At 37.8% G+C, this 288,358-nt stretch overlaps 4 protein-coding genes and 1 long non-coding RNA gene across 9 annotated transcripts; 2 read left to right on the top strand and 3 right to left on the bottom strand.

Moving 5' to 3' along the window:
* Nucleotides 1-438: 438 nt before the first annotated feature.
* Nucleotides 439-30,457, bottom strand: BEND4 (BEN domain containing 4). The gene is made up of 5 exons (XM_052682516.1): nt 30,065-30,457; nt 22,759-23,325; nt 10,954-11,045; nt 7,251-7,491; nt 439-4,070 (listed from the first exon to the last, which is right to left on the bottom strand). Exons 1-5 carry the CDS (start codon nt 30,396-30,398, stop codon nt 3,853-3,855), a joined length of 1,452 nt encoding a protein of 483 aa, XP_052538476.1. The 5' UTR covers nt 30,399-30,457; the 3' UTR covers nt 439-3,852.
* A 34,105-nt stretch (nt 30,458-64,562) lies between these two features.
* LOC128080397 (uncharacterized) lies at nt 64,563-70,183 on the bottom strand. Its single transcript, XR_008206657.1, has 3 exons — nt 70,071-70,183; nt 65,759-65,801; nt 64,563-64,801 (listed from the first exon to the last, which is right to left on the bottom strand). It is a non-coding gene; the product is annotated as an uncharacterized LOC128080397 (long non-coding RNA).
* Nucleotides 70,184-72,741: 2,558 nt separating this feature from the next.
* On the top strand, nt 72,742-74,750 carry SHISA3 (shisa family member 3). The gene is made up of 2 exons (XM_052682527.1): nt 72,742-73,024; nt 73,402-74,750. The coding sequence occupies exons 1-2, from the start codon at nt 72,742-72,744 to the stop codon at nt 73,842-73,844; spliced, it is 726 nt and encodes a 241-aa protein (XP_052538487.1). The 3' UTR covers nt 73,845-74,750.
* Nucleotides 74,751-78,011: 3,261 nt separating this feature from the next.
* On the bottom strand, nt 78,012-173,465 carry ATP8A1 (ATPase phospholipid transporting 8A1). 5 transcript variants are annotated; one of them, XM_052682512.1, is made up of 37 exons: nt 173,305-173,465; nt 162,531-162,645; nt 160,980-161,079; nt 159,757-159,855; nt 157,856-157,901; nt 154,223-154,263; nt 150,604-150,677; nt 148,645-148,714; nt 147,921-148,048; nt 143,620-143,731; nt 142,597-142,762; nt 140,274-140,401; nt 138,530-138,607; nt 137,739-137,827; nt 136,292-136,336; nt 134,131-134,203; nt 132,752-132,857; nt 132,047-132,129; nt 131,845-131,894; nt 127,135-127,204; nt 126,055-126,139; nt 122,595-122,734; nt 121,080-121,218; nt 119,878-119,942; nt 115,910-116,082; nt 110,880-111,063; nt 110,666-110,776; nt 106,049-106,123; nt 105,796-105,918; nt 103,382-103,460; nt 100,574-100,635; nt 96,782-96,838; nt 96,256-96,363; nt 88,516-88,604; nt 87,989-88,081; nt 83,208-83,299; nt 78,012-82,552 (listed from the first exon to the last, which is right to left on the bottom strand). In XM_052682512.1, exons 1-37 carry the CDS (start codon nt 173,351-173,353, stop codon nt 82,455-82,457), a joined length of 3,495 nt encoding a protein of 1,164 aa, XP_052538472.1. In that variant the 5' UTR covers nt 173,354-173,465; the 3' UTR covers nt 78,012-82,454. The 5 variants fall into 5 exon arrangements, with proteins under 5 accessions (XP_052538472.1, XP_052538471.1, XP_052538473.1 ...); XM_052682511.1 differs by lacking the exon at nt 150,604-150,677 and adding an exon at nt 153,267-153,340; XM_052682513.1 differs by lacking the exons at nt 136,292-136,336; nt 150,604-150,677 and adding an exon at nt 153,267-153,340.
* Nucleotides 173,466-228,898: 55,433 nt separating this feature from the next.
* Nucleotides 228,899-262,936, top strand: GRXCR1 (glutaredoxin and cysteine rich domain containing 1). The gene is made up of 5 exons (XM_052682520.1): nt 228,899-229,294; nt 238,101-238,103; nt 254,271-254,510; nt 260,732-260,797; nt 262,739-262,936. The coding sequence occupies exons 1-5, from the start codon at nt 228,899-228,901 to the stop codon at nt 262,913-262,915; spliced, it is 882 nt and encodes a 293-aa protein (XP_052538480.1). The 3' UTR covers nt 262,916-262,936.
* The last annotated feature ends 25,422 nt before the right edge of the window (nt 262,937-288,358 follow it).

Here is a 288,358-nt window from a genome sequence, read left to right on the forward strand (position 1 = left end):
GCTGGAGTAGGTATCTGCTGCTGCAGAGAACATAATTCCAGAGCAGTATTCTCCTCCTGGAAGCCAGGATTTCCTAAAGCACCTAGGAGGAGATGGTCAGCCAGCACTGAATTTTGGATTAAAATGGGATTTAAACTTCGCTGCCTGAAAACCCAAGCCTTAGCACCTCAGTTGGGCACCTTCTCTGAGCACTCTGTCTAACCAGTGCATCAGTATATAAACACTGTCATGTTTTGAGGCAAAAATGATTTATTTTATATTCATACTTGAATTCTTCGTAATCTTTCCCTGTGTTTTCCAGCACTTCATACCAAACACGCGTTTAATGAAAAAGGCAGTGTTTGAACCTTTTGTATAAATCTAAACCTAAAATGCATTTATGTTTAGAACCAATGGTGGCCGCTGTCATTGCGGTGTGTACAGAGGGAGACAGAAAAGTTAACCAGAGACAACTTTTATTGTGCATTGTTATGCAACAGAACAAATGGAACTGGAGGTATGTAGTAATAAAACCAATATTCAAATTAGGATTAACACCTGAAATAGTAAACTGCAGGTAACAAATGTCTTTATAATTAAAAAATATTGACTGTTTAAAAAATTCTCTAAATTTTTTATATTTTTTAAAAGAAATGTGTGTTGCCACATAGAAAACAATTCACACATCCTATAGAAAGTGTCACAAAAACCTTACTAGTCTATATTACACTATGCACTTTTTTTGTACAATATCTGGTAAAGGTCTATCCCTAACCTGTACTTACTCTACACAGTACAATCATCGTTAGAAAGTATTCATAGAATTAACTACACCATAACAATAAAAATATCAGGATTAATGGTTTTTTAATCACAGTTTCTCCACAAATATTTGTTATAGAAAATATAGCGAAGGCATGTTGGCACAGATGGGCGTGCGGTACTGCTACACAAAGTTTGAGAGAAGGCAGATACATAAATGACAGTAAGATTAAAGAGCACGGAGGGATAAGACAAGGATCTATCCTCCTGGGATGTGCAGGAGTGACATGACGGATAGCAGCTTCCTGCTGCCAGCCTGCTGCCAGCAGCCAGCACAGAAGGGATGTGCTGGTGTGCAAAGCACGGCGTGTCAATCCTGGTGTCTCGCTATCTGTTTACAGCTATCTGTTATTCCAGGTTCCAGAGCGCTATGCCTAATGTCTTGCGGCTACCTCGATGCTTTGATGTGTGTAAATTTATAATGCCTTGTGACTCAGGTAATTGGAGCGAGTGGTGGTGGAGGGTTTTTTAAATGAGATGGGTGGCTCAGGAGTCAAGTGGCCAGAACAAGGGAGATGCTGTTATTTGCTGTTGTTATTTTAAAAACAAGACTAAACCCAAAAAGAGATGAGCTCCCTTCTTCTGATGCCTGTCTGTGGCTGCTAGTCATGTACTGGTGATTGCACGCAAGCGGTTGAGGGAAAGATTTTGCTCATAAATGAAAGGTCCAAACCTGCAAAGCCATTTCCAGCGCTTAGGTGGCTTTTGGGACAAAACTATACATTTGGTTATTTTGCACAGTATGAGAGTGCAGGGCTGTGAGTGGTACCAGGACACTGGCTAAGCTTTTTACACTAAAAGTAAAGCTAGACTTACAAGATATTCCAGAAGAATCTTCAGGCTACTAAGTGAGAGAGGTCTGTCCAGTCCAGTAATTCTGTCCTGAGACTGTTAAAAATGAAGCATCCGTATTGTTAATCTCGTATGTTGAAACATTTGAAAGGAACCATCACAATGTTTACAAAAATACAGCATGATACATATCGCTGTGGACAAATTTACAGTATAATGCTGACTCGCACGCTCTGACATGTTTTACCAAGTAGTTTTGGAAAGTGTCACCACATAGAACATACACCAGCAAGACTTACACCATCTGAGCAATGTAACATCTTCTATAATAGTTCTCTTAAAAAACGTGTAAGTTCAACACAGAAAAGCTACTATAGGATATCTGTACTGTGACGTTTCTATACACCAAGTTTCTCCCCGTCAGCCACAGCACCTCGTTGACTGGTCCAAGCAAGTCACCTCTGCCTGCCATGAGAGATGCTGCCTCAAAACCCCTTGGCCTGGTAAGGTGCAGTGTGACTGAACTGCTGTTAATGTTAGAAAATGAACTGGTTCGTCTGCTTTGGATGAGTGCCTACCAGCCCCCTTTTAAGAAGTACCAAAATTAAAATAAGTCAAGAGGTATTGGACATTTAAAGGCCTAAAGCATATCCTGGCTGAGCAGGGTGTATACCGAAGCCTGTAGGCTGCTCATAGCAGCAGGTGACGAGGAGGCCAATGCCAGGACAGAATTGTGATGTGGGTGAGCTGCCATTTGTGGGAGTGCCCCAGGTCCTCGTCTCCAGCTAGGCCAGGGCCGTGGCTGCACTGCACTGCAGAGGGCCCTTCCAGGCTGTTAAGGGAATGGGCTGTGTGTTTCCTGCCCTGCCCGGTGCATGGGTGAAGATTGGGAAAGAGAGGAGAAGGGTGGAAGGAGGAATTAGTAGCTTCTCCAATGGTTTGAGCAAGATGGGTTGGAAAGTTGGGCGGTATGAGACACACGTTCAGGAGAATAAACACTGATGAGGTAGCACTGAAGTTGATCAAAATTTGGATTTTCTTTCCAAAAACCAGTTCCCCATCCCCATCTGTTGGGAAACATCATCCCAAGGAGGCTGGGCCAGGCACTGACCAATACCAGCAGCAGCCTGGGCAACTGACCAAGGTATAGAGATGGAAACACCCTGATGCTGAAAGGAAGGAACTGTTTCTTTGGCATTATGTATTTCAGGAGTGCATCAATTTAGAGGGACGTGGGACTCCTAAGCCTTTGAAATTAAACATTTGAAAAGGACAGATTGTTTTTCCTTTACATCAGCATCCGTTTCCATATTGTATTCTGCTGTGAACTGGCTTCTCTTCTAGAAAACATCCTTTTTTTACAGCTCTTAGTCTGGATCCCAGGCTTACTTATCTTACAAAGAAATGCTGAATTAGGTTTTTCTAACTCAGCTCTTCCCTGAATGCACCACTGAACATCTGACTGTTGAGACCATCACACTGCCTCATCTATTTTGAGGACTGGATACAAAATAGCAATTTAGCAATTTTTTTTTGGGGGGGGGATGAAAAATGTCATGGTCAAGTCTAATTCCCTAGAAATCTAGGTAAACGTAGTCTCTATCTAACACACAAAGAAATTTTTATCTATTAGAAGTGCCTGTTACTGTTCTGGGCCTTTGAAGGACTCTGTGGTTGACGACTGGTGCTGTTCAATGCAAGAAGCTTCATTTCCTGGTACAGTTGGCTAAAGGATGCCCCTGAATTTTCTGTCTTACATGGTATTTTAAGGTAGCATTTGTAATTGTGCTACTTTTTGTTATGAAATGAGTGACCACTTCTTTCATTGTCACAAGCAAGGAGATGCGTTCTTTCATCTCCTTCTCAGGAAAAGCAAATAGTATCTGGTTGTTATGTCTGAAGGTCCAGAACTGGGCCTGTTAGAAAGATGCAAATAAAATGGCAGCTTTTGTTTCTTTTGAAATTTTTGTAATTATTAAGTGATCTTTTCTCTAAAACTAGATGAAGCAAACTGCAGTTTCCCCTTGGGGTGCTACAAAGGGTTTGCAAATAGTAGGCACTGAGAAATCCCATAGGGCAGATTTTGAAGTGGATTTTTCTGTAAATGAGGATATGATAGAATGGAGAAGCTGAAATGTACGCAGTATGTGTTCAAACATGCTTTGGACTCTTAAATGACTTCACGGTAAGTATGTTTAACAAATAGTCTCTTCTAAATTAACTGCTTGCTACTGTTGTGTAAGTTTTCTCTCACTGCTGTCAATCACCAGATCCATCTTGCATACCTCTATTGAAGACTTCGTCCTGTGACCCCGGATGGTCAGTCCCTTCATAATATGAGTTCCCATTGTGAAGGAAAGTCCCCACTGCTCGCCCCTGACGAGCGTGTCCTACTGCGTCACTGAACACCTTGTTGATTTGCTCTTCAGATGGCATCCACCAGTCAGGGTTGGAAGTGCAATGCATTCTAATGAACTCTGCAGGAAAACAGGTAAGAATACAAAAAACAGCTTGTCTTGGCAGCACCCGCTATCGCCCAGACACCAAAAGCCCATGGGAAATAAGAAACAGGGCATCACTGTTCTACGTAAGCAGAAGTAAAGCCTTATGGGAAATGCCATGATAATGCCAACTGGACCTACTGTACTTCTCTACAAGTGTGCTTCTCCACATGCATGTCTGCTCTTCTACCTGATGGGACCTGAAGATAAAATCCCTTCTTGTAGAAAGAAAAAGAATTAATTCTAAGTGACATTTATGATTCAGCGTCTGCAATACATGTAAAAGTTAGAAGTTAAAACTGGGATGCGCTTTGCTTGAAACCTGTCATCTATGTGGTTATTGTCAAGGACCTTTATCATCTCCCTCTGCTGGCTGCCAGAACACCAGCAGGCTGCAGCAGCATGCTACCCACTCTAAAATGTCTACTGGCATTTCAGTTCTGTGCTACTTTCTCCTTGGAGTTTCTTTCCTTTGAAAAGAGTTCTGCTCTTTTCATCTTTTGGAATCTGACACTTGTTTTTCAGAGACTAAACTGGCCTTAGAAACAGCTAAATGAGATGAAAGGGCTAAATTGGGGAGCCATGCAGTAGCTATCAATGTGTGGGAAAGTGAACTGTACTGTATGTAATTTGGCCATTTAAGCTGCTGCTGCTTCTATAGACAGCTGTTCGTGTGTGATGATTAGCTCTTAAAATTTCCTTCCAGATTGTTTGATGTGCAATAACTTCACTTGCAGAAGGTGCCTCACCAATTCTGGAATGGTAACTGCTAGACAGATTTCCAATAGGTGTTATTTGGACTTTGAAACATCTAAGTCCAATTTTAAATATGTGGGAGCCTCATTAGATGTACTGGATATATTGTATCTTATAAGGTAACACAGCTTCTTATTTATTCTGTAACATTAGTTATTCCCTCATGCAGTGCTGCATCTCCCAGGATATTTTTAAATTCCATTTTCTCCTGTTGACAAGCCAGCAGCGCATCGTAACTGGAGTAAGGTAACTTCATTACTGTCACAACATCTTGAGACCAGGTAATGCTGTGCTCCTACATGAGTTGCCGTGCCTGCAAGATATCTCATCTGCTGGACAATTAGGATGGGATTTTTGCATAGCTCTTCCAGCAGTGTGTCTGCAGAAGTGATAGCTATCTAGGATTTAAGTTCATTTCCCTGAAAATCTACATAGGCAACAGTAATTCCTAGTTATGTTCACATGAGGCTTCACAAACAGATTTCTCTTCTGAAAGAAGTAGTCACTATGTAAAGGATCAGTCTGATAACTCAGGCATGCCAGGCTGCTGGAAAGCTGGTTCCAGACAATGGGCTGTTGTAGTAATACACTGAAAACATTTACAGATGTTTAATCTACTCTGAGTGCAGAGAGTAGCAGTTTGCTCTTCTGGCAGTGGTGTGATACATTGGAAATCAGTCAGACGTGTGTTAGCTGGGCTTGCAAATGGGTAGGAGCCAATAGCTAACTCTTGGCACTGTGGAATGTCATAATGTTCTCACCCACACAAGAAAGCCCAAATGAACAACTGTCTATTTAACTTTCTTAACTACACTGAACATTTTGATTTCCTGTTCAAACTTCTGAAAATTAAGGCAATTGGCCTTTCTCTTTCTCCCAGAGAATGCTTCCACATTTGGTCAGCTTAGTGCCCAAAGAGGCAATTAGCCATACATGTAAATTCATCTACAGGTGCAATTACTGTTAGTCCTAGTGGAAAGAAGCAGGAGAGAAAGAGGAAGAAAAAGTCATTAGCTATCTGTTTGTGCACAAATCATTAGATGAAATGTAAATCCATTTAGCAAATAGTATTCAGCCCTTCAGTTTCCAGGAGAACTTCTGAGACCCTGAATACAGCTCCAAACTCCACTGTGGCATGCTGTGCAATGGCCTTGTCCTTCTGCTGAATGCTCAAGGAGTGTAAGTACTGCCAGAGTATCGTGTAACAGGTTAACAGGTTCCTTCATAGTACAAGAACATCTTTGCTTAATTTGGCTGTGCATAAAAACTGAGCTCTTTACCTGGTTACATCAATGTGCTACAATTAAATTTATGATTTGCTGAGCCTTGCTGGATTCATCTAACCCAAGTGGGAAGAGGCTCCGTCCTATGAGTAACAACTTAGGGTTGCTGTTACATGACTAAAAGTCATTACTGTCGGCTGCTGAAAATTTATCAGTTTACACTGCATTGATGAGTAAAACATTCCTGAAGTCAGCTCAATCTAAATTTAAGGCATGTGCTCATAGAACACTACAAGTAAAGTTCATTAAATAAATGATAAGCAGATGCATTTAAGAAATGCAGGCACCCATATGACAAAAATACTTTCTTTAAAGCAGAACATTAAAAGGTCCTGCTTTGTATGTTTCATTATAAAGCACAGTAATAGGCCTTAAAATTTCAGGAAACCCAAGTACGAAATGCCACAACAGAAAATTCTTCTAAATCTAGGTTCTTTTTCCGTATTGCCCAACATTATCAATGTTGTTGTAAAATGCTTGCAAAACTTTCCTTCTTTTTGAGGCCAGATGTTCCCTAACTTTCACAGTAAATGTTACTCGGGTATTTCAAAGAAGTTAAATCCTTGACAATACTTTTGTGCATACCTGTATTTATCTCTCTAACCTGCAGATGTTCTTGGCCCTACTGAAAGTCCAAACTTATTCTGAATCTTGTAACATTTTGACTCAAAGGCCATTCACTGACTTTGAGTGCCATTTGCTAAACATGTTTGGCTAAAAATATTCCTTTGGTTAATTTTATTGTGTATTAGCAAGAATGCCCTGTTGTTTTACTATAAAGGAAGGCAATCAGGACTGTATGATGTTCCTTTGCTGTTTCACATACAGTGGTGTCATGCATTCATTGACCTATCTCCTCCCTTAGGTAAGCAGCTCTGCTTTTTTTCCCTATTCAAATATCTATACACATAAATATAATACATACATACATACATACATGTATGTATTAAAAAAAAAAAGGGGGGGGGGGGGGGGAAGAGGGTTTCTGGCTGCTTGTCACTTCTCTCTGAAACCCCTTCTAGATGTGCAACTGTCAGCCAAACGCTTCTACTGAGCCAGAGCCAATGCGGTGAAATGAGATCACATATGGTGGACACTGAGCGAAAGGATGCAGTACCTCTGAGACATGTTACTTTTACTGGATCCAGAGGACGTCTTTCAGGACCTGTCTCTCCTGACTGCACTGACCTTTTCCTTTTCCCAAGGCCGCATGAGTACTTAAGCTCATCGGTTGTGAAAACAAATCTGATGAGATATCGAAGGAGCCGCCGTCCATCTTTCTTGGATGAATTTACAGCCTCATCCCACTGTTTACTAGTGATGTAGACAGGGTAGTTGTTCAGCAACTGCTTGCTCCCCTGAAAAAAGGAAATATTTCCATTGCTTATTTTACAAGGCAAATAGCTAGTGTCAGCTGCAATAAAAACACATGCTTCTTAAGCAGCTGGGATACCACAGGGAAACACACACCGAGGTGAGCACATCATTGCTCTTACTGAGTACCTTTTCAATTATATTTCCATTTTTCATAACTGCAAGTTGGCAAGGTGAAAGGAACACGTTTAAGAGATGGCTACTGATAATTTGCACTTCAGCAAGTAGGTCAGAAAGTGCTGAGAACCAGCGACTAGATTATATATTTAAATATAACCTTTCTTCTTAATCTGTTAAAATGCATAGAAAGGGGCTTTGAAGAGCGTGATCAAATGGAACACTTCACAGCAGCCAGCAGTTTTCTTCAGAGGTGGCTCTTTTGGTCTATTTTTATAATAAACTCATCGCTTCTGTAGTGCACACCTGAAACCTGACAGCAGTTACATTACTGTGAGAAAACATAAAGAAAATAAATAAAGCAACTATGAAAACTAAAAGCTTCATTACTATTAATGAATGCCATATTAACTCAAATTACAGCTTTACACGAATGCCACCATGTCAGCTGGAAAGAAATTTTGCTTTTAACCTTCGTAATTTGTGTGCTTTAATATTCCAACATTAAATGAATGCTGAGGGACTAATTATGGGGATTCTTGTAATCCACACCCATTATAAACCCTCTTGAGTCAATTGTACCTCAATTGTGTTACTTTCATTCTTGCCTCCTATAAAATGCTACACTTTGTGATCAATCAATTAATATATGATGATACTGTTAATAGATTAAATCAATAAGGAGATTAACCATGCAAATAACCCAACACCATGCCCTCCTAGACACCTGTACCATGATGCCTGCAATAAAAGCACTTTAATAAAGTGTCTCTTACACTTGTATGTTACACTTGTGGTCAACTGCTGCAAAGTTACCCTCCCTGCTTTCACATCTCTGATATCTGAAAACTCTTCTAAGAACTGCTCTTGTTTCTTTTCATATGGTTATAAAAGCATGCTGGGGCAGCTTGGGAGCCTCTTTGAAGCTTTTCCTTGACATTTCCTTTAATTTTTTGATAGTTTGATAAGTAAGCACAAAGCTAAAAGCAGTGAAGGCTGTGAAGAGGGGGTCACTGAAGAGTCTTTTGGTACAACTTAAAACTTTGTCACCTCCCAGTGTGTGGAACACCACTAGGAGCATCACCTACATGATGGCATGCCACCTATTTGCCTCACTGCAGACCTAACTGGCTTTGTGCAAACCACCGCCAAGACAGCCCTGGGAAAATCCAAAACTCAGCAACAGAAGCCAAAATATAAAGGAGGAGATGGGCCTTGTTGCTCTGATGGCCAAATATCCCAACGCAGTTGGAGCTGACACTAATATTTCCTTGGCTTGTTCCCTCAGACATAAGGCACATCTAACCCTAATGTTGGCACTTTTTTTTCCAGCAGCTTGCTCCGCATCCCTTTTATTTATACCATACATCCCTGAAATCTCCTTTTTTTCCTATTAAGATAAAATACAATGAAGCAAGAACCTTTCTTACCAACACTTGTGCAACTGACTCTGGGCGCTGCCTCACTTTTGGGCAAGCCAAGCAGGAGCAGTGCAATGCCAGTCCTTGCACAGCCTTGTGCTCCAGGCTCGCTCACATGTGTTAGAGATGAATGCTCATGGGCGGCTTTGCTAAGCAGCAAGTTACCCTAAAAGCCACCTTTCTGTTTAAATGTATTGCTCTAATGGAAATGTGGGTTTTTAAATGTAGTGCAGGAAGGCCTTACATCTAAATTTCATGAGAGCTCCCATTACTATTAACTGTGGAGAAGGTAATAAATTTTGCGTAATTTCCTCAGCCCAAATTTTATTATACTTCTCTCTTATTCCCACTGAAATTTAGGATATTTTTCCTTGTTCTTCACCAAAGGCATGATGCAGTGTTATGATATTCTGTTGAACAATTACTCTGTTCCTGCTACACATACACTTTCATTACTTGCTGCCAGAGGAAGGCACTTCTGGGCAAAATATTTGTGGTAAGTATATGATGCAGTTTGATGCGTCCAGCAGTCATTAAACTAAAACAAACAGAAAACCTTCCAGAAATGAAATAAGCAGATCCTGAAGGATGAACTACAGTACAAATGTGTTCATGCTTGTATTTGTACATGATTAAACTTATGAATAAAAGATTAGCATCTAAGTGTTTAATTGAATAAAAAATTCTGTCACATCATGACAAGTGATTCCATGTGGGCAGTACAGGATGGCCCCATTTTCACAGTGCCGGAAAAATTTAGTTAAACAGAAGAGCATGAAAAAAGGAAGCACTGGAATATATTGGAGTGATAACATGCAATGATATATAAATATAAATATATACGTATTGCAATTTGTGCAGAGTAAAATTGAAGAGAGAAGCACTCTGATGCAAAGTCTGAACTGCTGCAAAGCATCTTCAGCAAAACTGTGCTCAACTGGACTCTGTGAGACTTGCACAACATGTAATTTATATGATGAGCAATAGGAGGTCAAACTAGACCTACATCTTCCCTCCTGTGATTTTGCTTGCGTGAATGACGTGTAGTGACATGTATGGACTATACATATGTAAGCATGCATAGAACAATCCCAAAATACAGACTTTTTACATGTCTGAAAAGAAACACACTGGAACAAAATTAACGAGTTACAGCAGAGCTGATACCCACGTCTATACGTTTACCTTCTAGAGAAGACATCCATTCCCCACTTTTTCAGTGAGAAGCTTTCAAAAGGCATATAATTACAAAAATCCCCACACTCTGCATAAGCACAAAACGGCCAACGTGTAACATTTTGTTTGGGATCCCTTCTGAAAAGAAAGGGTGCTCCGAAGACCTTCTGAAGTCATACAGTGGCTCTGGTGGCTAAATGAAGGAAGTAACTTGTAGTTCAGCTTAAACCAGCTCAGGGCCACATTAAACAACAGGAGGCTTTGTGGGAAGCTGGAGGCAGCCCCACTTTTTTTTCCTTTACAAAGCATTTGTTGGCCACAACACTTCCTCCATCTCTCTCTATTGGCTGACAGTGCCTTAGCCAACCAAGTGTTTGGACAACCAGTAGCATCTGCTTGGCTGGGAGAAGGAGGAGGGGGCTTCACCAGGCTCCCTGCTTCCAGCTACAGCATTCACCAGACCAGCCCCCGCCTGGAGTCCGCCTGTGACTCATCAATCACGTTCCCAAGGGAAGGGGAGAGAAAATTACCCAAGCAGGATGGATGCAGATGCACTAGTGATGACACTCTTACATTTTGGGGATTACTGTACCAAGAACGACAGTATAATAAAAGATTTTACATATTTTACTATTACATGTATTCTTCCAGTGACTTCTAATTTACTTTCCTACTTGTTTGCAATGAATTTTCAAACACAAAAATAAGTAACTTGTCTTCATTGTATACTACCTCAGTTGGATGGTCTGTTGGCTGTGGCACCATAAGTTGGTTGTGATGCTGAAGTACAGTCTTCAAATAATCTAAAACAGTCTGGCAGGGCACTGCATGAAACAAATGGCAATTACTGTATATTAGCCAGCTAGCACAAAATAAGAAAACAACATTAAATCAAGCAGTGTTATTCAGAATCTGTATACCTCTGTGAGATTTATTTCAAATAGGAAATATTCCTCATTTTGATTTGTGCTGTCATTTCATTCAATAAATACACAGCTGACTCTGTATTATTATTTCCTATGTGGAGATCTCTGACATTCATTTTATTTTCTGCCTGCTAGTTTGTAAACTAGGCTTTCTCTAGTTTGAAATGACAATTATTACAAATGCAAATTAAGTCAGCAGTAATGATAGAAAAAAAAAATAAATGTGTAAATACGGTAAACAGCCCAAACCGTACAAATAAGAAAACATCCAAGGACTAAACCATGCAGTGATTAACACATAAACATGCTCTAATGTTTCTGAAACCACAGCATGATTAACTATATCACACGGATTTAATGATTCATATACTTTAATTTTTATTTATTTATTTATTTTTAAATAAAACTAGGTGATAGGCATATTGCTTTGTCTTTCCCTTATCCTTCCCCCTTTTCATCCCCATTGCTCTCATCCATTTCAGTAAGTTGTACCAACATCCTATTCCCTTCTGCTGAGGTGATGGGTTAATTAGGGATGATTCAATTACAGGTCTCTCTTAAGCAGATGCTGCCACATCCCTGATTAACTCCGGAGTATTTTTGAGACACAGTTCTTTTCTCCTGAGCCTGAAACGCAGTAGCAGACTTCAACAGATATTAATCCAACATTAAAACTGACTCCTCCAAGACTAAATAAGCATCATTTTAAAGGTACCAGTCTCACATTTTGTGAGGCTTGTTTCAGTAAAGTATTCAGAGATGTTCTTAGCTTCAGCTAAAAATCCAGAAAAAGAAATCTCAATGTTCCTCCTTATTTATTTTTTTAGTTTCCAGCCTTTACAGCTGGCATCTGGGGCTTCGTCTCAAGCTGGCAATCAGAAAGCAAGCACTCAAATCAGCAACATTCTATGAAGGCAGGATTTACAGTAGCCTTCCCCAATATTTTGCACTCTTTCCTGGGCACTCCCAGTGGGTAATAACAAGCCCCTGCCTAGGCAGTGCTCTCTGCTTAGCCCTGTGCGAAGCAGTGTCATACTCAGTGGTCTGCACATAAAGCCATGCAGAGTCCCTGGCATGGGTAACAAATTCCTACCAGATCATTTCACCTCAGGCTGATGTATCTGTAAAGACTCCTATATAATTTGATATAACAGGTAAGTACTTTGCCATGAAGTTGTGAGCTTACGTGTTGGATAAAAGTTAGCACTTCCAGTGACCTGGACTATAATATCTCTGGTGATCTCACTGCTTATTACTAGACCAGCAGCATAGGTGCTACACAGTGACACTGCTGAAGTGTAAGAGGAAGAGAGCATGTGTGCTTTTTTGTAAGAAAAAAAAAAAAAAAAAGAGCCTTTTAAAGTAAGTCATCAGATGGCTTTGGAAAATGTTTCAATTTCGAAGAAGTCAGAATGGCAGTCAAGCTTAATAATCTCACCAACCTGCTCGGTAACCTTTTAATGACAGCTGTGCTGCAGCCTATAGCAGCAATCAGAAATAAACAGTACAATAAGTTCTTAGGTGGAATAAAGGAGAAAAACGTGCTAACTACAGGTGGTACATTGGATATTCTTCAGAGGGCATAGAAAAAAAGATTTGGCTTTTCTTCCCCATTTTTATATACAGGAAAGGTTATGGAGAAAGAATATATATAAATCTTTTTGTCCCTGTGGACTGGCTAAATGAGACGGTATTTGAATATCATTTCCTTACATTTTGTTCAGCACAACCAAGCCCCTGTGGTCCAGTGCTAGGTGACTGCTGCTTGCCTGAAGAGCTCAACAAAACAGTGCTGTCCAAGTCCCTGCAGAAAATTAAATACTGAGGACATTGTAACCTGGTGAAGAGGAGAAAGCTCCTTTTAACTATTTGACTGCTTCACATGAGGTTGGAAGTATTCTAGTAGAAAAATTGAAACTATGCCCTACTCAAAACACATCGCTTTTGCCTGTGTTTGCTGTTTGATGTGTCCAAAATTAAGTCTGAGCTAGGGATGCCTATGCACAGGATACTCCATGTTTAAATACATGTCCGGGGAACACAAGGGTCACAAAGACTTGTTCCAGGAAACTTCAGAACCTGTGTGATAGGGTCACCAAAACCTCCTACTCAGATACCTGGGATCTTCTGGCAGGTTACAGGAAAAGCGCAAAGAGATATAATGGGTGATTCCACCACTGCTGAAAAGAACTGATCCTCAGACCTGGAAGAGAGCTAAGGAATAGCTGGGAAACGTGAAGAATGTGAGAAGAATCCTACTCCTGTCCTTGGAAGTCACTGCTCTGAATGTGCCCCTTTTTGCCTAGGGATTTCATTGAGTACATACAGCTGCCAAAGCACTGGTTCTTCCCTGGAGCTTCAGGGATCTCCAGGCCTTATGAAGCATTCTTCCACATTCTTCCAAATGAACGGGGCAAAAGTGAGAAGACAACAGGAAAGTATTCAACCTGTTGTGTCCCTGGTACAAGTATAGCTCTAATCGTTCCCTGCTGAGAAAATGCTTTCACACTGCTGGTAAAAAAAAAAAAAAATAAAGGTGCTAAAAACTGGCTGAAGTATATAAACGTACAATCAATGAATATACGGATGTTACAGTATAGCAGAAGCTTAGCTACATTGTTGTTACACCAAAGCAGAAAAGACAGGGACACTCACCCATATCCTGGGCTCACTTAAGAAACTCCAGAGCAGGGATCTCCAGAAGAGATCCTTTCCCCCTGGCAGTCAGCTCTTAAATAGGTCTAGGAGAGGTGCAGCCAGGCTCCACCCTTCCGGCAGCACAGGAGAATTGCCTTCACCTGTGCTCCCAGGGCTGACTCATTGCTCACCTCAGGTGATCAATCAGAGGTCCAGGCTGTGATTCAGCATTTCCCATACTTCCCAATAATTCTACCTTCACAAAAGCGATAAAGTTTCAAGCACAAAACTGTATGATTTTTGTATTGTTCTGGTAACTGATGGACTTTGAGCACTTCTGACCCATAAAATCCTCATGAATCACACAACTTGCTGTTGGCACAAATAACCCCTGCCTTTCAAACATCACATGCTGCTTGTGATCCAGTCTTCTCGGGCTGCCGTTTCACTAAGCCTAAAAATGAAGCCTCAAAGAGGGCAGTGCGAGGCCCCAGAGGCAAAGGTTCAGGTTTGGTTCCATGCCCTTCACTGAGCTTTACAAATACGCCCTTTGCTGAGAGATAAGAGGAGGTGTTTCCTCTGAACTCTGTAGTAAATGTAACTTTAGAAGAGCATGTGGTTCCCAACAAGTATGAATAAAGATGTAAGCCTGGTCACTTATTCATTTTGTGTTTATTTTGCTTTGATTTGGTCTCTAGAGAGTTAACAGGATCATAACCTGGACAGCCAATTCTCTGCATGCTTCTGCATGTATCAGGTAACGTCAATGCTATTACTATCAGGGATCTGTGCTTATTGTAACCAAAGTGAAAGATGCTAATGTAGAAATAATGTTTGATCTGATTTAGTAGAAAGCCTGGGAGGAGGCAGTAATTTTTCTGCCCACTAGGAAGAAGTTCCCACGGCCCTTACCTTCTGTGTGACTCAGGAAAGACAGCAGCACAGCAACCTGGCCTGCAGGGAGGGACAAAGGAGTGAGATCTCTGAGCAAGCTCGACGGCGAGAAGGTGCTAGGAGAATTGTTGGAAAGGCTGGCCGTGCTGAGATGCAGAGCAGAGACCAAGCAGAACACTCTCAGAGGTAGCAGAGCTTCATTGTTAATTGATCAAAGTTACAGACCTCATTGTTATTCCACACAGTAAACTTTGTTTCTGAATGCTGTAACAAGTGTTCCTTTGGCATCGCTTGTCACAGCTTTCTCTGTGGAATAGCCTATTTTCTAATAAACAGTTGGCTGTATCAACCACCAACTATAGTGGCTACAAAGTTTCCCATGCCTCACCCATTCTACAGATGGTGTGAGCTGGTAAAAAGCAGAAACACTAAAGGCATCCTAGCCATGCAGGGTCTACTCTTGGCTGGTTATTTTTTGGTACCTACTAACTCTCCATTAAAAATGCACACTTTATTTCAGGTCTGCAATTTTCTTTTTCTTCTGTTGTGCTTCCTCAGACTACTGGAGGACAAGTGCTTGTTCCCTGTTATGCACTTACAGTCAGCAGCCAGATTGTTTCTCTTTGCTAAGCCAAACACTAACCTTCCTAATTTTCCAGGGAAACAACTCCTTCACAGAAGGCTCCAGATGCTTTTTTTAATTATTCATTTTCTACTGTTTCTCATCCCTGGCTTTCATTCACTACTACCAACTTCTCCTTTACTCCATTTATTACGTTTCTAATTGTCCCTTTGCTGACCCACTAATGTTACCATTTCTGTAACCAGCAGGAATCTCCACCTCCTATATAGTCTTTGGGGACCTTCAATAAAATGCTTTCAATATTTCCCAATTATCACCCACCCTTTCTTTTTTACTCTCAGCTCCAACAACATTCTTTGGTTTTGTGAAGCCAAATTATCGTAAAGTGCCAAGAATATTTGTAGCATTGGTTTGGTCTGCACTCATTCTTCTCATTATATACATTGACTCATCATCACTTGTGCTCTGACCTGTCAAAACATGGCCTCCATTGCAACACAATGCAGGTGGGGCTCTGACCTTCCAAGAAAGCAGGTGGCAAGAAATCTGGTTATTCTGTTCCTTAATGAGATGTGGTGGTCTGAAGCTGATACTAGCTAGCATCTCTCCCTGTGCCTCACAGAGCAGAGCATGGATTTCAGCACCACAAAATTGAGAAGTGTGCACACGCACATCTGTCCCATTCCGACTGACAGCTGTTCATTAAGACTTGCTTGTCACTGCAATGTGTTCTCCTTTGCTTGACCTTGAGCTATTCTTCACTTGAAGTTCATTTCAGGGCATTTCTAAAGTGATGTCTGACTGTCAAAAAGATGTGACATATGATATGGGACCTGCTGAAAAGGTGAATTTCTTATAACATTAATTGAGACCCTTCCCTGTCTGAGATTTGGACAAGTGTGCAGCATAACATAACTTGTCTCATTTCAGCCTATACACACATTTATTTCAATAGTGAGCTGAAAGCTGTGTAGATAACCTGTAAAGAGAAGTTGGGGTGTGTTGAATTAGAAAAAGATTGAAGGGCAATGAGAGATGGGAGTTAGTAATGAGTTCCAGATCTCAGTGCTCAAGTCCTGGCAAATTTGGATTCTTTTAATTGGGTAGCAAAATAAAAGCAGCTCTCTTTTTTAGAGAAAGCAGACAGCAGAAAGCTGAGAGCTGAGGAATCAACATTACATGCACAAGGGCATTAAAGATTGGCTGAAGTGGCCCATCACCACTGCCGAAAGCAGGGAAGGAAGCAAAAAAAAAAAAAAAAAAGACAGCAAATATCCTCTTACTTCTAAAATGTCTCTCACTTGTGCTTTCCGGGAATGAAAAACCATGTTACTTCTGTAAATCTGAATCTGAAGAGGCATTTTATTTCTCTTAATTTTCTTTTGCACAAACATTTCTTTCAGAAAAAAGAATGTGCTGCTTCCCAACCTCCCATGGCTTTTATTTCTGCCTCTGCTCCTTCCCTCTTCACTGACTTAATAGAAGTTGCCTATTCTCCTTCAAGTCTCAGCCACAGCTGCAAAGTCTGCAGGACAGGGACCTCTCCTATCAAACACCATATTACATTTACACTACTAACAAGTAACAGTGAAACCAAAAACTTCCAGGAAGCAGGAACCACAGAGCATGTCACACAAATACTAATGCCTGATCTTAATAAAAACACAAACCCAAGTCCAGCTGCAAAAGCCAGACAAGCTGGGGGATGAAAGGACTGAGCACAGCCCTGCTGTGAAGGACATGGGGGTACTGGTGAATGGCAAGCCAGTAGTGAGCCCTCACAGCCCAGAAAGCCAACCATATCCTGGGCTGCATCAGAAGAAGCACCACCAGCAGAGCGAGGGAGGTGATCCTGCCCCTTTACTCTGCCTCTACTGAGGCCTCACCTGCAATACTGCATCCACATGTGTAATCCTCAGTACAGGAGTGACATGGACCTGTTGGAGTACATCCAGAGGAGAGCCACAGAAATGATCCAAGGGATGGAACACATCCTCTCTGCGGACAGGCTGAGAGAGCAGGGGCTGTTCAGCTTGGAGAAGGCTGACTGTGGTGAAGCACCAGAACAGATTGCCCAGAGAGGTGGTGAAAGCCCCGTCGCTGAAGACTTTCAAGGCCAGGCTGGATGGGGCTCTGAGCAAACTCGCGGAACTGTGGATATCCCTGTTCATTGCAGGGGAGCAGGATTAGATGACTAGTAAAAGTCCCTTCCAACTGTAAGGATTCTATCACAAGTCAACCAAATCTCTGCAAATCTGCAAGAAAGCCTGCCTGCACAAATTCCCATGGGTTTTCACAAGGGCAAATCTAACAATGAATGGACCAAAAAGCCTTAATAATGCCTGGTGTGCCACACTTAGGTGTTATTAAGTTCAGGCTGGTTGGGTGTTAGCTGCACGTTGAAGTTGAAAGCAGAGCCATGCTACAGGCGGATTCAAGCAGGCCCTCTTGCAGAAGAGTCCCGCTAAAGCTGGTGGCAGCTGCAGTTGAAGCTTGTAGGGCAAGGGAACCTCACACTTTGAAGCTGAACAGGCCAGAGATCAGACCAAAACATCCCAAGCTTCAAGGGAAACCATGGAACTGGTTAAGCACGAACATCAAGAAAAAAGAACAACAAAAAGAAACATGAAAAACTGTTCATCATAACCCTTGATGGCTGCTTTATCTCTGCTGTTGCTGTAGTAGGCTCTTTGGAAATGTGATGCTCTGCAAGTATAAAAGAGACAGGATTTCTAGAGGAATGTAGTGTGTCTTTTATTAGATCATTCAACTTAGGGAAAAGAGTCAAGCCCTGGGCACACAAAATGTTCAGGAACACTTGTCTGACTTTTTCATTACCCTGATATTAACTTTATCTGCAAACCCTGCTTTGCTTTGGCTACTTTCAGCTAGCACCAGCATCTTCTTATATTATCACCTCTACATTTTAGGGCTTTGTTCACCCCTGTTCTTCCTCCTTCTGCTACTGGGAGGAGGTAAGAGGTAAGAGTAATTACTGCAGTCATCACAGATCACTTGGTCTTACTTCCTTGTGCTTTTCTGCTACTTTCAGGCTAGTTTGCCTGAAATCATACAGCAAAGCAAGAGCACCAGGAAGCAAACACTCACACATGACCCCACACCTTTGCTTCTAACACGCAGAAGTATCTGTCTTCTCCCTTCTAGGCAGAAAGCCATGAGAAAACCCTGCTGACAACAGTGAAAGAGAACTGCATAATAATCTTACCTATTACATGAGCTAGATCCAGGCCTTACCTGCAGTTTCACAAATAAATCTTTAATTTTAGTTTTGGGAATGGATCGCAGACCTGGTTATTTTAATACTGAAGACGGAGATTAGGCCACATTTTCTCCCTCATACAGATGGATTTACTCTGCTTTTCATGGTCTTAGAACCTTAAAGAGCTAATGGCAAGTTGGCCAAACTTCCTCCAGGAATTACCTAATCCTTCTAAAATTGTTCTCCAAAATGAGAAAACACACTGAACAAAAACGCTTTCCTGAACTGAACACTTACAACACCCAGAGCTTCTGTCTTAGAAAACAAACAAAACAACCCAGAGAAAACTGCACAAACTGCAAAACATCGCATTGCTCCTCAACAAAAGCACTGAAGTACAAGTTTTTCTTCATACATTCACATAGCCGAAAAAATTACGATTTCATACAAATTTAGATATTGTTTCAGTGAAATGGGTATTTTTTGAGAAAACAAACACAAATAAAATGTAAGCAATATTTCATTCATGTAATCATTCTTCTCCAGTGGTGATCATCCAAATGGATGATGTTAGGCTATGGGAAAGAGAGTACCAGAGGGCACCTATAGCAAGAGGGCTACAGAGAAGAGTGCTGAAAGGAGACAAATCTTTTTGCGTGTCCAAGATTCTGTTTTTATAGTATCTGTTAAAAAACAGAAGTGGTTGCCTTCACATTTCCTGAAGAGACACTCTTCCTGGCTGTCTTTCTGCATGCAATGCAAACAGCGCTCTGCAGATCTCCAGTCAGACGTGCAGGACAGGTATTATTAGCACGCAAACTCTCAGGGATTTTGAAAGGCCTTTTGCATACAGAACACAAAAAAAGGAAAGCTAAGTGTTTCAGGAAAGGGATGAAGTGATTCATTCACAGTTATAGAACAGAAGGGTCGGGCTGGTGCTTTCATCTTGCTTATACTGCTTCTAACATGAGCCTCAGCTTCCATGCTGCAGGCACTGGGCAGCCCTCATTGCCCTCCAGGCACAGCAGTAGCTCCTGACAGGGCCAACATGAAGCCAGCACAGCACTCCTTCAACAGCTGGATGGCATGGTATTGTTGCATCCATACTAACTCAGCTGCCTCAATGCTACATCAGTTGCTCTTATGGAGAAATTTCTCTGCACTTATGGCCCTGCTCGGCCTGCTGGACATAAGTGTGAGATGCACAAAGGAGCAGAGAAGGAGGCTTGTGCTCCAAGATGGCTCTGAAGTGGCAGGTGGGACCAACACCACTGAGACATTTCGCTTTCAGGAAAGTCTGTGTGCCTTAGAAAAGAGCCAGAAATGCCTTGATCAGCTCTGGGCACTATTCCTGCTTACATACGGAGCATTTCAAGTTACAGAGCAATTTCTGTCAGCAGCTCTGGTAGCAGAACGTGGCTAGAGCAGAACCAGGATGTGAGGCAGAAATACTCAGACACAATCTTGATTTGCTTAAAGTCACCCACTAGCAGCTATGGGACTGCAAGAGAGCCCAGATCGTCGCCTAGCATGCAGCAAAGTCATATGGGACTTCGTGTGGCTCCTGATGTTCACTCCAACACTTCAAGCCTATACTCATATGTCACCCAGACAGTATCAGGTGACTTGTGATTGTATTATGTTGGCTGGTGAAGTCATTCATCCTTGCACATTTATTTTATTTTTTTCTGCTTTCTCTGACACACCACTAACAAGGCTTTTCAGTATTGCTGGGGGGTGACAAAGACCATGTCTACATAACTTTACTCACTTTTAAAGTGAGATGAAGGGTAACCATGATGACCCACGTGAGCACTGTTTGCTTGGGCTGGCATTAACCCTGTAACAGGTAAACGCAATGGGATTTGATTGACAAAGAGCCAGAGTATGAATAAAATGAATGCCAGTCAAAATGCAGAATGCGGATCCCATCAGGCTAACCTGACTGCTGCTCTTTACTGAGGTTTGATTGAAAAAGTTTGGTTGAACAGATATAATATACACAGGCTCCTGAAGGGCTTTTAACTATCATGTGTTACCTGCAAAAACAGCAACATACAACATCAGTAGACTATAGCACACATTCATTAAGAAACTGCTGCTGACATCTCTAGTGTTTGTCACTGGGGGAATTATCCTGAATAAATGTGTTTCTAGCAAGGTTCTACAGGGACTGACTGCAGTCTCAGTAACATTCATCAGTTCTAACCAGGATCAGGAAGTTAATTTAAAAACAATAAAAATACTATGGATAATTCAAAAAACTGTGAACCAGCAAACAGTGGGAAAAGTAGTGTATCCAAAGCAACATGGATTATGTAGTAAATTAATACAGCCAAAGACAAAGTGGGTATGTGTAGGAAGAAATGCAGACAGAAGGAGAAGCTGCCTTCTGGGAAATGAAGAGACTATTTCTCCTTCAGCCAGGAAGATATGAGCATATTGTACGTATTTCCAGTGCCCAAACTTCAAAGAAATGAGCAGAGGGGAGAAAAGAACTATAAAGAAGGTTCCAATACATACTGGTAGCTTTAAATAGCTCTGTCTGCTTAGTTTATCTAAAGATGAAAATTAAGCCAACTTTCAATTTCTAAGCACCTTTGTCTGGAAGAAGTGCTTGGTGGTACACAGCACTTGATTTAGCAGAACAAAGCATACAAGCCTGGAAGGAAGCTGATTTCAGATAGCCAGGTAGGGAATGAGGCACACATTTTCACCCATATGAGTAACTGCTGGAGTCAGTCACCGAGGAAAGAAGCAGAGCCACCTGTAGAGTCTACAGGTCAGCATGGGTGGCTTTCTGGGATGTTACTTCCATAAAATGTTATACTTTAATCAAAGTAAAAAAGAAATTGGGTTCAATACAAGCCACTGACTGAAAGTCGCAGGTCAAATTATAGATTCTAGCAGAAATCCAACTGATTTCTGACCTCATGTTTCTAAAACTAGAATTCAGCGGGAGCTAAAGTTCACACAACTCCATCACACAGTGTTTCCACGTGATCACTACTAATCACTACTAAATCCAGCAAGAACATACGAGTGACTCCAGATTTTGGGAGCACTATTGGGAAATATTCTAAATGTTGAATCTCCTCTGCTCTGAACAATGTTGGTTATATGATTTGCTGGTACCACGAAGGGTCCAATACATAAAGGAAAACACAATGCAAATAATTAATGGTAACTGGGGAGAATGATGAAAATGAAAGCTTCTTTCCTGATTGCTTTTTGCTCAGATTTTGAGACTAAGTATTCAGGATGCTGCCTTCTTTCTTTCTGCACAGTTAGCAGCTTTGGAGTATTTTCTCTCTTGCAGTCCATACTGAGTTATCTGTACCTTCCTGCCAGTTAGAGATTTGTTTAATGAACTTTGCATGCATCTACTCCTAGCACTGCAAAGTTTAGTAAGCAAAACTGTACCTCCCTAGCATTCAGAGATGTGGAAAAGAAGTGTGGTGTACATATATTTTCTTTGATAACTTCTAATTTGCTTGAAGTATTACTCAAGGTGCATTTTCGCTTCTCCTTCAAGTTTAGAGGATGTGGGCATAAGATACCTTGTTCTCTTCTGATCCCTCTCTTCAAGTATCTCAATGCATCTTAATAATGAGCAGTCTAAAGAGTCTAAAGATTAAAGAGATATGAAAAGGTTTTCACAGACAAGCCTTCTATTGGATAAGGTTATTCTGTCTGCTTTCTTTCCTCCAGTGTTGCAATGGAGAAGTTGCTAAGTCTTTTGTTCTCTGGGTTTTATTGGAAAGTGAATGGGGGGAGATATATCTATACCTCTCACAGAACTAAGAGCAGCTTAAGAGATACTATTCAATACAAAAGCTGAACTAATTTTGTTGAAGGTAAGGATAAAACTTTGAATAGCTTCATTAAGTAACCAAATCAGGAGCCCGCAAGGGGAATTAGATTCATAAGCTGCAACATTACTTAGAGAACAACACAGGCAATTAGGTATAAAAGCATATATTTGAAATTACCATGATAAACCACCTGATGCTTGGAATTTGGAATTACAAGTATATCCCATCCTGAACACTGCTCATCAGTCTAGAATTCACAGTTCACATGGATAAGTAACAGCAGATAATTTTTCAGTGGGCACAGCTATAGGAATTTAGGGTAGAGACAAATGCCAATGTTTTATAACTATGACTGCAAACTTAAAAAAAAAAAAAAAAAAAAAAAAGCAACTAGAATGTAAAACCTCACCTCAACTACTTCTATCACTGACTGAAAATATTACATAGCAGGGGATTGTTTACCTGGAATGCTCTCCAGCTTTCTACGAAGCTCCTCATTTTCTTGTTGCAATGAAATTACCTCCTGTTCAAGCTCTTGACACCGAGGGCAGTAACCTTCCTCTTCTTCTTCCTCTTCCTCCTCTGGAAGCGTAGAAGATGATGGGTGACCATGAGATTCAGAAGTTGCTGGAGATGTCCATCCACCTAAAGTGTGTACTGGAGAGGTTGAAAGTGGATCCACATCTGCCAAATGGCTAAAATCATTTACTGACGAGGTGTTCTGAGAAGGGAAGCTCCCAGAAAGCAAATAGTTCTGAAGCGAATCAGTAAAAACTCTCAGAAAGGCTGAGGTTTGTTGTTTCTTTTGCATATACTGCATCTCTATGTCTAAAATGTCTGACGTCTGACTATGGACCATTTTTCCAAGCTGACATTGCTCTTGTCTTTCACTATAATTTGGGTTTTCCTGCTTTATACAAGAAATCATTGACTGAGAGTGATTGTTGTCCAGTAGTTTTCCACCACAATTTAAAAGACTTAGAACCCGGCTGCACTGTTGGGCAAAGGCATCCAGAATCATTCGACTCTCTGAAACAAAAAAAAAAGATGAATCACAGCAACCTAACACAAACAGTTACGCCAGGCAGCAGCAGCTAGATGAATGCATGCAACCATTTACAGTAGCAGGCATTTTATTTCTGAACATATTAAAATTATGGCTACTGCTTTAATACTTCTGCAACACTGCGATTTAAAACAATCCTGACTTTGCTTCTATTTTGAGAGCGCCCTTGTGCCCTTGCTGTTAACCAGAAATGCACTGTGATGATAGTCAGTGCTTAGTGCCATGTTCTTTCAGAGAGATTAAGACAGAGAAATGGGGGAAAAATATAAATTCCATCCAATATGCCACAATAAAGTTCACAGGAGCATTTCTTTCGAAGCAGATTTCAAGCCGTGGTGAGCATTGCCTATACCTATCTGCAGGACTTTGTGCTACACCTTCCTCCTATGCCCTGCTCCTCTCCAACAAGGCTTCCAAGCTTCAGTTTTTCTCCCTTTCACTTTTGCTGCACTTACCTGGCATTGGGCATAGGCCACTTCATAAGACCCACTCCATTTACATGGATTTTAAAGGCTCCTTTTGTTCTCGCTTCCAAAGAGGTCCAGAAAAGATTCGGGAGCAATGCTTTCTGTTGTGACTGCCCACAAAGTTGTGGCCATGCTGCTATCCCACAGCAGATAAAAGGGGCTGAGCAGTTTCTGGAAGCAAGGAAGCATGCCACTCCATGAACACCTGGACCTGCCTCTAGTGATAGGAGGAGCAAAATACACCACCACTACAGGATGGCTTACTTCTGTAGGATCTGTGTGTGTAGAGTTGAGCTGCTATAACAGTGCCCGCACTAAATGCAAACAGCCAGTGTGTCTAGCTCTGATTTATGGTATGACCTGCTACTTTCCCTGATACCAATGTCTTTAAAAAAACTATTTATAGCTTATAGCAGAGTTCTTCTAGGCATCTGAAAGATGTAACTAACATTTTTTGCAGGAAATAAAAAAAAGTGGTAGATTTAAGCACTGCCAAATTTGGAGAGCTCTTCTAAGACAGGCTTGACTTTTAGTAAGTGACAAATGCATTCGCTTTTGAAAAGGCAACCTGCTACAGATGTATGGAACTAAGCACCCCAAACCTTCACTTAACTTAAACTTGTCACTAGAGGTGAAAAACACAGCCTCGTCACACTGATAACACGTAAAGACCAGAAACTCTGGGAATTCAGATCTTTAAGAGATGGTGCTTTTCACAGCACTTCTCCATCACCCTGCAGTTTTGTTTGCTGGTGGAAAATTACATCATCCTGAGGTTAGAACAGCTGTCCTGCAGAATATCTGAAATGACACTAATTTGGATTTTTACCATCCTGCAGCTGTCAATAAGGAAGAACTAAGGCAGCATACACATGCTGCGAGTCTTAAGTACAGACGGAGTAGGCCTTGCTGACACACAACCCAAGGGTGTCATCTCCTGAGGACTCACACAGGTAAGAAGAGAGGCATGAGGAAGACAGAAGAGAACGTGCAGTGCAGTGTTCTGAGATGTCTGGGAACAAGATGAGAGCACATCAGCATGTGAAGTACAGGGGGCTCTGAGACAGCTCTGAGCAGCCCCACAATCTGTGCCAGCAACTCACATCACACCCTCACTTTGAGTTCTGACCAAGCAGGACAGATTCCTCCATCTTTCTGTCATCAAAAATGCTTGGGTGCTTGGTAGCCTCTATACCCACTGTCACTTCCAAAAGCAAGGAGTCCTGGTGACACTGCAGCTTTCTAACTGGTACCTATGGACAAGAAAGGAAATCAGGAAACTAAAATACCACTAACACTCTCAACTTGTGCTTTCTTTCCCTTATGTCTTTACTTCACATATTTTCCCTTTAAAAATATGAAAGGATATTGATTGGAACTTTGCAATCCTTCTACAGAGCAGTTTTTCATTCATTTTAATCCTATAATCCGATTCCAGACCTGAAGTCATATTTACTGTTTGTATTTTAATCATTATGGTCCCTGTTGACAAAACAGTTACTCAGTTTTTTTGCATATCTCTCTTGCAAGGGGACGAAAAATGAATGAAACAACTGAAAGGGGATTAGATTAGCATAGGAGACGCTATTCTAGTATTACAGCTCCTGCTAAAACACGGCCAGGAATAACCTGCCATTTCAAATACCAGTTCTGAAGAACACTTTAATAAATACTGCCATCAGTAAAGATAAAATTAGTGATTAGTTTTGTTATAAAAATGAATGCCTTAACGCATTCACTGTGATAACGGCTTAAAACGTAGCTGAAATTTTATACAGAAATGACAGCATTGATTTAATCTTCAGTTCAGTATCAGATCTACTACAAAGACACAATAACAGCAATTACTGTCTTTTTTCTTAGCTTTAACCCATACCCAAGGATGTAAAAATGAAAGCTGTGACACGGTGAGGCTATTACAGAATGTGAGCACAAGGATTTGCAAATGCTTTCTGCCAGTGCCACTGGGCAGTGACAGTGAGAGATGCCCTCAGCACACAACCCTGGCTCCATGTTGAACCGTGTACCACTGCAAAGTACACCACTAATACTACATGTACCCACAGTCTGAACAACCCTGAGTGAGAATGGCAACTACAGTTATTCCTTGTGATGGAAAGAAAAATAAAAACAAATGCTGCCTATTTAGCATTTATTATAGAGCTTGGTATTCCAGCTTTTGCAGGGTGACTGTAATTAGAAATGCAAGCAGCATGCAATGTCTAATCAGTAATAAATGACAAAAAAATTGTTTTAATGTGAATACTACCGAATAATCACAGATCTATGATTCTTAATTGATTTAATGTAATGTATGTATTTTCTAGGAAAGAAGGATTCTGCTGAAATGACTGCACCAGACTGAAATAAACTACTTACTGAAACTGTCTTGTGACACTCCTCTTCCTTATTACAATGCTCACCAACCATGTAATTCTAATGTGTCAGACCCTGCAGTCTTCAGTCTTACAGAACTCCTATTGACTTCAGCTCCACTTCTGCCTGGAGGTGGGCTTGCCACATTAGGCCCATAAAGTGCTAACAAGAGATGATTAACTCACCAGAAGTGTAAGCAGTTCTAAACGGACTATTTCTCTGAGAATGCAAGCAACCAGCTGACAACATTACCACGTGGCAAATGAGGGACCAACTCCCAGATACAGTTCTTCATTTTCACTTCTTTCTCTCATTGATACTAGTTTGTTTTTTTGTTTGTGTGTTTGTATGTCTCTGAAGCTGCCAGACTGAAGACAAGGGTTTAGTAAGAGCAATCGCATGAAGCTCAACCAGATGACCTATGGCAATGCATTAGAAAAGCTGTCTGGAAAGGCTTGTGGGTGCTACATCAGATTTTTCTACACCTAAGGATCTTTTCAATTCTTAGACCAGACAGCTTTATTAATAGACACTTTGCTGGATCTCAATAGATCCGCATTCAAGTGTTGGCTTTTCCATGGGTTTTCCTCTGCGACCTCGGGTGGATGGTATGAAAAGATGTCTTTACTGAGCTACTGAAGGGGTCCAAATGACACACATTCTCTCCTGTGGAGAATGTACCCATTCATATTTGATCTTCAATAAGATTTGAAGTTTCGATTTCAATAATCTCACTCTTCACTTTGCAGCGTTTCAGATTTTTATCTCTTGATTTGTTGAATAACTGTATTCTATTTTTTAAGGTCCTGGGGTAACAGCTCTGTATCCCCAAATGGCTTTGTCCTTGTATACAAATCTTCTCATCACATGGTTAGATAAGAACATTGCTGCCTGAGTCAAAACTGGGAGCATGTGACACCCTGACTAAGGGATGCTTTTGTGGGCATTTTACATGAAGATCACTGAGACACTCCAGCACAATTGATCCATCCACTCCACATAAGTATTTCCAACTTCTTGCTTAAGGCCAAATTGATGCTCTCTTCACCTTCTCTATTCAAATATAGACATATATAAATACATACATAGCCTGGACACAATAGAAATTGCTTAATTAGTCTTGTTAAGCATGCCAGGTCTTTAGCACTACTGCCTCTATGACAGCTCTGCTTGTCTTGCTTTCTACTTACTCCCTTCTTAAATTTCAAGGCACACTGTAAGGTCTACATCATGCTTTCCTATGGAAAAGAAGTTACTTTTGGAGCCCATCATGCTGTTTAATGCAAACAATAATAAAAATAAAAAATACACATTATTTCCATACCAAGAAAATATTTAAAACACTAAACTAATAAAGAACTGATGCTCCAAAGGAGAAAACAGGTGTTTGCCCATATTTTGAATGTACTCGTGTGGATTATACTGCAGCAGTCATAGCAAGCACTGCTCACCTGAGAAAAGGGGAGGCTTGTATTTGCAGCACAGCTTCCCATTTCTCACAGTAAGATGACATTTCTCAAGCTGAAGCCTCCCCTGAAAGGTGGGGTCCCAAGCTGGACCTTCCCTCACAATGAGGCAGGGTGGAGAACCCCTCTGCTCTTCATCCTTCCCACAGCCCTCTCCCTGCTGTTGTTTTGGAGCCCCAGCCAGGGCAGTCTCTTAGTTCAAAGACGACACTGCTTATTTCTGGCAGGAGCTCTGAACACTTGCATATGCTTGAAAACATGGAAGCATCCTTACTCATCCCCTTTGGCTGTGTTATAGATGCCCACTTTCAAAATGAGACTCGGTGCTCTGAATCTACAAGCCTCAGAAACATCGTGCCTAAAGATTAAAAGCCAGCTGTATCAAGTGTTTAAGCTGCCAGACCAGAGTAAGATGTACCAGGGATGGCACTGTACCAGTCAGTTTATATTCTGTTACCTACACATGTGAAATGCCAACAGAAAGCGGGAAACCCCTGAAACAGGTGTTGCTGTAGAACTGCAGCTCTCTCTCACTGCACTGTAGATAAGCTAAGGGGGAAAACCCTGGAAGCCAGGGTAAGGCCTACCTGCCCTCTGCAGAACAACAGCACACAGCTCAGACTGTGGTGACAACCCACACGGAACTCCCCTCCTGCACACTGTGGCAAGTCTGAGGTTTGCTTTCTTCTATTTTGTCTGTCCTACTTGATAGCTCAGCCTCAGCCTGTGAGAAAGGTATGCTGGGATCAGATTGGGAACCCAAAGTGAGCCAGACGTGCAGGTGATGAGGTCTGCAAAGACCTTCAGAGCACAAACAGCCACTCCTCAGTCATCCTCTTTTGCACAGACCCAGCTCAGTGACAAACTCTGGAGCTCGCTCGTGCTCCTGGTTCATACAGCCATAGAAGCAGGAGGAAGTCCAAACTTCTGCTCACCAAAGCCCAGAGTGCTCTGCTGCAAATATGGCCTCATCTGTCACCTACCAGGCAGCCGAATGTCTTCGTGGCGTGATCTGCTTCTGTGAAGAAATGCAGGTGTCACATTTATCAGCAATGTTTTGATTGAGGGCCACAAATATGCTGAAATAACAGCATTTGGGCATCTAAATAACAGGAAGTTTCAAGAAAAAAATCCAACGTGACCTTCTGCCACAGATTACAGGACCATGCGTCAAAGCAGAGAATTTTCACACTCATCTATTAAACTTTTTTTGGTAAAGTACGTGAATTATTTGTTACAAGAGGTGATAAATCCATCCCATGTGTGGCAGCTTTGGAGCGAACACAGGCCTTAACACACAGCCATATATTCTATTAATCAGCACATCTCCCTGTTCGGTAAAGAAATGTCATCGCATTTGTTACAAAGGCAAACAGCAACATAGCAAAACAGGATCCAATTTTTCTAAATAAATAAATCAATGATGTGTCAAAAATTAACAGATGAGTTAATATACCCAATGTTATCAAAACCAGATGGTGCTTCATAATATTCATCCTGTTCAGTCAAACCCTGAATGTATTCTGGACCATCAGTATATAAAATAGGATGCTGCTATTTGTGATGGCAAACAAAAGCAATCATGCCTGCCAAGCACATACTATAACAGGCAGCATTTCAGCTCTGCTAGACAGAAAGTAATTAGAATGCTTTTAATGTCCAAAAGAATGATGCTGATAGGCTGCCACAGATGTGTAGATTTATGAATATTTATATGGTGGTTTATAGCTGACACTTTTATCAGTTGAAGAAGATAAAATATCTGCCTGACTCAAAAGCTTGACAGTCAGGTTAATAAAATCTCATTAAAGAGAATGACCTATGCAATTATATAGGATTTATTGTAATTCATTTTTGATTGTACTCTGCTTAAAGATGCAATTTCCCATTTCCTGATGCCAAATTTAGGTTGCATATCAAGATCTACGTGGTTTTTAACTCCGAGCCATCGCCAGAAGAAAGATACGCGTTCAGCATCTCGCTATCTTACACCTCGCAGGAAAAAATATTAGATATTTTCACCTCCGTTCCAAACGGCACTCCGCGGAAGCGGCGCGGGGAAGCGGCCCATCTATTGCCCCCGTTACGCCCCCACCCCGTTCCCAGCCGGCAACCCGAAGCGGCGGACGGCAGCGGGCTCCTGGGGGGCGCCGGCCCCGCCGAGCCGGAGCGGCTCCGGGAGAGCCCCGACGGGAAGCGCCGAGCCGCGCCACCCCACTCCGCAGCCCTCGCCCCGCGGCCGCCCCCACCCCCGGCGACGCCGACCCGCTCCGCCCGCAACTTTCCCGGGAGCGCCGGGACGCGAAGGGCGGCCCACCCCGCGGGGCCCCGCGCCTCCGCCCCGCCGCGAAGTGCCCCGAGAAGTTGCGCGGGGAGGCGCGGAGTTGCGGTACCTGCGCTCAGCTCCGCGCCGCCGCCCGCGGGGCAGGGGCCGTAGCGGCCCGAGGAGCTGGGGGCCGGCGGCGGCGGCGGGCGGGGGTGGCCCTGGGCGGCGGCGGGGCGGGCGGGGAAGGGGCCGTGCGCGTAGGGCAGCGGCTCGGCGGCGGGCGGGAAGGGCTGCCCCGCCGCGCGCCCGCGGGGCACCTCCACCATGCCGGCTCTCTCGTAGCGCTTGGCCAGCGCCGCCCGCTTGCCGGGGAAGGTCTTGAGGACGCTGTAGGGACCCCGCTGCTTGTAGATTTTGGGGGTGCTGGGCCCCTCCTCCGCCGGCTGCATCTCCTCCTCCATCCTCCGCTTCCTCCTCCCCCGGCCCGGCGCGGCCCCGCTCCGGGGCTGTGGCCGCCGCCGCCGCGGCTCGTCTCTGTGGCACGGCGGAGCCCCGGCGCGGCGGGGCGCCGGCCTGATTGACAGGCGGCCGCGCCAATGCCTGGAGGGAGACGGGCGGCGACCGCCGAGTGTTTGGGGTAATCTCTGCTAATGGCAACGGGGCGGGGAGGCGGGCCCTGGCGGGGCCGCCGCCGCCCCGTTCGCCGCCGGCGGGGGCAGGTGAGCCGCAGGAGCCGAGCGGCGGCGCGGAGCGCCCTTCCATCACGGCGTGGCCCCGCGGAGCCGCCGCCAAACTTTGGCGCCCTCGGGCTGGGCGCCCGCCTGCCCGCTGCGGGGCGGCGCGGGGATAAAAGTGTTGGGAGTGCGGGACCCGTCAGAGTTGATTAGGGAGCAGAGGACATTTTCTTTCTCGTTATGCATAAAGAGCTTCGTGGCGAAATAAAAAGCGGGTCCGCCGTAATTCATGCATGTCAGATTTCCATGAATCTGGGAGATTAATCGCGTTTAGCGTGATTTGCAGCGTGCCCTCCCCGCTCCCCGAACCCGTCCGCTCGGTGCAAAGTGCTGCACCGAGCTGAGCCCGTCCCTCTGCCCGCCCGGAGCCTTCCAGGGCAGTTCGGAAATAATGAAATGCCGCTGAGAGACAGCTTGAGAATGAGATGCCATCGAGAGACGTCTCTGAGAAATGGAGGAGATCTGGGGAGATGGAGACAGCTGAGGCTGAGTGATACGTTGGAGAAAAATAAACGATAACAAACCGCTCGCTCTCCCCATTCTTTTCAGCGAGGCAATTTGATATTTTGCATTAACATTTCCCTTCTCCTGTCCCACTTCTCCCCTGCTTTTGCTGCTGTAATTTATCAGGATTACAATAAGCCCTCTGGCTTTGGGAAGCAAAATTACAGAACACCTTAGTTCTATTTAAGTCGTGGCGGTGGGAAATCATCCTTCTGCCATCGCGGGGCTCGGCTGCGTGCTGCGGTCATCGCTCTCTGCTCCTATGGTGTTTGTTCGGCAGAGCCGCGCTCGCTGGGAAGGGCAGCAGCCCCTCTCTATGTGACCGACCCCGGGCTCATGGCCCCCTCCTGCGGCTCTCTGTGGGCCGGGTCCCGTTCCATGCGGGGCACATGGGAGCAGGGCGGCTGCGGGTTCTGATTTTTTGACAAGTAGGGTAAATCGATTTCTTGTAGCAGCCAAAAGCCTCTAAATAAAGGCTAGTGTAATAGAAATCGCTGTTTTACTTAAGAAAATCAATTGTAAGTCTTTGTTTTCCAGCCGACTCCTTGATCGCCTGCACTTTAAAGAAAATATTGTACTGTAATGCAAAAGGCAGAATGGAAATAAGCAGGAGAGGAATTTGTGCTTCCACTTGGAAATGAGACATGGAGGGCATGAGGTCAACACCTGGCATTGGCCACTGCTGTAGGAGACCCCGCTACATTCATATAAACAGCCCCAACTGTTCAGGTATAAGCTGCAATTCTGGGGGCTCACTGTTGCTTGGCGCTGCCCCTGCTCCTAGTGAAGGAAACAACCCTGTCTTCCGTGTATACCCTATCTCCTCCTGCAAGCAGGGAGAGAACCAGTGCAGTATGCCCTTCCCTCCTGCCAGGGTGCCTGCAGCCCCACCTGCTCCAGTTCAGGGCTGGAGCCACATGGACACGAAGGGAGAAGGCCATGTGGGGATAACAAGGTGTGAAGACTCCCGCAGCTGAGCCAAACCTTGTGGGGTACTCCTTGTTGGGGAACAGAGCTTTCCTCAAAGCTCTGAACAGGCACATGGGCACTCTGAGGTGGGCTGATGTTATTTTAACTATTTATCTCTGTATTGCAGTTGCATTTCAGCTGCACACTGGATTGAAACAACACATAGCCCTCACCTTGATTATCCTCCAAAATAGCCTTAGCTGACACCAGCAGCTTGTTCTGAGAAGTTAACACCTTTGTTCCCCTCCCCATCCTCTGAGCGAAAGAGTTCCCCTTAACATGTAATCTAAATCTCATCTCTTTTAGTTTAAAGCCATTTCCCCCTGCCCTGTCACAATCAGACAATCAGTGTAAAAAGTCAGTCTCCCTTCTGCTTATAAACTCTATTTAGGTACTGGAAAGCTGCAATGAGATGTCCCCAGAGCCTTCTCTTCTCCCTTCTGAACATCCCCATCACCCTCAGCCTAGGAGAAGTCCCTCTTATGATCTTCTTGGCCCTCCTCTGGACACTCTCAGATGGAACAGGCTGCCCGGAGAAGCTGTAGATGCCCTGTCCTAGAGGCTTTCAAGGCCAGGTTAGATGGGGCCCTGGGCAGCCTCATCTAGTGGGTGGCAGCCCTGCTTATGGCAGGGGGTTGGAACTGGTGGTCTGTAAGGTCCCTTCCAACCCAAGCCATTCTATGATTTCCTCAGGCTGTGCTATGCTGACATGATGGTTGCATCTTTCCCTATCTGCTTACTGGTGTGAGTTTCCATTTTTAGGGGTTTGAGACCTGTAACAGGATTATTGCAGACTATTCTGAGTGAGTGGAGAAAGGATGGGAAGTAGCTGGCCCTCAACAAATAATAAAAAAAAGCTAATCAAAACAAAGACAAAGGGCGCAATGAAAAATAAGAAACCCAGCGTTGCTGCAGCGTATGCTCTCCTGCTCCTAGAAATCACTGCAAAGAGAATATTTGTCAGTGTATAGAAAAATACCCAATCCAGACACAGGCCATCAATCACTGGGCATGCCTGTGTGAAGGTATTGCGAGGTGCTCAAAGAACAGAAGCGTGATCCATCTCTATCTGCCGAGCAGGGCTAAATCTCACGCCGCTTATTCGCGGGAGCCGTGCTTCAGTGCTGGAGAGAGCCTGCAGGATTTGGCCATGAGCTGCCAATATCGCTCTGTGCGCTTGGAGTGCACGATGAGAGCTGAGATTGGCAACTCTCCCCTGTAATCTAAAGCACTCTGCAAGCAGGCTGGCCGTAATTTGCTGCCCTAAACATTTAACCCTAGCTAGTTAATTTAAGCTTAGCTCAGTTGCTCATGTTTATGGATAAAGAAACAAAAGAGAGAGCATCAAAAGGAAAAGATGACTGTGGAATTCAATATTTCAGCAGCTGTTGATAGGTAAATGTTATTGAAGTGTGGCATTCAAAACCGAAGGCCTGCATTTATGATAATGAGCCTAACAAGGAAATGAGATTGACACAGCAATTCTCTGTTTTTGTTGTCCCCTGAGGTTAGAGATTATGCAGTGCGTGGTTCTGTTTTTAGCCTCTTTGGTGATTCCAGCTGTGAGAGACAGCACTGTGCACATTTGTCAAGGTTGTGCTTCAGTCGGGTGACTCAGGAGCTTGAGGGGAACACGGACTGCTGGCCTCACCTCACCTCGAGCCCACATCCCATTCAGAGAGCAGCCCCTCCACTGGCAGGCTGTCCCCCATCTCCTGTTGGGCTTGCTCTGTCCTTTGTGAAATGCTTTGAAATAATTGAAATATATCTATCACTGCGACATTGTGTTTTGAGAATTACTGGAATGTTTCCCAATGACATTAATTGGTTTAAAAATATTTTTCTTTTTCTAATTAGTGCAAGATTGATGAGTGGTAGAAAGGGCATTTATACAGGCAGACACATATTTCCATGCTACATTCGTGTCTTAATAAAATGGTAGCTAACTGGATTCTAGTGCTGAGTAAACATTGGCGAGACAGAAAATACTGTCTACCTTCAGGAGGAGGAAATATCCAGTGTTTTAAATGGAATTGTATTGTGTGAGGAAAAAAAAAAACCGAACTGGTCTCCCTGAGGACTGGAAAATGGATAAATGAATTATTTAAATATAGTTAAAGGACACACAGGAAAAAGTAATGGCTTTGATACCCAATGTAGGAAAAATTATTAATATTTTAAGGGATCAATTGTGGACACATGGAAAAGCTCATTTTAATTAAAGATCACTTGCATAGAGTGGTTTGAAGAAGGGAAGAATTGTATAAAGTATTTGTTGCTTAGAATTTCTTAGAAATATATCTTGGATAAAACTGATGATAAAACATGTTCATAACTTCAGCCTGCCCTGTTGGGCTGGTTCTGGATGTCTTCAGCTCCTTGGGACATTTGCTCCTGGGGAGATCTCATTGCAGCCTTCCAGTGCCTTCCAGGGGCTTATAAACATGAAGGACATCAACTTTTTAAACAAGTAGATACAGATAGGACAAGGGAGAATGGTTTTATACAAAAGAGAGAAGGTTAAATGTCAGGGGGAAAATGTTCACTGAGAGGGCAGTGACGCAGTGGCACAGATTGCCCAGAGAAGTTATGGCAACCTGAAGGTGTTCAAAGTCAGGTTGGATGGGGCCCTGAGCAGCCTGATCTGGTTCCTGATTTAGTGGCTGGCAACCCTGACCATGACAGGGGGTTGGAGCTAGATGATCTTTGAGGCTCCTTCCAACCAGAGTTATTCTATGATTCTCTCTTGTGTAGACTTGGTGCTTGCATGTTGGTCAGCTTGTGATTGCTCTGTGATATTTTGGTCTTGTCTTGCAGTGCTTGATGTTTTCGGAGCGCCTCTGAAGGTGTGACTACTGTGGGCTGACAGAACGATGCTCTGCAGGTTGGGATCACACTGCTTTTCCAAACCTATTTGTTGCCCCAGAATGGGGCTATAAAAGTAGGGCTCCATAGGAGCTGAGGGGCAGGAGACCATCCCTGCATTTACATTCATCACTGTTCCATTCTCAAGCAGCCCCTAAACCTTACATTAAACCATGACAAATTAACAGCTCATTCTTAGAAGCACAGTTCAGACACTTCATGGAGATGAAATAAAAGGCTTCTTCCACATTAATAATCTTGTAACGCTAACACTGGTAATCCTTTGGGAAACCCAAAAAGCTGTCCTCAGGGGCAAAATCATTACTTACAGTCCAGAAGAGCAGAAAGCAATGGACAAAACCTGGAATCTCCTGAGATCTCTCAACAGTGCTATGTGAAATGACTCCACTGGGAGAGGTGCTTAAAATCTTCAGAGCAAAAACTAAACTGAGTGCCGCACTGAAAGAAGTGGGAAAAAAAAAAAAAAAAAAAAAAAAAAAAAAGTTAACAGTACAAAAAGGCAAAATTTTGGGGGAATAGGGCCAGAAAACTGCTGTGGTCTCAGGCAAGAAGAAATTCTATCACCCTGAAAGTACTGTGTGCCTGGGAACATGTCTATCACAAGGGGAAAACAGAAATGTGAAGACATGTTTGCATAAAGGCAACGTACAGATGTGTTTGCAGAGGCTGAAATTCACCTGATGCATCACTCACATCTGCACACAGATGTTTCACCCAAAAAACATTCAGAGGGGATCTCTGAACAGCATTCCAAATAAGTGACATCCTGAATAAATGTATGTTTCTACTTGCTTAAATGCAAAGAGTCTCAAATAAAATTGATGTTATGTCTGTGGCTGTCTCAGATCGTACTACGATAATACCTGGAGCATATATCAGCTTTGCTTTTGTGACTTCTACATCACGGCACTCTTTGCGTCCTGGTCATTATTCAGAATCCTCGTTACTGTGTTTGTGTTTCTTTGCTATATGACGATGGGTTTAAGTCTTAAATCGGGAGGGAACCTCACCCATCAATGTCAAGAGAGCAGTGACAGTTAACTTTAGCAAATGATATGTTCCCAAAACTCTTAGTTTATAGCTCAGGAAATCTTACGTCACCTACCATCCCTGGAAATGCCTGCTGGTTTTGGTGCTGATTCTCCTAGCCTTACTAAGAGTAAAGAAGATCAGAATTTAGGTCATTTACATTATCATAATCTGGACTAACATTTAAAAATTTATGAAAATCTTCCACCCAGCTAGTAGGAGAGTGGCTCTTGAAGAAAGACAGTATGTCTTGCTCTCCCTCCACAAACATCCATTTCACTTACATAGGATTTAGCTTGTTAAGGAAAAAAGGGTTGTGGGTGTTGGTTTTTTTTTTTTTTTCGGGGAGGGGAGTGAGGGGGTTTGATCTCTGTGTGATTCTCCAATTCCTTTAAATTTTTTATTACATTATATCATTTTCTTTAAGCGGGGTAAAAATGCTCAGCTCTATTAATGATGGAGGAAACCACGCTTTCCAAAGTAAGGGCTTTAGTTTGCCTAATTTTCATGTTCAGACCATATATATATCTGAAGGCAAGAAACTGTGGCCCTTGAAAAGCAGTAGTAACAAGAAAGCTGCTCAGATTTTAAAGGAAGTACATTGCACAACCAGTTCTGGGCAAAGTATGAATGCAAGTATGTCCTTTATTGCTTTACAATTTATTGCAGACACATTCAGGAAAATAGAAAACTAAATATTAACATCTGACATACACACAGTTAAGATTTTAGAGGTTTGTCTACATAGGCATCTCATTAAAAATGCAAATGAGGCTGGCTTCTGAGACTGGCTGACCTGAGATCAAGCTTCCTGAAGGCAGGCGATTTCCTCCTTCCTCAGAAGAAAGAAAAAAAGCACGGGGAGCTTTTATTCACCTGGATGAAGCACAAAAAATTGTGTGAGAACTATTTATAAATATGTATGAATAAATATTTAATGATATATATGCTGAACAGTTGAACTGTTGTTCAGCAAATACATAATTTGTTAATTTTGCCTGCTTCTACTGAATAATTTATTCATCAGATCAGCTTTTTTAATATTCACTAGATGATCGTCTGATCAAATCCTGTTAGCTGAATGTGTTATTTGATTTTTTTTGCCCTTTTCAAAAATCACTTAGTTTATTGGAAGAACATTGCTGTGATTTATTAGAGGTATATTCCGTCCAGTCCATGGTGACATTCTTCAAGAATAACCTCTGAAGACAGTAGATTTCTTGCTCCTGTCATACGATATTAACCTTTTGTAATCCTGACATGTATTAGATATTTTTGGCCAGGGAAATTAAGCCTTGTGTCCAACAGCACACTTTTGTGTCTCACATCCATGACAACATATATATGATGTGGTTTATTCTTTATTTGTTGACTGAATATTGAATTATTTAGATTAGCTACATCAATCAGTACTGCATTCTCGTTCATCTAAGTGTCCCTACAGTTCACTCAGCAATGCATCTCTGCAAAGAATTTCTTCTAACTCTTAAAATTGTCATGTAGCTTCAGAAAGACCCTGACATTGCTGTGCAGAACAAGATGCAGAAAGGACAGTGTCTAATCCTTTACGAGCCAGCCTTGAAATCAATCATCTGGTGTCTCTTTGTAGCTTGAAAAAGACTTCTTACACTTCCCACTTGAAGGGAAGTTCCCAGCCTTCTCTTGAGCTGTCTTCACACCCAGGGAGGCCTTCAGATATCAGGGCGTACAGCCATGATATCATTACATCCAGAGAATCATTTAATGTTTTATAGTATTATTTTACCTTTTCATAATTTTTAAAGCTTGTAAGGATGTGCTTTTTCTTTTAAGTTACTGAGGCCTAAATACTCAAATAAGGCTATCTTTGAAGAAAAGAGGCTGTAAGAAGCAACATTGACTTGTTTTTTTTTTAAAAAAGATCTTTCTCAAGTTAACTACCTGTAAACTTGCTCTTTAAAATCTCTAGTAATTGGGGAATAAACAACAGGGCAGTAAGAACCAAAAGTACTGAGAGCACTCTGAAATGACCTGTGTAACTTGGTTTGTGCCATTGCCATCAAGGCTAATGCTGACATCCAGGATTCAGATGTCTGTGCCATATCTGTGTGGCACAGCCTAATGTATTCCATATTTCAATATGCATGCATATGTAATAGGCTATATAATATTCCATACAAAAACTGCATTAAGAAAATGTTAAAGTTGCCTAATTCGGCATTTAAAAGTCAGGAAATAAAATTAAGGTTGTACATGCAACATTAACTCTGTTCCCTAGTGCATTTGCCTATGATACACTCTAATTACATGATCAAATATTATTTCTCAGATTATACAGTATAATACCTAGATTTTTTTTCTTCATTTTACAAAGTGTGAAGTGAATTAGGCAGGACTCAGCTAAATTTCATAAACCTTCATGTGAAGAATTTCTAAATGAACAGAGGCTCACTAGTTTGGAAAATGAATGACTGAAAAAATCCTGACATAGTGTTATAAAACCAAGAGTGCTGTGGAAAAGGTAAATGGAGAATGACTGCTCCTTCCATAGCAAACTGGAGGGCATTCACTCAGGTTTGTATGTCACATACTTTCACACTGTGGAACTTCACTACCACTGATTATTCAGGAGTTTCAAAGTGTGGCTACCCAAAAGCCACCAGAGAAATGTGTAGAGCATCCAACTATCACTGACTGTTAGATGTGAAATGTGGGCATGCTGTCCATGCCGGGAAGTCATTCTATTTTTGATGGTGAGGGAAAGAGCTGCAAAGGCAACCCCTTGGTCTAGGGCAGATGTGCAGATGTTTATCAGCTGAGAACCCCTCTCAGATCCTCTGAGCTATTCCATGGGGCCCTGAGCAGACTGGTGTAGTATTAAATGTGGAGATTGGTGACACTGCCTGTGGTGGCAGGGGGGTTGAAGCTTCAATGCCCTTGAGGTCCCTTCCAACCGGGGCCATTCAGTGATTCTGTGATTCCTTACAGGAGACATTTCTGTGCATAGAAATAATCTGACCTCCTAAAAACCTTGCAGGACTGTCCCCAACACCATTCCTCCTCCCTGCCCCACATTCAAGCATGCTTTAAGCAATACAACATGCTTTAAGACTTCTACAACTGTACCCTTCTCTGTATTCCCCTCAGTTAGAGGCACGCATCCCTGTGCCTCAGTGGGTTCTCTCCCTGACCCAGATGCCAGAGATGTTGGTTATATGATTGCTGGCATGGGATGCATCCCTGGGGACCATGGCCCAAAAGGGCTGTGTGTCCAAATGCAGCTCAATGAATGGCAGCACTGCCTAATCATAGAATCATAGAATGGCCTGGGTTGAAAAGGACCACAATGATCATCTAGTTTCAACCCCCCTGCTATAGCAGGATTGCCAACCACCAGACCAGGCTGCTCAGAGCCACATCCAGCCAGATCTTGAATGCATCTGGGGATGGGGCATCCAATGCGTGGGGAAAGCTGGAGTGAGGAACTTCTGGGGGCTGTTTTCATATAGCATGAAAGTGTATGTCAGAAATAAAGCAGGTGGAGATGACAGCCATGTGATAGACAATACTCACAATAAATTCAATTCACCTCGCATACATTATCTGCCTGCTTCACCTGCACTGTCACTGCTAATTCATTTCTACCAGGAATCTTTTTCTCATGCTAATGAGGATCTTTAAACAATTGTTGCTAAAAACTGAGTTGCTAGAGAAATGCTCTTTTCTTTTCCCAAAATGCAGAGCAGTCCTTCCTTCCTTTCCCAGCAGGCCTGACATGACAGTGTTGTGCTACTTGCAGTTTTAAGGTGTTATTTCAGTCTTTGTTGGGTATACAGTTCAGTATTCTTGTAACTAAGGATCAACAAATATTAGTTCAGAGGCATTAGAGTTTGTGAAATGTTGCCAGATAGCAAGGTATTGCATACAATTAGCATGAAATAATCTGTAATTAAAAGATTAGCTACATAAAAATGGTTGTTCTGGGGAAATTATGAATAGTTTAGAAAATCTATTAGTGATGATTTTTACGCTCTCTGAAGTCTGAGGAACTTCGTGACTTTGCAGACAGAGCAATATAAAAACAAAGTCAATTTTCACTTCAAAAGGCTTGAATTCTTAATTTTGTATTTTGTGAAATGTCTGTAACCATCGGTGATGTTGATCTATCTGTAACAACTCATGATTGCATCTGGCTGAGGTACCAAATAAAAAAGCTGGTCTCTCCTTACAGAAGAGGAAAACAAACTGGATGCTTACATCTGCCATGATACGGTGGTTTCTGCAATAGGATTTTCAGGTGGGGAGGGGAAAAATATATGTGAGAGGAATTATGATCTTGTGGTAAGGACACAAACTTACAGTGCTGACTGTACGCAGCTCTCCCGCTACTTACCTGCATGTAAAAATGAGTTCATTGGTAATTTGGAGGATTTGATTGGCTTTTTTTCCTGCCACTCAGGTGGGGTGTAAATGGAAACCTTATGGAAACACTTTGCACTGGAGCAAATCACTGCACAACGCCAGAGCACTGGGGAATGCAACTCTGCATCCCATGGGACATTCCTAGGTGGAGATCAAAACCATTTCCTTTATCTCTCTATTTTATTTATCAATGCTGTTTTCACTGTCTCCCAGACCGGAGAGAGAGCATTGCAGTGAACAGCCAAGGGGCCACTGATCTTGTCTGAGAGATCTCCTCCCTCTGTCTGCTCCCACCGCCAAAGTTTCTTGTCCTTACAGCTTGTTACAGGCAGAACAAGGAAAGAATATGGGTTGGTAATGTAGCTGCACAATTGTAAATCTGAGTCCACAAGTTGATCTATCCACAGAAAAGCAGAAAAAAGAATAAATGCTTGAATGCCTGAGATCTCACAAACTTGCATGTGCTAGTGGGAGCAACCGAGGCTGCTTCTTTGTGAGCATCAGGAACAACAGAGATATTTAAAGAGGCAGGAACTTATGGTGTCATTTGCACAGACTGATAGAAGCCATTAAATGTTTGCAAAGCAGTTCTTCTCTGTAACATTACACTTAATGGGAATAAATTATCTGAAAGATATGATTGCAAGAATGGTAACAGCAGGATTCTGTATGAGCTCCAAGCTTACTGAGTGTTTTTTCTGCTCCTCCATAAAGAGTTTTTTATGCATGATTTCTGTGGCATTTTATATACACATTTGAAGCAAATAAAGGAGGATGTAACTATTTGCCCTTAAGAATGGCTTGAGTTAGATGATGCACAGACACCGATGAGATGTGATTCTGAACTACTGTATCCTTTGGGAATAGCACAGTTCTTGTAGAATAGGACTTTTCAAAACAAGATGAACCTGGTTATAATAAGTAGTAGAAACTACATGGCTCAAATTTGATGTGAAATCAGTCAGATGTTAAGGTTGGCTATGAGAAAATTAAAGAAGTTATGGAAAGAGCATAGGTAAGACCTCACAGGAAGAAGTGACAAAGCTCTATCCAAACTGCCTTCTACAGCAGGGTTGTGGAACAGTTATCTAAACTGTTACTCAGTAAATCATTAAGTCTTTGTGTGAGAAGACAAGCACCCCATGCCTGAGTGTTCAAGCTATCTCCATCAGAATGTGCTCTGATGTCCAGATCGCTTGTACGAATGGCTCTTAAGCTTAGTCCTTCTTTATTGCATTTCTGGATTTGTTTAAACATTAAACAGACTCCTGCTATTCCCAACATCATACCTGAGAACTTTTACAACAAAGAAACTGCAGAGGACACATAATTTCAAAATCATTATGCAATATTTCACGTCAGTGTATATTTCATGTCAGTGTATGCCCTGAGCTTACACTGTGCTCAGCTCTTCCAAAAAGTAAGTTTGAGAGGTTTACCCAGGGCTGCATAACAGAGCTGGGAGAGCAGAATTTGATTTAGGATCAGCCACCCACCATAAGGCTCTCGCTTCTCCATCCTATGCTTCCTGATCATGCTAAGTTAGTCACAGCTCTGGCAACAGAACTAGGAGGAGCTGTTTATTATCCTCAGCATAGTAATGATACCTCAGGCCACAGTGACAAGTAATTGAAACAACAGGAGTCTCAGAGATACTTAAAAGCAGAGATTTTAAAATATACAGGAGACCGGCATAGACAAATGGAATGTATAACTAATAAATAAATTGCCAACTGTATGCAGAATAGTATTTGAGCCCAAATTCAGTCATTCCAGAGAGTTCCACAGTGCCACTTAGTTCCCTTCAGAGTGTAAATCTGCACCAAGCCAAGGCTAAAATAACATCAATAATAATAATTAGCTATTCACACATACATTTGCTAAAGGGATTTTCACTTGTAAATCTGAGGCAGGTGAAGAGTAAATTTAACACAAAGGTGTGACAACAATCACTTCCAATTATGGACCTACTGCTATGCAGTACTGAATATCTAGGGCTTGAAGCTGATGAGGACTTAATCAAGTAAACGATGATCTTTATAAATATTGTTGACTTACTGCACTGTGTTGTGCTGACTTGAAAGTATTGTTATGTTATTCTGATGATGGGCTTAGAGATGAAAAACAAAACAAAGTGTTTCCTGCACTGTTTTATTTGCCCTAAACAGATGTCATGGAGCCTTTTATTGTAAGCTCTTAGGAAGGAAGGATACAATCTTCAAAGTAAGTCTTATGCCATTAGACCCACTGATGTGTATTTCTTTATGTTCGTTATTAAATGGAATTGCATTTTATATTTTTCATTTGCCTTTATGATCTATTAATAACACTTTACTTACCCATCAGTCTGTATTTTCTGCATCATTTTATCCAGTGCCTTTTGCTCTTAAGATGGTCCTAGAATTTATAGTACTACTCAATGTACTGTACGCATTTTGGGCATATATTTTATGCAGCTGAGATATATCATACTTAACAGAAAGTTTTGCAAAACCATAGTCTCACACTGTAATGAGATACAGAGAGATTAAGGCTATTTTAGTACTTTGGCTACTGGATGGCAGATGAAGGGCAATATGATTAAATGCAAGATAAAACTGTGAGCAGAGTAATAAAAACAGACAAGTACATGAAAGACTCTTCTGTCAGAGGTTTTTCTTATTTATCATGTAAATATTGCCTGAATGTGCTATTACTGAAACTAAAGTTTGTAATTTTGCACCTAGTATTTCTCCATTAGAGGTACCATTTAATTTATCACTATGTGAATGTCTTAGCGAGAACAGGAAATGTGGTGAAGAATGTGATTATTATACTAATAATCTCCCTTAACCCATGCTAATCTGAATGTGCTGATTACCTCTGGTAAGATACACAGTTTGCTAGAGCTGAGCAAGATATCCCAGTGCTGCTGAGCTCTTCTGCCATTACAAGTACAAAAAAGTGGAGAAGAAAAAAATCTGCTTTTGTAGGAAAGGAATGGGTAGGAATGCAAGTGTACAGCTGCTGAGATGGTAAAAAATGAACATCATTGGCTAGTGTTGTGAGAGTTTGGTCTCTTCTTGCCTATAAAGGTCTGCTGGTTTTGTTCTGGCTCAGAGTCCAGTGGTCACCTGCACAGGTATGCAGATGTTTGCAAAGGTGGCTGATGTGGTCTCTGAAGTGCTGCTGGGGTGTCCACCTGCTTCTGCAGTCCTGGAGGAAGGCAGTGTTCTCCAGGAGCTCCCCAAGCAAGTAGAAGGCTCTGTGTAAATTGCAGAAATCACTGGCCAAATATTTCAAATAATGAATACTTTTGTTCTCAAGGTATTTATGAAAACAAACAAACAAATAAACAAACAAACAATTAAACACCACAAAACCCACTGGTTGGTTGAATACACTTTGCCTGGTATTAATGGATGTCTGAAGAAGCTGGGCTGCATGGCTCATTCAATCAAGCTGTAGAGGAAATCAAAGAGGGTGAGAGATTCTTCCATAAGAATTCTACATTCTTCTTCCAATTCTATATTCTTCAAACATCCCAAACTCCCAATGAGTTCAGTACAGAACCATTTAGGTGTTTCTAGGTCTCATGTTTCCCAGCTATTTTCCATGGAGACTGAATCATCTCTGAGAGCTCATACATGAGCTATGCAACTGGCCCTCTGTGTATTACATTTCTTATGTGCATTTCTAATTCCTGGGATGGATCTCATCTATCTGGGTCTGCCCTATTGCACTTTCCCCCCAAGGCCCTCCAACTCACCTGGGAATGGGGACCTCACTGTGTAGACTCAAGTGCTTTGTTAATGAGCTGTCTGGATGCTCTTGCTGAAATTCTTGGGTCCCCCGTGGATACGAGGCACCCAGGAGTAAAATAGAATTACCATTATAAAAAATCTGATCTTTTCATGCCTGTAATTTGTTCCTGTGTTTGTGTCTTATTGCACTGCATTAAGCTCCCTCTAAAAATATAAAGCAACAATTCATAATCAGAGAGAGAGAGAGAGAATAATGCTGGAAATCCCAGATTACTGAAAAGGAGAAGAAAAAAACAGCAATGTAAAATTGCTGCCTGGGATGATTAAAGACATTTCATAATTTTGTAGTGAACAGTCTTCAAAACTGCTACTGAAAACAGTGAACGTAAAAGAAGAAGAAGAGTTGGCTATCAGAGGAAGAAATTGGGGGTGCAAGAAGTTGCTATAGGAAAATATCCTCTCTGGTACCCGAAAATAAAAGGTGCCAAGAGCAGATATAGCATAGGAACATATAGATGATCTGTGTTCCCATGCTTCATTCAATCAGGCAATCAAGATAATTAGAAAGTATGGGCAAGATTGATTAATGGCCGAGATAGACATTGAGTTGACCTTTTCTTTATTACTACAGTAGTTCATTTAAACAGTCTCCACTTAGTGGGATTTAAAATAGAGAGTGAGCTGTTATAGATATGGTAAATGTGTAACTATGGATGCATGATCTAACTCTCTTGCTTGCTTGCTTGCTTCCCACCTGTAATCTTCACACCATCTCACCTGAATATGAATTAGTTTAATTTCTTGAAACCGTGCTCCATCAGCAAACCCACAACACTGGCGACCTCTCCAGGCTTTGCAAAACACAAACAGTCTCAACGGGGAAGAATCTTTGCTAGGGTATCTTCAGGATGCGTGGTACCCAAAACACGTGCTACTGGTAGTGTTCATTTGAGAAGCTGAAAACGTAACACAGGTTACAAGTGACTTGTGCTGCTGGGATGGTGGCACAGATCTCTGGCCAGGGCCACCACCTGGGTAGTAGACTTTGGTCACACAAGGAAACTGGAATCAAGTGTGTGCAGGGAACATTCCCTCTCGAGAAGGACTTAACCCTTCTTTTTGCTCAAACATCCCTAGCTCCTTTCTTCTGTAAGGTATCTCTCAAGTAGAAATAATCCCGCATCAGCGTTGGAACAAACATTCACATCACGCAAATCAGTAAATCAGCAGAACTCCTCTGTTGTCAATAAAACCTCCTTGATTTACTATAACATGAGATCTGGAGTATATATTGTTTTGAAAAATGGAGGTGTGCACACGTTTATTGTTTCAAAAGTAGAAGCCTGCTTGGTTCCAGTGGGACATTGCTCTGCTGTGTCCGGCTGCCCTGCGAGGTCCCCATAAGGTGCAGGGGGAGAAGGGTTTGCTCACAGCTTGTGCTGTGCAGGACTTCGCTGAGCAAGGAGCAATTCCAGCACTTCCTTAGGAATGTCTCTTTACCCTATTCCATCACAAAGCACTTGAAACGGTGATTAATTTGTTCTGGGAATACCCTTCAGTGCAAAGGGCCAGATCCAAACCCTCAGTTCTGCTGGCCTCAAACAGCACCCTGCTTAGTCTGAAAGATCTCTTTTTGGAGTCTGGTGATGGTGCTTTATATGCATCTGGGTCACATTTCGTGACCAGACAAGTGAGCTGTAATCCTGCGCCTGTCTCAAGGTGGGTGTTGGGCCCCCTGAGCCTCTTTTAATGATCATTTGGCATCAGCATGGGAGCAGAGGGCTGTGTGAGTGTGCAGAGTGCTCACTCACTGTGTGTGCTTGACTGGACCAGGCTTTGTAGTCCTGTTCCTTGTATCACTGGTCACTAGGTGAGATTCCTGGTCTTGTTTAGAATGATGCTCTAATTCAAATAAATATACTAAACTACTAGACAAATGAAACATGAGCCTCACAATAAGAAAATGATGCTGCATTTTAAACAAGAGAGAAAGAAACAGCCATTTTGGAGACTGCAGAATGTGCCAAGTAGGGTCAGAGCAGAGCTTGGTTTGGCTTTCGTATTGCATTCAGTACTCCGGAACTGGCAGCTCAGTGTGCCAAGAGGCTGAGCGCTTCTATTGGGTGCTGAGCATTTTCTGCTGTCATTGACTTCACTGGAGGCCACTGGGAGAGCTCAGCACCTTGGAAGGTGACTGCAGACTCTGACATTTGAGGCATATTAATGAAATAATTTCCCTTCGTGGAGTATGCATTTCCCTTCCCCCTAAGTTTCAAATCACACTACTTCTTAAAGTAGGAACAAACATTTTACTTATGGCTAGAATGCATTTATTGGTAATTTTCACATAAATCAACTTATATGAAAATGAATTAATAATCCAAGCCTTCTCTATAGTGATAAAATGTTTCTGCTTCTGTGATAGAAAATAGCTTATTATGCAAACAGCATTGCTAGTGTTACATTATGCATGGGAGTCACCTGGAGAACATCACAAAAGCTTCAACCAAAAGGCAAAAAAAAAGAGGGGAGAAAATCGGGTGTTCCATTTACTGCACCACTTGCCTATTATAATTAGCTGTAAATGAGCTGAGATCTGTACTTTGAAACGTATCTCATATATGCCTTGGTAATACTACACAAATAAGAAAAGCAGAATAGAATGGAAGAATATGAAACTCACCAAGGAATGGCCTTGAAAAATGTCATCCCAATCAAAAAGCAAAAGCCGCATTCAATTTTAAAACTGGTTAGTTGTATTTACCATAAGAATATCTTGGTTACATTTTTATACCACTTGATTTAATACAGGATTCTACGAATTCCCACTGGATTGTTTTTATTTGAAATTACACTGTCAAGAAGTTTGATTAAATAATACCTGTTCAGAGAAGACAGAAAAATATTTCCTTAGATTTTTTTTTTCTTTTTTAAAATGATAATGAAAAAAGTACTAGTCCCAGCACAAACATCTGAGACACAGTGCCTTTCTCACTTTGGGAGAAGAGAGCAATTTTAAGGAAGGATCACTGCAATCCAGGTAAGTCTTCTGGATACTCATCTTTTTAGGAGCTGTGGGGACACACCACATATCATGACAGCTCTCTCCCAAGTTGGTATATGGTTGGAGTTCAAGACAAAGTGTCTGTGGTTTTTGTGTTCTGAGGACTGGCATTCAATAATTCTGAATCTTTCACAAAGCATAAGACTCAGTTTTGGGAATGTATGAAGCTCCTTTCACCAGATCTATTTCGTCCACTTTCTTTATGCCCAAAATGTTGTTAAATCTCATATATTTTTGCTGGAGGGATTGTTTTGGCTGCAGTCTTGTTGCGGGGGCCAGATGTTTCCATCACCTTCTCTAAATCAGCATGTGAGCAGTGAGACTTCTTCTGTGATGTTCTTGGCTTTGTCTGTAGTCTAATTGAATAACCAGTATCTCCCTGAAACATTTGGTTTTAAAAGCATTTGGCTCAGTCAGAGCTGTCTCTGTTATGAAGCATTCATTTGATCAGTGCTGCTGTCGATGGCAGGACCAGTATGAGCAGGGCTGTGTACTCCGGGTCAGAACTCACCCTTCCAGCCATGCCAGCCAGCCCAGAGCTAAAGTTATCCTCCAGGAGAACAAGAGGAAATCAAGGAAAGGAAGAGGCCATGAGAGAGGTATGAGAGAAGAATTGCTTCTGTGGGTTTCTTTTGTTTTTTGGCACTGTATGACTACCAAAGGACACAAGGCAGTAGGAGGAGAACAGCCAGATAAGTGTCCTGAGAAAAAGGCTGGAAGTCAAATTTTAGATGTTGAATCTCTCTGAAAATGTGCCAGACAACTGTAGATGGTTTCCATCTCACTTCACCACCTACAAGATATGGAAGCCAGCAACAAGAAGATAATCAGAAGACAATTTTGTTTCTGGCAACACTTTGATCTGAGGCAGCTCATCTGCTTTATAGTTTTCATTTAATGCTCTCTTGGAGAGATCACTGGGAAACCGTACATGTGAGATGTACTGTCCAGCTCAGAAGAAAAACATGTTGCTAACACTGCATACATATACTATATACATAGGTGTATTTGTGCACGTGTATGTCTGCGTGTATCTATCCATGTATCTATCTAGAAATTCATGAGTGAGTGCAGAGAAACAATCTGTGACTCATGTAAGGCTATCAGGGCAATCCTAAAGCCCCAAGTCATTATGATAATGTCATGATAAGAATCTGAGGCAATATACTCACAGGAGTGACCGAGAAGTCAAAATTAATCTGTGGCAAAGGAAACAACGTTAATCTGTGGCAAAGGAAACAACGTTTCTAAAAAGCAGTAATAGAAACTGCTTTATTTCTTACGAAGGTGATGCTATGGTCACTAAAGGCAATCCAGAATACTGTATAGAAACAGTAGCAGAAAGTCATGGCCAACAAAAATAGCATGTAGAAATGCAGTGAAAGCTACTGTAAGCAAAGATAATGCTTGATGTTTGAGAAGATATGCAAAATTGAAATGGATTATGCTGCTTTGTAAGAGTGCATACACCAGCACAGTGTGCACAGCATGGACAAAGCAGATGACAACAGTATCAGTGGCTCAGAGCTGTTTCTTCTTTGAACAATGGATGTTGCTGCAGAAGACGAGTGGAATATTAGCTTGAAATAAAACGGAACATTTATGAATTTTAAGTTTGACACAGGTAGACAAGCTGGTGTGGGGCCAGAAACACCGATATTATCACAGAGATGAAAGCCACAGGCAGAAGGAAATGAGCTGGAAATGTTGGGGCTTACAGAGGAAGCTTATCTCTATCAAGGGAGCGTGTGAACTAAATGTATCAGAAAATGATAATTTCAGAAAAGAAAAAAAAATAAAAAATCAGCAGATGTGCCAAAGGTGTGGGAAGAGATCTGTTTTTGAGTTAGAAACATAACAAAACATGTACAGCTATGTCAGTGAGATGAGACTAAATCTGTTTGGTAAGATTTTGAGGATATCTTCCAGAGGATAAGCCAGGCATTTCCCTCTTTCTAAATCAGAAGGCAAAATTGCAATTAGTTGAGTTGTTGATATTAAATCACAGAGTAAGTGAAGCATCCCTTCAAAGCAGATACAGCTTCTGGTCACTGCAGGAAAAAAATCCTGCATGTATGCCTGACAGACTGGTTTTACTTTTGCACAGAAATGTGCCACATCTTATTCCACCAACCCCACATACACTGTCCCTGTTTTCTCAGGGAATTTATCTCATACCTTCAAAAACAGGAAATAAGGAGCTTTCTACGGAAGCTTTTCAGGAAAGGTAAGTGAGGTTTTGGGATGGAGGCTGGAAGTAAGAAAGGAGCAGGAATTTCTGTGCAGGTGTGGAGAAAGGTGGAAAGAAGCCAGTGGGACCTTGAAATAAGGTGTCCTTTCAGGCTGCTAGGCAAGAGGGAGCAGTGCTTCTTCAGACACAAGGCTGGGCTGATAGGGTAATAGCTTGCTATACTCAAACTGCAGACGGGGTTATTACGGGTTTAGATAAGAGCTATTAACTATTGTTAAGGTGATTGATCACTTTTATCATTTTGTCATGGAAGGAGATTCACAATCAGAGCTAATCATGGGGCATTACAGTGTTCCTGTCTGCATAAATGCTGAAATCCAGAGGGACAGATTGTGAGATGATTACAAAAATTGCAGGACTGTCATTTCCATATTCAACAGGGACCAGGCAGAAATCATAACAACACATGTATTTCTGAGATACCCCATGTGGGGGAAAACACTGCTGAAATTTGCTTTCAGCCTCTGGAGAGGGAAACAAACAAGTTTGCTTACTGTTCTGTTTAGCTTTTCCATCACACAAAGTTTCTATAGTTTTAGCCCCGTGCTACTGTTCAATTTCTATGGTATATGCCTGTCAGGCTTCTCTGGTACCAAATTCTGCTATTGTCTGCAAGGTTTGCTAGGAATTCAGCATAGAAAGCTTGGAGAAAGGTTTTCTTGTGAACATATTTAAAGGAAGGTTTAATAAGAGTGCACCTCATATTCAAAGGAATGGATACTGAGATTAAAAGATTGGAACTGAGAACTGCATGGCAAAAAATATGCATCCATGTTTCTCCTCAGCAGTGAGATGCTTTCCAGAAACACAGAATTCCATCCTCACATGCTCTTGGCAAGGCATTACGTGAGGCTTTCATCTGAAATGTTGAAGACTCCAGCCCAGTGCCTTATTGTATCTGATGGGGAAAGAGAAATTGATATCAAATAAAAAGTATGTAGATTCTATGAAAACCAACTGGGCCACGTCATGTGAGGCCTGGATGAATCCAGCCTGAAGATCTGCTCAGAAGCAGGAGGAGACCTAGCTCATGAAACACACTCAACAGCAACACATGGCTACGTTAAGATTTGAGATCAAATACATTCACACCTATGCCCGGATCTCATTAGTGATGGGTGGGAGAGCAGAGAATACCTGCAACTCTTTTCTTAGCATCCCAGGAAGCAGCTGTGCCTTTTCAAGGCTCATTTTTCACGTTGGGCACTCCACAAAGATCTACCTACTGAAATAATGGCTATTCACCCTAAACGCTGTAATATGCAGCTCCTGTTGGAAGGCACACAAGTTCGGTTTGACTTTGCAGAAAATAAACACATAGTAGTAAACACAACAGCAATAAAAGACTAGAGACTGCATCGATGCTGGGCAGAATGGAAAAGTGTAAATGACACTGGCCTCGCACTTCAGGTATTGATCAAATAGTACAAATAATAAACAGTACAGTTTAGTACAGTAAGTAGAGTACAGTACAGTTAGTACAGTACTGTACTCTGAACAGTAAGAATTACACAAGTAAGTAGTGTGTTATTGTACATCATATTAATTATGTGCAAGGCCACCAGTAATCTATGAACTAGGGTGTCAGTGAAGATGTGAGTTTTGTTTTTTTTCTGGATCAGTGAATTTCAGCAAAAATGCATTTACATGGATAGCCAAAAGGAGTCTTCTATTGGTATTACTTGTAATCCTTTGTCATGAATGACCACATACCAGAATTTAGCCCTTTTGCCTCAATTCATCTGTCACTAATATTCAGAGAGTCCTGTTGACATGCATTGTATAGACGGTACATGCACAGGATGAATTTGGAGATGCTTTTATATGACTTACCATGCCTTCGGAGATGATGATTTTACAGGTGATGGAGAGTCAGTCTCATCTGGCGTACCCAGATTTCAAACTGCCTTCTGAACAGAGGGGAAAACCATCTCTAAAGTCTCTGAATGTGCATGCCAGCTAGATTAGATTTGTACCGATAGCTTTCGTTTTCTTTCTTTTCCCTCTCGCCTAGCTTAATATGCATGGCTATATATGGAGAAAATGTGTCTTTGTGCTGGCATAGCAAAGATAACCTTGAAGAGTATAAATGAAAGTACGTATTGATGGAGCAATTTGTGTTTTTATTGATTTCTTGCTGTGTCTCACTGAATTCCTAGTATGTAGAACAGGCTGTAACTATTTCATTATGAAGAATGCTACAGAATATATTTTCCCACACCAATTCTTAAGGGACAAGGGCAATTTATACATGAGAATACAAGAGAAAGCATATGGTATGTATTGATTATTATTATTTATCAATGGAAGAAAGATTTAGGGCTCTGGCAGGAGATACAAGACTTGAGATCAAGAAAGGGTGCCATGTTTTCTGTCTAGAAAGGTGGAGCTGCCAAGATGAAATATCTTGTTTTTAAAGTCTAATACATGGACACAGGAGTCCAATCTGTACATATCAAATCAGAGATTCCCTGCTTGTAACTTAAGAACCCAGTTTGAATCAGTGATAAAATGACTTGTGATATTCAATTGAAGACATGCAGACAACTCTATGGGTAACTTGGCTGGACTTTCTTCTGCTAGTTTGCTGTCCTCCTTCTACACAGTAATCATAGAATCAGAATCACAGAATCACAGAAATAATCAGAAAAATACATTGAGTGCTGGACCCTGTGCAGTCTTGCTCTGTTCTCAAGATTCCATTTAGAGACAAGAGCACAAAACTGCACCTTTCTTGCCTGGTTGCTCATGAACAAGGAGATGAGCAGGGTGTCCATCTTCCCACACAGACACTGGTAACATCAGGGACACCATGCTGGGGATAATGTACTTGCATTTAGCCCAATATTTGTTCTCCATAGATGCCTGGAAGAGGATGTCTAAGAAATCACATAAACCGTAGTGCACATGCAGCTTTTGGCATTTGTAACATTCTCTAGTAATAAACATCATAATTTAATTATATATCTGTGAGAAAAAGGACTTCCTTTGATTGTTGTGTAGATCTGAACCTCTTAATTGCAAATGAGCAGACGTATCAATTAATAACTTTTTTACAATGGAGAAGGAAAGTCACAAAGCTGATCGTATAGATCTGGTGCATTAGGATGGACACTAAATTGTGGCAGTGGACAATGTCAAAAGGCTAAGCAATGAAACTGAATAGTAGAACTTTACAGATGTAGCTAGATTTACACTTCTCCAGAAAACAGAATAATTATGTGAAAACATAAGAATATGTTGGAACAATGATTGTGTGATGTGCATTACCAGTGCAGTGGTGAATCATCACACAGGTATTGGTGTCTGATGAATGCCTGTAAATGAAGACAGCTCTAGTATGTTTTTCCTCTCCATTCAGTGTCCTTGCCAACACTTGAACTGCACATTTTTCTGCATATACCATGAGTTTGTACCATCATACATTGGTATCATATTTTCCTCTTTGTTCTCATTCTTTTGTTATTGTTTCTTAAATACTACATTCTCAACAAAGAGATACAAGTCTTCATTATTGAAGAATGACAATCTAAACATCGGACAGACTACAGAAAGATGCAGATTTAACAACAGTGACTTAAAACTGCAATTTCTATGCACAAGCAAGAAACAAAGCTCCAGATACGTCAAAGCAGCTCATACCTGAAGGTAGCAGACAAACCCAGTGACCCTTACAGCAGCAAGGAGAGCAAAGTGTTGCAGCTCTCAAAATCTGTGTATCCTCACCTGCTTCTGACTATGCTGTGGAGCACATCTCTCTGTACTCTGAGTGTTTTAGAACCGTGAGTTTTTCCTCACAGTACTCTTGCAGACACAAATTGTAGCATTTATTCCACAGTAGTGGGACCAAGATGCACATACTGAATGATTTCTCTAAGGGTGGGCAGACCCAGGATAAAACTCACACCTCTCCCTTGTGAATCCAGCATCTTAATTTAGGACTTTGTGCAGGGACAGCCATCTTCTACACATTAATGTTTACCTCCTTTCCTTTTAAATAAGACCCTAACCCAGACAACATCAACCTTCTTTTTCTCTGCATATGTGATAGATGACTTGTGCAGTAGCACCGCATTAGACAGGAGGAGACAAAGGGGCCCACAGCTCATTTGTTTGTCATGGAAGATTCTCAGCTTTAGTATTTTTGTTGTTGGAAAGAACTCCTGGCTCTCAGTCCAGAGGAGTTGCACCCACCTGGCATAACATGAGAATGGGCTTTCTGGAAGCTGATGTCCAAAGATGTTTTACTTAATCAAACTCTGTGTGAAGTGCAGAAGCCATCCTACCTCTGGACTAATCTGATCCTGAAACTGTGAAACCTGGTACCCCAGAGTTAAACCATACTTTCACAAAATGGAGCATTAAGGCCTTTTTTTTTTTTTTTTTTTTTTTTTCATTTAAGACACCATTTCTTTGTCAACCATGCCACTGAAGAGAGATGATGCTAGTGAGGTGTCATCTGAGTGATGGCAGCTCCATGTCCACCAGGAGCCCAACAGAGTGGGACACATAGATGTCCTGTAGTCTTGTCTCCCACTGGAGCTCCTCTTAGAGGGAAATTTGGATCAGTGCTATTTGGGAAATTTCACATCTCATGGACTGTTTGCACCATTTGCTTTTAAGAAGAAAGTTTCCTGGAGGAAAGTGGTTTGATGACAAAAGAGCACTCAAAATACATCCACAGAGCCAAGGCAGAATTATAAAGTGGTAATTTGTGGATCTTGAAGGCACTGTGCAGACTATTAAACTAATGGAACAGCTGTTCATGGAAGAGTTTCAAGCTTTGGGAAACTCTTTTAATTACTTGTTAGGTTGCAGGTTGTTAATTGTTGCAGTTGTTGGAAATATAGACACTATCTGTTCAGCAACTAGATGCAATATAATCTTTTCCACAAAAGCAACTAAAGATTAGAAGGGAAAGTATTATCCAGCAGGATGGCACCAAAAGTCATTTAATGATCACTCTGAAAATGATGCCACTTTCTCCCAGACTGCTAGAGAGCCATCTCAGTCATTGCTTTTGCTAAGAATACGCATCCATTGCTCAAAAAGGTGGAGATAGCTGCTTGTCTTTGGAGGTTTCATGGCCCTTAGATCACAAAAGCCAGTCAGGGGATCCTTAGAAATGGTCTCTGGTTGTAGCGACAACATAAGAAGTAGGAGATCTGGGATGAGCCCAATTCAGTTTAAACACAACTCTTGCCTAGCAAAGGTGATTTAATCCTGCAGCTGTAGCGTACAAACTCCTCTTTTCTACCATAATGTAAAACAAGTTGCTCTGTGGCCAAATTTTCATGATGTCAACATCCAAGAGAGTTGCATTTCACTAGACTAGCCAACCACTGAGTGGGATTTGCTTAGATTTTAGCAGACTTCTGGTACTTAAGTTCTCTTTTGGATGGAATAGCAGATCTGGAATGGCTTAGGAAAATGGTCACTCAGAGTATTCTACTTTCGATCATCAGTGTTTCAAGGCAATTGTCAAACTGAATAAAGAAAGCAAAAGGTTTATGGCTTTTGAGTTTGTAACCACTGTCATCATGTCTCTGAGAAAGGTTGGTCAGTCCTGTACATAAATTTAAATTTCCTTCTATTCTGAAATACTTGTTTTCCAGTACCTCTGGCCAGAATCCCATCAGTTTGGATGTTGTGTGAATCCACAGAACAAATAGCAGGTTGTGATTCAGACAGAATGAAGCTCCAGAAACAAAATTCTGATCTTCACATCTAATGCCTCCCTCACCAAACTTACCAGAAATTTCCAGAAACAATTGGGCATCAATTTATTTTCCTTTTTATTTTAATGACAACAAAGAACTTCTTACAAAAATGCACGCATCAAAAGCAAATGCTCTAAGGAGTTTAGAAGCAGAAAATTAAGAACTGAAGAGCTACATTTGTATTGATTCTGGCTTTTTTATTTTTATTTTTATTTTTTGCTAATAATTATATGGTAACAAAATGCTAAACTAGTAGTACCAAATACAAAAGAAAAGAAAAAAAAGTCAATACTTATTACATTCAGCCTCAGAATGGTTAGATAGATATGACCACTTTTTGACACATTTGCCAATATTTCCTTCTATCCTCCTGTTAGTAACTGTCTGGTGAAACCTGATGAGTGGACATAAAGGGACAAATCTATCCAGAGTCTAACTTCAGAGGAATTACTCAGGGGACATGATCAGTCCATTACGGTGGGCAGGGAATGCATGCTGATTGGAATCCTGCCAGCATTATAAGGTTATATTTAAAGCTGGGAAAATTACACATAGCACACATTGTTTGCCCCCCCTGAATGTATGCACAGCAGCTCACACTGCATTCTCAGGTATCAGATTGCCTTTGAAAGGTAAGCTGCTGGGATATATTTTTTACTCTTCTGATTTATTTATGGAGTGGTTTCCCTTTGCAGGGGGTGGAAGCTTTTTTTGACTTTATCTGGGTCTCTTGTAGGAAGTAGTCCATCTATTTCTAATAAGGACAGAGTCCGTAGGGGTTCAATTAACCTAAAGTAACATCTCAAAGTTGGATCAGGAAGATATCTTGGCTGCACTTTTTTGCCTTAGAAACACCAGTAGGTCTGTTTTGATGACACTGCAGAGATCAAACCTAGAAGAAATCTTCTAATTTGGAATCAAACAAACTTATTTAAACATTAACTTCCCAAGGATTATAAACTTTAATACTTCTAAACTGGCACTCTGGAAGGCCAAGGAGCCAGAGCAAGGCCATCCCATTGCTCTGTGGATGTGCAGTGACTTGTCCAAAAGGCTTTGTGGCCAGGCCACCAAAGATTGCAGCAATAAAAAGGACTTCCCTGTGTCTTGCTGAAACCTGCACTTTGCTTTCCTTCCTTTCTTCTCCAGATAACAGCTATATGGGTTTGAAGGGACCTACACAGCAAACTTTGCCAAACACAAGGCAGAATTTGTAAAACAGGAAAGGCTGCCAGATCTAGGAGGGTGTATCTTCACACCTTTCAAAAGCACAGTTGGAGTGAGCTTCAGCATGGAGGAGAACCAGGCCAATGTTCTGCTGAGGGATGGCAGTTGTTTGTAACCCTGTTTTTCAAAGGACACTTCCATGTCTCCTGTACTTCAGAGGGACAAAAATATGTGAAAGTCACAAATGACCACAGTGCCAGAGCCTTCATGCTCTTGCATAGTTTTTCTGAAGAGTTAAGTGGCAGATAATGCTAATGAAAATATAACCAGATGCTCAAAATTCAGTTTTACCAAGGCAATCTGTGTTGTATCATGCCTCTGAGAACTGAGGATATTGCAAGAAAATGTCTTTGGCAAGCTCAACAAGGTATTTTTAAAAGTCTTACTTCTAAGATAAGTGTTGCTGGATTACATCTGGATTTTGTTAGCACTGCCTGGTAGGAGTGTGCTTTACCCCCTGTCTACATGCCAGGACCACCTGCAGGAGGCTGCTAGCAGCATTACAGCCTTTCCTGCCATCACAGTGCAGATGTGGAACTTCCCTGAAGCAAGAGGAGTTATCAATATTCACAGAATCATAGAACAGTGTGAATTGAAAGGGACTCTGTAAGGCCATCTAGTCCAATTCCCCTGCAATGAACAGGGACACCTATAGCTAGATCAGGGTGCCCAGAGCCTTGTCCAACCTGACCTTGGATGTCTCCAGGGATGGGGCACCCACACCTCTGGGCAATCTGTCCCAGTGCTTCATTACTCTTATCATATAATACAATTTTCTTATATCCAATCGAAATCTCTCCTCTTTACCCTTCTTGTGGTATCTGAAGTTCACATGTTACTGTCCAGAAGTACTTTGTATTATTCCTAAAGGCCATTGACTCCCACTGGTTGTCTCCCAGTGCCGGTCTGACAGCGCGTGGGCAATTCCCACATCGCCCCCAACCTCTCCAGCACTTCGCTTTGCAGGCTCAACGAGGGTCAGCATTCTTTAGTTCACAGGGAGCTCTCGCAGGCCAGGCTGCTGAGCGCGGGGAGTTCCGATCCTGAGTTGCTGGATTTACAGGAAGGGCATTTCGGCCTGTCCGAACCCCAACGCACCCCTAGAGGGCACTGCCGGACTCTTTTTGGAGCGGGTCGACGCCGCCGAGCGACAAGAGATCGGGTCTCTTCCCAGCAAACTGGGAGGGCAGCCGGGGCCCGTGCTTAAAGGCACTGACTTGTGCCTACGCAACGTGCCGCCACCCAGCCCACACCTCCTGTCGTGAAATCCACTTGAAAGAGCAAGTTTCTGAATTAATACGTCAGATGAGATAAATTCAGTCTGGATTTTTTTCCATGCTTCTGTATACTAGGGAGTTTGGACAACGGGGATACAGGTAGTGTGACCTATATGTTCCAGTCTCAATATCTTCCCATGCATCAATATCACGAGGATAGATCTCACTAAGAAGTTCTCCTGACCTTCAGCAGGCTGTTTGATTGGCCTCAGAAAAATACAGATGCTCTTGTCCTGATGTCAAATACAAAGCCTGCCAAAGTAATAATCAGGCTGTCTGAACACTAAGGCATACCGAGAAACAGTCCATGGCTTCAGTTTACTCAGACTGCAAACAGTGCAGTGTAACACTGTGGCCATGATGTGTCACAGTGCTGCAGCTGCCAGCCCAGGTTCTGCAGGCACAGCCCACATCTGTGTGCACACACTGGAAGCAAGCTCTGTTGAGGCACAGCAGCTTTAGCAGATTCCAGGGATTTGCTATTGCTGTTTGTTCCAAAAATGAGCACATTTCCTCCTAATAAATGTCGTATGCAAATACAGCTCAGTCATTTCTATGTGAGATTTTAATTCATTTGTTTAAATATGCTCATTTTGTAGTGTATGCAAATTTGCATAAGTAATTCAGCAAAGGCAGGAGCAATCTTTTATTCTTATCACTTCTGACATTTTAATCAATGATTTACGTCTTACGTTTATTAGCCCTCTCTCAGAATGCTAAGGCAGATTATTACACATGATATTTCCATACATATACAAAGCTCATTAAGACTCTCTGATAGAGGGATGACCAAAGTGCAGGAATGGAGGCAGGTGTTTGAGGTGTGTGCCTCCCTTTCTCTATAGGCTGGTTGCACTTGTTTGACTAACAGCTTCACTGTGCCACAGCCATCCCAGCTGTATGATAGCGATAGCATTACCCTAATGCAGGGGTGAGGCTAACAGGAGTGTTTCAAGCTTTTTGAGCTCCCCAGATGGTAGCTCCTGTATAAACATTCCTCTGGTCACAAAGAGAATTAATGAGGTACAGTCCTTTGTAACAGATATTATCTGTTATTTCTAGTTTTTCTGGCTCTTAAAGGCAGCTGAGAAATGGCACCCTCTTATTCCAGAGATTACCCCTTGTAAGTATTCACCATCACACAGAAGTTTTTGTTTTTAGTTCCCCTCCCCCCCTCCAAAATAAGGCTTTCACCGTTGTTTCTTTCCTCTGTTAGCTTTGCAAATCTGAAAGACTAAACTAAATTTTATTACCTCTTGGGCACCATGAGCAGAATAATTTATCTAGTCTCAGTGCTGAGTGGTCAATGCTCTGTGATTCTTTGGAGAACAGGGATGAGTGGGAACAATTTGACTGTGACAAAGAATGGCTGAGGAATAATGTAAAGGCCTGGTTTAACCTCCAAGACCTTTACATCTGGGAGGAATTAGTGACTAAGAAGTAAACAGCTCCCATTTTGTGCCTGAACAAGGTTTCAGTTACTTGCAGTGAGAGAAAACAATAAGAGATTTTAAAAAAAAAGTATAATTTCAACTTGAAGTGTGTAGTGGTAGGGTGAGAAGGTGGTGTTTAACAAAAAAAGAGGGGAGATTTAGGTTAGTTATGTAGAATTCTTTACTTGGACAGTGGGCGACTGTCCCAAACTGCCAGGGGAAGCTGTGGATGCCCTATAGAGTCATAGAAACCTTAGAGCTGGAAGGGTCCTCTGAGGGCCACCTAGTCCAATTCTCCTGTAGCGACCAGGGATACCTCAGCAAGATCAGGTTGCCCAGGGCCTTATCCAGCCTTACCTTGAAAGTCTCCAGGGACAAGGCATCAATCACAACACTAGATAGTGTATTCCAGTGCCTCACTACCCTCCATATAAAAGATTTTTTACTTATATCTAATCTAAATCTATCCTCCACCCCCAGAGCTGTTCAAGGCCAGGTTGGAAGGGGCCCTAGGCAGCCTGATCTAGTGAGGGACAGCCCTGCCCACAGCAGGGGGGTGGAACTGGGTGGATTGTAAAATCCCTTCCAATCCAAACCACTCTTATACTATGAATCTATAAATCTGGCCCTGCAATTATTTCAGAGTTAGAGCTTTGCTCATGTGATTTTTGGAAGCACATTTGTTTTCATATGTGCAATAAAGGCAGCCCTAGTGGAATCCAGTTCCAGACACTTCCAGAAGTGTAAATCTGTTGATGATACTTGTGAAAAGCAATACTCCAAGCATGTTTATAATTAAAAATTAATACTGTAATCTTGGTCATGAAGCTGTGCATCTGACAAATGTACCATCAGGTTCTCAAAGAATGCATACCTATTTGAGAAATGTTATTTGTTACAAATGCTGTCGTGTCCATTGCACACTCTATAAAGAGTAAATTTCTGGAGCAACCTTTCATAGAACCATAGAATGACTTAGGTTGGAAGGGACCTCAAGAATCATCAAGCTCCAACATGCAGGGCCACCAGCCTCCATATCTACTAATACTAGACCAGGCTGCTCAGGGACCCTTCCAACCTGGCCTTGAACACCTACAGGGATGGGGCATCCACAACTTCTCCTCCCAGCCTGTTCCAGCTTTGAAACCTGTGTTCAAACTCTTCAACAAATGAATGTATGAATTGCTCATAGTCATACTCAATCCTACATCCCCTGTAGGAGTAAATCCATGTGAGTACAATTACCACCACAGCTAGCAAGCTGTCCCAAAGCAAGGATGATTGCCATAAAAGACCCAGAATATACACCTGGATATCTTCACTGCAAGAAAGTCCAGCCTGATGAATAATTCACTCAACTCTTTTTGTGGGTCTGATGACTGTCAAATGTACACAGCAATTGTTGATGCCATTCTGTCAAGCCCAGGTTAATGGGATAAACAAGGATAAACAACCGGCATAGCAACTTTCTAAGAACAAGTAATTACAGTGATACTGCTGGCAAGCAGTGTAACGCTGCAAAAGGGTTGAATGACTCTCCTGAGCATAGAGAGTGCTTGGTTTCTACTCTGCAATTTCTCTCATCTGAGATTTTTGGCCATGAACCTAACATTATTCACAGCACTCTCACTTTGGGATTTGTTTCTCAAGAGCCAGGAACATCCTACAGAGTGAACACCAAACTTTTCCTCAATGGGGAAAAAGCAAAACGAAAGATTTGGACTATGAAAAATGAAGTGCAATACGATTTTGACTTTTGGGTCAGACACCAGCAGACATTTTCAGATAAGTATGCATGTTCTGAGCTTTTAATTTAACATGAAGTCTCTGAGCAATACACATGAGCAGCATATTCTGTGCTGCTCCCTCAGCTGCTAATTCACAGAAACCACCAGTCACACTCCAGCATCTTACAAAAACTGGATTTTTCAGGTTTGATATGTTTGCCAGCACCCCCATGAGTCCAGGCAATTTCTTTTCTGGTCATAAGTGCTATTTACCCACTGAACTTCAGGGTTTTTTTGTGGTTTCAGAAATAATTCCACTAGAGACTGGGGCTGCAGACCCCATAAGACCCTAGCCAACATTTGTTTCACTTAAGTCATAGCTTTAGGTTACATTTTCTTCAGAATGGACAGCTAATTAGTATAGTTATATTTGTCTGAGAGCATCAGATTCGGTCACATTGTCACTGGTAACAAAGGAAGCTCACAGGCTGTTCTAAACATCAGTAATCACACAAATAGCTTTCAGACATCTTGTTCTTTATATACTGACTTTGCCCCGAAACAGTTATAACAAATGAAGTGCCATTCTGTTGCAGTGTGTTTACATCTAGGGCATTACCCTATGCACAAGTAAACCTACATACTGGGTAGGAGAGACAATACAGGCTACAGTCTCAAATACAGGGGAAAGTCATAGCTCAGACAAACCTTGACTGCAGTCACCCCCTCTGAGGTCTGGCAAGCTTGAAACAATCAAATTGCTTACAGTACTCTTGGTAGTTTGGCTTTGGCACACATCAAGCCTTACTGTTTCATGACATTGAGTTGTGTTTCCCACCCCCCCCCCCCCCCCCCCCACAGAATTTTCTAGTAGGTTTACTTTTGTTTTACAAGTTTCCTTTCAGCATTTGAAGTTTCTCAAAGTGTGAGAGTGCACTGACTTTACAGCTACCGCCTACTGTTGGAAGATCCAATGACCAACTGCTCTCTATTCACTTTCTCTGTGCTACTCATAGTTTGACTATATTCTCACTACAGTGTTCCTGTTCTATGCTACAGAGCTCTGGTCTGTCATTACTTCTTATAATGGAAGTACTCAATCTGTTTGACCATTCTTAGTCTATGCTCTTTGCTTTTCTAGTTGTCCTGTTGTCTTTATGAGCACCACTTCCAGCACACTGCTATTTATGTGTCTACACATCATAGTTTGCTAAACTGCTTTGCATGCTTCACTCTGTAGAAATCTCTCTCCTAACAGCTATCATAGTATTCAAGAAATATTACTTCTACATCATCTACTACCCAGATGTCAGAAATGGACAAACCAGCAAATATAGCAACAATACCCCAAGGAGATCTCAGTGCAAGTCTCTCTATGTATTTTAAGTTCACTGGTCTGTATACAGAGAAATTAAACCTGTTTCTTCAAGAAAGTCTAGTACGTAAAGTATAATTTCAGCTACTACACAAGAATGTGAACAGACAAGTGATGTGAGGTTTTTGTTGCCTTTTTCATTCAAAGCTGAGGTACAGACTACTGAAAAAAAAAAAAAAAGGACAAAATATTAGACTTCTGGCCTGCTAAACTTTTCTACCCTCTTACACATGGTCAGTAAAAGAAAACAGGTATTATGACATCAGCGAATTACTCATCTGTGCTTAATAGCTCTATTCTTATTATTATTGATTAAAAATTAGTCTGAGGGCTGTTGAAATGCATTTGCATGACAAATTTTGCACTAGGAATGCCAATACTTGCTGTTCAATAGATGTGCCTTCAGCTTATCTAGTACATCATCCATTAACAAAGAGGCTCCTTTGTGTTGCACTCCTGTGAAGCAAAGAAATGCACCTTGGCAGCAGGCATATCTCAGTGTCACACGGATAAGTGAGATTAGAGGAAATGCTAACTTTAAATTAAAGACCAATGATCCAAGAAGGTACGTGTTTACAGACTACTTGATAGGAATATTGTGCTTTGCACATCATTGCTGTATCATGGTGTTTGTGTTGGTGCACATCATGAAAGACTTCAAGAATGATCTGATATGGAGGTCTTTAGAAAAGCCTGTAAAATTGATCGCTTTTATCTCTAGAGTTGTTAAAGCTGTAGTATTGTATAAAAAAAAAAAAAAAAGTGCAATAGTAATATAGAAATTCTTTGCTTATTGAGCAGATGAGTTGCATCTCATGACATCTTTTGGAAGCCAGATTCTAGCTAGTGAAAATAAGGTTCCTTTGCTCACCTAAGGCTATGAAGAGGTCATTCACAGCCTTCCCATATCAGCAGCCTCCAATCTGCAGACTGTCAGCACACTTAAAAATCCAGCCTCCACTGCAGCTGGAGATAAAGTGGCCACAGACCTGACAGAGAAGGAATTGTCATGTAGATCAGGTGATGGAGTGAGCAGAGAAGAGGCATATGGAGGAAGGGACCCATGATCCCCAGGATTAGATCACTGTCAGGATGGCAATATAGCAGCAGCTCCCAGCAAAGGCAATGGTGCTATCTCCTTGGTAGCTAGCACAGGGACCACCACAATCCAGCCTCTAACAAGCAGAAATAAGTCCATTAATGTGATGTTTCTTGGAATCACCACTTCTTTATGCTTCATAGAACATTGGTAAGTGTCTGTCTTTTTACTTATGAATGCACCAGGGCAAGTAAGTTCTGGTTTCAGACTTGTATCCTCTGAAGTCACAGAACTGATTAGACTCTAAAGGCTTGCTGCAGTTTAAGACACTCAGGTATTTTTTTGTTGTGCAGTCAGCAAAAGATTAAAAAAAAAATAATCATGGGTATATACCACACATGCCCTGAAAACGTTTCAGTCCCAAAAGGTATTCACTAAAAAATAAAGAACTAATTGGGGCTTTAGCAGTCTTGGCTACATGAAAATGTGCAGTCTTTAAGTACTGTTTCCATCATTAATAAAGATAGCAGGACATGCTCTGTATTTGTGTAACAATTATCTCCCAGGTTCCATTTTGCTCCTCTAGATCAACTTGCTTCAAGTATTCTGCTCCATGATTTATAGCTAGACCTGCTCTGTCACCATCTGCTCTGCTGTTGCTCAAGAAAGAACAAATTCCCAGAAGACATTACTGTCCAGACTAAGAGTCATAGAAGCATCCACTGCACATTCAGCCAAACATTGACTAATGGAGAGCTAAGCTATAATAAAAAAATCCCTTCTTTCCCATTCACTACAGTTCAAATCCATATAAAAAAAAAAACTTGGTGGAATTCAACTATCCTCCTTGGGGATATAGGTTACCATCTGTCTGGTTTCCAGTGGTACATTTAAAAAACATTTGTCCCATTTTCATAGAACATCCTGCTGCACAGCAACCTCTTTAATATCTAATTACACAGTATTATGTATCACATATGTCACAACCAGAATAATTTGGCCTAAGTTTCTACTATGTAGTCTAGTCTGCTTTGCTATTTTAAATTAAGTTATCCAAACACCTACAAATCCAAAATTATGCCTCTAGCTAATGTAATTAGGACAAAAAAGTAAACATTGAACTGCCCAAGGAATATTTTCAATTTAATTCGTATAGGATTTTCATTTCAAACACAAGCCAAAATATAATTTAAAGTTTAATGTACTTACTGCATAAAAAAGAATAAATTCAAGTTCGTAAAGGCAAGCAAGAGAACAAAAATCTTCACACACAAAACCATGACACTACCCATAAAACAGCATGCAAATACCAGAAACATACCACAAAATCTTCCCAGCTGGCCCCAGAGGGCAGGCAGTCAAAGAAGAACATCTTCCCAAAACACACCTGCTTGAGCTCCCCAGTGTGGAGCCCACCCAGCTCTGCAGGGACCTTCTCATTAACTTCACCAAATCCAGGCACTGCTGAGAGAACTCAAAGAAGGTCTGGAGAGGTAAATAGACTGTACTGCAGCTCTGACCAGCCTATTGGCCATGTCTCTGAGCACCTTTATAATGATGATCAGAGTACAGATTCAATGGAAGCATGATGACTGCAAGTGCACACAGAACCACCTGACAGCAAAATCCCAGACCAGTAGATTGCACCACTTTGCCCAGTTGTGCTGTACTTCTGCCCAGCTCATGCATGGACTACGCTCCAGCAGTGAAGCCTCTTCTACAAAGAGATGTCTGTGCTGCTGGAGAACAGTTTAGGTGGCTAAATTATATATTAACTTGAGAGACCAACTCTAATGCCTCGAGCATGAATGGCCTTTACATACAATGTATGACAGAGCAAAGAAAGCTTGCATGCCCTGGTTGCACATTACAAGAATAATTTTCACATTAGAAACAATCATAACAATGTGGGCTTTGTCTATCCCAAATCTCAGAGGAGAGTGCAGGGCTGGAGGTGCATAGGTAGTTGGAACTGCCCAATTTGAATCACTTCATAAATGACTCTTTTTTAACTGATGTTAAACTGGGATTGGGTTGAGAAATTACAGTAGTAATTGTCAGGTTTTACTTAGAGAATGATGCTATTTACAAAATGGACACTAAATTCCCAAGAAGAACTACAACAAAAGAGAAGTTTATAAATCACTTAAATCTTAGATAACTTGTTCTGTTCTGCAGAAATCTCCATAGGGCAGAAAATGCTCTTTGTAGAAAAAACTGCACAGCCATCACATAACATTCCATTGTACTGCTGAGCTAGTCAATGAGATTTAGGAAATATTCAGACATTGATACCAAAGCCTATCCACTAATTGTCCCCAACGGTAATATTACAGTATCACGAGAAGTTAGCCCGGAGAAAAATCATCTGACACCCATGAAAGTTTATCTTCTGTTTGAGGACAGATTATCCGAACAAGATCAGTCTGACTCCAAAGTTACCTTGGAGTATGGATCCTGAACTCTACAACATTCAAGTCAACATCTGAATGAGTAAAAGAAAAGCAAGTATCATGACTAAGGAGACTTTTCATTTTAAATCTATCATCAGTGGACATTCTACCTCTCCAATTGGAAATAAATACAAAAGGAAAGTGATCTCTATGTCTTCCTTCCCGTAACTTTTCATTTTTTTCCAAGTCAGAACTTGCAACTTCATGATCTTCATGTAAACATCCACATTTGAACACATTTGTTCATATTACATTTGTAATTTCCAGAGCAATCATGGTTGTATCCAACAGACAAAACAATCCTCTATTTATGGCTTGTCTACGCACGGGGGTGTAAGTACTTCAGTAAAGACAAGATTTAACAGTTCATCCCCCTTCTCATCATGAAGTTAGCCAGGACAACTGGTGGCAATGCAGACTTCCCATATAATAACAAGATAATAGCCTTAAGTTTTACACACAAAGACTGTTTTTGGTGTCCCAGACCTATAGGGGGAGAGAGAATCATCTGCAAAAGAAAACTGAATGCACCTAATTTCATCCCTGAGCAATGGGAATACACTGCAACATTCTTTGCTTAAACCTGAAATGTTTACTAAGATATTAACTCTATTTTATGACTGCTGATCAATGTAAAACAGCAAATCCACATATGTAATCCCAGAAAAGAAATAATAATATCAACAATAATACCAATAATAACAAAAATAACAGCTGCAGTAAATTCAGTGTAGGAATCTGAGATACCATAAAAAACTGCAAAATCCGAAGGCTTTTAAAATTATTTTCAAGACAGATAATTGTTTAAATGTCTTAGTTCTAATAGAACTTTTAAAATGTCCCTGCTGATACCACTGATAAAATCTGCTTGGTTTGTTTATAAGAGGGTACTGGGCTGAGTCTGCAAAACTCAAATGCACTTTGATTACAAACTGGCAGGATAAAATGAGCTACATTAGTAAAAATGAAGCTGAGTATTTCCATTTTAACTACACCAAAGACTGTGATCACCCAAAGCACAACGGTAACTCCCAGAGAGTATTTGTTGGAGGGTGTGGGAACAAGCTTATGAAGTCTGAACATGTGGTTCAGAATGCACTGCTGAGAGCACCTGGTGACTGGCTGGTGACAAGAGAACTGCCCATATTTAGTGTAACAGACAGCTCTTCAGGGCAAAGACCTCATAGTTCACTAGCAGAGAAAAGTTTCTTGATGCTTAGTCTGAACTCTTAAGCACTTGGTGTAACAATGATTAACCATACTGCATATTAAATAATGAAGCAGTTTCAGAGCAATTAGCTTTTCACAGAAACAGGACTTTATAACTCTTACCTAAGTTAACCTACATGTTGTACAGCTTTTTAACTCCTTAGTACTCTAAATAGTAGGATTTGCAATAGCTCTATTAATCAAAGTGATGGAAGAATGAAATCATTACACTATGCCAGGAAGACGTCAAGTCAGTATCAAAATCATAACATTTTTAGTTAAAGCAGTTTATCTGGACCTTGGAAATGTTTAGACTACACAGCTGAAAGTTAGAAACCAGACAATTGAATTAAGCCGATTACAAATGATCATTGAGACTGACATCAACAATCTTGTACTGAAGAAATTTCTAGGACACTGAGCCAAAAAGTCTAAAGATAGCTAAAGGAAGTTCCTCATAATTCATCATTAATCCCAACCAAGATAAGGTCACTGGAAGGAGCCAAAGGTGGGAAATACAAGGGACTGTAGGCTGCCTGTTTGGTAACACTTCACTTCTGAAAGATCGGTTAGCAGGACTCATTTAGGACATTCAGCTCATTTAGGACTGACTTCTATGACCAGATGAACAATGCTTTAAGGCTGAGGCTACAATTTATTATTGGTGCTGTTAAAAATTAGATGCTAGCAAACTACCAAAACCTGCTGCTGGATTTGGCTGTGCTAGGCTGCATCTTAGCACATACTGATGCCAATCCTTGTTCCACCTAGCTTTTAGTCTAAAGCCCAGCTTCTTAGTGCAGGAAAAGAACAATCAGTTTGAAAAGTAAATAAGAAAATAAAGTACCAACGTGCTCAGTTCTTCACCACCCAGTAGCAGACACCTCAGCAGCCAAATCCTGAGAAGATGCTCTGCTTAGCACTGTGGATTTCCAAAGGACAACTCCAGTCCTAAAGGCACAAGCAGAAGCTGTAGTTGTCACCCTGTCTACTTTTGCTTTCTGCAACTGTCACCAGTTTATTTCATCAAGGTGTCTCATGCAGTACTCTCAGCCCATACTGTAAATGGCAGAGCACAGTTCTTTTCTTGGCATCTTTCTTTGACTTTTGCTGGAAAACTACTCAGTGAACAGCAAAGACAACATCTGAGACTATATTTGAACATTATTAGTTTTGTATCGGAAATAGGAGTATGTGTTAAGTGCTTGCTGTAAACTGCAAAGTATCATAAATCCTGTTGATTTTTGTAGGTCAGATCCCAGAAGAAATCTGAGCAAAGAGACTGAAATGCAGATAAGGAGAAAAAATTTCCTCAGGCTGTTATATGTAAGAATAACAAGTAATACTTAGAAGTAAAGCTAGTAATTCCCCAAACACGACTGCATTCAGCCTATGCAAATATTTCAAGTGAAATTCAAAAGCTAAATATTTTAAGTCAATATTACTGCTCTCCAAAATAAGTAATGTGCTCACTGAAATATTTCATGAATCTACGCATAGTTCTTCACAGATTTAGTCCTTTAGGCCTCCTATGTGCAGTCTATACTTGTTCCACACTCAAAGACATCCTCCCACTCAAGGTCAATAAGAAACAAAGAGACCTTAAATTAAGCAAGTGTGCAACAGAGGCAATGAAGTGCAGTGCCCATCAATACAGTGTAGTTTGGTTTAGAAAGGCAAACCTAGGCTTCAGCTTAGTCACTCTCCAGGACCTTTAGTTGACTGTATTATTTCAGGAAGAGGGCATTTCGACTGAGACATCTGCTCAGTGTTTGGCTGCTGTCAAAAAAAAAAAAATCTACCAGCAAAGTATTTTGGATAGAGTATTAGTGTGCCTGCTCTCAGACTTGAGTTAAAGCTAGTCCTCAGTTATTACTGAGACACAGCTTAGAACTCTGACATATCGGACTCCCTAAGACTCCTTTCCTGCACATCAATTTTGTTTGGGTAAAGCTCAGTGCTACACACGTCAGATCAGAAACCACAAATATTCCTTCTGCATGCCTCTCTTACAGCTAGAATAATGAATTTAGTTCTCAGCCTGTTAGCTCACCTCCATTCACTGCCTGGATTATCATAAACACAGATCTAACACATCACATCCTAGTATTTTCAGACGTGGGCTATTTTATGTATTTGGGTAAAACCACTGTATAGAGGAAGTGTTAAGAGGCCATACTAAAGACAGAATTAATACAATGAATGAACAAAGCCTAACCATCTTGTACAGACATGCATTTATATAAATAGAAAACTGAAGAAGCAGCCTCCAGATGGTGAAATGTAGCCCGATGGAACAGATTTGGAGCCAGTGGGACCAAGAGAACACATATGCACTCTAAGCTGCAAGACTCATCCCTGCTTTCTAGCAGTAGGAAGTGGCTTTATAATGCTCAGAATACAATTTTTAACACCAATAAAAGAATCATTTTTAATTTTCTGTTATTACTACTAAAATACTTAATAAAATCACGTAATTGGTGTCTGACCAAATGGTTGGGGAGAAGTTTAATACTACAGGAATTACTCTTTAAGGTAAAAAGAATTTGTCACAAGCGGGCTGTAAGTGAGCAGCTTGTGTAGAACTTCTACACATTAAAAATAAACTACTGGAGAAAGGTGTTTGCATCTTACAGAATTGTTCTCCCATATTTCTGTGAAGGGTAAATCTTACTTTATGGCTTAGGGTACTCTTATTACATAAGAGTGATATATAATAATATCATTATGCTATGTAATTTAAGTAGTAAGGCAGAAGAACTTCCTTCTGATATAAAACAGATTTCATGAAGCTTAATTGTAAATAAGACAGTGATTTAACAAGATTTATAATGGTTGAATATACTTATTATCTACTGTATAGAAGGCAGAGTTGAACACATTCATTCAGCACCCTCCCATTTGATCATAAGGCTCAGAGAGGACACCCTTCTTTTCTCAACTTGAACCATAGAGGTAAGGAGCTTGAATATGGCTGGATCCACCCCAAGTCCCATATTTGCTCCATAGCTCATATCTAATCACATGCACACAATCAGTTCAAGACATAAACTTGGCAAAACTAAGAAAGCTTAAGACAATTAGTCACCCACCACAGTTCTGTAAGAGCAAGGTATCTTGATATCAAGGCGTAGGAGATCTCTGAATCTGTACAATCTTGACAGGTATCCCCACTCAAGGGAGACTGACACACAGACAGCTGCTATGCAGGAGCACACAGAGGGCTCCCAGGCCCCTGGACCACCGCTATTTATGGGGTAAGAAGACTGACTCACAGCTGGTTTGTAGGCACATGCTCAGTTATAATCAGCTGTTGAACCAGGTGTTTGCTATCAGTTCTTCCAGCCACGCAATCTGAGGAAGATGTGTGGTCATAAATCTCCCTTAACAAGGGATGCAGTTATCTGTACAGTTACTTCTCTACCTGAGTGAGGTCCTGTGAATAAGGCCTGGCCCAAGGAGAGATTTGTTGGGAAGAAGCGTTCATGGAGGGAGTGTGATGTCACAACTCTTTAACCAATCCACTAGCAGATTTGTTTACACTTATTATCTACTCTGATACTTCAGTTTTGTAATAATCATAACAATTTAAGATTAAAACTCTGCTCTCCTGTTTAACACTATGTATTTTGGGAAAAAAATTGCATTGGTAGTTTCTTGCTCTTGTCTTCTTGAATGTACAAATGTAATACTTAGCTGATGAAAATGAAGGAAGCATTATTGCGTCTCCTTTAAGGTCACAATTCTTATCTCTTGTAGACATCTGTCCTTGCTGCTCTCCTCCCAGCAACTCTGTCTGCATATGGATGCTGAAGCAGAAAGCAGACGCTGCTCTTGCTTCCATGAGGAGAAAGAATAGTGATTTCTGAGGTCTGAATCCAGCTCGTCTACCAGCTGTGCTGCCAACTTTACTGCTATGTGCTCATACGCATACCTGTACACCTCTAACCCGACAACCTGCTTCTGAAGTGAGCCATGTGGCATTGGTGTCATGGTTCATCTTATTTATTTGGTCTGCCATTGGGCTAAGCTAGCTCAAGTTTCATTTTTTTTCCCTCAGATCTGTAACTACCTGATTCAAAAGGTTCGTTCAGTACGATCGTAAGTGGCCACATCCTGCTCTAGAGTACTTACAGCCCAGTTATAAAGCACAAAAAATGCCAAGTGCCAGGGCCTGCAGCTGCAGCCAATGGCTGCATAATAGTGAAAACAGAAAAAAGGCTGAACAACAAAACCAGAACCCCAAGAATGGTGAGATCATTGGTAGGAGCTGTGAATCTGTGTAAGGAGTTTTTTACAGCTTTTTACAAGCTGTTAGTTTGGTGGAAGTGGACTAATTACTGCAGATATGGCTGCAATGCTTGCAGAAGTAATTTAAGTTTGATCTCGCACTGAAATAGTGCTGTAATGAGCTCTCCCTGTGAGTTAGCTGTGGGGACAGTGAGAGAAGCTTGCTAGGTAATTTCAGGTAGTTTAAGATATTATTATCTTTTCTGCCTTTTATAGGCAGATCTCTCCTGATCTCTCCTCCATTGGTTTTAATACTAAGCCTTATAAACAACAACAGCAATGAGAGCGATAGTCACACGGGCTGTTAAAATCAGCACTTTTCACCCAGAATTGGTGGTGGTACATTACCTGCGAGCTGCGAGGCTTCAGCTCGAAATAAACAGCACGCAAAGCACCGTGGCTACCTCGCAGGGACATCAGCCAGCCCCACGCGTCTAAATGAGGCACTTGTAGCATCGCCATGACCCTGAACTGTAGCTGAGGATGCTCACCAGCCGCCTGGAAGACTTTGCTCCCAGGTCGTTGGTCCCGCCAGGGGGAGCAGGGAGCGGGGAACACCGGCTCCGCGTGTTAAACGGACGAGGAAAATTTTGCCTTACACGATTTTTAATTTGTATTTGTTCCTCCTACCCGGTAATATTTAGAGAAATCAAAATGAGAGGGAAAAAAAAAAAAAAAAAAAAAAAAGTCAGAGGGAGAGGAACCCGAGAGAACGGCCCGTTTAAGGGAAAACAGACTGAAATATTTTCCTTGAGGGCTGAGCCCGGAGTGGTCAGAAGGCACAGCCCCGAGGGACGCAAAACCGAACCCTGTGCTCCAGCTCTCCGATGTCGGAGGCGCATCTCTGTGGGTGGCACACCGAGGATGCACAACTCGGAGAGATGTTTCCCTGCTCAAACCAAAAGCCCCAAATCTGCTCGGTCCATTTCGAAAATTATTTCCCCCAGAATAAACTGATAAGCAGCTCCTTCTGTGGTTTTCGTGATGCTGGCCGACTCACTGTTATGCTGTCGGCGGAGAAAGGCTCAGACAGCCACGAAACGGCCGCGTCTTTCTGCCCAGCCCCACTCTCCCAGAGGTGCGGTACATCTCCTGCGGGTCCGTGTGCGCGTACCACGTATCCGGGAGAGGAAGCGAGTTAAAAAGCAGAGACCTAGTGCAAAATCTCACGCTCGCTCGTTTTCCGAGTCCCTCAAGGCGCTGCCGCCAATCCTCCTTGCATTGGGAGGAGTGCCGCCGGTTCGCTCAGAGCCGAACGAGCCTCGGCCGACACCTCAGAGCCCCCCCGAGAGCGCGGAGCCGTGCGGGGCCGTGCGGGGCGGCAGGTAAGCGCGGGGCCGTGCGGCGGGGGCGGCTCCTCCCGCGGGGCGGCGGCGCGGAGGGGTCGGGCGGAGGGAGCAGCCCCCGAACGCGGCTCCGCACCCGGGGCCGCCCCCTGCGTGCCCCGCCGGGGCGGGCGGGCAGCGCGGGGCGATGGCGGGGCGGCGGCGGCTGCTGCTGCTGCGCTGCCTCCTGCTGGGGCTGCTGGGCGGCGGCTGCGGGCAGCGCGGCGGCGGAGAGTACTGCCACGGCTGGGTGGACGGGCAGGGCGGCTACCACGACGGCTTCCAGTGCCCAGAGGGCTTCGACACTGCGGCCGCCACCATCTGCTGCGGCTCCTGCGCGCTGCGTTATTGTTGCGCGGCCGCCGAGGCGCGGTTGGAGCAGGGCGGCTGCACCAACCACCGGGAGCCTCCGGAGCCGGCGGTCAGCGCCCGTGAGTGTCGCGGCACGCGGGGCGGCGTAGCCGCGGGCTCCGGAGGGGTGAGGGGGAAAGAGGAGAGCGAGACTGGGGGAGCCCGCACGAAGCGGGCGGTGGTGATGCGGTGATGCGGACCTGGTGTACGGAGCTTCTGTCGTGCATTGGTGAGAGAGCTGTCAGCAATATGGAGCTTTGACCCATATCTGTGGGGAACAGACTTTTAATTTAGCTCCTATGAGAGAGGTCAGAGGTTCCATCTCCTGCGATACTCAGTGCCCACCAGGATGAAAACAGCGGCGTGGGGCTTTGGGAACTCTGTGGGGTTAATTTCTAAGCCAGAGAATGGGTATTTCCCCTGACTAACATAGCTTTTCCTTTTCTTTCCTTGCTAGAACCCATCTATGTGCCGTTCCTCATTGTCGGATCAATATTTATCGCCTTTATCATCGTGGGCTCCCTGGTGGCTGTTTACTGCTGCACGTGCCTCAGGCCCAAGCAGCCATCCCAGCCCATCCGCTTCTCCCTCCGGAGCTACCAGACCGAGACTCTGCCCATGATCCTGTCCTCATCTAGCTGCCGGGCCCCATCCCGACCATCTAGCACAGCCACCAGCTCCAGCTCAGCAAGTGGCTCCCTGCGCCGCTTTTCCCTGGCCCGCACAGAGCCAGGCTGCTTGCTGTCATCGCCGCCACCCCCATACTCGGCCGGCTGCTTTCCCGCAGCCCACAGCACACACCTGGGGTCACCGCCGGGCTTCCTGCAGGCACCGCCGTACCTGGGTTACCCCGAGCCAGCCCTGGGTGGGAAGGGCTGTGCCGACCTCGCGCAGAGCTGAGCAGAGCGTCACGGTCTTTGGGAGCGTGAGGACTGACTGCAGTGCTTGGTGCTCTGCTCTGATGGAGGCAGACCTGTGGGTGAGTTGCCATTGAGAAGCGCAAGGCCTCGGAACAGTCCTGAGTGCTTCCCCCAACCTGGATTACAGCTACAGATGTTTTGTGAAGTATTCTGATCTTAGCTGCCTTAATAACCAACTGCTCTGATGGTTTGATCTGATTTGTGCAGAGCACATTGAGATACAACTAGAAAACCGTTTCTGGGACAAGGTTACCCAGCTCAAGGCGCTGTAAGTGATGTTTTAACCATAAATGATATTAACTTTGCTAACAAGCAGTGGCCGCGCTCCAGGGCTCCAATAACCAGCATAGTTTTATCCAGCAGCAATAAGTAACAGAGGTAACAGTACTAAACTAGAGCTCTGCGGACCCTAACTCAGCTGCCTGCTCCCATGGGCAATGTGAGAAGGTATGTATTAAGATATTGAAGGCCCTAGTTTCTAAACATACAGAAAATGTACCTGAACTTACATTGCATATTTATACTGGTGAACTTAACTAAAATAAATAAAATAGCACGATTTAGGCTAGCTGAAAACATACTGGTCCCGAGCAGCCAAATAATCCTATGCTAGAAGAACAGAACGTGTTTGCTAATATTTCCACATAACTCCTTGGCATGCAATCCCAGAGCTGTGCTGCACTGAGGCGTTTTTTAGAGGGAAATATTTATTGGTGGCCTTTTGCTCAGCGCCATGCATACATTGGATGAACTGATCCTGAAGTTCTATTTGTAAAATTAGCCATGTATAAATGTAAAGCTTGTAATTTAAGATGTATTTACAGCATTGACAGCACTAATTATTTAGTAGTCACACCAACAGTTTATCAATAAACAGTGGTGGAAATCTGGTGTCAACTGTGTCTCTGCACATACACTACTCCATGAACGCATCTTCACTTTGGCAGTGAAACTATTCTGCTTATTTTCCTGTCAAAAACACTATTTTGCATTTGTAAATGCTTTACATCTTTAGCTGTGCACCTGTTGTGCAGACTTGATATGATGTAAGATTCTCTCCAGCTAATAGACTAATTGATATCTTGTATATGCGCCTCAAAATGTAATGTGGTTGAAAACGACACTGATTAGTTGGGTATTTTAATCTGAAACAGCCATAGGAACATGTTTTGTTTGCCCCCTACATTCCTTCATCCAAGTAAATCAACAAACCAAATGGAAGAAGAAAAAAAAGGCATCTAAATCAAACACACGCAGCAAGCCAAGAGAAGAGCATGAGAAAAATGGGCAGTTATTGAAGGGCCTCCTTTATAATTCATTTTGTGACAAATGCAGTCATATCACACAGAAGATTCTGCAGTGTCAGAGGCTGAATTTCCCTTTTCAGTAAGTCCCAAACTCCATGTGTGGGATCAGATTAGGGTGGTGCAGCTGGCCTGTACAACAGCCATCAGCATATTAGTGTTTATGAGATTCACAGCACCTCTGGTCTGAACTGTGGCAAATCTTTGTTTTTGAAGAGATACCAAGAGTTAATTGTTCTTTTTCAAGAACTGAACAGTAGGCTTTTTTCTTAGCAGAGATCTAACAATATTTCTTTGCATTTATAAAGAAAATAGTTCTGAAAATATCACCTTTAATAATGATTTTTGTTGCATAATCAACATTACAATCCATGAAATTTCTAAGGAAAAGACAACTCACATTCCATAGAGCAATGCTTTACATAGTAGGATTTGATTTGACTGTTGGAACCAAGACATAACAGTGTATGTGCTCTACAGCATATAGCAACATATAGCAGAAATAAATACTGAACTGTATCAACTTCAGTTTGCTAATATGTAATACATCTTCAGGTGGTAGAAATATTTCTCTTGCAGTAAATTCTAGCAAAAGAGATCTCGCAGGCAGAAACATTAATGTGATCCATTTTGGCTAGAAAAGAACAATTTTATTTCCTTCAAACATTGAGCAGGCATCATAACCACTGACAAAGGTGACAGCAAGCTGAAATTTGGCATTTCCCTCAAAGATGTGCCATGCGTGAGTGACTGGGAGTTTGGCACAGTTATCGCCTATTAGCATTTATCAGTGTACATGAAAGGACAGGCTCCAGAACAGCTGCAGCAGGTTCTGAAGTAACATCTACTCACGTATTAACACAGGGACTGATTTTTGCTATGCTTGACGACAGTCTTTCAGATAGGGAGGTTTATTCAGCCTAGGTAGAGGCTGTAAGGTTTGACGTGTATGTGAAATTCAGCCTCATCGGGAAATGCTGCCTGAGCTTATTCGCTTCCTACTCTGATTCTGAGCTCGGCCTCATAAAATGCTGGAAAAATAATACACAGGAACAGTTTCATTGAATCAGGCCTCAAAGTGTATGCTGTGCCAAGCTCCTCAAGGAGTTTTGGGAATGATGACACCAGGTGTGGTGGGGATGGCATTGTGCAAACAGGCTGACCAAGAACGGTGAGTAACTGTTAAAGTAAGGATACTGATAGTGAGGCAGATAGTGCAAAAGAGAGGAAGAGATGTTGACAGAACACAAACTCAAGGGTTGAAGCAGTCATTGCCTATGCTGGTCATTCCTGGCACAATTGGATTTGGGCTCTGAGTTAAAGTGCTGAATTTTCTTCTGATCAAGAAGGACCCAATGGCAGAGATACTGCTGTGATTTACAGAAAGTATCCATTCTTTTAAAACCTGCAGACAGAACACAAATGGCATTTTGGTTGACAATTTTAATGACTAATAAAGCAGTTTGAAGGGCAAGATGTTGGCCTGAAGAAAATATTTAGGCAGTACTTGCTTACCATCACCACTTATTTTGAATGAATTAGATCAGCCCTTTGTTTTGTTTTCCTGTATGAAGGGTTTCTTCCACACACATCTCCAAAACATATCAGACCTCCAGTGTGCAAAGGAAAGCACTACGTGTGCTCGCAGGAATTTCCGAAGGATTTTATTTGAAGCGAGGTATGCAGTATAGCAAATGGCTAGGTATGCTGATGGGCTAATGCTCCTGGAGTATAATAAAATGATATATGAAAATTTCAAAATTATTTTGCTGCTACTATTAGCATAAGGGTTGACAGTAGCATTAAAGATTTAGAGCCAGCCCTTGGTGCAGCTTTTCTGCATGCAGCCATGTGGGCTGTGCAGGCTGCTCTGAACTGAACTGCTTTTGAACGGTCTGCTGTTCTGCAACATCCAGACAAAGTTCTTCATTTGCAATTATGCTGAGGCTGCAATTCCATGATATGCTGTCTTTACTAGCAGAGTTAAGAAGAAATGCCTCTCTTCACCTGACTTATGACGGATTCAGGTCTGTAATACGTCAGCTGAGTGAAATGATTTTGCTTATGACTAACATTTCCCATAAAAGAAGAGAGTTAGGACTTGAAAAGGAACCTGTATTGCTATAACCTGGATTGTAACCTGAGTAATTTCAATGCTGTTATGACTGTCAGCATAACAGAGGACGTGGAATTGCTTTAAAGCAGCTTTACCATTTGGGAGGGCATCATGAAAAAGCATAGAAGGTGTATCCACTATCGATCCTAACAGAATACAGAATCTACAAGACAAATCAATTGCCTACCATCAAAAAAGAATCAGTCACCTATCTTCACCCAAAACACAATCAGGTGTGGCTGTACTGATTTTTATTCAGTGGGTGGACACTGTTAGCATGAAGAAGCATCTGCCACTATTGAGGTCAAAGGATGCGGTACTTACCACTGTTATCTGAAAATTGAAGCAACATTCCCTTATTCCTGCTTTGCCATTTCTGTTCTGCATACTTCTTTCCAAATAGGGCAGCACCACCAGAACTACCTTAGGGCTCGGCTGCAAATCATTACATTGCTGACTCGTATATTCTTTTTGTTTGTTCAAAACTCTTTCTGGACTTCACATGAGAGCCAAGTAAGGCAGTTGAAAATAACTCCTTAAAAAAGAAACTACGTTTTTATATTTTTTCAACTTCTTACAGTAACATAAGTGATCTCTGATGCTTGTGAAATGCCATTTCTGATATGTTCCATTTCAGAAGAATAAAAAAATGAGACTGATGGAGACAGTTTTTTTTTCTTTGAAAGTAATCCCTCATATTTGCAACCATTCATTTCAATAAAACATCTTCATTAATGGCAAAGTTTATTATTTTTTAACAATTAAAAGACAAAACATTTAAAATTTGCAGTTCAAAACATGCACATTCACCGAATGCTAAATGACATGTAACACTGCATAGAACCAAATGTGTTACCAAAAGAGAATAACTATAAAACACAGTGCATTTAACATCCAGTTAAAACGAAACCTGAGAAACTACCATAAACACCGATTCAAGAAGTCTTCGTTCATGCAGCTTCATAGTTTCCACAACAGTTTCAGCAGTAGTGGCTCAGTGGGGCTGTAAAGCCTCACTTTGCCTCGAATGCAGATTTTGCTTGTACACAGCGACCACTTTCTGCAGCAGTTCATACATATCAAACACTGAAAATCTTAATGGAAAATTAAGTTGAAGTATTAAAAAGCAATATCAGTGCATTTATGGCTTCAGTTCTACAATGAAGAAACACAATAAAACATAAAAAAAAAACCCAAAACTTATTCTGGTCACAGCTTTGCAATTACAAATCACTATTTAGGGAAATGCTTTCATTTAAGCAATCCTCCAAAAGTACCAACCCTCCTACGTGCCCAACTCAGCACGGCCGTTACTCAGCTGAGCAGCCCTCACACTTGCGAGCAGCCCAATTGAAGCTTATGTGAGTAACGGCTTGCATAAGCAGGAACCAGGTTTGGAATGCTAAAATATCCCTTTGTTTAATGAAGATCTATTGGTTAACAGCGAACAAACTGGGGGAGCGAGGGTGGGGGGCGAAGGAGCCACTCATTTGTTGAGTTTGCTACCAGTGAAAACATTCAGTACCAAGAAAATGGAAACGACAAACTCATTTGCTTACACAGCGCTAGCTTCTGGCTATATACTATGAGGAGACTTTTAACGAAGGCAGTAAAAATGAGGGCAGAGCAACCACCATGCATTGCCTCAGAACACTGAAAAAATATCACTTCATGCAGACAAAATGACAAATTCATCAGAACTACAAGTGCTTTCACACAACACAGAAGAAAACAGGAAAATAACTTCTCTCCTTAAATTTAACACATGTTCCAAATCACTACTCATTCAAGATGGGTTTAAATGTAACGAAAAGCCCTAAGACACTTTATATGCATCTCTGTGATACAGGGGACTTTATGAATGGATGTGGGCATATAGGAATTTTCATCTCTTATTGTTTCAAAATATTTTATCTTTTTTATACAAATAGAATGATGATCAAGTATAAATCTGTTGAAACTGCCTTGCAAAAATAAGTGTAAAATTAGGAACTGGCAAGAAAAGTTTCCAAATACAAGTTAGCAATAAGTTTGTTAAAATTGTTTCCAGTTACTCTTTTGAATCACTTATATATCTATGTATATATATTTAAAAATAATTAAGCAACAGTTTTTATATAAGATATCTGATTTTGAAGTGGCACTGCTCCAACTTTCCAATGTAAATGTATAATACTAACTGGTAATTACCCAGCACACATGAAGCAGATGGAAAATTCCACATGAATTCTGTATTTAATACAAATTTGAATTGTTAAATGGTGAGAACAAGTGCACTGTTACAACCATTTTTTACCCACACTCTTTTTTCTTCAAACAAACATCTGCACAATCCCCTTACATTAACAAAGACAGGATGAACAAATCAGACGATAACAGACCACATTACTGTGTACTTAACAGGAAAATAAAGTGCATCTTGTATTCTTGATCTGATTTAAAAAGTGGGCACACATAGGTAGGTTGATCTCATATTTTAGAATGCAGTTGTACACAAATGTAAAAAAAAAAAACATGGTTAGAATTGTCACATTTTCTTTTTACTGCCCCTACGAAGCAGAATCTTCCTACCACTAATTTCAGACAATACATAAGATGCAGCACGTGGGAAAAGTATAGAGAAAGAAGAAAAACACTACAATAAAGTGAAAAACATACTTTGTGAAATTTGAATTCTGTAAAGATGTAAATATGAAACAGTGACAAGACCCTTAAAAAACTTAAATTACAGTCTAATTTAGAGCTGTTTCAGTTACTTTTTAAATACAGATAAATGGGGGATATGCTGTGTGTCATTTTCAACAAGCTTCTACACTGGGGCAACACTTTATTTTAAATATGAAGAATAACTATCACAATATATCACAACAAATTTATAGTGCTCATGTAATTTCTGCAAAACCCGTAAATAAACCACCCAGAGCAGAAAAATCATAAAAGTTAGAATGAAAGAATGGATGGATTGGGACATTTATAAAAGAAAAACAGTATCATGGTTAATTTCAGAAATGTTTTCAAGTTGGCCATTGTCCATTCGGTGACAGAAAAGAGGGATCCCCGTCTCAGGAAAGGGCCATGCCCCCAAATTTTTTCTTCCTGCCTCAGGTCAAGTGATTTGCCCCTCCCATATTGATCCATCTATTTATCTCTGCCTGAAATGGCTTTTCTGAAGGCAGTTCTTGTCTGCATGACTGACTGGCAGTACTGTTTCTAGTGGGATACGTCCCCTTTGTCCCTGTGTCTTGTTTTCTCTTCTGTTTAGAGATCACTCTGAGAAAATGGGAGGAAGACACTGCATAACATGCATATGAAATGCAGACTGCCTTCCACTGATACGCCTTCTGAAATATATACTTTCGTATCGTTTTTGTTATTGGGGTTCTCTTTTGTATTTGTAAGCTTCTTTTAGAATGGAGCACAAGGAAACTGAACAGTGCAATGAAATTACATGTTAAGTGTCAGGTGAAAGGCAGACAGATGAAATCACCTCCAGTAAGTGATATCATAAGATTTTCTAAAACTTACTGAAGACAGGAGAGAAGAGATGCAAATATATGGCCTGTTCCTTGTAAGTTGAAACTGTCTGAACTGGAGAGCAAGAGGAAATTCTTAATCTAGCAGATCATTAAAGATGTCATTGTTCTGCTTGTCCTTTTAGCTGATCTCCATTCAAGGGAAAAAAGTATCAGTTCTGTACAATGCACTGAAATTTAATTAAAAACAAAAGTGCCTGTTTCTATGGAAAAATGTATTCTAGATGTAATTATGATGTCATTTAAAATCAGAAAAGCGACAAGATTTCACTAAACTCTGAAGTTAAAAAAGATTTTATTGTTTGAATCCTGATGGCCACTGAGAGGCAGGCTGAGAAATACCAACTACAACTACCTAAAAACACTATTATCACCATATTGTTACTACGAGACTTTTAATTTAACTCCCCTTCCCTTCCATCTTTTTAAAAATTTTTTATTATCCTTTTTTTAAATAAAAACCATAAGTGTATCTTTCTCTGCAGTCACTTCCTCTCTGCTTTTAATTAAAGGTGCACGTATAGGTATTTTGCATGATCAGTGTTTTTGAAAGAGACTGCTGAAATGTTATTTCAGATCTTTATAGGAAGTAGCTTCAGCACAAATAAAACAGTACATGCCACACACTACTGCAGGGCATGCTTTGCTCTGTATTTCAATGTATGCATTATTTTAGTATAAAAAGATTGAAAATGTGACTAATTTTTAAAAATAAACTAACAAACTTGCCACTGAACCTACTGTATAAGCAGATACGAGTATCAGATGAAATCGCAAAAATAATTAAGGTTTGATAGGGGAAGTAAGGCAGTGCAATTCTTTACAGTTTGAACAAAATGTGTACTCAATTTTACAAGGTGGCAGCCATTTTCAACATATGCACTACTAAATGAAAATAAGGGAAAAAATTCTATAAGGCCATGGGTGCAATACTTGCACTTTTGAAAGCAAATGCCATCAAGGCCACTCACATTAGATGCGCTGCACTGTAAATCCTTCTCTGCAAGTGCAAAGACTCAAGCATGCAGTTCTGAGATCAGGACTGGAGTTCATTTCCTTTCAAAGTATTTCTGACAACAGAAAAAATTTATGGAACTTCTTTGGCAAGCGTTTTTAGGCTAGTTTGACACAAACAACTATAAACATCTTTGACTCAAAATCTTTCTTAAAGAAGGTGAGTGAACACCATTAAGATACTATTTTTTCAGCACTTGTTGAAATCGAAGGCTTGTTATCAACTATATTTAAATACATTGCCACTTAAAAACCTTCACAGGTGCTAATGGTCTGTCAATGTAAAGTATGTTTAGCAATCAGACCATTACCTTACAAGTATATAACCAGTATTGATTCAATTTCATTGTAAAATAAGCAAGCTGGCAAGATATAAGGTAAATTCCAATCTGTTTACAAAGGCTAAGCGAATACCCGGTAAAAAAATTTAGAGATGTCGTGTTTACAGTATAGTTGCACAGTGCTTATGTCTACTGAATACACAAATCCAAACTGTATGGAATAAGACCATCACAGATCTTAAAATTGCTGATAATTGGGCAATGGTCACAGCTCCCAGCAAAGATCTAGTAGTCTGTCTCACAAAAGCAATTTATAAGGCCTGAATATTGAAGTGTGTTCTTTCACCATTCCTCAGGCCTTTGTTTTGTGGTATCATAAGCTCGTATCACTTCAGATTGGGAAACAATTCCATTTTCATCTTGAGAGAAAGCGTAGCCGTCTGCAGATACAAAACAAAACAGGAACCAATTAAGTTTTTAATCACATTTTGCATATTCCTCAGTATTTTAAAGCTTTAACGAAAGCAACTTATTAAAGGCCAATGAAGGTGCAGAGTGTAGGGAGAAAACCTACACCATTCTTAGATAATTTTGCAGTCATATGGAAGCGAAGAGCTCTGTGTAAAATCTTAGGAATGAATAGTATCCTAACCACAGGCAATGTATATGGTGTACTGAGTTTACATTCAAACATGAATATGGTCACATACGTTGTCAGTTCTTACAAACACAGTATCTGATAATTACATTCTGTATGTCTTCCTTTTTTTTAGACAGACTGAATTAAAGCAGTGTAAAGATGCTTAAAGTTAAAAAAATTAAGGTTTCCTTGTAATTCAAGAACACATATTAACTAATTCATTTATTAAAGATAATGATGAGATGTTAAAAATGAGTTTTATCCAGTCTGTAATACAAAATAGAGGCAGAAATTTTAAAGATGCATGCTAGATGTAATAAAGGCAGCTGCAATAAGTATTAGGACACTGCATCTACATCTTTACTACATAAAAAAGCAACAAAAGGTGGAGTTCTACTTCTATGCTATAATGGACATTAGGTGTTATTTTTTTTTTTTTTTTTTTTGACACTTACGAAGCAAGTTTTGCTGCAGAGAATCAGAGCGATACAGGTTCACATGGTTCTTCTTAAAAACATTCTTCAGTAGTTGGGCTCTTTCAGTTAAGCTAGGAAAAAAGCAGAAAAAGTTTACTTCCTAGTTACTGTATCTCCTTCATCCTTTGAGTCTGTTAAAGAGGAATTAATTATTAAAAGAAAAATGTTCATTTTTTGTTTACTATTTGTGTCTGAATTAATCGTTAAACAGATGATTAAGAGCCTGTGCAAGGGCAGATTATGAAGTCTAGATCCTTGGTATTATTTCTTATTTCTTGCAGTACATGCAAAGCATCTGTCTTGAAGCACTGACAATACAAATAAATGAACAACACTGTAAACATTTGAATGTGACTCCTTTAGAAACATGTGGTGTAAAGGGAAGGCACTGGCTTTCTAGAGGCAGCATGGGTTGGTTAGTGCCAGGCAACATTTCTTACAGAAAGAAGGGTTCAGTTTCTATCAAACAGTATCCTAGAGGGGATATGAAAGAAGATGGAGGGAGAGTTACACCAGTTACATGCTATTTTTGATAGCACATTGAAGATGCACAGACTATATTAAAAAAAATCGTAATAAAAACGCTAATTTCTTGCTCTAAATTTGATATTCACTGTGAATTAGATCTTACGTTTTACATTTCCAGTGCCTTGAAAATCCAATCCCTCCCATTGTGAGCTGGTCTAAAAATGAATTATCTTGCTTAAATCTATTGCAAGTACATAGCAATACAGTTTTGTTAATTCTGCTGGATTATCAAAGTTTTCTCTCTGCTAGAATGTAGTAAACATGAAGGATTTACACAGACCTAAATCTAGTGAGCTCTGACTAGTCAAATTACTCCTTACCACTACTTGTCAACTAGCTGAGCAGATTACTTTCTTAGACTACCTACCAGACTAAATGGTAGGAATGCAACTATATTCCTTCCCTTATTGGAGTAGCATTCAAACCTGTAAATTAGAAATGCTTATTTTTTCTTCATTAAGCACTCAATTTTTTTTGTATATGAAGCTGAACCACTGGCATAAACTGGAGAGACTAGAGGTCTGCCTCCCTCTTCTGTTCCCCTCCGATCTGGTGGTTAAAGCATATGCCAGGAGGTCAGAGCTTGGCAAGAGGAAAAAGAGAAATAAACTTACATCCCCACATCCACAGAGTAAAGCTAACCACAAAATCTACAGGGTAAGTGGATGGGTGGGCTAAACTGCTTCTGTGGCCATGCTTTGGATGGAATGAGTCTTCTTTATAAAAAAGGAATTAGGTACCAGCTACAGGAAAGCAGTCAGCATCTGCTGGCTGAGCTAAAATCCCAAGAAAGGAGAATTTAGAGCACTGAGATACACCTTTCCTTTCATGTTTTCTTGAGATAGCTCTTTTGGAAAAAAAAAAAAAAACAAAAAAAAATTTCCTCGCTACTGCTCCACCAGGCAGAGTAGGTGCCTTGATTTTCAGTTCAGAGCTACAAAATACTGATAAAGTAATGGAATTCTGAAAAATTGGCGACTGAGGATTAAATCACAAGGTGATACACAGGGTGAATAAATGAAGACTTTCACATGCAACGGGAAAGCAGAGAGATGAAAGACCATACAAATACTCTGATAGGGGCATAACCTGCATCTCCTTTGCAGTACATCTGAGAAACCTCTCTTAATATTAGCTGAAAACAGAAAATTCCAGTGATTTTTTTGATAGGTGTTATTTTCTAATACAAAACTATTTCATTAAAAGAACAGTAGGCCTATTCTAGTATTTTAGTACCTTCATTATCACTTGCTCATGTTCCAGAATGAAACATTCAAGCTGCCTAAGTGCTAAGCACTGAAAATACTGCCTTAAGTTTTACATGAGGTACACACATCTGTTTACGTATAATGAAGTTTCCACTGCATAGATCTGATTGCTGGTATAGAAAATACAAATAAAGTAGGAAGTAATTTTGGAGAACAAAAGTGCTTCCAGCTATTCAGGTATTAAATTCCGCTCTATTTTATACTTGATGAAAGAGCACAGGCTCTTTTTTATGAATCATCCTGCTGCCATCCAAACACGTATATTTAAAAATCTACATGTAAAGTCAGTAAAACATACTTTCATAATTAACCAGTCATAGCAAGTAAGTGACTATGCTTATCATGTACACCTGTATGGAAAAGTGAATATTAACTGCATTTGAACTTGCTATATACATATACACGAAAACTGTGAGTACTTCATATATTCCTAACCAATCATGTCTGGTTTAAAAATAAAAACTTTACAAGGTGCTTGAATGGAAAACAACTATTATATGAAGCAGCATTTGTGGCAAATATCTCTAAAGACATTTGCAAAAGTTAGGGCTGTTATTTATGCTACTGTTAGCCTATGTAATAGAAATATTTTTATGGTAAATAATATTATTGCTGTTTCTGGTTACTTGGCATTTTATGAGAAGAAAAAATCTCTTTTTCTACTGTAACATAGAAAGGTACTTCCAGAGTTTTTTTGCACACTAGGAAAGAATATTAGTTGGTGCTAAAGAATGTACACTAAGTTTGTAAAAAATAACTTGATGCTCTCCTACAAAAAGTACTATAAATCTAGAATATAGGAGTCAGGCATGCATATTTAGAACAGATGCTGAGGACATTCCTTGCCCAATTTAACTATGTACTCTGCACTGGTATCTAGTCCAGGCTTCTGCGACTTAGAGACTCAAAAACCATCACAATTGTTCAGCCAAGCTTCTGAAGATCATAGAATCACTAAGATTGAAGAAGACCATTCAGATGATCTAGTCCAATCATTCACCCATCCCCATCATGCCCATGGTCAGGATCACTGCACAGGTAGCCTTGGAAAAAGGCTGTGATCCACTCTGGTGCCACAGCTCAGGTGCTGTGTCCCTAGTGTGTGCAGGCAGAAGGAGATGGAGCCCCATGTCATGGGACACCACTGGGATGCTTTGGGATTAATGGGATGTGGTGAGAGATGCAAGTAGGTCCCCTTCATCAAAGCATTTCCTTAACAAAGAATACTTTATCCACGAAGGGTGAAGTTTTGTCTCTGTTACCTGAATTAAGAACACCCCCCAAAAAAATCACCGAGGAAATAAATCCTTAAAACACACTAAGATGTCTAATATCCATGGATTTGTATGCGAGGCAGATGCTTTTCTACACTTCAAAGAATATAGGCCCAAAAATGACTTTGTGGAGAATAAAGAAAGGTATTCTAGCCAGGTAACTGAACAATCTCAGTGAAGCCTTCCTATTTATTTAATTGTGACATAAAGAGATGTCTGTAAAACCCCTGGTGAAAACACCAAGTTCCTCTGATCTAAATAAGAATGGATGTGGGAAAAATTCTGGAGGTTGAAGGAAGAGCATACTGAAAGAGCTGAATTTCAGAATATGTGAGCAACCTTGGTTATGAAAGTGCAAAACTCTTACCAGATACATCACCTTACTTTCTTCTGCAGCTACAAGATGTACCTCTTTCAGCACTTCCTAGTACTAACACCTGCGTTCCTTTCTGTAATTTATTCTTCCACCACTCCTTGAGAAATAGCATTCAGCAAATACTGCTCCTGGCTCACAGGTAAACACACTGATATACGAGTTAACTTGGAGGAAGATCCTGCCCTGGTGCTAAGAAAGATATGCAGCTAGAGAGAGGCATCCAAAGCAATCAGCTTAGATATTCAACACATTAGAAATTTTGGTCATCATCTTGGTATCCAATACCATTTAGACTCAACTGGGTAAATTCTAGTAAGTTGATTCCCACAGGATTGGAGGAAGGATACTATAACATTAAAACAGACATGAAAACTAATTATCTTTATGAACAGAAGGTGCTTCCTGAAATTGGAACTATGATAAAAGAAATGTCTCCTTGCATTTTTATGGTCTCCTTACATGCATGCCTTTCTTCCTATAAAGCTTCTTAGTTTAGCCCTTTACCATGAAGATATCAGAGAAAAAAACAGTCCCAAGTTGAAAAAGAAGAGGAAAAATCAAATATCAACAGCTTCAGCTTTTGTAAAACTTCACAGAAGTCATGAAAATGAAGACAAGGAAAGAAAGTCCCAGTTCAGCCAAATGGCACTAATGAATAGAATTGGGTAGTGGGAGGAGCATACTTTGCCATCTCTCAGTCCTTTTCAAGGTTACAAGTTATTCATGAGTTAAAAAGATGCAAGTATTTCACTAAGCACTAATTTTACATATGAAAATTGTTCAGTTTCTCAATTTTACCTCCTCCCTTTTCAAATTACCTGCCTGACACATAATGGAGGATGTAATAAGAGAATTGTGGAGTGTCAAGTTCAAGTTATTTCTTACCTCACAAAATCTGGTCAAATTTGTTTGCTCTTGACTAGCATTAGATACAGTCCCAGTTTGCTCCATTTAATTTCAACAGGTCCCTGACAGATTTTGCTGTTTTTTTCCTATGTTATCAAGGACGCTTTTATTTATTTTTCACATGCTTAAGCCCAATTTGTAACCGTACTACTGAACAATGCAGATTTAAACTGCCTTTGCTTTGACTGTTAACAGAAAGTGACAGGATTAAAGTTTCATCATCATCAGGCTGAGTAGACCCCAAATCTTTCTACAGACACCTACACGAAATGTTTTTCACTCTATTTAGTTTCATGATTTTGGAAAGTAATATTTTGCCTTTGATACACGTATGAAGCTGAAGCATCATTATTATTACTAATTTTATTATCATATAGAAGACATTGATACGTAGATTTTTTACAGTACCTCTTGCCATGTACAACTGCCCCAGGATCCTCAGACTTTGCTTCCAATTCCTGAACTTCATCTACCAGTGTCTTAAAAGTAGCTCTTTTTACTCTGAAAGTAATACAAAATACTGTCAGATTTATGATTTTTGAAAGCAAAAGATCAGGTTATTATAACACTTACATATGCACATTCAATATACAAATCCATTTTACCCGGTAACTTAAAATCTAGTCTTAAATGAATAAATATGGTAAAGCAAGTCTGAATAATATATTTCATCATCTGTTCTTGCAAAATAGAAACAAAAAACAGGCATTAAATTATTGAAGGGTTTAAAATACTAAGAAAATTTATAACCAGGGGTCTGAGACTGAACAAGACACCAGGTTTGTCAAAAACAAGCTGAAAAATAATTTCATAAAATTAGAGCTGATCTCTATTTCCTTTTCCTACTGCTGTAATTAGAACATGCTATTGATGTAATTAAGAACATGCATGAAATTCAGTACTTTTCCCATGAACATCAGTGTTTTTGTACTCACACTTTGTATACTACATCAAAAAGCAAAGCTGTCATGGGAATACATAAAAGTCCCATCCAAAACACTCCAGAGCTGAACATCATAGCTGCCTGGAAGAAGAAAGCACAACATATGATTATGTTACGAAGAGAACTAGAAAAAAAACAACACAAAAAACAATGTAGAAACATCAATGACTTGGTTGAGACAATAAAAATCAAGTTTAAATGAACTGTTCTAGAACATCTAATGTAAGCACTAATTCACGTTAAGATGCTGGTAAAAAGATCACGCTGCTTAGCTCTTTTAGAGAAGGGGAATCTACCCCTCCACATCCCTGCTCTATATTACTACACTGACTAATTTCCATTAAAATCAGATTTAGTGACCCCCCCTCAAGCCCATCTCCCAAACTTTGTCAATACATCTCTCATTTGCAATCAACCCTAGCAGCTGCAATGATTACTGACACTTGCTATGGATACTGGATGCTGCTACATTTTGCACTGTAACTCAGACTAAAGTTGAGCTGTCTCCAATAGAACTCTCTCTACCACTACTCCCACACTGCTACAGACTCCTGTGCACAAACTGTTAAAAGATGAGAACTAACAACTAATTACATAATTATGTAAGTATGTAACATAGCCTTAAATGAACATGCTAATACATAGTAGAATACTTGCAAAATATGTTAATGCTCTCTGCTGCGTTTCCATTCTTATCCACCTTCCTCTATTAATACACAGGATTTTCTTTTTGTAACTTATTAGCATACTAAAATTAAATTCAAAACAAGTACCAAAACGTAGGGACTTCACAAGAAAATCTTTATTCTACTCTTGCAAGTACGTGATCAAGTATTTAGATTAACAATATTACGAATGCAGAGAATTAAAAAAGCATAATACTGGAAGATTATTTTGCAGCCAGTATTAAGATAACTCTGAAATGAAATTAGATTATTTCATAAATTACACAGAGATTGGAAATAACATTGCTACACAAGGATACTCTTTGAAATCCTTGTATCACTATTTGGAGACTAATTCCTCTGAAAAGCTAAACTTTAGTGCCCAACATAAAAATGTTAAAACTCTACTAGTATCAATAAGCAGAACAATGTAAGTAGCTTGCAGTAGCTGAAGACCAACTTTTGAATGCACATCTCTGAATATTTTAGAGTTATACTTGGTATGTTATGTGTAAAGCCTAAAATGAATTCTTTTTCAGAAAAAATTCTCATTTTCATACAGGCAAAAACTCCTGTTCACCACATTTTTGTATCCAAATTCCGACCAATTCTCTTAAAAGCATAAGTCTATATTTGATCTGAAAGCCTGCTAAACTTTTGACAGCTATGTTGAAAGGGCATAGATACTGCCCTGAGATTTTAGTCATAATTTTTGCCAGTGGTTGCTGGCAAACATGTAAGTACTGAGCAATGACAGGTTCAAAAAACCCAAACCAATTCACAGCTTCAATGGGAAGAAAAAAAAAACAACCAACACTGATTTTCTTTTCTATCAGAATGTGAAGAAAAATGTATTTGTGCAGTCCATTTATAAGCAAAACATGACTTTTAACATAGGTGATTAAATACTAATTTCCTAAGCAAACAGCCAGTAGGAAAGGTCTATCATAACTACATTTTACAAGATCTTTAATAATTAAATATAAATTAGACAGAATAATGGTTTCCTAAACAGAAGCAAAAAGCAGAAAAACTTGAAGTAATTACAACTGTTACTTTCTATTTATTAATAATATTTTTTAATTTATAGGACACAACTAAGAGCTACCCTTGCATTAGCCGCCCTGTATTAAATGTTTGCCGGTGAAACAGCAAAAGTGATAATGTAGGTCTTAGGATGTTAATTCTGACCATTGTAATGCTAACTATGAATGAAGGAACAACTGGCGCCTACTATTCAGTCCATCCAGCCTTTGGCTTTACAAACGAACAACATGAATTGAGGCAAAAAAAAAGTTTTTCTGCGTCATATTTGAAAGCCTGTCAGATTTTTTTTCTTTTACAGAGTTAATCCAAACCTAAAAGATTTAAAGCCGACATTCGTGTTAAAGACAGAGGGCCTCTTTGTATTTTTTGGATGAAGAGGGGAAAAATAAAATCCCACAGAGGTATTTCCTTCCTTTCTGTACAAGAAAGCTCCCCCCTCACTCTGTAGAAAACATTTTTGTCTCTAACTTTTCACATCTCTCTACACATAGGCAGGTCATCTGGGAAATGGCAAACCAATCCTTTCCAGACAATGGCACTAACAGGAGCAGCCTGTTCTGGGGCCGGACTCTGGCTGCCTCTGTTCGTGGTTTACAAATTGTTCCTAATGTGAGAGATTTGTGGTCTATGCCAAGTTTTCCCCCTTTAGGCCTTGTGAAACCAAATGGAATCTGCCACAAAAGTGGCTCCCAGGGGAATTCAGAAGTAATCCAAAATGAGAGCTGGAAAGCCTAGTTTATTGTAGAACTAACAAATCCTGCAGGGAAGATAAATAATTTGTCGTCTGCACAGCTCACGCTCAATATTAGGACTTTCTAAAATGAATTACCATTGCTTACTAAGTGCTACACACTTTTTAAATAACACATATTTTTAAAGAAAAAGATGGACTGAAAATCATTCCTGGATTAGAAATCCTGGAGGCAAAGTGTTTGAAAGGATGTGTAATATTAGGAAATTACGTGCCAAAATGAACAAAAATATTTCCTTTTTCTTCACTATGAAATGTTCTTCTGAAACAGCTATTAAAGATTCTAAAAAACAATAGCCTTCTGAAAGTAAAAAGAGAAAGACGAAGATTCTTGCTTTAGTTTACTTCATTTGCCATCTATGTACATATCCTCTCCCCATAAACCACCAAATTATTAAAATAACATCTTTTCAACACCAACAACAGTTGGTTAAAGCAGTTCAAATCAACAACAGTTTTTCTTCTCAGTTACCTTCAGAGACAACTTCATTAGTTTTAGTTAAGTATTTCTCTTCATACATGTCTAAGTACTTAGTGTTGTAACACTAAAACAGATCTGCAATTAATTCCCAGTGCAGCAGTCTCCACAAGGAGCTGTAGTCATGCCTGCAGTGCTTCTTTGCTCTTTGCAGTTAAAAAAGAAATAAAAATCCCATAGGTCCTATTAAGTAGGAACTTTGCTTATTAGGTGAATTAAAAAGGCAGTCCCCCCACTTTTTGAAAATCCATTCAAAGTAAAAACAGGAAGTAGTAATTAAGAAGCAGATAAAGGGATATTTGCAGACAGAATTCAGAAGTTCTTACTTGGAACAAATCCCCTGTGAGACAAGAAAAATGGCTACGATACCCGCTGTCACTTTTTCCCCCAGTTTCTCTGATTTTCTTCAGCTAATAATACTACTAGGTCATTACAGGGCCATGAATTTTCCTCACAGATAGGTACAAAAGAGAAAAGGTATCCCTCAGGGGGATGAAATATGGCTCCAGTAACATCAACACAAATAATAAATAACATTTTAAGTAATAAATACACACAGCTCACTATAAATCCTAAAGCTCCAAGAAGCATTACTGTGATGACAGAATATAAAGCTTAATGAAGTCAATAGAGCAATACAGGTTTGTAATCATCAGATTAGCATTTATCTCTGACCACAGTAAGACACTTGAGTCCAGAAAAGGATGAAATGCAAGGATGAACCTTACTACATATTCTCAGGACTGGCTTAGGAGTGTTTGTTCATTCTTCCTTTCTGAACTACATTTATAGATACTCAATTCTCTCCTTGCATTTTATAAAAATCCAGATTATTTCAAAAGTTATGTAAAAAAAAAAAAAAAAAAAAAAAAGCAGCATTAACAACAAGCAGCCACCAAAGAAGTCCACAATGGTAAAACAAAATAAATATAGGAACAGCAAGAACTCACTAAAAAATATCTAGTACTAGAGACCAAGTACAACTAAATTGTATGGTATTAACACTCAAAACAGAGACCAACCAAAGGGAATTAAATGGAGACATTATTGATAAATTGGAAAAGAAAAATCACTTATGAAAATTCCTTGCTTTTGGATTCCAACAGTGAGAAATTAAAAGCAAACCTCTTGTTTAAAGAACTGAATAAGATTAAATGTGTAAAGTATTAGGACTGTGAGATAATATTAAAAAGGAAATATGAGATTAATTTTGATTCACTTAAAAAAAATCCTCAATAAATAGTCAAATTCTTTTATGAAGCAATATTGTTCTACATAAAAATATACATGCAAAACAAATTTTATTCCCTCCCTATACCTATAGGTATAATAGGTATAGGGAGGAAGACAGACACAGATCAATGATCACTGTTTTGGGTTCTGGAGAACTTTACAGTGCACATTTAGAGTACAAAAATAAATTAAACAGTTCTGCAGATACTGAACTTTTGCTTTTAATCTTAATACCATATTTCTTATTTCCAGTAAATTTTATAATTTTTAGCTACTTCATTAATCAGGTGTATAAAAAAACAACAACCCCCTAGAAACTCAAAGCATAAAATAGTATCAAGAGAGTCAGGATTTGTATGAGTGTAAAATAGACATTAAGTTGTTCTTGCTTCCCTCCCAGTTATATCCCTTCAACTTGAACCACACTCATACTTGTTTCAGAAAAACAATTTATACTAGCATAGAAATTCAGCATTTTTATCGATTTAATGGAAAGGTTCTACGAGCATTAGATTCTACTGACACCCATTTGAATAGTTACTCTGATCAGATGATGTAAGTTACAGAAACTTCATTAGTTAACAATAGTTACTGCGAGAAGATTACACGGACAAAAAGGCAGAACTAATTGCAGCATCATTTCTTTCTTTCAGGTGCTATATTGCACAGTATAGCAAAACAGGAGAACAAAATTTCTCCTCCTAATCCGCTCGATGACAGATTGGAGATGTGTTTTGTTCAGCATCACACAACAATTTTCTGCATATGGAAGAGTTTGTACAAAGTAAATATTGAATAAGAAGAGATTTGTCATTTACTTTTAGTTACTTATGCAAACTACACGTGGCTTTAAAATGAGAAAATACTGTAGGTGTGCTTGAAAACATATTAAGAGTATACTCCGCTTATTCTCTTTGTGAATGTTGTATGTAAAAGAAAAGTCAGTTAGTGTAGAAGAGATTCACACAGTTGGCTTTCTCAGATCTACAATGAAAATGTTCTTCCTGTAGTCTGCAATGGCATCTTTTTCCAAATGAAATGGCTTTCCAGTTTCTGACCAAAGTCACAGCACTGTGAAATTAAAGAATGAATTTGGACACAGGTTGCTGTCAGCAGTTTTGGCCACTGAGTTAGTACTGGAAAAAATAAGCAGTTCCCAAATCTAACCCCCTAACATTTGTACAAAACCTGTTTATAAAAAAACAAAAAACAAAAGAGCAACAACAACAAAAAACATTCAGACAGTCCCTTCTGCACATTTTGTCTGACCAGGCTAAGGCAAAACAGACAAAAAGCTACTGAAACACAGGTCAGCTTGTTTCTTTAAGTTCTGACAAACATACCCGGATAGTGCAAATCTTCAAGTGTGACTTATACATTTGAAGGAATCAGACAAGCAGCATTTGCATAGAAAAGTAGAGATGTCCATATGCATTTTTTTTCTACTATACCACAGTATGTTTCACAGCTGTGAATCTTTTAGTTTGAATACTTAGGAGACTGGACTTATTTCAGCAAAACCCAGCAAATCTGCCCTGGAGGCTTCCAGGATAGCATACAAAAACCCCAGCTCCCACCTGAGGCACTGTATTTATCAACAGGACTGTCTTTGTCCAATAAGAATGTACCTCAAAAAGCTAGATGAGCTTTTAAAATGAGCACTTAAGGTCTATAAGAAGTTTAAGAGAGATTATTCCAATGTTAGAGGCCTCTGGCTCTATTCTTAGGAAAAAAAAAAAAAAAACAGAAGAAAAAAGCAACTCCTCCAACAACTGTGTGCATCTAGTGCTACTATATATACATAAGCAAACCACAAATTCCTAATGACAAAATAACTAGATACATTTCAATTACAGATACATTTTTCCCAAATTCATTTATTTAACTTAGTAAGTCGTATTACTTTGGCGTCACGTGAAATCCAAATTGCAAGAGGATTTACTTTTAATTGGCAGAAACCTCACTTTACAAGCAAATATTTTGCAAAGTTTGTAGGAAAAGCATTCCTTTCAGTGACATTTTTTGTTTACAACTTCAGACTGAACATACATTCAGCCTATTCAGCTGTTTCCACTGTAAAGTAGCCAACTCTATGCCTTACCAAGTGCAACACATGCTGCTGCCCACATTGTTCTTACTGCTATAGACTTTCTTCTGTCTTGAACAACAAGACAGTGTAAAAACACAAAAAAACCCAAGCAAATGAAAACCACACGTGACCAATTTCAGATATATTCTGAAATTTCTTCTAAAAATATAGTGAATATGAAGGAAAATGCTTAGGTACAATAGCTTTAATCAATTTAGAATAATGCACTTTTTTTTTTTTTCATTTTATGAGTAATGGAGGCAAAAAGTTAACATAAAATCTATCTACATATAGGAAAGTTAGAGGTTATAGTAGAGGAGAAAAACAGCAGGGAATTATATAAATTTCATCCTCTTTCTTTGGTGCCCAAGTACTTAAGTCAACTCCTTGTTTCCCACTGTAATTTAGTACTTACATAAACGGCTACATATTTGAGAATATATATATATTCTCATATATATCTATATATGAGAAAACATACTATTGTTTTCTCATAACAGCTTATGTGAGAGGTGAGATTTGTGGGTCTGATTTGACTCCAAGCAAAGGAGGGATATTCACTACATTTCCCCCACTGTGCAGGTGTTTTTAAATTGTTGAATTACATGACAAAGTTAAAAGTACCTACTCTCCTATTTGTGTGTGGCTTGGTCTTGTTGATGTGATTTGAGAACAATCAGAGGAGCATCTTTTTGAAACAAACAGGTATTCTTACCTGCTTATTACCAACATCCATGCCCAGAAACAGATATTAGTGTCTGTAGAATAAATACTAAGCTTCAGATGTTTTTAGAAGTGAATAGTTTTGAGAATTAGGGACTAAAGTTCCATTAAATAAGGACAAGCAGCAATTGTGTATCTTTTGTAGATTTAGTACTATTTGCAATACTTACAATAGGTTAACACAAATAGGATAATAATAAAAAGAAAAACCAAAATTTACACTGAAAGATTAAAGAAACGGTACAATAATACATTGCAAGCACAACACTAATTGAAAAGTAAATGTGTGATGGTGATCAGCTGCTCACACAACGTTGCGGCAACTCAAATTTCTGACCTATACTAGAGTTTCGAAGACTGCTTTAATCAATGTGCTACGTATGCTATTTAGGTATAAAAAAATCTCCAGCCAAGTCAGTGCTGTAATTTTGAGTGCTGAATTTGGTTAAGACATCTCTTTAGAAAATGTCTTAATCAAATTCAGCACTCTGTGATGTGATGCAGCTTATTTGTTAGCTCTTCCTTGGTAGACCATATAATCACAGGACGTTAGGTGAGCTTCTTTTTTCAGAAGAGTAAAATTTCATCCTGTTTTCAATAAACATGACTTCCACATTGAAGATATAATAAGAAGCAAACATCTTATGTACCTCTAGCTAAGAGAAGGATCCAATACAGATTAGGTCTGAACTAAAACCTGAAGTATTCTTTGTGCCCATGCGGAGATCGGTTAAAATATACTTTACCTCTCCTGACATATCGGGTGCCATAGGAATGACTGGCCACAAAGAAGAGTAGATTCCAAAAAACACTATCCAGAGTGCTATGCTGCCCCAGATAGCTATATGGCTGAACTGTTAAAACAAAGAAAAACAAAACAATCATCGTAGATGTATTATGACATAAAAAAGAACTTTGCTACTTACTGTTTATGATGCATTTCTGATAAACATTCCAATACCTGGTATTAACTGCTATAGTTTCTTAAAGCAAGCTTATATTTTCAGCAGCAATGTCACTTACATTTTAAACCAATTTAAGCTTAATTACAAACAATTCAGTCATTTGATTTTTCTAGGATGATTTTAAGCCTTACTCCAAATTCCTCCGTTTTACTATTCACCATTTTTTTAATGTATGTATTTTCTGTCTTATGAGTTACCACAAATTAATTTGATATTATAGGAAAGGCCAAACATAATAAGAAAAACAAAACATTCATCCACCATACTTTATAGTGCACTTGAGAATGTGATAAAGACTTTTGCTTACCAAAGTCCAATACGAGGTCTCTAATCCAGCCTTCAAACATACAGTTAGAACCACAAACTTTAAAAAGAGAGAAAGAGAGAGAGGGGGATTCTTATTTAAGATAAAAATCTTACTGAACACATTCAGAGTTAATTATTTGATTGATCTTTCAGGAGAACATAGAATAAGAGGTTAAACTATTTCTGTAATTTACATTATGTTTACTTGCACAAATAAGAGAAACGATAATCAATCTCTTCAATTTAAATGAGATTTCTTTAATAATATTCAACAAAGTACTGTCTGTGTGTCAACGCACACGCAGGTCAATGCAACAGGTTCCAATGTACCTATGCAATAGAACTTAGTAAAACAAAATGCAGTCATTTCTATAGAGCTACAGGGAATGGCCCGTCTGATTTAAAATAACGCGTTCCAAAACTGTGGAATTCTCAGCAACTCCGAAATAATACTATTTTAGACTGTGCTAGCTGCATTTTACCTGTTTCTCTGTAAGTATGCGAGTTTAGATCTGAAGTTTAAGTTTCCATTTGAAATGACCAAGTAAAACGAGACTACAAGCTTTAAAAGTAAATGCGATTAATGAGCAAGTAATAAAGTATTAAGGATTATTAGTTTGAAGTAATAATCTTAATTTGTTCTGTTTGGAATACTCTCGTTTTACATTAGGAATATTAACCATTTCCCTTGCCTCCTAGAATACTGGAAGCTTGCCTGTAGCCAAGTTGCTAGTTTCTCTTTCTACGTCATTTTGGTTAACAGAGAGGTGTGTGAAAAGTATTCCAACTGTAGTTCACTGCAGTCAGTAAAAGATCATTCATGGTCTTTAGTCATCCTCTTTAGAGAGGATGACTTCTGCTTTCTACATAAAGAGAGATTCTAAAGATACAGATGCTTGGCTGAAAACCTGCAATTGTTTAAGTTTACATTAGACATTAGTCTAAATTTAAGAAGTTGCTTCAATTCAGCAATATTTCGTTCAAGAGTCACCTTCACCAAACTCAGAAAAGCCAGAGCCAATACTGACAGTCCAAAACCTATGTTCTGTGTACAAAACACATACAATCTGTTTTATGTTATTTTCCTTCTTCTCAGTTTTTATCTTTTCTTATTTTGACTCTTTTTTATGGAGCAATCCCTGAACACATCATGTTATTCTCAAATGTGATATGTTCTATTTTAATTTAGAGATGAGTAGTAATTGAAAATCTACAATCCAACAGAAATGAGTAGTCAATAAAAATGTTTATCTCTTTCCTTTGAAATTTACAAAAACGAGTTTTATATTCACTAAAGAAACGCTGAATATAAATTTAGTACATGCGCAAACAGGCATTACAAGTTTTGCTTTATCTACCCTTCAAAATACATGAGGCCAAAAGCTGAGCCACAAAGACAACTCTAACAGCTACACTTTAGTTTCAAACATATATGATTAAAACTCTGGTTTATTGGCCATGTTGGCAGCAATCATTTAAGTGGTGACTTCATCAGTAGCTGAACTTCAACGAGGCTCAAAAACTCAGAAGTAATTTTGTTTTATCAGAAGCTGAAAATCTCTAGTTAAATATATTTGACAAGTCTTGCACTGTGTGTGGAGCACAGAAGGATACAAAATCTCACTAGAAAGCTTTCACCCTACCTACAAGTTTATGCTTTTAATCTGGAGTCTGGAGTATCTTGTTTCAACTACTGCATTAATAAGGATTTAAAAAAAGCAAAACAAAACAAAAACAAAACCCAAACCACTGCCACAATTTCATTATTTAAAAATGGTGTGAAATCTCATTAGAAGAAAATTAAGGATCATGATGAGTGTTATAATTTACTTAATCTATCCAGTCATGGTGCTATATTTGGATGCATGATAAAATGAATTATAGAGAAAAATACTTCTCACTGTTACGTGTGCTTGTTATTTTTGAATCTGACACGAGAAAAGAAATTATCCTTTAGGATCAATTTAAGAAGTCGCGTTGCATAGACCATGCGCACAAAACAAAAACAGTGAAGGCTGCTGTCAAAGGAGATATTGACTGTGTGAATAAATTCCCTCTTCACATTACACTGTTCCACACCCCCAAACTGAAAGCCTCTCATATCTTCAAGAGTACTCAAGAACTCCTTGAATTCCTGTACAAGGATAGAAATACAGCAATTGCAACACTCAGCCCTCCCAAGATTTTCAATGTGAAGGGAAGGGAAGCAAAAGGAAGAGCAGGTTGTCTGGACTTAAAATGGTGAAGTAATAGTTTATTTGGAATTCTTGACTATTTTGTAAGGTAGTAACAATCAATTAAGACTCTCAAGACAGTGAGGTTTCAGCTCTCTAAGTAGAAAACCAGTTGCAGAAAGTGACAGAAGAATTGCACTGTCTATTGTGGCTTCTAAACATTTATGGATGCAGCCTGACAAACAGTAGCAACCAGCTCCACATTACAATACTGAAAGTATGAGAAACGAAATAATTTCCCAAGGCAGTGGAAAATTCTACTGCAGATTTATAAAAGCAGGCTTTGATGTTTGTGAGCCACCTGATATAACAGATGACACTCAGATGTGCTAAGATTTCAAGACTGCCATCAGTTGATGGATGACAGTCCAAATAATGTAAGTAAACCCTAATCCACTAGCCTCTGAGTATAGCATATGTAACTTGTTTTCTTCTGGTGTCAAGCTTGGCTTTCTAAAGGAGATATAGAGCAGAACCTCTACTAGGATGAAGTTCTGAGACCATTTCAGGACAGAACTTCAGCTGTGATTACAGCAGTATGTTGAGTAATTGGGTTTAACAATGTGTCCAGTGCTAACCTGCTCAGTTAAATGATGGCCACTGTAAAGGATGCTTTAAGATACCCACCTAATAGAACGATGGCCATTATTAAGGATGCTTTAAGAGCAGAAGTGGATGCTGGCTGTCAGAAAAACTAACTCAGATCCTAGGATAAGCGAAGTTACACGAGTCATGTATACATTTTATAAAATTCACAGCAACAGTTGAACTGAGCCAGGTTGCAACTTATAAGTAAACAGTAGAGTCTGAACCTGATGCAGAGAACCTCTTTCCCTCAGAAGAATCTGTTTCACCTCAAATGTAGGTGGTTCTGGTAGACACATTTAACTTCGAAGAGAAGAGTAAGCAGGTCTAATTCTGCTTCTAACAGTTCTTAGAAGAACTCTTCTATGGGGGAAAACCCATACCTGGTCGATATTCTCAGTAAGTGAGAAACAGGTATTTAGCTTTGTTTTATGAGATATAAAGATTAAAAGAAAAAGCATGAATAATTAGTAAGTACAAGAGTAACATAAGATTACCATTAGGTATGGTCAAATTTAACCAAGAAGTCTTAGTTGCATGTGGCTATGCCTTTATTTCAAGTTCCTATTACTAATTAAGAGAGGGAGTAGAGACTTATACTTTCTCAAGTCAACAAACCAGTTTCACACACAGTAACTCATGATGTCTCCAATGCAGAAACTTACCTTAAATTATCGTAATTGTTAATTAGAGAATTACAGTTCCCACTACTTTAAAAATAGACTGTTTCCAGTAAAGGACAGCTGAGTCATCTGCATCATTACTTTATTAAACTATATGTTTTTAAAAAACAGAGTTAAATACAAAACAAACTTTAAGGTTTCTCAGAGTCATCCAAGTACCATTTCACACCAAGTCTTCAATTATATACAGAGAATTATAAATAAGAATAAAAACCATCTCTGTAGGAGTTAAAAATAGAGGCAGTATGCACAACAGTTGACAAAGCATTAGACAGCTGTAGCAAGACTTACAGTATAAACGGTGTTTCCCAAGAGCAGATAATCTGAAGTTTTACCATTACCAAATACAGTGCCTGTGGAAGGAAGCGAACACTTAAATATACTCAATAGTACCATACTTTATTTACACTTTATCTTTGGATAGAACAGGACACCACAAGGAACAGCAAGAGCTCTGGAAGCCTGAGAACAAAGCTGAGAACACTGCTTATTTTGAAGTTTATACAAGAGAGGTGGCAGTTGTTAGGCTTACTTGTATATACAAATTTGATTTCTGCCATTTACTGCTGTATTGATGAACTTCCAGAAAAATTTTCTGTCAAGATCTATGTCCTTATTACTTCTTATATCCAGATAACAAATAGAGTGTAGATTCTAGTTTTGCGTACTGTCCAGCGCCTAGGTTCTATGAAACAAATCCTGAAAATTCTTAAAAATTCATAGGTATTCTCAGCTATTTCTTGTAGATGCTACTACAATGCAGGCAGTTTGAAATTTTCCACTTAACCTTATTTGTCCACACATTTATTGTCTCTAAAGAGTAAACACAAAAAAGCACTCAAAGAAAAGGCTGTGAGCTCTCAGTGACTTCCATAATCTTCAAAATTTTCAATGTACTAAAAAATATCTGTTCAAATTTGCATTCTGTTGCTTAACAATATATATATCTAGCAATAAAGAACTCAATGAAATAAAACACAGGAATAAGCAGGCAGCTATGACAGTTCCCAACTGTTGGACTGCTAAGACTCAGCACTTTTATGCACTCTTAAAGTTGCACTATTTATCATTCTTGCTCCATTACTCCATTCATTTCTCTCAGAATTCTCCTGCACTGTCTCTTTCATAAGAAATAGGTGGAGACAGAGACCTGTTCACAGTATTTCTGTTCTCTATTGGATTTCTCTGACTTAAGCATCTCTCCTGGGAAAAAAACAGCATTATTTCTTCTTTATACACACTTAGCGGCTTCTACCCTGCATTCTTCTCCCCTTGCAGAAGCTCTGCACCAGCTGGACAGGAAGCTGTTGTACTACACATCAAGCACACAAACCCCTGGTATTATTTCTGCTCCCCTTGCTCACCCAGCCCTTAGTTAGGAAGGGAGAGAATGACAGAAAGCATTTTTTTTTCAGACTTGATGGCAGTAAACAGGTCAGCTCTAGCTCCTCTACTGTGAGCTGGAGAGATCCATTCTGGAATGCTCTTGTAGAAACCCAGTAGTCTTACCCAGATATCACAGATTTACTGTTCACATGACCTCTATTCTGTGCTATGCAATGCATCAGTCTCTTACACAGATTGACTACAACTTCGAATTTGGATTTTATTATGAATTTGAAGCTGCAGTGTTAGCATATGAAATAACATTTTGGGATCTCCTTCCTCCTGGGCTGTCTACAACCTTTTTCAAGGCAGTAAGCTGCCACTGAACTTGCATCCAGTGGCTTTTCAGAGAAAATAGGCTGCTTCCTACTTTCCAGTAGCCATTCAGAAGTCACTCAGCATGGAATATTGCAAGTTTTTCCCTTAACCTTCCCAGGCACAAGCAACTGTGACCGTCTCACTCTGTTATGTCAAGTACCAGAATATTCCTACAGTCCCATGTAAATGATTGATTTACATGGGTAGATAGTGATAGAACAAGGAGGAATAGATTTAAACTAAGACAGGAAAGATTTAGGTTAGATATTAGGAGGAAGTTTTTCACACAGAGAGTGGTTACACACTGGTACAGGTTGCCCAAGGAGGTTGTGGATCCCCATCCCTGGAGGCACTCAAGGCCAGGCTGCATGTGGCTCTGGGCAGCCTGGTCTAGTGGCTGGCGCCCCTGCACACAGCAAACTAGATGATCATTGTGGTTCTTTTCAACCCAGGCCATTTTACGATTCTACAATTCAGCTCTTTGAAAGGGTAGATAACAGCAGAACATGGGAAAATGGTTTTAAGTTGAGGGAGGGGAGATTTAGGTTGGATGTCAGGGGAAGTTCTTTACTATGAGAGTGATGAGGTGCTGGAACAGGCTGCCCAGAGAGGTTGTGGATGTCCTGCCCCTGGAAGTATTCAAGGCCAGGTTGGATGGGGCCCTAGGCAGCCTGGTCAAGTATTAAACAGGGAGGTTGGTGGCTACCAATTGTGCTAGAGTGAATTGTTTGGCTGCTATCAAGAAAGCTGAGATGACTACTAATTTAACAGAGAAAGTATAAGGCACAAGCTATTCTTACTTTTATATTTTCACAATGTGGAGGCAAAACATCCCAGGCCTATTAGAGCTGCCATAAACACAAATATTCCCACAGCCTGGAAATAACGCTTTCCGTCTTTGACAATTAAATATGACAGCTAAGCTAGAACAGTGACAGGACTGAGCTGTCCAGGATGACCCGCTTTGATCTGTCACAAATCTGCTGATACAGATGTAAGCTACTGGGTTGATATACCCCTGATGCAACAGGAAAGACTATATCCAAAGCCAATAGAGACTTACAAAATACGAGTCAATGCAAAGGACTCTAGTGATTTATGATCTTTTAAGTATTTTACACAGTAGATTATTATACAAAGATAACAATTAAATAGTAATTTTCTCCACAGTTTAAATTTACTTCAAGCATATTTATAGTTTTATGTGGACAGTATTGCTTCTGCTTTTAAACACATTTTAAACAAAACATTTTAAATAGACTGCATCTGTTTCAGTTCTAGAAGTGACACTACCTCACAGAACTAGCAGTATTAATAAAGCATCACTACATTAAAAAGTTACTTTGAAATTCAGTACCTTTTAACATTTATTTTTTTATTTTTCATAACACTTACCATGCTGGAGGGCTTTCAGTGGAAACCAAAACAGAATGAATGAGTGGAAGAGGCCATTTAAACAATGTACCCAGAAAACCTAAAGGAAAAGAGAAATCCATGAGAACCATTTGCTACAAACTAGCTCTGTGAACCCTGACCTTTCTTTTCATCTGTGTGTTAGATTCACAAAATGTGTTTCTGTCAGGCCACCACTGTGAAGTAACATAACTGACAGGCACTTTCTGCCTCTTAGCTCTTCATGGGTCATTTGTTTATTTTTATGTTTTGAAAAAAAAAAAAAAAAGTATGTATTATCTCCTCCTTTTAATTTCAAATCAGAAGGGCAATTAAAACTTATACATATGGGAGCATCATCAGAAGAAAATAAACTAAACCAGACAAGTGGAACAATTGCTACATTCTAAGGAAGGGAACTAAAAAAGGACTTCAGTTTTTATAATTTACTTTTTGCATAATGATTTTTAAGGCAGAACAACAAATCACGAGTTTGCATAGACTTACTTACACATTTCCACACACAAAGAAATTAAAAAAGGACAAATAATATCTTCCAAAGACTTTTCCTTACACGCACACCTTCATCACACGGATCTCTCTTTAATGTACTTTCAAAATAATTTGAATTAACTTCAAACTTATTTCCATTTATAAAAAAAACTTCTAAAAACAAATGTATTATGTTTATCCAGACACAACCTTCTGATGCTTTCCGTAATAGATATCATACATATTCTTAAGGTTTTTTTTGTTTGTTTGTTTTTTAAAATATCTGTAATCTGTACAATTTTTTTTTTTCCATTAGCAAAGTATTTGACAATTACAGCCTTTATTAGAACTAACTATTGTGTATTATCAGAGTTCAGATGTTCAAACAATTGAAATTAAGTTGCTTCACATTTTTCACAATGTCTCAGAGTCTTTTGTTAGATTATACAACTACCCTAGGATGTAAGATCCAATTTACACTCCAACACTTTGCACATTTGAACTTGTGCTACTCATTAACCTTTGTCTCTCCCTCTTGCTATGTCATTACCAGAAGTTTTTATTTGACAGAAAGCACAGGTGGATGCAAGAAAAATTAGTTCTACTTTTACATTTTCCTGGCCAATTCTTATTGTCACATGCTAATCCTTTAACCTCTGTCATGACCTCATAACCTTTGATCCCTTTTACCATAACAAACATCTGCATCAACATTCAAGACAGTCATGTTTCCAAATCTTTAACAACACCTATTCAACTTACATAGCTGGGAATTTTGTAGACTTTTACTTCTAATAAGTATCATATGTCACAGAATTTCCAAGGAAGTGAACAATACAACTGTGCAATAAATATATACGTATTGGAGTTATCATTTAAAAACAGAACTGTAACTCATGATGTACACTACTGTATTAAAAGTATCACAACACAGAAGTGCCTGAATTAACAGACCATTGTAAGTCTTGCATTGTTAAAGCATTCACAGTGACATAATGATAGTTTCCTTATCATTTTCAGGTTTGTGGATGAAGAGAAGAAGTGAGGCTGAAGGAGAAAAATCTCACACATAGATGATTCAAAGACATTTTTGACAAGTAATTCTCTTTAAAAGTACTTCAGTTTCATAAGAAAAGTGGCACAAGAGGTATCAATCATCACTTAACAGGTATTCAGTGGCAAATTAAAGATGTCTTCAACTTCATTATACAATGACATTACTTCAAAGTCCTAATTATATGCAGAAAAATCAAATCAAATCAAAAGGAACCCTTAAAATGTCACAAGGCTTGCACAGATTTGGGAAATAGTTCAATTATCTCTTAATACAGATTATTTATGGACAGATCTGTAGAAATTGCATGTTTTATATATGAGCCTGTGTTTTTTTTTTTTTTTTTTTTGTTTTTACTATTTAATCTCCAAGATCATACAGAGATATTAAGATATAATAAGATATTTTCTACTAGAAGTAGCTGCAAATTTCTTTTGATCTGATGCATTTTTAACTGTATTCAAGTATCTTTTTCCAAAACTCAAAATTAAATTGTAAAATCACAACCCCAAATGGACAAAGAATTGAACCACGTCCCTCCCTCTACAAATCTAATGACAGATTTAATTGTCCTTCTCCACACTTCTCCACAGGCTTCTGTAATCCATTCCCATATAACAGTACAAACACATACAAACCAATGACAGAAGAGTTTAATCACTTCTGCCTGTAGAAGACAGCTTTATTGCCAGCAGAGAAAAAGAATCAAGGCTGAAAATAAAAGAATACTTGCTGTCTATTTTCACATTTCAGTATAAACAGACAAATACGATTTGTATCGTTTATGGATAAGTGGACAACTGGAAACAGTAGCAATAAACATCCTCTCCTAAAGATAATTACGTTTTAATTACATTTGATTTTTATCTACCTTGGTATTGAAGTCCAGTGCATTTTGGGAAGTCTTGTACAGCTCAGGATATTTCAGCATGTTTTCTTTCCGGCAGGATCTCTCAAATATTCCAAGAGTCAGTGGAGGCATTGCAGTAAACATCTAGTATGTGGATTAAAACAGCACATTGCAAGAGTTGAGAAGTGAAGCCTTGCTTAAGGATTATTCAAAGTTGTTACCCAAGAAGTCTTTATGATTATGATTGAAAATGAAAACACAAAAACAACCTTACCACATTGTAAAGGCCTATACACCATCTTTCAAAGAGAATTTGTCCAGAAAAGCCATTGACAAAAGCAAACCAGATCTGAAAAAGAGGAAAATCATACTACTCAAGTGTCTTGCAAAGTGTAATAAGCAGATTTTTATTCAACTTCATAAAACAGGGTATTCCTCAAACACATTTACAATACAGTTGAGAGTGTTCTGATCAAAACCTCTATGACAAAAATTATTACAGAAACAACTTGCTTTCAGAACAGATGGGCAATCTGGTCTAGTATGTGAGCAATTACAACTAAATATGAAAATATTTCAGGGAGGTAGCTATTTTCAAAATCAATTTCATGTTTTTTAATATTCAAGAGTAATCTAGCTCAATGCATTTGTATTGTGGTTTTTTTTTTGTTTTGTTTTTTTTTTAAATGAAACAGGATTACTTTCCTAAAAACATGGAAACATGGAAAAAAAAAACACATTTTCTCGCATTCTTTAGCAAAGCATAACCACTTTCTTGTTCTCCTTACCTCACATTATTTGAATGACAGGAAAATTATGTCATGACAAGAGAAGATGTTTTACTAGCAAGCTATGCCAAAATTATTTTGTCTTCGACAAATACGCATTGTAAGGTATCAGAAGTCAGGATTACCTAAATAATATTCTAGTTAATTTAAGGTTCATGTCTTTCAAGTGAACTTTCAAATGTCACTTTGCAGAGACTCTGCTACAGTTTGCATTTTGTTTGACTTCATAATGGAAGCATGAATTGCTATAAATTCCATTATATATACAGGCTGATGTGCAGATAATCAAATTCTATGAGCAAACTTATTCTTTTATTACATGGAGGAATGTTTGAACATTTTTGCAAATACTTCGAGGTAGAAAAAAATTGAAATTAGCAACTATTAATACGAAAAACAGGAGTTGAAATCCAGTTAAAACTGCTGTTTATTCAAGCAATAAGTAAAAAGTAAAAATATCTAAGTCCAATTACTGGACCAAGATTGTATACAAGAAGCACAAAAGTTAGATTTGCAATACAAAGTCATAGGACCCAACAAAGTTTCAGAAATCTAAGTTTCTTCTGTTATAACAAATATCCTATTTTCTAATGTTTTATTCTATTCACTAGAAAAGCAGTGTTACTTAAGGGAATTATTCCATAGCTGTTCATTAATCAGATTTTTATTAAATGTTGTGTATTTTACTTTCAGATTATTGCAGTGGGTATTATGATTAAACAGTGATGAAATTAGATCTTTACAAGCAGTATTTTCTCAGTAATTGAGCATGAGAGTTGTATGAGCATTCGTTACTAAACACCAGCATGATTTTTTTGATATTTTACAACTGAGCTCAAACCATGAATCTAGTCTCATTCTCTAGACTCATCACTACTGTTCAAGACAAGTTGTGCTTGACTGCCTTTTTTCATTTCAACTTCTTCATAGCTCCTGCATTATCGAACCCCTAAACTAGGAAGATGGCTCTTGGTAGGGGACTGATGGACAGGTAACATTACATGATTTGCCCCTTTTAAAAACACTTAATTTGAAATGGTTTAGGGTGATGTAAAAGCAAATTATCATAAAGGAATAAGCGACTCAGTAGCCAGGTTTAAGTGCATATGTCTCTTTGCTGGTAATGTTAGACAGGTTAACAAAAAATACAACTCTAGTAAGAAAATTATACTATTTACCTTGCATGAAAACCAAACTCTATAGAGCTGAATACAGTATTAATAGCGACAGTGACAAGAAACACACACTTTCTTCACAATGGGAAATTTAATTACAGACAACTGTGTTTCATTCTGATTTGGGGGGACAATGGATGAAGGCAACTGCATGAGCAAAACATGAGTATTTATGACTTATTTTACATCATGGTAATTTTGGTTGTGCGCCCCAGTCAAACTGTTCAAATTACTGAGCAAACATCCCTGTAACGAGAGGAAAGGAGAGAGGGGCCTGGAAAGTAATTTGGACTGTAAGAAGGAGAAGTGAAAATTCAGACCATTTTGTGGTTCAGTGATCATGGAATTTCTCTCAAAATAGAAGACTTTAGTTCATAAAATGAGATATATATCAATGCAGATCCTTACATTGCTGTTTTCAAATCATATAACGCAAAAATGTGGGCACAAACTGCTTTCCACTGTCTTTTTTTTAACTGAAGTCAGTACACTTTACATGCACTATAATCATACTTCACTATATAACCTTTAATGTTACGGGGACTAGTTCCATATAAAAGATGAGGTGCATATTGAAATATATATTCAGTAATAACATAGAGTGGAGAAAAAAGTTATTACTGATCACTTCTTGTTTCTTTTCAATAGTTTAGATGTTGATAAACACTATTCAGAGAGCATGAAGTATTACTATAAACCTTCAGCATTCCTAAACCAAGAAACTCGTGGCACCCATTTCACCTCACCTCACAGCTGTCTATGAATAAGGCTGCATTTTAGATTACATGGAATCCATTATAGCACTTGTTTCTACTGAGCAGACATTTAAAATATAACACACACTTATGAAGTAAAGGCAGGCATCATTAATTATTTTCAGCTAATAAATGTATTTTTTTTTTTTTTTTTTAAATCAACCTTCCAGACATGTCTTTCATAGCATTACTTTCTAAATTCCAAGACAGAAGAGGCGTGGTCACAAAGGCCTCACAGACGTTTTCCTGATGTAGCATTTCTGCATATTAAGCAGCAGCTTACAAACACTCATTGAGCTCTCTGCTCCCACGCCTGATCTGTAAAAAAAACTGAAAAGAGAGATTCAAGACTGGCAGTTGTCCTTTCCAGAGACATTCAATGATGAATTTCTGCCCATTCACTCGCAGCATTGACATGAGCCATTAACGTCTGTGAAAGATTTTGAGCTGACAAGTGTTGGGTATATAGTAATTGAAGTAGAACTCCCCTAATCTTCCAGAGAGGGTGTATATGACAAAATGCTTGTACGTGTGATATGTAAAGGGTCAAAATCCACATTAAAACGATCTCTTTGCCCTCTGTCTGCTCAGCAGGTTGAGGCTTCAACTACTTCTGGTACTTTGTATTTTTTTACTCTAGGATCTTTGCACCTTGCATTTAAGCTTCTCAGAAAGAATGCAACTAGTGGAATATTTACATCTGATTCAAGTTATATATTTACAACATGTTTGGAGGTGACAAAAACAGAAAATTAAAGAAAACAAGAAGTATGTTCTAAAGCCCGACTTAGTAAATTTCTCTTTAAGCACCTAATACTGTTTTTCAGTAAATGTTGAAAAAAAAAAAAAAAAAAAATTGAAAAAATTTGAACATTTGAAAAAACATTGATATAAGAAGTACTTATCAGGAATTATGGAAGTAAGATCGTTTGATTAGATAATCTGATTTTTGAAATGCTAGATCTAAAAAACATCTATAAAACACAAAGGATGTTCAATATCTTTTTTTCCCCCCAGTGGCCTTCTATTTTACAAGATTTTCTAAAGAGTCTGTATACTTATTGCTACTTATAAAATAAAAAGTTTTAAATATTTTCAGATATTGCAATAGTAGAAGATCACTAACTTAAACAACAAAATCAGAAATATTATTCTAATGTTTACATCAAGTTTAACAGGAATAAGGCATTTTCCTTCAGTCAAAATTAAACACATACTGTGCAAAAGTTCAAGATATTAATTTGACAATATATTAAAATTTGAAGTGTTTTTAAGAGTAACTGTTAACCACAAGGCTGCAATATGATCACAAAGGTTGAAAGCTACATCTACATTAATCACACTGCAGTACAAATATGGAAGATTTATTTGTAAAAATTACTGTTTAATCAAAGCTTGAAATGTTTTTTTCCATATTTCTAACTCACAACATCACTGTTAATTTCAAGCTTGAACTATACAAATAGCGCAACTAGACATATATTATGAAAATTCATTAAAAATACACTCAAAGTTGTAAGGCTGCAATGGCCCCAAAGGTCTTGAGAACTACACGTACATGTTGTCTTAACAATACAAATGAACAGTCCTCTCGTGCTACTGTATTTTTCACAAGATACCGTTCCGATTAAAATTGCAAGTGAGAAAAAAAGGTCAGTTACCTTTAGGAAGGTAATCCTGTTTCAGAATAGAGCTTAAAGAGGCATGGCTACCACCTCAACAAGGAAAAAGCATGCAACAGCATAATTAAGCATGTAAAAAAACCATAAGGATTGTTCCAAACAGCACAACACAGTTCAGTAGAGACCTGAAAAAGGACTTCAGTTTACAGATTGGACAATTAATGACACCAGCTCAACAAAGAGCTTAAACACATACATCTCATGGTAAATTTAAGGCTACTTACTTACTTATTAGTAACATTGTTGTGGGAGGTCTTTTAAGTTAAAAAAAAAAATAAAATCACTAATATTCTAATTAATATTAATATATCACTAATATTCACTAATATGAGTTCAATAAAGATTTATCTAGTTCACTGGATTATCTGTTCACTGATAAAGATTATCTGTTCACTGGAAGTTAAATGCTTCTTAAAAATAATATAGAATAATCAAAATCTCAAGAACAACGAAGTTTTAATTTTATAAAGTAGCATTTACTGTAAAATTACCTCAATGATATAAAGGACTATATTCTTGTAGAAGCAATATAAGATGCATTTAGCTACTCTGTTATAATTCCAGGCACCATGAACCAATAACAAATTCTTCAAATACTTGAACTGCAAAAAATGAGAAACAAACATATAATGTAAATGTCCATAGATTGATATTAATTTGACATTAAATTAATTTATTCTTGTCTTTTACAGTATAATGGCTTACCTGAGCTATTGAGTAGTCTGAAGAATTAGCAGCCTGTAGACCTTCATTTCCACTAATACCAACACCAACATGTGCTGTCTGTATCATACTAACATCATTTGCTCCATCACCAATTGCTAGAGTTACTACTTTAACTTGCTTTTTGACCATATCTACAACTTCAGATTTTTGAAGTGGAGATACCCTAAGGTGTAACAGAAAAAAAAAATAAAAACAACAGAACTTTCAAATAAATGACCTTGAAAAACATGCTTTATTCCTTGAAAAGGCACCAAAACTAGAGTAACATCCTAGAAAATTATATCAGCTTGTTGTTGGCCTTTACACTATTTGCCAAAAGAAAATTCCCAGAAAAATTCACAGAAACCTGGGATTTGTTGAAACAAGGTATTAATAAGACTAGAGACACACAAGTCAAGCAGTAATGGGCCCCTAAAATGGAGTAATGGAAGAAAATCCAACATCGCCACTACAAATAGTAACTTAGAACAACTGTAGGCTGCTTTTCATTTTGCTTTTATACGTTTTTATTTTCCTCTCTGCTAAAATACTTATTTTATAAATTTAAGAGGCAGACGTCAAAGCAAACAGGCAGAAGTAACAAGCATGGAGCACCAATACATTAACATAACCTACAGTGCTAAGTTAGAAGATGCAACTTTGAACGCTCTATCTTTCACTCTATGTAACTGATAGTAATTTCTCCTTCATTTGTTTGCACCAACCACCAAGAAATGTGGATGGGCAAGGAACAAACTATTTCTCAAACTACTGAGATGATTCTCAAGATCAAACTCTATCAGTTTTGGTTCCATCTTTCATTATGTAATATGTGTATGTTCCATTTCAAGTTCACAATGTTCTATTTTGAAGTTGAAATTGAGTCCATATATTTGAGATATGATAACTGCAAATAATTTACAAAAATTATGTGTCAACACAGACATTTTTCACAAGGTAAGGAAGGGTAGGAACAAACTCTAAGAAGTGTGTATATCCAGTCTTGTGCTTCCTGGCACTGGAACTGCCAACCAGACACTTCCTGAATGAGTCATTTAGGGATAATAGAAGAACAGAAGATATGCAAAAACCCAAACCTTACTCTTCTATATCTTCTGCAGAGAAAGCAATTCACATTTCAAAACATGAACTCTGCTGCATCTAGCTGAATTTTCTGTAGAGTTGGGAATGTGCATCCAGTGAAGAGAAGATGAAATGATCCTTTCCTCACATATCTCTGCAGATAACTAATTCTGACTGCCTCCACGCAAAAACTGAACAATGTTAAGAAGGAAAACTTGCCCTTGGATACAAAAAAAGTCAAAACTGAGGAAAAAATGTGCATTTGTAATTTATTTTCTCCAAGTCTTTTTTATGCATTCACAGCAATAATCACCGTGGCACCATAAGCTTGTGGTATTTTGTAGTTGAGGCTGCGAAAGAATCCCCCTTAAAGTGCCAGAATTTTGGGGTTAAGGGTTATATAGGGATGTTCATATCTTAATTCTTCCAGGTCAAAAAGAATAAAAATAGAACAATATAAAAAAAGAATAATATAAAAAAAGTTTTTGGGAACAAATTCAGAAATGAAAGCCACAAAAGCGCAGTTATTTCTGAATAATGTCTCTTCCTGAACACACTCTGTATATTGCTACTCACTGGGATACCGCCAAGCAGCAGAGCCTTTACAGTTTACTAGTACATTTCTCAACTGAACTAATGCACTTGTAAGCTCAGTAAAAGGAAGAAATATTACAATCAAACAAAAAATTCAGCACTATTCTATAGATCCTCGTCAAAGATTCTGTAACTTCGGGGTCCCAAAGACACCAAAGGCCTCAGGATACTTGAGAAAATTACACGCATATATTATTGATGAGAGTTGTGATAGCTAGCTGTATAATTTAGTCAAACTATTTTTCAGAACATGGCATAGTATGGCGTTTCTGTCTGTGCAATTATCTTTACGGTAACAGCCAGGCTGAATAATCTGCCTTGTCTTGACTCTGCTCTTTTGTAATTCAGTTTGAGAGGAAAAGTTCTTTTCTCTAACTGAATGTACATTTCCTCACATTTCTTCTCCTTGCCTCTTCCAAAAAACCTCCAAAATAGAACAAATACCTCATGTCTTTTAAGATTAAGAATGAAATTAAGCTCTCCACATTCAGCCACATTCTTTTTAAATAGCATTGAGTCTGAAGGTAAGCACTATGTAAGTGCATGCTATGAGATTTTTGAGAAAGGCAATTGGGATGAGTACAACTTTGTGGTGAACTTGGGATGAAAGCTTATGGGTAACAATCCTCTAGAAGAATCTCTGGTCCAAGTATTTTAAGAAGTATTTCTAAGATTTTTTAAAAATTGTTTTTAAAATTTGAATACTGCTGATGAGTATAATATCAAGATCAGCATTAGTCAGCTTCTACAGAAAATTCCTGACCTGATAACTTAAAAAAGAATCTTTCCAACTTTCCAGGAACAGCGACTTACTACCCTTTTAGAAAACATTATAGAGGCAGCTGGAAGATGGCATTTACTTTCATTGCCAAGTGAAAGCAACGTGTTCGGTGGATACATCTAAATTCAAGAGACCAAAAAAAAACAAAACCAAAACACCAAACCACCTCCTTTTCAATTTGTTTACTCCAAGTGGTGCATTTTTACTACAAAATAATCAATTTGACGTTCTTACTGCACACATTATTTAGAAACCAATACAGAGCTGGAATTCAGTTTATTTAAGTCTTTAAGCCAAACATCTGCTTGGGATTAATAACATATGAAGATTTTTTGAAGTAAAATATCTACTAAATATTTGTCAGCTTCTTGTGTTATGGCTACTCTTATTAAGAATTCATTGGTAAAAAACAACTCCAAAGAAGTGAATATAGTATGTACACTTCAAAGAAAACAAAGTAATTTGTAGTTTTAAAACAAAGTAGTGTTTAAAATGTTTAGTGCTTTTATATGGATGGAAAAGAGGTTGAAATTTTAATATACTCAGAACAATATATTTAAGTGATTTGTATTAATTAAAATGATAATTTTTGTCTTCAAAATCAGAAACAAGTAGAGGCAATTTTATATGCTGGAGCATTAACAGCAAAAAGTATTTTGATAGAATTTCTACTTTAGAGAAGTATGTGGGATTGAAGATGTGCATATTAGAACAGTGAATGCTACAAGCAAATATTTTAGTTTTAAACCTGCAGCCAATTTTAAACAACCACAAAATATGTCAGAGCATATACCTAGATATGCATTGAAACCAGATGACCTGAGAATATTATGGAAATACAGAAATAGCTCGGAAAACGCTGCTAGAATGGAAACCTTCATGTTGTACTTTTTGTTGTTTTGTCATAGAAAGGTTAGCAATACATGACAACTCTATGTACAGAATACCTTGCAATGGCTCAACAGTTCAACAGAAACAGCAATCACATCTTTTCAAACAGTTCAACAGAAACAGCAATAATGTTTTTTCAGAAAATATAGTTGTATAGAAGTATATAACTATATATATATATAGTTATATATAAAACTATATAAAATATAAAACTATATATATAGTTATATATTTCTATACAACTATATATAACTGTTCAAGGAAAGTTCAAGGAAAGAAAAGAAAGGAACAGTTTTGAAATAAACATTCTATATTCAACCCATCTATGACCTGTTATCTGTTATAACGAGCAAAACTGGAAAGACTACTGCTGTGAATTTTCTAAAGCAATTATAATCAGGCACAGTACCCAATGTAAAACAAAATGGAATTGGATGTAACAAACATATGGAAACCTCTAAAAATGTGAGATCTCATGCTTACAACACTTCTATACTGAGAAACAGCAGGACACCTGGATTACAGAAGACTCTAAATATCTGTTTTCGAATTCAGCATGCCTACACCCAACAGCTTTTTCCATACTATTACAAAGATCAGAACAGCAAAAAATATTTTGAAAACATTAAATGGCTATACTTCTAATTGTTACCTTGGACACTGATAAAAATAACACCTATTTCCACAGCTCTGGGATTTTTGATTACATTTCTAATAGATGCTCTGTGGTGTCAACAAACTTGTAATGAAAAGTCCTTGCTCCTGTTTTTTTTCCACACATAAATTACTTGGGCTAAGGCAAGCCCTTTGAAAGTTGATAGGAGCAATTCTTATTTATCTAGCTACTAATGACTTGACTTCCCTTTTAGTTCAATCCTTCAAATGTAGAAGAGGGGATGTACTACTAAGGAGATATTTGTGGGTTTTGTGCTTAAAGCTGTAAAAATGCAGTGAATTCCCAAAACACAGAAGCTATCAGTTATAATGCACTTTTTAGTATAAATACAAAAACATTAAAAAGCAAGGCAAAATGTTTTCATATTGTGTATGCTTGAAAAAATGCACATCATATTTTGTTTAATCTCAAAAAAGTTCCCCTGTTAAGGTAAGCCTAGAGCTCTAATAAAGTTTACATGAAAGGATTAAATGCTTGGTTGTATAAGATAACACCAAAACAAATCAGGAATAATAACAACAATAACATAAAGGTGTTTCTGTCAACTTCAGGAAATAAAGACCACTTAGTGTAGTAGCTTTCGCATTTCTGTGCACTTATGCAGCATCCTGATGGCTTACAGGAAAGGCAGAGATGTTAAGTTTTACCTGCAGAGGAAGTTCTATAAAAGAAGCCAGACACATTGAAACCTGTAGTTAACTGGAGTATCGATTTAAAGTTAAAATCAGTCTTTTAATCTTGCTGAGACTATTCTTGATGGAGAACACAATTTTCTTGGGTATATGCAATCTCAATTACTTTGGGAGGTATGCTGCTGTATCAGGCTTTGCTAGAGAAATATTTTGCTTGAATGACTGCATTTCAGAGCATTACTTACTGCTTTTCTTTATTTAGATTTTATGGGTGGAAGATATGGATACATATAATTTCTCTGTGAGGGAAACAGCTTTTTAATTTTTACATGTCAACAAAAATACTGTAGAGAAAGAGTAATGTAAATCTTACCTGCAACAAATAACAGCTTTACATGACAAAGCCAAATCCAGGAAATATTGCCTCACTCCAAAAGTCAAAGCATACTTCAGAGATTTACCATCAATAATGAGAGCAAAATCATTTTCCTTCCTTAAAGCATCACCAAGAGTACTGCAATGATGGCTAAGTGTCTCCCTTGTTCCCTGTTGCACAAAGAAAGTTTTATTTTTATTTCCTTCTGTTTTTTAATCTAAATATTCTTTCAGTAAAAAGAAATTTTCCTTTTGATTAAGCTAACAAGTAAATAGTATGTTTGTCTGTATTTAGGAGGCAGTATTATGAATTTAGCCTGCTTTGGGGAGGTCAAGCACAACTATACAATTGAGTGCCATGAATAAAAAAAGTAATTTCTTGTATTTCTTTCTATGAAAGGCCTTCGTAGGGCTACAATATACTGTCCTTCACGGCTCAGAAGAAAGAAGGGCTTTAAAGAAAGGAAGATTAAAGTTTTTGCTTATAAAGATTTGAATTTGACAAACTGTTGCATCCTATGAAAACAGCAATATAAGGCTTAACAACCAAAAAATTGTGCTACTCCAGTGATGTCAGGCATATGTATACAGAATTTCGTGTAACCACCTAAAAAGAAAACTTCAAGAAATAATTATGAATTTCAAATACTCTGAAACAAATCTCAACTTCACCTGTCTCCATGTGCTGACTCTGCTGTCTGCCTGCTTAGCTTCTACTGGTTTTTTAAAGGCTAATTGGTTTACCTAAAAGAAGATTAGGCTGTTGGGGAATTCAGTACTCCAGGTTTCTTGTCTCTCCCTCTGTGGAAACTCCAAGAGTAAGATGGCACAATAAAAATTCTTAAAAATGACAATAACTTCTGCAACTATTTTTCAGAGTGCCTTTGCCCATTATGCAACACTACAGCGTGCAAGAAAGTACCAACTTTTCTTCATCTCCACAGACTACTCAGCTTCTGACAAAGCTTAAACAACACAAGAGCCTGTAACTTCATATTATCCTCATCTATTGTTTCTCCTCATACATGCAGTTATCAACTCTTGTTTAAATTGCCCTCAATTTTTTTTTTAACCACAAACATTCCGTCAGGTAGCTCCAGGCATGCTACAAATAACAAACAAACAAAAAGAAACCCCAGGACAATACACATTACTTACCACAACTAAAATCGCATATTTAAAATTCCTTTGTGGGCTTACATGTAGCTGCATGCTGAAATCCAGTGCACTCGATCATAAGCAGTGAAACATCCCTCATTTATTTCTACATCATTTCCATGTGGAATTTCTCAGTGAAACTCGCTAGTAATCAAACTACTTTCCACTTTTGGTTTTAAGTATTCTTAAGATCATAATCAAAAGAATAAAGCTGCATTATGTTTTCTGTCCATAATTAGCAGCACTATGCTAACATTAAGCAGTCCATTAAGCTAATGTGGAGGCAAAAATAAAATAAAATTTCTTTTATGTAAGAAATTTCAAGCAAAAACACATTTTGTTTGTGAAGCTAAGCAGATGTTCCTGGGAGTATAGCCATAAAACAAATAATGCTGCAAAAAGAGATACTGAAATGTTTCCTGGAAGTGATTTCAGTTCTATCCCACCTAAGGGATGCTAAAGCTAAACTGGACACAATGGAGTTATTTTTAATTCCATTAAAGAAGGATATTTGTTCATACAAAAATCTCTTAATACAGTATATTTTTTGTAAACTTAGTTCCCTAGGATGGGATAAAAGTCTGAAGAAGGTTGGTTTTTTTTTTTTTTTTTTGTCTCTAGCTTCCTGTATTTTGAATGCTAAGGCTGTATTAACGATCAAACTGAGGAGACATTTGCTTTTCAAAATGTTTTACATGTCTTAGGGACACAGGAGTCTGCCTGTCCCTAAAGGATCAGTGTTCAGCTGCTTGCATTTCAGAAGCCATTGGTATGCAACAGCTATTGTGGTGTCACGTTAACACCTCAAAATCAATCTACCACCACCATTCTTTTTTCAGTAATGTCAGGAATGAGCAAACCAAAAGAAGTTCAACCTTCCTAACTCCTATGAGTCTATATCAGTCCTTACAAAGCTGTGAGACTATATCCATACTTAGTAGAATCAAGGAGGAGAGAAACATCACAGCAATTGTTCTCTAAACACACAGGTCCCACTACACTGTGGGGCAAGGAAGTTCTGTACCCTCCAAGATTCCTGTACCATGATTCTACTTCAAGATTTCATTGTCCTCCTGTACTGTGAGAAGTGGCTGCTCAGCACCCCTCATGGGAGCACAGTTCCATTGCAAGAAGGAGCGAAGGAGCACAGAATCCCAGTATGAGTGGTGGACCTAAGTTGCTAAGAAGCGAAAGTTCTGGCCATATTAACAGATAATATTCCAGCCAGTTATTATTGCCTTATTGTCAACTCCCCTTGGCATGCAGAAGAGAAACTGCATCCACTCTTCCAGCTGCACTGACTTAAGGTTCTTTGATCGCAGCAATCCACTTCTCTCAACAACTCCTAAAGCCTGCTCTGCTACCCAGTCAGAGTTTTCAAGGCTAGTTTTGATTCAAGCAGTTGCACTAGTAGTGTAGACTGACTCCCAAACCTGACCATAAAGCAAGGAAAAAGCACAGCAAGGAGACAAGGGATGCATTAACCAAACAGTGAAATAAAGACCATTAAATGAGCCAGAAATCTTTTAATGTAGACACTTATTAAAATATCAGCACAAAGTTCATTTACTATATTAAAATAAAGTGTCTCTTGCCCTAAAGTTGATTGCCACATTTAACTGTTCCTGAAAAAGCAACTTAAGTTATTAGCACACACAGATACGAAAGTGGCCAGTTTGCAAATGCAATTTCAATTGTCATGAAATCTGTTATTTGGTACAAGTTCAGTTTGAATACCATTTCTTCTTAAACTTTATTAACATATGTTTTTAAAAAATACTGCTTAAAATATATTTGACTTTTTAGTCAAAATGGTTAATATGCAATACTTGCTGTTTTCTGTTTTTGTTTAATTTTTATTGGACTCCCTTAAGTAGTTAAGTAAAACTATCGCATTATTTCATCACATATGAAGAAGTATACAAAACTGTCAAACTTGTGCATTTCAAATTCATTTATTTAGTATTGCAGTAGTTCTGCAAACCATCAGTCTGTGTAAATAATCTAAATGCAGTAAAGAAGCTCTCGTTATAAAGTGGTTGAGGAATGAAAAACTTAAAAGTAAAGGGCTTAAACCAAAAACTTTTGTCTCTCTCTCCCCTCTCTAAAAACAATAATCACAAACTTTCATAAGCTATACAAATACATAAACTGAGAACAGAAGAAAATTGCCTTTCTTCATTAATATCCCAATCTACTTGTGAAAGAAGTTACTTACTGTATCAGTAGACTATTTTCAAATATTAATCAAGAGCTGCTGCCTGCTCTGTTTTCAATTCTGATTTTACTTTTATCAATTTTATCAAGAAGAATATGTCAGATAAAATAGTTCATATTTAAAATGAAATCACTGTGATGTTCATGCCTCAACATTGAAAGTGTGCTATTCTAAATGATTCAAAACATTTATAAAAGTATGTAGTTTTTTAAAAAAGTATTCTTGTTGCCCTGGTCTAGTACTAAATGGGAAGGTTTCATGATCCTTGAGGTCCCTTCCAATCCAAGCCATTCTGTGAGCTCATGTTATAGCCTACTTTACACACTACCACTGAATCCTTCAGTTAAGGCAATCCCCTCTTGCTGATTCTCATACTTCCCATTCACTTATATTTCCCTTCCTTTCCCTAAGTCCTAATGTAAGCTTAGTTTCAGAATTTTCTCCTGAAGCCTCTTGGTCAGCAGAAACTCTTCTGCTATAAAGCTCATTTAAGATTCCCTGAGAGGACGGCACCAGGATATTTTATCTGGATATTTTACATAAAAAATACTGACGTTTTATTAACTTACAAATTTGCATGTATTACTTACATCAAGAGAACCTTCATTTATAACAATCAGTCCCATGTTCTTTCTCAGAAGTTTACAGGAGTGACCTGTAAGAACATTTTTTTCCAACAGTTAGTTCCACCAAATCCAGTGTAACACAACATAGTACTTTTTTCTGTAAGTGAGAGAATTAAAATTAGAGCTCCCCAGTTGAAAGCACTGGGGAAAAAAAAAAAAACAGTAATTTGCATTCCATAGAAATTAGAGATAGTAAGAATAGATAGAATTTTCATCATTGCAACTTGTGAGAGGTGCTTTTTGTTCTTCTTCTGAGCAACTCTGAATAAGGCACACATTTTCTGTAAATCCCTTTTGGGTAGTTGAAAACACCAAATAGATTTTCCTTAGCACTGGAAATTTATTGAATGCATGTTGCATTTCATGTAACATTTGCATATGTAAATGTAACCATTCTTTTCTGGTGTTCGATGCTTTAAGGAGAATTTGTGCAATGAGCTAATTATGCCAGGACAAATAAATACATAATATTACACATAATTAAAATGAAAATACTGGTATGACACTTATTTCCTCAAACCTCAAGTTTTGAAGAAATGATGAAAATAACCTCAGACCAGTGTTGCATCTCGTGGGCAAATATAGAGATTTTTAACATTAAATACAGTAATTGTAACAGAGTACATTTATCAAAATTATTTTTAGGACACATTTAGACTTAGTACTGTAAGGAGTACTAAGTCTTCAATACAGTTTTCATGTATTACTATTTAAAAATATAGGTTTATTACTGCTTAGTTTAGTTAACACATTATTTCCTTCCTCCTGCCCATAAAATACAAGGGGACAATCAAAGGAAATTTCTGACTGATGGTAAAGATTATAGTACTTCACAAACTGTGTGCTTTACTTTATTTAAGATCATGGTTCCTATCAGCATTTCTTGAAAGAATGAATAATAAAGAAAGGAAATACTTAAATTTTGTTAACATTACACTTTCTCATTCTTTCCTCCTCTCCAGGATAATAGCAGATCTTTTTGCTGTTAGTTTTGCAATGGAGGAAAAAAACAACTTACCCACCCTCCTCCTACCAGAGACTGAAAAATAAATTATTATTTAAATTCTTGAATGCCACATAGTAGTATTATTCTACAAAATACCTTCCCATTCTGAAAACAATTTTACTCTATCAACAAAGCCATCAAGTAAGTGCAATTGTAATACCGATGTTAATGGCAGTTTCTTGTTTGTCCCCAGTAAGTATCCAAATTTTTATGTCAGCTTTCATGAGTGTTTCTATGGTCTCAGGCACTTTGTCTTGTAGTTTATCTTCAATTGCTGTTGCTCCAAGCAGTTGAAGATTCTGTGAACATAAAATACCGAGATCATGAAGATTTTCCAATTTAAATTCAGTTTTAATCTTTTAGTTTCTTTTTGTTTAATATTGCGTATTTATGATGAAATTGATGTTTTTAAAATTCATGAACCTGGTATATTGAATTTGGTATATTTTTAAGACTCTTCCACACATCTGTTTAAATTGCTCACATATATAAACTCAAGTCCTACAACTGACTGAAACTGCATGTTCACACCTTTCTTTTTGATTGATTAAACACTCAATTTTTTTCCAAGGTTTTAAATTTTAAGCAGTTTCATCAATGGGATCTGATACTTTTTAAAAACAACAACAACAAAACCCCACCATCACAAAAAAAAACCCACAAAAAAACAAACTCAAAAAACACCCCCACCCCCCCAAACATACAGAAAGATAGCCAAACAAACAAACAAACAAACAACAACAACAAAAAAATCAAACCAAAACAAGAATCCTTCACCAAAAATCAGGAGAAAAAATGCAATCAAATGTCAAAACCTCAAGCAATATCTCATGAATGCATTCTGGTTACCCACTTTCCTGCTGAGGCAGTGAATTGAAACTGCTCAGGGCTGCTCCAGAAGCAGTATTGCCAGGAACAGAAGGAAAGCTCTGCTATGGTGAGACTGTACCTGAGTATCACCTCCCCTTCTGGGTCTTCAATAGAAAAGATATTGAAAAAAAAAAAAAAAAAAGGAAGAAATCCAGTGGAGGGATACATAGCAGGCTAAATGGATGATTCTATTTTCTGCTAACTGAAGAGGGCTTACAGAAAAACCATCTTCCTCTATGACATGCACAGTGTAAGAACAAGAAACACATTCTCCAATAAAAGAAATTTAAATTCAGAAAATTTGGAAGAAGAATAGTTTAGCTCTATAAAATTGCTTAGTGCAGCTGAGAGAATTCCCTTAAAATTTTATTATAGTTCTGGGCAACCTGATCTTTCCTGAATTAGCCCCACTTTGAGCAGGAGGTTATGTCTGGATGACCCCTTAACCTTATTCGTTTCTGTGATCAGTATACAACTTAGCAGCTCTTTATTTATCACCTACTTTATTCCACAAAACAGCAACCCTGAAAAACAATAAAACCTTTACAGTAGCTCAACTAAAAAATCAGTACTTTCCAGGAAAGAAGTTATTTTCTGTCAAAACTTTGACAAAATAATCTTTCTTTCATTTCAGTCACCTCAGTTGCAAGGGTTGTACAACTATATATATGTCTATACATATAGTATATGGATATATATGGCTATATCCATCAATATAATGGTAGAGCTTTTTCTATCAAAGCATTATTTGTCAGTCACTCAGATTTTATATCATATAAAGAAATCCCCAGAAAACTGCACATACTTTCTCAATTAGTTCATAGCTCTCCTCAAGTTTGAGTGCTCTGTTTTGTATAGCTGTAGAAGCACGGTGATAGACATCTAACCATTCTTGATAATCACTTTCTGAAATCTCAGCCACAGCAAAACACAAGGTTCTTAAGCCTAAAGAGAAAGCAGATAGCAAACGATTATTTGTTTCCTTCATATACATACAATGAGTAACTACTACAAGCATTTTTCATTATATTTGCTTCTGTCTGATTTTCAGCATACTGCTGCATGTCTTGAAGAAATTTGTTCCACATATCTAAAGCAAAAAGTATAATAACCTTAATTAAATGCTGCTATGATGAGAAGCAATAAATATATAATGAAGGTTAAAATATATCATCGTGTTATAATTTCTCCTCTTTCACACCTCCCCAAAATGTCCTCAGAAAGTTCTGAGCCGAAATTTAAAATTCACCACATAGAAGCCAAAGATGAAGCTCATCAAATTTTATTTCCTCACCTCACAGATTTTCTCAATGTTCCAAATTCTTAAAATAAACCCTCTGAATAAAGGCAGCATTTTGGGATTTTATTTAATCTTTGCAGTAGTTACAGATAAATAATAGAATTTTTCCTTCAGTGGAAACCTAGACTGAGCACTACAGTGAGAATTTGAGGCTGCAAAATTATGGAAAAAACAACACCATATATTTTCTGTCCACACAGATTTAATTTCAGTTTAAATAGATAGCTACATCCTAACAGTTTGCTTTCATGTATCCTGAGATTTTTACGGTTCTAGGGCATGAAACTAGATTAACTCTTTATATACGGAGAAGGGCATTGCTCTAGCCAAATGAAATTGTCTGAAACCAGAATTTGCTGGCATGGAAGTTTAGAAGAGGTATAGGTAGGACTACCACATCACCCTTGAGCATTTACACACTGTTCTGTAGGAGGTGGGGAGCATCTTAACCAGGGATGGACAAACACAACATATTTGAACATTGTTCTGTTGTGCACAGATCAGCATCAACAGCAAGCTTCAAATGCTGAAAGAGGCTTGACACAGCATAAAACAGTTTTCTTTCATTTAAGATACACAAGTAATTTTGTCAGAATGTAAACCATTTGTATCCCTAATACACTGACAACTGAGTACTGTTATGATCACAGCTTCTTACTACCTAGCTCCAAAAATTTAATAAATCAAATGAATTACTATTAACATTTTTGTTTAAAAAGGATATGTTAGCAAGATTCAAATTAATGAATATGAGGTAAGAAGGAGGAGGAAAAGAATTCATGACTAACTAATAGTATTTCCACAATTCCTTCAAAATATTTTATGCAGATGATGAAATAAAGAGAAAAAATTACCAAATACGAGCAAACTTATCTTTTAAGGCATTTTTTTTTAATCAGTGTAATTATTTTTCTATTTTTAATTTGAAAGGTTTATTTTAATTTTATTTTAAAAGAGTCTTCCAAGTAAAAAGTAGCAAAGAGTATCATTAAGTCAGCTTTGTAACAGACTGGAACAACAACACAGAAAAATCATACACTTTCTCTATTTATCCTAGCAGGCATTAACACTCAAGCTTAGTAAATGCTTAGATATAAATGCCAGCCATGCTAACCACTTCATTTTTGAACACACCAAGAACATGCAGCAAATGCCAAGGACATACTGTACTGCCACATGAAAGGCTACACATGAGAAACTTTGCAACATCATTGGCTGCAATTTAGATCTGGTGCAAAAATAAATACCAATGTCATTAATCGATTCCAGAGAGAAGTACTTTTACTACTTCTTTTTCTCCAGATTGAGAATTTAGTGTTTTTGAAAGGTTAGCAATTCACTTCTGAACAGTACATCTTTTCATCTGGTGAAAAGCACTTGAACAAACTTCTTAACATCAATACATATCTTCCCTGGTTTTCAAGACGGGCAAAATCCTTTTCTTTTTATTTTTATTTCCATCAGTCCAACCTGAGTGCTAAAGAAACACAGTATCATTTGTGCCACTGATCTAATGAGAATATTGTTAAGAACTGGATTTAAATTCTCCTATTAGTTCACACAAAGTAACAGATATGGATTCTACGTTTATCTTTTCTGCAACCCAATGTATAGACTCACATCCCAAACCAACTTCATATCTAATTATCTTTTCTTTAACTGGTCCTGATTAGGTCATGAAAATACTTCCCCAAACAGGCCAGTCAGCTCAGAGATGGATTCTTATAGTGAAAGGATGCACCTGAGGCTTCTTGTACTATCTATACAGTTGCAGCTCTGCTTTCAAGTTTCTTGTAGAAATTTACTCTAATTTCTAATATCTGTAAGACTTCTTTTCTGTTCAGTTTTTTAAGGCTAACAAAATGTTTCCTGCAGTGATCTTAATATGGAGAACGATCTGTGGCTTGCTTCTGCTGTCACAAATAAAATCAAGAGACCAAAGTTGCCGACTAAAACACTAACCAAAATGCTTAATGACATGATAAACCAAAAGAGAAAAAAAAATATTTAGAGAAGTCATACACCTAACAAGCAGAAAAAGTATCTTTCCTGATACAATAGCATTTGACCAGACATCCAGCATTATGAAAAGAAAACGTTTTAATAAATTTTGCCTTCAACTGTAAGCTTATTTCTTAAAAACACATTGAAGTTACTTTCAATGTAGTAAGATAGTATTAGAATAAATGAAGAGGTAAAAAGTTGCACTTCATATTCTCATAACTATTATAATTCTGCTTCCAGCCACTCTCTTCAAAGAATAAACTAAAACACAACAATACTTCACAGCATTCCTCCATAATGCTTGACACATCCCCATTTTTGTTATCTGTAATAAAGGAAGAGCTAGGAGAAGTGCTGGGTGAACTTACATCAAAGCCCAGAGCTTTCTACAGTCTGCCTTACTGCTCATGCGTACACTGTGGAAACCACTTTTATTTAATAACTGGCTGTTTGTATCAATCATCTTAATTTCACAGTCTTAAATTTTACTTACTGCTCTTATTTAATAAGCCTTAATGGAATAACTGCTTTGAAACAGCAGTTGTTAAAAAGTAGCATATGGAAAACCAGTGATTATAATACTCCTTATTGTGACTGGTAACAGAAATATTGTAAAGCTGCCCTAAAAGCACTATGCTAGTCATAACCAAGCATCTTTGCCTTTTCCTGTGCATCATCCCTACAACATTTGTTGTGTGAGGGGAGAAAGTAATCATGAAAGATGAATCCTACAAAGAAGCAAAGAATCATGCCATGTGTTTGTTCCTTGGAAAAACGCATTCTGTTTTAAGAACCTAAAACCACAAATTTACTACCAAAGATTTTTAGGAAGATTATTATATTTGATGGATGCAAAACTAAAACAATTTTCTAAATTACATATACATACAATACAGCAACATAAGATGGGAAAACTGAATTGAACAGTGAAGAAACTCTGCGTTCGCACTCTATTACTCACCTTCTGTAGCAAACTGCTCTAAATGTTTTAAGGTGATTTCTTTGTATTTTGAACTTTCAGCAAGGCGGTCATAAATTACAGTATCCTACAACACACATAAAATGAATGCAAGCCAATTCAATAGGAAAAAAAAAAGTGTTGCGTTGTGTACACAATAAAAATAACACAAGAAAAATGGCAGGAAAAATATGCAGCACTGTATTTATTTCAGTATAAAAAATGAATCTCTAAATTTGCAAATTCTGCTATGATGTAATTCATCTAATACATGTTTTGCTGTTTTTTCCTTCATTTTGAAAAGTATAGCATCTTCCTTGTGGAGTCTTTTGATCTCTAACATTAAGACAAAGACAGCATTTTAAGCCCCAAAGTTAAAATCAGTTTTTCTTAAATGCCATTTTAAGGCTTTTGTAACCACCCTGATACACAGAACATTAATGATAGCATCTTGTCTAAATGAGAAGATATTGAATGTACATTTATATTCAATCACCTTTATCTCTTTGAACCATTCAGGAAATAGATTTGCATCATCCTCTGATCAAATTTCAATCTAGATAATGGACAAAGAACTAACAAGCAACTCTGTCATACCCTAATAATAGTGCATATGGGAATTTCCTTTCCACAGAGCCTGTATTCAGGAAGACGTAGAATTAGCCTAACGCTGATGACAGGTTAAAACTACCACGTAGTCTTTCCTGGAAGACTACTATTTCCACCTACTGACTCATGCTCAGCTACTCCAGCAAGAAAATTATATATTTAGCAATACCTTCAACCATTTTCTTGGAATACAGAAGGAAATTAATTGACAGTACAAAAGTATTTAGCTAAATTACAAAGCATAAGATGGATGAGTCTCCCTTACCTTCACAGACAGTAAAACAAGGAATACATTAGTCCACCACATTAAACAACTACACAATGAAAACATGTACACTGAAAAAGTTATCAGTGCTCCTTCCCATATCTCTCACCACTTTGCATATTCTCATTACAGTTATTCTAACTTTCTGCAGGCATATTTGCATTGTTAGCATATGTTCTTTGATACAGTGAAAATATTGTAAAACTCACAGCTCCTTTGCAGTAGAGTCTTAACTTTCCTGTTGGCGTGCGAACTATCACTGACATTCTCTTCCTAGAACTGAAAGAGAATTAAGTGCCCAGTAAGTAGGTGGTTCATAAACATAAATATTTACCAATGTCTTCCCTACAGTTATCAATATTTAAGTTACAAAATACAGAGGAAAACAAATAAGGCCCACGTTTTCCAAATGTTCTTCTCAGGAAAATGAAATTATTATTTTGAAAATATAAATTTCACTGTCTAATCACTGAAGTTAATGCAGTCTGCCTGTGCTCTTCTTTGTAGATCTTTTCCTGTAAAAAGAATTTAATAATCTTTACTGTCATCTTAATGCTCTCTTACTGATCACAAAGAAAGCATCTTATGGCATAAAGCATTTGTGGCCAGGATCATAAAGTCCTTCTTTACCAGCTAAACAGAAAGAGTCTCTAGGCCTCTGCACTGTGTTACTATTGACAAATACTTCAGTTTAATTCAGCATGCTAAGAACACTGCATAACAAGACTTACAAGGTGCCTTGCTTAATATTACCTACCCTCTAGCTCTTAATTGTTAATGGCTTAGAAGTACTTTTTCTTTCAGTTTTAGTGATTGAGATCATAGTAGGAATGAGAAGAAAGCATGGTCAAGACAGTCATCTTTGTTTTCTCTTTTCTCTTTGAAGTTCTCCAACAAGCCCTACTTTAGATTCAAGTTCATGTCCAGCCAAAATGTGTATTTATACCACACTTCTATCAAACTTCAATTTTTAAAAATAAATCCACAGAAACTATTTAGGGTATGAAAATAATTTATCATGCATGTACTTCACAGTAAAATGCACAAAACAGATGGAAGTGGTCCATTTATAAGTTCAGTTCCTGTTAGGAACTGGATCTCATTTATAGATCATCAAATAGCGTTATTATACAATAGTTCAGATTGCCAAGGAAAACATCCTGTAAGTGGAATATGTGAAGATAGGTTGAGGAAAGAATTTTTAAAATTACTGGTGAAGCAACTGACTGAATATTATCTTCAAAAAAGTATTTTTTGTGTGCACTTTACTTCAACTACAGATTTGAACAGCAATATATAATTACATTTCTCCTCCGATTACTGCGTAAGAAAGCATGAGAGAAATAGTTGCAGCAGTAAATATCTATTTCATTTTTAACCTAAAAAAATCTTAGATAATCAAGATTTCCTAACTCCTTAGACTCTATCCAGTTGGGCATCTGCTAAGATAATCATTGAGAAATTCAAATAACCTAAACTGCACTTATGTTGCCTATAATAAAGGCAACTTCTGAGATTCACTTTGCTTCCTGGCATGATTGTTCAGCCTATAGCTATCTTAATTTATTATATCTGTCTGAATGTGAAGACTGTGGAGGAACCTGTTATTTAGGGTTTGTCTTTCTAAAATGTATATATTTATAAAAGTGTTTATATACATATATACACACAAACACACAAGTTTATACACACATATCCTCCCTTACAGGTACTAACAAAGTTGTCTTCTAATACCAGAATCTGAAGTTAGATTGCATGGTGATCAATCTTTCAAAGATATATTAGAGAATAACCAAGGTTTTCCTGCAGCTTTCTGAAAGTTGAGCTATGAAGACAGCTATTGAACCTTGGCTGAAATACATTTCTCTTAAAAGTGCAAGAAAGGCAGGACTTACTGTCAAAGACTTCTAACTTTTTATGTGCGTTTTCACTGCAGTGACAGTATTATTTATTTTTCGTGGTGAAATACAGAAACCACAAAAATTGCACTACTGCACATAACTGTCAGTGTGATACCAACTTTTTTTTTTTTTTTTTTTTTTTTTTCCTCATAGGAGGTAGAATAGCTGGTAAGTCCCATGGAATTGCCATGAGATTACAGATTGCCAGAAGCAATCATAAGGACACAGAAACACTCTTGATGAGCCCCTTATTAATACATAATGTCTATCTCAAGTTTAAGATAAAAAAAAATCAGAGTTTAACCATGCAAACACAGAAAACAAGCACTGCTACCTACCCAAGCTAGATAACTACTCTATCAGCCATTTGTTCTTTTTCTACATTTAGAAGTATTTCTCTCCAGATGGAAAACAAAACAGAAATCCAGGCTCCTATTTGGAGAAGGGGTAAAATCTCAAATGCTCTAGAAGGCCTTATGTTTGCTCAGAACAACAGCCAAGGCAATGTGCATTATTCATAAAACTGGTTTGAGGTGCGGGACTAGTCAACCTCTTGATGCATTCTGGACAAGTTACAGTCTCTACATCAGAAGCCTTACCCTGTAACTAACCATGGTAACTAACCATGGTAACTTACCCTGTAACTAACATCTGCTAGGATGTGGAGACGTGCTCCAGGGATGCAAGTGAAAATTAGTAAATTAAATCCATAGATGCTGCGTATTCCAGATACTGAAATATAATTATCAATGGAATTAATTTTAATAGACTTTACTACTAATCTAACAAGCAGGTATCACCAAAACCTCCATCAGGAACACTGCTGATGTAATGTCATGTTGCACTGATGAGCGATTTGTGCACTGGTAATAGAGACAGCTTATGCTTACTGAAATGAGGAATCACATGCTCAAATTTGTACTCGTTTTCCTACTCTCTACCTAGTTAGGTGAAAAGACAGTGCATGTACTCAGCACATGGCAGCAGAGGGTCTGACAAAATAATGTCTGATATGGAAGTGCGTATGAAACAAAGGCATGGAATTGAATACCAAAATACTGGTACTCATTGGCATTCATTGACACTTGCTGAAAATTTATGGAGACCAAACAGAGGATGTGAGCACAGTAAGGTGGTGGGTGGTCCATTTCAGCAGTGGTGATGGTCACTTCTGCTGGTACAGATTTTTACGAGCACAGCCTACCGGCTCTTTTTCATCACTAGCAAAAAAACACAGCTAATGGTAGTGACTGTGTTGAAAGATAGTGTTTTGTAGCTGAGAATTTGCCCCATCAAATAGTGTTAGTCCTAGTATCTTCTGTAGCTTCCATGGAAATAAATAGGAGGCATTATTTCTGGAGAGGTTGATGCAGGATATTGTATACTACTACTATTTTCACATGAAAATATACAATCACTGTAAAAAGAGGATACCATAAAACAACTCCATCAAGCATTTCTACAAGTTCTACTTCTGTAATTTCTCTTCAGAAGTACTTTATCAAATGTCGACACTGTTACATTCTATTTGCTGAACAGCCGTATCTGGCTTGCGTAGGAAGATAGTAAGAAATCTGTATGCATTTCTTCTGGGGCAAAAACACCTTAGAACACCTGGAAACTCTTTACTCAGGAGTGTTGACTGTTACAAACTACTCTATCCGATGATACATGTTCCTACCCACACAGTTTGTGTTGGGTTCTGGAGCAAAAATTTCTTCTGTTGTGGAACAAGGGTGACCTCTAGTGCTTCCAGTAAGTCAGTTCCAAGTAAAGCTAAACACAGAACAAGAACAAAAACAGCTACAGAAACTGAGTGCTTGGTAAACTTGGGTTATTGGCATCCACTGAAAACCTAAATCCTCCAAAGGCTTGCTACATTTTCATAATACAAAATGAGAAAAAGTGCCTACAGGAAAATGAAATCATGGCCTAAGCCTGAAAATTTTCAATTATATCTTCCACAATACATATGAAAATATTAATTAAAGTTAATTGCAAGCATTCATTAATATACGTTCAAAACACTAAAAAATGTATTTGAAGCATTATTGTTTTATTCTATTCCACAGACTTTTTCCCTATGTTTCACATTATTTCTTTTATCATAAATCACAGGCAACTGTCTATCTTCAACCCTGTCACTTCTACTGCTTTGGAATTTACTTATTGAATCTTCAAGGTAAGCTCAAGTGAACCAAAATAGGACAGGGAAAGGTAAATAATGGTCACTTTACACATGCACAATTGTAAGAAACCATTATAAAAAAAAGAAGAGATTCAGTACAGAAATTTCTTCCCCATCCCGTGACAAAGTAAGCAACAGGACTACATGAATGCTTAAAAAATAAATTGCAATCATGTATACAATTTAGATTAGTTTACATAACAAATGAAAAAAACCTGCATACTATGAGGATCTTTACAATTCCAATTTCTTGGACAGGCATTTTTAATCAAAAGCAAGGTAAGTGAAAAGTCACTTTCCAAGAAAACAAATCGATGCTCTAGGGTTCCAGCTCAGTTAAGAATGGACTCCAATCTGGATTATCTAAATAAGTCAAAAACATGTATATGCAAAGACATTCTATCAGTCAAAGCAAACATTTCAAAGCAAAATTATCTGTAGCACTTGAGGCTTCCCCTTGCTTCCAAATATAAATTTCAAAACATCAGATTACTCTAGCACTTTCAAGAATATATTTAACTTCAAGTATTTTACTTTACTATTGCACTTCTCATCATTTTTTGACGTTTTTGAGAGTAAAAATTTTGGGAAATGAGCAAAAGCAAATGTGAAAAATATTAGCAAAAAAGATAACACAGAATGTGTCTCCATAAACATTTTGTCAGAAAAACATAAGTTTGGTCTTAATCACATGCATTACATTGCCTCATCACATATTATAGAAACAAAAGCCAAGTCTGTACAGCTTGCCTATAAGAATATAAAAAAAACATTATTTTTTATCCATGATAAATTCAATGTACTTTCACAAACAGACATTAAGTGCTTACCTTGTAAATTCTAGCACATTTAGCAATTCATATCTTTCTTCATGTCCCAACTGAAAAACAAAAGTGAGAATTAATGCAAAAAAATCCAAAGCAGAAGAATCAAAGAAACATCTGTATATGTACCATGATGCAGTTATTCAATAATTACTTAATATGGTAACAGTAAATACACCACACTGTAATGTTTTCCCAAAGCACTTACAGATTCTATAATTACTGAGTCAGGTGTCCTTCCAGTGAATACAAAACGAAGATGTCTTGCTGCTCTGACCAATGCTCCTTCATCTGCAACAAATCAATTAGTAGTACTTTTTTTTTTTTTACAAGATGTACGAAGAAACTGTTAGTTTGCCCCATGATTTAATGGATGCTTTTGATTTTGCCTTGCTTTGTTCTCTCCTGAATTCAAAAACATCCTATGAACGAGAGTTGGCTTGAACTAGACCTTTTGTGCTATACTTTTTTTCCTCACTCTCAAAGGATCTTATCATTACTTTTATCCCATTGAAAACATATTTTGTTCATTTTTGATTACAAACTCTTTGTTCTAAATTCCATGGTTACCAAGTACAGATAAGTTCACAAGCAAGGACATACATTTATGTTCCAGTTAGATTTTCATTTGCATTTGAGTACTTCCATCAGACATTCGCAGCTATCTAATGACAGCTTAGGAACAGAACATGGTTAATCACTCTTTGCCCTTACATAACCTGTATATATTTTCTAAAGCAAATCAGAAAAGTCCGAGTTCCTATTTTTTAGACAAAACAGTCTAGCTGATATCTACTCTTTTTTTGAGAGATGCTTTCTTCTTTAATTTCAGAAGATAGTTCAAAATAATTAATTTTAAACAAAATTTGCATGTTGAGTATGCATGTTTATGTTCTCTCTACTCGACTCTCACCTGGAGATGCTGCTTGATATATAATCTTATCACCTTCTCTTTCTGGAACAGCTGTATGACACACTGCCATCATTGTCAAAAACTCACATATTATAGGTGCAGTTGGCTAAAAAAATGGCAGAAAATGTTTAACAATTTAATCGATAAGTTACTAAAGTGCAATAATAGATACGCACAAACAATAACCAATAAAATGTTAATGGAAGATTGCTCTTTTGAACATCAAAAGATAAGCCCACTGGACATTATCTGTCTGTGTATCAACTTCAGCGTGCAGAATAACTTCTCATCTGTGCACTTCAATATAAGCTATGCAGATAGAGTTTATATCATTTACAATCATAGAATCAAAAATGAAAAACCATAAACACAGAGAAATTCAAACAAGTATTTTATAGGGAAGGCAAGTCCAAATGATAAAAATGCAAAATGATTTCACAGCTAATTCTTATTATTCATGAAAGTCTCTTTCGATTTGAGCTGTTTTATTAAAACTATTCCTTCCTTCATTGCTTTTGTCTAACACCTTATTTATTAACATAGTTTTTAAGAACCTTTGGAAAGACTTCACAACCAAACTTGAAAGTCATGTACAAAACAACAGGCAGCTAGTTCTTAAAGGAAGATACTAAGATAAGCGTCTCAAACACTTCAAAATCTGCAGAGCTGAAAGAACTTCAGATAGTTTAATCAAAGGAGGGAAAAATAATGTATCTAAGCAGAAATAACTGACTGTTTTTGACTAATAAGAACTAAAAAATATATTAGTACAGATTAAGTTAATAATTAAGAAATTATTCCAAAGGAAACTATTATATTTCCCTTAAATAAGCTCAAAGTAGTCACCTCAATCAAGGTTTTTTGTAGCATATATACAGTATCTGTGATCAGTGTTAAAATGTCAACCATGAAGATGAAATTAATTACCTTATAAAATAATATCTGAAAACAATTCCACACTGAAACACTAATGAGTAACTTACAGAATTCAAACAAATTCAAAGCTCTTCATGGCCAAATGCGAGCAGGTTTGTCCCTCTTACATCGAAAACCCCCGGATTCTTTAGGGCATCTTTAAAAGTCTATGTTAGAGATTCTTTTCCAAATTGCTTACAAATGCATTTAACATACATTAGATTGAAATTTTAAAGGATCTTGCCCATATTATATACACTTAATACTATATATCTACCAGAAAACAGATTTATTTCCAGGTGGATCTAATCAACGTGCATCAGCAATGAATAATGTAAAGATATTCATGAGGGCATGCTGATTCTGTATGAGAACATATTTTCCCTCACAGGAAAACACTTTGACTTGCTAAAAGCAACACTGAAAATTCAGAAAACAATGGTAATTGTTTCTGTATTACTTACATGATTATTTTGAAGATTCTCCAGTAGTGATGAGTCACTAAACATTTTTTCATCTCCATTTTGCGAGCCCTGCCTAGAAATAATTTGGTAAAAGAGAGATCACCATTAGCATATACTTAATAGTTCATATGCAAATAATCCACATTACCGTGCTCTGGTCAAACATAAATTTTGGTTGAAGATGTTACAAGAATGGCTGTAGTCACTCACAGTGCAAAAATGAAGGAAATAGGAATTTGTTAGAGGTCAAACTTTACCTAATTTTAATAAACCTTATACAAATACACTTGAATTCAGGTATGTTTTTCTGCTCACTTCAGATAACACAGGATAAAGTTTTCAAAGCAAGACTGGCTTCTTGTTATCTGATTTCCACAGAAGGATATTATTGGAAGGACTTAGAACAACACATATCTGGAAGAACTTAAATTTCTTAAGAAATTAACAGCTTTGGCATAGGTTTGCAATGTGTTTGCAGAAAAGAAAGTCATACCTGAAGGAGTAAGCAAACTCAGTTCACACATTATGGGAAAAACATTCTGTTTGTTTCCCATTACTCATGACTAAAATAACCTAAACTGATATATAAAGGACACAGAAGTAAGGATGAAGTAGCAAAGGATTGAAGAGACACTAGATGGAGATAGTCCTTGAGAAACAGTCTTACACTAACGTTCACACTGCAGAGGTCTTCTGGCTGAAGTAGCTACTTCTAGAAAGACTTCTTATCAACTGATTGCAATCCAGTTGAGTTTGAATCTCAGTGACATAGAACAGTTCTGAAAAATGAACCCTCTCAGAGGAAAATATTATTTTCATTTATTTTGGATTTTGCCCTGTAGTGATTTCCGTTGAAGAATAAGTCATGTTTGTCTCAAAGGCAGTCTAAAGATCTTTTATGAAAACCAAAAAAGTGAGCTGTTATAGTCTTGAATTACCATGAAGGAATGCAAAACGACAGCATTCTGCACAACTACTCAAGGACAGATTTTTTCCAAAGCCTGTTATGAAGTGAGAAATTCAAAGCATCCTCAATCACCAAGATTTATATTTATTTACTTTAAATGCAGAGCAGTTGGGCAAAATGTTAGCAGTTTCATACTCATTCAATTTATTTATAAATTTCAGTCTTTGATTGCTTAAAATTTTTAGACAAAGACTTTAGGATATTTTTCAGATTCTCAGTACTAAGTCTGAAAAATACTTGTAAATATAACTGTTTTCCAGGTAGACAGAAAATATCTATAATTTTAAAAAATATTCAAAAGCTTTGGAATTTGGTACATTATTTAAGTCTAGAAATATTAGTCAAGCAGATGTTTTTAATTACAATGAACCTCCACACAAAAAATAATTTTCCTGAGTATTTTAATTTGTGAATGTTTACATGTCATTGATAGCTTATAAAGTACTGCTTTTTTTTTTTTTTTTTTACAAAGTTTTGTGCTACATATCTTGCCATGACTTTCAAGAAATACAATAAGAATAGTTTAAAGATTGTAAGTGACTTTTGTCCCCAATTTACCACAGTTTATTTTGGAAAAGACTGTAAATATTTAGTTTAAGAAAGAACAATGAAGGAAATGTAAGGCATCATGCAGTAGGCAACAGCAAGGAAGTCATGACTCAGTCTTTCCAGAGGGCCCCTGTTAAGAGATTGTCTCCTCAAAGGAATCCGTTATCTCAGTTTCAATAAAGAATTAAGTAATGGTAATTCTCTAAAACCATTTGCAGGAAGCAAAATACTAACACTAACTTATGTATTTTTTACTCTCAAACATTATTTTTCAAACACCTTAGGGATTATTACTAAACTGTTACAGGATAACAGGAGAAAAGTGTGACCAAAGTTACCACAGTACCATGTACCTTTATAAAAAAAAAAAAAGTTTTCTTCAATATACAATTTGGATTTGTACACGATTACCAGTAGGATGCCTCAGTGACCCTATCATCAATTCTATCCCAGAGTATAGATCTGAATGCCAGAGAATTCTGATTCATAAATTTTTGTAAGACTTGGTTGGGCTGCATCAACTCGAAGATATTATGACTTTTGAGTAAAATATTCTGCAATAAACCATCTTTCTGAAAAAATCTCACTGTTTTTAAGCTTCAGTTTTAAACAAATACCACATACTGCTTGATTCTGAGAGCTTACCAATCATCTGAAGGAACACTATAGTCCTCAAGTTCAGGGCAATCGCTGCACATGAAGCAAGAGAGGAAGAGAGGAAGAGAAATAGGGATAGGAAAAAGAATCACAAAGGCTAAAAAAAAATTGGATTATGTATAAAAGAGAAGGCAGTTAATGAAATTAAATGACTAAAAAAAAGTAAAGCTATCTCAACTGAGTATTTTGCTAGTGCCTAGAAAATAACACTGCAAAAAATACGATATTTCTCTTGAGGCTTTATAAAGCAAAAGCTATCATTTTCATTCAGCTGGGAGCATGCCTGCTTACTAACTTCTACCAGTTGAACAAATTACAATTCTTACTTTATATTTCAATATACACTTGAACAATGTTTTGATTGTAAACAAAAGGTAAGTTTTAATTTTTGTTATGATAACAAAACTTATCTGAGTTCAAATATTCAAAAGCATAGCTAGCCATTGCACATCAGGATTCAACCCGGTGATGACAATTAGCTGACTTAGCTGATGTAGAGTTGTGTGTGTGTCTGCACAAGTAGATGTATGAAATATCAGGGTTAGAATGGCACTTTATTACAGGTCTTAAATAAAAAAAATCAACACAGTATGGTTAAGGATCAAAGTTTCTCAAAACAGAAAGTTGACATTAGAATCCTCAAAACTATCCAAATGATAAGGCCACACTGCTGGCTTAAGCCATAAACTTAATCTCACAGACTTGCTTGGTCTCTGCCCACTTTCAGAGGTATCTAATTACCAGCTTACTGATCAGATTAGGTCCAGCATCTCTCATACTGGGCAGCCATGCTGACACTTAAAATATAAATGCTTCTGCTCTATTCACTGCTCTAAAGAATTTATTTTAAGTGAACCACCTTGGAGGTTTGAAGCCTTTGCAAACTCAGCTGAAGAATATGTCTGCAACTACTGACAAATAAGTAACAAAATTCTTTGTTTGCATTTATCTGGAGACGTCTCGTAATAGCAACACCAATACCATGAGTTATGTAATTTAAACAATCCTCATAAAAGCTATCTAGATTATGTGGTAAAGCATGGCAGTTCAAGTTCTTGTTCATCCTCTATTATCTAGTGAAAAAGCATGCAAAATATGAAGCATGAACCAATAAGGAAGTCCATGCACTTTCGCAAATTTGAAGACAGACTTTGTTTTTTAAAAAAATAAAAGAAACAAACACTGAACAGACACAGTAACAGGAAAAAAAACAAGTATACTGAAGTTGTGTTACAGCAGTAAGGATAGCTATACTTTTGCTTGCAGAAAGAAGCATTCATGCTTCCTATTAATAGCATATCATAGTCACAAACAAACTGATCCCTACTGCTTCTACTACTAAGTTTATTATGCTGTTAATTTAACTGTGTTCAAATATGCATAGGCAGAGGAAAGGCATACAAGTAAACAAATAAATATATAATGAAATACCTACCCATAAGCAACTCCTGCCACAGTACATTTTTTAAATTGCATGACGTTACATGTCAGAGTACCCGTTTTGTCAGAAAATATGTATTTGACCTAAATGAACGATGAAATCATTATGTATTAATTTTGGCAGTTACTTACATATCTAGCACAATTTTGGCTATAAACACAATAAAGTAAATACATTTTTACCACTTCCACAATCTTCAAAGCATCACAGAACAATCTAAGTTGGAACAGACTTTAAGGTCCTTCCAAGCTCCTGCTGTAGGCAGGGCTGTCACCCACCAGATCAGATTGCCCACGGCCCTATCCAACCTGGCTTGAAAGCCTCCAGGGACGGGGCATCCACAGCTTCTTTGGTCAGCCTATTAAAGTGCAACACCACTCTGAGTGAAGAATGTCTTCTGCGTATCTAATCTAAATCTATCCTCTTTTAGTTTAAAGTCATTACCCCATGTCTATCACTATACTCCCTGACAAAGAATCCTCCCCACCCTTTATGTACTGGAAGAATGCTACAGGACCCAGATACAGTTCTACAAAGTCAGAATTTCAGAAAACAAAGAACACACAACTGAGCTCCTGTGAAAAGTGACTGCTTTTAAAATATTAAGAGGGAACTCCAAAGCAAAATGCAGAATTTATCTGTCAAAATTAAGAAAATGTAAAATAAAGAAAAACATGTAAAATAAAAAGACTAAGGCACATATGTTTTTAAAAATAAGCTCTCACTTATTTTTTTTAAGAATTTAAATATTAAAACACTGACTTAGAGCCAGTAATCTTCTCTACCTGCCCAAGTTCTTCATTGAGATTGGAAGTCCGAGCCATTGCAGCAGTGTCAGTAGGTTCATAATGCATGTCTATGTCCTATAAGAAAAATGAAAGCATATGTTTCAAAATTATCTTTCCAGAACTTGTTATGAAAAAAAAATCTGGCACCTAATCAGCAAAGAAAAACACAGAAGAACAGATTGAACACAAAGACAAGGGATCTACTTCTATTTATTTCAACATGGGAGCCACAGACACAATCAGATCACTTCTAAATATCTCCAAAAGAAATTAGATTTTCCTTTTTAACATCAGAATCTGTAAGGACTAAGATTTCACAGAATACTGGAAGTAATCTGAGTACTAGCAAAACTGTCGAACCCATGCACCTAAAACAGATTTGTCAACAGACAGAAACATTGTAACATTTAGCGTGAAGCAAGTCTTAACTATCCACATTGTTCTCACTTCTAAATACTACCATAAATATTCTTTAAGCTGAAGACAGAGATTAATTTAAGAGTAGACAATAACTTCAGGATACATTGTTAGTTGTTTTCTTTCTTCTCTCACATCTTTAGTCCTTCCCCCGCCCCCCAAGAACAAATCCAAACAAAAACAGTTCCATTTAAAATACAATAAAAATAAGAAAACACTGCTAAAGTATGGCAGTATAGTGCTACAAATTGCAAATAGCCAAATTCTCTATACTGATACCTCATGTACACACAGAAGGATTATCCTTAAGACAGAAAACATTCAGAGCTCCCCATTAACATAAATGTATTTAAGGACAACAAATCCCTCATTACGTGAAATAAAGGGAACAGAAGTTACAAATGTCTCCTTTAGGATTCACTCCATAGATACTAGTTGCCAATCTGCACATTCAATGTACGTTAGCCTTTACTGAATAGGGAACACAAAGGAACAAATTCCTCCCATTCTTTTATTATTTGCATGATAATTTTGCCATAGCACAAAAGAAATAAAAAATAGCTGACTAATCACAATAATATTTAACTTTTACAATGAAGTATGATTTTGCTAATGAGTATTTTATCTCTATCTACCTGACCTCACACAAATCTACTTCATGCGCTTGACCAAGTAATCAGATTAAAGAGTTGACAATGGCATGAGTAACTCACATTTAGATAAAACTGAAAAACTGAAGGCATGATAAAAAAAAATCCCTTATGTGGCTTTAAGAAAAAAGAAAAACACAAAAAAACCCCAAACCAATATTTGTCCCACCAGCAACCCAACTGATAACCCTTTTTCCAATGGCAGAAAAAGAAACTATTCAAATGTTCTTTATACACTCTGCAAAAGATAATACTAATAGACAACGGTTTTGTTCCAAAACCTTTAAAGTGCAGTGGCAGAAAAAGCAAAAAGGCTACATATATAGGGAAAAAACAAAGAAATATGGGCTAAGCTCAGAAAAAAAAACAAAAAATGAAACAATACAAAACTCCACTAGAATGCAAGATACTTTCTTCTGATCATTCTGGCTGAAGATCTGATGCCTCAGAATTAATGAGAAAGAACAAAGCACTGTAAAAGGTGCTACAAATAGCTTGTATGAGTATAAAATGGTAAATAAAGCCACATATAATTACCTTCTTGGGTCTCAGTAATAATAAACAGCACTCTGAAGTATTAACCATAAGAAAATAAACCTTTATATAAACAAGCATTTAACTTAATTGCAAGCCACTCAGTTTTAGACATTAATATTTATTATAGAAATATTTACCCAATTTATGAAATATGCTTGGATAAATTTAACAACTTCAAGTGTAACCAACAAACTGATCGGAATTAGATTATTGAAGAGAATGATAAAAGTCAAGAAGTTCAAACCAAAGTTGCTTGCTCCACCATCTGCCAAAAAAAACAAAGCAAAACAGAAAACATTTAAGACCATATTCCAAAGCAAGCGTATGTAGTGTATTCAGAACATTGCTGATTTTATAATTCTATCTAAAAAGACACCTAAGAATTTATAAATTACTGCCTTAAAAACTGTATGCAGCAGGAAAGGTTCCTTAAACAACATGAACCATCAGCAATTTAAGAGTACTGAGACTACATTCCACAACAATGAATAACAAGATCAACGTGTTAGCCCATGTTAAGAAGTACTCTTGTGTTAGCCTATATAGGATTATGACCATCGCTTGGAAATTATCTGGTTTTAGCAGTGCCTACAGCCTGATATTAAGAGAGAAGAAAAGAGAAATAGAGTAAGGATCAGACATTGAGTTTCACGGTGGCTAAGATTTTTCAAAATTGTGGCCTGTTGCAGAAGGCTGCCCTCCAGAAAATCAGCAGCTCTCCCAGTTGAAAACCCCGGTGATCCTGTTCCAGTCTTTTTATTGTACACACTGCCCCCTTGCATTTCTACTGCATGCGATTCAGAATTACTTCAAAAACACATGCTGTTTTATTTTTTTCTGTTGTGGCCAAAAAAAAAAAAAAATAATAATCCATCAGCGTGCTCAGGGTCATCAACTGGTGCCCTCTACAAACATCCTTCTGACAGATACAGGGCTGTGGGCCTATGGCATGTGGACCTGCTTGTTACAGTAAAATCCAAGTTTTTTGGATACTTTCATTAGTACCAATTCTAGCATGAAACAAAATACAAATTTGGAAGATCATGCAGGTGACACTCATTCTAACTAATGGCAATCTAGATTAAATTAAGTTTGCTGGTTAAAAATAAAAATTGTGCCAACAAAATTCCAAATAGTATTCCTCAGAACAGAAAAGACGGAACTCTAATGAGAATGTAATTAAATAAACAACAGAATTCAATAAAGGTAAAGAGGAATAAATTGCTTCTTACGTATTAGCAGTACCTTGATCAAGAACAATTCTAAAGGGCATAACTTAAAGAAACATCAGAAGTCCATTTAATCATGTAAGGTATAAGGAAGTGGACTGATAAGGACAATCACTTGAAAATCCCATCAAATCTCAATGGCCACTATTTCAAGTTTTCTTATTTTCAGGAATAAAAAAAGAAAAGCTTCAGAACTGCTTCCACAGACTTCCGTAATTATTTATTTGACTACTAGACTAGGCAGCTTTGTATTCAAGACTCGGTGTCACAAGAAGAAAATTTAGTTCTAGCCTGACTACCTAAGTAAAGAAGTCTCTAGACCCTCTGTAAGAAATTCTGAAATCATCACTAACAGATCATAAAGTATATTTATGAAGATTTCCTTTAGATCTAGTTCCCTCATTGAGAATTGAATTCTGTCAATTCATTGTATCCTGCTGGAAGACCTGCATAACATTCCATTGCCTTTGTCAACTGAGAGTAGAGCTGTCCACATATTAGGTAAGAGGAGATCTTTCTGCCTGTTAATTTCAGGAGCAGCCTGCTTGGATCTGACACTGGCAGTCAGCGTTTACTTAGATTCTTGAACAGTGTAACTATAAAACTGCAGCATCATTTTCTGGTACAGTTTAAAACTTTGGGGAAGAAACCGCACCTTTACATGTAACTCATCAGCAATAACTGACAATTGCTTCATTTTCAATGAATTTGACTATGTCAGCAGAATGCAGCAAGTGTTGGTATTTTTTTCATTTTCATTCCAATAATGTAGTGATGTCAATTTTCTGAATAGCCTATTCAGCAAATGAAAGTTACTGCTAGAAGGATACATTTTTCAGCATTCAGGTGGCATCTGCTGAACAACATGTTAACAAATATTCTTCTGTACGAATTATTCCCTCTGCACTCTGTAAACTACATCCCTTCTATGTGAAAAGAAAAAAGGATAACACTGGCAGAGCACTTGGCAAGGCAAAGTCTGCTGTGTTCCTTCCCTCAGTTGCAGAGATGCAGAAGCTTCAACAACAAAACTTCCCTTTCTGAATTTAGCAACAATTCACATTGCACAGAAAGGCAAAACTTACACTAGCTGTGATAAACCTAGACTAACAACTTCAATAAACAACCAATAAAGGACTGATTGAAAGATGGCAACCATCCCCCTTTCCAAAAATGAAAGGCTTCAGGACAAGTGAACAGTAAAATAGTAATACATTACTTTACAGCTTACAATTTAGATCAAGATACCAATCTCTTTCAGTATGCCTCCGATTCCATATAGCTGAACCAATAGAGCAGATCAAAGACATGGCAATAAGGATGCAGAAAAGAATCAAAATCTGAATGTTGGTAATACGTTCCACATTAGACATTTTAAGAGGTGGACTTGTTGAATTCTGCAAAAGACAAAACACACAGCGGTTATTAAAAGATGTCCAGAGTTCTAATTTCCAAATTACAGGCTATTGAATTCTGTTCTAAATATTCTCCCAGGTATCATCATGATAAATGGCATAAATGTTTCACTCAAAGAAAAAGAAAGCAAAACCAAAAAAAACCTTAAACACCAACAGCTAACCATAAACATTTAAAACATGATTTAAATATATGTGCATACATCCTATCAGAGCTATAGAAAGTTACTGTTAATTAATACAATCAAATTTATTTTAAAATAACTCCTTTACAGATCAGAAAAGCAATAAATGAGACAGGCACATCTGAACGGAAAGCATTCTTTTTGTTGAACACACACAATTCAATTTTGATATTTCAAACACCACCAGGAAAATAAATTCATAGCTTAAGAATGGTTCTCCTCCCTCCTTATTTTGTAAAGCAAGTTTCACTTCATTTTCTGACAACAATGCTTACTTTTTTATTTGAAAGAAAGCTCCACAAGAGGACAGTTTTAGGAGCAGTCAGAAATGAAAAAAGATGAACAGGCAAACTATAACGACCCAACTGACTTACAACAGGCAAGTCAAAAACAGAATCAAGAAACATTCTCACTAGGGAAAAACTACTGTTTCTAAGGAATCGATAACTGTCTATCAGCTCTAAAAGCAATTATTTCCTTCAAGCCAAACCAATAAAATACGCATTATTACTGACATTTGAACTATTATACTTAATCTAGTCATGTTTTCTTAAACTTCTTTTTTTGTGTGTGTGTCCTATTACAAAGACATATTAGAAGGTAACAAGATAATTGTAAGAAAATTTAAAAAAAAAAAAAGTCCAAACGACAAACCTGCATAAGTTTTGTGTCATGTCCTGTATAGACAACTATCCCATGAACCCACTGAGTATTTCTCAACTGAGCTCCTCGTAGAAGAATCTGGTCAGATCCCAATGGAACAGTACTAGAAGAAAGCATTTTTGTATTTTAGCAACAGAACAGTCAATGCCAATGCAATAAGGATAATGCACAATTCATAATTCATTGTTAAGACTTATTAGCTCATATCTTCAAATTTAGATGATTATAGGAAATATACCGGAACCTCATTTTCAGAGTTAAAGTATTTGGTGTGCTGACTTAGAGAAAATCTGACAGTTTAAAGCAAGTCAAATACGGAGCCCAAATATTTAACTTTACAACAGTACTACTTATCACTTAATTTTGATTACTAACATTAAAGATACGGTACCGCATAGTAAACATGCTGAAACCAAGAAATGTTAATTTTCCTTTCAGATTACAAAGTTTTGTCTAGTTGTACACTGAAACATGACAGCTCTTACAAAATTGATTTTTCCAAAGCACTTCTCAAATCAAATAGTCTTCTCTGAACTCTCAGCTTAATCTTTTCTTCCAGCTGTATGAAGAATGCATAAAATGCTGGAAATGTTCAACTGTCTAATTTAGACAACTGACTTAGTCAACATACCGTACCTTAGTATCCTTTTTTATAAAATAAAATTTAGATAATTATCTGTGCTCCTCATACAGTTAATTTCCTGGTTTTGCATTTATGTCTATTTAAATAATAGCTATCAGATTCGCCAATAGTGCCTTAGTGCTTGCCATTCTCACTCAAATCTATCATCTCCACAGCTGTTGAAAATCAACATGTTAGGACAACATATAAGTTGCTTGTGCATAGCATTTATACCCTCTGATATGTAAGCTATAAATAGCTTGACCAAGCCATCATATTTAGTAATATTTCTGGCAGTTTCAGAAAGTTTCATGTATTAATTTCTTCTAAACCCTCATTTCCCCTTCTATCCTCTCATAAACAAGCTTTTAAAGTGAAAAGACTGCAAGTAAAAAAGAAACAACACATTCTTCCTCCCCTAAAAGTAACAGTAGCAATTTTTTTGTAGTAGAGTTTTTTTGGAATAAGTTCACGCAGAAACTAGGTAAAAAAAAAATCTGTTCTGAAAAAAATGTTTAAATATTTTTCCATACAAAACAGGCAAATAACAAACACTACATCACCATGAATTACAGCCTAGGATACTACCAAAAACAAAAAAAAAGAACCTAAAAATATACAACATATTGAAATTGACATGAATTGTAACATTTTCATTTTGTGGTAAAATAAGAAGAAAATTATTTTCCTTTCAAGTATGAAAGGAACTGAAGGGCTCTGAAGTAGCCAATAATCATTAAGATGGACTCATTTTATCATCAAATATTATTTCCTTTTTTTAAAATGCATTCCTTTCTCTAAAGCATATAAAAGTTATGAAATGAATTGTCATTTCAAGAGTAACCAGATTTTTCAAGAATTTCACCTATAAAAGATGAAAGTAATAGCCTTTTTGATAATATGCCCACGTTATCCCAGATAAACTGGAAACTTTTAAAATTGTAGAGCTTATCTGGAATGCCAAGACTTTCTGTCCCTTCTACTAACATGAAGAGGAAATGAAACTCTAGTACGGCAATAGTAAAAACTTTGTACTCCTACTTGTACTCCTTAAAGTATCAGGTTGAGTTCTAAGACTCCTGCAACTTCTTAACCCTCCTGCTTATTTCCCCTCTTAAAAACTCTGATTGAGTATGCAGTGAAGTCCCTTTTACTGCAGTAGCCATTTCCCCCCCCCTTCCCATCCATCAGACAGCTCTCAAAAGTCTATGGATACCCCTCCAATCTGGAACAGGATTTTATCCTCAAGGGCCTGTTACTAGGAAGACTATTAAAACAGAATGGTGTTTGCAGCCTGTGCGAGTGTTCTCCAGCACTACTGCTGCACAGATGAAGACAAACAACAGAACAACAGGGTACAGACAGAAAAGTCCCCATCTGCCACTTGTCATGCTACTTTCAACACTGTGACCGTACCCCATTCTGTAACAGTGCTATCACTGGACAGAGAACTCAAGTCTCTTGGCCTCAACCTTCTCAAAATTGCCCCAGCTCTTGATTCCTATTGTATACTGCACGACTAATGGTTTCTAGCAATATATGTTGCTTATATTCAGTGAAGAATGTTCTTAATGAGGAAATATCCCCTCAGCATACTACCCAGCTAAGGCTGTCACTGGCATATTAATTTCAAGGACATGTTTAAAACCTTATATAGCAAGATGATTTTCTTTTTATCAATCGTTTATTCACAATTTCCTCAAGATGGTCTTCAGGAAAATGTTTACTTCAGGTCTGGACAGTAAATGTCTACCATTGTAACTTGCCAATCTATTTTCCTCTGAGGTATTTATCATAACTTCAAAATTTATCCAGGCTAAAGAACTTTTCTCTTTTCTCCAGCTAATAGTCTTCAACTCCTAAAAATCATACACATTTATGTGCATTAAAAAAGAGCTGCACCTTTCACATACAGAGTTAACACTCAAAAACTGAGGATACAATGAAAGTATTTTTGACTTTAAAAGAATCTACAGATCTAGCAAAAAGATTAGTTGTAATGGAGGTCTACTTTCTTGAATATTAAAAATCCAAAAAAGAACCACTGCCTTTTTTACAGCTGCTCTCCCAGGAAATGAAGAGGAAAAGACTGAAAAGACCACCCAGATACAACATTTACGGACCACAGCATTCTTGTACTCCAGTGAGTTTATAAAAGGAAAGAAGAAATAAAAGGGAGAAGTGTCCATTACTCCTTTTCCTTTGCTTTTCCAAAAACGTCAAGATAGTGGATACAGTGAAAAATCTAACTGTGGGATCTTAAACAACTAGATGAATGCTAGTTAGATTAATCTGTGTTACAGATAATATGGGCAGAAAGAGAACTCATCTTTGATTTTTTCTGGTTGGAAATTAGGTCAGGATCCAAAAAAAGTTACTTACCTGCAATTCTTTTTCACTGAAGGTAAATATTATATTAGAACCACACTTTTGGAACTATCCTACTGAACACCAAATATATGTAAATGTTCCCAGACTGAATTTCTCAAATGACAATTTGCTTGACCAGCAGATGGCATGCTCCTACACATTCTCGAGGCACACCAGCCATCACCACATTTAATATTTCTTTTTTACTCAAATTTTAAAATTAAATAATTCAGTTAAGCAGAAAAGTGTTTTCTCCCTAGCCAGGGAGGAAGGAAGGATGTGTGGATCTAGTATAACTATTACCTTCAGAGAAGAATTACAGGTAAATGTTTTTCTCTTCTTAACGACAATACAGTGGAATTATAATAGATCCACACTCTTGCGACTGAAAACTCCCGGAATGCATCTGTAAGAAATCAGTAAATAAAAATGTAATATAAAAAAGGTATTTAAGAATTAGTTAGTAGTATAAATTATCAGTCTAGAAACACAAACATGGATAACAATGCATATGGAGAAATAAAATCCTAACAAATAAAAAAAAAATACAATGTAAATCTTCAGGAATGAAGCACTAAACAATTCTCAATCTAATAATAAATTTTAAACTCCTAATATATCAATTTAGCTTTGATACTACGAAGACTCCAAATACCTATTGTGTAAACACTTAAAATTACTAAGAATTTAAGTAGCTTTATAAGCACATATGCTGTAATTGCACTGAGGCTGTCCATTTTTAAAGAAACACTTTCAGTGAGTTAAAGTATTAAATGTCTTTAGGCTACTTAATTAAGAGAATTTGAAGTACATAGTAATGGATTCAGTTCCTCTAACAATAACAAACAACAGGATAATAAAAGAAGAAACAAAAAATCCTGCAAAAACAACAACAAAATCATAAAAGAAATTTCTTATGTACAGATTCTATAATACATAATTAATAGACAAGGAATGAGATCATTACAAAATGAGTTACATAATAGCTACAAATCCCCAAAATTTTAGAATTTGGTTCATACACCCTTCTATTATTAATAGCTATTGACTTCTGAAGATCAGTTAGTATTAAAACTCAATCTGCAGACATCAGAAGATTTTACAACTGCATTTTTCTGAAGAATAAAGAGTAATAAAGAATATATCAGAAATTTTATTTTTTTATTTTTTTACCTCTCTGGACTATAGAATGAAGACCTTACTAATTGTATTTGGAGTAGTTTAACAATATGTACTTATTTACTACTGTACTTATGTACTTATTGAAACTACCAAGATCTTTCTCCTTGGATTTACATACCCATGCCCATCCAGTCTGATGTTTCCAACAAAGTCATACAGATGTCGGTTTGGGCTCTCACATTCAATTCTGCCTGAAAGTCTCATCAAGCTTTCTATGTCTTTTATATCTGATGTTAGGGGCAAACCCTGTAAAAAAAAGTTTGTTGCCACATTTAAAATTACTTTCCAATTTACCATTCTGCATATTTCAAATCTGACAGTGCAAGACATGAAAAACCAGTATTCCTGTGGGAATAAAACAGGACCACTACATTTTACAGTGAGTAAAAGTACCCTGGTATTGTAAAATATCATGATGAAGACAGGCTCATAGATAATCATGTAATTCAGCAATAATGTCCGTGCAAAACACTGCACACTCAGTTAAAAACTGCCATTCCCTATCTGCCCCTCAAGGGCAATACAGCACTAGCAGCATCCTTCTGCAGTGCTTTTGTCTCCATTATCCTCTAAAAATAAACATACCTGAACAACAAATCCATCCACTTGTTCACTCACTCACAGGAAACCCCCTGAAGTGCAAGAAATAGCTTAAGGTTTAAACATTTATTCCCTCCATTTAATGAAGGGAACAAAAACATTAATGAGATAGCAATAACCCATGGCTTTTTATTCAAAATATTAAAATTTCACAGCCTTCTAAAAGGAGCACCTAAAATGTTTTATAAGCAATAATAGACTAAAAATAACATTCGAAATATTCTCAAAAATGAAATTCCTACCTGTCGAATTTTTAAGTTTGTCTCACCATCTAAGTTAGATGTTTCAATGTAGCACATAGCTTGTGGTTCACTATTGAGAAAAGAAAAATCCTTAATTTTATAATTGCAATGTCAAAATCCATGAATTTCCTTTAATTTTCTAATATCTGCTTAGCCAATCAGCTTTTTTTCTTTTTTTCCTTTCCTTATCAAATTTTGAGAACTAAAATAATACGTAGTTAAATCTGTGAAATTACCAACAGTACTTCACATTGTCAGAAAAGTTTGCCAGAAGTTACCTTCTCAGATGAAACTGCTAAAAATGCAGTATAATTTTATTATTAAGTTTTTACAAGAAATTATACGTAGGCACAAAACAGTATAATTGTAGTGCTTTCTGATACAGGCAGTGGTAATTTAAAGATGAAAGATTTTTCCAAAGTGTTCTCTTCCATTTATGTCCATACTATAGACTCTTAATGCAATTTTAAAACATTTTTTAAAAATGCCAATTTTTTTTAAGGTCTATCCAGAAAAATCACAGCTTTCATATTTTATCTCTTTGAGATACACTGATACATGGCTTATGTTTTACACTTTTTTCAATACAATTTTTAATGTTTAAAACATAAGCAGTGATTTTGTATCTTGTACAACACCTCTAGATTTGAATAATACACAACCATTATGGAGGTGTTAATAAGGCAAACAGAAAGAAGGATAAAATGACTTTTCTGCAAACAGAACAAGAGGTAAAACAGGTCAAGATTTCTGAATAACTCCACTCTGCTTCCATTTTTTGCATATGAGGACAGAGCACTTACTATTTATATCTGTGATAAATTAAGATCCTGTAAAGGACCAGTAGAGCCATAAAACAAACAACAACAAAACAAACAAACAACAAAAAAAACCCCTTACAACTTAGAAGAATTAACACTTACTCTCTATACCACTTTGAAGCTAACATTTCCCCTTCTTTCTAGCACGGAATTCAAGAGTCAAGAGTTTTTTTTGATTTTTTGAATTATACAATTATAGCTACTGGTAAGTCACAACTTTATTCTGCTATCGTTTTAAAACTACAGAGGTCACTGTAGCATATCTTTGTGAAGCAAAAACATTAAAATGTACTAAATTATTGTCATGAAGTCTTGTCAGGAGAGTATTTTCTTCTTAGCAAACTTTTCTAAAAATGTAAATAACTTCTGACTAGATTGTTTGGCTCAAATCACCTGTGTAAAACGCTACTACAATCCTAGCATTCTAATTAGTTAATAGTAAAAAAAACAAAAAAAAAACAAAAAAAACAACACCCAAACAATATTTTTGTGAAGCACTTTTAAGAAAGGCTAGGGCAGCAAAGACATTTCCAGTAAAACACATGCTTAATTGTAATTACTTTAGCAGATAAGCAGTGACCTCCAAAGTAAATGAATTACAGCTGGATCAAGGCAGGCCCATTGATTTAGTGAAAAAAAAAAAAAGAAGTTCAGTAACAGTGCAGACAATAGCATAAAGCTGACATGTCTAGGAAACATGCATTTTGTCACAGTACACATGAACAGTGCTGCTTTTGCCACTGCATGCAGCAGAGAATGCGCGACATTCAAATTTGTGCAGAGGGTCCTCTACCAGTCCTACCAATAATAACCCATATTCTTCACTGAAAGTATGACTTGGTGTTTTATTCTGTGTTTATTTAATGACAACTTTTCTAATAAGATTTCATGAGGATAGTGCAAAATCTTAAAAAGAAGGTCTGGAACAAGTTCTTGCTTGTTGGAGTATTATCATCTATTTACACTTTAAAGGATCTGCACTTACATCAACTGTACCTTTTCTAATTTTATAAATGCATGGGTTTTTGCTTAAGAAAGATGAATGGCAAAGCAAACACTATCAACACATAAAGTATTCTTTATAGTTGGTATATGAGGACCCACATACACATATCCTGTGCAACTGGTTTATTCTAACCTTGACGACAGACTGATGAGATCAGCTGGGAGATGTTCCCCATTGGTCACTTTCACTACTTCCCCTACTGCCACCTACACATCCCAGTTTGAAAATGATTAGAACAGAAATATAAGTAATAGGGGAAAAAAAACAAAACAAAAAAGAAAACAAATGGACAAAGACAAAAAGACAGAGTTTGAAATTATTATACAAACAATATATGTTAATTAAAATGTCTGATGACATTTTTTTCAAAATCTATTTTCATCAGGTCAGAAATAAAAGAATTAAAATATTTCCATCTCTATTCAAGTGGATCATTTTACTTTAAGGCACCAATTTTAGGCTGCAGAGAACACTGGCACTAAACAGAAAGCATAGAATCTCAACTGACAAAAGATTCTAACCACTCCATTAACTGTTCAAAAGCAAAACTAAACCAAACCACAACAAAAGATTATCCAGCAACATATCTGAGAAGCTGAGCGAAAAGAACATGCTAAAAATGACTTTGTGTTTTCTGTTTTTGTTTTATAATCTTCAATTTCCAAATAACTTGCAAGAACAAAACAGATTTTAAGTCTCATAGGGCTGTTATTTCCACTGTAAGAGACAGCATGATATTAATTATTTTAGGAAACTGTAATTCTCCAGAAACCACCAGTGCTTATAAAAAAAAGAAAAAAAAAGAAAAAACATTTGTTTGAAATAAAATCAGGACTTTAGACTTGCATCACTTTTGAATCCATCAATTGTAATTGGCCATCAGTAAACAGCTGGAAAGCAAAACTATTAAAACAGTCTTCCTGGGAAATTGTCGCCATGTGAAGACAAGAATAGGAGGAGACTACATGCTGGTGTGCAAGCAGAATTAGAGGTAATGTAGTGGCATAAGGCTCTCTACAGGAGGGCTGCAACAGGCCCCTAGTGACTCAAGAAAGTTGTTTTAGCTGTAAAAAATACCAGAACTGGATCCAGAATACCAATCAGGATTCACCTCAGGATTCACTTTTGCATGTTTGATCCTAGAAGAAAACCCAATAGGAAAATTCAAGGTGAATAACAGTCATAGAACAGATAGCGTATTCTGACAGGGGGGCAAAGTGATGCGAAGCTGAGGTAAGTTCTGACAAGTCCAGTGGCAGCTATTATTTCAACATATTAACACATGATGTAAGATTGCTGTTGAGGAACAAGGCTTGGAAAGAAGCATTTGCGGTCAGATGGCAGTCTTCTGTGAGTAAAACAACAGCTGTAGAATACTGCAATATGAATGTCCTCCAGCTTAAAAAGGGCAAAACAGTGAAGAAATCTAGAAAAAGAGACAAATTCAGGAGCTTAGTCAGGAGGACTACAAATAAGGTGCTCTGAGATGATGTAATGTATTTTGCAAGACACTGGAGTTTGCATGAAAGAAGCTATTAGCAGGCCAAAACGTTGTTGCTGCATGGTATGCTGTATGTAAAGATCTTGGTGGTGTGGCACCAACAAAACTTACAAATGCTTCCCAAAGTGCAGAAGTAATATGTTATTAAATCAGAAGATAATGAATAGAAAAGCATCTGAAGTTACAATAAACATTCAGATTGAACAAAGGCAGAATTTACAGAAGGGAACTTACAGAATTATCCGGCAACTCTTTGACACTTGGTAATTTATCAGAAATGTTTTCAAAACTACTATACTTAATTTTGAGATGGAAAATAAACACATGCTAGTATGCACCACAATCTGTCACTGAAATGCATAGCATCCTAACCCTATTAATTGTATGCAAGAGTACATTTGTTCACTTCAATGGACGTGTAGAGGGCTTATGCCTAACCTGTAATCATACGTGTTACAGTAATACTTTCACTTGTACCAGAAAAAAGATGGCTGTAATTGCACAGTAATCATACAGCAATTAATCAAACTGCAATTGAACATGTTTAATAATCTTAATTTAAAGCTCACAAACAAAAAAACAGCAAAACAAATTCTTAGAATATATCCTCTATTGACCTGATCAAATAGATGTTGAAAAATGTTCATCTTCCACATAGTAAGATGTGGATTTCTTAAATAAGACTGTCCAAGGAAATGATGATAAACAATCTCTGACTGTCCATACAAAAACAATTACAGCATTAAATGCTTTGAAGTCTTGCCTTCAGGGCTGAAATTATTAAAAATACATTTTATAGAATTAAGTGAATGCTCAGCTCAAAGACAATGCCAGTTAGACAGGCTACATACTATGTTCACGGTTTTTCCCCCAATTTAGCTGTCAAATATCAATTAAACCACATTTCTGTTGTCTGCAATATACCAATTTTAATTTATTTATAGGGTGCAATTTGTTATGTACATACCCAAAAATCAACCAGGTAAAATACAGCAGTTGATGTCCAGAGGCAGAGAATCAGCCTCTTCTAAATTAGTATGTGATTTTTTCACAGTTTATTTCCTCAGGGGTAAAATGAAATGCCAGTATTGTTTGAGAACAGTTATTGACAAAATTTAATGAAACACTGTCTGAAATGACAAAATCCTAAATGAACAAAAGATTACATTTAAGAGTGGTGGCATTTTTGTTTATTCCTTATTTCCTTGGAGCAATCACAAATAAATAAATAAATAAATAAATGCAGGGTAGAGAAACCAGCCTCTACACTATAAGCATCAGTGGGCATCTCTACCTTGATGAGAGCAGTACAGTGTCAGCAGGTATATACTCTTTGCCTTTTATTATAACTATATCTCCAACATCTACCTGAAAGAAAACTGGGAATTGGTTAATGGTCTCAAACAAAATATGTTATCCCTTTGTTTTAAGCACAGTAAATATTTACCTAGCTGAATTTCCTAGAAACACTGGTAGGAACTCAAAACACTTTAGGCATTAGGCACTTAAAGCCCTCGAATTCCTTGGAGATCTCTTTCATAGGCCTATTCCTGACGTTGGATATGCATTCTTTACTTTTGTTACTTATTGTAATACATATTTTATTAGAACACTGGAGTTGAATTGAGGATAAATTAACCTCCCTGGGGTCATATTTCTGTTGCATCATGCTAAAGCCCTTTACCTGGTTTCTGCAAAGATTTCATCAGAATTATAACCTGAATCTTGCCTCCAAATTATTGATGATGAATTTTTACTCAAGTTTAGAGGTGTGGGAACCAACTCACGTAAGAGATAAGATGGACAGCACAACATTTACTCCTTGAAAGTTACCTCTAGTAGTCCCCTCCTCTAATTAAGGTTCTTATGCTTTAAGCCCAAGTAATTCTGCAGACATAACAAGTAATTAGTTTCCAGAAGGAATCTTCTTCCTTGGCACTCCAAATAATACTAAGGAACTGCACAGCTTTGCCATATGTGAAATTTCCCTAGTTAACCATATGAATTAGGTGATTTTTAACTGAACTTAAGGGCTGTCATCTAATAGTAGTTTTGGCTGACTCACACCATCAAAACTGACTTGACTGAAAAGTACATTTTGAGAGACAAATGCAACAAGCATTTAAAATAAAATATAGTAGATGATACATTTCTCAACATACTGGTTAATTCTTATCAATGATACAGATTTGCAGAAATAAAGCAAGTATTAGATGCTCTACAAGTCACCAAGAAAACATAAATACACACCTTTTCCCAGTGGACAATCTCCCATGCACCATTTCGTAGTACTGAAAAAAAGAAAAAAAGAAGAATTCTCCATTTGCACACTCTAACTGCAGTATACAAGTTTGTGTTAGTTTCCTTATGAAAAGCCATTCAGATGGAGCACATTTACAGAACATTTTAAAGCATACCTTGTTTCTTGTTTTCAGTCAAGCATCTAAATTATACAATGCATAGAAACTTACTATAAAATGAGTAAGAAAATTCTACAGGGTTTGCTCAATCTCATACAGATTGCACAATAATGCGTGGTTTTCTAAATAAGTTAGTAATTGGAATGAGAAATTTCAAAGTAAAAAACACGATGGAGAAAATATCAATTCAGTAACATATTTTTTCTCATTTTAAATAATGACATTCTTACAAAAAAAGTCACTAGCAGGCTTATCAGGATCCAGCTGTCCAGACTATTGGCATGTCACGAAACAAATTGACATTGCAAGCACATTCTTCTACTCTAGTTTTAGTACTTTAAAGTTGAGTAATATTTGTTACTGTGATACAAAAACAAACAAACGAAAGAGCTAATCTGCCATTTAATCAACAAACTTACGTTTTCAGGGAACAATAAAGATGTCTTTTTTTTTTTAATTGGCATTAATTACAAAGCTACTGAAGACTGACTTGCAAGAAGTAAATTAAAATAAAGTTTATAAACAGGTATTAATACTAAGACAGCTACAGGAGACTGCTCTCTTTCAATGTGCCTCCCAGCTTTCAAACTGCCAGGATGCTTATTTAAGTACCTGATTAAAAAATCCAATTCTTATGAAATTACGTCTAAAGAAAATTTATCAAAATCTAGGAATGCATATTGTTTATATGTCTAAGTCTTCTTTGTGGTTCTGTTCAGATTGACCCCTCCTGAATACCTCACTTTCTGTAAGCCATTAACTAACATGCTTAATAACTCCTTATTAAGAGATTAGCCCTTTTACTCCTCTCCCTAGATTTATGAATCCTGATACATTCAGGCCAATGGCAAATTGAGCAGTCTCCATTACAGATATTAAGCATGCTGTTTTCATGACTGTCTCACCATTGTCTGGTCATTACACCAAATGTTATTCAACAAACCATTTCCCTTCAACGGGAAAACTACAGATCCACAGTGAGGACCAACTGTAATAACGTAGTAAGGAATTTAACACAGTTCAGCTACCTAAATATATTCCCTTGTGTCAGCAGCATTGTTTGTGGGGCCATGGCATAAAACGAATGAGAACTGATAAGGGATGGAAAAAGAAAAAGAAGCACACACACCTTGCAGCAATCTAAATGACTAAGTTTCAGTAGTAGCATAACTAACAGTGAAGTTCTGCTCACTTGAAATGTAAATAAGCTGCCAGACATAGCTAAGAGCTTCTTAAAAACTAGCTACAGAAATACTTTGACTGCTGAAATAGATCCCAAGGCTGTTTCGCATGCAGTCAAGCTGAACTAACAGAGTACTGCTATTGCAAAGGGAAGGTCCTGTTCTGCATTCACCTCATGCAAAGTGCATAGCTTTATGTGCCCCTAATGTATGCTGCCTTCCCAGACCCCTTGATTAGACATTTTAAGCTACCAAGTGGAAGGAAATCATCAGCTTTTCTTGTTAGGTTTGTTTTCTGCTCTACCTAGTTAAAATCAGCTCACAAATGGATGAAACAGAATCATAACACAGTGAGAGACCTGAATCTCAAGAGTACTCTACCCAACCTTGCTCCAATAAGGTTTTAAGCGCAATTAACATGCACTGACATTCATTTAAATACCTTTTCTTACAAAGGAGGGTAAAAATGGTACTGCTATGAGTTTTTCACACGATAAGATTACTTGCCCCGTAAAGCCTTCTGCAGCCTAAATTTCACATTCATACCTCCCATTTTTCAAATGTCTCTAACAAACAGCTTTCAAAAGCATGCTCCATCTGCCCTACAGAAGACCACTTTAACACAGCGCAGAAATGCATGCTTCACTACACCTGTGTGCACGACTGTGTCCCAGTATTTGTGTCCCAGTATTTATGCATACATTTTGGGGAAATAAAGTCATCCCTAATATAGCATAATAAATCAAAATCGTCAGTAAAATGCTTTTTTTTTTTTTTTTTTTTTAATAGTCATTTCAATTTAGAAAGTTAATTTCTTGAGACTGAGATAGACATAGTCTTTTATGAGCAGATAGATGAAGGAAAATCCATATATGCACAAGTAATATGTTGACAATTTTCTTTGTTTCAAGGACAACTGAAGGTGGAGCTGGATATATAGCATATTATACACATAATCACTTTTCAAGTTTACAGAATTGTCAAATAAATGAAAACAAAACTGCAGATTAAATTAACTTCTTCATTATTCTTCTGACAATACACCACATTTGACAATATACTTACATATTGTTTTAACAGTACACTAAGATCAGTATTAAGCTTACATGAGCTCTGCATTAGCTTAACTTGTTCCTAAGCACTAGTAATATTTTGTGTATCCTTACTACATTTTCAAATTCTAAGATGCTCTTTTGTATACATGGAATATTGAGAAATCTTAGGAACAGTCACCAAGAGCCTAACGATGGCTAACCAAGCAAAAGAGGTGAGAAAGGCAATAAAAATTAGTCTTCTATTCATTTAAATCTCTCTACACTTGGGAGAAAAATTTGAAAAGCACTTGAAGATTCATTATTTGTTGGTTTGTAATCTCAAAAATCTCTTGATTGTTGATTGTAATCTTGAAAGCTATGAATGTCTGTAGATATCCAGATTTTTTTTCATCATCAAGCTTTCCTTTGTTTCTGTCTCTCTCACTTTTTCTTTAAAGTATAGGTAAAAGTTATACTCCCAGCACTGTCAGCCAATCGATTTGTGCCCCTGTCCAGTTTCTTGACACGTCCTGTTGAGCTATAAACTCAGTGGTTTCATACATTTTCCATACATTTTCACAGAATCACAGAATAGTTTGCATTGGAAGGGACTTTAAAGAACATCCAGCTCCAATGCCCCTGCCATGGGCAGGTAACCTCCCCACTAGATCAGACTGCCCCAAGTTCCAACCAACTTGGCCCTGATTACTTCCAGAATTGGGGCATCCATAACTTCTCATCTTATTCCAGCGTCTTAACATTCTCATATTGAAAGACTTCTTACTTTTGTCTAATCTAAATCTATCCTCTTTCACTTCAAAATCATGACTCCTGGTCTTATCATTACATGCCGTTGTAAAAAGTCTCTCTACATCTTTCCTATAAGCCCCCATTGATGTACTGAAAAGTCTCCCTGGAGTCTTCTCCAGTCTGAACAACCCCAGCTTCCTTAGTCTGTCTTTACAGGAGAGGTGCTGCACCCTCTGATACCCTCACAGCCCTCCAGTGGACCTGATTTAACAGGCCCATTTTTCATGCTGGGGGTCCCAGAGCTGGGTGTAAGGCTAATCTGGCTGCAAGTTGTTATTTCAACAGTTCAAATTTGAAGTTTAAAAAAAAAAACAACTGTACAAGCAATTTCCAACTCATTTCCCTGTGTATTCAGCATTTAGGATTAGCAACATTTGCAAAAAACTTCAAAACAACCAACACACAACCACAATCAATAAGCTTTAAAAAGTTTCCTACCTTGAGTTTGTTTCTTGTTCACCGCATTATCAGCTTTATGCCTTTTCTGAATCAAAAAAGCATACTGATTAAAGACTTCTGTTGACACGATAAAACTTTCACACATAAGGTGTAACATTCATTTTTTACAGCTTGCACTCAACCATTAAATGAACAGAGTTAAAAACATTTGTAACAGAGCAGTGGATTACTTGCATAGTCTTGATCATCAGTAAAGTCACTCCCAGCTCTAGGCTAATACTATTCTATTAAAATGTCTCTCATCTGAGCAATCAGTATTTTAACAAATTTCTTGCACAAAGATATGATGTATTTACACTCCACAACTTTGTCCTTCCCTGCAACTCGAAAAGTGAGTTTAATTTCAATTGCTTTCTGAGCTATGCTGGGTGAAAAATTATTAGAAACAGACAATAATCTTGCATTGCCTGTCACAAATTTTGATAGTACTTCTGAAGCATATATGTAAAACATATGCTGTTTGTGAATAATGCCTCTTGCTAACATCATCTACTTGTGATTACACTCCAGAAAGGAAGCTTTTGGTTACTCAGTTGAAAGTATTATTTTAATAAACTGAAAAGCCAAGTAAACCTGCTCTAATATCAGGTAAAGATAACTATTTCACTGAGTAAAGAAATTAAAATATAACTGAAGCTAAAGAAAAATGGAAAAAATGCTAAATATTTTACCATGGATCTTTCCAAGGAAAAAAGTGCTATTGTCACTGTCAGTCAGATATTCCTGCAACAATATAGGAAGTACCTACATGCTGAGGCAATATAAAATTAATAGAAGGAAAAATAAGTTTTGAATTGCCTTTGAGCAATTCTGTAGCAATTAGGAACAATACCTTTTATTTTAAAAACTGATATGTGTAAAAACAAACAACCCTGGACCCGTACCCTGGCTTTTGCTTCATGCCAAACTAAACACATCAAATTGTAAAGAGCAAATGACATAAAGAAACAAATGACATAAAAGAGGAGGGAGATAATTTTAAAAAGGACACTCTGTACAGTAGCAGCAGCCTCAGTTTTATATTTGCCTAGACACTGACAGATGGTGCAAGTCTGTAAGCATTAACTGCAGAACAGTTAAAAATATCTGAAAGAGCGTGAATTGATTTTATGGCTTTTTAAAAGTGGTTTTGTTTATATAAAAGGAAAGCAACAAAGATGCGTAAGGAGAAGCTGCTTAGTAGGCAGCAAATAATATAAATGCAAAACACAAATCCAGCCACTTTCTGTTTCTGGGAAGGGAGGTAGTGAAAAAAAACCCAAAAACCTTTGCTGTTATCTCCAGTTTTATAGAAAACATTATTGTCTAGTAGTAAATTTTGTCTCATTTAGAGACAAAATTTAAACCCAGCTCAAATGTGTAAGTAGTGAGAATAAAGGATTAATGCGGAAGAAAATACATTTTTTCCTGCCCAAATAATTATTTCAAGCCTGTTTTATTCTAAAATAAGTTCAACTTTCTATGAATTCAGTAGCTTCCAACATTCCATTAGCTGAATTTTTGACAAAATTGCAATATTCTGAATGCTCTGAGCCTGAGTGGTTTCTGTGGAGTCCGTAGAACTTAGTAGTTCTACTCTAAAGCTCATACTTTACCTAATTATGCTTGTACTGTATTAATGAGAATTTCTTGACTATAATCAATCTATATAACAGCCACTGATTTCCCATGTTATTGTCACTCTTGCACATATTAAACACACAAATTGTAACACCACATTCTACAAGATTCCATCTTCCGACATAAGCAGCTTCATAAGCTTTCAAGAGCATTCAGAAGCCAAGAATGGCTCAACAGAAAATTACTCAGAAAGGTTCTTTGCAATATAATCTACAAGATATTTGATCGTTATTTACAAAATACAATTATTAAATACTTACAATATCCTCTATTATCTCCTTCACTGCTGCTACGGCTAAAATAAATAAGAGAGGGACCAATGTTGTGTAACGGCCTGTTGGTGATACATCTGGAATTTGCTATTAAAAAGAGAGAAAAAAACCTGGGCTTGAATTCCTGATTAAAAACATTTTTTAACACAGTAAGCAGAACTTTCAAATTTTCTTGAAAACATAGAGGTGACAACTAAGTTCGTTACTCAGACAAGGTACTGATTATTTCCAAGTGAGGGGTACTGTCTTAGAATCAAACAAAGCTGATACAACAAAACATTTTAAATTGAACAGTATTCAGCAGTTACTTTCAGAGGTTTTAGTGTCTCCAGAAGGTTCACCTTCATCTTTTGTGTTTCAAACTAAATTTAAATACGTATTGGTAAAATATGATTAATTTTTTTAGTTTAGTCTAACAGAGTGGGCACAACTCCAAGCTATTTTAAATTTGAAGAAGCTATTTGGTATTTTACTACTAAACTAATGAACAAATATTGAAAAGCTACACAAGTCTAAGAAATCTGTTTCTGCTCAGCAAATAAGGGTACAGACGATGCAAGTGAAGGTGTATGTAAAATAAATGCTGAGAGAATGCAGCTACTTATGTGATACATATTCATAACTATCTGTAATTATCTTTATATTGACTAGAGTTGTTAGTGGCAGCAATGATTTACCACAAGAGTATTCCTGACTTAATACATTTAGAACAGGCAATGTCGCCCATATGACTACAATGAGATTTTGCAAAAAAAGTGGAGTAGTAAGTAGTGCCTCAGTGTAGTTAGAATACATCCTCAATTTATCATAAGAGGTTTACAAAAACCGTCAATGTTACTTATTAGACATTTATTTTTTCTTTTACTACATGGTGTATCTAAAAACACAATATTATTATATATATACTGTGTTTCTTGGAATAAGATGAATACACATCTATTTTTTCAACGTTACTCTAGATCACATTTTAAAGCAACTGTGGAAATCTGGCAGAAAGTTAATGGAAAACGTTCTGTCAGCTACAGGGCAACAGTACCCACCACTTCTCCAGTTATTTTTTCCCTTTCATTTCTAGTCACACGTGACTACACCCCCCCATACTAATGGCACATTATTTTTCAGGCAAAATATGAAATCAAAGGGGCACCACATTGTACCCCGCTTCTATTGCCCTGTACCTGCTACCCCTGCTAGCTTACTGATGCTCTTACCTGAAGTAATGCAATAAAAAGAAAAAAAGCATTGGCAGCTCTTCTGAACTGGGAATAAAGGAACCTTGGCAGGAATGTAATAATGTTGTACTTTGCAGTGCTAAGATAAAAAGAAAAAAAATATATACTATTATTACACTACGAAGAAAATTCAAATATATTCCTTCTCTCTCAGTTATACAAGCTTTCAAATATAATAGAATCTTCTGTGATTTCTGTGGTAGCAAACAGATTAGTTTTTGCTTAAAAGAGAAGCCTGAAGATTTCTACAAACCAGCCACCCAAGGAAATCCCATCATCCACTGAAGCCTTTGTGTGCTTCAGTTTTGAGGCAAAAGTTTCCTTGTCACCTCTCTATGACTTGGTTACAGGATGCCAGGGGAAAAAAAAAAAAGAGGAGCAGGAAGCAGGGAAGTGATTGCCCTGAGGAATTAGGACAGGACCTAGGCTTACAGATCTTATATTCCAAAACAACACCCTATCCAGCAAGCTATGGCACACTTGGTGATCAATTCTGCACCAGGACTCATGTGCAGAAAAATTCTTGGGGAAAGGATTATCAGTTGAGCTAACATAATGAGAAGGGTGCTACATCAAAACTGAAGAGGAATTTTTGTGATTCAGTGCATACTGAAGACTAATAAAACCTTACTTAACAATATTTAACTAAAACTAAAATATTCAATAATGTACAATTTTCCTACAGTTTCAATAATACACAATTTTCCAATGTGGTCTTTCAATATCTAAACTAAAGGTGTACTGCAGGAAAGAAGGCAACAGACTCTTTAGCAGAGTCTGTGGTGAGAGGACAAGGGGAAATGTTTTCAAGCTTAAGAAGGGTAGATTTAGGCTGGATACAAGGAAACCACTTTTTAAAATGAGGGTGGTGAAACAGATTGACCAAAGGTATAATTGATTCCCCATCCCTGGATACTTCCAAGGCAAGGCCAGATCAGTCCCTTGGCAACCTGATCTAGCTGTGGTGTTTCTGATTATTGCAAGGCAGTTGCACTAGAGGATCTTTAAAGGTCCCTTCCAACTCAAAGCATTCTATGATTCTATATTCATTAAAAGAAAAACAATATCCTTCATCAAGTGGAAAGTTTACCTTTAAAAGAAAACAAAACAAACAACTCCTGATCAGTATTAAGTGAAATTCTGAGGGTTGGAATAACAAAATATATTTAATCCTAGTGTAAATATCTTAGTGAAGCTTTCACTACATCTACCTCTGTCCAGCTATCCGGTGATATGCTCAAAAGCAAAAGATAAACTGAACTAACCAGAAGAATAAATCCATACTCTAGAGATACGTAAAAGCTGCAGAAGTTCCATCAAGAACCTTCCTACTCAGAACTTAAAAATTCTGAAGGTCAGCTTTGTATATGAAACTGTCTTACTATTCTAGTCATTTCTCTTCATTCCTCCCTTTGGAGTCAGATTAGTGATCTAAAGGAAACAGAATAAACAGAATATTTTCTCTGATTTTGCTCAACAGTATGCAACCTTACAAAGCTCATATGTATTAACAGAAATATAATTTGATACCTGACATGATTATTACAGAACTTGGTTAACTGCGGCTGATTAATGAATATAGTTCTCAATTCTTCTTGATCAGCCAGAGAAGTTTTCTCTGAAACATCATCTGTCTTCTCATAGCCTGTTAAAAAAAAAGAAAAAAAACATTTCAATGTAAGTAAATGTACACATACACACACATACAAGATTTAGAACAGTGCGTGACAAAAAGATCCACATCTATTCTGACTGTGAACTCAATTTACTCGTATTTCTTACAATAACAGGTAATGTTCATTTTAAAGCACATTGGTGATTAGATATGAAGATAAAACAACATAGTCAAGAAGCCTTGTAAAGCTACAACTGAATTATTGAGTGCACTCAAATAGCTTATACTGCTTCATGGAAAAATGAAATGAAATGTCTGTGACTGACAACCTCTTTCACTTCTCCTGAAGTGCCCCAAGTACTGGGGCAAACAAATGTTTTAAAGGGAAGACACTAAAACAAATAAATGAGAACTAACATGAAAAGAACAAGAAGTTCAGTACTATACTATATCAGTGACAAAAAAGTAGTTATCTGTTAATGATGAGGATCATTAACTCAGATGATCTCCACATTGCATACAGATTATTCAACAGATCAGTTTCCAGTTTTGCATGTAAAATGTTAACACTGCTTGTTGCAGTGAGCATTTATACAACTCATTCAATTCTTCTTGATACATTTTCCTGCTTTCCACCCAATAAACATATAGCACCATTTCCCCTATGTGCCTCTCTTAAACTGAACTGTTTCACAACTATGGTAGTGCAACAATTACAGTTCCTGTAAGGGTTCAGAAGTAAACTTCCTACCAGAAGCTTGGAAAAGTTTTACTATTAATCTCAATGGCAGTAAAACAGTTCCCTAAGAGTATGTCTGAAAAATGAAATTAAATACAAAAAGCAGATGCCTATTACAGCTATCTTAAATCAAAGTGACTTATCTGTTCTACTTATTTGCACAAATAATCTGTTTTGAGAAATACTCAGAGAAAATTCATCGTCACAGCCTATACAAAGGCAAAAAACCAACATGGCTTATCCTACAGTTAAAGGAATTATATTCCTCAGGAACCACCTCAGACCAGCACAATGTCTCATAGATAATGGGGAGGCATATTGGTGTGATCAGCCGGCTCCCTCAGCGCCCATGGATACATCTGAACATCCGAGCAGAGTCTGGGCACTGCTGCATTTCCTATTAAGTGTTCCCGAAGTTGATTCTCCTCCACCTAGGTAAATCCTTGCTCCAGACTTTCCCACCAGTATCAGGGACCTGAAGTTCCTGATATTATTACACAGGAAATCCCCGCTACTGTGTTCACTCATTGGAATTAACTTCCTTCCTTTCAGCTCTCCAGTGAAAGGCACACATCCAACAACTGCAGTCAAGCTTCAGTAAACATTTCGAGAACACCCTTCTGGCCAAGCCCAACAGATTTGGCCCACACAAGAGGCCTGTACACTACTCTTTGCCTGGAGGAACCTCACAATTGCATACATCAGATTAAGCAAGCCATTTCCTTCTCCCATCGTTAACGACCCTTAGAAAGGCAACCCCTACCCCTGTCACACAACCAACCAGCTGTACAGGACTCCAGCACACAGCTCCATAAACACGTACAGCTGTAACACAACTTGACACAGGCACAACTCTAAGAACATGAACTTTTCAGTCATCACATTGAGTCACAGGTTATACTCCCATCTCGGTCCAGCACACTGCAAGCACACCTTCGTCCCAGGAACACAACACTTCCCAGTTGCTCCACGAAGGAATGTATGTGGAAAAACAGCTACTGAGAGAGAACACTGGAGAAAAAGTTGGAAACTACTCTCTTAGAAGTAGCACTCCAGCTTGACTAAGCCCAGGAAGCAAAGAAAGAGTTCACACATTTGCAGAACGCACTACTCTATTTTTACAGTGCTAGTTTTAAAGTTTTTGCAAGTGTAAACCTGCAGTCCTGACAGTGATAGAGGTAATACAAATGTTAGCAGGCATTAAATGTAATATCTGTTTGTTTAAAACACCAAGGAACTATAGACATTTAAACACCAGTATTAAGGCATTTATTTGTTCTTCAAATAAAAAGCCAGAAAAAGATGCTTAGGAGCATCATAAACATTCACTACCTTCCTTTCTATTACTTTGAATTCACATTTCTCAATCTGAACTTAAAAAGGAACCTCTGGAAGTAGGTGCTGAGCCTCATAGGTAGCTCTCTGCAGCCTGCAGCTTCAGTAAAAGCATATTAGACTGCACTGAAAGCTTAATGGTTACTCATCTCCTTCGTGCCTCTGCCTGATCTCTGAAATACACTCACCAGAATACAGATTCTGCACTGCCACACAAAACTAAGTATCAAGAAAGTATAGTTTGTCTTCCTCATTTGTGTCTATAAATGTGTGTGTATATATATATAAATATCTAAGAAATGTATATGTATATATATATAAATATCTAAGAGTTCTTAACTACATTACTGAAGTTATTATAGAATCATAGAATCATAGAATCACCAAGGTTGGAAAAGACCTAAAAGATCATCCAGTCCAACCGTTCACCTATTCCCAATAGCTCCCACTAAACCATGTCCCTCAACACAACATCCAGCCTTTCCTTGAACACCCCCAGGCTCGGTGACTCCACCACCTCCCTGGGCAGTCAATGTTGACTAAATGTCAACATTGCTATGCTGACTAAAATGGTAACTATGCTTAATTTAAATGTTTCCCACGCAATGAGAAACACAATTCCCTTTGAAATTGTCTACTTTCATATATGATTATCAGAAAGAATGTAAAGAGAAAATAAAAGTGTTGAAATTCTAATTCAGCATTTGACAAAGGTCCGCTTCATCCTACTCTTCCACACTGCCATCTTTTTACAACGCATCACCTCTTGCTCTCACTGTCTGCCCAAGAACTTGAATGAAGTGTTAGCAGATGCAGGTTCCAGCCCCTATGCAGCTGCTGTTTGCCTGACTTAGCAAGCGATGCCTTGTAGCAGATCAAAAATGCAGCAAGCTTTTCTTGCCAGGAAGCTGCTCCTTTTCAGAGCTGCCTGAAGTCAAAGACTTGCTGCACATCTGTACAGCAAAAAACACCACAGGCACCATTTCTGTGCTCTTTGCACACCAAATGTCTTCAGGGACACTCAGTCTGCATGCTATGCAGGCCAAGCCTAGGACTCCACGTTCCCCCTCCCCCCGCCACCACCCAAGTCTATACATTATGCTTTGTAGGTGAAATTTTTCACTAATTTCTCAAGATATTGAATCTCTGTGACTATAACTTTGAGAGTAAATGGGCATTTCTCTACATGATGCAGCCTTTTTAACTGCAACCACGTATCTGTTGCATTCCCACAGTTAGTTTGTATTCTGCAACTTCAGAAAATGATGAGCATTTCCAATTTCTTCCACATCTCATCCACACTCATGTAGTACAAACATATTAAGTCATAAAAAGCTCTACTTAATCATGGCCATTCTTTCAAATACAAACTGCATATCTTCAGTATGTTTTATTTATATTAGGTAAATACAGAACCTGGCAACAAGTTGTTGGCATTCAATTGGCCCCAGATAATGTCAAGCACTAAAATACCAAGTAGGACATCGATCAAACTACACTCACAAACCTGAGTCTAACTGCAATAAATCACATCAGACTTTTAAGAGCTACACTTCTATGAAATTTTAAAACAAAATTTATGGGTTAGAGCTCAGCTGCTGCCTAAGCCTCAATGCAGTAGTTTCATAAAAGCTGACTGCTTTGTCAAAAGGAAGCCACTAAGTGCTTTATTTCTTCCTCAAAGAGAGCAAGAACCCACTGGCACCAAACCAGTTTGCATGATGAACTCAGCCTACTAATCAAATACGCAGATGCCCATCTCAAAATGTTGTCTGAAAGTAACCACAAGAACAAAGGGAAGCACATCCACCAGATCAATTCTTGGTGAAAGCAGCTATGATTTTAGCAAAAGTGGTTTTCAAAGATGCAGTTAACAAACCAGCAAAAATTAAAGATGGCTGCTCTTCTGTAATTCATTAAAAGGTTCCGAGACAGCATAACAACACTGATCCAAATATTCAGCAAGTTGATAGTGAAGAAGGTATAAAAAATCAGACAGGAATCCAGACAGGAAAGATAAAGATTACAAAACACACAGTCAGTATCAAAGCATCAAAGTACCAAAGCTGTGACAAACATCTGATAATGAAAAAAATACTGTGAAGAATATGAGTAAGAACCTAAAATGAAGCAATTGCTCCAATCTCCTTTCAAAAACATACACAATTATTGCTGCATTACAGATGTCAAAACTGATACCAACTGACTTGTTCATTGTTTGTTCATCGTGCTAAGGGTTCAGAGAAGTACTGTCCAGGGGTTAAAATTAAAGGCACCATCACTCTACATAGGCTCTTATCTAAGGACACAACAAATACTAAGGTAATAATACAGTAATAATTTTGAAGACTTACAGTGATCAAAAACAAAGCAGCAATTATCACACTTCAAACAGGAAACACGACTCTGCTTTATGTAAAACCTGGCACTGAGAAAGAGCAAACAGCACCACAAGGTTCCTCATCCTCTTTGTCAATAGTTAGCTTGCAACACTACTATAAAACTACAGAATTATCAGACAGATTCTATGACACAAGTTCTCATGTGCCCCCACTGACAGAAAAGCATCTGACTTGAAAAAATTTGCAAGTCAGCCCTATTAAAAGAACAACTGGAAATACCAACAAGTCATAGAATCATATAGAATCATAGAATGGTCTGCGTTGAAAAGGACCACAATGATCACCTAGTTTCAACCCCCCCTGCTATGTGCAGGGTCACCAATCAGCAGACCAGGCTGCCCAGAGCCACATACAGCCTGGCCTTGAATGCCTCCACGGATGGGGCATCCACAACCTCCTTGGACAACCTGTTCCAGTGTGTCACCACTTTGATTTATTATGCAGGAATGGCATGTTTTAAAACTTCTATTTCATATTCAGAACCACATTTTCTGATAATATATTGTGATTTTTTAAAATTTAAATTTAAGACCCAACAGCGTCAAAACCAATAAAAATGTGCTTCAATATCAAAGGAAAGTAATTATTACCTCAATAAAAAAGTTTGGTTGCAAAACTACTGCATAAACTAAAATTATTATCTTGTTCTGCACACCAAAGTTTTTTTGCTAGCACAACGCAGACTGTGGAAGCTATTGATGAATAAACACAAAACTATAAATTTCATTCAAGGTTGCTTAAATAATAGATTTTGATTGAGGATTTTCTTTCAAGGAACTGAAGTAAAATACACATGACAGTGGGAAAAGGCAAGAAAAAACTGGAGACAGTTGCTGGGAATTCTGAGAATACGGAGCCATGGCTGTCCTTTGTCAGGGTATAGGCAACACCTCAAATAAGTTCATAGTAAAAAGTGTACTTTGTAAGGAATAAATATTTTAAGTTTTTCCAGTAAAAGACAACAACTTCAACAACAACAAAATCCAAATAAATAACCATTGAAACAACAACAAAAAAGCCCAACAATCAACTTGAGCTTTCTCCAATAAGAGAACCCACTAAGGACCATGTTTTGTTTCCAACAAAACTTCAGAATAGGCAACTACGTTCTGTTACATCATATTTGCAGGGCCTCTTTCTAAACCAGATTTGGTAGTAAAGTCTCTAAATTAGCAGTTAAAACAACAATAAATTCCTCTGTACAAAAAGTTTGTACTTCCAATTTTTCCTTCACATAAATGAAGAAATAGATGGAAGGTAAACACAGACAGATTCTGCCATGGAAAGAAAGGGAAGGAAAAATAAACGACCAACTCACTGAAATCAAAGGAACTATTTTAATACACTTTACTTAATGATTAATAACATTATTTTATTCTCAAAGTACGGCATTCTGAAGCTTTAAAAGCTTGATTCTGTAGCCAAGTACATTTCCAGCTCACATTTCCAAAGAACAGCACAGTTCAAAGACAGACAGTGAGACTGAAAAAGTGTGTCACAGTGCCACAATAAAACTTTGATAAGAGAACTAACACTGAGAACCTGGCCTCTGCACCTCTGGGGAGTCAAAGAACAGAAGGGAACTGCAACTGCAATCAATTGCTCTGACCTATTGCTGCTGAGGCTGCCAAGCCTGCACTGCAACTGGATCCAAATTTTCCACTCTGACCCACTGGGAATCTCAACATAGACTGCAAAACACACTTTTCAGGAAAAAGTACCAATAATGAGCATCAGGTCTGTTAAAATGCTACACAATCACATAGTACAGAAGTAGAAACACCTGAAGATATATTAGGTATCACAAGAATGGACAGATTACTGAAAACAACCTGATGACTACCACATAAATTCAAAATAATTGTCCTTTTCATACGTATGTCATCACATCTTACACAAGTTCAGCTTCATCTAGATCTCATGTGGGGAACTGGCCTTTCCTAATATGAAATTGCTGTTAATGTTATTGGCAGACAGCATAACAGCACCTCAAAAATTTCTGCACTTTGTCATCTGAGAGAGTTCACTGAAATCCACAATTGGCTCACTGAAGTGCACTGAGTCCACTGAAATGCACAAAGGAAAGCATTAATGTTTCTATGTAGATTGCTCTGTAAGTAATGCCTCCTTCTTATTTCCATGGAAACTACAACAGATACAAAGAGCACAATAACACTATTTGACAGAGCAAATTCTTAGCTACAAAACATTATTTTTCAACACAGTCACCACCATTAGCTATGCATTCTCACCATTAATGAACAAGAACCTGCACACTGTGCTTTGCACCAGTGGAGGAGATCCACTGTTTCCACCATTGCTATGATAGCATAATTGCTACAAAAATGTTACCCACAACAAAAGATGTTTCATTGGCCCCAAAAGATAGAAGTCAGAAGGCATCAAACTGGACAGTATGGCAGTGTGGTAGGACAGTCCAGCTAAAACTTGCAACATGCTTCACGGTCTTCAAATTGGCATAGGGCCTGGCACTTTTTTGTTTTGCAAAGGAAAGGTTGTCTTCTTCTCTGGCCTGACTCTGCAAGTTCAATCTTTCAGCTCAGTCAGCAGCATGATGTAGCAATCAGATGTTTTGTCTGGGTTCCAAGAAATCCAGATCCTTTCCTATCCTAAAAGCACACATAACTTTATCCAATAAGTGTTGTGTTTTGAACATTTCCTTTGATGGAGAATTCACGCCACCTCTCCACTGAGTGCCATTTTGACTTTGGCTCCTAGAGGTGACACCACATCTCGTCACCAGTAATGATGAGTTCCAGGAAACTGTCACCTTTAGCCTTATATCGATTCAAATTTACATACAGTGTTCTCTCTGTTCCTGTGTGAATACTCACAGGACTCACCTCATGCAAACTTGCAGTATTTCAACACTACCATCATAATTTCCAACCAGCTGATACTCAGCTCCATACACAGCTCCCTGGTGGTAACCTGCTGATTCAAGCAGATAAGCTAATTGAGATGCTCTTCATTTTGTGGTGTGACAGCTGTGCATGGACGTCCAGGACGTCTTTCATGTCACTGTCACCATTGCTGAAACACACCACCTTTCACCGCACTGGGCTCATGTTCAATGTCTGGTCTCCATAAGCATTCAGTAAGTGTCAATGAATGTCAGTGGTTACCATCTTCTCCATGTGAGGAATGCAGTGACACATCTTTGCTTCATATGCACTTCCATGTATGATGCTATTTTTTTCAGACTGCTCCTTTGCTGCCATCTGTCACACATGAACAAAATGTAATGAAATATTAGCAGAAAGGTTCAACCTGTACTGCCACACCACCACCATTTGCCTCTGACACCGTGGGCCAACATAATAAAATAGGAGGCATTACTTTTGGAGCAACACTCATATTTTCAGAAGCTTAGAGACACCTAATAAAAACTGTCAATACCAACCCCACTCTCCCAGAGCGTACATATACATTAATATATATGCATATACATTAATATATGCTCTGTATTATTCCATTTCATACTATTTAACAGATGCATATATTAACTGCATGACTGTAAGTACTCTCAAAGATTTCCCCACGTGTTTTGCAACTGCAGAATACAAGGCACAGATGTTATTTCTGTAGTACCAAACACCCGAAGCCCAGCTAAGATTCTGAGTTATTCGTAGTGAAAAGCAATTTAGGAAATCTCTACAATGTGTTTAGGAGGACCCAATCTTCTAGGTCTTTAGCAGGACTTCATTGGTACACAAACCAGTTCTGCGCAACAGCAGCACTGCCTAATGTGAATCCAGGTTTTCTTTACAAGAAGGGACACTAGAAACAAAATTTATTACAGAAAAGACTGGAAACATGCCTGTTTATTAGTCACAAAGAGCACAAGATACTGCAGAGGTCTGGAAGAATACCATCAAAATATTAGCTGTGTTTTAACCAAATTCTGCTCTCCATGCAAATTACATGTTGTCTTACAGATGTTAAAATGCCTGTAATTTTTATTTTGTAGTAATGTACAGACTGGAGCATTACATCTTCCGTGACTGTGAATGACACACGTGCATTATTCTGTCAGGCCTGAGTTCTTTTCATCTGAGCACAGCAGCCAATTTTTTCTAATAGCAGTATTACTATCTCTTTATGCCAGAGTGAGCTCAGTTCTGAGATGTCAAGGCAGTCCAGACTGATAAGGTAACTCATGATCCACAGAAAAAGTCTCTGAGGCAGAAATTACTTGCTGCAGTGACAGGAGAGGAAAATGAGGTTTTAACCCAAAACATACAACAAAGAAATTCTAGAACAAAGGGAGTAATATTAGCTTGTCTATCACATCCCCTCGAGTCTGTGGCTATTCTAAGGAATGGCCTGTGCTGTAACAGCACTTATGAAACTGCTCTTTGTGATTGCAGTATTAGCAGAACGCACAGAATTCTGTCATTAACCAAGCACTTCCTACTTGCTGCAGGTAAGGCTTTGGGGTAGATCTCAGAAGACAGTCTTACCAATACTCTGCACAATGCTTATTTAAAAGACTCCTGCCATGGCCACAGCTAGGACTGTACGGCTACTTTATGTCACTTTCAAGAGTCAAGGATGACACTCACACTGTAGAACTCTGGATACTCTTAAGAAATAGTAACATTTCCCTATGCAGCACTGTTTACAAATACCAGCAACACAGTCCAAGTTCACCAAGTCTGGAGAAGAAGGAAAAAAGAAACTAAAAGATCCACTGACACTGTGAATGAACTTAATAGAAACAAAATGAACTAGTAAAGTTCACATTAATCTCAGATCAGAAGCACAGATTTTAAATGTCAATCATCATTTTTACATGATCTTTCCTTGAATAATAGAACATACATTAATGCACAGAACAACATAGTAATGCTACGACGAAAAGCTAACACATCTTCTTTCAAAAGTTCTGTTTCTTAAAAGAAATGCCATACATATTTACAGACCAAACAAAGGTATTTTGGAGAAAGCTATCCCTGTATTCAGCTGTCTTGCAGTCAGCCAACCATGAACAATCAGCATTTTTTTTTCCCTTTCAATGCACCTGTACTTCTTAGAAAAACACTTGCTTTTAGGGACCACAGCTGGTCACTCAATAATCCTTAAACTGCTGTAGTTTTGCCACCTTAAAGCAAACACAAATAAACTGGGAATGCTGATTCTAAGCTCTCAGTGGAAAAACAATTGACTGAAATTCAGCACTGAGTGGATGCTTTGCCAGTCTCACTGTAAGCATCTTCTAATTACTGTGGGTACAGCACCACGGCCACTCTGTAAGCACATTTCTGAAGTGCTCCCGGAGGCATACATCTTCTTCACTGCTTCTCAGAAGGCTACATTGTTCTGCTCTCTTGGTCAGCTCACACTGCTTAGGAAGTAAGAGGTAAGCTCCTACAGACAAAAGCAGGTTCTCCCTGAGAAGCATACATGAGAAAGGCACACAGGATGGTTGAAACAGAAAAGATCGAGAAGGGAACAGCCTATTTCCAATATTTATTCTTCACACACTTGCTGGGGCACACAAACACAAAATCAAACAAAAAGAAGTAATCTGCTTGGAAGAAGGAAGGAAGATGCAGGGAGAAAGATGCTACTTCCCCTTCCCCTCACGGCCTGCACCAGGTGCAGTGGCCTGATTTATCTTCAATTGACTTGAACACAGCCCCAGGACTAAGGGCAGCAGACCTGCCTCAGGAGGTACGGATCACTGCGGTGACTCTGTTGTCATTACTCGCAGCCACAGCAAACCATCAGCTGCCCCAACGCGCTGCTACTTCGGCGCTGTTATTTCACACTCGCACTGGAAGCGGTTACCTCCGACGATCGGCGCACACACAGATACTGCCCATAAGGAAGGCGTCCCCACTGAGCCCCAGGACAGAAGCGCGGTGCCCGGCAGCGCAGCGAGGCACAGAGCACGCCGCGCTCCCCGCGGTCACGCAGGCAGCTCCGCCGGAGGCAGATAATGACAGACACACAACGCGACACCGCCCGGAAAGCACAGCGGCAGCACCGCGCCCTAGCGCTCGTTGCTCGGCCGCGGCCCGCGACCACCGCCACAGTTGGGCGACCCCGGGCACGCCGCGGTTGTAGCAGCGGCTGCTGCCGCCCGCCTCCGCCGCCCAATCCCGGCTCCAGGCGGCCGCAACCCCGGCGAGCCGAGCGCACACCCTCCCTGCGGCCGGCGGAAGGCGGGCGCCGGGTGGCACTTACCCTCCGCGCGGGAGCGGATCTCCGACACCGTTTTCTGTACCGCCGGCATCGCCGCGGAGCGTTGGGCGGCGGCACGGCCGCGCTGCACCTGCCCCCGTCCTCGCCGCCCGTCGGAGCGCCGCGGCGAGAGCCGGGGCCCGGGCTGCGCTCAGCGGCGGGACTGCGGCGCCGGAGGCACAGGGCTCGCGCCTCCCTCTGCTCGCGTCGCCGCTCCTTTCCGACAGCCGCGACGCTGGCGCGGCTCACCCGCCGGCCCCTCCGGAACCTACTAACTCCGCCCCGCTTCCCCCCTCCTCCTCTCCCTTCGGTCCCCCACCGCCGTCTGCCGCCCCCGCGGGGTCGGCCGTCGCACGGCTCGCTGCGCCCAAGCAAGCAGCGGCGCGACGAGCCGCTTCGCGTCCCTTTCTCCGACAAGTGCAGGGGTTACGGAGCGCACCCCCCTGCGCTGCCAGGGGAATGGAACGTGCCGAGCCTTGGGCCGCTGCCCGCGCTCGGGGGTGGCCCCGTCCTGCCCGCGGGGCTCAGCCTTGGAGCGGAGGGGAAGGCGGTGGGGCTGAGGATCGGCTCCTGAGGTTATGTGTCCTGACAGTTACGTGGGGCATGGTGCCGGGCCGGCCCTCTGAGAGATCACCGGGGCTTCTCTCCCAGCTCTGTGTTTTTATCACAGCTCGCCATGCCGCAGTTTGACAGCCCCGAATCTGTGCGAACTGAAGCTCTCTGCCTGCGTGGGTTGGTGAAAAGAAGCTCCCAGTTGCAGGCATCTCGGGCTGAAGCCGCATCTTCGCTGTCAGGCTGTTAACGTGACACTCGTTTTGTGCGACTGCAACAGACAGAGGAACGTGGCTGTGGCATGTCGTGCCTGTGCCTCAGCGCAAACTGCCACCTGCGCTGTGTGAGCACGGAGAAAATAGGAATGGTGGTAGGATTTGGAACCGTGGGTCTTGGCACGCTTATGTTTTGCATCCATCACAGTTGGGCATGATAGATAGCTCAGATACTAGGAAAAGGAGATGCTTTCTTTCATGGGAGACTGCATTTGGAAATAAATGCTGTTTTTCAAAATGCCATCAAGTCTGGTCGAGGCTCTTCTTAAAAAACAGTGCTCTTCTGCATTCCTGTTCCAGCACCTCACCACCCTCTCAGTGAAAAATTTCCCCCAATATCTAATCCAAATCTCCCTTCATTTAGTTTAAATTTGCCCTTTTCCTACCATTATCTACCTGCATAAGATGTTGATTTTCCTCCTACTTATGATCTCCCTTTAAATACTGGAAGGCAATACAGTCTTCCCGAGCCTTCTCTTTCCCAGGCTGAACAACCCTAATTCCTTCAGTCTGTCTTCATAAGGGTGGCTATCTTCTGGACCCTCCCCAGAAGCCTTATATCCTCATGCTGGGGGACCCAGAGCTGATCACAGTACTCCAGTTGGGGCCTCATGAGGGCAGAGTAGGGAGGGACAATCACCCCCCTTGCCCTGCTGGCCACTTCTCTCTGATGCAGCCCACCATACTGTTGGCCTTCATACATTTCCCCTCCCCCCCCCCCCCCCCCCAAAAAAAAAAAAAAACCAAAAAAAAAACAAACCAAACACTATAGAGATGGTGACAAATAGGCTTGTCATTAAAATCCACTTTTAAATTCAATTGTCTAAACTTTTTTTCCCCATTATTCTTCCTGTAAACTCTCTGTCAAGCAATGCTTGTTACTCACACCTTTGGGCAACTGGAAATTTACACAGTCAAGTACATAAGGTACTGAAACAATGCTGCTAAGTGCTCATCTGCATTTGTAAATAGTTATTTCACAGATAAGGCCACTATCCACATTGTGAAGAAAACAGTGCAATATTACACAGAGAATAAAGCTACGAATATTTGTTTATGCTGACTTGTAAATGCTCAATGTCCACTTCATTTTAAAATAGACTTTAAAATTTTTTAGTATCAGTAATATTAGCAAAAAAGCTGAGAAGCAAGGCTCTAAGATTTTCTACCACTTGAAGAAAGTTTCCATTTCTTTTGTAACAGTCCCCATCACCTACAGCTTTAATCCAGGAGAAGCCTAGCACCCCCTGCACTTTCTTTCTCCCCCACAAGATCTGCAGACAAAACATGCCAGCCCTTGTACTTCTTTCTTTCCTTTGGGAAATGAATATATGAGCTCATCTAGGGTAAATATAGTGTCACTAAAGAAGTTTCTATCAAAACAAGAATGGTGACATGCAGAGATAGAAACAGGTCAAAATTTGCTTTGCATCTTTTTAAGCAGAGGGCATGCTCTATATTTAAGGAATCCAGTATTTGTTTCTGGATCATCACTTGTTTGTAACATACATAGCAGGGATAGAAGAAGGAAGCAAGTCAGTCATCATAACAGTTAAGGTTATTAATTATACCCATATCATACTTGGAAAATTAGATTGTACCCTGCATCACAGAATTATAAAATCATTAAGGTTGGAAAAGGTCTTTAAGATTGTCTGTTCTAATTGTCAACCCATCCCCACCATGCTCACAAACCACGTCCCTCAGTGCCACATTACACATTTCTTCAACACCTCCAAGAATGGTGACTCCACCACTTCCCTGGACAGCCTGTTCCTACGCCTCACCACTGTTTCTGAAACAAAAGCTTTCCTAATATCTAACTTGAACCTCCAGTAGCAAAACTCACAGTTATTATCTTTCATCATATTGCTGTTACCTGGGAGAGAGGCCAACCCCCATGTCACCACATCCCCCTTTCAGGCAGCTGTAGAAAGCCGGAAGCTGTAGATTTCCTGAGCCTCCTCTTCTCCAGACTGAACAATCCCAGTTCCCTCAGCTGCTTCCCCATAAGACTTGTGCTCCTTTTGTGCTTCCTCTTTGAAGAGAATCTGTATTTTGAAGTATGCTAGAGCTCTGGTGGAACCAATTATTACTTTCATACCAGACTACATTTTAGCACAAAAGACGACAAGCATATCCCCAAGGAATAAGTTGTTTCAGATAGAGAAAAAGGCATTGCAGTGACAGCTGAAATGCTGAGCTAGTAATATTTTTACAATTTTATTTTACAAGTCTACTCATAGGACAGAAATTTATACTACTTCATAGCTTAAGGGATTAAACTAAGTTGTGAGAAAGCATTCTCTTCTGATCACTTCATGTTTTGTGTTATAGACTACTAAACCCAACTGAAATCTGTTCCTGAAAATGGTATAAACACTTTTTTTTAAAACTTTAAAGACACATGCTTCCATTATTTAAGATAAACCAACTCTCCTCTGTAGTACCACCACAGAAGAACCATTGCCTTTAAAATGAATGGACATACTGGGAAAATGAGATCTATAGGCTTGACGAATGCATTTTTAATAAAGGAAAAAATGAGGTGTGTACATTTGAAGTTGTAACAGATTTGACATGTGTAAAAAAATTTAATCCAGTATTTTCCTGTGATGCTACTAGTGTTTATGAATTGGTGCAATTTTCCTTTGTGACATACTGTCAAAAATAGATGTCTAGTTTTCATACAATAGTGGAAAATTAATACTGTAACTACTGCTTCTTTTCCAGCACTGCCTCGAAAGAAGTTACATTTTTTTGCTGGCTTCAGTCATACATCTCATGCTTCGTAAGGTACTGCAGCAACTAGAGACTGTGAAGCTAATATCAAACTCTTACAAATATTTGAAGCAACACTTTGTTAGGTTAATATATAAAATGCTCTGATGGCATGGGGAGTTCTAGGTGAAATTTTATGAATAGACGTATCTGAAATTTAAGGAGTTACAGGGAAGCAACCCAGGATTTTACTTTGTTGATCTTTGAGGTACTCTCAGTGAAATTGCTAGCAGTTTACTATGTATTTTAACAAAAAACAATGTATCTTATATCTGTTTAAGATAAAATATCAAATTTAAGATAGAAGTTCTAAAAGACAATGTTACATTTCTATAAACTCCTACATAAACAAAGGTGTAATTATGGCAACTAGATTTATACTCTCAGCTGAGCTGCAGCAAATGTTTAATCAATTGCTGTAGCAGTGCCTGCAGTTCCAAGTGTATAAACAGTACTGGAGAGCAAAATAGAACCAAGTAAAAAGAAACAAACCAGACTGAAAGGCAGCATAAATGTTTCTTACCTAAGTTTCCCGCATGCACTGTTGGATTCACAGCCAGTGCACTGAAGGAAAAAGCATGGATCCAGATTCAAATTTGGTTGCTGTGGAAATCTGCAAGAGTGTTTTCTCTAATGTGCATCATGTATTACCTTGTGGTACAACTGAATGGCCACCAGACCTGCTAGCCTCTGAAAAGATGTGATCTCACATGCAAGAGGAAACCTTGGTAGTCAGAAGCAGCCAAACTATGGATGCCCATGATAATACAATGCACGTACGGTCAGCTCTTAGCCTGTTACATAGCTTGGCTTGGAAAGTCAGTTAGATATATGAAGCGAGCCATCAGGAACATTCATTCTGGTAAAAGAAACTGAACATGTCAGTACTTCTTAAAATCCTCATTATTGTTTTCTGAGAAGTGTGTGGGCATCATATTTTTTATTATTTTAAATGTGAAGGAAATTGAAGCTTTTTCTTTTCAAAAAAGAAAAAAAAAAGCTTTGTCATAATTAAGTTTGGATAAAACAGTAACGGAACGGGTGCAAGCAGAAAGGGGCTATGTGAGAAGAAATCCTTGGGGACATCTGCTGTTGGCAATTGTGCCATACAGAGGTGTCACATAGACTTCCAAACTTCGTGCTATACATCTTCAGGGCTTTGAAAAGGTGAGACAACTGCATTCCCTTCCTGAACCTACCAGGGGTCTGTTTTATGATCTTGCCTCACTGGCTATTAAGTGCCATTTCTTCACCATTGGAAATGTTTGTAGTGAACTTTTTCCTCTTAATACTCATTTCCAGTCCCATTAGAGTGAGCTCCTAATATCAGTGCTTAGCCTTTTACAGATGTTCAACAGCATGCAAGACTGGGCCAAAATGACTGTCATCTCAGAGACTGTTTATTACAGGGTTGCCAGTACCACAAGACCTCGTATATTGTACAACAGGATAAACAACAGAAAAGTAATACAGAACTGAACAGCTCAAGGAGGATGCAAAAATACAGGTCTGTGTGTACCTTCCCCCTCCTCCCCTCCCCCCCCCACCCTCCAACCCCCAAGAGACTCAGAGCAGTAAGATCTGCGAGGAAGAACATCATGCTTGAAATAAAAGCCACCAGAAAGCAAGGCAAAGATCTTCTTTCTCACAAAGCCACTCGGCATTCATCCCAGGTTCACTACTGCTATAGAATTCTGCAGATGTCCTTTGTTTGTGAAGCTGCAACAATTGCTTGGCAGGCAGATAGTGAAAGCCCTTCTGGGCCTTTCAGTTTAGCATTTTGGCAAACAGATTTATCACATAAAGAAGAAGCATGGGAGAAAACCATTGTTGGCATGTAAATAAAATGAATCGGGAACAGTGTGGCCAACCAGCTGTCCTCTTTGTGGACAAACACACAAATACTTGACTAAAACCAGAATAATAATAAGCAGGTGTTTGTATTACCTTGGTTTCTGTGAGGAAAACATCTAAGAAAATATTAAAAGGGAAATGACAAATGGATTTCATGAGTTTATAAATTATAAAGCACAACCATTTGATTCTGCTAGGAAGTGATTACTTTCACTTACGAGAAACAGGTGCAAATATAAGCTATATGGTTTACACTGATGGCAGTAATACACTTCACTGCTACATTCCTCCATTTTATACTGGCTTTAGTATTTCTGATTTTAAAGATGTTATAAAACAATAAACATGGAATAAGTGGATGATGAACTGGGCCCTGAAGTTTAGATCTAAAGCAGCTGCAGATACGTTCCTGATAATATCAGTCAGAAGTTGATATCCAACTAGGTAAAATTCTAAGAGAATATGAAGGGAAAACAGGGAGAGACTCCATTACAAAAAATGCTTTCAGTTCAGCAGCTTTCAGGCAGCTACCAGAAGCACTGGTAAGAGGTTTAAATATCCACACAGATACCTCCAGGATACCTTCTTTCCTAAAAGGAAGACACATCAGCAATCCAAAATCCACCCAAGCCAGGATAAATTCTGTTAAACAAAGCAACACCCATTGTAAGCTGGCTCTGTATGCTACAGCAGCAAGCAGGTGCCACTCGCTCTGTAGTATCAGAGCAGTACAGTGTGCACTGCCTGTTATCTTAAGGTGCTGTAGCTTGACAACTGCAAGCAGTCTTATCTCTCCCTGATTTACTGCACCTGAATAAAAAACAGAAGACCTTGTAAGAGAGAAAATAATGCATTGTATGTAAATTCCTACATTAAAAACACTAAATAATCACTTAATTGAGAAACTGCTGAGCCTTGCCAGAGGTGCAGGTGGTCAACCCAATCACTAGTTTAATGTTTTATGATATTTCTCAGAAGAAAACAACAAAAATATTGTCAGCTAAAATTGGGCAAGTCACACTTTGGAAATTCTAATCTTGTGTATTCTCAATGCAGTCACATTTCAATGGCTCAGTGTCTGAAGATCGCATATTTTGATGGACACAGCCTGATCCAAGAATACAGGAAGAGAGTGGAATTCATTTCTGTAATAGCTCTTTACCATGTCTCCACTCCTGTCAGGAGGGCAGTTATTGGGTTAACACCCAGGAAAGAAAAATTAGATTTCCCTTGATCTTTAAAATAATTCTTTGAGACAACTGTACACAAGACAGGAGTGAAGGAACACTGTACAAATCAAAAGAAAAGGCTGTGGTTGCATAGTTAAAAAACAATGGAAAAAAGCATCAGTACTAAAGTACACTATTTGTAGAATAACAGGAAGCTCATGCTCTCAGGAGGCTTGTGGAAAGCCTTCTGGTATTTGAACCTTAAGTCCAAATACCAGTTGAAACTCTAAAGTTTCAATTGCTAAGTGTTGAAACTCATGACTAACCTAATAGTTTTAATGAAAGTGAAAATTGTACTTTGGATTTTTGTTTATTTTGGTCTTGGTTCTTGAACAGCTTTAAAGCTATAGCCAGTTTCACTGTAAGTGAGAAGTCACAGATGGCTGCTTGGTGAATTGTATGGGCAGGGGTTTTGGGAGTACATGATTTTAAAAAGGTACCTTCCAAACCAAGCCATTCTATGACTAGTTTTCACATCACTATTGTGAAAACTTTCTTCTAACACCTTCCACATTTCAGTAAAATAAAAGTTCAAAAAGAAATCCTAAATACACTGAAAATGACAGGATTTTTTGCTACTGAACATAAGAGTAGCAGAGTACTACCCAATGTTTTTAAGCCTCTCTTATTAGTCAGTAAAATAAAAACAAGGAACTCATTTCTAATAGCAACTACAACAAAGTAGCTCCAAGTAATGAGATGCTATAAATTAGCATTATTTTGTGACGATATGGTCTATTGGTTTATATGTTTTCTTTTTGTCCGCTGTAGAGAAAGGTAGTGTAGGACAAACAAGGAAAAAAAAAAAAAAAAAGAGGAGGGCAGAGAGGCATTCTCATACAGTTTTTAAAACAACATAATATAATTCAAAGGAAAAGCTCAACAGAGCAGCAAGGTCATGTGCTGCAGCAAGTAAAGATTAGCACAAATTCAGCAGCCATAGAAATAAAGGAAAGACACTACATACCTCCACAAGAACCCAGGTATACAGGGATCACCAGCAACATACCTTGTGCTCCACTGCCAGCCCTTACATGAGGTCAAAGAAGGGGTGGATGTTGGCTTCACCATGTCTGGTCATTCAGGTACATTGCATACACCTGAGCTCTCCTGGTTGGCCCTGCCTTCCCACTGGGTGTCAATCAGTGTTTCAAGCCATGACTCAGCATTTCTGCTACACATAGTTACTAAATTAGTCATTTGGTTGTGTGGAGCCTATGTTGGATGTATATCACCTTGTATTTTACTTTCTAATGCAGCGAAAGTCTGTCTACATCATTCATTTAGCTTTGCAGTATCACAGGAAAGAGAATTACAAGACTACTTAGATGGGAAATGCAGCCATTATGCATTTAATAAAGAACTTTCAGAACTATTTCATTTCAGGAGCTTATGAGCAACTGATACAATGAACAAAAACATCCCACTTTCTGTGTAACAGTATCCATTTGTATGTATGCACTGGATCCAGCGTATACCTAGGTGCCCACAGATAATATTTACTGTTATAAAACAGCATTATTTTAATGGATTGATCCATTATGCTGATGTAATTGTAAGCATTTGCAACACATATGTGCTTTTACAGAGGTAATAAATATAGACAAATCTGAGGAATTAGGTCATTGGCTCTGTACACAGAGCCTTGCAACATTGGGCCCTTTTGAAATATTCGAACCATGTGCATTTATGAAATTGTTTTCTTGAAGGGTGTACTCAGCTAATGTTCTGCATGACCTTTAAACTAAATAATGTCCTTGTATTGGGCTCCTTACAGAATGAAAACATACCCCATGGTAGGAGCCTCTGAAAAGCCTCGAAAATTTCTAATATGGATAGAGGGAATTTAACATGACAGATGCCCATTCTTCTTTGTTAGGGAGGTGAGAATTCATGTTTTATTTTTGATAAGTTTGACATGCCAAAAAATCTCTATCAGTCTGTGTAGTCAGCACTGTAACAAATTATTTCACTCATTCTCCTCTGTTCCCTTTTTATTTATTTTTGAACTATAATAATTACATTTCTGTTTTTCAGAAAAAGAATTTGTTACATGATTAGCCTGTTACAGCTCTGTACGTCCTGTAATGTGTTTACATTGTAATAGGCCAGATTCATTTTAGATATAGATTCTGATAAAACCAGTGGAATGAATGAAATCAAATGAAAAAAGCGTTGGCTGGCAAGTTGAGTTTTAGAAAAGTGTGTACTGTGCCAGCTATAGATCTTCAATTAGTCCCAAACAATGCCTTCTATCCAACTGGATGACTTGGCAGAAACAAGATGATCACAGCTCATGCTTACCAAGCACTTTGAACAAAGTGTCTGTGCTTTATGGATCTGTTCCCGGAGCAGCCGATATCTCCTCTAAATCTGAATTTAGGTGAGTGTTTTAGTTTAACATGTAGGATCTTAGGGGTAAAGATGGGCAGAATATTTCTGTAGAAATGGCATCACTCAATGCTCAAAGCTTGGCTGAGTTCTCGGTGTGGCAATTCAAAGGTTTATCTGTGTGTATGCATGTGGTAACTCTTCCCCAGGAGTCAGAAACTATCACTTTTAAATAGTGTTGGGAATGTAAGATGCACCCTGATCCTCAGCAGTCATCCAGCTAAACTCCTGGCAAATCCTTTTGTATCATATTGGGCCTATTTTTGGGCTGATTTTTTCTGTAGTGTGAGTGCATGGTTTTTCAGTGGGACCTCTAAAATTTGTTTTGGATTTTAATGATCCTGAGTGAGTCTGCAAGTTAATTTCTTACTATGAGTGAGCAGTTTCAGACTTCTGAAAGTAGATTTCCTCATCTTCTTCAGTGCTTTTCCATGTGAATGCTGAAAAGGTAAAAAAAACTTGTGAAGTGCATTATGTGTTCAGGATATGCTCAGCACCAAAATTGCAGTGATTCTTTCCTGTCATCTGCATTGAGTGGCTTCCCTGATGTAGACATCACTAAGTCTACAGCCACAGTACTCCAGTACAACGTCTCTCTGTGAGTCATGGCCTAATGGCATTACAAGGTCTGCAACAGCTGCTACAGAGACATATTTGTGAGTCATCTGAAATCCTACTATGAATAAAGCTCTAATCCAGCATCATGGCCTATTCTGCTAAGAAGAAATGCTAAATATAAATAGATTTGTAACAGAATGCAAATAAAGTGGAAGGTTGGTAAGATTTGGGAGGAGTGAAAACACTTCATTAACCTAGAAAAGGAAAAATGAAGGGGAAATGAAAATGTATTTTTCTCTAAGTGTTGCTTTTCCATGTCTCTTTTAGATCTCTAGAGCTACCAACATCCTTTTAGACACCATGAAATGGATTTAATATTTATCTGTGAGAAAGGAATCAGAAAATGTAGATTACTGAGTGAAACAACTTGCTATTACACCAGATGCCTGGAAACTAAAGCAGATTATTTAGGGCTTGAAGTACAGGTATGAAATACTGTATATACAGTTCAGTGCATATATATATATAGAAATACAGTATACATGGGTGACTATCTCATTGACTGTGAGCTGCAAAAGTACCACCAGCTTCAGTAATGCCAGTTTTCATTTTGGGTCTCTTACCAAGATGATTTGATGCATATTTATATGGATATATTCATGGATATAATGATTAACTTCCACTAAACCAAAAAATACTGCCTTATATATATATATATCTATATCTACATATTATTTCTCAAACATTAGTTTGCTGAAAAAAACCTCTATTTTCATAGGAACACAATGTGAACTGAAGTCCAGAGAGGTGAGTTTCACTTTCTTTTCCCTGCAGTGCTCTACACTCAGCTGAATCCTGTGTTAGTGAACACAAAGATCAGAATTAAGAGACTGAATGTGGTTTACGCAATGTCTTGATTTTAATAAGCTTATTTCTTACTTTAAAACCTGCTGAGATGGTAATCCATTTATATTTCAGCAATACTAGGCACAGCTGTAGAGTGCTTAGGACCCAAAGAGCAGAGTAGTCCTAAAGGAAACGGAACTGTGCAAAGCTGATTAAAGGGTAAAGTATACATTTATCAAGACAAATACTGGAAAAATGGGGAAAAAAAATTGTCTGCATTGAATGCTTTCCTAGGAAGTGGGAGGGGAAAAGGAAAAACTTTGTGTAAAAGGAAAAACTCCAGTGTAGAAGAACAGCATGCCCTACTCCAATGACAGTGTCCCCTTTCTATTTATTTGTTTTCTTCATTAAGCTGGAAAGCAGATGCAAATTTAGCTCCAGATAATTCCTCTCATTTCCTGCAGTGATTTCCACAATTGTCTCTTTACCAGTAAAATATAGCTGTTAATAGCTTTTGGTGACATTTATGAAATTCTCAGTTTAGAACAGAAAAAGAGTACTACTAATTTTTCATTACTCTCTATTATAAGGGCAAATATAGAAACCTAAGTAGAACAAGTATTTAAAATAACAATTTATAAATATGTGTATTATTTTTACGATTATTCTAAGCACTTCATGCATGTTTATGGAGAACCAAGTTAGAGTGGATATCAGTTTAATGACTGGTAACGTTGCATCGTTACCACATGTGCAGTGATGAAACAGCAACAGGCTCATAAATCAAAGCAATGACTCAGCATTCAGCACATGATCCCTGCCTTACTTTCCCTTCCTAAATAAAATGTGGCAGTGAAAAGAGACTAATTCCTTTTTCTTGTAGAGGAGGAACAAGGAGGAATAGAAACCTGTTCATGCATGCTGCTGATTGCCCTGGTCTCAGTTCTCTGTTGGAGTGTGGCCAGCTTTGTTTACATCCCTTTAATCTGTCTTCTTCCTCCTGATAGGAGCTGTGCTGCCACCTGGGAGAAAGCTATGGCTCCTGCTACAAGTGACATGTTGGAGTATCAAGTATATTTGAGCAATATGATCACAGGCCACCTATCAACAGCAGATTCTAAAAATGGAAGCTGTGGAGTCATGCAAATGCATAGCATGATACAAGTGTGTTAGATGTGTCAGTCGATGCTGAGCACCACTGCTTCATGAAATTTTTTCTTGCACAGAAGCTGAGAGAGGCTGCAAAAGCTGGAGCTCTTTTTTTTTTTCATGCATCAAGTGTCAAGATAAAACCAAGGAGATACGTACACTAATTGGATTACTGCTGGTTGCATGAGAACATTATCTTTACTTGGCCTTGTGATTAAATCATTCATGGGGGTATGATGCCATCACCAATAAAGGGCATATTATGAATGATGTTTGACAGGTAATAAAATTCATATTATTGGTTGAAGTCCCTGCCTTTGCACATGTAGCTGTGAATAAAAAATGTTTATGAGTTTGTCCTTAAAATTTCTGACCCAGACAGCAATTCTAGTGAGTTTTTTTTGTTTTTGTTTTTGTTTTTGTTTTTCTGCAACAATCTATTCATTATGATATATAATAATGGAGAAGAAAGAAAAAAGCAACCATGAGTGGTCATTTACAGAACTCAAGTGGGACATTCATTCATAGTATAATAGAGAATAGTGATTACCCCCATGAGATGCTGGTAATCTCTTCTCAAGAATTAGTATAGGAGACCCATTCATTCCCTATTCTGCAGCATTTATGAATTATTCAGTTAATCCTGTCTCAGGAGATAAACGTTGCATGTTATAGAAGTTCATACTATGCTATTTATTAGTTTAGCTCAGTATCAAAGTCTTCAAGTTTGCTTTTCCAAATGCCAACTATTATTGTTTTAGTTCTCATATTTTGTTTCTTATCACTGAGATTACAAGAACCACCCCCATCTGTCTTTCTGCTTGACAAGTTTTCTGAAATTGAATCAATTAAAAATATTCAATGTTGTTAAAATGTATAGTAGACATTTTGTCTCAGATATTAGCAGTATCTGTCAGTGACTAAATAAATACAGCTTGTCTGGTTCTTCTTACGCCTTTGAAGACTTTTATAATGTTTTAAACTTTATTTTTGATTCAGGTCTTATGTTGACCATGTAGTAAAATTCAAAGTGTTCTACACATTTGGTTGAAAAAGGTTTGTCAGATTTCAAGTTGCTTGCTGGAGTGCACTGGATGCCTCCTGGCACAGGTTGCTGCTACCCTTTGTTTTTCTCAGGGCTGCAGTCTTTGCAACTGATTCTGCAGAACTTCAGGTGAGTTTGGCATTCATTTTTAAAATGACTCTATATTTCTTATATTACACTGTGAAATGGGACATGACCTTTAGCTGATGCAGCTTTCATTTTGCACCCTCTTATCCTTGCAGCGCAGTGCAGAGTGGCCAAAAAATAACTTTGCTTCGTGGGGAACTCCTCCATGTGACTGCAGCCTCGCAACTATGCTGCCCAGACAAAGCAGCAGCAGGCAGGCCTCATGCCCTGCTCAGCATACTGTCAATATCCTGGTGGTTTTCCTAGGCTTTTGATTTCTAGGAAGTAGCTGACCTTTTCTACCCCTGCTAGAAGTCTCTTTCATTCTCTGCATGTGCTTAATCTGCCATTACCCTCGTGCTGACAATCTGAGGCTTGCTCGATCTGACAGGAGCCCTGTCTCTAGGAAAACAGGTCGAGCTGCCTAAAAGTCCTTGTCAGAAATATTTTCCTGATGGCATCACAGTGTGAATGTGACTGTTTATTCTGAAAATACATGGACAAACACATATACGTGGGCACTGGCTGATAATTCAGCTTTAGATATAACCAAGTATAAGTATGTGGCATCTGATAATTCACCTGAAAACTGGCCAGTATGAGTGAAGCAATACACAAGAACCAGTTTTAGTAATCAGAGATGACTTTGTGTTGACAGAAGATTAACACAGTTTATGCGCAGGCCCTGTGCTTAGGGCACCTGTGCAGCAAGGATGGCTGTCATCCTCAGTGAGCATCTCACGTTTACTGCACAGACCTGTCAGGCCTTTGCAGCCCTATTTCCAGGCTGACATTTTCTGAAAGCTTTTTCTGTCTTGCTATGATAAAAACAGCAAAAACTGAACCCTCAAAATACTGCATGAAATGGCTTTTGTGTGTATGCATGTATGCATAAGGAGGGACTGAGACATAGGTCTTTATTTCTTGATGAAAGAAAAGGAGTTTCAGGTGTTGATCATTACTGGGAAAAGAAAAAAAGCCCTTCAAATAAAATAGGGTTTATCAGAGTATACTTTGTAACAAGCCATTTTCTGAACTGTATATGCAGCTGTGATACTGGAATTGTACGTTATTTGCTGTGAATTCTCATTTTGATGGAGAACTGGAGGGAAGTGATGGATACTTTAATACAGGGATAGTTTTCCCTTCATGTTTATGAGTAGGCCTTGAATTCTCCTTCTGGGTTTTACATCATTATGTTTCCACTTGACCTGAATTTCCCTCCACACTTTGTGTCATAAAATTTATTTGGCAATGCGGTTATGGAGTTATTTTCAACTTGATTACTTTTCTTGTCTGTATTTGTTTTTTTCATAATATGAGATAGAGATTGGAAAGAAAAGAAAATGAAATGAGCCACGAAAGTCTCAATACTTGACTAATGTTTTACTCTGGTTAGCCAAGAAATTTCCACAGTAATATATGCTGGTGGTCAGTGCTAGACATGCTTGGAAAAATGTGGGTTAACAGGCAACAAAACTGTTGGAAGATGGAGGATTGGATGGAAGAATGCAAGACTGCATAGTATTGGGCTTCACTAAACTTAAAATTTAGGAATTTTTGATCAAACTTTATTTGCTGTGGAAGGACTGAAGTATGATTAGGCTTTTCTCTGATTGATCACTTTTTCCTCACCAGCACACAAATGCTGTGCTGAATGTGCTCTTTCTACTGAATTGCATTGCTTCAATACCATTCTTGGGTTTTTCCTCCCATCCTTGAAGGATATTGACTGCACTCCCTGTACGAACAATTTTTAAGAGGAAGTTAAGCATGCATTTTCTGACCTTGCCAGATGCTTATTTCTCTGTCTTTTCTCCTTTTATCTGCTGTTGTTTGGTGGTTAAATTTAATTAACTCACCTTATGGAGTAGTTCTCAAATGATTTCTACTGACAGGCATAATAATTCATCTGGATAAGCTTTCTCTTGTTGATTAGAAGAGCTTATAGACTTCACCCTGAGCAATAGAAGATACTTTTGTTTCTTCCTTTGTCATTCCAAGTCACCTGTTCCAACACAATAAAAACTATTATCTTCTATTTTTAAGATTTTTTCTTCCCCAAACACTTCACATTTGAATGACTCAGAACACCAGAAGAAAAGCTGGTCAAGAGTGTCAGACTTCTTGCTTTGAATGTTGATGCTTCGACTTCTAAAGGACACATTTAAAATGATAATAATGCTGTATCTTTCTTTTCTGATTTCCTGTTGCTGTTTTATTTTGGAACTTTTTTTTCCTCTGATTTTTTTTCTACTTTTTGTGTGACCCTTCTTTCCAGAAGATCTCTGTATTACATTGTATGTATACAACATTCACTATACCAAAGAAGAAACAAACAAACAAAGATAAGCAAAGAATAAAAGTCTCAGCCTAGAAATTTAAGATCTGTCTACAGGAGAAGTGATTTTGCCTTGTCTCAGACTTTGCCTGTGCTGCATTTTTGTGCCCTCAGAAGCTAAGGTAATAGGATAACATTAGCCTGTGTCTCAAACATAATGTTAAGCAGCCGTAACACTGAAGTTTTTTTCTACTTTGTTGTTTTTGTTTTGTTTTTGTATTTAATTTAAACTAACTGCTGAGTGACCTTAGAAAAACGATGTCCAGGAAGGAGTAGAGATCTGACTGAATGAAGATTGGCTGAGCTAGCTCTGCACTTGTCACTTCCAGTTTGAAACATTTGCTGCTTCTCTTCTCCCTCCTTAACTGCCTCTTTTCCCCTTCTTGCTCTTCCCTTAGCATTTCAAAATCTGGTACACCTTTTAACATCCAGTGCGAAGCATTTTAGCTAGAGACAATAAAACCTAAATCTGGGTTTTTCTTCTCTAATTTTTAAAAATAAATTCTCTTTTCCACTCCTGTTTTGTAAAATGTTTTGCAGACGATTATTTCACTGCCTCATATTTTGAAATGAATAGCATATAATTTAAATGCTATTGTGAATTGCTCTATCAAAAGATATCCCAATTTATAACTTAATTTGGCAATTCTCAGTATGAAATATGAAAAATTCCACTTTCAGACAGTTTTAAAATCTAATTAAACTATTTTTCAACAATAGCTTATGTGTCATGAGAAGAAATTACTATTCGACCTGCTCTTCTATTTTGGGCTGTCAAGTTCCTAAATATATGGCAAAGACTCCTGACAAAATGACAAAAAAATTGCAGTTATATTTTAATGCCAACCTTGAAAATATCTGGGGATTTCTTTTGTATGAAGAAAGCTAAAGTCTCCCCAGTAGGTTATGGGTCATTTTAATGGCCAATTTAATTGGTTGTTAAAATTGACAATATTTATCCTGTTGCAATTATATCCATGGTGTTACTCACTGGCAGAATACTTGCTTCGTTACAACCTGCTTTCTCTGGTGACTTACTCTCCTGGTTCAGTGTACAGTCAATGCATAGTGACCACCACAATTCATTCTAATTTTGCACTCACTATGCAGCCCAAAATCCTGCTATGTGAATCAACTGAAAACAAATTATGAATATACAAGTCGGGGCTATAGTAATGCTGCCCTTATCTTATGAGCCAGTGCTAAGATCTATCACATTCAATTGAACAGCTAACAACAGTAGTTGTCTGTGCAATTTATTTCTAGTTTAATCAATAAGCACAGTTACTAGAAGTTCAGTTTTATGTATTGCTTTAACTTCCTAGATTAGCTGTTTCATTTTAACTGTCTAATTATCCATTCTTGGTGTTACATTCACACTTCCACCTCCTTCTCCATTTCCCTAAAGAGAGCAATATTTAAATATTAAATTAGTGTTAAGTGAGGAATAATTTGAAATGTCTAGGAAACTAAATTTTAAGTACTGATCTAATCTGTTCCCCCTGTCAGGCATTACACAAATTATCTGAAGCAGTTCTGTGCCATCTCATGTCACATACTGTCAGGGATTACTGGGTTGAATGTATGGTCATAAAAGACAAGATGATGGGAGAGAGAACAGTGCCTCTTAATGGTTTTTCATCTGTCACTTCTGTGACCAACCTGATGTAGGAACGGCACTCTACTCTGCACAGACTGCTGTGGGTCTGTTGTCAGCCTTGTGCAGTTGTTTAGGTATTCTACTACCTGTTTCTCACTATCCACCATCAGTGTGCAACTTTAAGCCTAACACTGTTGGTTTTAGTGCACTTATTTTCCTTGAAGATTTATGAAAACAACTCCTGTAGACATGTTTTCTGGAGAAAAGATCAAATATGAAACATGGCTTCCCAGAACAGGTTTTGCTGGATGCTGTACTAGGGACAGACTGCAGCAAGCCTTATTTATACCTCTGCAAGGACTGGAAAAGTTTGTGTGGTAAGTGTTACAACCATATTACACATGGTATCCTGAGCTCTTAGAGTATTAATGGTGAATATGAACCATTTGCTGTAAATATGGATGTCTTTTTACAGAGAAGCTACTTTTAAAACTTCAACTTGTTTTACACTGCTCGCTGGCTATCAGCCAGATGACAATGAAGTGAAGATCTGTGGCATATTTATAGTTTTCTTCCTGTCATTTACTTGAGAGTAGAATATATGATTGCAGCATGATGGCCATAGGTAGGTTATAGAGAGAAGATGTGAGCCAGCCAAAAGGCAGTGAAGGGTGCTACCAGCAACCTGGACCAGATTTGGATTATTTTGCAGAGCTTGGCAGGAAGATCTGAGCAAAATAGGTGGTATGTTTTCCTTCAGTTTAAACTAGTTTTCTATTCTAGCTATTTAGAATGGAAACAAGTGTTTTTCACGTATATTTAGCAGCACAATGCTACTTCTTTACCGGAGAAAGAGAGCCTTGAATAGCAGGTGCTGAAAGGCTGTATGAGTTAATGAGAGCCATTGAGAAGAAGCATGCCACCTTGCTAAGATCAAAGTTATATCCCCTCCTCTAGTCTGAAAAGATTTTTATTTCCAGGTTATTTTTCTGGTTTCAAGTTGGAGGCCATCCTTCAACTGTTGAAAAATGATTTCAGACCTTTCATCAGACCTGTGTGTGCACTGCTGATCAGTTTCTAATTAAGAGTACAGCTTTTGCATCAGGTTGCTTCTGTACCTGTACTGTGATCACACAGACAACCCATGATTCAGGGATGCACAGTGAGACCAAGATCTGGGGAATGTTTTATCTGCAGAGAGAAAAAGTTTGGATCAAACATTCTATTTTTTTTTTTTTTTTTTCAGAAGATTAAAAAGCTGCATTGCTGTGAACTGATCTAGTTTCTTGACGATTCCCATTTTGCAATTTCTGTCTATGTTTGTTTAAAAAAGAATCTCTGGGGAAGGCTTGTTTTGCTCTGTTGGTGGTCAGAAGTGTGCACTGTGTGATAGCCTAGAGCAAACTTTACTGTTTTACTCTCAGTTACAAGGTAACGACACCTCCCAAACAAACTCTGCACAAGATTGAGAGCAGCTTACTTTCAAAGTGCTGTGAGGAGCAGAACTTGCCCTAAAGAAGTGGCTTTCACCCTAGGTAGAAGCTTCCTGGGACAATTCGGAAGCAAAAGGTCAGGCTAAGAATTGTGTGAAACTGCATCCCTTGCTTCTGGGTTTCTTCAAAATTCGCAATGCATTTTGTAAACTTCCGGATGGGGAACGTATAAGAGTACTGACAAAGGTTATCCATTGCATTGTATAATAAAAAGCTTTGAGTTTGTGGAATGTGGATCACATTGAGAGAATTGTTTCTCTTTCCAGGTTCCAGTGAGCGGTTTTCCTCTTATGTACAATTCAGAATATGCCCTTGGTAAGCACACACACACACACACACGCACACAAATTAGATGTAACAAAATTTCTGAACTTTTATTGAGAAAAACCTGATGTTTACTTCCACATACATACATGTTAGTTTAATCTCTTTCTGTTTTTTTCCTCTGCTTTTCTTCTTGTTAACAGCAAAAAGAAGGAATGAATGCGTAACTAACCTGCTCTCTTCAGCTTGGAAAAATATTTTGTAAGGATCTTCACAAAGAAAATAATATTTTAACTTTGCTTGGTAATCACTGTACTGAATGTGCTAAAGAAAAAATTTGATGGATGATTTTTATTGTTGGAATTGGCTATCTTGAAAGTCTTTTCCAAACCAAATTATTCTGTGGTTCTCTGTTTCTGTGTAAGGCTAGTAAAGCTAGTTTCATTGTTGATTTAAGTCATTATGATATTCTGCTCACTTAAATTTCATCAGGTTCATTTGCACCCCTAACTAGGTTTGTGATTTGTATGGCTAACAAACACAGTCTTTGTTCTCCGTTGCATAGTAAACTAATTTGCCATTTTGGCTAGGCACACAGTAACGCACTTAAGATCAGTACCTTGCTACTGCCATTTCTTGCTTCAGAGAAGACTGTCTTTCACTGTGGGTTTTGAGAGTGCACATCACAACAACTACATTTTACTTAGTTTTTCAAAAAATGTCCTTTTCAGCTCTCCATTCTTTTGCATTTATATTTAAATCTGCCTGTCACCCGTGGCTCATGCAACTGAGGCCTTTGCAGAGAATCTCTGGATATTGCAGTGGAAGAATTAATGTTCCTGTAAAACAACAAAACAACTGCAGTCCCAGAATAGCAACAAGATCCAGGAAGCCCTTTCACAGTGCCAGAATTACTTGCCTCCCTATCTGAGTCTACAGCCATGTGTCACCTCATATTCCAGTGATGCTTCCTATATAGTCAAAAAAGGTCCTTCCTTGACTGAGGATGGATAGCTAAGCTTCACACCCGAATAATAAAGTAAGGCAGGAGTTTTTAAAAAGCTGCATTCTGATCGTTAACTATCCCTCATAACGAAAGCTCTGCAAAATCCTATCAGCAGCTTATCATGACTCTGTGGTTTTGGTTGGAAAAATAAATACATCACTTAAAGGGAATAAAGTGCTTTCCTCCAGTAATCATTCTAGTCCAGGCTTTTGTGTCATAGATTGCCTGGCAGACTCTAACTATTATTTTCTCCTGTAGCTTCTGGAAATGATCTCTTCATTAAAGAGAAATATGCCCAAAGCAGAGAGAGGTTTTATTTGTGGCATTCCTTTGTATTTTTCCATTTACCGTTAGCTGACTTTTAGCTCTCATTCTATTTCATGTATATTGAATATCATTTATGTCAAGTCTTGTATGGTGCTGCAGGTGGCTGTTGATATGCCACAAAATATGCATGCTATTACTGCAATTATATTGTTAAATCTTTGATAAGCGTACTAGATTTGAATCACACTCATGACTACACATTTCAATAGTGCAAACCTGGCTGCACACTCAAAGCTGGTGGAGGGTAGACAGTAGGTCTTATTGTGGTTGGGTGTCACATGAAGGATATATAAAAAGCCAATGATAATATCCCCTAAATAGACTTACATCTTTTATTTTATAGAACTCATTTGTTCAAGCTATCCTGAAATCTACTATTTAATTAAGGAAGAAAAGTATCTGAGATAGCTGCTTTTGATTTTAAGCATCTATCTGATGAAAGCGAGCAGCAGGCATTTGGATATGAACTATCCGGCTAGCCTATGCTCAAAAGAGCCTCCTCCTTTCTCTTGGTATCTGAAGAGCAGCAGCTCACTCCCTCCCTCCGAGGCTTCTCTCTCAGCATTGTGCTGTGCTGTGGCCAGATGGCTTGTCCCTCCTACCTGGCTGGCATGCCACCTTGAAGACACTACATCCCCACCTGCACAAGGCCTGTGTGTTGGACAGCAGCCTGGGAATTGCTGGAGATTTGACAATGATTCAAACGCTTATCACTTTTTTTTTTTTTTAATAGCCAGTGTAACTGCAAAACACATTTCCTTCAGAGCTGAGGAGGAAAAGATGAGCCTGAAGCCTGACAAAATGGTTAGTCTCTGACTAGCATCCTTTGTTTGATGAAAGATATCGCTTGTGATGTTAGTATTACTGGCTGTTTTCCCTCTAACACCTGTTATTAGTCAGCATGAGCTTGAAACAATTTCAGAAACAAGTTTTCTGACTCTTCATCACTTCCCACCTCAGAAAGATATATATTTTTTGCTCATGTTCTTTGGGGTCTGCAATTTCAATGTTTTCCTGTATACACAGCATTCTCTGTGCTTGTGATACATTACTTTGCTTATGGGTATTCAGAGTCTGGAAGCCTGCTGTGATTTGTAAATACGTCTTTCGTATTGGAAAGTGAGGAGGAGTGGGCTCTAAGCACTTCACTGCCTGCTGTGCTGAAAAAATCTAAAGGTAGGAAATAAAGAATTTGTCCAGAGTAATCTGTTCTCTGTTGGAAGAACTTAAAATGGAAGATTAATATTAATAGAAAGGGTAAATTATGTATACATACATGCAGTTAACAGTAAGGTTATCCTCTGCTTAGTTTTAAATAACAGATGCCAAACCAAATCTCTTGTTACTTTCGAGTGAGAGAGTGAGATGGACAATACTGACAATGTCAGATATTGGGAGGATGGCTTAGAGCACTCCTCTCAGCTCCTCTACCCATTCTGGACCACTGCTTGATGTTTATCTCAAAGCAAAGTGTGTAAGCAGAATTTAGCAACCAAATGCTGCTAAATGCAGTCCATGTGAGATGTTGTGGGCAATACCAACACAGTCAGTTTTTAATCTAGTCTTTTATAACTTTGATGTCATTGGCTGCAATTGCATGTATGCTTTTTTTCCCTACAGATTTCCTAGATTTAACCATTCCAAAAACTGAGGAAACCAATATAGAAAACTCATACTACCTCAGCAGGGTCGCTGAACATTACCAAACATTTAAATACACAAATCTCTTGATTGTCACTGGGTGAGTCAACAGCATGTCACCCTGCTTTAGAGCTGCCAGCCATATGATGAGAATAAGATGAGCTTCTGCTAACAGACGAAAGCTGGGGGATCTGATGATCTCTGGTTCCATCAGGCTCTGAGAGGAAAATACTGTCCTGTGCAATCCCAAGGGTTTGCTCCTTCCTACCCCTTTGCTCTCTTCCACTCTTAAGTGTGAGTTCTTTCTTTCTTATCCCAATATTCCCCTCCTCTTGTCTTTTGAGACATCAATTTCTTTCAGCATACTCTTTTAGCTGGGAATAATCTTCCTGAAACCAGTGCTTTACTCAGGCATTGCTAACAACTGCATTCTCCAGCATCCTGATATTTTTTTTAAATTGTCATTCAGATCCAGCCCCTTGATCAGCATCATCATCTCTCAATGACTACAAAAAACAATGGCAAGCGGATTCCTATGCAGTTTATTGAACTGCTTCATTAATGTGGAAAAAGCAGTGCATTCCCATCCTCCACCAGCTCTGTTCTCAGACACGACAGCATTTTTTTCCACGCACTGCTCCCAGTAAAACTCAGCCTGAGGCAGAAAACCTGGCACAGAAATTTTTAGTCTAAATAGTTAAGAGAGAGATATAAGCAACTGAAAAAGGATCTTGCAGTGGAAACTGCCAGGCATCTGCCTATAGGTTACATTACTGGCTCTGCCTACCGCCGCGTATACCCACCCCTCCTTTACACAGCAGACAGTGTGGCATGCTGAAAGGAAATGTATCCTTGAACAAGTGGGTTTGAATTGTTCAGATACATACAGCTGTTCAGATATTTTCTGTTTTATCAACATCCCTGGCAAGATATGGCATAATGTATGCTTGAGCATTATTAAAAAATTAGCAATAGAAGCCAGCCGAGTGACATTGCTGGATTTTAGACTACTGACAGTAAATGTGTAACATTCATGCATTAGTAACTAATTAAGTACTCTGCTCAGACCACCTTGCAAATTATGTGCCATTTTAAAGACAGTTAAAAGAGCAGTGTAAAATGCTTAAATGAAAAAAGGAGGAATTAGAGAAAGACAATTCTCAAGAAGACAAGAAAAAACATATACCCATGATCTGCACTATCTTATACTTAGAAGATACTGATGTAGCATAGCGCAATTAAAATTACAGCTTCATCAATACTTGATAGGAAACATAATTACCCTTTTAGCTCAATCCAGGAAGAAAACTCTAGTGCTTTTGCTGAAATAAAATTTATTCTAGAGTTCTTATATTTCAGAGGTTAATCACATATGTATCTCCAACTTGTGGTCAAGCAAAACTAGCTTTCCGTACAGACCAAGTGGCAAATTACCTCTCCCTCTTTCTATTCAATCAAATCTACTATTCTGGACTGATGGTGAAGTGATAATGGGAGAGTGAGAGCAAGGTTTCACTGCCAGGTGGAGACTTGTAGGAGCTGCTTTGCACCTGCATCTCTTCACAACTTCTGGGAATCATGGACTCTGATGGCTCTGCTTTGCACAGCTGTACAAAGCAGGTGTATTGTCCAAATTACTTCCAACTAACTTAGAACACAGACATCAAGGCAGAGGGTTTTTAACCTTGACTGCAGGGAGGCAGGCTATGATTGATGAGAACAATGGAATGAGCTCTCAGAACATTTCAGCATGCTGACAATCACAGAGATTAAACTGGAAATCTAATTGTGTTGCTTCAGTACTGCTAGTCTAAGGAAGATTGGCATTTGTGTTGCACTTCCGTGTATACATGTCACTTGCCACCTGTGACCTGCTTGAAGACATCTTTAAAGCCAAACCATTCCAGATGGTATAATGTTTTTTGAATGCTGGATTCAGCTGGTTCTTCTAGAGGCATCTTAGCTGTTCCTCCTTCAGGAGGGAGGTTTACGACCAGCAGAACAATAGAAGAAAGAAAGCAAAGACCTTGAAAACTATTCACATTTCCTATTGCTATGGAAACTAAGTGTTTCTTTCCACACATCAGTGCATGCTATTATGCTTTATTATGAAACTCTGGTAAGGCTTATCTTCTTGTAATGAAGAGTTTTATGTAACTTGTGTAACCTCTCTTGAATGGATGCAAAAGCTCTAAGTCTAGACTATGAAGTAATGCTTTGTGGTATGATTTTAGCTTGAGATATTTTATGTATTAGCCTCAGTGGTGAAAATAACAAAAGCTTCCCTACCTTCCCGAGAGAAGCAGGGATGAGTTATTCTAAGGCAGCTAACAGAGGTGTCTCCAGGCACACACTCTGAAGGTATGTTAAAAAAAAAATTTAAAAAAAAGAGATCTAAAAGACATCTCACTATGTTCAGTGAATAAATGGATGAGTATCCCCTTAGATGCAGACATCTCTATGAGATTTTTACATGCTGTTTCATTCACTTCCAGCATCTGCCAATATAAACCTCTTTTATGCTATGCTGGGGGAATTTATTAATTCATTTCCTAGGCTTCTCTGCCTTTGCTCTCTTGTCAATGCCCGTACCTAGACCAGCTGTAGAAGCAAAACACTTTTTTTCCTTAGGGACTTTTAGACAGGCTTCATGTCCTGTCACATACTCTGCAAATTGTCAGAGATTTCTGAAAAGTTGAAGCAATCCATGCCTTCTCCATACTGTATGTGTCAACTTTATTGAGACCCTACAGAGAACATCATTTTGACAAGCACGTTACTTTTCTGTACTGATGTGCCCAAGACTAACTACTGACTAGATATTTGTCTGCATCTTGCTCACCTCCTCAAGTTTCCACCTGTGTGCCCCACACTGGAGCCTAAGCGCTGAGGGACTGGCTAGAGAGCTACTTCCAGCCCTACCTTTCCAAAGATCATTCTCCTAAGACTTTTTTCTGGGAGGTTCTGCTAGGACATCTATCATTTAGCCTTTGTAAATAACAAAGAATGAGATCAGGCCTAAGGGTCCTGACAAATACCTCTTACAGAGCTGCCCATCCAGCTCTCTCTTGCAGCTCATAAAGTAGAAACTAGAGTTGCTGAGAGGCTGCTTGCTGAGGAAGAACTATTTCCCACTCCTGGCTCTGATCTCTGCTACCAGTGCCAGTGCTGCTGAGTCAGTGCCCCATTCTTCTGGGTCAGTATCTGCAGCTCCTGGATTTGCAACTGTCAGATTATTGATTTTCCAGCATCCTTAAGCAAGTAGGGAGTGATGTCAAAACCAGAGACACAGGAAATCTTTGGATAGATTCTTTCTGTATTAGATGAGAAAACAGGAACAAAAAAAAAGACAAACTCAAAAAACATTTCTTCCTGAACCTCATGCAGAAAATACCACACAACCCATTCATCAGCTGATGTAGATGAAACCTAATGACTGTTGTGTTTTTTTGTTGTTGTTGTTGTTATTTTTAAAGTTTTTATTAAGCTATGAGTATACTTGCTTTCTCCTTTCCTCTTGGAGCAGTATATGCAGAGAACATCCCTGGAATTATTCAAGGCAAGGCTGGATGTGGCTCTGGGCAGCCTGATCTAGTGGTTGGCAACCCTGCCAGCAGGGGGGTCGAACTAGATGAAATTTAAGATCTTTTACTCAGGACATTCTACTATAACATCAGCCATCACTGAGGAAATTGACTGAACCACACAGGACAAGTGCTCAATTTATAATAAAGAGAGATTCCAGGAGGCAGGTCCTATACCAAATGATTTGTCCAGGGGCAAGGAATAGAAATCAGCCACAACAGGGAGAGAAGAAAGTCGAATCATTTCTGCAGACTGATACTGTTACTTAAAGGAAGCTGCCTGCTGTTTTATTCTAATGACCAGGAGGTATAATTTGAACAAAGAATAAGGATAGAAATTGCATTTTGGACAGGTTGTATTGAAGTTGTTCTTTTGACAGACTCATACTTCAAACTGCCCACTAGCAAGATCAAGCTAGGGTGAAATCCCTTGAGGTGTTTTCGTCATTACACTGATTGGTGTAAACTGCATGACTGCCTGGAGTTATCTGCTCATTTTAGACATCTGTCTGTAATACTGACTTAAGATCTTTTGCAGCTTGACTTACACTGTTTTTGTGTTTGAAAAACACAGTCACTGTGGCCACTTGGGACCTGTCAAGGAGTGTAGCAGGGAGTATTTATTCCTCTTTGTGCCATGAAAAAAACTTGAGGTCTCTAAAACCTTCCATGGGACTCAGCCTGCTCAGGAAACAGAGGCTTTGTTTGTCAACAAAGACCTATCTCCACCGCCAATACTTCTGTATATCTTGGGAGATAATATCTTGGAAAATAGCTACTTGCAATACTAGCTGTGAGTGGGTTGTCAATGAGTTTTTAGGTACTGGGAGGAAGCTGTAACTTTCTGTGCCTGTTATCTGGGGTTATATGAATGCTAGAGCTATGATTCCGTCTTTCAAACAGCATTAGAAGAGAGAAATGGTAGGATTGATTTACTTATCTCATAAAATCATAGGAGTAAACTGATATTTGGGTATTAACTGATAATTACTGATATTACTGATAATTGATATTTGGGCTGACAGGGGAACTGCCAAATACTGACCAGTTCTGAGGTAGGATATGAAAAACCTGGGAATATTGTGCCATGAAGGTGTAAGCCTGGCCAGAATAGAGAAGACTTGATCCAGACCATCATGCTGTAATTTCAGGAGAGAAATGGAATGGAAATTGCACATGCAGTAAGGGTTTTAAGGCATTGACTATTTGAAGTAAATTTCTGTTTAAATTCCTCTCTTTTTGTTCAACGGGGACATGATCAGGCCATTAAGAACACTGGATAATTTCTAATAATAGTTGATGACTAATTTTAACATATTAAAAATTTGTGATGCTACTGAAGTATAGAACTTTGAACACTAATCATTCTGCTTTGTCAAAACATTGCAATTTCACTGCCTTTGATTTAAATGTAGTTCCCTGAAGCTCAGCTACATAAGAAGTGAGTCATGAATTTAAATGGTACATATTAAAGTCTAACCAAAAACATTCATCATCAATTTTATCTGCCCTTTGTAATGTAGCTGTATGTAATACAACATGGCTGCTACTTTCAACAGGGGATACCCATACATAAGGGGATTAATTGTAGTAAAACTATGGTGAGTGTCTTACTGAATGCCCTTGTACTTGAAAAGCATGTGTTTTTTTTTTAAAATATCTGTAATTGCAGCTCCCATGTTTTCTGTTCTCACATCTAGAAGGGACGCTTCTACGCTTCTACCTAACACACTTCATATATTTTACTAAAAAGCATCTTTCAGAACTACGTAGGTTACATATAGCGAGCAAAGAATGCAAACAAGTGTTTTTTAAAATTTGTTTTCCCTGAATGGGTGGAAAATCTGCTGAACATCAGAAATCATATATTTATTTGGGTGCACATAGTTCCTATAATAGTATTCTTCCAACTCCATTCTGTAGGGATCTCTTTAATCAGATCTTCCACTAACTTAAAATTGATGGGTGGCCATGTGTTGCATGGTTTTGTCCAGGCATAACAGTTGCCTATTATATGTGTAAATATATGTACACTCCATGTGTATTTACATAAAATTACATATATGCGTGTAAGTATGTATATAACTACATTGCAGAATCCAGCCTTGTAAAGATTTCAGAAACATACTGCCAAGATATTGAATGTGGGGAAAAGATATTTGGGAGCCTTGTAGGGATGCTAATCAACAGCTTTATACTTGCAGTTCTTCCTTGCACAATGCATGATCTCCTCCTGAGCTAGACAGTCTCCAGGCCCTGCACCTGCCACAGGCTCACTGAGTTGCAATAGGTAGAGCTTCAGTTACACCAGGCTGTTAAGTGGACCTTGCAACATGGAAGGAAGTTACTTGCATCTTTATTCCTACCCTTTTTTTTTTTTGTTATTATTAAATGCTTGCAATGTTACTGAAACACCTATTTATAGTTTGTTATCTCACTTCATTCCCCAAGTCTGCTTTTTCGTATTTGCACACTGTTTCTTATGTATGATTTATTGTTGAGCTTTGGCCTGTGTTATCTACAATTCATACAGCAAATCATAAGTTTTGTTTCTCTAAATAAGCAGGGATTGTGTTACTTGATTTTCCAGGATTGTTGTCACCCTGCAATTTTCAGCTTACAAATTACTGTGGTTTTGTCCCTCACCTGCTGCCTTCTTAAGATCCTTAGAAGGTAAATTTCCCCCCACCCCCCAATTTTTTTCCCAGAAAAGTGATGTCAGCATGTGCCAGTGAGCTTTTTGGGATTTAAGTTGACTCCCATTATCTGTTTTTATTTTGAGACCTCATTTAATTTTTCTCTTCCACCCTCCTTTATCTAGGCGTTTTCTTTCTTAATTTGTGTAATTTTTACAGGTTTAGTTGAATCTCCACAAATATTCTCTGGTTCTCATCTTTTTTTTCCCTCCCGGATGTACTCAACTTTAACTAGTACTTTTGACTGGGCAGTTTTGCTCTTGTTAGCCTGAGATACATTCTGCTAGCAAAATGAGCCTAAGAAAATGAAAAATGATTATCACGAAAATGCATAGTTAAAGCTGTTAAAGCTGGTTGAAAAAAAGTGCAGTCATGAGGAAAGACAAGATAACAATCTGAGTATGTAGCAAAGACAGAAGATTCACTGCTTCTAGAACAAAAAAGTATAAGAAAGGATGAAATCATCTGGAAAATGGCTATAGCTCGCTAAGGCAATCTCCTACTAGGTAAAGATATCAAGATAAACAACTTGAAAACATGTAAAAAAAATCCTGCTGTTCTTTTTCACTTCAAGACACAAAACATATTACTGTAGAATATCCAACTGATTTGTTTTGAATGATAATTTCCTTTTCTGCTTCTGTTATGGCTCATATCTTCTATAACATAGATATACTTGTACAACTTTCTCCCACTCATGTAGACAATGAAGAAAGGAACGTGATAAAATGTAAAGCCCAGAGATACCATAGGAGGTAACTTGAGATGAACCCACAACTAAGGAAGCAGTCAGGAAGCCAATGAAGCAATGTGATTAGCACAGTGCTTTAAGAAGGAAGAAATACTGAAATACAGCTAGAGACATACATAGTATTTACTTGGCCTGAAGTAAGGTTTGTGCTTTATGATGATTACTTTTTTTTTTTTTAATTAAATAAAAGGAAAGAGAGAGCATTAGCGTTCCATGAAGCAGGTAATTCAGTAAAGGACACGTAGCTAAGTGTAATGCTGGGAAACATCATGTGGAATGAATGTAAAATTAAGAACTAGAAATGGGAAGATATCTAGTGGAGTGGAATGAGTTATTTAGTTAAAACATCACTTTAGCAGCAATTTGTTTAACGCTTTTATTTGCATTAGAGGAAGGGTTGAATGAAAAATAGGATGACTTCATGAAAGACACATCCTAGTGCACCTATGATCAGGACAACTATGCTGTAAAGTCAAAGCCATAGCCAGTATCATTGATATTATTCACAACTCCAGAACACCTACATTAGTAACCAGAAGTTGGCTGAGATTCTTTTCAGGGTAGCCACCAAGTTACCTTTGTGCCTGCAGTATTGCATGAGACCTGTGTTTCTGGTTTACCTTTGATATCCTTACAGCCAGGATCTTCAGGGCCAGGAGGCAACAGAAGACCAAAAGATACGCCTTCATTTTGTTTGAGTAGGTCCTGCTTTGGTATGTCTATGCTCATTCATGTCACCATTGCATTGTTGTGGAGCCAGTACCAGGCTGCCTGATGCTACTGAACTCAACATTTCATTGCCCTGATAACAGAGTTGCTGTGGATGACTGTGCCTGGAAAAGGCAGGAGAGGGAAGGGAGCTCTCAGAAGCACATGCTCTGTCCGGCACAAGGGACAGTCTGGGCTGTCAACCTGCTGCTGTGTGGAGAGTGTGCAGCATTGCAGAGGTGATAAGTTGTATGCTGTTATATCTATGTTGTACGTATGGTCAAGTGAAAAACAGAAGTGCAATGCTGCTGGCAGAGAAAAAGCCAGGTTAAAGGTGCTACAAATCTCTCATGAGCTACATGATATAAAAAAAAAAAGTATATATCAGTTACTAGCACAAATTATTATTGTACTATGTCCCATTCCACACTTAAGAATGTTAAGAACCTCTAGGAAACAAGTTATTGCCTAGAGAAACAAAGAAGCAAATCCATAAGTTAGATGACTGAGGCATTACTTTCTTGAAGGAAGAAAAATCTCACAGATCTCTCTATTCATGGTGCCCGATGAGAGAAGCAGTGGCTCATGAACTGATGGGTTATTATTATGAGAAGTCACCTTTTGTCTGAGTTTAGGCCTTTGAATCATCCTTTACTTCTATGATTAAGATAAAATAATCTCTTTAATTTAGTAGCAGGCCAAAGCTTTGCCTATCTAGCCTTACATCAAAGGCTTGAAAGGTAAACAGACCATAACTCTTTGAATTTTGAATTGCTTTTGAACTCAGAATTCATCTCTAGAACATCCTCCAAACAGTAGCAGTAGAAAAAGATCAAATAGTTTTTCTCCTGATTATGTAAATAGTACAGATGGAGACTGTCTTTCATTTTGTGCTTCTATGTGAAATAATGCATACTTTTACCATGAACAGTTCCTCTTACTCCATTTTTTCTTATTTGAACAGGTACATATTACTTGTTCTTCATCTTATTTATTATAAGAATTTTTCCTACAGAGGGGAGACTTGGTCCTGCAAGTCTCACTGCTAGAATGAAAGAAGGTGCAAAGATCACAACATTCAAATTCTATTTAAGATTGAAGTGGTTCTCTTTGGTTTTGCATCTACACTTCCATTTACATTGCAAACTCAATTTTTATTGTCATCCAAGAAATGGCATAGCAATCAAATTAATGTATCAACAAAATCAAGTGATCTCAATACAAAGCTTCTGCTTGCTCAGAACACTTATTATGCTTTCAGTTCATAGAAATAATCCAACAAGCTCAATAAAAAACACTGAACTATGAGATGAATAGAACATGCTATTGCGACCATCTTCAAATGCTCTGGTCTGTCACAGTTTTTAATATCCTGTCCTTACTCTAAGTAGAAATCAAGTTTATCTCTTTTGAAAATTCAAAGGATTTTACTTAGAATTCTACTTCACTTTAAGCAAAATAAAAAAAAAAAAAACAAAACCCCCACTTTTTTCCTGCCACTTCTCCGAAATCACACTAAGATTATCTGTGGCCTATGTCCCCCATTACTTTGTTGTAAAACAATTTTACCATGAAACGTAAGCCAGAGATATGCAAGCAATAGGCTTTGACTTATACAGAAACCTTATTATAGATATGAGAAAGGACACGTCTGCATTGTGTTAAGGAGTGTCATAGATATCTGTAATTTTTGTAAACTGTTATAATGGAGATAAAGTTTCACAGGGTACTGGCAGACAAAAGACAAAAATACAGGGGTTGTATATGGATTACTTCTATGATAAACTTTTTTTATAAGGAATTTACAAAAAAAAAAAAAAAGATATCTGGTAAGAAAATAACCCAGAACTGTATCCCAAAACATTTTATATTGTTAATACTAAGTACTATTTATTCTGGCATAATTTCATCATATCATATAAAACTTGTGTTTTGTAGTGTTATCACCTTCTCAGAAAGATCTGAAGTGTGTCAAATATACATAGTGATCTGACCATAGATACATGAGAATTTCATGTTTATATTTAATTTCATATTCATAGGGTGTAATTTCATGCCCAGTTGATTATCTTTTTAACTAGATGTATTCACAGCTAGTTATACTAGCCTGCTCAAAATCTCAGAGAATGGCCAAGTTTCACAAACTTTCTTTTAATTAAAGTCTACATTTATCTCTGCATAAGGCACTGATGTTCATACAGTTCATTGTATCAGTAATGAAATACAAGAAACTGAATTCTTACTCCATAAATAATTTCTACTTCTTTTTAAGATTCTGGGGAATTGCAAAAGAACATTCCTGGACCTTCATTTGTTAGTGCTTGACCCCAACTATCTTGTTAGAGGACTTGCAGCCCTCTGACTATAAAAAGAGCTCTAAGTTTTTAAAACAGCAATTTCCCCCCCAGTGCAATTTTCTTCTTCTTTAAGATACTACATCAACTTCATTTCTCTAGGATGTAGCTAATCTTTCAACATAGAAATACTTGGGAGGTATCTTAGTCTTCTAGTGCAAACCAGAGTGGATTGTAAGTTTACAAACTTCACCCGCTATAAAATAGACGGATACTTTTTATAGTGTCATTTACTCTCTCACAATAAAGATAACAGTGTCTGTCTTCTCTCTCCCTCCGAAATACTTTCTTTTTCAAAATCATGTGTTCAACAGCCACCGTATTACCACCCCACAAATTTGATTGCAAAAGGAAGGAACGGTTTTGTCATGTATGTTACTATCAACTTTCTTCTTCTTGATTGCAAGATTGCTGAAACCTTCTAACCTCTGGAGAAGAGAAATAATTAAAGTGAAGTAATTGTGCATCAAGAGTTCACAAACCTGCTGAGGTTTTGCAAAATTAGCATTGATTGGCTTATTTTTTTATGGAGTTGTTAATATATTGGCAGCATGAGGATTTGCAACAAACTGCTACTGCAATTTTGATTAATTGTGACTTTGGCTTAAAAAGTGAGAGCAGTGAAGTAAACAGGAGTTACAAACTTCTTCTGCAAGGATAAGATTAGTGATAGTAAGTTAGAAACACGTCTTTAATTTAAAAGTAACATTCATGTCTTCTGCTTAAATATATAGAAAAGGAATTTAACCCAGAAAAGATACTCAGTTACTTGTGGACCCAGAGCCAAGCAAATACTGAACAGCACGTAGTAAGAAATTCCATTAAAATTATAGTCCTATATTCTGTAGTGGTTTTGTTCATAAAACTAGAGATTGTCTCAGAGCTCCAGTTTCCATTCTGCAGTCTGTCGAGAAGGCTTACTTTCAAGAAAAAGGTGTCCACATTATCATAAGAAAGAAACTTCATATTTTTCTTAGCTTAACTTTCATAACTTATATGCACACTGCAGCTGGATAGTAGAAGACACCTGCACATGATTTACTCATTATTTTGTAATTGATTTACTCATTATTTTGTAATATAATAATGTGATTGAAAGTATAGTAATAATAATGGAGTGGCAAAGTCTTTGGCTACAGCAAATGAGGACAAGCCCAAACATAGCAACCGTGGGCACAAAAACAAAAGAAGAAAAATTGCTTACCATTAGAAGGACTCAGATAGACTGGGATCTCCAGCAGGAGATCTACCTCCACTGCCAACCTTTAAATGATGTCTGGGAAGGGGTGGATCCTGCCTTCACCAACTCCAGCCACTCAGGTACATTGCATGCACCTGAGCTCCCCTGGGTTGGTCCGCCTTCCTATCAGGTGCTCAATTACTGCTTCAAGCCACAATTTAGCATTTTAACTACAATAGTTTAGCTCATTTTCATGTATTCATACAGATTTGATGAGATATATTCAATGTACCACTTAAAACTATGGATTCATGCAAGAAAAATGTGGGTTGTTTTTTTTTTTCTGTTTGTTTGTTTGTTTTACTACTTCTGTGTATTACCTGTCATGCTGATTAGCATTTTGGCAGATTCTGTCTTGGTTCATTTAAAACCTACATTTGTAACTACAGACATATGGAAGTTTTAACTCATTAAAATTCTGTAAAGTACTTTAGAAAGTTTTGATGTATTTAATAGCCTGTTACTTCTTCCTGTACTAGATGTTAGTGTTTTATCTATATTGATTACCCATATTAAACCACAGAGACATAAAAGACAACCATAAAAAATCTTCCTACATTCACGAGAAGGAGAAGTACAAGGCTGATCAAAAACAATCTAGTCTTCCACTAAAGGGTACACAACCAAAACCTGTTGCTTAATGTGTTCAAATATGAAATTACAGAGGTGTCTTTCTTGAAGATTTAATCACTGGTTTAAATCTTGTTGGCTGTTTTCTACCATCAATCTTTACTCTGAGAAATTTGTATAAGCCATTTTCTTAGGTCTCAGGCTTGCAGTGAGAGACATCTCTGAAGATTTCATGGGTGGTAATCAAAGCAACTCATCAGAAAAAGGAAAAAATCCAGCTTGAGTGTAATATACCAAGAAAATTTCATACACATTCCTTGTCAGCCAGGAGAATTTGGGAAACAGGGCTAGGTGAATGGGGTAGAGTCACTCTCCCATAAATTTGGCACATGGATATCTATAGTGTTCAGCTAATGAAGGTCTCCTTGTTTATTCCCACCAATTCCATATTGACTCTATGCCTTTCTTTCTTCCTAGCATCAATGATGAAATATTCTTCAGGAATTTTCTAATTTTTGCTTTATAAAGCAAGAAGCTTTTCACAAGAAATAAATACAAAATCTTTACCTTCTCTGTTACAAAACGACAAGAAGCATTGCTTTCCAATTGTGACTGAAACAGGCAGTAAGTAGAATTGCCTTGAACAGCAAACAAATCTCACCACATTCTTAGAAAGGAAAAAAAAAATAGAGATTTCTGATGTCACAAATTTAATTCCAGTACATTGGTTTTATTTCTAGGTTGAAGCTCAGAATATCTGGAACTCTGGAATGTTGCTATGAAAGAGGCTATCACACTTAAAATGTTTTTCCTGAATGTGTGTGAGTAGCATTTATACATCCTAAATCTGGGCCCAGATTCTCAGCCCAGAATCTGTGCTTGGGGAAATATCTGAGGAATTAATCAGATCATTGCCTTCAATATGAGAAGTTTTCTTGTTTCACTATTATTTCTTTATAACCCTGCATTAATTCTAAGAAAACTTGCCAGAGTACTTTGCATCATTTAATGTCAACAAAAAATTGACAGTCCTCCCTTGCAGAAACAATCTGGTATCTAGGAACATGCTACCAAGATCCCTCCTGCTCTCCGATGTGAATAATGTCATGTTGGACTTGGCATCCTAAGGGGAAAGGTTGCCTTTATGCCCTTCATCAAACACCTGGTGGAACAAGGCTCTCTACAGACTGCCAGGTAGACTGTAGCTTGGATTTTGTTAGCATAGGTGTCTTTTTTCCATGACAAAGTGAGAAGAGTATAGTCATACTGGAATGCAAATGGGTACATGCAGCTTCTTCAGCTCTGTGATACTGACACCATTCTACCTTCTATTAATAAAGACTTTAAGAAAATATTGCATAGTCTCTCAGGGGGAAAATAATACATTTTAGCCAGCAAGCTGGTGTCAAGAGAACTAAACAAAGATAACTCTGGCTCCCACATGAAGATAATAGAATTCATTATTCAGTACACTGGTAAGATAGTTTCCACCCATTGCTATGGATTTGAATCAGAGTTTTCCTATTTATATATATATATATATATATTTAATCTGGATCATTCCACTTTTTCTCAAAACAGATTAAACTGCTTTTATTAAGGGAGAGAAAAAAAATTAAAATGGTGCTTTATCCATTTCCCGTGGGCTTATTTTCTGCCTCTTGGGAAATAGATTACTTTGCAGTTTAAGCAAATATTATTAAGGAATCCGAAGAATAGATGGACATCAATATTTTTATTCATAATACCAAAAATATATCATTATTGCTATTTTTTTTTTCTATCAAGAGGAATGAAAATAAAATAGTTCCACCTTGAGCTATGCCTGGGTATTGCAGATAACTGATAACCTTCATGGTATTTGAGAACATTTGAAAATTAAAAAAATTATCTTGGAATTTGTGATGGCTTAGAATTTGTGATGGCAAAGGGTATATGCATTAAAAGGGAAGGAAAGAAAGGTACTGTTGTTTATTGCAATTTCACACCAGAGAAGCACGCTGCAGGACTTATCATTTCTTCCAGCTGTCAGACAAATCTTTTTTATTCTACACTTATGGCAACTTTCAGCCTTGATTATACGAAGACAGATGCAAGCATCATATACTTTCTTGCATTCAACAGTATTCCCCATAATGACCAAAGCTGTGCTTGTAAGTCTGAGCAAGAGGCCTTTGCATGCAATTTAGGCTTTTATTTCCTTCTCCAAATAAGAATTTATGTGTCTGACAATTTGTACAATTCATAGTAGTGGAAAAACATAACTACAGAATGTTCAGTGTCTCCTGTGGTGCTGGATACTGCAGTGCTGCAGAAGTACAACATCAGTGAGTATCCTCATGGAGAAATAATGTCATTAAATCAGTCTTTGTTCATAGGCTTGCTTTTTTGTTTTACTTGCGTTACAGTTTTTAAATTCTGGCTTCTTGCTAGGCATCCACTTAAATTGCTACATTTTTTACTCCTATCATAAAAACCTGAAAATGCAAAAAAAGCAGGAAATATTTTGAGGAAATACTTCTGTGTTTGTCCTACAACATTCATATCCTTCTTTTCTTTACAGGCATCAATTTTTTTCTTACTTTTCTTTGCAGACTTGGCAATTTACATTCTTTTAAATCCTTAGTGATCTTGATTTTTTCATTACTTCTTATTTTTGCTTGTACTGCCTTTTGTAATTATGACTCTTCTCTAAAAATTATATTGGACAGCCTAACTTATATTTTCTCCATTTCATACACACTGAATGTGACACTGAATGATTCTTTTTATTATCTCATATCCCAAGCACATAAAGACTTGAATCCTTAATTGAATTCTGAAGGGCTGAGCTACTGCAAAAGTTTGCTATCTCTCATGTCTTTATGTGGAGTCTCAGGACACATGGAGAATCTCAATAAAGTTTTCCTTCCTGGAGTTAGATTATGATTCTCTTTCAGGAGAAAAAGTAAGATGAATGCTATGAAAGCACCAGAATTCAAAGACAAAAACTTCAACAATGTTTTAATGCATGAATTGTAAGTCAGTCTAATGTCTCAGCACTCATCACAGAGATGGGGTGCTCATCCTCAGTTTCTCCACAGAAAATCTCCTCACCTCTGATTACTTACAGCATTTGCTTGGTCCTGTCTCTTCTGCAAGGTGTGAGCATTTGGCTTGAAGGAGAACGTTGTCAATTTGAAACAGATACCGTATGTTCAGGCTTTGAGTTAACATGAATCCTATGTGAATTTATATAGTTCTTGCATTGTGATTCTGTATATAATCACAACCATATTTATTACAATGATTTTTCCATTAGTTTTCACGTCTATATAACAATGTACAGAATTTAACAATAGAACCTGAACAACAAGGTGTACCTAATCCCAGAATTAGGCACAATGTGCAGCTTCATAAATCTAAAGTTTTGAGCCGTAGGAATGATGACAGTCATTGTAAAGCTCGCCAAATAAGCTTTCTGTGTTCATTATCTTTGGCTTAAAATCTCCATTTTTCTTCTCTTCCTTTTCCTTAACAGAAAACCAGAAAGTCACTTTCTGGTTATAGCCCATCATTTTTCCTCTTTGCTTTATGTTTTCTTCTGCTGTACCTACTGCCTCACTATTTTTCAGTTAACTCTGCAGTAGAGTGAGTCATTGGCCAAGGACAACTACTGCCTAATACTGCAAGAGCAAGTAAGGAAAATAAAGGCAGAGAAGAAATTTTCCAATTTATTTCTTAGCAGTGATTCAGACCTTTATTAATGTTTTCATTGATTATACTCTCTTGCTCAGCATTTACACTAACAAAAATTATTGCATTCAGTAATGTGCGGGACGTAAGTACTAATGAATGATTTACTGTGTATATCAGCTACTTAATTAGAATTAATTATTCATAGACTTTCCTGATGAAAGACCTCATTATTACAATGTAGGTTGTCAGTGCTTTCTGAAATACCTTGCCTAATGGGGCTGTGGAAATTGCTTGTGATTTTAGTCTAGCAAAATCAGGGATTAGAGAGAAGCCCTGAAGTGTGCTCTGGCAGAAAGTTCTCAGTGGCCTACACCAGGCAACCAGCAGTCTGCACAATGCCTGGCTCTGCACAGGGGCACAAGTTGTCAAGTGAGGCTGTGAGAAATGCAGCATGTTTCCTTTGTGGTTGTGGCAGAACCTCTGCAAATATGACACAGGGCTGAAAGCTGGGGAAGATAGAATAAGGTGTTCCTTGGAATTTCCAGTTAATTTTTAAAAGGAACCACTTATTTCAGAGTTGAGTTTCTCTATTTCAGATGAAAAGAAATATCTGAAACATGGTGGGATGAAACTAAGCTTGCTCAAAATAAGTATTTCCTCTGCCATGTGCTGCTTCTGTCACTGTCGGCTACATAGTATCATAGCAGCAACTCATGAAAAGGGATCATGTGGGAAGGGAAAAGTGATTAGCAAATAATGCTATCAATTGTGACAGCTGTATGGCTGCATATATCGTAGGGATTACAGGGCCATTATTTTTAATTAGATAATTAATAGAAAAGATACTGTTCACATTGTATATCCAAGCCTTTACTGTCTGACTGCTAAGAGGACATAGAATTAACAAAGTCTGCGTAACTAAAGCTCAAGGCCTTTATCTTTATCAATGTGCTTAAACCCAATCCAGAGAGAAAGACATGTTGATAACTAAAAATTAGATCACTGATGTGTTCTTGCTTTCTTGCTCATGGTGGTACCTTGTGTTTACTTTTGATCAACAGAAAAGCAACCAGAAGCCCTCTTTTGTATATTTTAGGCAGCATTTCCCAGTGGCACTTGCTATGATATCTATTGTGTCACACCATAAAGGAACAAATCAAGTTGGTTTGTTAGTTGATATGTCTTATCTAGGACAGAAAGACAGAGAGAATGAAAGCAGGCTGGGAACATGGCCTCTTACAGAAGTGAATTTCTGCAGTGAAGCATAAGGTCTAACTCCTTATTTTGTCTTGATGGTCTTTTGTGGCTGCATCTTTCGTAGGAATCATGCCAATAAAATTGGATCTTATCTGATCCCTTAGATATTTTAAATCCATTTAGAAGCTGCCTAGAACTATCTGAGCCAGGGTAAACTAGCACCTGTCTATATGTTCTTGGATACAATGCTGAATTTACCTAACTGATGCTGCTGATTACCTGGAGTCATCAGGAGAGACCTCAATCTGCCTAAGCAGTAAATGATCTGAAATTATTTCTGTGTAGTGGCTGATGATGGCTGTTAAGTCAAGGTGTTTAAGTTTCTCACTTAGAATACATAAGGGTGAGGTCCACTGAGCTGTTCAGGCTGGACTTAATCTGCAATAATTGCAGTACTTGGCACATAACCAGAAATATTTTGTAAGAACCAAGTCATAAATGGGTGCTCAGGTGATTACTAGAATGCTGGCTATTGAGTTAGTGCTACTGAGTTTGTACTTCTCATATGACAATGCAAGTGTCCCATTTCTAATGGGAGAAGAAGGAAGGAAGAGAATTGTAAAAGAAGGAGAAAGAAAGGGAAATGGAGCAATATCCTTTCCTCCTGTATAGAACATGAGCTACTTTCTGTAGTTAGCATCGCTCCTCTGATGAAGTATTTAAACAATTCTGAACATTCTCTGAAAATCAGTACAAAGTAGCAGTGCTTAAAATAGCATGCCATTATTAATTCTGAAATTGTTTCAGTCCCCTTTTCCTCCCACTCCACATGTTACATAGACATAGCTACTGTTATTTTTATGCTTAGCTCCCAGTCTATCTGAAAATGAACAATGATGATTGCTTATACAAAGGACCTGGTAAAAAAAAAAACAAAAAAAACAAACATACATACATTATTGAGTTCTTCTGTTAGATGCACAGATCTATAGCATATATGGGGAGGTGAGTTCCTGAACCCTGAGCTCAAACTGGTTGATCTGCAGGTAATAGCAGCCCTTTAGCTTGTTCAATATTTGCAAAGTTAAATACCGATTTGGCAAATTTCCTCCAACTTGATTGCAAGAAATGGTTCTATTTGCATCAAACTGCTTTTCTCAAAAGTAAATGTGGAGCTATGGTCTCAGCACTTGCTTGAGACTGTCAAATAATTGCAGTCACCTTGTCAAAACAAGAAATTTTTTTAACCTAGAAACTCCAATGCTGTGATGCATCTGTGTGCGCTGCTAACACAGATCTGGGGGGCCTCAGATATTGCTGGCTTAATGCAATACTCCAGGATTTTAGTTCCATTATGCACACCCTAATCAAAAGAGTTGATGAAGAGAGGACGTGATAGAGCCGCCACTCCTTCCTGTTTATTTTCTGGGACACATACCCTCCTGTGGCAGAAGGTATGTATTGCATCACTACCGCAAGATAGACGACAGGAGAGCTTCCAGAGACCTATGTCAATTCCAAAGCTGAATTCAGTAGCACAGAAATGCTCTAAAAGATATCTATGGGAGGACTGGCTACCAAAGAATGGCAAGAAATTGCTCGATAAGTTTCCTGCATCTTTCAGTGATTGCCAGTGGAGTTGAATGCAGCATAGAATTAGGCCTTATGGGTGATTGCTTTTCCCCAGGTTTTTTAGAATGATCATCTGGTACAGTGCTAATGCTCAGCCAAAACAACCTGTAGCTTCCTATAGGAAAAAAGTAGTTGTGCTTATGCCTGTGATTAGAATTAATTTCACTTACCGCATGAGTCAAATATGAATCACGATGGATATGAGCATAATGACTGATTATCTTGTACATAATTATTTGCTCTATCTGAAAGCCCTGTGTATATATTTGGCTATATTTTTTAATTTGTCAATACATTTTTATCTATCATTACATTTTTGAACCACATTTTTTTTTTTTTCATTAGTGGATATGACAGCATTCTTACTATCTTTCTTCTAAATTTGTAACATTCTTTTTGCAGTCTGTGAAAAATGCTAGAGCTGTTGTAAGGGATTGAGGCCCAGCTTGGGTCTCAGCAAGCATGGGAATGGGTATTATGATGTCCAAGTTACAAATTATTTGAGCCACCGCTTTGAATATTCAACTTGCACTGAATTTCATGAATGCATTCCTTCTAAGGGTGTTGGGAAAACAATGCAGTCATATTTGAATTATGAAAGAAACATAGGTGAAAAATAATATGGTCAGCAGGCCTGGAGAGGATAAGACAAGTATAAATATGATGCTTTGTACTGTTGCTTTACAAAATTAATACAGTTGTCAGTGAAGAAAGCTTTGCCTTGGCATTCTTAAAGCATGGCAATGGCATTTTCATTTAACTCTCAAGGAATAATGCTTCACTGGATAAATTTCTTCTACTTCCTCTATAAATTTCAAAATTCAGCTTCCCGTTATTGAAGAATTCAGATTTTGCTGTTTACAACATTACTAACTAATATATGACTTTGAAATATGTCTGAAAATCTTGAATTAATACTCAATAAGAACAGAACAATTTTAGCTTTTGTGCTGTTCCAGGACTCACTGACCACACTGCCCTGTTTTCCACAGAATGATGATATAATGATGGCAATCACAGGCTGGTATTAAGGTGACTAAGATTTTATGAAATCATAGGTCCATCTTCTCTGTTTGGGTTCCTCTCTTTTGGCATATCACACGCATCACAGGCTGTTCAGGCCATTGTTTCTTTTATCTCCTCCTGTACTGATACCAACCCCTCCTGAGAGGTTTTCATCTTGATTTTAGGACCTAAATGACCATTGGGCTTCAGTTACTCATATCCCATGGTGTCTTTTAGCAAGCTACCTCCCAATCTTATTTTCAACAGAGTACTGTCAAGTTAAAATAATGTGAAGCTGCACCTGGTTAGTGCTCCCTGGGCTACCTTTGAGCAAACTGGCACATGCTCATGTTGTAGGGCAACCTTCTCTGAATTTCTTGCACAAGCCACAAATAGGAAGACACAGGGAGAAAATAACTCTTGCTTCTCAACTGGGCTTTGGGCGTGTTTTGCATTGTGCAGTTGTATGACTTTGAAGAGCTAGTTTAGGAAACACTGCTATTCTGGCCAGTGCTGCAGATCATCCATATTTTTCTGCTGTAGAGCATGTCTTCCTGTCTTGAATCAGATCTTTCCCTGCAGGCAAGCTTTCACCTGAATTTTATTATCATTCCTTAACACTCGGTTTATCAGTACCAGATTCCACAGCTTGTATTAGTCTTCCAGCAAATAAGATGAATTCCTGAACCTAGGATTACTCAAAAACATTTTCCAGATTTGCTGTTCTCTAACTCATCTAGCCTGGCTGAATAGTTCATATTTGTTGTTTCTAGATGTGAAAACCGACCTTTGACTGTGTAAAAACTGTGACTTTTGAGGATTTTTTTCTTTTAAATTATTTGTTTGATAAGTTTTGTTGTTTCATAAGATTTGTTAGCTGTTTTATAATCTTTTTACAATAGATTTTATACTCTAATTCTGATTTGTAGTCATCCTTTGCCATGTGACAGTATGTCAGATACCTTACAGAACTGTGGGAATTATATTGGATTAGTTACTTTAATCAAAGCTTATGGTCTTCAAGGATGCAATTAGACTTGCTTGACAAAACTTATTAGTTTCCCATAAAGCCACGTTGACTGATATTAGTTAGATTTCTACAACATTTAATTAGTTGAATCTCGCACTACCTTTTCCATGATTTCATCCAGGACTGATGTCATTCAAAATTATGCTCTTTTTGAATCTTTTTCTGTTTTGCAAACACTTTGCAAACCAATTACAGATAGTGCATTTGTATACAGTAGTTGGGCAGTTAAGAACGCACTAATTAGTATATTACAGCAGTGGTGCTTATTATTTATGATGCCATAATCAGAGAATGCAATTAAGTTATTGTAGAGTTGCTATGGTTTCTAAAGGAGGTACAGTGCAGACTAATTACTTCAAGATGCCAGATGGTGATGAATAATTCCTGAGCAAATGCCCTATCACCTCTGCCTCTCCTATGTTTGCATAGTAAACAAAACATTGATAAAATGAAGAATGAGAATGCAGTGATTTCCTTTTATAGGTCTCCACAGGTTTCTATTTGCCCTCAGTATATTTACATTCTTCAGTCTATTGTTTAATTCTCTCCCATCTGTGCAAAGATCCTAATGAATGAACTGCAAACATAAGAGTTTAAAAAAATCCTCTGCTGCTGGACACATTAAATGCAAATGCTACTTCTGCTGTATACCAGAAATTTTTGTATTTTATATCATGGTCATCCCTTAGATGTGATGGATAGAAAGATGTCTGATCCTGTCTGCACTACAAATAAGCTGTAAGAGAAACTGTAAATGTTGTCAATACCCTGGGTTTCACTTTGTACTAGAAAATCAAAAATCACCACTTTGTGATTAATGGGGATGGCCTACAGAATAATGTTGATGAGCATAGGACTTAAAGCTTGACATACAGGATGCTCCATAAACAATTTGGGTTAAAAAAAACAACTGCAAAGCTTAAGGACAGCAAAGACTACTCTGTCTTACAGACAAGGCTTTCTTGTATTCCTGTTGCTGTTTTCTTTTTCAGAGATCAATAGGTTAGTCAGGTCTCTGCAAAATCTTTTGTTATACAGCCCAAGAGAAAATTAAATAGATCAACTCCAGGTTTTGATTTTCTATAGTGAATATAAGTAAACTATAAATTTTACCTCTGGGGGAAAAAGAAAAAACAGAAAAATTACAAGACCAGATGTTTTTGGTGCTAGGAAAAATCCTTTGGGTAGCAGGTTGGGTTTAGGTAATCACTCTTAAGGGTAATCCTACAAGTCCAACAGAGACAAACAGTAGAGGGGACAACTCGCTCAGCAGCCTGTGCATTCTGCATTAGGAGCCTGTGGAGCTTTTGGGGACAGGATCCAATATCATCAGTAACACCAAGTGAAGCAAGCCATACCCACCCGTGGAATTAAGGTAAGTGCAACCTACGGAGAGGGGAAGGATGGAAGCTGGCTACTTCTGACAGCAAGAGGAAGGCTCTGGCCCTGCCTAAAGCTTGCAGCTACAGAACAAGCGCACTGCCCTCCAAGCTGAAGAGGAGTCAAAAGTGCCTTCAACCAAATTATCTTGTCCAACTCTGGCTCAGAGAAAAAAGTCCTAACAGAGAAAATAAAGTGCAAGAATGACAGAAAGAAGGATCTGGAAATAAAGTAAATTGAGAATAAGGTATAAAATCAGCTTAGAAAGAAAAAGGAGTGTAACTCTTCTGACATGGGTAGTGTAGACATCTACAGTCAGTAATGAAGATGACTGGTGGACTGGGATGCTGATCCACCCACTGAGATGCCATATAGAGCTCCCCAGCAAAACGCTGAACTTAGGTTTGTGTCCAAAAGAAATTGGCAAGACTGATGAACTTGCAGCCCAGGGAAGGAAAAGGTAGAAAAAATAGTAACTGTATGAAATTTATAGTTAGTGATAACTAATAGCGTTATAATTGTAGGTAAAAATTATGCAAAATCATAACTAAATCAGTAGTAGTAAAATGCTTATTAGCTTAATTATATTAATGATTAGGTAACTGTTTTCTTTGAAATATATAATCAGTAAATACTTAAGTGCTTCAGTTTTACAATTGTATTTCAGAACTGCAGGCTTGAGGGGTCAATTAGACATATGAAGTAACAACGTCCAAAGGAGAACAAATTAGCAAAACATAAATACCAACTGTTACTTCCAATGTTGGCCCTAGGTACAAATATGCCTGTCTGCACCGTTAGACTGATTAAATTAACTTCTCTTTTAAATATTTAAACAGTATGAATTGCAGTCATTACTTCAGTTAAAAAAAAAAAACAATTTGAAAACATCCTGTAATTTCTTATCCCTGCATAAATTTTGGTCTTTGCTTAATTCCAGCAAAGGAAATAACTGAAAAAGCCCTGATCAAATGAAATACAATCCTTCTTCCCCATAAGTACTGGCATTTTGGAAACGCTGAAGGCAGATTACTTTCTTAACTCAACAAACTGCAAAAGAGACACTGTTTTCAGTAAATTCACTTCAGGAATATCTGTGTTTCTCAAGATAACACATTTAGCTGTGCTGTCAGTTTGAGTATATAATTCTAGTATAATAAAACTATATCATTATGAGAATCAGAGAGGTGTGAAATCATTTATTTGCGTTATGCAATCCATTGATCATGGAACAGCAGATTGCATAACTTGAAAATATGTTAGGAAACAGTAAGTCTGTGATCTACTTTGTTCCAGTCAGAGGAACTCAGTACTTTTTATATGTAGTTAACAAACAAGGACTTTACTGAACAGAAACAACAATCACTGAAAGATTACAAGCTAGAAAATTTATTTTTATTTTGCTATAAAAGAACAACTAGTGTAAAATCCACTAAGGAATCGGAGCAGGGAAGGAAAGTTAGCAAAGTGTGGAACCTAGGACAGGAAGCAAAACCAGTAGTAGCTCAGAGAAATAGAAAATAAATAAACAAATAAAATCAAAATCAATACTGAAAGAGCTTTGCTCAATATGCAAATGTTTCCATCCTGACTACTCTATTTGCTATCAATGTTGAATTGAACCAAAAAGTATTTAGAAAACTGGTTATTACTGTTTTCTCTTAATAGAATCATTTACATAATAGTTTCCTTTAATTTCATATATAGCTAATCTCATTTATTTTCTAGTCGGCATTATTCAAAAGCTAGAGGAAAATATTTAAGCTGGGTGAGGTTTGACAGAGAAAGAGAGGTGCAAGGACAGCAAATATGGTACTAAGTCAGCAGCACTAACATATATACAAATATTGTCAAGTATTTGAACAAAAGTTGTGATATACACATGAAACATGTTAATACCACATGCTCTAAGGTATTACTGGCATCACTGAATTTTACATTACATATGCATTTTCAGTAATATGGTCATGATTTTTATGTAAACTATATCAACTTACTATATTCCAAATTTCATAAGTCTGAAAACAGTCGTTGTGGTTCATTTTCACGTGCACCATATTATGCAGTGACTGAATAGAAGTGTAATCAGACATACACCAATTTGTAATCTTTTTCAACTTTAATGCTTTCTTAAAATATTCTCTATAGTCATGGGTTTAGTTTTCATGAAAACTGACATCCAGAGAATATACAAGTATCAGAAAATTTATAGGTCTCAGAAAAGTAAAAGAACCTGAATTAAATGTGCGAATCATGGTAATGCAGAGCTAATAAAAACTTAGAAAGGCATTCTTTGATTATTTGCTTTTTTTTTTTTTTTTTTTTGCTTCAAATTTGACAGATTGATAGTTGTCAAAAGTTAATATATTAAGTTCAAAAAATGCTCTTAGAATTCCTGACATGAACCTTATCCCATCTGTTCACGTAAATGGTAACTCACTTCTGTCCTGCACCCTGTATGAACTCCTGTTGCACTTCGGTGTCAAGCTGCCTGAGGGAGGGAGTAGAAAAGGCCTCCTTCTGCCGCTTCTTGCCACTGTGTACTTTAATCTGGTAGGCTGCTGCTATTTTTAAAGGAGAAAAGGATTGAAACAGCAAAAACAAAATTTGGTAGGAGGTCTAGAGCTCAATTGCTTTCATCAGGAAAGAATGGGATGATGATTTGAAAGTTAACAGCAGGCACCATTTCTAGTCAAAGCTGTATGTGATCCCAGACTTACTGGCTTTGAAATACTCTGCTTCCTATCAGTAAGACTTACTTCCCTCAGTAGGAGTCAAGAGCCTCAACATTATGTTAGGTCTAGGGCATGGCACAGCATATGTGGTTGCTTTACTGAAGATCAGAGTGTTTCTTCTCTTGCCTGCAGATATCCATATTGTATTTATAACCACTTCATAAATTCCACCTGCCACTGTATCAGGCAGCATGAGAATTCTGAGAATGATCTGTATTGAACTGGTCCATAATGAAATATAAAATTGCTGTCATCAAAATGCCAGGTAGGATAGTTCAGCCCCTGCAGCCTATAGGTGCTGCAGTGCCCATTGTCTGTTAAGAACACTCAAAGCCCAAAAGCTTCAAGTGCTGACTTTTTGGCTGGCTTATTACAGCTCTAACAAGGAGTAGGCAAAGGGGTAACTGATGGAAAACAATCATCTCACAGAAACATTAAGTTAATTTACAAAATATTACCAAGACACTCACATACTACTGTAATAGGAATATAGAGAAAACTGTCAGTGGAAATCCTTATAATCTGAATTAACTTCTGAATTAGCGGATACGAGATTTTGGCATCTCTTCTTACTAAAGTGCATGACTGTTACCAGATTTAGTCACCAGCTTGCCTAAGCAGATGTACTCCATATTCTCAAGAGGGTTGACAAGTCTTGTATGCCCCTCGGTGCAATGCCCCCGATGGACAGGCTCAGCAACCCTTGCATATTTCCACATTTTCTTTGAATGTGACAGTGATTGGTGTTCTTAAGCAAAGGAGTGTAAAAAAAGTTGAGATATTTAAAACATGACTGGACACAGTCCTGGGCACAACTACTAATATAGAAGAATTGCATGAAGATTTCAGCTTCCATGAAAAATGAGATTTCTCTCCATGTTGATGCAAGGCAAGATTGGAAAACATCAAAGGATGCAATAACAGGATCAAGATCAGAGAGGAAAAGAAATGTAAACATGTTGAAATAGTAAAATAATTTCCCACTATAAAGATAATAGGGACCCTGACTCATGAATTTTTGAATGTTTAGGGAGTATGGTTAGTGACTGAGATCTAAGTGATTATCTGGGATGTGCTTAAAAAAAAAAAAAAAAATAGAAAAAAAAATCTGATATCTGTGCTATACTTAAACTACTGAAATGCTTCACTTATTTAGAAGGAAAGCTCACCTCCCAGGTATCACTCTTATCCAGGTTTTATTGCTGAAAATAAAGAAAATAATCTGCCCCCAAAAATATAAGCAGCAGAAAAAAATGTGGAGGAAACACCACAGATTATCTGTCCTGAAGAAGAAATGATAGCAGAACATTAGAAAAGGCATTTTGAATCCAACAAATGCAGGTCTTTAGAGCTTACTTAACAATGGGATTCTAGAATTTGTGCATGACTACGAAAATTCTCTGTGGTATCAGCCATCCCAGGTGCCTGTTTTATCAGGGATCATTATGCTGCTCAGTGTTCCAGGAGTCTGGACAATGAAATATCTTTGCATTCAAAGATGTGATATTTAGTCACTAGGCATTTAGCTGCCTAGCATAAAGGCCACTATTTATGTTCAAAAGCTTGTGCCTGTTGTGTTATTAACTGGAGACTATAGGTGAACTTCTAAATGAATTTTACAGCAGTGCAGTCAGTATCTTGGGCTTGATGTCAGACTGGTCTGAAATCCACTGAGCTTATTTAGACTGTCACTGAACCTTGGCAAAGACTTGGTCTGAAATCTTGCATTTGTGAATACATCGTTCAAATGTAAGACTGTAATAAAGTGTGCATGCATTTGAATTTACCTCTGATGAATACAGACCACAAAGGAAATAAAAGTCACTTATATACGAGTGCTCAGCTGAAGGATTCATCCTTTGGGAACTGTTGTAATTCAGCATTCTTCTCAACTCCATGGAGGAAAGAAATAAGAAATAGCAAACAGTTACAGAAAGTCAAATCAAACCATAAGATCTTCTAATTAGGAAAACAATTTATACATTAAAGAATCTCACACTCACGTGAATAATCTTGTAACTAAAAGTGACACTGCCACATGGTTAATAATAACGTTGTGTGCTGGATGCACAGAAAGGCTCTGGTGGATGCACTGTGCACAGCTGTCTCCATGCTTGGACAATGATACCTCCTGCTGTCACAGTGCTGAATGCTATTACTGCCCCTCAGTCCTGGCAGAGATAAAGGTAGAGACAGTTATAGATAGAAATAAACATTTACTTTCATTTCCAAACAATTATAATTTAAATTTAAAAAAACAAAAACAACAACAAGTAAAATGAAATCCTGATTTCTTTGTAGAGATTTCACCAGGAAGCCTATAGATAAATTCACATATAATTTAACGTTTACTGGAGAAGAAAGCATTACAATTTTGCTATTGGTTTCTTTGCCACAACCTCTACCTGTTGGATCTTATTTTGGATTTCAGGTGAGAGAAAGCAGATGGATGCTGTGCCAGGAATTCCCGAGGCTGTAAAACCCATGGAATTGTTTTGGCATTGAGGGTTCCTGTGGAGACACACAGTCTCCGCCTTTCCTTTGCAGTCTGGTTAATGAGCCTGTAAATAGAATTAGCTCAATCTAAGCACTGAAAATCTTAGCTGAAGTGAAAAGAAAACAAGATTAGAATAGCATACTTGTTTTGGTGCCACTAGTTTCCTGAGGAATGCAACAAGACAAATATAATGATAATAACAGGACAAAAGCATATGTGACCAAGGATGTGCGATTCATTATAAAACCACTATCAAGCATTATCAAACCTCTGCATTAAATTGTTCAGATATCAGAATGCTGGATGCTCAACTCAGAAGTTGGTGTTTTGCTGGTTCTAAGGAGATTCAGGGTAACTAAAGAAGGCATCTTATTTTTCTTTCCCCCCTCCCTCCCCACAGTACCATACTACATGCATACCCTTCTAATAAGGCTTGACAACTTTTTTTTTTTTTTTTTTTTAATATCAGATAAGGGGCCCAAAGAAAAGACTGCAAAGTAGAATTGTGAAGAACTGAATTTACACAGTTTGAGCAGTGTACTGAACTTTGGGGAAAGAGCGGGTAACACTATATGATTTATTAGCAAGGGGTTTTGAAGTTATCAAAGCTGAAAAAGCCATCTGTCCTCCCAAGCTTTTCTTTCCTCTGTATATCCAGAAGTACCTGTTTTAATGTTAGCAAACAGAAAAGGAAGGGCCCCCCCTTCTGACAGTGCTCCTGATCCCATATACACCTCCTTGGGCTGCCCTCTGACAGTCCTACACATGTTAGGGTCCTGTAGCTCCCCCCAAGCATTCCTGTGACCATGTGCAAACCACCTCCTGTCCCTCATTTACACAGGCTAAGCTCTTCCTTTGTCAGCGTAAAGCAGCAATTTCATTCTGCAGAAGCATGATTTCACTAGTTGCCACAGAGGAGCACTTGTAGATGTTATTTCCTTTTAGCCTGGGTCATACTGGGTGAGATGATCCCAGTTTGGTGGCTGAGATGTGCAGAGCCTGAATGATTCAGTGACTCATGCCTCTTATAATTTGCTTAGCCATTAAGCAATCCAATACTCACATCCTTTACTGCCTCTCTCTGCTCACCTCCAGGCACATTCATTGCTTAGTGAGGTGGAGAAATCACACCAGTCCAATCTGGGTTCAATATGGTCCTTCTGCCTCCTGGCCTTATAAGGAATCACCTTTGGGAATTCACAGCTAATAAATCTCCTCCGGGCTAAACACGATGAAGCTGATGTGATACTGCTACGCTGACCAAATGAAACACTATTATTTGTTTTCCATCCAGGTTTCAGTACATTTGTACATACATAAATGTTTCCTTCACCAATACTGATAGTGACCATATCTTCAATTAAGAACAGCACAACAATCCAGGCACTGAGCTTATCAACTAGAAGCCAGAGAGAAAAATCACAGAGTAGGCAGATCATCTTTCTCATACAGAGTTAATTTGCTGTTACATATGTAAACAGTAGTGTGCACAGCTGAAGATAAAAACCACAGCTTCAAGAGATTTTGGAGTCTCTTCCCCTCTCTCCTCCCCAACAATGATGTGGAAAAATGGATAGCAAACAACATGTAAGGATTTATCAAATTTTGAATAAAAGAAGTCCACAGAAAGATTCTAGTGATACCATTTGCTAGTAATAATATACCTAAATGAAAGTCCTTTATCTTATTTTCATCACTTCTACTCCCACATGCAAAGTAAAAGCTAAGCTGCATTGTTATATGTTATTACCTCTGGACTATCTGCTGTCTACAATCACAATAATGGTGTAATTTTCTAAGGAGAAAAAAAAACCAAACCGATAGGAGGAAAACACTGAAGATGATTTTCTCCTCTGAAAGCCAGAGATGCAAACAAAGACTCTAAATTAATAGTTGTATTTTTTGAGCCAAAAACATGAAATCTCATAAATGCTACCTAATGGAAATTCTGAGGGAGGCATGCCTCAGGTCAGATATAGGATTTTGGCAGATACTTGCCTGCTCAGCAACAATTTCCATACAGTCTGCAAGCAGTAGCATATTACATATCACTGCAGAAGAATAAATCTGGTTAAGAGAGAGTTGATAGCACTGGTTCTCTCCAAGGTAGAGTCCAAACCCACATATTACCAGTTTAAAGCCACTTGGTATAAACCAACCTGAAAAACATTTTCACAATGCAAGAATAAAATTTTAAAAACCTGAAGCCTACTCTCAGTACCTGTAAGTCCCTTTCATTTCTTTAAAAGCATCTCAGAGTAAAACCAGCAAAACTATGTAATTATATCTTTATTGTCTCCAAAACCTTTTAAGAGAGCATTTAAGTAAGGTCACTTACTAATGAAATGCTGACAGATCAAGGTAGAACTCAGTAGCTGTTTAGAAGAACATAGCAATATGAGGAGAAGACCACCACATCCAATTAGGATCACAGGGAAAGTTATTGATGCAGAATGCAACAACTTAGCTGGAATTTGTACAAAATACTGGAAGCACAGGTGCCTACTTTATAAAAATGGCTAAAAGGTCTTGTATCTGGTATACACATGCATATAAGTATTTAAGAGTCACAAGATGATAGAAGCGTGCTAGAATTATATTTAAAACTTATAGCTGAATTACCCAGAGATACAAGATTTTGTCTGTGAACAAAGCAACCCTGAAAAACTTACTTAGGCTACTTAACAAACCGTAGTTTCAGGAGGAGTAGTTCTAAACTGAGTTTTACGAGCATTAGTTATTTACTCCCATTTTACTCTAACATAACTGAACACTGGATTCATACTTCCAATACTTGTGTTACATTCATTTTTCTGTAACAGACCCAGTGCGTAGTCCACCTTCCTACTGGAAGCTAAGAGAAATAAATGTATAAAATTATGAGGCATCTCAGGACAGGGTTCCAGTATTTCTGATGCTGGTGAGGCTGTTTCACATGGAGCTCTGAGAATGGAAATGACCGTGAAGCTATAATATTGATTATACTAGGGAACAATATGACAGAACAACTACCTCTTATTTCACATGCTTCTAGACTCTCTTTAACTTATGGATCGTAAAAAAAATAATAATACATAAGGAAAAAATACAACTGCTCTTTTCTCCACACAGTTGTAAGTCTAACTTTTTGCATAATGTGATTCATTCTTGAATAATTTGGCTCACCTGACCTAATTGCAGTAATTTAAAGGGTATGTACTTAGGCTAAATTAGTAAGATAGCTTTTTGCTACTCTCATGTAGGAAAGATGCAGTGGATTGCATGCTGCCTATAAGAGCATGGAAGATTCTCAGAAGTCTGTCTGGGAGCAGATATCAGTCTTTTAGGCTGAACTGTTTAGCACCTCTCCACTGGGCTTCCTTGGGGGCAATTTCCTGAACTGTATGTTAAGAAGTATGTCAATAACTAACAAAAGAACCATGTTCTTTATTCCTTTCAACTTATTGATAAAATTGTAAGTGGTTAAGTTTGAGGATTTTACTGGAAATGATGTTACCAACATCAAGCTAACAGACTGGGCTGGTTCCTTGTCACTCATTCCTTCTCTGGAGCCCAAGAATGGATACAGTGTGTACACAACTGTAGTACCTATAGTATGTAAACCTCTAACACAATGGATAGAACAGCAATAACAATAAAGCAGCAAGGTCATAGACTGCAGCAAATGTGGACTTTTTCAAAAGCAACATCTGTTTTCACAGAAAAAAACAAACCAAAGCAAGGACATAATCTACCTTCAGAAGGCCTCAGGGATGCAGGGATTTCCAACAAGATATCCTTGGCTTCACTGCCTACTCTTAAATGAGGTCTGGGAAGGGATGGATCCTGGCTTCACCCCTTCTCGTGACACAGGTGAATTGCATGCACCTGAGCTCCCCTGGCTTGGTCCTGTCTTCCTAACAGGTGTTCAATGACTGATTCAAGCCCTGACTTAGCATTTCCACTACACAGTGATTCTCTGTTCAGGAGAAATCTCTTATTTTCTCCACATGTTTTGTGTTTACATATACTGACCATCCCATCCCAATGCCCAAATATTAAAATCAAACCAAGAAGAAAAAAAAAAAACCAATAGCCAAATGTTAAAAGAAGATTCATTGTTAAGAGAAGGAAATATATCATTAGTGTCAAATCTTGTGACTTTATTAATTTTTTTTTTAAAGAAATAACTGAATGAAGGTAACTTTGTTGAGAGAAGCTAGGAAATGAGAAGCACAAATATATAAATTGTCAGAATGCATCATCAGTGGATAAGCAGGGTTAGTGTCAGCATTCATTACAGGAGTGAATAAATTTAATTATACAGGAGAGACAGATGCTTAGTCAAATTCTATCCTTTTTATTTGTTGATATCTTGTTCCACAGATGGTACAAATGTGCATTTCAGTTCTTTGAACTCTCAGATGTCTTATGTCACGAATATAATCACTTTAGAGTCTGTAATCTGTTTCCTGCTGGCTATGTGTACTTGCCCTGAAAAGTCACATTTACTCAGAGAAGATACACAGCTTGGAATGTCAAGATGAAACCTTGTGTGTACATACCTCTTTCAAGGGGCATTCTCCACTATGCTTTCCTGCTTTCTTGTAGAGAAAATCCTGCATACATTTGGTTTTTGTTCTCATAACCAGACACAAACATGTTTTCCAGTGAATAATTGGATTGCCATGAAACTAAGTGACAAGCCAATTTCCTACTAGCAGAGAATAAGTTATTAATAGTATTTGAAGTATTTTTAAAATGTTGTACAAATTAATTCTATATTACTTCAATGCTACATTAGCTTTTTAAATCACTTAGATATCATCAAATCTTCCACTTTGTCTGGAACTAGAATGAAGTGGTTTCAATGTTAAAAAATATACAGCATCATTTAGAGGAGATTAAAAATATTATAAATATGTTTTGCGAAATGTTTCTGTTGTAGAAGCTCAGATTTCCTTACTTGTGGCAATTCATTGCAAAGCACTTGTATTTTATTTAATTAAAAAAAAAAAAAAAAAAAGAGTAGTAAGAAGAAGATAATTTCAGCAGATTTCTAAGAGGAGATTACACTGGTAATCATATAATACCATGATACAGCCTGTTTTGGCATAGGCAACAGGCTCAATGTCTTATTTAGGTACCTTCTGGCCCTATTTGGGTAATTACATAAAAGATATTTTGAAACAAGCATTCTGCTACGAAATACTAATAATTCAAAGTCAGCTTTTAGTAATAACGAACAACATTTGCTATCAAATCTCCTGTGGGCAAGCAGCTATATTACAATGAGTATCAATCCACCCCCTAAAATGAATTTCAAAAGGTATCTGCATGCAATATTAGTACTGACCATTTTTATTCTCTGAAAGATGAATAAAAGTTAGTTTTAACTCCAATAACTTATTATTTTTACTTATTTTTTTTCTGTGTTAGTAGTATTAGTTGATAATGTAGCAAACTAATGTAGTTGATAGCACAGTTGATAATACAGCGAAATAGGTACAGCTGTTAATATAGTGACATTTCCTTTTTGAAAGAAATATGAGAACTACTAATGCTAGAAAGTGCCACTAATAAATTGTGTTCCTGTTTTACAGGTGAAAAATAAGTAATTTCATATTTTCTTCTGAAGAAGCGTGATTTTGGGCAGAAGTGCAGCATTTAATGTCTCTTGTTCAAAAGAAAGCTGCAATAACTGCCATCTAATTGCTGAATGATTGGAGCTCACATTTCCAAAATCTTGTCCAGAAAGCCTCCTCAGATGCCTGAAGCTCTGCAGCTGCTCATGTATTATCATTCTGGAATGGCTGAACATCTAGGGACTCATTTCTTGCCTATACCTGTCTGAGGGGCTCAGGCTTCAGGATGCCATTCATTATTCACGAGGCTAGAGAGAAAATGAAGCTTAGAGAGTGCATAGGGAACATTTGCCAGGAAACTGGGAAAGGAATGTTATTTTCGATGCTGCTCTAGGTGATTATATGCATTTTACTTCAGATGGAGAAAATGAAAGTAAAGCACTGTAAGTATGGATTTCCATGCTTTGTGTTCATATGTTTTACTACATTTATGGATCTCCATGCTTTGTGTTCATATGTTTTACTGCATTATATTGAATAGACATCCAGAAACTTGAAGTTTCTATAGCATTTATACTAAATATATATACCTGTAGTAAGGTGCTCAATATTGCTCCAAGCTCTGCTTATGACTTCTTGTGGTGACAGAATTTGCTCACCTTACTGTGGTCCTTCATTTCTTTATTTGCCGCTTGTTGCCCCAATTAATTAGTTTTCTCCTATTCGTTTGTTCACGTTCCCTTGGTGAAGTCCTTTGAGAAAAACAAGAACATAGAGCCATGGTAACTGTGTGATAATAGCAGTGGCTTAGTTCAATTTAATATCACTGCGTTATTTTGTAGCAAATTGTGACTGATTTTCTTCTGCTCTGTTAGTCTGTGAGAAGGCCAGCATCACAGAACACTGAGTCATGGCTCTCTTCCTAATTGCTGTAAGCTTACATAAAAAGAAAATTTTGGTGACTGAGGTATGGCTGGTAGGTGAATCAAGCGTAGCAATGAAAGGTGTTCCCATCACCAACTCCTCTTCAGTGTTGAGGATGACAATTTTCACTTCAGGTGTAATGTGCATGAACAGCCATGCATCTACAGATCTTGTGGAAAACTCTTCCTTTTTGCCTTCTTCAGCAAACAAAAATTGCATTTACACAAATTCCTGGAATGTCTTTGTCTGGGTTCGTCATGTACAGTTCTGACTTTTTATTCAAATAATACAATTTCTCCCTTTCTTCCTTAGTGCTAAAAACTACACAATGGCTCTTTAATATTTAATTGATGATATCATTTTACAGGTTTTAGTTTAAAGGTAACCATAGCACAAACACATTCATTATTAAGCGCTGAATAGCAGCGTAGGTTCTTGGGAATCCTCTGGCTTAATATGAGAATCCTCATCAGAAGAAAACAGCGCTGGTATTGTTGTTAAGCGTGACAAACTGGCAGACCCGATGGACACCACCCTGGAACAATGCAAACTGCTTATATCAGTGGAAGAGACCATGTTTAAGGGTGAGGTGAAGGCGGAAAATGAGAGGCTGTCAAGGAAAGTGCGGTTCCGTGTGGCATCCTCACACAGTGGCCGGGTGCTGAAGGAGGTCTATGCTGATGGGGAAGCCACCGACTCACTGGACTCTGAATACACCAGCAGCTCAGAGACTGACCAGACCAGCCGGCTGAGCGAGGTGGAGGGCCAGCAGAATGGGCACGGTGGCTCTGAGTGTGATGAAAATGAAAATGAGCAGGATGACTTACTCATTTTAGTCCGAGCCACAAAAGAGAAGGGTTTTGGTACAAAGCGAGTCAACATTCTCAGCAAAAATGGCACAGTCAGAGGTGTCAAGCACAAAGTCAGTGCTGGACAAGCCCTCTTTGACAACTTGTCAAAAATATTTCAGGTAAGTGATGAGTTCAGTTGGCTGCAAGCCCAGTATCTGTCTTTTTCAGCTCCTCACATTATTATTTTCCTTTGTCCAGAGCTCTCTCATTGATGATTTTTCAGACTCTGAATTCAGTTCTGCCTCATCTCCCTTGCAGTCCACTGGCTGCTCTTGCATGCAAAGGCTCATTGCTCTGTGAAGTTTTTCTTTCAAAACTGACCTAAAATGTGATGACTAGTACTGGGTATGCTGTGTTTCCCATGTCAGAATCAGATAAGAAATGGAAGAATTAACAAGAGATCTGCACAGTTGATCTGTATGGAGACGCATTGTGTTTCCACTCCTGTTATATTAATTGTAATGAGTTTGCAATATAAATATGTATACTTGTAAATTCCATTGTGTTTAATCTGCAAAGTAGATCAAATTAGATGCAGGATGGCAGCAATGAAAGTTTTCCCACATGAAAATTTCAGAGGAATGAAATCTTAGTTGGAGGTCTCTTTCATTTATGTCTGTTTTCCACTGAAGAATATCTGTATTTGAAATGGTATATGCCACATTGACCCCATAGCTAGAGAAAGACAGATCTCATAAAAAAAAATTTGACATAAAGTTCTAAAAATGTAACTTCACATATATAAACTATGTAGATATGATATTCAGGTCTTTAAATCTTTAATATTCAGTCAGGAGAACAACAGGTATGGAAACAAACTCTAAAGTTTATTATAATCCAGGATTACACTGCTTGATTTGAATTGCCTGTAGTTTACTTCAGTGCATCATTCTTAAAAAAAGTATGCAGTTTTAAAACACAAAGAGTTTGATAATAGTAATTATTGCTCTTTAGTGTTAAAATGAAACATTCTAAAAGTTCTTTGTTACTTTGAAATTGTCATTTCATAATACTTTAGAAATGGCTGCTGACTGACACTGTCTTGCTACTGTATATGAACTTACCCCCCGTGCTGTACTTAATATTTTTGTCCATAATGATGTTTCTTTGAGAGATGGCTGTTTCAAGGATGGAATAGCTGTAATGCCTGTGTTTGTCACAGAGCAGTCACATAGCTTGCTTTCCCTATACATATTCATTGGAGACTTTCCCTACTCTTACAGAATTTTAACAAACTCAGTGAGGACTTCTCTAATTAAGTCTCAGTTAAGAAGTCTTAACTGGTGCATGTCTGTTTTCCAGCCCTGATTCTAAATCCCATTCCATGTTGTTTTGCTACAGAGTATACTATCTCACTTCACTACCAGCCTCATTACCACATAAATTCTTCCTTCTACATCACTAACACCAAGCTAAGAAATTTGAATCAACAAAACAAACAAATAGAATCATCCGTAGGCATTTACACCTCAATTAGCATCTCTCTTGTCTTGCTCTTTCTATCTCCAGTTCTAGACTCAGAGGTTCAGGGACTGAAGTTAATATAATTGGATAGCAATAAAGTTTTATTCCTAGGAAATCGGCACTATTTCTATGAGATATTTTGCCAGAAGAAAGGAAGGCTTAGAAGTAGTCATAGCTATCTGATAGCTTCAGAAAATGATACATAGTAAAGTCAACCATAGCTGTCCATAATAAGAACTGGTAAAATAATAAACAACTTAAAAAATGATAAGGATATTTAATTTGTAGTATTTTACAATATAAGAAACTGGGAAAATTAACCTAGATGGAAATTAACAACAGTTCTTCATACAGCAGTTAAATAGATTTAAGAAATCTGTGCTAGAAGCACTGCAAAAGCAATAATAATACAGATTACTATTGTAAAGCAAATGAAGACAATGTATGAGAAGTACAGCTTCTTGCTTAGGCAGATCTAGATGCCTGATTCCTAGAACTGTGTAATCTTACCTCAAGCGCCTGCTGGATCAAAGAGATATATTCAATGATGCAGAGAGCATCAAGATTTAAGGCTTTGTCACAAACAAGTTCCTGTTTCTTTACAGATAAATTTTAAAGTGTACTGAAAATGATTGTTTGCATATCTTTTAAGTTATATTGTGAACTAATTTTCTGTGCTATGTGGTAAGCACAGAGAAGAGAAAAACAAAGTTTGTCTTTGGCGCTGGTTGAAAATGACCTGATTTTGATGTGAAATAAGATCATACTCCATCTAATTTCAAATGAGTACAACTTTTAGGATGATGTTGTAGGATAACTTTTCATTTTCTGCAAGTATGTTCCAGACAATTGATTTTCCAGTAACACCACATAAAGAGCAACAGGAGTTCTCCATCCAAAGATTCAATAAGATAGAAACATCTATGTTAGAAGATATAAACAAACAAACAAACAAAAACCTCTTAATCTGGGCACTTTCATACATTTTTTCTTGATTGTGAGGCCATCTGTTTCATTCCACTTCTCTTGGGCAAGCAGCACTTAACATGTAAAAGTAGGTAAGATGTATATGGAATTTCTTAACCATGTGAAAAATTTGTCTCTGCCCCTCTGTTGATTCAGCAGTAGATCATCTCATTATACATGTCTCAGAGTCAAAGCAGATACTTGGAATCTCATGGTATACTCATCTTGACAGTCCAGAACCCCAAGTACTGATAATTTCTTGAATACAAGCACTTAGTATTTAATGGATGATTTATTAACTAAAATGTGCATGGAAGAAGGCAAATACTGAACATGAGTGTTTTGTGACCATCAAGTAGGGGTTTTTTTTGGAACTTTTCTGCAGCATCATTATTACGATCCTTTAAATTCCATCTGGAAGTCCCTCCACTATCCTATTATCCAAAATCTCCAAGTATTCATGTGGTAGTGGAGAAGCACTTAATTCAGACAATCTAGGGATAAAAAGGAATTTGTTAACTAAGCTTTGTTAAGTCATTCAGTCAAGACCTTAGATGTCTGGTATTCAGAAAAAAATTATAGCATATCTGTGATAAAAGCACTTGTGTATTTTTAACATTCCATGGAATAATTGTATTTTACAATATTTTTTCCCACAATCGCTAACCACGCTCTTTCTACAGAATTAGTTCAGACATCACTTCCCCACAACAGTCTTATCCAAAAAGCTTTGTATCTTCTGGAGTTCTTGGGAAGGTGAATAGTATGAAATATGTAATACAGGAAATATTTATAGGAAGAAATTTTTTGTTATTATTTTTTGATACAACTCTGTTCTCAGTAAGAATGTCTACTGCCAAGTAGATGTGCATCCTCAGCTATGTATTTCTGCAACCACGTGCTGAGCACTTCCATCACCAGCACAACCAGGGGCCTGATTTCTGCTGTACCATAAGATGACAAACAAGGTCCAACATATTGGCCTGTCCAACAATTGTCTTGTGTCCTTGTCAGTGAGATGTCTCCATGGTACAAGGCAAAACAGCATGCATGTGGGTTGTCAACTCAGTTCCAAGGCAGGCCATACTAAGGGCAGAAAGGTGAGAAGAAACCAGCCCAAATCACCTTCTGGGAAGCACAGTTTTTGTGGCAATCTCTCCAGCTTTTTCAATGTAGGGGCAGATGCTACAAGGAGAACATTCCTGTGGCAGGCATCTTTCAAATGGGCAAGGTCACTGCAGCTCCCCAGTGTACATCCTATCTTACCCACAGCTCAGCCCATCCCAACACCAAGTCCAGCCCATACAATCCCACAGTCATGCTCACGTGCCATCTACATACACCTCATGTGGGACCTGAGGGGCAGCTCATTCTCACAGGCTGCCGTGATTGAACAGTTGGAAACATTTTACCCACAAGAAATATGCACAGTTCAAAAAATACTGAATAATGGAAAGGAACAAGAGCTCTTGGCCTCCCTGGTCACACACACACACTCTCAAAATAAGTGAAATTATCTCCTTCTGAAACATTAAAACTGACAGCTCCAGCAGCTCTGGAGCTAGGGGTCTGACCTGCTAGTAGCTCCTCTTCTCTGCATATCTAAAATAATTGTCATACATCAACACATTTTTTTTTTTTTTTTTTTTTAATATTTAACTTACTTCTGAGAACTTAAAATATGGTGCATGACGGATGAATCCTGTGTTATCTTGTAGAAAAGTAGAACAAATTATTCTTGTTTCCTTGAAATAAATGGCAAGCAAAAATCCTTGAGTTCCCTGGCACTACGAAGTAGGCAATGATCATTTCACGCCAGAGCTGTTTTCCCACCCAGTGTGTGTAGTGATGGAACTCAGCCAAAGTCTTCGCACAGGTCCCCCTCATTTTCACATTTCAGCATGGGTCTCTTTCTCTAATCTCATGCTTATACACTTCACTGGCCTTCCAGCATACTCTGAAAGGTTTCTTTCTGCTAAATTAGCTACAGATCTCATGCTCAGGCTGGGCTGCTGATGTCTATTATGAAAGGGCAGGCCTAGTTAACAAACTTGATTAATGCCTTTGTGAATACTGCATCAGAAGGGATGTGGGAGAAGAGAGACATAATGTGTTTGGTTAAGTTGCACTGGAACTTTGGTTAAGTTTGCACTAGATATTTTCCAGTGCAGTATCTCAGGCAGAGCTAATATTTAAGGTTTTGAAGTGCAAGTCAATATTCAGTGAGATAAAAACTTACTAATACTTGGAGAAAGAAATTGGAAAGAGTTAAGAATCAGGTGGAAGTTTGTAATGAGAATGAGAGCTTCTGAATTGGTTAGACTTGTAGTCCTCTCTTTTTACTTGTTAGTGACCTGGAACAGTGAATACACTGCAGGACATGCAGGACATGCATAACTTACAAAACAAGAAGGGCTGCCTAACACCAAATCACAACCAAAATAAAATGAAAGACAGCAGCAAATGCAACAATCTTCCAAAGAAGGCAGATGTTACAAAATTGCTACAGTTGAGAAAGTTACATTAAAAAAAAAAAAAAAAAGTGATTACAAGAGCTGGTTTCTGCACAGCCACTATCTAAAAAATGTCAGAATAGCAGAATAATAAAGAAAAGTCCACGAAGATCATCTAGTCCAACTATCAACACATCTCCACCATGCCCACTAACCATGTCCCTCAGTGCCACATCTTCCTGTTTCTTGAACACCTCCAGAGATAATGACTCCACTACTTCCCTGGCAGCCTGTTTCAGTGCATTACTACTCCTTCTGAGAAGAAATCATTCCTAAAATCCAACTTGAACCTTCCCTGGTGCAACTTAAGTCCATTACTAGATGTTCAGGCCTGAGCATTTCTAACTGGAGCCTGGAATTTGTCAGTACTTAGAATACTAGTATTTATTTTTGTCATGTTCTCCTTTAAATCAGTAATAAAACACTAAACTCAGATAAAACTTACTAGGCTGTTAATGATATTTTAGTATTTGCCATTATTGGACTTGAAAAATGCATATTTGACTTAAGATTTAAAATGATGAGTAATCAGACTATAAACTACATAAACCTCTGGAAGTGAAGTATAGTCTGTGAGTCCAAAAAGATTAAGCTGACTGTTTTTAGAAAAAAAATGTAGGTAAGAGGAGTCTTGATTTTCCAGTATACTCAGTATTAGGAAGCTAAGCAAAAAATCCGTAGTTGTATTTGTCACCCCTTCAAGACAGACTCAGTAACTGAAAAAAAAAAAAAAAAAAAAAAAATTGCTAGGCTTTTATACTAACAGTCTGATTAGCTCATCCCAGATGTCAATCCGACCTGCCAGCACACTGTGAGACCTCAAAATTACCTTTGCTCTGAAGTGTTGTGATCCTTCCCTTAGACAGATTGAATGACACTCCCCAGCACAGTCTGTGAACAACCTTGATGTTTGGGTCTCAAGCATAACCAGGTTCTTCCAGGAACAGGATGCAGACAGCAGTGAGAAGATCATTCTGCACTCTGCAACTTCTTTTTGCTGGTGAGAAAGCAGCTTCTAACAATGGATGGATACTAAACAGAGTTACCTCAGGCTGATCCCAGTCTGAGGGCCCACAGCCCCAGCAGATTGTGCAGCCCACTGCAAAAAGCTAGAGGTACTGCTGTGTGAAGCATACGCCACGTGGCTATTTTCCCAGAGAGATTTATTAATAAGCCTCATCCCCTGGCCTTTTACTTAACAGAGGAAAGAGCAAAGAAGTTAAGCTTACGCTGCAGTGAAAAATGTATTGATGGGGTACATATATGTAATACTAGAGCAAATTATAACTTCAGGTATAGATTAAAAAACTCCAAAATGAAAAAAAAAAATAGGCTTATGAAGAAAGACCTCATCCAAAATTGATTTTCCAAACCACCTTCTCTGAAAGGCAGTAAAAGTCTTTTATTAAATGAAAATTTGACTAATGATCTGCCTTGGCCATGCCTCTGCATCTCATCATTGACAGGACCTGACAGCTCCCTCCTACACACCCTGTGTGAACTACAAAACAGGCTTTCCCTTGCCTGGCTCACCTGCAGGTCTCCATGCAGTAGGTGTCCTCTGAGCATGTGCAGTGAATCTGATCCTACACAAAAATGCACATAAGCAGATGCTGCTTTGTTACGGAATATGTCTGCAGGAGGCAGTGGTGGGAGGCAGCTCCAAGCGAGGCTGTCACAAGACAGACAGCATGAATAAGTTACTAGGACAGGAGTGGGGGACAGGCATGCTGACTCTCAGCTTGCCATCCCAAATACTACAGTTCAGCATCATGCTTAATTCCTATTTCTTTATTCTTCCCACTTAAGCATTATACTGTGATGACATTTGTTTAACATGGAAACATATTAGAAGAGCCTGTAGCTTGCTTGTTAGGGATGAGATCGAAGTATGTAGACATGATTCAAAAGACTGCAAATAGAAATGTTCTGCTACTTCTCTGTATGCCTTCTTTTTGAAGAGAACAAACCAGTGTGCTTGCTCTCTGGCAGCAAACATGAATGCCAAATGGAATGTGATGCCTCCTGACTGTACTGTGCACAATTCCTAAGCATGCTGGCCTTGGGAAATTCTCTGAATTGAAGAGTCATAAGCAGAGACACTTAAGGTGAAAATGCCATATATGCTTCCCATCCTCTTGATTTTAGTTACGTGAACCATCCTATTATGCTTAATTACCAGTATCAGTTTTGTACATTCATTGCTGACGGTTGAGTGCAAATTAATTACCTCACAATCAGATACTTAAGGGTCTCCACTGCACCTGAGTATCTCAGGTGAGGCATATTTTAGTTATATTTGCAATTAAGGAAGGAAATATTTTGCTACATTGGCCCAATTTGTCACTAGTTTATACAATCACACAGCTGTGCAACTGCAAAAATATGATAAAGAGGACAGAACTAATTTTTTTTTCCCAGAAATATTAGTTTTAAAGAGTGAGGAATTTTATTTACTTTGGTGGTGTGGTTCTGCAATCACATACTAAAGATTCCATTTTATGCCACAAAAAGTATTGCACTTATTAGCAAATTAATTATGCTACAATTCCCTGTAGTTCGGTGAACCTAGAATTGCTTCAGTTCTTCATTAAGGTTTGCAAAAGTGATATTTGCAAAATCTAGTTAGACAAAGAGATGTGTGCCAGATAAATGCTCTGTTACAGTGACACAGAAAAGCAGCATTTTAACAGTTGCCCTAAAAGACATTTCAGGAGTCACCTGCTGCTGATTCAGTTGTCATGTAGGTGTCATTAATGACCACCTTCTTCCTTAAGGGAGAAGAGATGAAGTCATGCATTATTTAAATACAATGTTTGCTGGACAGTTCTAGTATGTCAACAGCCTGCTCTGACATTAGTCTGTTACTGCTGACAGTTCATTATACACTTCACCAGCACAAGGTAAACTATTAGAGGTTTGGAAAAACTAAATGGTTAAAGAGATGCTGCTTTTTCTGCCTGGAGTTTTAATATGTGACTGTTAAGTTTGACAACCCATAAATTTTTAGCTTAAGTGCAATAAAACGTGCTTTAGAATGTAATTTGTCAGAGAGAAGAATATTACTTTCATGCATGAAGAAACATCCAAACTAGATTGTAAAAAGCACAAAAGTAAAATCTTACTAAAAATCTCCTAAACCTTATAATTTAAATAGTAATTAGGGCAGCATCCTCAGGCTGGTAACTTGGAAAACAGGCAGGAGAAAAAAATACAGCTTTTCAGCCAAAGTGGCAGACCTCTGCACACTTGTATTCTGGAGAGCCTGTCACAGCATGTCTTCATGCCTTCCATGATATAAAGCAACATAAATGGTCACAGATGAGCAGCTGGAGTCAGTGAGGTAGAGACTCATTTCACACATGACAAGAAAGATGACACAAAAGCCATCTGCATTGCTAGTACAGATTTTGGAAAATAATTTTAACAAATCTAGTACAATTTTTCTTTGTAAGGATATCTAGAGACAGCATCCATCATAATGTCAAAACAGTATGTCTTCTGTAACCCCCACAGTAACACTGCATGCAAACTTGCTCACTCTCCCCTCATCACAAATTAAAACGGGAAAACTTACTGGCCAATATTCCTACAACGGTAATGCTAAGTGCAATGTTTTCTCTTGCAGTGGCAAATCAATGCTGGCAAAGAAATATCTTTTTAAGAGTTGAAGACTGGTACAAGCTTTAAAGACGTTAAGAATAGACAAGAGTCATGCAATATTACTTAGTAAATACCTATTTCCTTGAGCAACTTCTGTGGTGAAGAAAGCGGTCTGTTTCTACACCTGCAGTTACAGCCTTTAAAATAAAATGTTCTTTTCCTGCCTGGCTGCTCACATCCCAAATGACAAAGACTCTCCCTCCTGGCCATACAGACAGCTGTGAAACATTTTGTTCAAGTGCAAAATATCACAAGAGACAGACTGACAGTGACAACGAGAAGTTTTAACCATTACCAGTAGAGTTCCTTCCACGTATAGCAGGTCTTAAAGTCTGCTCCTGGAGAACATCCCTTTCCAGGTGTGGGCCAGTGCCCTTTATCTCCAAATACACACTGGCAAAAATCCAATTGCTAAATCCTACAGTAGTCCAAAAATATAACCAACAGCCTCTCCAAGTCATAAACTTAGACATTCATGATGATTAAAAAAAAAAAAGTCACCTCCTAAACTGTTTGTTCAGAAAATGATTGTTCAAATGCCTGCAAGATTTTGCAGTGGTGGTGATGGATTTGTATCTGCTGGATGGTCAGGCTTTCAACAACTTCCTTGGTGCATAATGTTCTCATAAATATTCATGAGAGAGACTGTGGACTAGAAGTGTACTCTTTCAGCTCAATATTCGCAGCTGCACACAGGTGACAATGTCTTTTTTTTTGTTGCCACTGACTAGAAACAGTATAACCATGTAGTGTCTTCCACCAGATAATTTCATCCACAGTAGCTCTAGCAGTTTGCCTTTTGAAGTAATAACAGACGGTGATGTTAGAATAAGTGTTGTTACTGATATAGAATCATAGATTGCTCTGATTGGAAAAGATCTTGAAGATCAAGTCCAACTATGACCTAACCAAACTATCCTAACAATACAGATTTGATGCAGGAGATTGATTAATAGCTATGCAAAGGGAAAATGGAAGCATTGCTCCAAAGCTAAACTATCACAGCAACTGCTTTTACATTAATATTCTTTGTCCACAATACATTTATTATTGAAGGAATATTACTGTAGGAGATGAGTAATAATAACAACTTACATTTAAAAAAATACATATTGCCCAAGTTCTGATTCAGACCACAGCATTAAGCTGCTCATATTGTCCCTGCTAAAAAAAAAAAAAAAAAAAAAGTTATTCCAACTGCTGAAGTGATACATACACATTATAACTATATCAGTAGACATTTTGTCTAACAGGTGGAGGAATTGGTAGGAAGCATACAACCTGTCACATTCAGATTTTCAGACATCTTATCTATCTGGTTAAAAATGCCAAAAAATCCTACAGCTTCGGTTTTTCTAGCAACAATGCCTATAATTGTGCACTACTGAGATTATTCTTTTTTGCTCACACAGTAGTGGTGGATGAGTCATGATGTCCCTTTTTGTATATCTAAGCTGGCAATGACAGTACAGGTTATTCCAGAGCAGAACTAGTTTATGTATGCTGTCTAGAAGCTCCTCCTTTGTCTGCATGAAGGTCTCCAGCTCTACATTTCTTTTAGGAATCCATCAGATTAGAAAAGGAATAAAGCACCACACACGTGCAATGCAGATGTATCTTCAATATAAAGTAAGATCTTGGGTGTTTAACTAGCAATTAATTACTTAGAATTAGAAGCATCAAATCTCTAGATATTAAGTAACAAGGAGATAGCTGAGAGTTCCAATTTTGTAAAGTAATTTAGGTCCCTCATCACTCAATGCTAATACAGAATTAAGTGCTATAACATGAAGGGTTTCCTTTTCACCACTACCACATATTGAATGATATGGCTCCGTTGCTTTAGGGTAAGGCAGAGTCAGTGCTCTGTCAAGGCTTTTCTTAGGCAGTGGACAGCTCAACTTTGCTCTTTGTTTCACTCAAAACACAGTGGTGATACAGTGCTCTGCATGCATCTAAAAAAATTGCATTTTTTTCTTAACCATGCAGAAAAAGGATGACATCAACTTGTTAAAGGTTAGCATGTTTTATCTCAGCAAAGATGAGTAGAATTTTCAGGTAGAAGTTTTATAGAGCCATGGGAAAGAAAAAAAAAAAAAAAAAAAAATCACACCATGTTCCACTTAAGTGCCAGATATCTGGAAAAGAAAAGGAAGCATATGAGGAGACTGATGGTCTCCCAGTTTTGCTCAATATTTCTTATGAGCTTCAGAATCTCAGTGCATCTCCTTCTAGTTGCCGTTCATAAGAATAAAACAATAAACTCTGACAGAAAGCTTGATATCTGCCAGATTCAAAAACTCCAGGGCGTATTCCAAATCAAAATTAGACTTCATTTGAAAATCTTTCCTCTGATTTATATTTAGGCTGGAAAAGACCTTCAAGCACCAAGTTCAATGCTTTACTGAACAGAAAGGTAAATTAAAAAGAATTGATTATGATGGAGTTTTTTCCTGCTGCTAATTGCGGGTTAGAAGTGGTACCTTAATCCATTTATGCTATTCTGTTCTTTTGCTGATGTCCGAGAGAGACGAAATAGTTCTGTTTTGTAAGACAGACTGACCGCAGGCATAATTAACTCACAATGTAAATTTCCAGCTGATTAAATCCAAATGACAGGAGCTTTCTTTCATGACAGTTTGTACTCGTGCATTATCTTTATCACTAGGAAATTTACCAGTTGCAGCACTGGTACAAATAAGATACAGGTCATGGCCTATTCTTTTGTTTTGTATGTGTTTTTTTTTTTTTTTTTTTTTTTCTTTTTCTTTTTTGTGGTATAGCGAAGAAACTCTATTCATCTTATGAAGCATATTGTGGCAAAGACAACAGAGGTATGTCACATCATGAATGGGATCCCAGCTACCAACCAGTTTGTTCTCCAGCGAGCAACTTGATGAATTCCATCTGTAAGAAGCTCAATAGACTGGAGTTCACCTGCATAGGCCAGCAATACCTTTTAACTGTAGCTGATGTTTGGAAATTGCAGAGGGGATCAATGTGCAAGCTCACTGCAACTCTGTTTAAGTGTAAAATAATTATCAGAGATCAATATATATTATTATTATTTACATGCCTCTTCAACATATAAGATTACTCAAGAAATATTTTGGAAAAAAATGAAGGATTAATGAAAGACAGGAGAAAGTATAAAGAATAATTATTTCTTAAAACAGAAATCAATCTGACCAAGAAGGACAGTGAAGCAACCTTTTCCTTTAAAATTCATGTGCCTGCAAACAAAAATAGTTTCCCAAAGTTACAGCCAATTTAAAAAGAAATGGGCCAGAGCAGACACTAGTTTTCATAACAGCCACTTGCTGCTGATCAACACAATCCTGCAGTATGAAGTGTTCCACTGAGGGAAGCAGCAGTGATTATAGGCAGAAGGGAGCAGCATGCTCAAACAGCTCTCATTCAGAGCCGTGCCTTTTGCTGACTTTTTCACATGATTTGAGGTATCAAACAGCTTTATCTTTATCTGGCAGCCCTCAGCAAGCCCTGATTTACTTCACTACTGTCTAAAACCATCCTTAAAAGATATTCTCAAGTAGGACACAAGCTTTCCAATAATCCTACCTGGACAGGCAACTCAAGATATCTTGAACAATGTGGTAAATAAGGACGAGTAAGAGCTGTCTTATGACTGAAGAAGATAGGATTTGGTCCCTGAAACTGAGCATGCTGTGTAAGACAAACGTATTGCGCTTTTCTGTAGTAATTCAGCGTGACATAATGATAAATTGTATACAAGTCAATCTTAGAACTTACTTGTCAGTTAGGAGTCAATTGGACTCATACCAGAGTCCAAGTACTAGGATACAATGTTTCTACTCCAGAAAAGAAAAAGTATTCAAAAAATCCTACTCATATTAATAGAAAGGAAGTCCAAAATAAAACCTAGTACGTGAACTGACAGTAATTTAGCATGCAAGAAAAACAGTTAGTAATTTATTAGGTACTTCATATATGTATTCAAACATAAGCAAGTAAGTATAGATAAAGTTCTGTTTTTGGGTAATTGGCCAGATACTGAATACAAGTCAGAGCTCTTTCAAGTTGACCTACACGCTTTTATTTGAAGCCCACCTTCTTTTTTAGGCTTGAACTAGAAAACAGAAAGACCCAGAAAAAAACGTATATAAAATTAAAGCTTGATTGAGAAAATCCATTCTATTCTATTGAATATCCTCTCTCATTTTATCCTGTTTCTCAGTGTTACCAGCAATAAAGAGAGAGGTAAAATAAATGCTGAACAAATGTTTAATAACAGTTCTTCTCCATATAGCTACACATAACCAAGCAGTAATTGAACTGTTAAGCAATAGGAAATTAAACAGTAGAGATATCATCAAGAACAAAGCCTCACTCTTAGATTACCAGGATTTGAAAATAACATCAGTATTAAATGTACAAGTCTGAACAATTTACATGATCCATCTGTGGTTCATTGTTTCAGTCCTCTGGCCTCCCTCACTACCTACAGAAGCAGCTTTATGTAGGCAGATGCTATGCAGCTCCAGTCATACATTTTTAATTTACTGATGGCAATATTTCTTCCAGTAACATGTAGTAGACTTCCCCCTTCCCCCCCCCCCCCCCCCCTTAAATTAGTTAGTTATATTTTCAAGGTAATTTGGAGAAGTAGCAAAGATCTTCTAGTTTGTCTGTTCTCTGTTGTGTTAGTAGACACAGAAAACTTGGAAGAATTATATACTACAAACCTATCATCTTTGTTTACCTATTTTATTTGGCTTTCCATTTTTCCAGATACTTAAATGTGTCTATACTTTTCTCATGTACAAAGTACACTGCATAAACTGCCACAGACACATTCTGTCTTTAGAGCAGCAGGTAAACTGCTGCAAGTGATCAATGTAGAAAACCAGATCTTTTCTTTTGCTTTATTATTATTGTAATACATAAATTCTCAGAAAGATCACTTGAAAGCTCTGCATAGATCAGACATGCTACTGGAGTTAATGTGACTTTAAATACAGTGAATGTTCAGACCCATAAACAGTCACATAGTTCATACAGCAAAATAACATTACATTGTTTTGTAATCATTGAGCCCGGGTATAGCTGAATTCACTTCTAGACCCAGACTTTGTCAACAGTTTACATTTAAGGAATTACATGCACAAAAAATCAAACAAGATGGGACCTTAGCAAGGCAAAGAAAGCCTAAAACTACTAATCTAAGAGGTGATCATAGGGAAGCTAACAAAGTCTAGAGTAAGCAATCAGTCACTTACCAAGGATCTGAATTAGAAAGGCATCTTGATATCAAGGTGTAAAAGATCTTCATGCAGGCATAATCACAAGAAGCATCCCTGCTAAGGGAAAATCCTATTATACAGCCAGCTACCATGCAAGAGAACTTTATAGAACAGCCTGGAGTTGAAAAGGACCACAACAATCACCTGGTTTCAGCCCTCCTGCACAAAGAGGACCACCACTAGCCCAAAGGGGAGCCTTGGGTTGCTCACTATTTATAGGTTAAGATAATTGCTTTGCATGCTCAATTGGTCCTCAGCTGTCAAACCAGGTGTCTGCTATCAATTGTTTCAGCCCCCAAATTTGAGGCAGATTTGTAGCCGTTAATCTGTTTTAGAAAGAATGTTATCAGCAGTGTTGCTCACTGTCAACATGTACAAGACTTATCTGTAAGGATAGGTCAAAGGAGAAAGTTGAAGGAAGAAAGGTGGTGATGAGCATCAGGGCTGGTGAACTGTCACAGATGAATTAAATAGTTCATAAAAAATCTCAGGTGCTAGCTATGCAATGTGTAAGACTATATCAGAAAGAAAGGAGAGGAATGTTTGATTGCTAGGGTTTGGAAGGTTTTCAGGAATGGCTTTGAAGGTATTCTACAATAGTTTTAAATCCCCTATGTTGACAGAGCTAAGATGGTTAGATGCACGCATTTGCATGGGTTCAGAGAATTCCTAACAGTCCTACCAGAAAAGGAAGAAATGCTCTGAATTCATCCCATTTCAGGAATAAACTGTGACTGATAAAAAACTTTGAGGATTTTGACTCTGTCTTATTCTAGCCCATTTTTTTGCTTATGGCGTTGGTTTGCACCAGAAAGGCAAACAGATCATTTACAGATGGATTCTGCTACAATTAACAGGACTTGTTTTACAGAGGGAGAGGAGAGATTCTTGTTGGGATATCTGAAGAAACTGAGCCTGCCCAATTTGTTGCCCACACAAGTCTTAAGACAGATATGTATTTCTTCTATTTATTCTGTTGTGAGTTCCCTACTAGGCTCCTGTTACACTTTGGCTAATTCAACATTTGCTCCATCTGAAGGGTAACGAGGAGCCACAACCCTCCCGAGCTGGCATCAGGGAAATCTCTAGCAGTCAGTTATTCTTTCAGCCTGCAGCATAGGTTTGTAATTTTGACCTTATGCAAATCTTATGCAAAAATAAGGACTTCATTTAAATCACTGCCTCAATAGCTGCCAGAAATGTCAAGTGTAGCAGTGATGTACTATCTCTAGAGAATAAACCAGAAAGTGAGGAGCAGGAAAAGGAAGGCTTCTGTGTGCTGGCAGTCTTGAAGAAAATGCAAATCTCTTCTGCAGGCCTGAAGAAAATGGGATGATAAACTTCTCAGAGATGGCTTTGAACTGGAAGAGGGGGAAAGAGCAATTACGCTTTTTGGAGAAGAAGGGAAGCTTTGGATGCAGGCTGATCAATTCTTTGAAGTTAAGAGAAAGGAATAGGAAAAACACAAGTTTTCTGTTAGAGGTTAGAGAAAGTCTGGCAATGAGATATGAATGGGAGGAAATAAGGCATTCTCACATTGTGCTGCAGCAGCACCTGTTGGTGTCCAACATAAAAAAACCCTTTTGATTCTTTGGATTACAACTTAAACATATCCACATTTCAGACACCTTTATGATTAATTCTCTTCCTAATTTTATTGCAGTCTGAAGAACAGTCTCTAGCATAATTTTTCACTAGGACTTCGATCCAGATGTCAAGGGAATTCAAAGTTTTGCAATTTTTTTCCATTTTCCACCTTTGAATTTTTCTGAATTTCTTCTCCTTTGTGTCTGACTGACACAGCCTTCTTCTTAAGACATGCTATGCAAATTTAATAAGCATTTGTTAGTAATACTTTTATATGCAAAGACCCAAGAAGCAAACCAGAGAGTTTATATCTCCTGTAACACTGCAACATGGTTTTGCAGAAGTATAGATTTTGTTTTCCTGATCCACCAGTGATTACACCAAAGAGAAGTTGTTTATAATGACACTCAGACTGTTCAGCTGAATGCCATTTATCAAACATAGCAGGTAATCAGATGTTACTAAAATTAGCTTATAGCTCTCTTACCACCATTGCATCTGCAGAAAACAAATGTTTCCCTATTTGTATGCTGGTTTCATAGTATACTGCACTAAATCTTTCAACGTAGAATAGGCACAGAGGTGAACATGACATGTCCCACTGCCAAAAAAAATTATTTTTAGGACCCATGCTGATGCTTGCATCATATGTTCTGTGTAGGTTAATGTGGACATCAAGCATCTTCAGGTTAAACATTCTGAAAAACATCAGTGAGAAGAAATATTTTCTCAGAAACAGTATGTCCCTACTGAAAGTTAATTTTTCTATAAGGTAAAGCTCTCAGAGATTAGTATTGCTCATTATCTTAAAAAATATTTTGCAAATACTATATAAATAACATAATCCCAGCACTCTTCCTCTTGTATAGGAAATCTTGGTACTCCAGAATGAATTGATCAAGGAAGAGGAGAGTAAAGAAAAACTAAATCAGATGAACAGGCTGTTTGATGAGCAGTATCAGAGCAATTTTGAACTTTCTTAACTCTCCTATTCCCAAATCAGTTCATTTCATGACATTAAGTTATTGAACACACAGGTGAAATTGCTCTCACCCTGCCATTGGAGACTGAGAAGCTCTCAGTGAAGATGAAGATAAATATCAGAAAAATCAAGTGTACCTTCCATGTGTGTTGAGGCCATTTCTCTAACCCGACAAGCTAACATTATAGCTGGTAGTATAAATACACTGAGAAACTGTCATGGAACTTCACTCAAGTAAATCTTTATGGATGTGTGCTGAAGAAAATGATAACCCAAGAGCAAGAATACAATTCTATGAAATCAACATTCCAAACATTCTTAGTGACAGATAATTTTCATTTATGTATTATGTTCTAAGAAATATTGCAGTTTCATTAACTTTATAAATTAGAAGCCCTGTGGATTGATCTAAAAACTCCAAATGTGCTCCAAATCAGTATGACTGATATAAAATAATCACCTTTTCTGTTACTTTCAGTAGTTGATACACTCTTATCTAAAGCAATGGGTCAACACCCAAATCCTGAATTGTCTGCTACATAATTCAGGAAACACTTGGCTCTGGAGACATACTTTACATGTAAGATTATAATAAGGATGGAAGATAGTATGTCAGGTTTCAATTACCTGATCAATCAATCAAAAAAAAAAAGAAGTATGTTTCTGCAACTTGCTGAAAGTTGGTTTGGATTATTCTTGACAGCTGCCTTAGAACAGAGCATGGAGTTTGAGCCTGAAAAAGACAAAGAACTGAATCTTTACCCCTGAAAAGTAATTATGTGCTGTTTTTGCACAGTGAATGTGATAACTGAAAATTTTCTGAAATTATGTTTTCTTGCTACTGATGTTAATAGAATTGCACCATCATGATTTATGTCACATTTTCCTCTTGTCGATGCAATCATGAAGATTTTTTTTGTAACTAGTGGAAGTTTCAAAGTTATTGGTAGTCTAGGTCTCTATAGGCCAACTGTTAAAAGATTACTTGTGCGACAACATGCCTGGCTCTAATGCTTCATTGCTATTTGTCTTGTGCATTCTAACATTGTATTTTCACAGTGCCTTTGTAAGGGCATCTTTGGAAAGATAAATAAAGATGAAATCTGGAAGGTATAGGAAGAAGGTAAAGATAGAAACACTCACAGTAAACAGTTCAACTGTTACCTACTTAAAACTTTCCATATGACAAAATACTTAAAAATAGTTTCAATGTGTTCAATGTGTTTCTGGGCAACCTAGGTACAATTTGTCTGGCTTCAGTCTTCTTCCTCCAACAATGGAAACAGGTACTGCATGATGTTAGATGAGAATGTTAAACATTGTTACCAAAGACTCTTTTGCAAACAACTAGCGCTTCCCTCAAACTGCTGAGGACAAAGGTATCTTCAGCTGCTCTTTCTTCTTTCTCTTCAGCCTTTGTGGGCAATAATGCAACACTTCTCTTTTCTTGTAATCCCATCTAATGTTTGATGAGCCAGCAGTGTGCGCAGGTGGCCAAGAAGGCCGATGGGATCCTGGGGTGCATGAAAAGGAGTCTGACCAGCAGGTCAAGAGAGGTGATACTCCCCCCCCCCCCCCCCCCCCTCTGCCCTGGTCAGGTGTCACCTGGCGTACTATATCCAGTTCTGGGCTGCCTGGTACAAACAAACAAACAAACAAACAAACAAAGATCTCCTGGAAAGAGCCCAGTGAAAGGCCACAAAGATGATAAAGGGCCTGGAGCATCTTCCCTATGAGGAAAGGCTGAGCAAACTGGGTCTATTCAGCCTTGAGAAAAGAAGACAGAGAGGTGATCTTATTAATGCTTATAAATATCTGAAGTGTGGGACTCAAAGAGACATGTGGTCTGTGGGGACAGGACAAGGAGAAAGGACAGTAAACTGGAGAATAGGGAGTTCTGCACCAATATGTAAAGGAACTTCTTCACAGTCAGGGTGATGGAACAGGCTGCCTAGGTGGATTCTCCTCTGGAGATATTCAAAACCAGCCTGGACTCCTACCAGTGCAGCCTGTTGTAAGGTGCCTGCTTTGCAGGGAGGTCGGAGGTCCCTTCCAGCCCCTACAATTCTGATTCTGTGATTTCCAAAAATATCTTCCCAAAATGCTTCTCTTCTTCCCCAGGAGTGATTTCTCAGAGATGTTGAATTGACAGTTATAAAGAGAGAGAAGTAGAGAGTAAGAGAGAGAAAGAGAGAAACCAGCACTGCATCACAGTGTTGGTTTGTTCCCTGCCTTCTTCTTCCCTTTCCCTTTCCCTCTCTCCGCCCTCTCCCCCTACACACCCCCTCCCCCCGTTCCCTCCTACCCCCGTGAAAATTGCAAGCTAGATTAGAGTTACCCATGGAAATTAATTTTTTTGCTTATGATTTTAAAGGTTTCATTTCGTCCTTTCTTCTGCAGAAAAGAATAAATACACTAATAAGAGAATACTGATAGGCTTCTGAAAGTCTGATAAACAAAATGCAATTAGGCATGGATGAATATTGATTTTTTTTTCCTACTGATCAGGACACTCTATCATACTTTGACCTGGCTGACTTCTCTAGCATTACTATGCTTTGCTATCTAGGGACTGCACTCTGTCCCAAGCCAGCACTGTGCTGGTAGAGCATCTGGTAGAACCCATGAACCAAGGGCATAACCTGTTCTGTTATCTGAAGTGGGGTCACTGAGAGCACCTTGCAGCATGGCTTCATGGGTGTGTGCAGGATGAACGATAACAGGAACATTGGGTAGTAAGCTCAACTGCAGTCTTTGTACTTCACGAACCCTTCATGAATCCTTCATAAATTCCATGAATATCTGAAGCATTCCAAAGAGCAAGAATTGGCAGTGTTGTCCTCTATTCCATTGCTGTAGTACTGTAATTTTTCTGATTTCAAATGAAAATTCTTTGACATCTCCTGAACAGCAGTCCACGTTGAAGGGCTTTTGGGAAAGCTTGCAGTGATACAAACAAGCCACAATGTTATGTTCTATCACTTGAGGAACAAAAAGTTTCACAACGTTCATTTACTTGGAGTTAGAGGATAGACAGATTTACCTCATCTCCCCCCCCCCCCCCTTTTTTTTTTCTTAGTACTCAGTCAAGTGACTTGAATGCTGATAATAATGTTAATTAAAAAACTTTCTTTTTTTTTTTTTTTTCATAAAATGACACCTAACAGTATTACTAGTTTCGTTATTTTCATCAGATGTCCACAAAACTAATACACAGTCTCAGAAGTAAAAATTAATTACATGCATGCATAAAGAAACAATAACTGTTCCTTCTGTGTAATGAAATTCTGTATCTATTTTACTTTGCAACTGATGAACAATTTTAAATATGCCAGCTGTACTATTTTACAGTCTTCAGTATATGATGGAGGTATAGGTAAGAGAGATAAGAGCTGTCCAAGAGCTAGGAAGTCAGAGTTCGTGTTCTTTTTGGATCACTGCCCTTCTCGGTGACCAGATCCTCAGTTATCTCATCCCATGAAACTGAAACAGAAGTAAATATTCATGCCCTGTGCTGGAATACACAATCAAGTGGAAGAACAGGTTTTTTTTAATATAGCTCATGGAAATAGTTATGTTCCTAGGTCTGCTGTTTGTGGGATGGAGAGTTTCACGAAGTAGGCAGGCAAATGGCAGAAAAGTAGTTTTGCTACCTTAAAAGCTGAGAAAACCTGTGATTTGACAACTTTCATGGAGACAACAAAACTACTGTCTCAACCTGGGACTGTTACATATATCTAGTTTAGGGGTGTGTTGCACTCAACAATTTTGTAAATTTGTATTGACAGACCATCTTGCTGGTTATGGATCTTGCTGGTTAACCATCTTGATGGTTATGGATGATAACTGGAGAGAAACTTTTTTATTGTCATAATGGAAAAGGTTCACAGACTCCAAGTCCTATATTTATGGTCCCTGAAAGTATCAAATTAGATAAGAAAAGTGCACTATTAAAGTGGTGCATTTAAAAAAAAGATCAGTATATGCTTTGACCTCGAGTGTTTGAGTAGTGCTGCTGCAGAAAACTAGTCTTTATTGTGACCTACAAAAATGCATAGATTTCTATACTTAATGAAGTTCAGCTTCTGAATTTTCCCAATTGTTGATATAGAGCCAGGTCCTTGGAGACAATGCAAACAGAACTAACAGCTTTAATGTAATAAAGTACTTTAGAGAGTGCTTGAATTTAAAATTAAGTGCACTCTGTGCTTTGGAACGTGAGAGCCTTTGGAGGGTTTGAACTACAAACAATGAAAAGGAACAGAATGTGATTTTGTAGTGCACACTGTGGCAGTTCGCAATTCTTTCTGTATTTGTAAACAAACCTTACCTGTCAAGGAAAGTTATGTTACTTTGGAACATGAGATTTGTTCATTGTGAGAGGCCTTCTGGTCTGGGAACCAATTCTTTCTGAAAAATGCCATTAAATCCTGTATTCAAAATAGGCAATCAAAAAGAGCAGACTAAAGAGGCTAGTTCACTACTCATTAGCATAGCATGACGTTGGATAGTTTTCTCTGCAACACTGACTTTCAGTCTCCAGCCACCACATTCAAAGACTATTATACATATTCACCTAGACCACGTCATGCTGAAATGTGTGCTTTTCATTAAACACTATGCATTTTGAAATATGATGTTCTAACGAAGTATAATAAAAAGCAGAAACATTTTGATGATTTTTAGAATTTAAAATCATGTTTCCAGTATACATAGTTTCAACAGCCAATAGTAAGAGCTTTTCAATCCTGCAGGAATTATATGCTCAGAATGATATATTTTTTTTCTTTTCAGAATTTCATCAACAATGAAGTCATAGCTGATTTAGTCCCTTCTATTTCTGAGTGTAAAGAGAAAACAAAATGTTCAAATAATGATCAGAAAATTTGTTAGATTGTAATTCTTGGATACTGATTGGATACTGATTCTAATTCAAGCCATAAGTTACGCAATACCAAATATGAATTGAGCAGCTTAATTTAAAACTTGTAGATATGCAAGCATATGTTCAGAATATATAAGTAGGCACATACATACATACATACAAATTTTTATACATACATCTTTTTTTGTTGCACAGTGTTTTCTTTAGACTTTGAATACTACATTTGTTCACTGAAACTTCTCTGGAGCAGGGTTTAGAATGCACTCTAGGTTTCTTCCTCAACTACCTTAATGGATAGGAGATACTTTGCCAGTCTGATAGTATCTAATTACAAAGCCAAGAGGTGCATATTTCAGTAGAACACTCTGAGATGTTGAAAGATGATATTCTGAGACAGAGAAGGGCATATCAGCCATTGATTTAGGTCAAAGAAACAATTCACTGCAGCATGAATAATGTTAGTTGAATGTTATATTTGAATATAGTAAAAGCCTTTAAAAATCTCATATATAATAAAGGTTAGCATTGAAATTTAGCTTTTGCCAGAATATTACTGTAGTCCATTAATCCTAACAGAAAAACATTCTGTTTTTGCTAGAATACAGTTGCTCCTATAATGCAAAATACAATTTTGTTGTTGTTGTTGTTTGCTTGTTTGTTTGCTAGTTTGTTTTTCATATGTTATTGGAAACAAGTACATTAAAAGTGCAAATTTTCAGGTGACACCAGCATTGAAATTAATTCTTTATGAGCATGAATGTAAATAGATATTCTTTTCACACCAATGAGAGTAAAACATGCATTCAGACCTCTGTCCAGAGGGAGAATTAGAAAGGTTTATTATTTACTACATTTATTTTCACTGTTTTCTTTTATGTCATATTTTTAATATTATTATTTATACATTTAGTTGTATGATTCTTAATTTCCCATTATGACAATTAGTGCTTTTCTTTGTTTTTTTTTTATTTTTTTTATTTTTATTTATTTGTTTATTTATTTATTTTTATTTTTATTTTTTTTATTTGTTTGTTTGCTTTTGTTATTGTGGGTATTCATTTTAATTTCCTTTCCTTCCTTCCTTCCTTCCTTCCTTCCTTCCTTCCTTCCTTCCTTCCTTCCTTCCTTCCTTCCTTCCTTCCTTCCTTCCTTCCCTTCTTTCCTTTCTCTCTCTCTCTTTCTCTCTTAATGAAAAAAGGGCAGCTGTTCCTGAGTCACTGAGAATAGCATCTGTGCCAAGAAGCCATGCAGATCATGCGGTTGTTGCTTCCTGCTGGATGGTCCCAAGCAAAATACAAGCTGTTCATACTGATACAATAAAATAGACGGTGACTTTGAATGCTTGCGTGGAAGTTGACAGCACTGTGCTGATAACCTGTGAGCTGTAAATGGTATAGAATACTGTTGACAAAACATTTTTTTTTTTCCCTCTGAAGCCTTCAATCCCTTGATAGTATTTCTACATGGATACTTTCTTTGGAATATGTTCTTTGGCTTGTGTGTTTGGAAATTTCTGAATTTGACACAAAAGTTGCTCCCTCTGACCAGAGGATTTTCACAGCCTTCAGGTTTCAGTGAGAATCTCACAGGTGTGAGAAAACAGTCAGTGTATCTATGTCACTCCAAACCTTTTGGTTTATGCATCTGTCCAACTCTCACAGCCTAAAGAAAGTTTTATCCTGGTCATTAACCAGAGAATTGTCTTCTTTTTAAATACAGCTAAAATTTTTTGTGCAAGTATGAGTCATATAGGATTATTTTAACTTGGATTCTTTACACGAAATTGTAAATATTCATGCCACTTATTTTTTTTAGTTTATTTTTGCTTCAGTTCCAGCCTAGCAATGAAAAGCAGAGTGTTATAATATCATTCTGCTGATTTACTTTCAAGAGCATATTCTATCAAATAAATATTACAGGCTGCAACTACTGAAATGGTTAACAAAATACAAATGAACATAAATTATCATTAAGAAAGTAACTCGTAAATCTCTCTAATTTTCTTTGCCTCTCTTTTTATAGTGTGGTTCAGGGCAGGTGACAGGAATGAGTTTTCCTGATATGATAAAGTCCTGCCTAGGAAAAGTTTTGCATGTTTATAGCACAGAAAACAAGATGTTTATTAAAATTTTCCTAAATGATTATTTATTTAATGCCCTTGTATTTCTTTGTAGTGAAAACTAGGGTTTTTCTTCACTGTTCCACACTGGGGAAAAATAAAAGGATAAGCATAAAAGTGACTCTGTGTACACACCTTGCACTTGATATCTTTCCAGATCACTTTACAACTTTCCATTTTTTCCATGTCTTCAACTGCTTATTTGTATTCTGCAGGGACACCACAGCCCCGATGGTTTGCTAGATAATGACAGTCTGTAGCTACCCTGTCAGCCCTGCTGTCTGGGAACAAACAGCACTAGAGATTACCGCTATGGAGGAGCATGAATTTCCAACCCTTTGAATAGTTTTGCACTCCAAAATGAAGTTTCACTCAGAAGAGTGAGAGCATATGAAAATACCTTTTGAAAGAATACTGTAAGACCTCCTTTTGGTTACTTCTGAAAAGGATGAAATAATTTTTGGTGGTCTATGTGGAGTACTTTTCCTTTAAGCAGAGGAAAAGCTAATTCTCTCACTTGGAATGTGTGAATAATATGTTGAAGAAGAGTCAGTTCTGCAGGAGAGATATAACAGATTTTAGCTAGAAAATAGGATAGTGAAAAGTAGCTTTCTATTTATAAACTTATTTCCTAAAGGAAATTAATGCTGACCTATCATAACAAGCCTCTTTTCTGAGATGGGAGATGGGAAATAGGTAAACTGCAGGCAGAGTCATAGAATTATTAAAGTTGGAAAAGACCTCTAAGATCATCTAGCACAACTGTCCACCTATTACCAAAATTGCCCACTAAATTGCATATGGTGGCAGTTATAATTCTAGTGATCTATAAGTGATCTTGAAAATTCATATCCCTGCAGCATTTACATTCCTCAAATATCTTCATCGACGAAAGGAAAAATGAACTATAAAAATTATTTTAAGTAACTGTGGAAAAACGTCAAGCCTGCATTGTAACTTACTATGCCCAATGGAATTGAACACTGAATATGCATAAGAAGCACTTTCTTTAGTGCTGGTTGGATTTTATAGTGTTTTGACTGGATGCCTCACTAAAAATTAGGGATATATCTGTCACTTCTGCAATCATGATTTAGTTCAGCATAGAGAGCTAAAATAGGTCAGTGTTGACTCAAGTTTGTTACAAAGTTTCTAGCTCCTTCAAGCTCTTTTCCTTGCCTAAAGGAGACTGTTAATACCTGAACTAGCAGCTCGGATTTAGCCTGGCATTAGCAGATCAGTTTGTACAAACAAACAGGACTAACAGTTTTAACAGAATCAGACAGCTCTAAAAACAGTGTTTCTGTTGCATCTTTGAAGAATTTGTGCTTTTGCAAATGAAAATAAACTAACTCAAAGCATCTTTCAGGTTGGGGAATGTGGGTGAATCTGTGCATGCCACAACAGCAAAAGGGCTATTACTTATTAACATCTGGAATCTCATCAGGATCTAAAATATGTCTGTTTATTGACAATATTGACAACGTTATGTTGATAAACAGTTTAAATTTTTTTGTGGTTAAATAATGTTTTTAATGATATTCCTCAATATTTGCATGCTATTACAGCAGACAGGGAAATAGACTGTTAACGTTTCATGAACTGCAATGGGAACTAATTTTATTTCTTTCCAGGTGTCTACAGAGCCAGAATTTGGCCGCATAGTAATTTATACCACCAGCCTTCGTGTGGTGAGGACCACTTTTGAAAGATGTGAACTGGTTAGAAAGATATTTCAAAACCACAGAGTTAAATTTGAAGAAAAAAATATTGCTCTGAACAGCGATTATGGAAAAGAACTTGATGAGAGATGCAGGAGGGTGTGTGAAGCCCCATCCCTCCCAGTTGTGTTTATTGATGGCCATTACCTTGGGGTAAGTAAAGCATGAATCAATGAAGTCTATAAGAACAAATGTAAATTGTTATGTTATTAGTGACATTGTTTGCAGTGTTGGAGTAATAGGAACTCTGATATACACTAGTAGGTTCCATGCAAAGACAGGACAGCTGGTGACAGGGAGGGAGGGGAGTAAGATCTAGCAATTTCATCTGAGCTATCCTGTATTTCTTAAAAAAACAAACAAACAAACTTATTTTGTAATTGAAACCATGAAAATCTAGAGAAATTGGCTTTTTTTCTTCAGGAGAAAGATGGCTGACCCAAGAAAATTAATACACACTGCATGATTATTTCATTTAGTAATATCTGCAATGAATATGAGCCTGTCTAGCGGCTTAGGGCTTAAGAGCTTAAGCATGCACTATGTGGTGTATCAAGAAACTATAATCAGCCAAACATTGTTTTAAATACAGAATTGATTAATACCTAAAATCTAGCACTAAAAAGAGAAAAAAACAACCCAAGGCTGCTCTGTTGCAGGAGTAGAAAACTATAATTAAAATTTGTACTTTGTGGCAAGAAAACCACCATTTTGTTCAGGCCTGTTCTTTCGAAATGTTTTCCAGAAACTGAAAAGAATCAGAGTTTTAAAGCAAACAGAAAAACACACACAAAAAAAAACCCTCTGTAAAGTGACACACACACACACAAAAAAAAAATAGCCCGGGAGCTTAGAAAAGGTATTTGTCTCAAGTGGTAAAGAAGTAGCAATTAGCACCAACAGTGAGTCTATGATTTGCAGAGGCAAACTGTATTTAAACACAGCAGGGCTGGTTTGTTGGTATTATAAAAGATTTAAGTAATGAAATAAAATGCAATCAACAAACAGCACATAATTGATGTTGAGGATGCAAAGAACACTCAGGCATCCTTTATCCCTTTTTCTGGGACACTGGGATTCTGCCAGACTCTCAGTGCTCTACCTTTCCCTGAGCAGCTCACTTCTCCAGACAGCTGCAGAACCTGCAGAATGGGCAATGTGCAAGTGGGCATCAGCAGACAGAGAATTTCAGTTCACAGTAGTGACTGCTTTCATCCAAGTTCTGAGACAGCTCTCCATGGCACTGCTACTTTCAAGAGGAGCTTAAAATTCATCAGGATTTGGACTAAGCTTTGCACATCTAATTGGCATGTTAATATATATATATATTATATATATAAATAGATATTTATTTATAATTTATATATATAAATATATAAATAAATTAATCCACATGAGCAATGACCAAGTTCAAGAATATCTTGCTCCGGTCCGTTCATCAGAAGATATAATTTAAAATACTGAAATGTACTGAATAAATTATTTGCTCAGCCTTATTACAATCATTTTTGTATGATGGATGGCCCATTAATTCACTTTTTTTTTTTTTTTTTTTTTTAGAATAGCAAGGGAAATTTGTTTTTAATGGAGAAGCAACAGTATAGCAAGCAATATAATTTTTTTAAAACTAAGTATTTTGTGGAATATCTTACATAGGTGTAGAAATGAGAAATGAAGGAAAGTAAATGAGGGAACCAGTTGTATAAGAGAGAGATGTATCTGGCTGTCAAACTACCTGCTGGCACCAGCAAGTAAAAAATGAAGAAAGAATTCTGGTTTAGAAAACATCCATTAGGATATGCAAACTCTATTCATATTGTTTAAGGAAAGGAAATATATCTGTTGATCTAATAAAAAAGAAAAGAGGACAAAATCAAATCAACGAGGAAGAGATATAATTTGCAGTCCAGTTTGCATGCTGGGAGGGTTACGGTTATTTACCCATTCTTCCAGGATGTGGAAGCAGTCACTCCAGCTAGGCCAGGCTGGACATGGCTCTGGATATCCTGATCTAGCACTAGCTGTCCTCGTTTGTTCCAGGGGAGTTTGACTAAATGGCGTTTAAGGATCCCTTCCAAAAAGATTTTGATTCCATGATTCTGTCTGCTGCCTTGTAGGTGCGGTGGATATTCGCAGGGCAGCACTGTGCTGTGCTTGTGTTTCAGTAAAGTGTAATTGAGAGCTCAGTACATAATTTAGTCTTGTTGTTGGTGACTGTGGATATTCCTGTAACACCTTTTTGTGACAATTATCTTCTGCAGTACAAATGTACACAGAAATCCAGGAGCCTGGTGTGTTTGTAAATTAATCATATTCTTTTTTTTTTTTTTTTTTTTTTTTTTTACCCTCTCTCTCTTTAATTTTGAATATTTATTTCCTAATAAATCCTTTCCTGAAGGAGATTGTATGTAGAAATACAAAAGAGGATCTATATTGAACCAGGCACCTTTCAATGAATCATAAGGATAAAAAGCATCCTCATTAAAGTATGAACAGTTTTGAAAGGTGACAAGATTATTTTTAATGAGATAAATGTAACAAAAGCACTGGAACAAAGCTTATGAGCATGTGACAAAGAACACGGTATTTGAGTTGCTCAGAAAGCTTGATGGGGCTGTGATGTAATGCAAGCTGTGTGGATAAATTGTTACAGGGCTGTGGAATTTATCATGCCTGCACAAGGGGAATGAAACAAACCAGCTTCTTGGGTAGAAAAAAATAAAAACTGTATTTAGTCTCTAGCAAGGGAAGTCCTGTTTGCTGCAGTACTGCAGGTTTATTAATCTCTTTTTTTTTTTTTTTTTTTTTTTTTCCCAAGATTGAATGATTGTATATGTTGATACATGCTCTCTAAAGATCAGTGTTTCAGCAAAATGCAGGCTTTCTTTCTGCAGCATGCTCTTTGCCATCTGATCCAATTCCCCCCACACCCTTCACCAGGGGCTGTCTCCATCTGAAATGGAATTATGCCATCTGCTGGGGTATCAAAGCAGAGTGAAAAATGATTTCCAGAAAGCAGAAAGCAACACGGAAAAAAACCACTGGAGCATTCATTTACTCTTTCACGAAGGCACCCAAGATTACTAAACATTTCTGTTATGTAAAGCCCCCCCCCCCCTCTACTGGAAAAGGGACAAAAATAAAGAAAATAGAGTCAGTCCTAATAAACATATTTGCTCACTGCTTTATAATTTTAAAACATCATTAATTCATTTATTTTTCACTTTAAATATATGACTAAATGCCAATACTCAGCTATCATTTGAAACTACCCTAAATATTTTCAAATATGTACACTTATGATAATTATTTTTGCAAAGAAACAACTTCCTACTTAGTTTCCTCAGCTGAAATCAATCTACTATGGTGTGAGATTTTCAGTAAAAATATTTTCATTATTTATTACTATTTTGTAAGACTGATGAAGCCATTTTTGTAATTGTTTTTAGGAAATACCTGTGTAAACTATGAATTGTTATTCAAATAATAACACTTTCCTTTTTGCTTCTTTCCAGTGCCCATTTATGATTAGTAGCTCTCAACTGCATTCATGTTTTACTATAGTAAACATATTTCCTGTCTTTTCCTTGGAGGGGTAGATGTGAATGGCTCTGTGGCAGTAAAGCTACGATATGATTGTTGCATTCACTCACATGCTTCTCCTGCTTTGAAATTTCAGGAACTGTGGGATTTAATTGTATGTCCTCTTAATAAGAAATCTGTTAGCTCTTTGCATTTCAAGTATAACATTTCTGGTGCTTATATCACACTGCATTTACACTTTTTTCAGTTTATTGGCAGATTTCCAGGTGTTTAATCTCATTCCATACATGTTCACAAGAGATACTTGGATTCAGCTGTTCCCTACAAACCACAAAGTGACTAAGATTGGCTTCATGCCCACCCTCATTAATTATTTCTGTGCTGTGCTAATTTTTCCCTGTATGTAAGGAATGATGCAGAAGAGAGTCTACTTCCCCATGTCAGAAGGCATTCTAGTTCTGCCAAACCCATACACAAATAAAGATGCATTCCCTGATGAGGAAGTATATCAGAATTAGATCATGGCAATGGTAACAGGTTACATTCATGATGGATGAGCATCAGGCTAGTTTAATGACAAAACAGATCTGGTGTAGTAGGTAATTTACTGGGCTTGTCCTAGTTCTGCAATTAATGGGACCATACCTGAAATATGATGCTAAATACTGGATAATCTCAAAGGAAAACAGAGAAAATAGTTTGAAGAATAAAAATTGCATAGCAAACCATTTGAACGATTTAGCAAAGTCTGCACATAGCATTTATCTATCAAAAAGAAAGCAATCACCTCACTGCAGCCCCTGGGCTGGACTGTGCAGATAGGTATTTAAACTAGGAGATGGGGCATTAGCAGGCTGGAGCTTGGAATATTTCCCTGGTTCACAAAACTGAAAGCTCTCCTCTCTTGGCTAAATGTGGCCCTTCTAAGTTGTGTTCTTGATGTCCATCTTTAGATGAAAGGCTCTTAACTGTGACACATCCCTTTGTGGTCAATTGCAGACTGACCACAATCTGATAAAAAGAGGCATCACTCTGTGATCAGAAAGCAGCTGTTGGACTTATTTAACAGCTGCTTTAATTACTCCATTAATTACAGACACTGCACATTAGGCTTCACAGATTCAAAGGGTAGATTAACCTCTGCAAAGTATCTTTTATTCAAATTTCACTTGAGGCAGACATTAATCAAGAGGACATACTTAAGCACTTGAAAATGCTGATAGTCATTTGGAAGTATGGTTTTTAATTTTAAAGACATACTAATGAGACTTTCCACTTTGGGAATAACACAGCTGGCTGACTGAATGTCATCTGAAATATAAATCCTTTGAAATATCAATCTATTATAAGAAACCTGTCAGACTTTTAATTACAGGCTTCCCAAAGCCAGTCAGTGTCGCTGTACAGTACCATTGAATCACTAAGCAGAAGTCACAAGAATGGTTTCACAAGAAATGATCTCTGCCTGCATGAGGGCAAATCAGGGCTTGACCTGCTTAGAGAACTTGCAGTGCTGCAATTATATCTGCAAAGCTGCAAATCTTTAATGTTTCTTCCTTGTGCAGGCAGTGCAAACTCTCCCAAGCCAGTGCAGCATGTTTGAGCCTGAGCTGTGCATAGTTCTCAGCCACAGGCAGAACTGCTGGCCCCTTTCCTGCCTGCTCTGTTCCTTGGAAGATGTGACTGTGGTTGACTCAAAGTAATGGCTAGACTGATCTGTTAAATGCAGCCTGCCCCAGAATCCTCTTGCACCTCTCTGCTCACGGATTCACCAAAGGTGAATTTTAGCAGTCTGGGCTAAATTCAGGGACAAGGAAAGAGAAGAAATGCAATGGCATGAACACGTTACTTATGGCCAATTGTCCTCAGCTGTGAATAAGCATTTATGCTTATTCACACTGAAGAGATGGAAAACTATGCCTTGCCTCGCCTATGCTCTGCTACTAGCTGGCTTCATGACCGTGCCATTCCTTTTGTCCATGACTAGATTTCCTCACCTTTTCTCACTCTTTTCTGAATCACAGATTGAAAGCATCTGAAAGCACTGGTAGTAGTCAGAATTCAGTGTATTTAGTTGTATAACTAATGTGTAAACAGTCAAATACAGCCCTCTAGTTACAGATGGGAAATGAATTAAATTTATTAAAGAAAAAAGGAAAACAAAAAAAAAAGTTTTATATCATCTTTAACACCTTCATTATTTTTTTTTCTCTAAAAATTTATCGTAATTTACTTTCAGAAGGAAATAAGAACTACCTCAGCGCTGCCTTTGCTCAGCTCACAGAGCCCTTAGAGGCCCAGTGTATTCATATTGAATTATTATTATTCATTATTCATTGTTGTGTCTGACTTTAATGTCGCTACAGTATTTTCATTACACTTTTTCTCCTGTTATACATTCAACATATTATATCTTAATTCAATACTCAGCTGCTAGAATACTTGAAATAAATTTTTCTCCTCTCATTTATCTGCATTCTCTGATATGTTGTATATTTGAGTAACTGTAATTTCTGATGTAGTAACTAGACATATTTTTTACTCTGTCAGGAGGCATACTCTGTAAAGTAAAGTGAACACAACCAGAATTTCCAAGCTATGTCACTTTTTATGATGGGGAAATGCAATACAACATTTGGTAACTAACCTCAGACAGTTCTACCACAGCTGCCATTAGATTGTTCCCTCCTTCTAGCTTTCCTGAGGTTGACCTAGTTACAATATACTTAACGTGAATCAAATTTGTACTCAACTTCCTTAAATCTTCAAGATCAAATATTCTAATCATCTCAGGCTTTTCATGCTGACCTTTTTCTTCTTCTTACTAATAGGGTGCTGAGAAAATTATGCTAATGAATGAATCTGGGGAACTGCAGGATCTCTTAACCAAAATTGAGGTAATTGTATTTCTGAAATTAATCATAGGGAACATACACTGAATATTTACAATTGAAAATGCTTTTCTCAGCTGATTACTTTTCTTCTGTTACAAACTGATGATTCCAAATTGAAATTGATTAGCTAACCAGAAACACTCAAACAAATGTGTACACGCAATTAATACATGTGGAATTATTGTTGTCTGAGAGGATAGCTAGTACCTCTCCCCAGCATTTTTTGTTAGTTTGGAATAATTGTCCCTGTATGCTGTCTGTAGGGAGGCCCTGTGACATTAGTTCCAAACTCAGTGTAGGTCCTAATATTCACACAGCGAATACAATTAAAAGACAAAAGATGCCAGGCTACAGTAGGCTATGATAACTGCTTACTGAATACAGTAACTACTTTGAATACGTAGTTACCTGCTGGGTTTTATTACAAAAAATGGTTTTGCTACAGTTACAAGGGACAGTCATGTTTCTTCATTACTGAAGGAACAGAGAGTGGTTATAGAAACAATGTGTTCCAGAGAGAAAAAGTGATTTTTTGAGCCACTAGGATAAAATGTTTCTTTCTTAGCTCTCAAACTCAGCTTTCTGCATGGAAAGGTTGTTACTTACAAACATAACAAGTAATAATGAATTTAATTATTGAAATACTAATATTGTATTAAAATTTTAAAATTAATTGCAATGATGAAAGACAAGGGCACACCTGAGATAAAAGTAATTGATAGATTTGCACTAAATTTTTCTAAGCCTTGCTTCTAGAGTAAAACAAGTCATTTGTCCAGTAAAGAAGAATGGAGGAAAAAACAAACTAACTAACTGAAAAACCCCTTCCAATACTCCATGCTACTGCATTTCTAGTTGATTTGTCCCCCATAAAAAATTCCCATATAACTGATTTTTGCTTGATAGATGTATATATTGCATAATCTATTAGTCTTCCTATGACTTCTCCTTATCTATAACAATAATCTAACAGGCCAATAAAACACATGGCAAGAAAGAATGATGTAAGTATTTTGCATATCTAGTAAGACCATAATACACTGCTTTAGATAAATTTGCACAATAGCTGCTGAGTATGAGACAGAGAACTGTTGTATCAATAGTATTGTCAGGTGAAGTAAGAACGTACTTCTACATTGCAGTATGAGTTTGGAGCAGAATAATATTCCACCACTAAGCAATCACTTAAATTAGCAATACTTTCATCAAGTATAGCTTAAACATGCCTTCAAAATCCCTTTCTGTGTTCTCTGCCAAATAAATAAATAAGTGAAATGAGAAAAAACATTGTTTTACTCATGAATTAGGACATCTGAGCAAACCTAAGGCTTGCGTGCAACAATTTTCTCCAAGTATAACATGAGTAATGATGATCTTTCTCTTTTCCACATAAAGCTTCAGTGTTCTAAACCCATAAACATGAAAACACCACTTATTTCCTAAAGCACTGCTTGTCAGAAGCTAGGATTTTTTTTTTTTTTAATTTTTATTTATTTATTTATTTGTATGATCAGCTCTAACTTTAATAGGAGCATACTCAGCATAAGAATACAGGTGATGAAAGTCATAATATGTTAACATACATTGATATAAAAACCAATCAATTCCAGTACCTAGTAGAATTGATGACTGCAAGAGAACAATGTACGTATTCTTTCATTTTGCTAGCTATTTTGGCAACTATGAACATGAGTTACCGAGGTATAATGTGACTGACAGATCTGCAGTGAGCCTCTCTAGCTACTGCATGCATGTCTCTACAAAGGAAAAGGCAGACATACTGTTCTTCTGTGGTGTCATAACTTAGGATGGGGAAATGGAAGTTTCTCAAGATGGGAACAAAAATGTGTGTCTGAGAAGCTGTCCCAGAGGCCTCTTTTTCCAAGAGCTTATGATGGTTGATAAAGTAACATTTTGATCTTTCTCGCTTTCTTCCTTGAGCAGAGAGTCCATCCTCACGAGTGCCTCTCATGTGGGGGCTTCGGTTTCCTTCCGTGCTCAGTGTGCCATGGGAGCAAGATGTCTGTGTTTCGAAACTGCTTTACGGACTCATTCAAAGCCCTGAAGTGCACAGCTTGCAATGAGAATGGGCTACAGCGCTGCAGAAGCTGTGCAGGTTAAAAAGGGCATCTCCACATGTGCAACTCAATTTTATTGTACTGCAGCAGTTTGTAATATGATTTTTTTTAAAAAAAGAATTTATCTGTTTATCTAATTCAGTCAATAAAAATCAATTTATAGTATGCTTCTGCTGGTTTGGTCATTGGAACACTTTCAACCTGTGCCTGCCTATATAATGAACTCTGTGGTGTTTGTTTCTACATTGATAGATACATTTGTTGTCTACCAAACTTACTGTGCTTACATTTGAGTATGAAGTATTCCCTTCTTCTGTGGGTAATCATCAGCTACACCAAACAAATGAGAAGATAACATAGCATTATATATCACATGGAAATTTCTGATATTCAACTTAGCAACAGTTATGGATCAAGGTCTGGTCTAGTGTAACTGTTTTAGAGCATTTGTTCTTTCCAACAGGGTCTGTGGTCAGACAACTCTATCACTGCATAGAACTTCATCATTTTTGGATGATTTCCCCAACAGGAACACAAAAGAATTAGGAACAAATTAGGAACAAAGTAGAACAAAACAATTTCCTCCACTTTTCATAGAGTCATAGAATCACCAAGGTTGGAAAAGACCTCCAAGATCATCCAGTCCTCATATGATGAATATTTCCCACTAAAGCATGTCCCTCAATACAACATCTAAACATTTCTTGAACAATTCCAGAGATAGTGACTATACCACCCCCCCGGACAGCCTGTTCCAGCACCAGATCAGGGAAGTTTTCCTAATGTTCAACCTCCCCTAGCAAAACTTGAGGTCATTTTCTCTTGACCTTTACCAGTTACATGGGAGAAGGGGATGATCCCCATCTCGCCTCAACCTTTCTGCAGGTAGTTGTAGGGAGTAATAAGGTCTACCCTGAACCTCCTCTTGTCCAGACTAAATAATCCCAGTTCCCTCAGCAGCTCCTTATGCTGCTCTGGACCCCTCCAAATCCACCTTCATACCACTTGCTATAACCAGATGTGGTTGTTGGTGCTAAGAGTTGGACTAACATATGTTTTTGAAAATTTGAATATAAAGGACTAACATGTATTCTATGAGCTACTAATTGTGCAGGCTTGAAAATGCTGTAAGATCCTACTGGTCCTACAGCTTCTACAGTGAGGATCAGAATGAATGTCTTGGTTTTTTACATAACATGAGAGAGATTATATTTTCTATGGACGACATCCACAAATCTTAGAAGCACCTCAGCGATAAAACTGAATTGCAGATGTGTTTAAATTATAAGTGTACGGGAAAGGAATAAAAAACCAGAAAATATGATTCCCTTCTAATATCAATTTGTAACTTCAATTTCTGGCTAATAGTGCAGCCCAAAATGGTGTGACTAAGGAATGAAATGTAGCATAAAGCAGAATAGTGATGTTTAGAATCATCATTTCTGTTACATGAAAGCTATTTCTTAAGCTAGTAATATACTATGGCTGTAATGGCTAAGTGTATTCTCAGCAGTGAATACTACACTTCATGTGGCATAAGCAAACATGTTTTTGAAATTAATTTTCAAGAAAATAACAGTGTATTTGTAATTCTGTAATTTCAGTCTCCACCCCAGAAAAGACGTATTGCATGATGAGATAGCTCATATCACTGTTCTTCCACTGAAGCATTACAAGAAAGTATTACTGTAACTGGTCAGAGCATATCAAATACTTTCAGTGAAACCACGTTCTTAATTAATCTGGAATAAGGGTTTGAAGATGTTTTTCCAATGTTCTAAGTGATAAGAAAAATCATCTTCTTAAGAATTAGATGAATACACTAAATCTAGTTTATTCCATGAATTACTGCTAAGGGCCAGGCAAGAAACACAGAGAAACTACCCTAGCCTTGACACAGCCCTTCTAGAAGAGATATTTCACTCCTGTAAGTTCCTACTATGGTGAAGCCTCCTCATTTTTCTATTTTGAAGAAGAAATTATAAAATCAAGAGTTAAAGCACATATATTTTTTTTTTTTCTCCAGAGAACTTTTAAGGAAAATTAGAAGATAACATAATAAAAACACAGAGCAAATTATATTCAAAAATAGAGCATTCCCAGGCACTTTATCTTTCAAGAAACCAATGACAAATTTTTAGTGGCCCTTTCTCTTCAGCTGTGTTTTCATTATAACACTGTGGAAAAAAAAAATAATAATAATAATAGTTGTTGCAGGAAGATGTTTTTACTTGGTGGTTTGCTGTTTTTCCTAGAGTTTTGGGTCTGGCTTCTTCAATTAGCCTGGAAGAACATGATACAATGGAATGACAAGATGACCAAAGTAAACCCAGGAGCCAGAAACAATATTAATAGCAAAAGTTAAGGGAATAGCACTTCCTGTTGTAAGGCATCTGACATCCAGAAACATGACTTCTAAGCTAGTATGAGGTAGGAGGAGGAGTGCATTTCTGTTCTGATTTAAATATGCATAGCTTTGTTACATCCAAAGTTTTGAACAAATGGAGTCAAACTGAGGAAACTTAGAAAGAAATAAAAAGGGTGTTTCAAAGAGAGGGAAAACAAAACAGAGCAAACAAAATAAAAAGTACTGAATGCTATAGATGACATTACGTGGCTAATTTGTGGAAAGGGAACAATTGTCCATTGGACATCAAAGAAAGAAATATCTGGACTACTTTTTACAACAAAACCTAATGCTGATGTGGTAGGGACTAGGAACTGAAGCCATATGTGACATAAGGTCTCTGCCAATGCCTATTCAGTGTCGACACACATTCACTCATGAGCATTCTGACTTGTCTGAGATGAACAATTAGTCTGAGAACTTACGTGATAATTTGGTGACCAGACAGTGATTTGGAACTTCTTTCAACTTTTCTCCTTATTTGCCTGATGTTGGGCTTCAGGGCTGCAACAGCAGATTTTCACCCACAGGCTTTGACCTACTATCTTACTCTTCTCATTAATCATAATGATCTGATAATTTTTAAGAATGGAATGAATGTTCTTTAAGCATTGGCCGTGTCATACTGAGGAAGAAATTCATATTTTAAATTTCAACAGATGACTGCACGTTGAACAAACCTCTATGTAATGTCATTCTATGTAGACTCAGGATGGATTTAATTACAGTAATGTGTAAGTAAATTAGTCACTCTAAGTGATAGGATCACTTACGCAGAATTTAAAATCTCCTCACTTCATTTTCTTTATGTTGACATGCTTCATAGTGATCATTTCTCACTTGCACTACAAGAGCCTAGGAATTCCCAATTTTATTTAATATATCATATTTAATACATATTTGCATTTTTACTATGTTGCAGAGAAACTTTTTTCTCTATTTAAATAAAATCACAATGAGCATTTTTTTGCTGTGGAAAAAATCCATCAATTTTAAAATAAGAAATACTGTTTCTGAGAGTCAATTTACGTTCAATCACTGGTTATTTCCTTGATGCACCATTTCTGAAGATACATAGACTTTTACCTGCCAGCCATCTACTCTAACAACTTATTTTATATTTATTCTCAATTAGAAGATTTTCTGTGGCAACTTTGCATGGACATGATTGTGCTTTTAATTCCTATCTAAAAGAGTATTAGACATGGAGCTAACATTTTTTCCTATTTCTAACATTTACTAATTCCAAATACACTCCTCTCAAATTTAGAATGATTATATTGACTTGTTTGATTGGGACTACCCCATGTTATCTTCACTAACGAAGCACTGTGAATGTCTGACTTACCAAATTAACTTTACTATAGCGCATAGCATATTTGTATCTTTTAAAATAATGAATGTGCCTTGAGATTTTCACTCTGAGTAAATTTGCAGGAATTCATAGTTATGATTGAAAAGAATGTGACAGGTCTTGAAACACGAGAAATTTGTTCTGTTACAAGTAAACTTGTATTTCAATGAAACACTAGTTTTGACCTCTGTGTCATATGAAAAGGTAATTAAATTCTTGAGACATTTGGGTTTTTATTCATGAAAACAGGGAAATAATTTTACTGAGCTGAGTTTTACAGTTTTCATGTGAATATTTATAATGGTGGACTCTGGTTATTTTTTCTACCTACTGCCTTTGTATTGTATTACATTTAATTTTATACACTTCACTTAGTCTTAGATACATTATTTGACCACAAAAGCACTTGACAGGAAACATTCATGCCCTAAATAATTTAGGAAGGAGAAGAATTTAGTCTGCATATCTTAATTTAAATAATTTAGAGATTATTGTAATGGTCATTGTAAGCCAACAATGATTTGAAAAGTAGAAGTTATTAGAAATAAATTATTATATTTAATCCTGTTTCTCTTCCTTCTAGTGTTAATTTGCTAAGGGGAGATGAATTAGGAAATAACTGCATTAGAAGGAAAGAGCTGTAAAAAAAAAACAAACAAAAAAACCCAAAAAACCTAAAAAAAAGCCTTGCAGCTTAAGCTTCTTCTAACTTATCTACTCTGCTCTGAAAAATGGCTTTAAAATAAGCTCAAAAGATTTATGAAATCCAGTAAGTTCACTGTTCAAGAGGAGCCACACTCCAATAAGACATATACTACCTGCCTTGTGTCTCTCTTTGAGGCCTCATTTTTTCCACTGATAGGAGGATTCTCTTTTTTTTTTTTTTTTGAGAACAATTCGACATCAAGCACAAGACATTATAGATTACTGTCCTGAAATTTGAAAAAATACAAATATTTTTCAAGATAATATCCTCTAGTAGCCAAAAAAGGGCTATATTCTGATGTGGAGAAAAATGAAATCTGATTTTATTTCTCAAAACACACAAGGATATATGATCCCATAGAAGAGCTGACTACAGTTGTTATTTTTATTATAGATAATGATCTGTTCAAATTAACAAATGAGGATCAGTAAAAAATCTTAAAAAAACACTATTTAATTGCTAAGATTACCACTTAGAATTTACTCATTAAATTTATAGTATTACATCTGGTAGATGAATCTCTTGCCTGTTAGATACAGGAGGAATTTCTTCTTTAAGACAGAGTCTCACAATGGTCATTTGTGCATTAATTTTCCCTTCTGTGACACCTGGGAATAGTGCACCATAGGACAGAGATGTTATACTTAAAAAAAATCAGCCAAACCTATGGGATGATATGCTAAATCTTTTGCATCAATAGAGCTGCACTGGCAACCAGTGCTTTCTACTGCCTCAGGAGTCTAGTCAGCAGACAGGGCGTAAAATCAGTGCCTTAGTCTGTAATGTCAAAGGTCTCAGTAAAAGTCTTTTTTTTGTGTGTGTGTGTGTGTTAAATACAAGCACAAAAAACAATAGTCATTGTAAATACTCATGTATTTGAGGTACTGTAATCACTGCTTTTAACATTACATGCAAACTGATGTTAATTGCAGGCTGATATTTGATAAGTTTTATCTATCATCATAATGATAGAAAAAAAATTATGTGGATACCATCAAGCAATAGAAATGTACTTTTAAACAGAAGTAGAATGTACCTGCTGTTATTCGATCCATCAATTAAAATCTTGAGAAGATTGGTACAAATACAACAGAAAGTTCAGGCTGTAATCATTCTTGCTTAGTGTTTTGGGACACCTTTGCTATTGGAGGAGTCCTCTCGTAGTATCAGCTGGCACTGCATACATTGCAGCCAGACAAGTGATGTACTATCTCCTTTCTCCGTGTCCCATATTCTTTTACCAGCCTGGGACACAGTGAGCCCAAATTTGCCAGTCTTACATTCTCTACTAAAAGTTCACATTCTGTGTCAAATAAAAGTTAAAAACAGAATTCTTTCCTGTTTTTATAGCCAATCTTACTGCACATTTTTCATAAGCAGTACGGTTTGAAGAACTCTTTAATATTCTTCTGCATTTATTTTCCAGACCTTTAACTGATCTATTATAGTAATAAGCATGTCCTATTTCAGCCTATGCTTCTTGCAGATTATAGGATGTTCAGTAATGCCAAATATGTCATACTGCACTTTACAGTTCCCTTCAATACCTCAGTACAGCTACTTACTACGTTATTTATAGACTTGGGATTTAGCCATAAGTCCTGTTGCCCTGCCTAGGAGATTTTCTACTACCTGTCTTTGCTGTGGTCTAGAATACTTTGCTATAGTATAACTTGTTTTTAATGTTTGATCCTGGATTCACACAGTTCATCTTTTCTCCTTCAGACAGTTTGTCCATCCTATTTAGTAGAGATAGTCTATTCTACTCTTTCCTACTAAATTTTCAGTTGCTGTCAGGCTTTGTATTAATTTAGTGTGCACTTGCAGAACAACAGCCTATTGATAAAGTGAGCTTAACTTCACAGTGAGCTTTCTTTTCAAGAGTTTTAGAAAACTCTTTCAAAATGACTTCTCCCCCCCCCCCCCCAATGTGGAATTTCACATAGATAATATTTGTAATAAAGGAATTCTTGTTAGTGGATCTTAAAGTATTTCATAACCTTGAAGGTCATCACAGCAGTTCTGAATGGTGAGTCAAATTTAGCAGCCCATTTTAACATCCCAGCTTGCCTCAGCAGCAGTGAAGCAGATAAAATTGATCTGAATTTCCACAAAAAAGCAATCTTTGCTGATGTGTAGGTTCACATAGATAATTCTGGGCAGAAATTGGAATTTACTAAAAGCTTTATGCACCCTAACATATGCTCTGAAGAACATTCTTCCTTATTCCTATTTTTTACTTTTTTTTCTTTTTTAAAGAGAATAAAATTTTATTTTCCAAAAGCTTCATATTGGAAAAACTATGAATTCTTTACTTTCCTTATTTTCTTCTTCATTTCATACTGCTAAGATGCCCAGAAGCAATTAAATTGTTAAGAATACTTGTAGCACGGCTGATTTAGCTTCTAAAGTCTGTCTGTGTGCAAAAATCATACGTGTTAAAAAGTAAATTGAAAATTCAAGCTTTAAGTTTCACTTAAGTTCCAGTTAACACTGAGAAGCAGATAAATTCAGCGCTCATTAGAAACATACGTCTGCTTGATAGAAGAAAGACTGGTCATGTTTTCTTGTGTTTAGAGGTATTTGATTCTTATTATCTCTTCTAATGTTTTCAACACTCACGACATTGAGAGTTTTTTTGTTTTGTTTTGTTGTTGTTTTGGTTTTTTTTTACACAATAGTGCATTAGCATCATATCACATCTACTGAAGCAAGAATTCATGCTTCATACTGAGAGGTCACCACAAGTTTTTGGAAAAATTTGTCAGTTCTGAACCTTATTTTGCTTGGTGATGATTTTTCTCCTGCAAAATGGGCCACAAATATTTTATCTTGCCATTTTGCACAGAGATATAAGAATTGTTAGGCACTGTTTTCTATTGACATAATATTGGAAAATGTCTTATCCGCAAAGGACAACTACTCAATTGCAACCTCAATTGCAAGAGAAAGAGCCAATGACGACACAAAAATAATCTCAGTACTTCATCTAATTGAAGTAAAAACAACACCCTTCCTGGAAGAAGTAGTTCATGTATTTTGCTATTAAATGAATCTACCAAATTGAGATTATTAGCTAAAAATGACTTCTTATTCTTACATACTTTTCTTCTTTATATATGTATAATCTGTTCAGAATGCAGTTGAAAGGAGATAATGAAAAGCTGAGGTAATATTTACCAGAAGTGATATAACTTGTTTAGCTCTGTGGTTTTCTTTCAGCCAACACAAAGCTACAGTCCCATTTTCCTTCCTTTGTTTCTGAAGAAAATAATACAAACTCTTGTCCCATTGTCCACATGAATTTGCTTTGCTAGTCCCTTGGTGCCATGCGGCATTTGTCATTTCAGTTACAGAATTCTCTTAGGTAGACCTGAAGCTGCATTCAGTAGAGACATTCTTTGCACAACAGTTAGGATTTTTCCTGACCTTTGCTGGACAAGGCCAGTGAAAATTCGTCATTAATACCTTCAGTCCTGCATGAGGCACAGTGAAAGTCTGCAGCACTTCAGCAAAGGCTCTGGATGTTCCCTTATGCCGCATTCCTGAACTAGCAGGATGGCATGCTATGGTAGCATATTGGACTCAGTAGCACCTACTGCTATCACTGCTGGTGTCCCACCATGCACAGGCCAAAATTGTCATTACAACTAGGAAAACACACAGATCTTAGGTAATGCTACTGTTATTCACAATGTAAACTTAACTACTCATTATATCAGTAATTTTCTTCCCTTTCTAACAAAGAATCTTCAGATGTTCAAAGAGATCTGAATTTTCCCTTATCAAATTAAATAAAATGGAATGACTATCTATGTGGTTCAAGCCAAAATTGTGCAGATTCATTACTCAATGAAAAAGAAATTTTATCACATGTAGAGATCATGTCTAATTTGTTTTTTGCTGGATATTTTCACATTCCTGCAGGCAAATACTCATCGTGCAACACTAAACACTTTCCCTTTGAAGTACACAACTTGAATTAAACTGTAGCTCTTGTTCACCAGACCCTTTTCTGTATACTAAATTCATCTCCAACTTCTACTGTGCCAGTAACTCAGCTAAGACAATTAAATAAGAAAAAAGAATCTGTCCCACATAGCAATTACATTATATAATAGTTATATTCCTAATATTTAGAATAGCAAAAAAATGTATGTTAATTCATCACATTACTAGAATCGCTACCTTCTAGTGAAATTAAGGAACAGATTTTTTCTATCCTTTAGAATTGATTTTTTTTTTTTTTTTTCAAAGCAGGAAATTTTAATAAATAAAAGTTCCTCTCAGTCAAAATCACATGAGAATATTAAATGTACATTGAAACTAATACAAACCCTAAAAATTGTATTTAAGTTGCGTTGTATTTAATTTCACTAAGAAATTCAGATCAAGGATGACAATGTTGTCTCACGTTTTGTGTAAAAAAGAAAGAATGTGCTGCCTTGCACTCTAGCACTATGAAGATCCTCGCTGAAAAATTATAATTTTTTTTTCCCTGTCTTGTAATGCTGTGAACATCCATGTGTAAAGAAATTAGTAGCTACAGAAAAAATTTTCTTCTTAATAGAACATAATTAAGACATCAGTTTTCTGGGAGGGAGCGAAAGGGCTGAACAGAGAAGTAGCCCTAATCCATTAGTGAGACTGAGAGCCCCTGAGGAGAAAAACAGTGATTATGGCTTTTCAGGGAGCTTGTATAGCAAGTTTAGGGTTATCATCACTATGCTTTAAGTTGCAAACACTGCCGCTTATCACTGAATGAGATTCTCTACAGCAATTAACTCATTAATGCATTTTTTAGCATATACTTTTTTGTAGCACAGATCGCTTATAAGAAAAAAATAAAAGGTTTGCCACTTTAATAGCTGTAGATAAGACAGAAGACCAGACAGAAATATTACCAAGATGTATTCAAAGTTACCTGATCTGGAGATAGTCATTTGAGGCTCTATTTTTAATTCATTGGAAAAGGTCATGAAATCCTGAAAAATATTGCTGAAAAATGGCAGGCTGCCCATAGTAATCATGCAAAGGGTACATGTCCTCCTGACTGAATGCAACAGAAAACGTGGCACAGCAAAATGGACACTGAAGGACTTTTAGAGCTGCCCCAAAGGAACCAATAACAGAAGCAGAGGGACAGAAGTGTTATTTAGTTTAAGGAGAGTAGAAATACCTATGAGAAACAAAAATCAGCCAAGAGCTGTGAAGTGTCACTTAACGATACATCTATATAAATGATGTAAATAATACAGAGATTGTTGTAAATGAGAAGTATAGTGAGCAGGTCTAAACAGGTAGAGAAACCATTCTTGCTTTGACAATGATGTTTTCCTGCAGATTTTCTGTTCCTGTTGAAAATTTGTTGCTGTTTTTAATGAACATCTCTTACTCCAAGGAGATTTCTCTCTCCAGTTTAAGCTGCTATGAGCTCATGTCTTAAGTGCATATCACATATCATAAGAGATCAATTAGATGTGTTGACTGAATTTTAATGATTTGGTGGAGGAAATCCTTGTTGTGAGAATTCCTCCTGACCTAAGGCCATAATTCAGATTCCCAAACTGCACAAATATTTATTAACATCATTTGGACCTAAATCCATATATTTTTATTGGATGAAAATATTTCCTGCCTAGATCTTTCACACCTAATATCACATGCAGCCATAACATCTACACTGACAACAGGCCCTGGCCTATTATGCTACCCAGTATATCAATCTGAAATTTGACACAAGGGAACTATGCAGTCTCTGTAATACGACACACATTGGAACTCCCACATCAGCAACTCATGATCTCTGTGGAAAGCAAATAAAATAATGGCTGTCAAAAAAATAAATGCTGATACTGGTATCTCAGCAACTTTGACATATTATATTGCTGGATGTGAACAAGGGCAATTTAGAATGTAATGGAAATTTGGTTGTTTTCAATCCTCAGAAATAACTTGGTATACCAATCAACAATTTTTGAAGCAAAGTCTACTTACTTCTTCCCCTGTAGATACGAGGAATAATATAAATGGGTGGAATAATTAGGGGCATACAAAATATAGTAGGTCATTTCACCAATGACATCCTATAATCTTGAATCAAATAGAGAAAGCAACTTCTATATTTTTATTTATTCTTTTATTCAGTGGGTGTTACTGATTTTGGAATTCAGATAATCTTTTTAGAAAACAATTTGCATCTCACAGGAAAAAGCAAAAAACCTTTGAATTTGTACCAAAGGTGTTATGAACTTTGAATCTTGTCACGTTAGCCCAGCATCATACAAAATGATGTTCTTTCATAGCACTGACAATCTAGCTGAAAATGAGGATTCCTCTTTCCTCTTTTATAAGAAGAAGGTTGTTCAGAAGAAAAAAAAGACAGTGTAGGTATTCCATCACAAATTCCATAAAATCAGATTTGTGGAATTTGGAATAGATGATGTAAGCTGAAAGGCTTGCAGAAAGAAAAAACTACCTAAGAAACTCTAGACCTCATAGCTCAGGCTGCTATTTCCTTCTCAGTTCTTTAGCCTTGCTTGACAAATCCAGGATAGACCTACTGAGTGCCTTTAGGGCCTTTTGAAATCCCCAAAGGGGTCAGGAACTCACAGAAGAGGTCCTAAGTGAGGGAGTAAGATAGCTGAAGTGTTTTCCTACAACTGCTCTGAATTATGATTAAAATGGAAAAGAACTTGCCTTTGACAGAATGGAAACGAATGTCTCCTTTGTATCTGTGCTGCTCCTTCTAAGTACTGAATGCTTAGTTATTTCTGATCAGGAAAGCACACAGTAATGTGGTAGGAAGAATTACAGCCAAAAGCTGCTGTGTTTTGTTTGTGTTTTGAACTATCACATCACAGTGACAGCTATTTCTGGAAGTGCAATATATGGTATTTGTAATACCACCAATGAGCTGCAGGGATTAAAAGAAATCTCACCAAAGAGAACAATATACTAGGAAACAGTGATAGCACAGTGTTGATGAAAACAACAGAACCAGCATCTGGAGCACAGCAAATAAAAGTGCTCTTACTTTCATTGTAAATGAGAACCCAGCAGAGTAGGTAGAAATCCACATGGGATATGCAATATATTATCAGTGAAATTCTGTCCTGAAAGCATTTTATGGTCAGCAGTTTTACAGGATACCAGGAGTAATTCAAAATGGCTAGGAAGCTCCTTAATGACTGCATTGTTCTCAGGCTGGGCAAAATTTGTAGGCACACTGAGACCAGTGATACAGTGGACACGTCACTATATGGCATCGTAATAGTTTATTGCCATATTATTGCCTTTCCTGACAAAAGAAACAAAAACACCCAGAAGCTGCCTAAACTTGGAGATTGGTTGGAAATATTTTCAGTAATTGTTTCTATCACAGGCAATGCAGCTCTGCAGGCAGACTCAGCCTTCAGCTGTCTTTTATCCCAGTTGCAAAAGAGCCACTGGGATGACCTTGCTTCTTAAGGACTCAACACTAATGCCCTCTAACATAAACTGCAATGCAGGAGGGACGGAGCTGCTTTTCCATAGGCAGAATTCCCTGTTTCCTTTTCCTGTTGCTCAGGAAGTTTGTGTCACTTTGGTCGCAAAATAATTATTCAGAACAAAGCATAGAGAGAAGTAATTTATATTTGAAGAAGAAACAGAATCATTGGAGCTCTTGAAGCCTTCAGAAAGGGTGAGGTTAAAAGGGAAGGGCACAGCAGCCAGCTCTGGAAGAGCACATTGGCATTGTCACAAGAATTTTCTGCTGCCCATTGAAAAGGGCTGTTGCTTTCACCTAGCACAGGGATGATAGAAATCGTGTTCCTGGTTTGGACAAGGAGATGTCTGGTGAACACCAGCATAAGCAGAGGTCCTTTACTCACAATGAGAGGCCATCTGAGCAATGCCACTCACAAAACCCAGGCTGAGATTAAAGGGACAAGCAGTGAGTGAACACAAAAGGGAGCTACTTATGTTTCTCTAGTATCTCTAGAACAGGACATGAAAGAATTTTCTTCAAAGAAATAATCTTAAGCAAGTTAGTCTTTTCCAGCCCACAGCAGCTGGAAGAGATTGTCACTGTGGTGTGTCCTCTTTTCATTCATGCATATACTACTGCTTTTGAGTTGCAAAATACATTTATAAACAAGTTTGGAAAAGTAAGAGCAGAAACATACTATTGGCTACAACAGCAACTATAGGGAGGTAAGATATTCTGAGATGAAACTGTGTCTCAGAATCACAGAATCACAGAATCACCCAGGTTGGAAGGGACCTCAAGGATCATGTAGTTCCAACCCCCCTGCCTAGCAGGGCCACAAAACGTACACATTCAGATCAGGTTGCCCAGGACCCCGTCCAACCTGGCCTTTAACACGTCCAAGGACGGGGCATCCACAACCTCCCTGGGCAGCCCGTTCCAGGGCCTAACCACTCTCCTTGTAAAGAACTTCCTCCTAACATCCAACCTAAATCTTCCCTCCTTCAACTTGGATCCATTTCCCCTAGTCCTGCTGTTGTCAGCCCTTTTGAACAGTTTACTCCCCTCCTGGGTGTAGGTTCCCTTCAGGTATTGATAGGCTGCAATGAGGTCACCCCGCAGCCTTCTCTTCTCCAGGCTGAACAAGCCCAACTCCCTCAGCCTGTCCTCATAGGGGAGGTGCTCCAGCCCCCTGATTATCTTAGTCTAAGAATCTGTTTAAGAATATCTTAAACAGGTTGCAGATGTTAATTACATACACACATATGCAGAAATACTATGTACATACTATTGCTATGGTGTATATATGTGTATATGTATATAAACAATTATGTTCAGACCATGAACAAGCACATGAGCTTGCTTATAGTCTTCCCTTTTATTCTTTGATTTGTATCACTGGCTGTTCATCGTGTTTTTATTTAGAGTGTACATTTCTTAGATCATCCCTTATGCTTTCTGCAAAATATAATAAAAATATTTACAAACATTATTTTTATATAAGCGTGTCACTTTTCACTGAGGTCTTCCAGCACCTACTGACTGATCGTGATTTGTAAGACAGACTGTTTATCTCCAGACTTGGTCTGGAAGAGAAACAAACTAGAATGTTGTCTTGATATTGTCTGCATTCTGGGAAGAGGTGGTGGATTATAATGATAATATAATGATAGTATAACATTTATATATATTGATAAATCCACATATATAAATGTTATATATATAAATCAATCCATTTAATCAATATAATATATATAATGATGATCATGCAGGAAGATTTCAAAACTGAACTGTCTCTATGTAGAAGATAATTCTAGCCATAAAGAGAAAGCAAGAAAATATACTGAGCACTGATAATGTTATGAACTGCAGATGAAAAGGTAAAATACAATATGCCTGTAGAGAAGCAAAATATATTTTACAATAATTTATACTTTTCTCCTACAACAACAAATCTACTACTAATCTTTTTACTTGGCAGCGATGATAAATTGATATCAGATAAATAACTTTATAACAATTACTCAGCTGAGGGCATGTAGAGATATATGGCTGGGTTATATACAGAAATAAAACCTGTACCAATCCTGAACATCAAAACCATGTTCTTCGTGTTCCTTTTCTTTCCATCTTTTATTTTGTTACCAAGCACTGACCATGCACAGTCTTCACATGTGAAATAAAAACCATAAGGTAAACTGTGCTCCTGTAATTCCCACTGAAACATCACTATGTAAAGAAAAGCTACCAGATATAAAACCCACTGATCTTTATAGATGACTTGGAGGACACTTTGCTTCTAATAGCTTCATCCCTTGCCAGGTTGTTATTCACTTACATTTCTGTCAACATCCTCATCAGTGTATCCCTATGAATTCCATGAAAACTACCATACTATAAACCTTTCTTTTCAATGAAATTTTAATTACTTGATGCACAGGAACAGAAAGACAGTAGAACCAGGATTCTATATTATTTTGCCCTCTATTCTGAATAATTAAGTCTGCTAGGAGAGAAAATGAGGTAGAACTTGTACAAATGATTTCACATATTTTTCTTTTTTTTTCTTTTTTTTTCTTTTTGTTTTTTTAAGACAGCAAGTCAAAGGGCAAGTGAATTTAACCAGGAGAAACGAAGCTGTCTCAGAGAGGCACCTGAAGCAAAACAGATTGCTTGGTCTGGGGTCAAACATCTTGCCTGGCCTTTGCCATCATGGGTAGGATCATTCAAATACTAGGAACTGCTTTAGAAAATAAAGCTTTGCAGTTTTCTTGGCACTGGGAAAGTACTTAAAACCTTCTGTTTATTGGGGCAGCCTGACATCAATACAACAGCCACTACAGAATAATAGCTAGGTATTTTTGTCTGTTTACGTTAGGTTGCCTGGATCATGGGGTAAAAGACAAAGGTAGATTGAAGGTACTTTGAGAAAGGCCTTGGCTTCACCCTAAAGATAATAGCAGTCCAGTGAAGGAAGACCACCAGAGCAAGATTGATGCTGTTGTGCCCAAGCTGGGCAGCGGAGGCAGAAATGAACACTTCCTTGCCCCATACTGAAAGCTCAGCTTGCATTGGCTGAGTCAGTGTATGGTCACATTGAGATCAGCTGGCCATAAGGAAATTTAATTGGCTTCAACAAAACTTGGGAAAAGACAGATGTTGCAGGGCTGGCTGCATTCCCACAACATGATTGTCACCATGTAATTTCCTGCTGGTGTTTTTCACATCCTTGAAAGCCCAATTAACAAACTCAGCTTTGCTTGCAGCAAGCAGAACCAGGAACGCACTGGCTTTCCCTTCTGCTACTGCTTCCTTTTATTTTTCTCTATACCCAGAAAACTGAGTTTACTTTTCAAAGTTTTACTTTTTCTCCCAAGTTAACAGAACTGGAACACAGCACTTTATATCAGCAAGGCTTTAAGAAAAAGCTATTCTATATATTCACATATATGTCTCCCTTATATAACCCTATGCAGTTTAATGATTTCCTTTCAAAAGGACACATATATGATTTCAAATATCTTCTGCCAGGCAGAATGTAATTTCATTGCTTTATCTGACTTTCCCTAAAACCCCAAGCCATTTCCAAAATATATTCCTTCTTACCCTGTACAGCTCTATGACCATGCTTTTCAGGACTTCAGACCTCTTATTAAGTGCTTCTGCTCCCTTTTCTTCCCAGGATTCCTGTACTAACCTCATATCTACCAAAACCAGCTGTACTACAGCTATCTCCAAACACACAGCACACTTTCAGCTCTCTAAAGATTGTAGTGAAGGCACCACAGATTCTCTGTCCTACACAAGCTTATCTGTATAACCCCACCGCTTTCACATGGATAGAAATGTGATGAACACTGTACCTTTTAAAGGCCTAGGCTGGCAGGAAATAAAAGTTAGATTCTTTCTTATTGCCAGAGAATAGTCTCCTAGTATTTTCTAACCATTCTCTAAGGCAAGCTGTGCAGCTGAACTTCATGCTGATAGTGGTCTGAAGAAAGAGGGTTATTCTAATTTTTTTTAATTGTATCAGCTACATTATCTTTAAATGAGACATCATTTCTTTTCTTTTCAGCATAAACCTTATGTATTGCCAAAGATACGACAAAGACACTTTTCCAAGATGGGCTGAGTGACTGGAATGCTCCAGAATATGTTCTCCAATAAGACAAGTCCCATACTGGAAAAGAATTTAATAGCTCACATTTTGCATTAACAAGACATGAATATCAGCATTTGAAGAGTGATTACTAATCAGTACACTGTCAAAAACAAGATTCTGTGCCAGAGCTGTAGATGACTTGAAAATGTATAGGCACAACACCTGTTTCTTGATCTACAGAAGCCAGAGTTATCAGGGGAGCAGAATGGCTGCTGGTCTTCCAGCAAAGCAAGAGCAAGGCTCCACTACAACAGAAGTTCACGCACAAACAAAAAGCGCATACACAAAAAAATGAAAGGGAAATTTGAGTCAAATTTGCTACCTTCCCATAAAACTAGCATAACCAGTAAGGAAAACATTTTATTTTTGATGATCCATCACTATTTGTCAAGGATCACATCTTATTAAAGCTCCAAACTAAAAATCTATTTTATATTTACATACAGAAACTACTCTATTTAGGAAGTCAGTGAGAGTTGGTGATTTAAAGGTGAAAAATGGACTATATTGTTACATAAAATTGCATGTTGCTTTTGTCTAGTTATACAAAATGAGTACATAGACAGGTGTTTTCAGATATCACCAAATAGTTGGGAACATAGGCATAGATTTTCTTCCATGCAGAAGAAAAAAAAAAAATGACTCTTTCAATGCATAAAGGACTCTTCCCTGTATTCCCACAGGGCCTCACAGACAAAGCACAGCTCTTGTCTGGGTGTACATATCCACAGCGTTTATAAATGTCAAATGATCTCGAATCATCTTGTTTCACTTAGTTAAAGCCAAATGGGTTGCATTTTACAAATTTATACATCCAGCAGAGACATTTAATCTTGATACAAAGGCATGAAACAGTTACAAACCCATCACTTCTCTCAGATGTTCCCTGTAATGACTGATCATCTTCGTTACTGGAAAAATGCCAGATTTTTCTGGCATGATGTTATGGTCTGGCCATATGTTCTTATTATATCTCTACTATATTAAACATCCTCTTAATACAGAATTTATTTCTGTGGAGATACTTACAAGCAGTAATAGAGTCACCTCTCAAGTCCCTCTATTTGGACTGAACACATTGGGCTTTCAAACCCTTACTAAAACACAATTTCTCTGGCATTTAGAGCATTTGTCTTTCATCAGAGAATTTTCAAAAGGTATTTTTACTGTGTGGACTCTTATACTGTGGAAATGTGTACAGTTTAAGTGGAAGTCTCAGCACAGTTAAAAAGAAATCAGTTTCTTTTCCCATACCATTATTACTAATTTAAGTATCATATGACCATTAACCCTTTTTGCTGCTATATCATATAGGATCTAATGGGATTTTATTAAGAACACAATATCAAATAGTTTATTCCTTTGAAATCTGCAATGCAACATTGTTTAGATATTTTATTTAAATGTTTACTCATATCTATCTGGTCCACTCATGCTCGTAATTTATTCAGCTTTTTTGCCATTGTCCCTGTCACCTACACAGTTTTAAATATGTATTCTACTCATAAAGGCTTATTTCTAACACTTTGACTGCTAATCAGTAAAAGCACTCTGAATTTCAGAGTACAAGCATAAAATAAATAACATTAAAGACAAAAACATATTGTCTGTTAGCACCTTTGCACTTAGAATCATAGAGTATTTCAAGTTAGAAGGGATCCATAAGGATCACTGCATCCAACTCCTGGCTCTACACGGAACCACCCAGAAATCCACCCGTATCTTTCTCCTTTGATATATCCATTTTTCCTTAAACCATGCCTGATACAGCTTGTACTGTAGCTTCTACATTCTGATTAGCTGCATTGTATTTTTCCCTGTAAGTTTCAAAATTTCTTTTTTTTAACATAGTTGTTATTTTTAGCCTAATTTTAAACTGCATTTATATCCCATATCCATCTTAGGGATATATTTATTTATTTATTTATTTTTAAACTAGAACCCTTAGCACTGATTATTTACACACAGCAAATCAATTGCTTGTAAGCTACCTTGATTCTATGTTTATTTCCCCCTTCCGCTTTCTTACTTTTATTTTTTTAAATAGTCTGATCTACCATCAATTTGGGGAAACAGAAACACACCAGTTTGTTCTTGCCTGTCTTAGAACTTAAGATGCAATTACTGCAGTTCTACTGATTACATGAGAACCCTCAAGAATGTAAAGGCTACACAGGTGTCTGGTAAGGCCTACAATATAAAGACATACAGTCACAGAATCACCAAAGTTGGAAGAAACCTCCAAGATCATCTAGTCCAACTGCCCACCTACCAACAGTATTTCCCCACTAACAACAGAGAAACGTAAGAGAAAGTCAAGGTAAAATGCAGAATAAACAGCTAAATAACTTTACTTGAATAGATATTTTTCACCTAACAGATTGCTCTTCTTAACCAATGAAAATAAACTGGTAACAGCAACCTACACATAGCATTAACAGATTTGCAAACAAACCTTCACAGAGACAAAAACATAATAAACTGTTCCTCTACCTTAACAGATCAAACATAATGCTCTAAATCCTCTCCTTTCTCAAAGCTTGTACTTTAGGCTTTTTTTTTTTTTTTTTTTTTTTTTTTTTTTTTTTTTAAGGTTTCAAAGCTTTACACTTAAATACATGCAACTCTAGCTAGTTACTTTCCAGCTGGGATATTGTTGAGCCTAAGTACTGACTTTTCTCAGTAGGTACATACAACCTGGTGAAGAGAGGTCATTCCCCAAGAAAAGGGCTGGACTGCTAAGAGCTGCTAAACCCACATGTTTCTTTTTATATGTGGTGCAGAACAAAATTGCTTTCCCACCCCTCCTGTGCTGTGGGATGAATGTGATAATGTGATCCCTGCAGTCTATAGCTAATTACAAGTTCATTGTTTTCTTTAAACACCTTGAAGCACAGAACCTGTTCCTCTGGTGAAATCAGTCTATTAGTCCTGCAGTATGTCTGTCAGCTTTGCAGCTGTGGAACACAGGACAGAATTTGAACACCCTATATGAACCTTAGAAGCCAATAGTTGTAAAGAGTATTTAAAACACCTACTATGCTGTATTTTTTTTTTTTTTTCTGATACATGATCAATACTTTTGTTTTTTTTTCTCAATTCTTTTCACTTCCTTGTCTTACTGTTCCTTTCCCTCTACTGCAGCCTGAAGGTTCTGTATTTGGTTTTCAGGAGAGGCTGTCTCTTGTGCTGTGCAGAATTGGGCTCTACCTTAAAGAGAAAATATTCATGAAAGGAAACACCCAGAGGTTACTGAGAAGCTTTACTACAGCCTCAGATGCTGCCACCTTTGTCTCAGAATTAGCACAATGGCTGTGTAAAATATGCTAAGTAACTGTGTAATTGAATGCCCTAGATTTTCCACCAGATTAACAGCTGGGATGTGACAAGTATACATGTGTTCCCAGAGATGGTGAAGTCAGTATCTGTGAAAAGTTTATCATACATGTTACCTTACTAGGACAACAAACATTTCACTACAACACACTTCAACACATTATTTCTATTCCTCCCTCCCCCCCCCCCCCCATATCTGTATCATATATATATATATCTCTATATATTTTTTTTGCTTGTCTCAGAAACTGAGAATTTGGAATTGATTGAGCATATCAAGTATGGAAAAGACTCCTCATTACTCCTTGAGGGACAAAGCCCTCAGAGCTAACAGAAGAGAAGCTGAGCAGAAATGATGATAATCAGAGGCCTGAGTTAAGTACAGCAGCAGTTAGTAAGATGACCTTCTACGTGCAGGATCTGTTTAATACAAGCCTCTGTGAGTTCATAGATGCATCACTGGATGGAACAAAACCCTTCATGACCCTCAATTAGGGATGTGCTTTGGGAGCCTCAAGAGATATTGTTTAGAGAGTTTATTGCTCAGAAGCTGTACAAACATCTGTCTTTCCTATTTTGTGTCTATGTTGTTTATTTTGACTTTGTGTGGATGTCACATTTTTTTCTATAGCTCTGGGCTACCTCTGAGCTTCCTTGATGCTCTTGGGGCCAGCAGCCTACCAGAATCAAAATGGAAGGCACACACAGCATAGGCAAGGACTGAAGTGACCCTTCCAGTAACCTCCTGGTCCAGGCAACTGCCTACTGTCTCACAGATGAAACAGATCTTGGGATCTTCTGTTAAAGATAAACTGCTCAGAAAATCTGACACAAAGTTGGTTTCACTAATAAATACATGTAAAAATGAATCATGTGGTAGGAATATTTTATTTTACCTGATCAAGGTATCTTCTGGTTGATTCATGCTACAATTTAGAGGCCCTTAAAAATCTTACTTTGGGATATAAACTATTCCTTTTTCAGTCTGGCCTCTGACAGTTCAGTAGCAGAGAAACATAACTGTAAACTGCTAGGGTTTACTAGAAAGAAAAATACCTACACATTCTCTGTAGTTCCACCTGTTGATCTTGATTCAGTGTCAGATGAGTTTGACTATGTACCAGATTGACTTCTATTAAAAAGGAATTTTCTCATGTCTGTTTTGATTATTTTGTAGATTTATTTTCTTATCAATTTAACTATCAGTATTTTCTTGCTAGAAGCTGTATTTTAATACCAGCTTTGGTGATTTCTGTCCAAAATTCATATCTAATATGTATGCCAGGTTATTTTCTCTAGTGAGGCAAGGAAGTTATATATTGTCAGTTACTTTTCTTTGATGATTAACCAATTTTTCATGAACAAGAAAATATTAATTTTGACATAAAACCTATTTTAAGTAGAAAGACAATCTTTCTAATTAGATGTTTAATTCAGCACTTCTTATCTGCCCAAACACAATCCTCTTATCTTCACAGCTAACAGAACTTGAAGGATTACTCTGTAATGAAAATCTTCTGAACCAGGTAAGAAAATTTTCACTGATGCTAAGGGCACAGAAATCTATGGAGGTCCATGAAAATAGGAAATATTTAGAAAGATTGGTGGTTCACTTTTACAATGCTACTTTTTACTCTTAATATGAAGGACAGCACATTTTTACAAACCAGACTGAGACATCGTTAAAATATACGTTTTTGTTTCAGCCTTGACAAAGGTGCTTTCGTAGTTTTCTTATCTGCTTTCGGTACTCATCTCTTGATATAAAAGCATGCTAACGCTGGTATTTGGGCAAAGCTCTGCTGACACAGATTCAGCAGATGGAGCTAGTGTGCTTCTAATCTTTGACAGCTGCGCCTTCCGTGAAAAAGATGAGCACACAAGTATACAGGATTGTCTAGGATCTGTCATGGTCAGCACGGTGAAGATTTTCTTTCAGCTTAATGAAAAAGTAGCAAAAAGTAAAGGGAATTAACTATCCTTTCTTAAGCACTGGTGGCTGTGAAGAGCGCAGCTGTGTGACACGGATGTTTTATTTCAGAATAGCAAAAATCTGAGAGGTATATAAAATAGCGTAGATGTCTCCCAAGGTTTTATGATATCCTGTTCTTTCACTGTTCCTGTCACGTATTAGTACACCACTCATAAAGTGACGTTAAATATTAATTAATTCAGAGAACACCTGGCTGAGTCTTTAGACCTAATGCAACATGTTGGTCATATTGGACAACAGTGAACATGGAGATGTCTCTGTGGAGCTGAAGCCAATTACTTCAAACCTGCATTGATGTGAAGAAAAGATTTCAGTTGTATTCAGTGACAAGGACATCACGCATCTATTGGCACTTATAGATATCTTAACGTAGGAAGATGTTAGAACCACCCCTATTGCTAGCAGAATAGAAGTAAGATGCTTGCCAGTTAGTAGCAATTGCCAGTTAGTAAATCCACTTCTAAAACCATGAATTTCCATAGTTAAATCCATGTTTCCTGTCTCCAGATGTACCTTCAACCTCCTCAGCTGGCAGGACACAGATTATAGTGAGGGTCTATCCAGAGTTCATTGTAGAAGCCCCAACCCCAGAGGCATTCAATGCCAGGTTGGAGCCCTGGGCAGCCTCATTTAGAGGGTGGCAGCCCTGCCCAGGGCAGGGGATTGGAACTAGATTACCCTTGAGGTCCATTCCAAACCAAGTCATTCTGTGATACGTGTCCGTAACAATATTTTCTAATTTTTCCAACCTAATTTTGAAGATCCTTAAATCCAAAGGGTGCTCTTGTGATGGGAGCTGTCACTGAATGAAGGCCCCTAGCTGTTCACACAGCTAGAAGCTGCCCTGTCTCCTTGTATAGGGAAAGAATTTGCCCTATTAACACTCTCTGGTAACTTTATTTCAGGACACTGAGGAGTAGGGAGCTATGTGCTATTTTCAAATTTAATATGCAATATTGGCACTATCAGGCTGGACCTTCTCTACAGCTCTTTGGTTTTTACACTGTGATTTATTATAGAGCATTATTAGAGCAGTGTGAGAGTTTCAGAGCTGTCATTGGTCATTGTTACAGCAGCATAACACTGACAAGCAACTGATGGAAGGAGAGGTTTTATTGCTACACTGCTCTCTCCTTGTTGCCCATTTAGGTCTTCAGATTCTGTAAATTAACGACTCCAGACTCTGCTGAATTCATAAGCAAAGTTTCCACGGGTATAAAGCAAGGCATTAGTCTGTCATCTACATGTCTGGTACTGAAAGGACAATTCTGGCTTTTTATAAACTACTTGCTGCAGCAACAACTGTGTCTTAATATACAGTTCTGCATACACATACATAAAATTAAAGTCCTGGTTTTGAGTTCATGTTGTGATTTCATGACCTAATTTGAATTTGGCTGACTTTAGAAGATTCTTTCCTACAGATTTCTATTTATTGCTAGTATTTCAAGACTTTGTTCCTCATGTCCATAAGACCATGACTATTTCGAATCTCTGTTGAAGTTTACTGATCTCTGATACCAGGAGTGCAGTGTAAGATGTACTTAGGAATGGAACATTCTCATGTCTGATATTCACATACAATGCATATCCAGCACTAATTACGCATAAAAGTGTTATTTCCTGTAAAGGAGCAAACATTGCAAAGTGTTGATGAATTTTCTTTGTTAGTATAAGTTCCTAGCTATGGCAATGAATCTCAACTGGAAATAAGGATTTTTTACTACTTTTATTATTCGGTATTATCATTACATTACTACTATCATTCAGTATTTCTGAATGACTAGTCCTTGCATTGCTTGTTGTCACAGTCTCTAAAGCAGTACTTGTGCTAATTGCCTTTTGCAAATTCCTTTAAATTAGTGAATGGAAAGTGATTTATGAAACTTGGGTTTAACATTGCACTTCTATCCACAAAACATTTTCAGCCATCAATCTCATCTGGCTTCAGGTGTCCCCAGGCTTCTGCACTACTAAAGGAGCGTGCCCTGCAAAGGAAGATTCAAAATACATATGGCGAACATGCTGTGGTCTCCACATTCTCTCTCCCCATTGTGGCTGTAAAGAGAGCCTGAGGAGATTATCTTCTACTTCAATAGACTTGATATCTCTCTCACTCACCTCACCACTGCCTCTGAGACAAATTTTGAGCTTGGAGTTAATTGTACAAACTCTCAGAGAAATAACCCAGGGGGCCAGATTCTCTCTGCAACCAGCAGGATTAAAAAACAAACAAACAAAAACAAAAAACAAAACACAAAAACGCAACACAGCAAGAAGTGTATTTAGAAACTGATTGAGAGCAGGAGACTAACATCAGCACAGCAGAGATGCACCTGCTTTCCCTTTGCATTTCTTAGTAGAAGGGGTAGCATGCTGTCCTTCCAAGCATAAGGTTAACTTTTGCAATAGGCAGACAACAAGTTACATGAAAGAACTCAATTTTCACCCTCCCTGACTCACAGCACTCACTAATTTCACCACGTATCCAAGCCAAAGTGATAGATTTCTTAAACAATTCCCTGCCTAAAAACTTCCAGAATGGAAATCATGGTCCCAGAAGAAAAGAATCTGCATTCAGACTGAGGCATTGTTAATACACAGATACTGCTAGGGAATAATTAAATAAATAACATACAGAATTATTTTCTGAATTGTAACAATAAAACTAAAAGTACTTTGGTTCTTTATTACTGTGAATTTACAACTGACACAACCTTTGCAATGAAATATCACCTTGCTAATGCTTTTAAAAACCCATGTGGGCTACCAAAACTGCATTATCCAGTAATCTATGAGGGTTACTCTGAAAGTAATGCCTCCCTTTTTATTACTTTGGCACACAACATCAGAAGCAGATGTTGGTAGTACTGCGGTAGAGGTTGAACCTTCCCACCAATATTCCATTACGTTTTGTGGCTGTGAGACTGATGGCAGCAGAGGAGCAGCCTGACAAATGGCATCTGACATGGAAGTGTGTATGAGGCAAAAGAGCACCTCTGAACTCCTCCATGCAGAAATAAGGGCACCACCAACATTCATCAATGCTTGCTGACCACTTATGGAGACAAAATGGTGGATGCAAACACAGTGAGGCGGCAGGTGGTGTGTTTTTGCAATGGTTACAACAGTGTGAAAGACAAACCCATTTTGGATGGCCAAAAAATCTTTTAAAAGCACAGCATACAGGTTCCTGTTTATCCCTGGTAAAAATCCATAGCTAGTGAGGATGACAATGTAGAAAAATAGTATTTTGTAGCTGAGAACATGCTCTATCAACCAGCATTATTTAGCTCTTTGTCTGTGCTGTGTTCTCCACTGAAATTAATAGGAGGCATTACTTCTCCTGAAAGCTACTTAGATTATTCCACAAGTATTTATACACATAAAGCATTCCCTTCAAGCATTTATACACATTAATAACAAGTCTTCTCTTTGCTAGGCTTAACAATGATTTTTGTGCAGTGGTTTTCAAAGTGAGGCAATGTTCAGAGCCAGGAGATAGATACTGACAATTATACTATGATCACAGAAATTGTTTAACTGTTAAAATGGTTCCTGACTGCCTTAAAGACTCTTAGGCCATCCAGATACCACTTGTGCAGAGATCCCGACACCTAAACCAAAGCTTACTCCTAGAAGGCAGGATAAGTGATGTTACACCAAGCTTGGCTCCCTCGTCACTCTGCAGTTATCCAAGTCTTTGTCAGAGGTCTGTGAACACTCTGACACTCCACATGCCCAGCTCTGGTGATAAAGCCTCATGTGAAAATGCTTCTTTCACTGGATCAACCTTAATTATGTTGAAAAACTCAGCCTCCCTCTAATCCTGTTACAGCTGTACTGTTTTATATATCTCCCACCATGAACATTCATTTATTTAAAAAGTCTTATTTCAAAAAACACAAGATTGGGAAGAATTATTGCTGTAGAACTGTGGATGCTATAATTAAACACTGGTTAAGCTACATTGCAGAAATAAAAGGAAAAAAAAGGATATGGATAGAGACTGATGGGACTACCTAAGTAAGTAGGAACTTCAGGGGAAAAAAAGCCT

The sequence above is a fragment of the Tympanuchus pallidicinctus genome, unplaced genomic scaffold (genome assembly GCF_026119805.1).
Source record: "Tympanuchus pallidicinctus isolate F22 unplaced genomic scaffold, pur_lepc_1.0 scaffold2, whole genome shotgun sequence".
NCBI classification, from domain to species: Eukaryota; Metazoa; Chordata; class Aves; order Galliformes; family Phasianidae; genus Tympanuchus; species Tympanuchus pallidicinctus.

Excerpts from the sequence above, each read along its gene's own strand:
- GRXCR1 (XM_052682520.1), top strand. The coding sequence starts at position 228,899 with ATGTTTAAGGGTGAGGTGAAGGCGGAAAATGAGAGGCTGTCAAGGAAA. Across the intron at positions 254,511-260,731 it reads TTGATGGCCATTACCTTGGG|GGTGCTGAGAAAATTATGCT; the intron begins GTAAGTAAAGCA and ends TCTTACTAATAG. Across the intron at positions 260,798-262,738 it reads ATCTCTTAACCAAAATTGAG|AGAGTCCATCCTCACGAGTG; the intron begins GTAATTGTATTT and ends TTCCTTGAGCAG.
- ATP8A1 (XM_052682512.1), bottom strand. The coding sequence starts at position 173,353 with ATGCCGGCGGTACAGAAAACGGTGTCGGAGATCCGCTCCCGCGCGGAG. Across the intron at positions 142,763-143,619 it reads ATGACACAAAACTTATGCAG|AATTCAACAAGTCCACCTCT; the intron begins GTTTGTCGTTTG and ends TGTCTTTTGCAG. Across the intron at positions 88,605-96,255 it reads CACCCGATATGTCAGGAGAG|GCAGCTATGATGTTCAGCTC; the intron begins GTAAAGTATATT and ends TTCTTCTTCCAG.
- BEND4 (XM_052682516.1), bottom strand. The coding sequence starts at position 30,398 with ATGGAGGAGGAGATGCAGCCGGCGGAGGAGGGGCCCAGCACCCCCAAA. Across the intron at positions 23,326-30,064 it reads CGGCGCGGAGCTGAGCGCAG|AGAGTCGAATGATTCTGGAT; the intron begins GTACCGCAACTC and ends TTTTTGTTTCAG. Across the intron at positions 4,071-7,250 it reads AAAAGTAACATGTCTCAGAG|AGTTCATTAGAATGCATTGC; the intron begins GTACTGCATCCT and ends GTTTTCCTGCAG.
- SHISA3 (XM_052682527.1), top strand. The coding sequence starts at position 72,742 with ATGGCGGGGCGGCGGCGGCTGCTGCTGCTGCGCTGCCTCCTGCTGGGG. Across the intron at positions 73,025-73,401 it reads GGAGCCGGCGGTCAGCGCCC|AACCCATCTATGTGCCGTTC; the intron begins GTGAGTGTCGCG and ends TTTCCTTGCTAG.